At 45.7% G+C, this 237371-nt stretch overlaps 10 protein-coding genes and 2 long non-coding RNA genes across 36 annotated transcripts; 3 read left to right on the top strand and 9 right to left on the bottom strand.

The window, feature by feature from the left end:
- Positions 1-4134: 4134 nt before the first annotated feature.
- MRPL9 (mitochondrial ribosomal protein L9) lies at positions 4135-11083 on the bottom strand. 2 transcript variants are annotated; one of them, XM_070607308.1, is made up of 10 exons: positions 10821-11083; positions 10512-10719; positions 9036-9201; positions 7757-8121; positions 7405-7561; positions 6803-6927; positions 6555-6605; positions 5422-5523; positions 4789-4872; positions 4135-4676 (listed from the first exon to the last, which is right to left on the bottom strand). In XM_070607308.1, the coding sequence occupies exons 4-10, from the start codon at positions 7904-7906 to the stop codon at positions 4542-4544; spliced, it is 804 nt and encodes a 267-aa protein (XP_070463409.1). In that variant the 5' UTR covers positions 7907-8121; positions 9036-9201; positions 10512-10719; positions 10821-11083; the 3' UTR covers positions 4135-4541. The 2 variants fall into 2 exon arrangements, with proteins under 2 accessions (XP_070463409.1, XP_070463408.1); XM_070607307.1 differs by lacking the exon at positions 9036-9201 and having other exon boundaries at positions 10821-11070.
- A 138-nt stretch (positions 11084-11221) lies between these two features.
- On the top strand, positions 11222-14314 carry OAZ3 (ornithine decarboxylase antizyme 3; the record flags this gene model as incomplete). The annotated part of the gene is given in 6 exon segments (XM_008515430.2): positions 11222-11394; positions 11682-11742; positions 11744-11818; positions 12597-12772; positions 13253-13338; positions 14065-14314. Coding segments are annotated over 6 exon segments (714 nt in total), but the record flags the coding sequence as incomplete, so codon positions are not given.
- A 270-nt stretch (positions 14315-14584) lies between these two features.
- Positions 14585-30896, bottom strand: TDRKH (tudor and KH domain containing). 12 transcript variants are annotated; one of them, XM_008515432.2, is made up of 16 exons: positions 30671-30896; positions 30291-30431; positions 30079-30134; positions 22892-23040; positions 22023-22129; positions 21198-21387; positions 20366-20505; positions 19930-20251; positions 18903-19063; positions 18538-18710; positions 18250-18314; positions 17828-17979; positions 17249-17350; positions 16878-16974; positions 16583-16672; positions 14585-16408 (listed from the first exon to the last, which is right to left on the bottom strand). In XM_008515432.2, exons 4-15 carry the CDS (start codon positions 23013-23015, stop codon positions 16620-16622), a joined length of 1686 nt encoding a protein of 561 aa, XP_008513654.1. In that variant the 5' UTR covers positions 23016-23040; positions 30079-30134; positions 30291-30431; positions 30671-30896; the 3' UTR covers positions 14585-16408; positions 16583-16619. The 12 variants fall into 12 exon arrangements, with proteins under 12 accessions (XP_008513654.1, XP_070463396.1, XP_070463392.1 ...); XM_070607295.1 differs by having other exon boundaries at positions 22023-22158; positions 30671-30867; XM_070607291.1 differs by having other exon boundaries at positions 30356-30431; positions 30671-30865.
- Positions 30897-33652: 2756 nt separating this feature from the next.
- On the bottom strand, positions 33653-42820 carry LINGO4 (leucine rich repeat and Ig domain containing 4). The gene is made up of 2 exons (XM_070606994.1): positions 42515-42820; positions 33653-39963 (listed from the first exon to the last, which is right to left on the bottom strand). The coding sequence occupies exons 1-2, from the start codon at positions 42718-42720 to the stop codon at positions 38169-38171; spliced, it is 2001 nt and encodes a 666-aa protein (XP_070463095.1). The 5' UTR covers positions 42721-42820; the 3' UTR covers positions 33653-38168.
- Positions 42821-43304: 484 nt separating this feature from the next.
- RORC (RAR related orphan receptor C) lies at positions 43305-67415 on the bottom strand. Of its 5 annotated transcripts, none has more exons than XM_008515422.2 (11): positions 67303-67415; positions 64970-64999; positions 53419-53504; positions 52986-53127; positions 51223-51735; positions 50907-51028; positions 49834-49966; positions 49559-49666; positions 49271-49381; positions 47751-47860; positions 43305-44867 (listed from the first exon to the last, which is right to left on the bottom strand). In XM_008515422.2, exons 1-11 carry the CDS (start codon positions 67340-67342, stop codon positions 44706-44708), a joined length of 1557 nt encoding a protein of 518 aa, XP_008513644.1. In that variant the 5' UTR covers positions 67343-67415; the 3' UTR covers positions 43305-44705. The 5 variants fall into 5 exon arrangements, with proteins under 5 accessions (XP_008513644.1, XP_008513645.1, XP_070463096.1 ...); XM_008515423.2 differs by having other exon boundaries at positions 49595-49666; positions 67303-67404; XM_070606995.1 differs by having other exon boundaries at positions 62081-64999; positions 67303-67376.
- Positions 67416-70498: 3083 nt separating this feature from the next.
- On the top strand, positions 70499-90124 carry LOC139081425 (uncharacterized). Its single transcript, XR_011536521.1, has 3 exons — positions 70499-70765; positions 80737-80840; positions 88519-90124. It is a non-coding gene; the product is annotated as an uncharacterized lncRNA (long non-coding RNA).
- On the bottom strand, positions 71447-75122 carry C2CD4D (C2 calcium dependent domain containing 4D). 2 transcript variants are annotated; one of them, XM_070606999.1, is made up of 2 exons: positions 74908-75122; positions 71447-74018 (listed from the first exon to the last, which is right to left on the bottom strand). In XM_070606999.1, the coding sequence occupies exon 2, from the start codon at positions 73814-73816 to the stop codon at positions 72755-72757; it is 1062 nt and encodes a 353-aa protein (XP_070463100.1). In that variant the 5' UTR covers positions 73817-74018; positions 74908-75122; the 3' UTR covers positions 71447-72754. The 2 variants fall into 2 exon arrangements, with proteins under 2 accessions (XP_070463100.1, XP_070463099.1); XM_070606998.1 differs by lacking the exon at positions 74908-75122 and adding an exon at positions 74590-74696.
- Positions 78856-91976, bottom strand: THEM5 (thioesterase superfamily member 5). Of its 2 annotated transcripts, XM_070607001.1 has the most exons (6): positions 91840-91976; positions 90662-90867; positions 89375-89513; positions 85881-85991; positions 85014-85180; positions 78856-81930 (listed from the first exon to the last, which is right to left on the bottom strand). In XM_070607001.1, exons 1-5 carry the CDS (start codon positions 91968-91970, stop codon positions 85048-85050), a joined length of 720 nt encoding a protein of 239 aa, XP_070463102.1. In that variant the 5' UTR covers positions 91971-91976; the 3' UTR covers positions 78856-81930; positions 85014-85047. The 2 variants fall into 2 exon arrangements, with proteins under 2 accessions (XP_070463102.1, XP_070463101.1); XM_070607000.1 differs by having other exon boundaries at positions 81759-85180.
- A 12788-nt stretch (positions 91977-104764) lies between these two features.
- THEM4 (thioesterase superfamily member 4) lies at positions 104765-145373 on the bottom strand. Its single transcript, XM_008515428.2, has 6 exons — positions 137232-145373; positions 130687-130843; positions 119136-119298; positions 118415-118525; positions 108937-109061; positions 104765-105206 (listed from the first exon to the last, which is right to left on the bottom strand). Exons 1-6 carry the CDS (start codon positions 137328-137330, stop codon positions 105172-105174), a joined length of 690 nt encoding a protein of 229 aa, XP_008513650.1. The 5' UTR covers positions 137331-145373; the 3' UTR covers positions 104765-105171.
- Positions 137295-210663, top strand: LOC103547921 (uncharacterized). 5 transcript variants are annotated; one of them, XR_011536520.1, is made up of 4 exons: positions 137295-137434; positions 174949-175039; positions 208705-208920; positions 209629-210663. It is a non-coding gene; the product is annotated as an uncharacterized lncRNA (long non-coding RNA). The 5 variants fall into 5 exon arrangements; XR_544126.2 differs by having other exon boundaries at positions 137299-137434; positions 174927-175039; XR_011536519.1 differs by lacking the exon at positions 174949-175039.
- On the bottom strand, positions 196438-206630 carry S100A10 (S100 calcium binding protein A10). Of its 2 annotated transcripts, none has more exons than XM_008515421.2 (3): positions 206338-206630; positions 199795-199947; positions 196438-196845 (listed from the first exon to the last, which is right to left on the bottom strand). In XM_008515421.2, the coding sequence occupies exons 2-3, from the start codon at positions 199924-199926 to the stop codon at positions 196684-196686; spliced, it is 294 nt and encodes a 97-aa protein (XP_008513643.1). In that variant the 5' UTR covers positions 199927-199947; positions 206338-206630; the 3' UTR covers positions 196438-196683. The 2 variants fall into 2 exon arrangements, with proteins under 2 accessions (XP_008513643.1, XP_070463103.1); XM_070607002.1 differs by lacking the exon at positions 206338-206630 and adding an exon at positions 205054-205172.
- Positions 210664-227699: 17036 nt separating the features above from the next.
- On the bottom strand, positions 227700-232149 carry S100A11 (S100 calcium binding protein A11). Of its 2 annotated transcripts, none has more exons than XM_070607550.1 (3): positions 232010-232149; positions 228944-229096; positions 227700-228024 (listed from the first exon to the last, which is right to left on the bottom strand). In XM_070607550.1, the coding sequence occupies exons 2-3, from the start codon at positions 229088-229090 to the stop codon at positions 227869-227871; spliced, it is 303 nt and encodes a 100-aa protein (XP_070463651.1). In that variant the 5' UTR covers positions 229091-229096; positions 232010-232149; the 3' UTR covers positions 227700-227868. The 2 variants fall into 2 exon arrangements, with proteins under 2 accessions (XP_070463651.1, XP_070463649.1); XM_070607548.1 differs by lacking the exon at positions 232010-232149 and adding an exon at positions 229668-229827.
- Positions 232150-237371: the final 5222 nt, after the last annotated feature.

Genomic DNA, 237371 nt, shown 5'->3' with positions numbered 1-237371 from the left:
TTCAACATGACTAATTATTAGGGAAATGTAAATCAAAACTACAATGAGATATCACCTTACACCCATCAGAATGGCTATAATTAAGAGGAGAAATAATAAGTGTTGGAGAGGATGTGGAAAAAAGGGAACCCTCATACACTGTGGTGGGAATGCAAACTGGTGCAGCCACTATGGAAAACAGTATGGAGATTTCTCAAAAAATTAAAAAAAGAATAACCATTATGATCCAGCTATCCCACTACTGGGTATAGATCCAAAGAACTTGAAATCAATGATCCAAAGAGATTTATGCACCCCTGTGTTCACTGCAGCATTATTCACAATAGCCCAGACATGGAAGCAACCCAAGTGCCCACCAACTGATGAATGGTTAAAGAAGATGTGGTGTATATAAATACAATGGAATTCTACTCAGCCATAAAAAAGGACAAAATTATCCCATTGACAACAACATGGATGGACCCTGAAGGTATTATGTTAAGCGAAATAAGCTGGACAGAGAAAGACAAACACTGCATGATTTCACTCATATATGGAAGATAAACTCATGAATAAAGAGAACAGATTTGGTGCTTACCACAGAGGAAGGGGGTGGGGAATGGGGCTAAAGGGTTAAAGGGGCACATATGTATGGTGACAGGTAAAAATTAGATTGTTGGTGGTGAGCACGATGCAGTCTATACAGAAACTTATATATAATAATGTACACCTGAAATTACATAATGTTATAAACCAATATGACCTCAATAAAAAAAAATAATTAAAGAAAAAAAGGAATAGACTCATGGACAGTGGTGAATGGACTGGCTGGTCGATCAGAGGCCTGGAAAAAGAAAAACTGCTGAAGACAAGGATGTCTGAGGAAAAGGCATATAGTTTACCTGAGAATGGTACAAAGTATGATGATTTTTGTAGTGCATGTTAATGCCCACTAGAGAACATCCACCACAGGAAAGGTACCAACCAACAAAGTAGACTGAATGACTTAGCCAGTTGGTATTAGCTAGTCTGTTATTGGCACCCAATGATGGCAAAGTGGCCATGTGAATGGAGGAGCCATGGTGGAAGCTATGCACGGGCACATCATGGACTCACCAAGGCTGACCTAGCTACAGCTGCTGTGAATGTCCAACTTGCTAGTAACAGACCAACACTAAGCCCCTGATACGTCACCAATTCCTCAAGGAAAGCATCCAGCCACTGGGTAGTAAGCTGATTACATTGAATCCCTACCCCCCAGAAGGGCAGTGTTCCATCTTGTCTGGACTTGATGTATATTATGGGTATGGGTTTGTCTTTCCTGCCTGCACCGCCTTAGTGGAGCCTTAGCACCACCATCCAAGGGCTTACAAGATATTTGATCCATTGGCATGAGATCTTGCATAACATTGCATTGGAACCAAGAGTCCCACTTTTTTTTTTTTAAGATTGGCACGTGAGCTAACATCTGTTGCCAATCTTTTAAAAATTTTTCTTCTTCTCCCCAAAGCCCCCCAGTACACAGTTGTATATTCTAGTTGTAGGTCTCTCTACTTGTGGCATGTGGGACGCTGCCTCAGCATGGCTTGATGAGCGGTGCCATGTCCATGTCCAGGATCTGAACCGGCAAAATCCTGGGCCGCCAAAGCAGAGCATGTGAACTTAACCACTTGGCCACAGGGCCAGCCCCTAGAGTCCCACATTATAGCAAGGAGGCACTGGGTACATGACCATGGGATCCACTGGTCTAATCATAGACCATACTACCCAAAAGCAGCCCACCAGATAGAAAAATGGAACAGCCTGTTGAAGGCATAGCTGAGGCATCAGCTTGGAGATGATACCCTGTAAAGATAAGACATTATCCTTCAGGATGCAGTATATACCAGGGGTCAATGGCCATCCTATAGTGCTGTGTCCCTAAGTAAAATACACGTGTCTGGGAAACAAGCGGTGGATGTAGGTACAGCCCCTCATTACCATCACTCCTAGTGACCCAACTGGGGAACCTGTGCCTCTTATCCCAACTCTGGCCTCTGAGGATTTGTAAGTCCTGCTTCCCAGAAGTGGAGTATTTCCACCAGAGGATACACGAAGAGACTCGTTAAACTTTAAGCTATGGCTGCCACCAGATTACTTCAGATCACTACCAAGAGCGAAGGAAGGAAAGGTATCCTGGCAGGAGTAACTGACCCTAACCATCAGGAGGTAGGGCCGCCATTACACAATGGAGACAGGGAAGAATATATTTGGCACCTTGGTCATCCGTTTAGGCATCTCTTGTGCCTCCCTTGCCCAATTTTGATAATAAATGGACAAGTGCAGTCATGGCTTGAGAAGGGCATGATGACCAGGTACTTTGTCAGGTAACCCATTTGGATCAGTAGAGGTACAAATTGCAGGGGTATGGGTGGGAATCTAGAATGGGCAGCAGAGGAGGGAGATAAGTACCAGTTGCAGACTTAAGCTACAGCAGCAAGGGCTGCTGTCTGTCCCAGACCTTCGTAAGTTTTCCCAGGAAAAGAGGCCCATCAGAATTCTAAGAGGATCATTCTAGAACTTATGAAGCAAATGGATCTGAACAGTGAGAAGAGGCAGACTGTAGTGTGCCGCCCAGATTCCTCCCTTCAGGACTGAAGCACTCAATTTTCCAAGCTGCTGAGCATGCCTGCAGCTCTCAGATGAGTTCCCCTCTGGAAATTGCCTTTGCATGAAGTCAGTCACCTCATCCAAGGTGATACTCATTCCTGGTCAATGTCGGGGTATCTAAGTCTGGCCACTTGCCTCAATATGGTACACATGTCTGCAGAGTCGTCCTAGTTTAAGCTCCCTTTGGGGCTGACTTTTTGTTGAGACTGCATCTGTTAGCTTTCTCCCTCTACCCAATTCTGCTTCCTTCACTCCCCAACTGGTGATCCAGAAGACTCCCTCCAATAAACTTCCTGCACACAAATCTCCAACTCCATTTTGACAGGAACCTACCCGGTGATAAGCATTTAAACTTTTTTTTTAAACCTTTTTTTTCCTTCTTCTCCTCAAAGCCCCCAGTACATAGTTGTATATTCTAGTTTGAGTGCCTCTGGTTGTGCTATGTGGGACACCGCCTCAGCATGGCCTGATGAGCAGTGCCATGTCCGCGTCTGGGATCCAAACCAGCGAAACCCCGGGCCGCCGAAGCGGAGCGCGCGAACTTAACCACTCCGCCATGGGGCCAGCCCCTTTAAACTTTTTGAGATTAGCTGTGTGGAACGCTGTGCCTGATGCTCAATTTCAGAGAGCTTCATGATGGTGATGGTGGTGCTGTGGAAAGATGCTTAAATGTGTTAAATGAGCTTTCCATCTCAAGGATAGTAGGGATGGGGACCATTGAAATGGCAAATTTCAAACAATACCAGTGCTAGACTCGAGTTATGGAGTTCTGGGAAGTGTGAGGTTGGATATAATTATCAGCACAAATACTGCTAACAGACCTCTCATTAGTTGAGATGACCTCACGTGGATGAAAGTCCTTAACTGGGCTGGAGTGGGAGATGAGCTCAAATAGGATAGAAACCAATCTCTCTCAGCTTCTGGTAAGGATAGCAAAAGAGTCAATGGTCCTACCTTTACCCTATGACCTCACATTATATCTGAGTGACCCTGGTACAACCCACTCGTCAACAGTTGGTCTTTTTTCCACTAGTGGGCCTTGAACTTATACAGAACTATCTAGTTTCCTCATCTCCTATCAAGACAGTTATTCCATAATTACCTAATGAATAGCCCCGTATCTTAATCTTCATCTGGAAACCAAGGTATTTGCTTTTTCAAAATTTCAGGAGCTGGTTCAATAAACAAAAGTTCCCTTTTTCAGCTTCTTTCATGCCAGTGTCATTTTCGCCAACAATCACCCTTAGGCCTTATTTGGATCTCCTTAGAAAAGTAGAATCCAGTATGCTTATTCATATTGATGACTTTATCAATATCCATAGTGAGAATAAGTTTTAAGACCAAAAATGTATCAGCTTGAGTAATTTGCCCATAGAAACTGTGGGAGGTAGCTTGCAAATGTTCTCTTCGTCCTTCTTTTTTAGCACCAAACCCCAGTGGTTCAAGAGGACATCCACTTGGAGGTCCTGTCCCCAGTCTACTCAAACCCAGTGAACACCACCTAAAAAGAATACAACATCTTTATTTCTTGTTGAGATACAAATGTTCAGTCTGGATGATGAGAATGAGCTAAGTACTGGAGACAATGGCTAGCTCTTCCATTTGTTCCAATGAATTCCAATGGAGGAAGAGGCTAAAGAGGATCTAGACTGTTTTGGTGTATTAATATTCAGCTTATCAAATCTACGCCCTGGTACTTCTTGAGCAGGACTGCTCCAAAAAGGCCGGATGTGGCAACAGTCGAAGACGGAGAAGGCAAATATGGAGAATTCAACATGTATATGCAGTTTAGTCCGACGTCCCCATATGCTCTCTAAAATTCCATTATGTGGTCAGAGCTGGGAGTGATATTAGGGTGCTGGCCCATCTTTGCTCCACTGAGTCTGCTCTGCTGCTTCTGAGGGAGAGTGGGTTCAGAGCGCCTGGGAGCTGCTGGCGGCCATTCCCTTGGCAGCTTGCTGGGCTAACCAGTACTTATACCTTTTGGTCTTGGGCCTCTCAAAGTTCACCACAGACATAGGTACCCTCACAGTGTCAAGCCCATTTACCTGTATACAAAACAGCGGGAATCCTCAGAGATCAGTTGGTGGGATAAGAGCTACCACCACCCAATCCCAGGTTTTCATCCAGTCAGAAGGAGACAGTCTATGACACACTCACCGTCACCTCACACCAGTACTCGCCCCACCGTGTAATGGGCTCTTCTGGTAACTTTAATGCATGTGGGGCAACCACAACACCAAGCTGGAAAAAATCACAGTCAAAAGGAGCTGTTTACATGGCTACAACACTAGGCAACCTGATAAAGAGGGTTCTAAAATTTCCTGTACAGGGATGAATAAAATTGGGGAGTTTCTGCTGGCTGATCCTATGGGAGGGCACAGATCTCCACAGATAGTGGCAAAGAAATTCAGTCCTAATTTCTTAGAAATGGAAGTTGATTCACAAAGAGAAACAGGACTTGAGACCAAAATCACTTCATCTTTTTTTACAAAATTTTTTACAATTTTTACAAAAGTAAAAATTCTCAATGAGTCACATTTCCCCAGGTTTTCCCTAGCTAGAGAGGAAAGAAATGATACCACCATCTTTTCCTATGAGTCTTCAAATTCTATGTGACCACCCTTAGTCCTCAGGCATTTCCCTCTCATACCCCTGCAAATCAACCAAGAACACTTGCCCTAAGCCCAGCTGGACGACTGCACCCTTTCCTAACACAGGGATCAATCCTGGGCCTCCTTCCCAGGCGTAGCTTCTACCCTCAGGGGTATAGTGGTGTTTGGGAACACTCACATTTTTGAAGAAGTGGCGGGCAACTATTTCAGGATTTAGCTCCCATTTGACATTGTTCTTCATCCCCACCTCCAGGTGACAGCTTCTCAGAAATTTCACTGTCTGAGAGGAATTATAAACAAGGGACAGGTTAGAGTTGGAATCGAAGGAGAGGAAACATGTTAGCAAGAGGCGCAAGGTCTGAGAGTTCAAGAGAAGGGCACAATTTCTGCCTCACAATCAAGACAGGTGAGAAGATGAATGAGAAAGATAGAACATTCTTATTGTCTCAAGGCTGATATTGTGAAAAGGTGTTTTAGTGATACTTTGGCGGGTAATGTCACCTACACCTGGCTGTTCCTATCCAACGAGAAACAGGCCATGTCAAAGTCAGGCTTATCAGTGGGGGCCACTGGTATATCTCAGGATAGAATAACTTTCATAGAGCCTTTTAATCCAGTACTTCCAGCCCTTCAATCCCACCTCTACCCTTTAACGATTCCTCTCTGCTTACAGAATGAAGTATAAACTCATTAGCTGAGAATTCAAGATGTTTTGTAAATCTTGCCCCAACCCTCTTTCCAGCCATACAGTTCCTAATTTTACACTATGTCAGTCCTCTGCTTTAACTAGATTGGTCTGCTTTCTGTGTTAAAACATGCTTTAACTAACTACTTACACTTTTTCTCCTTAAGAATACCTTTCCCACCTTCCCGGCCTAACCAAAGCCTACTAATCCCACGAGGCCTAATTCAATCCCATCTGAAAAAAAGCCCTCCCCAATTACGCTAATCAGTTTTGATCCATGTCATTCTTATAACCTACTGCCTTAATCTCACCAATTACTTTCTCATGTGTCTATGTTCTCTCCTACTTTTCTGTAAATATCCCTGGAGGCAGATCCCTCATCTCACACCTTTCCACCAGTCCCTTGGTGCCCAGGCTGGGGCTTCTCACTAAGATAGGGCACTTCACTCAACAGGTCAGAATCTCCGAGGTGTCAATATCAGTTTCGGCAGCCACAGCGCTTCCCCTTTCCCCTACTGTTGTGTCTGCAATCAGGAGACTTCAAGGAAATCAAGGAGCCTCTCAGGAAGAGATTGGTGACTCCTGTAGGTGACCAATAAATGAAGACTTTTTACGGTTCAACTCACCGCCTCACCTGCCTTGGTCTGGATCTTCTCTAATTTCCCTTCTTGTCTTAGCTAGAAGAGAAAGTTAAAGATGAAAAAAAGTAAAAGAAATATGAGCCCATGATAAATACCAAACTTTTACTATGCTCTTACTATTGCTGTTCTAGTCCCTATTTCATTTTTAAATTAAATATCAAAGGGAAGGAAGTTGCTAGAGGAAATCTTAAGGTTTTATTCCTCCAAGTCCCAGAGCCGTCCTTTGAGCTCACCAATTTCTCCTCTTCAAATAGCTTCCTGTTTTCAGGGGATGCATACACAGCCAGTCCTTGAGGAAGCAGTTGATTACGGCCCACAGATTTCTTCACTGAGACCAGGTCACCCCGAACTCCAAGTCCTGCCAATGAGAACACAGACCCTGGGTCAGCACTATCCAGGAGTCCCTACATAGAAGGAGATAATCAAAGAAAGAAGCACCTCTTATTCTCACAGCGTTTATTCTTCCCAGAAAAAAATGGTAATTAATATTCACTAAGAACAACACTTATGAGACTTCTAATTAGTTTCTGTAGGGCCTGATTTAGAAACAATATTCCCCGTACAAAGTGAGGAGTTGACCCATCAGAGGATTTCAGTATCTGTGGCACATACTGTCAGGCGTCTCTCCCCACACACTGTTAATGATGTCGCTGCATTCGTGTTCCATTTTCCATGTATGAAACCAATATCACAATCTCAGTGCTTTTTATGGCTTCCTCTTCTCAAATATACAGCTGAGACCATTTCCACAAAGTAGAGAAAGAACGGCAAACAACAGAGGCCAAGGGCAGGAAAAAGTTGATGGCAAACAGGGCCAGCCTTTGCCCAAGCTTACCTTCCACTGACTGCGTGAGGATGAGCTCCAGGTTGTCTTTGGGCCGGTGTTTCGTGTCCTCCACCAGCTTGTAGACGCGGTGTCGCCGGTGCAGGTGCGGATTCCGGCCCTCTCCGGCCAGCGGCACCTTCCACCAGCGCTCCACGATGACCGTGCCCTGGCGGCCGGGGGGCCAGGGTGAGCGAGTCTCCACGGGCAACTCCCCCTCCCCCGGCCGCCAGCACCTCAAGGAAAGCCTGTCACTCGCAGCCCGGGGCCCCACCAGGTCTGAACGCGCCCCCTAAAACTATACTCGGGCCTAAACGGCCCCACTCGAGTTCAAGGACCCCCGTAACTCAGAACCGGCCCTCACCCGATTGGAAGAAAGGCTGAAGTCGCGCTCTGGGCCGGGGGTGCCCCCTTCAAGTGGCGGCCGGAGTAGGTCCTGGACTCCTCCTCGCAGCAGCCGCTTGGCGCCGGCCCGCAGCAGGGCTCTGCTCGGAGCAGCGACGGCCGCCGCCATGTTCCCGGGCGCGGAGGAGAGCAGACGGAGGCCCCCGGCGCCGAGCGGCAGGAAAGGCCCCCACCGGGTGCCCGCGGCGCGCCTGAGGCGACGCGGCTTTGTCCAGGCTGAGCTGCGGGGCGGGCTGGAGTGCGGCTTCGCCGGGTTCTCCCGCGGGAGGTGGAAGGTCCCAGTTACCGCTCCGTGATTCAGCTTTTTCCCTCACTCCCTTCTCCCTATTGTTTTTTCAGGGGAGGCACGCCCGTAGTTATTGACAGCCGCATGAATGTTAGATGGACTGACACGGAAAAGACACTATCTTCCTCTTGGCTTCGCTTTATCTTTAAAATGGGGGCTCTGGTTTAGCTCTAGTAGCTCGCTGAGGTCACTTCCAATTCTGACATTGTATAACTGGATACTGAGGGAAGAGGGATATTGCTCTCACTTTTCCTACTTCAACTCTGCCTACAAGTGGTAGAAGGATGTGAGCCTCTGGAAAACTATGCCAACCCCAGGTGGAGTCTAACCCTTGATCTTTACAACGGCAGTATTTAAGCTAACATTTAAAGAATTCTAAATCATAAGGGAGATATACCATAGAAAAAGGAAACGATGGTAGGGCCCGGATGGTTCCCTCTGTGGAGGGTCTCACTACTGAAGAGAACACCATATAAATGGAATGAATAGGGTCCGTTTGGCGGAGGAGATTATGTAAGGATGCTCTAGCATCCTGTTATTTGACCCATAGACAGCCCTTGACCAGTCGTCCCTCCTCTTAGCTACACTTTCTTTACTTAGCTTGCAGGACACCAGTTTTGTTTTTGTTTTCTTCTTACTTCACCAGTTTTCTTCACACTCTGCTGAGTTGTTTTCTCCCCACTTCTTTGAGTACCCCCAGGACTCCGTCTTTGGATCTTTACTCTTCTCAGTATACAGTCTTGATGATCTCCTTCAGTCTCCTAGCTTAAAGTACTGTTTATATACCAACAAATTCCAAATTTCTCTCTCCATCCTAGACTTCTTCTAAACTCCAGACTTGAATATCCAACTGCTTATTCATCATCTTCCCCTTATATGTCTAATGGACAATTCAAAGTTAACACGCTCCAAACTAAACGGATCTCTATCCCCCTGCTCCAAACTGCCTCACCTGCAGCCTTCCCCATCACAGTTGATGGAAACTCCAGTCTTTCAGTTCTTGGACTCAACTTCTTTCTTTCATACTCCAGTAAATCCTGTAGGTTCTACGTTTAAACTGTTTCCAGAATCCAGCCACTTCCCACCACTTCCAATGCTTCACCCTGGAATAAGACACTCTTTCCTCCAGATTACTGCCAGTCCCCTAGCAAATCTCCCTAATGCTCTACAGTTTATTTACAACAGTCAGAATCTTTTAAAAAACATAAGTCAGATCATGTCACTTTTCCACCTGAAACTTTGCAATGACTTCCCTCTTTACTCAAAGAAAAAGGCTGTACAGTGGTCTACAAGGCCCTATATAAAATCTGGCCCATTAGCTCTTTGACTTCATCTCCTTCTACTCTCCCTATAGCTTACACTGCTCCACCCACAGTGGCTTCCTTGCTGTTTCTTGAAAACACCAGGCACTTTCTCCTTAGGGCTTTTGAACTGGCTGTTGCTTAGGCATGGAATGCTTACCTCCAAATGTTGGCTTGGCTAACTACCTCACCTCCTCAAGTCTTTGATTAAATGTCACCTTTTCAATGAGGCCTTCTTGGATCACCCTATTTAAAACTCTACAACCTGCCACACCTCCATCACACTCCTGATCTTCCTTTATTCTTGCTTTTTCTCCATAGCAGTTCTCGTCTTCTAACATACTAAATAATTTTTCATGTTTATTGTTTAGATTTGTTCTCTCACTATTAGAAGATAAGTTCCATTGAGCAGTGATCTTTGTTTTGTTTATGAATGTATCTCAAGCACTTAGAATAGTGCCTGGCTCATAGTAGGCCCTCAATAAATATTTGTCGAATGGATGAATGAATATGCAGAGGTCTCAAACTGGTGGCCCCAGAATCAAATTTTGCTCATAATGTTAATTTTTCTTTTTGCCGAGGAAGATGTGCCCTGAGCTAACATCTGTTACCAGTCTTCCTCATTTTTTGTCTGAGGATTAATCCTGAGCTAACGTCTGTGCTAATCTTCTATTTTGTATGTGGGTCACTGTCACAGCATGGGCTAACAAGTGGTGTAGGTCCATGCTGGGGATCCAAACCCATGAACCTGGGCCACTGAAGTGGAGTACACCAAACTTAACCATTATGCCATCGGGCTGACCCCAATGTTATTTTTTTTAATCAACAGTTTTTATTTTTTGGTGAGGAAGATTGCTGCTGAGCTAACATTTGTTGCCAGTCTTCCTCTTTTTGCTTGAGGAAGATTGTTGCTGAGCTAATGTCTGTGCCAATCTTCCTCTATTTTGTATGTGGGACGCTGCCCACAGCATGGCTTAATGAGTGGTGTGTAGGTCTGTGCCTGGGATCTGAACCCATGAGCCCCGAGCTGCAGAAGCAGAGTGAGCAAACTTAACCACTACGCCACTAGGCCAGCTCCAGGTATTTTTTTTAGTAGCCAATATTTTAAAAAATTTGGAGAAATTTACCACAAAAATCTCTTTCCAGTTTCTGTTGAAAAATCCTATGATCTGGTACCACTGAATCTGCATTCTTGCAACTGGATGGAGCTGAGTTGCGTCAGCTTCTTTTGGACAAAGTGTGAGCTTTCCAGTTTGCTAGAGCCCCACCGAGCAGCTCCACTAATTTCCATTATCTGTCTGGGCCCCCGGAGGCATTTAGTTCGCAATTCCTACCCTACAAGGCAATGAGAAAGTTCAACAATGTGTAGCACCCCTGGATTGTTAAAGGTAGGGATGATAATAAAAATATTGAACTGATAGGAACTAGGAACCAACCAATCAGGTCAGACGCTGGATCAGGATCTTGGAAGCCTCCTGCAGTGTCAGACACTAACCATTTAGTTACTGAAGTGGGGGGGGGGGGTGTGTGTGTGTGTGTGCACGTGCCAGAGGTGGGGGCCAGGTTGGGCATGCACAAGTGCTCAGGCAGGGCTGTTTATCAACCAGTACAGACGCTAAAGTATTTTAACCACTGGTACAGCCATGAGGTACATACTACTTTACTAGGAGCCTTGGTTAAGGGGGTAGGGTGGGGCAGCGGAGCAGCAGAGTCCTGAAGTGACATAAGGGCTGACCACGTGTCTTTGTCATAATGCCCACCGGGTCACAATGGCACTAGGTTGCCTGAACCTCTGCCACCCACCTCTGAACCTCACTTTGCCGCAGGGGGGCACTGAACTGAGAAACTGCCTTGTTACAGGTGTCGCCCCTCTGTCTACTCCCTTTCTTACATCAAGAGGGGAAAAACACGGAACTACCTCTACCCGATCTGGTCACCATACGCCTATTACCTTTACTGTTACAAATACCGGATCACCCTCCGGGAGAAGATGATGCCTTGTTATAAAAGGTAATTATTTTCTTGTTGTAGTTGTTTATATAAACCATAAGGAAAAATAAAAGAATTTGAAAGAACTTCTCAAGTGGCAAGAGATGATAATAGCAAAATAAGGTGGAAGGCTGGCATGGAACTTTAGAATTTTTCCATCTGGCTGGCCTGGGAAAATGGAAACAGGCTAGTCCACGGAGGATACAGAAGAGAGTGCCAGAGCCTTGTCCCATGCACCTGGAAGTTATGAACCTCTTCCCATCTCAGACTCAGAGAGAAACTAACTTGGGTCTCTTTTTCCCAACCAGCATCACTTATAAGGAACAGGAGGACTTGACACTCCGGCCCCGTTCCTGCCTTCAGTGCTCCTGAGTCCCTAGCAGGCCTCCAGGTGGGCAGAAGCACCGAGCAGGGTGATCACAACCAGCTTAAAGAACTGTATTCGGTAAGTGGACTGTGAGCTGGTGTTGTGACAGGGGAGCTCCCTGCTTGCTGTAACACCACCTTACAGAGAAGGGACATTAGCTAGTCAGAAAATAAATCATAGAAAGTGAGAGTTAGATGAGACCTTGGAGCTCGTGTAAAAGCTACTTGCTTTATAGACAAGGATTCTGGCCCCAAGATCTTAAGTCAAGGTCATAGAGTTAGTGGTGAAAGCAGGAAGGAATTGGGAATAAAGATAGAGCAGACTGTATTAAGACTTCTGGGACATTAAGTTGTTTAGAAGCTAAGCTGGGACCAGAACCCAGAACTCCCAAACTTGCCCTGGTATCATATTGCAATAGCATTCCTGTGTGTGACCTCTGCATTTTAAAAGAGAAATGGGAGAATTTAGAGAAAACCCATAGGATGGAAAAAAGCGCAAGAGTATATCAGTGAGACAGTAAATAGATGGCACAGCTTTGTTTAAAGAGTAAGCTCTCTGATGTAAACCTAAGTTTCTGAAGGGTTAGTGAATCCCTGAGGTGAGGTTAGTAGGCAGTAAAACTGCATTGACTCCACATTCCAGATTGTTTGATATCAAGAACTCCATGATAGGGATGGAGTTAGGTCCTAGGACTGAGAGAGAGTGTTGAGTAAGACTTATGGCCCCAGTTCTCCTAGGCTCCCCATCAGCTCCCTCCTTGCTTCCAGACTCACCGAAATTGGCCTGAGATCTGATTTGAGGACTAGATGAGCACAGAAGCAGGAGACTATTACTCTCATTTTCACTCCTTTTCCAGGCTGGGAACCTGACGGTGCTGGCTACTGACCCCCTGCTCCACCAGGCCCCAGTGCAGTTAGACTTCCACTTCCGCCTCTCCCCCCAGACCTCTGCCCATTGGCACGGCCTTCTCTGTGACCATCGGCTCTTCCTGGATATCCCATATCGGGCCTTGGATCAAGGGAACCGGGAAAGGTGACAGCCTGGATGGGACAGTGGGGAGGGAAGAGGTAGGGGATTTCACTTTTATGTCATAACCAGGTAGTGGGTATGCTAACCAGTGAGGGCTGATTGAGGTGCCGGATACATTCAAACCACTGAACTGAGCTGCGGATCAGGGGTTCAAGGGATACCAGCCCGTGGGAGGTTGCTGACTCAGGTTCAGAAACATAAGTGAGGATCCATAGTTAAATAATAGGAACTGTTCTCCAGCAGTTTGTCTTTACAGGGCAGTCCCTGCTCCCCAGACCCTTCCATGCCATGGGTTAGTCCAGTAGCATGCAATCCCTTGGCTTCTAAGAAAAATCTATCAAAAGTAGTTTAACAACTTTCATTTCCTGGCTTGGGTCAGGAAAAAATGAGCAATAAGATTTCTTCCTCTCCAAGTAGGCATCTTTTTGGATTCTCAGTTCGCTAAACATTTCATTAACGGTGATTTTTCTCTATGGCCCCTAGTTTGACTGCAACACTGGAGTATGTGGAGGAGAAGACCAGTGTGAACTCCGTGTTTGTAAACTTCCAAAATGACCGCAATGACAGAGGTAGAGATCTGCTCTGTCTTTCCCAGCTCTTGGTGCTGAAGCAGCGACAGCAACTTTTCCTTTGTAGGAAATCCTCTTCTCCCCACTCTTTAAAAAAGGGCATGCTCAGGCATTTTAGGAAATCAACACCCCCTCCCCCCAAGGAAATTAAGGCACCTAGCATTCTGTTCATTCAAGTTATGAGTGGACTATCAAGAAGACCCTATGGGTAGATTCCAGAAACCACACTAAAGGAACACTGGTGAAATTGCACAGAATCCAAAGGGACGTGGCTGGTAGGACAGAGAGATCTCAAGGTGAAAGTGTCAGGCAGAAGGCCAGGAGGGTAGGAATATGTTTAACCAGGTGCTTGGAGCATGTTGCAGAAACTACCTCTTCCATCAAGGAGTTTATACTCTGTTGGAAATAAGACAGAAGGCAGTAGAGTTTACTATACCACTCTCATGCTAGGTACTTCATAAACATCATCTCGTTTAATCTTAAATTCTGTGAGGAAAGTTTTATGATCGCCATTTTACAAATGAGGAAACCGAAGTTCAGAAGGATTCACTGGTAGACTGTTACAAAGCTAAGTAAATGTTAAAACCAGGGCTAGAGTCTAGATCTGTTCAACTCCAAAACCCATCATCCTAATGCCTGTCCTACACTGCTTCCCCCACAGCCATTCCCTAGTGGAAGAGTCGTATTGAACTTCAGAGTGTTTTAATTCATTCTCTCCTTTCACAGGTGCCCTACTTCGGGCCTTCAGCTACATGGGCTTTGAGGTGGTCAGACCAGATCACCCTGCCCTTCCTCCCTGGGACAATGTCATCTTTATGGTGTATCCCCTTGAAAGGGACCTTGGTCACCTGCCCAGTGAGCATGCCTGAACGTGCTTCTGTCTACTCTGTGAGGGGCTGGGAGCCTTGATAAACGGGACCCAGGATGTGACTCAGGACACCTTCTTCCATCTTAGGAATAAAGGGTAGTGCAATCCTCAAGTGTTCAGTTTCTTGGGGGGAAGGTGGGGGTGACTGGAGTGGAACATGAGCCTTACAGAGCTGAATTCACTGTGGGATAAACATTTAATGACTGAAAAGATCAGAGGGAACTGAACGAGAGAGGGAAGGGACCCAATGATTTTAGGCTCCTTTTGCCTAACTCCCCCAAACCCCAAAGCCATTTACCCACTTATTCTAACCATTTACTTAGCACCTGCCAGGAACAAGAACCAAGTACTAGGGAATTCACAAAGACTTAAGCCTTGTTAGGAGAGTTTCATCCATATATTTCAGTTCAGATTGGAGACAAATGCTAATTCCTTCTCTTTGGACGTGGAGGAAATCAGACCAGGTACATGGAGCTTTGGGCTCAAGGGGAGGATTTCAACCAACAAAATAAAAAATAGGAAGCATAGAAGAGGACATTCCAGGCAGCGGAAAAAGCAGGGTTCTACTGGAGGAATAAGGAATCCATGAGAATGGCATGTAAACTCACAAGACTTAAAGGCCATATCAAAGGAACAGACTTTGATACACAGTAACTGCAGCTAGCAATGAAACTACTCATTTTCCAGAGCAATAAGTCCTATGAATGATTTCTCTCAGGAGCTCTCTTAAGAGTAAAGCCTGAGGAGCCGAAGAAACGGGGGACTAACTGGCCTCCTGACCCTGTTGTGGAGTAGCTCCAATTCCAGGGCTAAGCTTGCTTCAGTGAGTTCACTGCAGCCAAGGTCTGAAATGTCCAGTCAACGGCAGCCCTTCACTGATTGCACTGGAGCCTTTCTGTTAATTGGTACTGTGATTTTTCTGAGAAAATATAGTTTTGAAAATTGTGGCTATGGGAAAATATAGTTGCCATGTAGTCTATGGGCACACCTCACTAATTCCTAGATGTAAAAAATCATGCATAAGGCATCCTTTGTGCTAGTTTTAAGTTTTCCAGTTTACCTTACTTATCCTTTAAAAAAAATGTTGATTTGTCATTATTCTACCACCTACATTATACATTTTTATTTAAAGTACCTTCACAGTTCTCAATGGATCCTAACAATAGTCAGAAATGGAGAGATGCCATAAGAAAACAAGCTCCCTAGGTCTTACAAGTTTAGAGTGGAGATATAATCCTAGAACTCAGGTTTCTAGAATCATAATCCAGGCCTTTTCTTCCAAATAGTTTAGGTAGGGTCTTAATTTACAAAGCCTAAACCTAAACTGGTTCTGGTTCTTAGTGAATGGTTGATTCTGAAGTTTGGGGAAAGAATATGATGTGTGCATAGGAATGACACCTGTTTTCGAGGGGCCCCTCTACATGAGGTGCTTGACAAAAAAGATATCGATAGGCTTGCTTTCACCTTGTGATTCAACCAACATTTAGTTTTCTTGAGAACTTTATTCAGCAAAGAATCCCTCAAATGATTTAAACAGCTATCTATGTCCTCTCTCTCTCTTTATGGATGTGTGTGTGTATATATGATACTATACTAGCAATTCAGAATATTTCCTGAGCTGCTCTCTCCTTGTCTACTTGTATTTTAACCAAAGTTTACAGGGAAATAGCTGGAGCACTGTTTCAAAAAAACCTGTCTCCAATAACATACCAGCGGCTGAGGCTGGGAGGCAGTATTCTCTTCTTTCTGAGGCTTTTTAATATAATTATGCTGAGTTTTGCCTTTGCCTCCTGACTCAACTATAGTCTTTGAGTTCACCACTCAAAAGCTTCCCTTAACCAGAGTCACCTGATGAGGTGAGTCAGAAGTCTGCAGAATCATCACTTCCAACGACCAAACCCTGGCTGTTTCCTAGCCTCAAGGAGGACACAGTCTAGCAGTAATGTGCATTATGACCAGCAGAGGGGAACAAGCCAGATGTTGAGCAGCCTGGAAGTAATGCAGCAGTATTCAAACACTGGAAGGGGGATGAGGAGGTGGGGCAGGGACATATATTTGTCTCCCCTCTACCCCACACACTTTCTGGTAGTTCAGCAGAAGGAGAAAATGCACTTGGTTCACAGCAAGACAGATTGTGTGTGTAATGAAGGAAGGACTGCAAAGACCTCATCATCACAGGCTCCTCTCTCCAGGCACCAAATCCTGCCAGACACAAAAACACATAAAGCTTGAAAGAGCTCAATCTGAGAGCAAGTTAAGCTGCAGGAAAGCAGCTGCAGAGACGTAGTATTAAGATAGGCTATGGAGAAAAGAATAAAGCAAGGCCCCTGTTGTCACCCTCATTACTTGACGGTTGCTACAGATAGTTCCACTCACACAGCAAAGCAGACGGCTGAGGCAGCTGAAGCCAACTTCAGAGTAAGTAGTCATCTTCAAGGTTATCATCACCAGATATAGAGGCAGCTTCTACTTAGCAGAAATGAAGAGAAAGTTAAGACACTGCCCTAATCTGGCAGGCACGGCTAGTGAAACTCAGGGGGAAGATGGGCTTCTTGGTGCTCAATGACCACCTTGGTTAACAGCCAAGCCTTAACAACCTCCCTAGTCTGGAGAGACTGACTGAGAAATGGTAACTTCCAAAGACGCTCTAGGGAGGAAGTGCTGTTTGTACCTGATAAGCTGAGACAGGACAGGGTATTTGCTATCTCTCCAGGGCTCTTCTTGGTCTCAGTGAACATGCTGCTAAGAGAGATATCCATGTCTGTGGCCTGAGGGGATGAAAACAAGAGAAAAAGGAAGAATGTGTTGGCTGGTGGCTGGTGGGAAAGAAGCAGCCGCTCTATCATTTTTCTCACAGGATCTGGTTAAAGTAGTTGAATTTAGCTGCTGAGAGGGACACAATGCCTCCTTTGATGGACTAGTGGAGTAATTCACTTAGGAAAGCTCTCTACAAATGTATGCATGACTAGAAGCCCTCGTGTCTGATAAGGCACCAGATTTGCCCCAAAGAAGCACCCTAAATGACTACAACAGTTCACTCACCATATCTTGCAATGTGTTTGGGACTGCTCTGTTTTCTTCCATGTCTTCAGGAAGCTCAACTGCGTATCCTTTACGAACTAATTCTAACCCAATATCAAGTTTCTGAGAAGAAAAATGAAAAGGGAATGATGTTCTCTCTGTAACAAAGACAAATGTGAGGGAATAGGGCTGAAGAGCTAGGACTAATACTTTTTTTGCACTGAGGAAGATTCACCCTGAGTTAACATCTGTTGCCAATCTTCCTCTTTTTGCTTGAGGAAGATTAGCCCTGAGCTAACATCTGTTGCCAATCTTCCTCTATTTTGTGTGTGGGTCACCACTACAGCATGGCCGCCAACGAGTGGTGTAGGTCCATGCATGGGAACCAAACCTGGGCTGCCGAAACAGAGCATGCTGAACTTAACCACTAGGCCACTGGGCCAGCCCCTAGGACTGATACTTTAAAGACATTCCTTAGGTAGGAGGGTAAGCGGGATCTTACAAGGAAGGAATAATATAAGAGTTTCTGGTAAAGAAAAAGTAAACAAGGCTATAAATATCCTGAAGAGATAGTGAGCAATGAGTGAACCCCAATCTTACCTTCCCATTGCTAGTATCATATAAGTATATCTTGGGCCAAGTTGCGATTCCAGTCTGGACATAGCTAGAGATCTTGGCCACCAGAGGCTTCCAGTCAGCACAGTGAGTGAGTCTATCAAACTCATCCAAAGCTTCCTCTTCCCATTGTTCACCTGGCAATATCGTACAGAGAGCCTAAGATGAGGTCAGTGCTGACAAGGGTGGGATTATGCCCTGGGAAGTAGAACTATCTCCTTTTATTCCAGAAGGCATCTATGTCTGACTGCCAGGCAAGTTTCTGGCTGGCGTTCTCTAGCGCTGGTGAGGAAAAGACAACTGAGCACCCAGAGCTCAAAAAGCCCAGGAAAATGAGAATTCCTCCCATGTGCCACATGAGTTATTCTATTTGGAAGCAAGGTCAATAGGCAATGTGACCAATTTACCTGAGGGGGCAATCCGTGCCAGGCTACACTCTATTGCTTGAAATGGAAGGCTTAGGAAGTCACTCCTAAAGTGAAAGAAATTGAAATTAGAATCCCAGTGCCAAAAGGGCCTTCTCATCTTCCTTGCTCTAGACAGCACCAATTAACCCAGCGGGAGAAGATAATCCTCTGCTCTCTGTAAACAGGTTCTCTTCCAAATCTCCCTGGCTTATAGCTCACCACCCTATGACCAGGGCGGAGTCAATAGCTGGGCCTTCAGCCTGACTCCAACCTGGCCTCGGCACTGACCTGAGTGCCCTGAGGTCCCTCAGTGGGCAATCTCCATTATCTCCAAAGTCAACAAAGTAGAGGTCCAGGTTCCCATTCTCTAAGGTGCCAAGGACCCGGGCTCGATACCAGGAACCATTTGTAGGTAGAGGTGCTGCTACAATGTCTCCTACATGCACAGCCAAGTCTTCAGGCTACATATGGGGATAAGGATCAGGATGGGGGAGTGTTAGGAAAGGTTAGGCTAAAAAGAAAAAGATAAATAGGGAATACCAGAAGGAAGAAAGTAGTTGCTCCACAGGAAGAGAGGAGAAAATATCACAATGAAAGAGAGAGACCAGACCCCCTTTTCATCAAACTCCGGCTTTGTCCCTATGGTAACTTACCAGACTGTTCTCATAGTGCTGAGTCATCTCACTGACAAGTTTATCCAATTGCAGGCTCCGGGAGCCAATGATCTGGATCCAGAAGTGATTAGGATGCTCAGAGGCAGAGACATAGACTTCTAGGAACTCATCAGCATGGAAACTGAAGTCAGGACTGGGGACTAAACACAGGGATAAGCAAGTTAAACTGAGAATCATCAGCATCTAATATGGTGACCATATCAGAATCATCTCTGATTGAGGTAGGGAGATCACACAATGAGGGTGAGAGGTACAAATACCAAGTGGCTATTATCATTTAAAAAATGGCTGGAGGGACAACTGGATGAATTACACAAGAGTATCCTGAAGAAAGGTACTAAGCTATGTTCTGCAGCTTTCTATGTAAGTAATGAGTTTACATTCTTAGTCATCTGCCATATTCAAATCAGTCACCAATTATAAAGAAGGTAAATCCTCCACATCCTAGCTGCAGCATGGACCAGTGAAAAGGTACATGGACAGATGTGGGCCCATTCCAGATCCCATTCTACCACTGACTCATTATGTGACCTTGGACAACTCTGTAAACCTCTTATGGGCTCTAGGCTTCTCTGCCTATCCCAGTCCCTATGCATAGAAGGGAAAGCTCATAGCCTTTTCATTCTTGAACAGTAGTGCTTTTTAAAAACAGTAATGAGACAGGCCAAAAAAAAAAAATCAAGCTGAGTATTTTACTTGTTTAATAAGTATGTTTGGGAAAAAAATATCATGTAAATTCGATTATTTGATGTATTACTCATAGACTAGTTTTCTGTGAACTAGCATATTTCTATATCACTCTCTATCATTAGCTGGTTTGTATTCAGAAAAATACTGTTTAGTATTAATCCAGGTAAAATATTACCAGAAAGGCATATCTGTGATGACAGACTTGTAAATGTAGTCAGGAAAATAGAAATTATTTTTTATTGCTTCCTACTTTGAGTTATCCAAGGCAGTATTTCTGTCTTCCATATGGCTAACTGGTTCCCTCTTTGTTACGTACTTTCAAACATGGATGTCTCTGGACTGGTCTGGGCTCCAGACTTCTGAAAGCTGTCATCATTAGGTTTCTCCCAGGAACCTTCTTTTGGCCCTACAACAGCCATGTCGCCACCTCCTTTGCGGGGAGGAACTGCCAGTGGTGCAGCCGGCTCCATGCCAGTACCAGCATTTTTCCATAAAGTGGGCTCTCCAGCTCCACTAGGCTCTGTCACTTCCTCTCTTCTTACACTGATTGGCTGCTTGCGTGGGACTCTGGCTTCTGCAGAATGAGCAATTCTCTTCCGAAGTTCTTCATCTTCGGAAACTTTCTCCAGTATCAAATGCTGTGGAAAATAAGAGAAGGGATGATATCTGTGTGGCCAGATATTTTGACCCAAGATGGAATAAAGGGTTTTTCTCATTCTTAAATACGATTCAAGTCTATCACGGCTACTTGCCTTGGCTGTTGCCACTTCCTTCTGTGTTCCTGAGATTTTTATAAGCCTTGATAGTAGCAACGTCCCCTCTGATTCTTTGTCACAGGTAATTTTGGCTCCAGAGGCCTTACAGATAGAACGAATCGTCTCACCGCCTCTCCCTGCATTGAACAATACATCAAAACCTGTCCTAGTCAATCTTAACTACTAGAGAAATCACTATTTTGTATATACTGGGAGAGGAGAGTCAGTTTTTATTCCCAAACTGAACAGAATATAGGATATTGAATGGTAAGCGGGGGCTACTGCAAGCCTTACCGTAAGAAGAATACTGGATTATCTGCTCTTTCCATTTTATTTAAACTCCACACATTGGCCAGGTTAACTTCCTCATGTTGTTTCCATTTTTTACCACTTAGCATACTTTACATACTCACTTCATTAGAAGATATCCTACATGATGTGTGCAACACTGGACCAAGCACAGGACATTTCTCTGCCGCTAACAGCTCTATGGGAAAGCATAATTGGTGCTCTCTAAAGCACTGTCTTGAAAGATCTGGGATAACATAAGCAAGCTTTGCTTCCCTTTAAAAATCTATTATGAGGTAAATACTTTACCTGAACCTTTCTGGAATTTACTTGTAAGGTTCAGATCATACAACTTGTGAGGTAATGCGTTTGCTTTACCACCGGTTCTGTAAAGAAGTAAAGCTCTGGTCTCAATGTCCCTGTCTTTTTTTTCTCAGCCAGGTGAAGGGGAAGTAGGCCAGGAAAAACCCTTGGGACGGTGTGAAAAGAAAGGCAAAGGTAGAGAAACAAGCAAACAGGAGAGGAAGCTGTCCAGTGGTACCTATGATTCTGCCCACAGATCTCTGGGGAACTGAGAGCTGCTCAGACACGGGGGTATTCTCTGTCAGGATCTGATGGATTGCTGCTTTGGCCTTGCACACCTGAACAGGAAAACCACTGATAAGCAGCACCCGCTCCTCGCCTACATCCTCTGTGTCCACATCAATCCGAGCACCTGTCTGTTTCCGCAGCTGCAGAGAAAAGGACACATGGCAGTATGCTTTGTGAGAGCTCCCATCTGGGTCAGCTAGGAGCACTCTAAACCTAATCCTGGAGGTAGACAGAACTGGACACAATAGCAGCTAAATCAGGATGTTATAAGCAGTCCTCAATTACTTGTTCTTATGGAAGGAAATTAGTAACAAAGGTAACCCCAAATACCAGTTAATTAAAAACAGTTTCTCTGTGTTTAGAACCTTCTTTCCTCCCCCCCCCCCAATTTTATTTGGGTCAGAGAATCAAGTATTTTTTCTTGACATTCCAAGTGAACAACGGAAGATGTATGAAGAACCAGGAAGCAATATTTACTGTCAACTAATGAGAGTTCGTTAATTTCATAGTAGAGAAGAATGGTTCAAGCTATACCAAGCTGAGAACCACCCAATCAAAAATCCTCATTTCAAGCTAAGTCATCCGTTCTCTAGGGAATAGAAGTACTCATCTCTAAAAGGAAAATAGCATAGTTAGCTAAAAAGTTCCTATATTTTTTCTCCTAAAAATATACACAGTGTGGGTGGCTTTTGTGGGATGGGGCAGAGGAGGAAAACAAGAAGGCAGGAAGTAGAATCAATCCCTGAGAAAGCCAACTGCCTGCTTGCACACTTACTTGTTTAATATTGGCTCCTTGCCGGCCAATGATGAGTTTCACAGCCTCCTGGGGAACTCGCATCTCTATCTCGATGTCGTCCTCCCCAACAAACGTCAGCCGTTCTTCTGCACAGACCATGGCTCATCAGATCAGACTTAGATAACACACAAAATTACTATCAGCCCTCCTCTGAATCTAGCTGTCAAAGAGACACTGATCCCAGAGATAAACTCAGCATCTCAGTCATAATGACAAGGAGAAGTGGCATCTAAGTGGGAATTAGAAGGTCCCCAAAAGACCAGAAGATGGGCATTCTTTCTGAATACTATTTCAGATGCTAAAATAGGAAAAGGATTTGGCTCTGCAAGGAAGGGGTGCTGGATTTGGGGCAAACTATTTGTACCAAGACATGAGTCCCAGAAAAGAATAAAGGGTAGAAGTTGCACGAGGAGTCCATTAGGCTCAGAACTTCTCCTGTCTGTAGATAAATCGTTTCTCTAGGTCCTATTGTCTAGGTCTAGCCTGTGGGGAAACTGGACTCCACAGTTGGCCTTCTCCTAACAACTAAATTGAAGGAGCATATGAAAAAGAAGAATATAGATACTAAAAAAAAAAAGAAAAGAAAAAGAACCCATTGCAGCATTGATGTTGCTGAATGGAACAGATCAATAGAATTATAAAATGAGTTCTTAATTTCATAGACTAGCTTGACATTAAGAACATAGAAAAGAAGAAACCAAATAGTTCCAGTCAAAGATCCCTAACAGAAATCCAAGTACATCCCAACAAACACACTCGGTCTGGCAAGGAAAGGTTTCATTTCAATTTAACAAGGCCAGAAGACAGTCTGAACATTTCCATTATGTAGAGCCGTGGGGTTCACATACCTCTGCTTTCCCTATATCTGCGGTATAGGATATAGGCAATCGTTGCACTGGCTGGGATCCCGAGGCCCAGTGCTATTTTCTGAATAGTGGACAAACTTGTCCAAGAAGTCCGTTCAGTGGACATTTTCTGCTGTACTCTGACTTACATCCTGGAATAAGCAAATGAGGGAAAAGAAGGAGCTTTCATCTGACACCTTTACAACTGGCAGAGAGGCATGGGAATACATTATAATATTATTAAAAAGAATAATCCTGCCTACCTTCCCATTTCAAGAGCTTGAGCAGTCTCAGAATCTATCTCATGTAAAGGTCTATTTCATCTAACTTTTAAAAAGTTAGCTAAGGGACACACACAACTAGAGAGAGGCATACTTCATTCTCTGCCCCCACCCCTCCAGGGAGAACTATACAATGACCACAATTTTAAAAGACAAAGGAACAAAAAGTTAAGTGAATAAAATATTTCAAAAATAAATATTTAGATTTCATATCAAACTATTTAAAATTCCTTATCTGTGCCCTTCTATGCTTTCAGGTCTTTCCTGAGCTGTTGATTCTGCAAAGTGTGGCTTTCCAGGCCTAATTTTAGGCTTTGCTACTTCTACTTCTCTTTCTTGGAAGTACTGTCTTTATTTACTGTCTATACTCCTGATTTCTATTTACTCCTCAACCAGGTCTGTCTTGCTCCTTTGCCAAAACTACAACTTTCCAGATAATCAACCTAGATGGCGTGTATAAGCCTTATCTAATAATACCTCTGTGCCCTCTTTCTCTTGGTTCCTCCTATTTCCCTGGAGGGGCCTTTGGAGTTTTAGACTTGTCTTCTTGTGGTCTCTATCCACTGCTATTGTCATTCTGCTCTCTTTGGGTAATTTCACCCACACCTGCAGCTTCAACTACTACCTACATGCTAATGACTCCAACAACACTGCACCTGGACTGATTCAGAAGCTCCTCAAATCTCATTTAGACCACTGCAGCGGCCTTCCTGCTATTCGTCTCTGACACTGTATCTTCATTTTCCTGCCGAGCAAATCTTAACATGTCCCTCACTATGTTTCCTTATTCCATATAGTTTCTCACCCTCCCAGACAATTATTTCATACTGTTTCTTCTCAAACCTCTAGCACCTCCTTCTCCATCCTCACTCTCAACTGATGTCCTTGCTTCCAATTTCAGTGAGAAAGTAGAGTGCTCAGAGAAAATATTAACAAACTTCCACATTTTCCCACATATCTTTATCTGTGCCCAAGTATTCTATCTTCTCTCTCGTGGCCATAGATGAACTGTCTCCGCTAGCAGTGAAGTCTCCCATAAAAGTGTTATTCCACCAGCGTCACTCTCCTTCCTTCTCCTGCACTGTTAATGTTTTCTTCTCTATTGGATCCTTCTATCAGCAGACAAACATGCTATTATTTCTCCTTTCTCAAAAGAAACTTTCTCTATTCCACTTATTCCTCCAAACGTTTCTCATTTTTTTTTCCTTCCTTTTACAGGAAAACTCACAAGCGCCAATACTTCTGTGCTCAATTTCTCTTCTTGAATGCATTCTCACTGCTCTTGTCAAGGTCACCAGTGACTTCACACTGCTAAATCCGATGATCAATTCTCACTCTTCACTTTATCTGACCTCAGCCTAGTATCTAGCACAGCTGGTGACTCTCTCTTCTCTGAAACACTTTCTTCACACTTGGCTTCCATGACAACACTTTCCTGGTTTTCATTCTCTTTCTGGCTGCTCCATCAGTCTCCTTTTTCTAACCTCTAAACACTGGAGTGCCCCAGGGCTCTGTGCTTTGCCCTCTTCTCTCTTGTACCTCACCTCCTGGGTGATCTCATCAAGCTCTCATTCATGGCTTGGCTTTAAAACCCATCTATATGCTGTTAACTCCCAAATTCATAGACCGTGTTCTCCTGATCTCTAGGTTTGTTTATCCAACCACCTATAAGACACAGCGCCATTTGACATCTAATAGGGATCTCAAACTTAAAAGGCACACTCCCGATCTTACCTGCTTCCTGTAGTCTGCCATTTCAGTAAATGGCAACTCCACACTTTTAGTTCCTCAGGCTGAAAATCTTACTCATCCTCTTCCTCAAACAGCACATCCAGGCTGTCAGCAAATCCTGTTCGTTCTACCTCTAAATTATCCAGAATCTGACCACTTTTTACTTCTCCAACTACTATCACCACCATCTGCTCTAAACCACTATTATCTCTTGCCCTAGATTATTGCAATTGCTTCTTAATTATGTCTTTGCATCTTCCATTGTTTATTCTCAACACAACTGATGGAGTAAGTCAAATATTATTCATCCATTCAAAATCTTCCAGTGGTTTCCCATCTCACACTGATTAAAAGCCTAAGTCATTATAATAACCTGTAAAGTCTTCACTTTTGTCATGATCCATTTGTCATGATTGTCTCCCCATTAGAATGTAAATTCCACAAGGGCAGCAATTTTTTTGTTTGTTTCTCAGTACTTAGCACACAGTAGCTAGTCAACAATCATTTACTGAATGAATAAACTTCCTCTTCTACAGCAACTCTCTGTGCCTACATGTAAAGTCATTAATGGCATGTTCGTTCTAATCTGATCTCTGCCTACCATCTTCACAGCCTTTTAGTGAACCCCACCTCTACTAGGGGAACAGGATGTGCTCTCTTATGTATCCATGCTCTAATAAATGTGTCACTTCTGTTTTCCTAGTCTTCCTCCTTAGGCCCATCTGGTATCCCTGGCAAAATTCTATTCCTTCTTAAGTCTCAGCTCTATTACCATTTCTTCTGAGGCCTCTGGGATTTTCCCTAGCTGACTTAGGGTGAGTTTCTCCTTAGCTCATGCTGCCCTATGAGAGATACTCCTGTGCCAGCACTTGTTCACACCATATGCAATTGTTTATCTGTTATGCCTGTGTCCTCTAGACTACTGGCTTCACCAGTGCAATTCAACCATATTTATTAAGCACGTGTATGTGCTAGATGCTACTGTGGCATTAAGGACACAAAGATGAAAAGATAAATGTATTGAGTAGCTACTATGCCACCAGTTACTTTACATACATCATTTTATTCAATCTTCATACAATCCTGTAAGGTGGGAAATATTAACACCAGTTTTACAGAGGAGTACACAGGCTTAAAGAGGTTACCTAACCTCTTACCCAGAGTCTGGGTTATTATTTGCATATCAAAAACCTTTTAAAGTGACTTTAGGAGCCACCTCTCCCTCCTTTTACCTAAACTCTCAGCAGAACAGTAGCTAGTGTCTTTATTCTTTATTCTGATCAACACATTAAATTCACAATTAATAAACAAATACTGGTGGAAAACACTGCAGGTGGTAAAAAACTAAAGACATTATAATATAAATACAAATATAAAGATATTATAATCTAGTGGTAGAACAAAACATAATGTGGCTTTCAACAAGATTTGCTTTAAAATGAAGGAATGTAATTTATGCTCTAATTTGCCTTCATGCTCAAAATTTCTACCCAAATGATTATGCTATACAAGAAAAAAATATTTTTCGCCTTAAAAAAACCTGGTTGTATCCTAGTAAGGCTAAAAACATACTCATTAATAAAGGACCTACTCAGGAATAAAACTTGGGTTCTAAATGTGCTTCTCCTGAAAGCCTTTCAGGAAGAGTGATGAGGGAAAGGAGAAGACCTCTTACAGAAACCTCGTTCTGAGAGAAAATCCCGTAAGGACACTGCAGGCAGATTTCTTACCACTGTCAGACAGAGGACCAAATTTTCTATCTGGCCTCAGAGAGCTTTACTGACCACTAGAAATGAATCAAGTTCTTCAGAGAACTACCAGAAGTTTGCCAAATCTATTTTTTCTAGCCAATAGTTTTAAACAAATTCAATCCATTCTCTTGCCCGGACCCATGGCCTGAAGAGAAAAACAAAACCTCCCTTTACGACCTTGGTGAGGGACTCTTTTCAAGTGTCTTATTATTCCAGGCGATTAGTTGCTCAGTAAGTACATCCAGTAAATATCACTTTTAGAGATTGTTTCAACCTGAGGGAATGTGGCTGCTATTATTTTTTCTTTTCCTTTTCAGTACACAGCAAACTGTTGAGTTTAATGTGGGGTGGTTTGTTCTGAGTTATGAGGTTCCTTCCCTAATTGGATAAAAATCAGCTTCTCTTTTCTCTCCAGGTTGCAAATAAAACCTTTCTCAACTCTCTGAAAGTCTGGGTGGTATCATAAACCTCTTTGTACATACCAAAGGAAAGGAAACAGGCTCGGTTTCATAAAGCAGATTTTTTGCTTAAGTAATTCTTGGATATATGAACCCCAAACTGCTACTTTCTTACATTAAGAGATGGTTTATTCTGGGTGTCAAAAAAATTTCACTTCTTTTATCTACTGGTTACTGCACATATTTTATCACATGGTCTCTCAAGTGCAAAGCTTTCTTTACTATTAATGTGCCTCAGTTAAATAGTGCTAGCTCTTTGCTATGGGCTGAGGTGCCGGGGACACAAGGAGGAACAAGAATTCCTGCCTTGAAATACTCAGTCTAGTGGGAAAGATCAAACTAATTACATGGCAATGCAAAGATAATGTAAATCCTCAGTTAATGCAATAGCTGGGAGGAGCTACAACCTAACATGTTTATTTTTCAGATGGTGCATAGTTGAAAACCACCTCATTAAAATACAAATCATTTATCTTCTGCAGTTAAACCAATAAATGAGTATGCCATGTGTGTTTGGCCCGGGGAATACTTAATAGTCCAAACAGACTTAGTAGCTGCCTTCATGGAGATTCCTATCAGGCAGGGAAGGTCTTGATAAGCAGGTGTTAAAGGTTGTGGGAAACAAACAAATCTAGCCCCGTGAACAACAGCAGTCACTTGATCCACACTCTAACGCTACCTGCCTTTCAATGCCACCTTGCTGGACATAATTCATGCTTATGAAGCATAGAAATCATAGAATTTTAGAACTAGAAGGAACCACCGAGATGATCTGATTCCACTAACAATGCTGCAACTGGGGAAACGAGGCCCATGGAGATAAAGGGATTTCCCTAAGGTTACACAGCTAATCAATCATTTCCTCACAATGTGGTTTGAAGACCAGTCATGATGGCACCTCTTTAAGGAGACTCAAAGGACTAATACCATTTTTTTCCCAGTGCAGAAACTACAAGGATCAAGGCAAAAGGATATCTAATATTCCTTTGCTTCTGCACTCCCTCAATCCTGACCCTCTATACTAGATTGTGTTTCACCGCTGTGGAGTTTCATAGTACTCCAAACATCCCTAACACACGCATTGCTTGTAATTCTTGATTAACGGCTGTGTCTGTAGTGAGAATGAATTGAATGTAGCAACAGTGAATATAGGGAGACCAATTCAGAGGCTAGTCCAGGTGTCAGTGATTAAGATGGAGAGCAGTAGATGGATTAGAAGGGTTTTAACAGGTAGAATACGTAAGACCCAGCAACTGACTATGGAACGGTTAGAGGGTGAGCCCAGGAGCCGGCTATCAAGTTCCCCATATGAGCACCTGGTAGATGGTGGTGTTTGAGATAGAGAATATTGATGATTTCGTGGTGGAGAGAGTATGTGTGGAAGATGAGTGCCTGTGACAAGGATAAATTCACTGGGTGACTTCTATTTGAACCAAAAGCTAAATTTCACTAACTCCTCTTCAGATATCACAAATGAAGTGTGTGCTAATTGTGTTATCAGTTGATGTCTCAAGGAATGAATACCTAATTGATTAATCAACTATAGTTTTGTTTACAATTTACATATCCTTTTCCATTTCTTTTCCCCAGTTCAGAAACTATCAGGATCAAGGCAAAAGACTATCTGATATTCCTCTGGTGCTGCAGCCAAACTGTTGTAAGTTTCTCTTAAAAAAAAAAAAGAGGAAAGAAAAGTGGGAAATAATATGATGGAAACAGGGATAACTATAACTATTTAGTACTTAAGGCCAGCTGGTGTTTGGTTTTATTTCAAATTGAATGCGAAGAGGAGGAGACTAGAACTTAAGACCACCGTGCCCAGGGGAAGCTAGGTAAAGAGGAGACATGTGGATCATTTCAGGGTGCGAAATGTAGCTAGACAATGGTCTTTCAGCGAAAGCTAACTTTAAAATTTCCTGACATTCGTACTCAACAGTTGCTAACAACCATCTGGTATGTGTAACTAAAGCTTACTTCTATTATCATTTCAAAAACATAGGAGTCAAATCACATTGTGAGCTCCACGGGGCAAGGCGCTCTCATTCCAGCGTCTCCTCCTAATCAGACCCCACAAAGTTCCTAAAACATGGTGACAGGCTTGCGGAACCGAAGCAGCTCAGTCCATTCTCTCATCTTTGCTACACTTATTCTTTAAACCCAGGAGTGACAAAAAGCCTCAACCCATTTCTCTCAAGCTGAAAAAAGTCTAAAAACGTAGCTTGACACGGGAGTCTTCACCCCAAAACCACGATGATACCTGCATTAAGGAGTCAGGAGGGAAACTGGAAAAACAAACAAAAACCCCAACGTATTATTCTGACGACTGCAAACAGTTATCCTACTGGAGCTAATTAAGAAAAAGCGGAGGAAAATAAAAGGCACACCGAGGGCGGGTCTACCGTCTCAAAAGGGAGCAGTCGAAAAGTCCGAACTGGCTGGGGCAAACCCTCTCGCACCAGGTCCGCGCGCCTCCTCCCTGGACCCGGCATTTTCTTTGGATCCGGTTACTGCCCCGGGGGTAGACCTGGCCCATCACCTCGCCTCAGCCCCGGGGCTAGGGCGCCTGCCCCGGGCCCCACGCCCTCGGGGATGCCCCCTTCCCTCAGCGCCACATTTCCCCCTCCTGGGCGCCAGGGCCGCGCCCGGCCCAGCCTCTCCCACTCCCCAAACCTCCGCTCCCGCTCGCCGCCTTTACCGCTCCTCGAGTCAACTGTCGCGCGCTCCGCCTAGCACGTCGAGCCAGCGGCCGTCGCCTCCGCCCACTCGCACCACCACGCGGAGCCCCGGCGGCCTCGCTTCAGCCGCCTCTTCCCCGCCCCCGCAGCCCCTCCGCACCAATCAACGCCCGGCTCGCAGCCCGACCAATCGCCTTCCCCGCCACAACCAATCCTTCCGCGGGCTGTCCCTGAGCGACGGCGCCGCCGAGCGCGGATACCCAATTACCCGGATGGACTTCAAAGCCGACTCACCGCGTCAGCCAATCACATCCAGGGAAAGCAGACGTTGTCAATTGAGATTGCACCTGCTGAGAATTAAACAGCCAATTAGAGGTTTCACGGAGTCCTCCCAGACCACCTCTAAGCCAATTACTAAGCCAATGAGGAGGCTGCCACCTCCCAAGCCTTGGGGAAGAAATCAGCGGTGTGGAGGCTGGGCCCGAGGCGCGAGGGGGTTGAATTACTCATGCGTGTCACCGTTCGCACAAAATTGGTGCCTTTGTGCAAAGCCACCCCACAACCAAGAGACCAGAGGAAAGCAGTCTCGCGATGGACGATGCTCTGCCGCTTGTTTCCTCCGCGATGTTTTGCCTCGATTGGTCCTCCTACGGTGACAGAGACTCAGGAGACAGGGAAAACAAAACAGGCTTCGTGGAGGATGGAGAAAAGTTCGAAGGGAAGGAGCTGCGCGGCAGAGAGCGAGGGCCAGCTCTCTTTCTCTGCCCAGGAATAAACAGGGTGAGGACCGCCGCGGCAGCAGGAGAGGTGGAGAGGGACTCGGGTTCCGAGCGCGCCGTGGTAAGGGAGCTGCGGGTAGTGCGGGCGTCAAGGGCCCGCCCTTCACCTTCGCTAGAGATTGAGGGAAACGGGTCGGGCAGCAGGCGCGAAGGCTCCAGCCAGGGGCTGCCTTGTGTAAGGGCGAGAAAGGGGGTGGGTTTCTGCAGGCGGCAGTTTGCTTTGGAAGGGTGCATTCCAGGCGCCGGCCGGGTCCTGGACGGTTAGGGACGGTTGGGTCCTCTACCGCCTCTGCGCCAGAGCCTCAGGGTCCGGGCCCAGCCCCCCAAGCCCCCACCACTCCCCCAGCCTCCCCCCCAGCTCCGCAGCAGGCGCTCACCCTGGGGACCGGGCGCTGGGCGCTCTTGTAACGTGGAGATGCCTGGGGCGTGATAAACACTCGGTGAATGTTGTTTGAATGAACGCAAGATTGTATCTTTGGTCAGTTAGGGAGATGCCTTTGGCCCTCAGTTTTTCGTTTTGTATTAATTTAAAAAGGTGTTTTTTTTTTTTTTTTTTTTTTAAAGATTTTATTTTTTCCTCTTTCTCCCCAAAGCCCCCCAGTACATAGTTGTATATTCTTCGTTGTGGATCCTTCTAGTTGTGGCATGTGGGACGCTGCCTCAGCGTGGTCTGATGAGCAGTGCCATGTCCGCGCCCAGGATTCGAACCAACGAAACACTGGGCCGCCTGCAGCGGAGCGCACGAACTTAACCACTCGGCCACGGGGCCAGCCCAAAAAATGTGTGTTTTGAATGACTAATACATGCACGTTCTACAATGTTCGAAAGGAGTAAAACGTTATTATTAAGTCTCCTTTCCCTCAGAGGCGACCAGTTTTACCAGATTCTTGTGAATTTTTCACAAGATATTCTATGGTCAACATGCACATATTACATTTATTTATATATGTAATTTTTACCCAGTTGGTAACATATTGTACATACCATTTTACACTTTCCTTTTGTATACTGTAGGTATCTTACCAAAGCAACATATATCTGCCTAATAGTGAGATTCTTAGTAAACCTGAGGGATTTAAGGTATATCCAACTAGTCCTTTAACATCATATTGATACCCAAGTATATTTCATTTGGGTCTTGTATATCTGTATAATAAATACCTAGAACTGCAAATGCTAGGTCAAAGAAGTGTGTGCATTGGTTTTTCATTTGGATGGATACAATTTTGCAAATTCCCTCCCTCCCAAAGATTTTTCTCATTTCAATTCCACCAGCAATGTTTGAAAAGAATTTTGGTAAGTATAGTATTGCCAAATTGCCTTCCACGGAAGTTTTACCAATTTGCTCTTTCATCAGCAATGTATGTAAAGGACCACCGTGTTGTCAAACTTTTTGATTTTTGACAATCTGGTAGTGTAAATGGTGTCTCGTAATTTTAATTGTAATTTTTAAATTATAAGATTGAATATCTTTTAATATGTTTAAGTGGCAATTGTATTTTATTTTTCTGTAAATTGTTCATATACTTTGTTCACATTTTTATTGGTTGTTAGGTCTTTTCTTAATAATTACTCTGATCGTATGTAAGTTAAAAATAGTTTTCTTTTTTTCTCAGTTTGTCCTATGTCTTTTTACATTGTTATGGTGATTTTTTTGCTATGCAGGTATTTTTTATCTTTATGTAGTTGAATTTGTCAACATTTTCTTTGATAACTTCTGGGTTTCCTATCATTTTGAGAAAAGCCTCCCACTACCTAAGATTATTAAGAAATTCTCTTATGTTTTTGTTAAATACTTTTATTCTTTTTGTATATGTAAATATTTGATTCACCTGGAATTTATTTTGGTGTAAAAGCATGAGATTCAACTTGATTTTGTTTGTTTTATCCAACCCTACTTATTGAATAATCCATCTTCTCTCCATTGTTTTTGAATGCTACCTTTGTAAGATCCAAATTGCCATATGTATTTGCATCTATGTGTGGATTTTTCACGTTCCATTGATCTCTATTTGTGTTCTAGGACCATGCTGTTTTTTAAAAAATTGATGTACATTGTGGTTTTTTAAACCACAATTTAAAAAATTGACGTACAACATATAGAAAAGTACATAAATGAAAAGTATACATCTTGATAAATTTTCAAAAATGGAACACATTTGTGTAACCAACACCCAGATCAAGAAACAGAACGTTATCAGCAAGCCTGAATGGCTTGTGTCCCTTCTCAGGCACTACTCCCCTCAAGGGTAACCACTCTTCTGACTTCTAATGGCAGAAACTAGTTTTGCCTTTTATTTTCTATGTAAAGAGAATCACACAGTGTGTAGTCTTTTGTGTCTGGCTTCTTTTGTTAAACATTATTTTTGTGAGATTGAGCCATCTTGTTGTGTGTAGTTTTAGTCCGTTCATTCTCATTACTGTGTAATAGTATATTGAGGGAGTATACCACAATTTACTTTTCAATTGTAATGTTAACATTATTTTGATTGGAATCACGTATTTTTAGATTACCTAAGGCAGAATTGTATTTATGATATAGAATCTTCCTATATACATGTTTAAGTCATTAATGCCCCATCAGTAGCATTTTAAAGTTTTTGTCATATGGAATTTACACATTTGTTTTTAAGATTATTCCTAGGTATTTGAGTGCCTTGATTGCTATAGCTATTTTTACTTCTAAAAAGGTAAAAGAGTAGTTCAGACCCAAGGAAGAACGTCCGTCCATTGTTGCTACAAAAAGCACAGGCCTACTTTATGGGCTCATCTTCCAGCTCCAGTGGGAGGAAGTGGGCAAAAAAGAGAAATGAAGTGGAAGTCCAAAAAGATGGATTAAAAATTAAACCATAGGAGGAATTTCCTAATCAGAGCAGTGAAAAGCAGGTGTAATTACTTTTCCTGGAAATTTTTCAAAGGAAGGTTGACTTCTAATTGGCTGGGTAGGATGATTGGGGAGTAGAAGGGTAACTTTAGGGGAGATAATTCCAAACTCAATCTCTAGTCCCTGTGTATTTGGGATTTGTCGTCTCATTTCACCTCTAAGAGCCCAAATTAGGACTGAAACCAGTAGTTACGAGAGCCTGGGATTGGGTGAATTGTAATTGCTTTATTCTTGTCTCCAGTTCTTAAGAGTCCATTCTCTTTCTTTGAAGGGTGTTCTGAACAGGGTAACACAGGAGGCAGTAGGTGAAACTAGTTAACATAAGGTCTGGGTTCAATGGGAGGTGAGTGCAATGAGCAAGTGTTTCCACTCAGTAAACCAAAGCAGGAAAGTAGACTTCAGCTGGAGGACTGGGCACCGAGGCGTTCTCAGAGACGGTAAGGAGCCTGATTCCAGAGCCGTGGCTGCTCTCAGAGTTCCCTTCTCGGACCACATGCAAACGATCCGTTCAAATGGTGTTCAGCTATCTGAGTTTCTGGAAAACAGCACATTCCCTTTGCCCATTGTAGGAGTCTCCCCTTCCTCCTCCATCACTCAAGGCTCTTCACCAGAAACCAGCAACTGGGAGCATGTGCGTTAGTATCAGAAATTACACTGGTATTACTCCTCAGTCTTTAGATCAGAGTGATGAACTGTGGCAGGTGTCCTAGGAGAGAGACAGTCTCCTCAGCCCTCCTGGCCGCTACCATCCAGCTCTAAGTCTTCCTGCTGAATTCCCCTTACAAAGCAGTTTGAAGGAAGAGGACTCACGGAGTTCTGTCAAGCAGGGTAGGCAGAAGGTGGGCAGAGTCAAATTCTCCTCGAATCTGAAACAGCTCAGACTGTTCCTCCATATGAGAAGTTCCTGAGCAGCCTCCCTGTACCCTACGAGGTTGTTGAGGTGAGAACCTAGACAAGGGCCTAAGAAATCGGAAGCCTCTATTTTTCACCATGAGAGGCTTTGTTGCTGGCAGCCAGGCATTTCAGTGCAGTCCATCGGATTCCTGGAATTTCTGCTGCTTTCTGCTGGTCTCTGGGGCAGAGACAGCAAGGACCTTGGGGGAGGGGACTGAGCGAAAGAGTAAAAACCAGCCAACCCTCAGCTTCCTGCATCAGGTGCATTAGGGCTGCTGAAGGAAGGTGAGGATCAACAACTGACCCCAGTGCCCCTAAAAGAGTTGTTCAGAGTGAGTCGGGTGGAAGATGACCCTTGACTTTACCTTTCTCACAGCTCAGGTCCTGCAGATGAGAGGCCCTGGGAAGGAGTTATAAGAGCAGACAGTGGCTAGGGCAGTGTGGCAGTATGGTGGAAGGCATTTGGGTTTTGTGACAGCCCTGAGTTCAAACTCAGCTCTGTTGCTAACTAGCTCTGTGTACTTGAGCATGTTACTCAATCTATTTGACCTTTAGTTCATCAACTAAGATGCCCTATCTATAGGGTTGAATGAGGATTAAATAAGAAAACATATATATAGTCACTGACATAGAATAGGCCCTCAATAAATTTATCTTGTCTCTCTACTACTGTCTCACCTTGTGGAGAGCCTCTGTTGGATTGCCCCCACAATGTGGACCATAACATCCCTGCACATGTACACATACCACCCACATGTGTCCCTGGTTGCATTCACACACTTGACACACACATTCACCAGCCTGTACAGTCGCACCTGAGCTAAGGACAGCCTTCCCAGACAGGTAAGATGAGGGGCCAGCTTGCTGATGACGGGGCAAGCTGTGGAAATGCTCCGCCCGATAGCCTGGTTATATGAACGGGCTTCGTTCCTTGGAGGTATTCTGGAAAAGCTGTGTAAGGAGAATAAGGCGTGGTAGTGGGGGATAGCTCCACAGACATTTCCCCTAAGTTGAATGTGCTTCTTGAGGGATACTTTGCCCACCGCTGCCAAGGAAGCCCTAGTCTATGCCCAGAGTTGTAGTGTCTGGAGCTGTGCTGTTCAGTACAGTAGCCCCTGGCCACATGTGGCTACTGAGCACTTGAAACATGGCTAGTGTGACTTAGGAATGAAATTTTAAATTTCTTTAATTTTGATTAATTTAAATGTTAAGACTGATACTTGATTTAGTTATTGGAAAACTTTTAATGTGTTTGGAACAACTTGGATGTGTGAATTGACTTTTTCAACAGTGAATTTTGTGAAACCTAAATACAGATCAGATATTTCTGGTGAAAATTTAGTGATCAAATTGGAATGTGCTGTAAGTGTAGAATATATACTGGATTTCAAAGACCTATTATGAAAAAGTAATGTAAAATATTTTATTACTAATTTTTATATTGATAACGTTGAAATAGTAGTTTGAGTACATTGGGTTAAATAAAATATAGTATTGATATTAATTGTATCTGTTTCTTTTTGCTTTTTTAATGTGATACTGGAAAATTTGAAATTACATATATGACTCACATTCTATTTCTATTGAACAATGCTGCTCTGGAGACTTTGGGACTCGGGCAGCAGCATCGCCTGCTCCAGACACACGCCATCTGTTCCTCACTGCCTCAGGGGGCTTCCCAGAGAAGATTTCTCTGTGCAGCAATGCTGCTTCCACCCTTTTCTGCATTGCAGAGTGGGCGACTCAAGTGAGAGGCTCTAGCACCTGACCCCCACGTCCCAACCTAATAAACCGATGGTGAAAGATTTCAGAGAGGAGGGAAAGTGCTCTTCCTGGGGAAACCTTTCTAGTGTCTTATCAACTGGAGAGGGGAGATTGCTGGGATGCTGAGAGTTGTGTGTGCGTAGTTGGGGGGCAGGGTTGGAGGCTCAGGGATGTCCACGTCTCAAGATTGTCAGATTCTCCAGCCTCACTCTCCAAACTGCGGGGTCCTCACATTCACCTCTGGCCCCACCCCCATATTGCCACCTCTGCCCCACCAAAGAGGTTGTCGTAAAGTCCGCTGCCTCCTCAATGGTGCTGGCTCCTCCCATCTGTCAGGGACAGTTTGAGCTGGGAATCTTCTAACGAGTCTCAGAGCAAGGATAACAGCAGCAGGAGTCGTTTAGGAAGCTCATGATGCTTGCGTATTGTTTGGTGAGGAATGGGTGGGGGTGCTTGAGTGTGGAGGGGAATTAAGGATGTTGTGCAGATGCTGCTACAGAGAGAGAGAGAGAGAGAGAAAGAGAGAGAGACTCCCCAGGGCCACGTGACTCTCACTTCTCGGTCCCTCCTTCCTGCTCCTTTCTTCTCCCTTCACTCCTCCACTTCTGATGATGCTGCTGAGGCTGCTGCCCTGTCCCTTGAGCTCTCAACATCTCTACTTTTTCTGGCTCTGCTTTGCCCTCCGTCTGAAGCACATTCAGGCAGTCAGCATCTCCTCCCCCTACTCCACGTCTACATCTGGGGTTTGCATAAGACGGTGACCTCTATCCAGAGGCAGCTTCCCCCGGGGCTGCACTGCACCCAGAATGGGAAACTGCAGAAGGGTAGTGGGAATTAACGAGGCAGGCAGTTCCTGCTGCTCCCTCTTCCCTCCACTTCTCACTGCAGAGTGCAGTGCCTCCTCCCTTGTTCCTCCAAGCCTGGTCCTGCTGTGTTCTGGGTCTCTCTCCTTTGACAACTGCAGATTCTTGGTTTTGTTAGTCATTTTCCAGGAGTTCCCTTCTTGCTTTCCCTCAAGAGCACTAGGAATCTGTGACACAGGAATGGTAGGGAGATCCCAACAAGAATGAGAAGGAAGGAAGAATGAGAAAGAAGGGAAGGAGCTGGGTGTCCTGGGCTGGAATTTCTGTAGAGGGATCCATTAGAAGGCGGAAGATCTCTCCTCCATCTCCAGAGATGGAGAGTGCAGGGCAAAGGTTGAAAGTGAAATGGGCTGGCAGTGCTGATCTCTCCAGGCCTGGTGGACTGCCTTTTGCATAAACCCCTGTTTGTGAGGCTGCAGTAGGTTCAGAGAGGCCACTGGGATACAGACTCAATGGCATAAAGGCAGAAAGGGTGCAAAGAAGGAGATTTGATGGAAACAAGGGGTGGAAAGAGACTGAAGAAAACTTGAGATCATGTTTAGTTTTGGCTGCTACTGTCATGGCCTTTTGGCAGCAGGTTTAATGATATGACAGACTGAGGCCGGTAGTGGAGGCTCATGCAGACACAGTGCCAGTGTGTAGTCTCTTCTCCCCCAACCCACACTCGCATCCTTTTCTCCTTAGCCTGAAGTCCTCTGCCCTAGTTCCTTGCACCTTGGGAGGGGACAGAGCAGAAAAGAGAGGGAGACCCCCTGGTTGAGGATCAGAGACTCCAAGAAGCAAGTGGCACATCCAAGCCCCATCTCTGAAATAATCTTATAGTTGTGGTTGGCAATTGGTATTGGTTATTAAAAAGGTATAAGTGTGTGCAAAGAAAGCCTGGTGGTTAGACTAGAAGACTGGAGCCTTGGTTATGTTTCCTGGTTTGTGTGTGGTTGGGGAGGGCTGGGCTTACTACGGGGTCTATGTCCCCGCTCTCCGGGACTCTCAGGGAGGAGGTGACAATGCTTATCCTCAAATGGCAAAAGCACAAGGGGGCAGACTCTATCAGGAGGCATCATTAGCTCCTGGCACGATGCAGGTGGGAGGTGTGGGAGATCTGTGCTGCTTGGGACTAGGTTCTGGTCCAAGTGGTCTTGGTTCCCTTCCTCTTTTGGATCTGAAGCTGGCTTGGCTGGGTCCACAGTGTGGAAGGAAAGGTCAGAAGAGCTTGGCAGTGACTCGGTTGCCCCCAGAGTTCTTATCCCCAGAAGGCCGAGGTGCCACAAAGTCAAAGGTTGTGTGATGTTTGACCCGGCCTTTGCCCTTGCTCCAGAGGGCAATGAGGCCAAAGCAGAGGGTCACTGAGGTGAGGAAGGGGAGGAAGCCAACTGCCAGCACCATAGCTATGCCTCTGCTATCTAGGAAGAAAGGCCCTGGGATCCCTGGCATCGTGATGTTGGGGTCAGAGAAAGAGCCATTTGGTGGTTCAATTTGGATCACTTCCAGCCAGGTCCTCAGGGAGTCATTCCCAGCCACATTGCTGACCACACAGACATAGGCCCCTCTATCCCGTAGCTGCACTGAGCGGATCTCCAGCGTCCCGTCCTCTAGAACCCTTACTCTCCCAGCCCTTCCCAGCCAAGCCCCCTGAGGCCTCATCCAGGAGACGGTCGGGGCTGGGTCTCCATCTCCAGAGCAGGAGAAAACAGCATGCCCCCCCTCCTCTGCAACAACCCAGCGGGGCCCAGACTTTCGGATCATGGCTGGTTGGCAAGTGAAGTGCCCTGGAGGTAAGATGTCTGAAAACTCCCTCAGGCTCTTCCCCTGGACATGCTGTGGGCCAGCACAGGCAGGGGGGGACGTGCCAAAGTCCAGGCGGCGGCGGAGCCGGAGGAGCCAGAGGAGGCGGCAGTCACAGGTCAGGGGGTTGCCAGACAGCCTCAGGGTGACCAGTTTGTCTGGAGAAGGGAAGGCTGTTTCCTCTAGTGTCTGAAGGGCATTATCCGCCACATCCAGGAGGTGGAAGGCAGTCAAGCCCTGGAAGGCATGGGCAGCGATGGAGGTTAGGCATGCCCCCGACAGACGTAGTTCCTGGAGCCGCACCAAGGGACTGAGCCTTCGGGCTGGGATGGATGAAATGGGGTTCTGAGACAGATCCAGGACCCTGAGGAAGCTCAGGTGGTGCAGCGCTTGAAAGGGCACCGAGCTCAGATTGCAGCGAGTGATGGCCAGGCTGCTGAGATTGAGCCCAAGCAGGCTCCCAGGCTCCAGGGCCTCCAGAGATGGCCAGTGGTGGATCTCCAGCTCCTTTAGCTTCCGCAGCCCCCGTAGCGCCCCTGCCGGTAGTCTCCCAATATCCAGTTCTCGAAGCCTTAGGGCCACTAGTGCCGGGAGATGAGCCAGGGCCAGGCCGGGTACCGTGCTGAGGTTGCAGCGCTCCAGAGTGAGCGTGCTCAGCTTGGCCAGCCCTGCAAAGGCTCCTGGAGCCACAAACACCAGGTGGTTGTCCCCAACCTCCAGCTGCTGGAGGCTGCCCAGCTCCCCAAAAGCTCCATCGAGGAAGAGGACAATCTGGTTGAGGCGGAGGTCCAGCAGCATGAGGGCAGACAGGCCCGAGAAGACCCCTGGCCCCATGATTCTCAGCCGATTGCCCTGCAGCCTCAGGGTGAGTAGGCTTTGTAGGCCACGAAAGGCCCCAGGCTCAAGGGTGGACAGCTGGTTGTAGCTGAGATCCAGTTCCCGGAGCAGGCCCAGGCGGGAGAACATTCCCTGCTGAAGCCCCCACAGGCGATTCCCACTCAGGTCCAGGAGTTCGGTATCTAGCGGGAGTCCCCCAGGTACAGCCTCCAGCTGCCGGTAGGCGCAGAGCACTGCCCGGGGCTGGGAGGTGCAGTCGCACACAGCAGGGCAGCCACCACTGCTCCCTCCAGGCAGGAGGAGCAGGAAAAGGAGGAGGGACCACGGGGGCCAGGCTTGCTTTGGAGCTGTGGCCGCAGCCATCCCCTCTTCAATCCTGGAATAGATGATGACATGACCCTTTTGGGAAAGTGGCTTCAGATGATGGTGACCCTGGACCTCCCAGGGCCTCCTTAAGGAGAGAGACATTGAGCTATCCATCTCAGCAATGCCAGCAAGTAGAGTGCAGAACCAGGAGAAATTCTGGTGCACACCTTCCTGGAGCCTCCTGGGGCTCCTCTTCGGGGAACCTCTACTTTCCTCCCCCTCCCAGCCCTGGGTGACAGGCCAAGCGCTCACTAGCTCATGGAACCCTCGTCAAGCCTGATTTCTGTGGGGAAATTTTTATCAGAATGGGACAGGAAACAGCAGGGAAGTGACTTTGAGTCTCCCTGTAATGTTTTTTTTTTTTTCCTATATCTGTGAATCCAGGAATACCTCAGGTCCCTTCTCCCTCATATCTGCTCTCCCCAAGGTCTGCTCTGTCCCTCTCTGCCCACCCTTCTTCTCCCATATTATTTACCCATAGCTTTGTCTAAAGCTCAGGGGAACCATGTCCTTGGATCCTGATTGGAGAGAGGCCTCACCTTGACTAAGTCATCCAAGACTGCGAAACATGCGGGCCTCAACTCTGTGCCCCAGGCTCCGTTTACTGCCTCTCTGCCCCCCAGGCTCCACTTACTGCCTCTCTGCCCTCCTCCAGCCTGGCCCAGGGCCTGAGGCCCTGGACTAGCAAGATCCAATCTCCCCAGTACGCCTATGTGGATGACAGCCAAGCTGCACATTAGCCATGGCACAAGATCCAGGGGGCACTTGAATCCCTCACAAGACCTCCAAGGGCAACCCTTCCTCCCCTACAGATGACATTGGGGTGTGTGAGGGACACAAGAGATGCCCAAGTTTTGAGGTTTGTTGCTTGGTCCTCGAACTTAGGCTTCTCTTATATCCCTCCTTAATGGTGTCTTGATTCAAGTCGAGCGTGTGAATCTGAGGGAGATCTCTCGTCCCCTTTGGCCTCAGCTGCCTGAGTAATATACAGGAGGCAGATTTTGAGCCAGGGAGGCACAGAGAAGTGAGGAGAGACAGCACATAATCAGACACTGTGGGTGGGAGTAAGGGAGCCTTTGGTTGGCACAGCAGATCTCTGGGCACAGGCTGTGTGAACAGCCTATCTACTTAAAGTGGGTTTCTGTGTTCCAGGGGCCTGGGCAAAATCAGGAAAATGGTGACTATGATGACCATTGGAGACTGACTGAAGTCACAGAGGAGAAGGGGTCCTTAGGTGGTGAGAGCCCTTGACTCACCCTGTTCAACGCCAAAGGAGACCCCAAGGGAGGGGAGGTATTGGAATTGGCAAGGGATGGCTAAAGAGATAGGACAAGAGCCACCAATGCTCCCTGGGAGGCAGGACACCTGGGCTCCTTTCTAGCTGCACGTCCCGATCCCCTTTGGTCTTTCAGGCTCCAGGCTTTCTGGGTCCTACAGGGTCTGCTTTTTTCTCCCACATGGAACTAAGGAGAGGCAGGTTAAGAGATGGCGTGATTTCTTCCCCTTCCTCTCCCACTCTACACCCTCCTCTGGAAGCATCGTTTTGGCAGCAATCCTACGGCTACTTCAGAGAACTGTAGTAGCTGGGAAACTGAAGAAAGAGGCCAAAGAGCAGAGGAATGTAGGACACCGTTTTGAGACTTGGGCACAAAAAAGAATGGCATGCGGCAGGCAAAGGCTGCTGGCCAGACTCCTCTTGTCCCTGTCCCAACCTAACAGGTCTCTACGGCATGCTGACTTCTTCAGAGAGAGAAAAGTCCCAGCCTCCCTCGTTCTCTCTGTGCCTGTTCTGGGAAGTCCACCTGACAGCTAGCTCTTTATCGCTACCGCTGCAGTTCCTGCTCATCCTTCTTGCTCTGCATTTAGCAAAAGTGCAGTGAAGCATGTAACCCAGCTTCCCTCCTTCCCACTCCTGTGAGTTTCCTCTCAGTCCCCAAAGCCTGCTGGGCCAGGGGCTGGGGGATCTGGGGCCAACCCCTTTTCTTTATTTATAAGGTGGCTAATTTAATCACAAACTTCCCTTGCCAATCTCCATGGCTACAAGACTGGCTTCCACCCACTTTGCAGGAAGAGACAGGTGTCAGAACCGCTTCTTTCTCTCCCTAAATGGGCTGGGGTCTGGGGCATCATCCCCTCAAGGAATAGGGTGCTTTCTTCTTCTCGTCTCTCCGTGGTGGTCCAGAGACACATTTGAACTCTTTAAAGCAGTCTCCTGATTGAAGCATGGGGGCCTGCGTGGGGAGGGGGCTCTTGGAGGAAAAATTTCTGAAACAGCCACACCGGTTGCGTAAAAAACCCTTCCCAGAGGTAGAGGGAGCACTAGGGGATAGAGGGAGGTCTCCTTGGAGTCCTTCCCCCCAGGTGCACCTGGGACATCTTAGTTTTCCCATCAAAGTCCCGTGGAGCCAGGATCAGTGCTTGGCTGGGGGGGGGGGTGGAAGGGGCAGGCAGGGTGGGCATAAACCTTCTGGCCTTGACAGGCACACTGGTCTGGCCTTGCCTCTGAGAATGGTATGGAGAAGGGCAGCTGCAGCTTTGGGACAGGAAGTGGGGGCACTTACCGGAGAAGCTGGAGGGTGGCATCAAGTTGGGCACTGCATCTGTCCAGGGCTGGGGGCCCGTCCCATTTGAGCTGCACCTTGGCCCCCACACCTCCCCAGTGTGCCTCGCTCCCCACTGCCCGGCTGCCCGGCTGCCCGCCACTGCTGCTGTTGCTGCTGCGGCCGCTGCTGCCAAGACCGAGGTAGAGAAAAGAGCCAGAAAGCATTTCTCCTTTTTTTTTTTTTTCCTCTCTCGCTTTTTAAACCAGGCGAGAATGAGTCTGCAGCAACCCTGTTGGTGCAAAATAAATAAATAAAGCAACCAGGGAGGGCTGCAGCAAGCACCACTATAGGAGGGTGAATGAGGGGGAGGGAGCACAGAGGGAGGCTCTGGAGCCCGGAGGGGTTGGGCAGTAGAAGCAGCTGGGCAGCTCTCAAGGGTCTCTCGGACATCTTGATTCCCTCTGGGGAGCTCTGGAGCCAAGCACCTTCCTTAGGCTGTCTTCAGTCTCCCAGATGTGGGGCAATTCTGTGTAACCTCTCAATCTAAATGTCCCCTGTGGGTATCATTTGTGGGGAAAGTTCTCAGTCCAGAACGTCTGCTGTGGAGCACGTTCTGCGACTCTTTCGGTGGGGGTTCCTGAGCAACAGCTCCCAAGCCTCCCTGGGGGACTGCTCAGGGGGCTAGAATCCTTACAATGCCCGTGGATTGCTGGGCTGGAAACCTGGGTCCCCATACAAGAATGAGACCAGACAGCAGCAGGTAGGTAACCATATTCAAAGCCCCCCTCACCCCCGACACACACACCTCTTGCCTTTAAAATCATTTTATAAAGAATGGCACAATTTGGGGTTTATGTTTACCCAACTAAAGCCCTCCCCTGAGAGGACCCCCCCCCCCATCACCTGCTCTTTATCCCTCAGAGGAGGGCTCACAGCTATTTATAAAGCCAAGAGAAGTTCTGGGGCAAGATTGCGGCTGAAGAACAGGTCTCTGCCCTGTTCCTGTGTCTCTGTCTCCCCACTGGAGTTGGGAGTCCCCAGCCACAGAGTGGTGGCTTTGCAGCTGCTTCCCTTCTCCATGACGACAGCAGGGCTGGAGGGCAGGGTCAAGACAATCCTCTGAGGGTCTGTCCTTGGCCTTCTGGCTGACCAGTGTCCAGCCACCCCTGTTTCTCTCATGGTTTCTTGTGATAGAAGACGGCTAGAGCTGGGATAGAGTTTGGCCCCACCCACCCCCGGCCTGAGGTTGGTGGACTGGGGCACCGTGGAAATGTCCTGGGGCCCCTCAGGATTGGAACTCTTCCCTGAGGCCACTAAGTTCTTCCGATATGTGACCTCACGGAAGACAGAGATCGCGTCAGATTAAATGTGACCGTAGAGCTGCGTAATTGCAGGTTGAGTCTGTGTTTCACCTGTATATGGACGTGTGTCTCTGATCAGATTTGTGCTAACCCCTCAAGTCTATTTTTAAAGTGCACATAAGAGGTTTGAGTTCTAACTCTCTCTCTCTGTCTTTGATGCTCTTGGCCTTCATTGTACCCTATCCCTATGCCCAAATCCCATAAAAAAATTATCCCCAGTCCCTTACCCCTGTCCCATCCCTACCCTCCACATATCCAGTAGTTTTTAGACCCCAGGGAAAGGGCAGGGTGCCCAAACACTTGCTTGCTGAGCTGGGAGGAAGGGGGAAGGCAGAAAATCTAGACATCCAGATTCATGTTATATACAGGTCCTCCTGGGCTTCAGCACTGGTCTCTGAGCTTGCTGCATCTCCCCCCACCGCTGAAGCCCACAGGGGAACGCAATGAGGTATTTCAAAGGCCTAGTCTTAGCTTCTGAGCCCAGAGTTGAGTTCTGTTCACCCAGGGTGTCCTGGATCTCCATGTTGTCCTGTGGACACCTTTGTCCTCCTAGAGGTCCTTATATCCCACCCCAGGCCTCCCAGAAGCTGGGGGTGACACGGCATGGGAAAGGAGACAGAACACAGCTGAGGCTGGAGTTGGTGCTCCTCCATCCCCGCCCCGTGGCTCTTGGCTCACTACCAGGTAGGCCTGTGGGCAGAAAACCAGTCTCCGTATTTGCTCACCCCCAAAGAACAGGCAGGGACCACCCTCCAGGGGGCACAAGAAAGGAAAAGGCCGAGGGTGGGAGGGGTCCAGGGAGGTAGGCCAGCAGGCTCCAGGGAAGGGAAAGGAGTCCCTCCTCCAGGTCACTCAGACAGCCCCTCAGGTGACTCCATTTCAGTGCTGAAGAGTTCCTTGTAGAGTGGGGGGAAAGCAGCTTGGACCACAATGGGGTGGAGATGCTGGAAGGTTTGCAGCTTTTCCACATGCTGGCTGCAGAGGCTCCGAAGCTTCCCCTTGGGTGGTAGCTGGAGATGGATTAACGGGAAAGGAGGGTAAGTGCTTCAGTTCTCTCGCCAGAGCAAAGAGGTCATCTAGTCCTTTCTGGACTGGGGTAACCCTCCTTGCTTTGTGGGCACTTGTGGGACAGCCAGATCCCATTGGTAGGGGGGTACATGTTTAGGAAACTAGAGGCTAGTGAGAGCTGATGCATGCATGACAGGTGCATGTTTTCTGAGGGAAACCCCCAAACCATGTTCCTGATACTCCTAAAGCAAACCCTGTTAAAGACTCTCTAATTCACACTTCATGTTCTTATAATAGTGAAATTCTGTGACTCTCTGTGTTATATGCTGTCACATGCCTCTTTGCCTTTGTTGATGCTGTTCCTTCACCTGGAATGCCTTTCCAGTTCTTCGCTTGGCTAATTCTTACTCACCTTCAAGTATCACCTCCTCCGGAAATATTTCCCTAACTAACCCCCTGGATTAAGGCCCCTTCTTTTGGGCTTCCCTCTGGGCAGCAGTTAAACTTCATTTTAGGAAAATGATCCAACTTGTCTGCCTTCCCACCCTAGGTTTAAACTCCTTGGGTAGGGTCCCTCTCGCTCTCTGTATCCTCTGTACTATAGTGATGCTTGGCACATGGTAAATGCTCAGTAACTCTCTGTTTGAACTGAACAATTTCCCAAGCAGGTACCCAACACTGCCAGCACTCAGCCAGGGGGGAAATGAAAAAGGCCAAGACCCCTGAGGAGACAGAGGCAGGGAGGCCTCACTGGAGAAAGGCTGAGAAAACTATTTATCTTCTGCACTTTCCTCTATAACCAAGGGAGGCTTAGAAATACCTCTCACCAGCTACCACCCCACATCTCCCCAGCTTAGTGTCCTAGGAAAGGGGCAGTCAGGGAAAAACAGGCAGCACGGGGTCCCTCGATATCTCAGGAATTCACCCTCTTCACTTTTATTGGTTTACTTTGGGCTGTTGCAATAGCTTCAATCGTTCATTCATTCAAGAAGTATTTGCTGAGAACCTACTCAGCCAGGCACTGTGATGGGTTGTGGTGATACATCAGTGAGTTAAATAAAATAAAACACCTACCTTTGTTAAATGTATATTCTAGTGAGGGAGCCAGAAAACAAATTTACAAAATGTCAGAAAATTTCTTTAAAGAACAATAAAGCAGGGCGAGGAGTAGAGGGCTTTTGTTGGTGGTTGGGGCGGGGGGGGGGGGGGGGTGTCAGGGAACACCTCTCTAGAATGAAGGGATGAAGCAAGCCATTTGGAAAACTAGGGGAATAACCTTTCGGGCAGCTGGAACAGCAGGTACAAAAGCCCTGAGATGCCACTGTGTGTGATGTGTTCAAGGAATAGAAAGGAGGCTAGCATTGTTGGAACAGGTGATTGAAAGGGTCGTGGAAGGAGATGAGGTGAGCAAAGAAGTCAGGGGTCACATCACAAGGCGGTGGGGCAGGACACAGACTCTAGATTTGATTCTCAGCATGATGGGCAGCTATAGGAGGACTGAGAACAGCGCTGTGTGGCTACTGTAAGACAGACAAGGGTGGAGCAGAGGTCCAATTAGCAGGGCTCTAATAGTCCAAGTGAGGACTGACAGCTAGGGCGTGACAGTGGGAGGTGATGCATTCTGAAGGTGGATCCAACCAGATTGCTTTCCAACTGCTCTCCCAGGTTCCAGTCTCTCCTCCTTCTAGTCTATCCTACCAGACTTGAAATTCTTTAGGGCAGAGACTCTTGTTTAAGTCATTTCTGTATCCTCAGCACCTGGTACTGTGCCTGGCACACAGCAAAGGCCTGTTGCTTGAATGATTACATAAATGGGTCCTTTACATTGGTTCCAAATTAAATTGCCTAAATAAGAGCTCTGATGATACAATTCTTCTACCCTTTGGGGCTCCCCATTGCCCAGAAATAAAGCCTTAACTCTTTAATATGGCATTGAAAGTCCTCTGGGATTTGCTACCTGACCTAATTTTTGAGCTTATCTTCTGCTACTCCCCTGCTTCATCAGTCTATCCCAGCTTCTGATCTTATACTTCAGTCAAAATGTCACCTGAGCTATTCTCCATAGATGCACTATTTTGTGTCCTTATTTCTGCTCATATTGTCCCCTAAGCCCAGAATGCCTGCCCCATAGCCATGAATATCTGTTAAAATCTTACGTATTTCATGGCCTAGTCTAAATGCCACCTTCTCTAGAAAGCATTTATGATCCACTCCTTTTACTCCCAAATTATTTTTAATCCCTTTTTGATGCTCTCATCACCCTTCCCCAGTCTCTCTTATTAAAGTAATATATAAGGGCCACAGGGATACAGTGGAAAGAGCACTGGGATTAAATCTTGCTTTTATCACTTACCAATTGTGTAAACTTGGACAAGTCACTTAAGTCTCCTTATTGCTACATGGGGACTTTAATACCTGTCCTATTGACTGAGTTGCCCCTGGAAGAGACAGCCTATCTGTGACAGCACATTGTTAATTGCGTTATTATTATATCACGGATCACCTTCTCCTCTACATGAGAGTTGTTGGTACACAAGTCTCTTCTTCAAACCAGGTTACAAACTCTTGGTGGGGACAAGAATGCATCTTGTATCTTTCCATTCCACAGTGCCTGGTACAAGCAGGTGCTGGGTAAGTGCTGGCTGTATTAAACTGAATTGTTCCCTGGAGGTCCCTCCCAATTCCAGGCTCTCTAACTTTCCATCGTCACGCACATAGAAGTGACTGCTCGTTGCCCTAGTTCCCACTGCTGTTGCAAGCTCTCTAACACAATAGGGCCCTCAAGCTCTTCCTCCTCTGGACCCTCAAACCCTGGCCCTCACAAGCCCTGACGTCACAGATCTGCGACTGGGCCTGACCTCTTGTACCCCAGGGACTGCTCCTACCTTTGCCAGGATGCCTTGGCGATGAGTCTTGCAGAGATGGTGATGAAAGGCCATTTCCAGATTGTACTGCAGCTGTTCTACCTTCCTTTTCTCTTGGAGTCCTGGCCGGTCTGAAGGAGGGGATGGGACCATAGTGAGAACAAGAAAGAACATGGACATTAACTTCCACCTAAAGGGTGTATCATTTTGGACATCTGTGCTTGATAGAGGCCTTCTCAGCTGAGCACGTGTGTGTGTATGTGTGGGTGTGTGTGTCTTGGTTTGATAATGGTAAGCTCTGAGGCTATGGTCTTGGCTAGCTGTTAACAAGGAAAACCGGGGAGAGATGAAAGGGGTGAGAACTTCCAAGCTTCCTTCTCCCTTGTACCCTGACATTTCACATAGCCCGTTCAGTGCTAGGAATTAGGATTCTACTGTTGCAAAAAAAAAAAAGGTTGGAAAAGAGCCCCCCACCCCCTGGCCAAAAATGGCCCCAGACGGGAGACGGCCTTCTTGAAGCCACCTAGGCCAGCATCAAGGCCTCTGCAGTAGTCTGTAGTTAACTTCAACATACAAACCACCTTTTGCTTTGGCTCCATAAAATAGCCAGAAGTCGTGTTTAGTTCTGTATTCATTGGCAGAGCCAGAAGATTGATAATCGTTTTTTTTTTTTAAGATGGTGCCTGAGCTGACATCTGTTGCCAATCTTTTTTCTCCTTCTTCTCCCCAAAGCCCCCCAGTCCATAGTTGTATATTCTAGTTGTAGGTCCTTCTAGTTGTGGCATGTGGGATGCCACCTCAGCATGGCTTGATGAGTGGTGCCATGTCCGCGCCCAGGATCCTAACTGGCGGAACCCTTGGCCACTGAAGCAGAGCGTGTGAACTTAACCATTCAGCCACAGGGCCTGCCCCACAAGACTGATAACCTGGACTTGCAAACTCAGGTTAGCAGCTGGACCCATTTCCCAGGGTTCTCTGAATACTTTAGCATTCAGCTGGCTCAGCCCAGCCTACTCCATTCTCATGGAGTGGATGTCCAGAGTCCTGCCATAATGGCATACAGTCTTAAAATTAGTGCACACACAGCAGCGATTCTCAAGCTTGGTGGCACATTACAATCACCTGCAGGAGGCAGATAAAAATTCTGGTGCTCTGGCTGCTCAATGACCTCGGAGACTCTGGGTGTGGGACCCAGACAGCAATCTTTTCTAAAGCTCCCCAGGTGATCCTGATGTGCGGCCTCAAGGGAATCACTGACCTGGACTCACGGCAGACTAATTTCTCTCCAGGAGATGGCTCACTTCCTCTCCTCCTCACGTCTCCCCTCTCCTTCAGCCCCATCTGTGCTGCTCTTTTCCCTCTCTCAGGCTCCTCTGAATCTTCATTTTCACTCATTTTATTTTACAGCAACATTGGGTGGGGCTCATTCTTCTCTTTAAAGCAATTTCCCAGATTTAACCACATCTGAACGTCCAGACTCTTCAGTATCAGTTGCACCCCCACCACCTGAATGTCCTCTACCCAAGCCCAGCGGCACTCACTGGCGTTGATGAGGACAAGGGCTGTGTAGAGGGCAATCTCATCCTCGGAAAAGCGTAAGGCACTCAGGGAGCGGGAGAAGTCGAAGATGGAGCTGATGAGCTCACTGCAGCCTGATGGAGTGGAAATTAAAGAATGAGCAAGGTGGGTGAGGCCATGGTGCCCAAGGACAGCTGCCCTCTTGGTGTTTGGAGCTGAGGGGGCAATCTGCCTTGAAAAGAGGGTGCCCTGGGTCTTGAAGCTTTAGATGGGGTTGGCATCTGACTCTTTCATTTCCCCCTGCCCCTCACCCAAGGCTCGGAACAGCTCCATGCCACCGTATTTGCCTTCAAAAAAGACTGTGTGGTTGTCGGCGTTGTAGGCCCGGCACATCCTGACAAGCACCACTTCCATTGCTCCTGGGGAGTGGGGAAAAAAGGTGCAGGCATGGTGTCAAGCAAAGCCAGGAATCCGTCTCTGTCCCCTCATGGTCCTGGTTTCCTTACGCCACCTCCCTTCACTCAGCCCTGCCCCATTCCATGCTCTGTCCCCCCTCCCCTTAGGCCTGCCCACAGTCCCTGGGCACCTGCTTTGAGTAGCACGATCTGGTCATTCTGACAGAGCTCCATAAAGCCTGAGAGCCTCTTAGCAAACTCCACCACATACTGAATGGCCTCGGTGAGGCGGTGGGCACAGCGTTCCCACATCTCCCACATTGACTGCAGGGAAGAAAGAGGGTCCCACTGTAGCCCTCTTCATGACCTCTGACCCTCCCAAGCCCCTGGAAGCCCAGACTGATAAACTGCAGTGGGTAGGTTCTGAACTCCTACATTCTCAACACTGGTGTTTTTAGCCTATTCGTAGCACAAGTGCAAACTCGGGGTCAATTCCCTCCATTTGGTCACACTTACTGAGCACCGACTAGCCACTGGCACTGAATTAGGGGTCATGGGGGAAGAAAAACGTTTGAGATACAGCTTTTCCCTCAAAGAGTTTGCATCTTATTGAGGTTGAAAAGGACATACTGACCCCCCCGACCCGCCAAAGGACATATCCAAAGTTCTTAATAACCTAGAGAAGCAAAAGTTCAGCACCAAATGAGTGTTTTTAGAGCAGGTGGTGTTGTCGGAGTGATAGAAGAGAGAGAAGCTTGAAGGATCTGCATTTGCCTTTGGCTCCACTACTCTGTGACTGGGTAAGTCTATTCACCCTCTGAGTTCGGTTTCCTGGTCTGTTAAAAATAGAAAAAAAATGCCAACCTCATGGGTTCGTTGTTGTAAGGTTGAGGAAAACTTATGTAAAGCATTTAGCACAGTGCCTGGCACAAAGAAGGGGTGTTTAACAAACGGTGATGAGGATTCTGACTATTGTTATCATCAACAGAGGAGGAGAAAGTAGAGTACACCAAGGCCTGGGTGGTGGAGGAGGCAGGATGAAGGCTGGGTAAAATGCTAATAGGGGCTAAGGGAAAGCTCTCATCCATCTGCTAGGGTGTGGATACAAAACCCCCCATGCTTGAAAGTGGGTACACACACTTGTTGTGTCTATCTGTGATACCCTGCCTCACCCCAGCCCACCTGTGTGCGTAGGTGGCCATCTCTGGACTCTGCCAGTGGTGGCGGGATGTCCTCCCTTCCCGGCATGGTCTCCTGGCCTCACCTTCCTCTGGTAGCTGGCCACCTCCTCCCGGGAGAAGATGTTGGAGCGCTGCCGTAGCAGGTCCTCCAGCCGCAGCTGACACGTCTCTCGGTAGGACTTACACACGTTCTGTACCAAGTGCTCTGGGGCCAGAGGAGGAAGGCACTGGCTCGATCTTAGCCAGCTCCTACCCTACCCGTACAGAGGGCACTCCTCTGCCTGGACCCCTCAACTCCCTTGGGTTCATGTTTGGTTTACAGCGGGTGCTGACTAGGGCCCCTCTCTTGGAAGCCCCTCCCTTATCTTCCCCACCCTGTCCACCTCCCCAGCGGCTTACCAGTCTCCGTCAGGGAAGCATAAGGTGCCTCTGTGGTGCTGCGGAAACCGGGGCTGCAGTAGCTGTCCGGGCCCTGTCTGGGTTCCCCAAGCCCAGGATGCCTGGGTTCCTCAAAATGAAGTCCACATCTATTGGGGGTCAGCTGGCTGCCCGTGCTATAGAAGCTCTCTCTGCCCTCAGCCTTGCCCCGCTCAGGGCTGTACTCGAGGTGGTATGAGGCCCCATTGAGACCGGCCTTGGCCAAGCTATTGGAGTAGGAAGGCCCAGAGCCTGGGGCTCTCAGGAGGCCAGGGGGACAGGCAGAGGCCTCAGGCAGGTCAGGCGAGGAGCCCAAGGGCAGCTGCCCATCCGGGAGCCCCAAGGTGCAGGGGAGGGGGTCTGCTCCTTGGCCTCCTTCAGGAGGGGTCTTGGCTGCTTGTTCCCGTTGCTGCTGCTGCTGCTGCTGCAGTTGCTTCTGCACTTCGGCATGCAGGCTGTCCCTTTGCTTCTTGGACATGCGGCCGAACTTGACAGCTGAACGTGGTCGGGGAATCAGGAGTTTTTGTGGCAGGAGGACAAAGGACCGGGCAGGGTCAAAAGGCATTTCGGTTGTTACAGGATTAACTTGCTGCTGCCCGCATAGCTGGCTCCAAGCAGAGCTTCTCCACTCTTGCCTGAGAACCTCCCTTCAGGGGACTTTTGTTCAGACCCCTCCCACCTCTCGCTCTTGTTGGCTCTGGGCTCTATCCAGCCCAGCTGTTTCAGTCTCCTGAGCAAACCTCTCCCAGCTCCAAACCAGCATCTAAGAGTGGCAGAATTCCAGTAATGAGTCTGGACTGAGGATTCTGGCCTCCTGATATTGGGGGTGGGGGCGGTCGAGTAGGGGGCCTCAAGCTGTATTGGGGTCACCTCGCCTGTCTAGGAGGGTCGGAGGAAGAGGAGAGCCGAGAACACAGGTCTCCCTGTGGTCAGGCCTGCAGGCTCCCTGGTGACCTAGATACTCACCACAGCCCAACCCAGGCTCCGCGGCTTGTTTCTAACATCCTCTTCTGCTCTCTCTTTCCTGCCTTTTCACTCCCCCCACCACCCCTCCCAGGTGTGGGGGCACAGCCCCTCGCTCCGCCTGCCCCTTTGCACCCCGGCGTGTTTCCTTTCACTCTGTTATTTTGGGCACTGAAAAGTGCTGACAGGCACCTTCTGGCTCCTCATCACCTCGTGCCTCCCCCAGCCCCACCCTGGGCTCCTTCTGTGGTGGGGGGTAGTGTAGGATGGGGGGCTGCAAGGAGGTGGTGGGTGAGGAAGGTGGAGAAAGGCACCAGGCACAGCAGCCCTCCCCACCTCATGCCTTCTGGGTTGTTCTCAGGCCAATCCTGGTTCCATTCCCACCACAGTCCTGTGTCTGAAGATGGGAATGGAGAGCAAGAAGGGAGATGGAGCTAGAACTAGGGCAATGAGACAGGCGGGAAGATGTGGAGCCTGGGCCGGAGGGGAGTGGAGTGAGGAGAATCCATTCTGAGGAAGAAGAAAATGAAGAATCTGGGACATCGGGAAAAGGAGGGTTGTTTTAGTAGAGCCTAGAGTTGGGAACTGAAGATCTCTGATGAAATCAGCCTGCCTGCGCGCACAGTGGACAGTGGAAGAGACAAGGGCCCATTAGAGCGAGGGCTGGAGAGCAGACTGCTGGAAGGGCCTTTTTACAGGTTAACCCCTGTCTAGCACAGCTGGGCAGCTTGCTCCTCTGGAGACTCCAGGGAAACCCCAGGGGGCTGCCCACTTGGCCTCACCATCTCGGGACATGCCCAGGGCCAGGCACTTCTGCAGGCGGCAGTGCTGGCATCGGTTCCGGCTGGTGCGGTCGATGGGGCAGTTCTGCTGACGGGTGCAAGAGTAGGCCACGTTACACTGCTGGCTCCGGCGGAAGAAGCCCTGGGGAAGGCAGGTGGAGACCAAGGCTGCTGATCACAAGCTCTGGTCCCAGCTTTTTCAGATCCTACCACCTGTCAGTTTTCTCTCCTCCATTCCTTAGCATGGTTGCAATGTGTCCAGCAATCACTTTCCCAGCTTAAGACAAGGTCCTCCTGTGTGCAGGGCCCTCCAGGTAAGGTACCGCCCTGGCAGCTCCCTAGCTGCCTCAGGAGACCATCCCTGGGGTCAGAACCAAGGCCACTGGGCCCTTCTCCTCATCTCTGAAGGGACTGTGTATGTGCGTGCACTCACCTTGCACCCCTCACAGGTGATAACCCCGTAGTGGATACCAGACGACTTGTCCCCACAGATTTTGCAAGGGATCACTTCGATTTGTGCTGGAAGAGAGAAATAGCAGGAGGTCAGCCGGAACCGTTTCTGCACCCAACCCGGTGTACCTGGGCAGCAGATACAGAGACATGGCGCTTCCCCTGCTTCCCTACCCCGCTCCAGCTTGCTGTTTCCCTCTTGCAAAATGAAAGAAGTGATGTGCCAAATGCTGCTCAGCAAAGGATCTGTGGAGGCCGTTTTTTTGTTTTGCGGAGTGGCTAGGAGTTGTATCAGCTCTATGGGGGCAGAAAAGCAGCTGCAGAGGCCACCTGCTCAGCCCTTCAAGTTGAAAAGCTCCAGTTGCCTCCCTCCCGCCTGGGGACCTAGGAGTCCTCACTGCTTCAGAACACCTGCTTCCCGCCAAGGGGGCTTCCTCTGGGCTTTCCCACCCCCGACCCCGGGGCTTGGCTTTCATGGGCAGAGTGTTGGGCATGGCGGGAAGATGTGCACCAGGCAAGAGGCACCTGGGGGCCAGGTAGAGAGGACAGCCATCCTCAGCCAGGCAGTGAAGGCTCTGTGAAGCAGGGGCTGCAACAGAGACCAGAGGCCAAGGGGTCAGGGTCCTCAGAACAGAGCCAGAGAGGGTAGGGACAAGCCAGAGATGGAGCCCAGGAGAGTGGGGCTCAACAAGCCAGCTCTGCTGGATGCCTGAGAGCCAGAGAGAAGGTCAAACAGGGCTCCTGGGCCCTTGGCCCCAGAGCAGAGAGAGCTTGGCTGTGTGTGTGTCAGCACGTAAGAGCATGTATGCTTATGTGGGTGGGAGGGCCACTGCATCCAACTCTAGGTGCACCAGTTGTGAATGTTAGTGCTGGCTGGGACTAGAGACGGTCCTGTTCAACCTCTTTCCCATCCTTTATAGATGAAGGAATAGGCCAGATGAGGAAAGGTGGTTGGCCTAGGTTCACACAGCTAGTTTACTCCAGAGCTGGGTCTATATCCCATTGCCTCTGAGCTTTCCATTATGCTGTTCCATGTACATGACTTTTGGTGTATACACATCAGTGGGCCTGTGTGAAGGTATGTTTGTGTGTGTACATATGCAAGGCACATGTGATCTGTGAGCCAAGGGGCATGTGCAGCCAGCGTGCACAGAAGCGTCTTTGTATGTTAGTGTTTGTTCACTGGGCACTAGGAAGCCCCCCTCCCATTGAGCTCATTGGCCCCTCTGCCTGCCCCACTCCCTTCACAGAGGTTGGCTGCTGGCCTCAGGTTCATCTCCCCCCTTTGCTCTGTGCCTGTCAAGGCCCACAGCTCTCTACTGAGGTTCAGGGAGCAGCAGTTGCCCTTGCCCCAGCCCATCTTTGAAGGGGAGTTGGGCAGAGCTGGGGTCCCTGCTACTTCGGGGGTTTTTGTCACCCCCCAGGGCATATGGGTTTCTTCTCTGCCATCACTGACCTTCTGCCTCCCTTCCGAGGGGGGAGGCCTGGGGTGGAACAGGCAGTAAAAGTGGTCTAAGACCTCAGCCCCTTCTCATCTCTGACAGGTCTCCCACCCATCTCCCGTCCCCAGGGTCAGCCTGCCCGTAGGATGAATCCAGATTCCTGTGAGCTCACTTCTGGCCTAGGCCTGGACACTGGTCATGTGTAAGGCCTGCTGATGTGAGATGGGGAGGGTGACCACGGCTTGCCCACCACTCCCCAAAATATTCTTTCCATCATCCTTAAACCATCACCCCCTCAGGCCAGCCTTGAGCTGAGTCAGAGTAAGCAGTTGCCTCCTCATGGGGGACAGGGCCCATGGGTGTCTGCAATTCCTCCATTAGAACTCGATTCTCTTGCCCACCCCAGCCCCACTTGCCTGCCCAACACCCACACAGTAAGCTGTGATCAGCCAGGACAGAGGGCAAGTGAGCTTTTCAGATTCTTTCCAGTAAATTAAGAGCAGATTGGAATGGGGGCCGGCCCGGTGGTGTAGAGGTTAAGTTCGTGCACTCCACTTTGGCAGCCCAGGGTTCATAGATTCAGATCCTGGTGCGGACCTACACGTTGCTCATAAGTCATGCTGTGGCGGCATCCCACATACAAAAAGTAGAGGAAGATTGGCACAGATGTTAGCTCAGGGACAATCTTCCTCAAGTAAAAAGAGGAAGATTGGCAACAGATGTTAGCTCAGGACAAATCTTCCTCACCAAAAAAAAAAAAAAAGAAAAGAAAGAAAGAAAGGAAAAAAGAGAGCAGATTGGGATGCATGGAGGGGAAAAAAGAACAAGAGGAGATTGGGTACCTGGAACAGTGGAAAAGGGACAGAATTAAATGTAGGGGCACCTGCACGTCAAGTCACTTAGACTCCCTAGGCCTCAGTTCCCTTGTCAGTAAAACCAAGGTAAAAATACTATTGCCTGTCCATGGGGTGAGTGTAGGTAGCACAGTAGTTAGATGATATCACGTGTAGAAAGCACTGTGCAAGAGGTAAAGCTCTATGTAGAAAGCTGGGTAAAGCTAGTTACTACTGAGCAGAGCTGAGGGCAAAGAAACCCAGCGGGCATTTGAGGCCCAATAGAAGTCTGCTCTTGCCTCAACACCTTCCCCTCTAACACTGTGGTATCTCTCTCCTCAGTGGCCCTAAGCCCAGAGAGGGGAGAAACCAACGTGGGTCACCCAAAAAAGTAAGCGGGAAGAAGATTAGGCCAAGCCACAGTGGGAACTCAGGCTCCAGCCCAGCAGTCAACCACAGGCCTCCCTGCCTCTTCCCTTCTCCAAGAACCACATCCGTGTGCGTGTGTGCGCTGACCACACGAGTGACCCATACACATCTCCTGCCCTACGCCTGACCCACGGCTGGTCCCGGCCCTAGGAACTTCACAACAGTGACGCCAAGACCTTGCCCTTCTCATAGGATCATGTGGCCAGCCAGGGACCCCCTTTACAAATACTCGTGTTTAGGGGGAGTTTCGACCCCAGCCACAAGGCCAGCCATTCGCCCACGCTCCCCAAACATAGTCCAAGACAGAGGTACGCAGAAGCAGGCATGTAGAGGTAGAGGTCCCCATCTGGAGGGTCAGGCCCTCTAGCCTTGAGCTAGAGACACCAAGAGGTTCAGGACCAGGAGACAACAGACTTAGATCCAGAGATGGACAGACAACTGCAGAAACACAGAAAACCCCACACTCGTGTCCTGGCCCCATGCCCAACCGCTGACCCCGTCAGCACTGTCAGGCCCACTTATCCTACTCCTCCCTCCTTCCCCTGCCACCTGTACCCCCGTCAATGCCATCTACTCAAAACCTCAAAGAGAAAGCACCGGTGCGCAGGAGTGTGACTTGTGGAGGAAGGGAGGGGAGAGAACGGGAAGGGGACTGGCAGAGGTGGCGGTGGGGTGAGCAGGAGCTGAAAAACACCTCGGATACCTCACCTTCAAAACCTCCCCCCTGAGCCACGCCCTGAAGCAGCAGGTGGTGGGAACCCAGATTGGGGAGGGGGAGCTGAGTAATCACAGGATTACTCAAACTGTTGCCTGGGAGCCTGGCCTGCCAGGAACTTACCATCTAAGGGCCTGCCGGTGCCAGGAACTAGAACCAAGCAAAGGTCAGGAACCTCTAGGCCAGCCCCTGCAGCACAGCTCCCACACTCTGCCCGCTCCCTCACCCGCTGCCTTGCCTCTGGGAGATCTTTGTCCCTCACCTGCTGCTCTCTCCCTGTAGCTCTCTCCCAGGGCCCATCAGAGGAAACGCTCTAATTCCAGGGAGAGAGAAATGCTCACAGGCACAGGATATCTCCTGAAACCATCCAGCGACTGGATGACTCTAGCCCTTTGGGTCTCAAACAGGATCACTTAGGGATCGTGTTAAAATGCAGGTCCCTACTCGGGAGGTCTGAGGGGGGCCCAGATTCTGTGTTTGAACAAGCTCCTGGTTGGGTCAAACTTGCTGGCCCTCAGGCTACACTTTCTAGTAGCAAGTAGCAAGAACTCAGTCCCTCTTCCTGCTTTTGTGCCAGGCTGCTCCTCTCGGGGATGAGGGTGGGGTGGCAGCTCATTCTTGTGTCTTCCCCGCCATCCCATGTGACCTCTAAAATGTCAATCTGATACAGTACCAGGAAAAGAAAACAAATCTCTTCTGGATTGCTTCAGAAGGATCCCCAGGGAGCTTCCTATGAGCACTTCCTATGTGGGGAAATATGGTAGATGCAAGATAGTCTGTCCTCCCCTCCCTCAAACCTCGTCTAATCTCACCCTTCTCACAGCTGCGAGATTCATTGATAACGCTCTTTGAATGCATCCAGAGCCTGGCCCTGTGCCACCCTAGGAAGCCAGCCCTGGGCCCTGTCCAGGTGACCTACACCACAGAGAGGAAGTGGTAGGAGCAAAGGAGGGGGCCTGCAACCCGGGGGATCTCTCCCCTCAAACCCCAGAACCGTGGCCTGCCCTGGTGGAGAATGGATGCAGACAGGAACCCTGGGGTCCTCGTTCCTCCCGGTGCTCGGTCAGTCAGAGCTGGGCCTTCCATCTCTTCTCTGTCTCCTTTTCTCCAGTGGACATTGATTAAGGAGGAATAATAATGGTAGACGTAGGCATTGGCTGAATTCTTACTCTGAGCCAGGCTTTATATACATTTTTCATTTAATGATCACAACAACCCTGGGAAGTAGGTACTTACTTGTGTTGTCCCCATTTTACAGATGAGAAAACAGTCTAGGAGAGAGTAAGTGGCTTGACTAAGATTACACAGCCAGACGTCGCAGATTTGGCATTTGAACCCAGGTCTCTGTAACTCGAGAGCCAATGTCCTTGACCATTAAGCCATATACCCTAGAAGAATAAGATGCCCAAATGCACTGAGGAGGATGGGATAGGGGATAAGGTTCCTGGTTGCAGGGAAAAGTGTGAAGTGAGGCGGGTGGGCTCAGAACAGAATTCAGGAAGGACACCCATGGAAAAAAAAGCCAGGACTCATGTCTAATATAAAGATCCAGAGACATTATTCCCTCTGTCCCAACTCTTCCTCTGTGGCGCCAGCCTCCTGCTGCCTTTACCCACTTCTGGGGGCCAGGCTTCCAAGGCCAAGGTGGAACAGCCTGCCTATCCCAATGGAGCTCCTGGCTTGGGACTCCTCTGGAGACCACAGCTCCTTTGGGGTGTGGACTGGTTTCCACACATCGTGGCAGACCTCTCTGCAGAAATGAATGAGTAATGGGAAAGAGGAATGCATCTCTTTTCTTAGCTTAGGCCTCCTCTCTCCCCACAGCCAAAACTCTCAGTCTCTCTCCCCACAGAGACCACATCTCCAGCCAGGGGTCCCCTGTGTACCCCAGCCTGTCACCAGCCTCCCTCCTTTCTCAGCTCTCAGTTCCCGCAGCTTCTGCAAAGCTGGAAACCACGGTGGTGGGTGCCGCCACAGGGGAGCAGGAGGGGGAGGGGAGGGTGGGGGTCGGGAGAGAAGCAATTCTACCTGGGGAACGGTCCTCCCAGCCCATGGCGAGAATTTTCTGCTGAGACACCCAGATCCCAGGGCTGGGAAAGTAGTGAAGCTAAAACTCAGGTGGGCGAGGGAGAGTCTGGGGTTTTGAAAAGCCACGAAAGACAGCCAGCCACCTGAAACCCCCTCCTGGTGCCCCCGCCACCCCCGCAGTCTGGGACAGGAGAAAGGAGGGGAAACAAAAGAATCGAGTGAAAACAACCAGTGAATGGGGGGAGGGGATGAATCACCAGGAGGAAGCTCTGAGGAGTGGGAGCCTTGACGTCACAATAAGCGGCCTTCCCTGCCTCCAGAGCTGCATTTCCTTTCCAGAGGCCTCTGCTGCTCCAAGAGGCCAGTGACCCTGAAAGACCCTGGGTCTGGCCCTGAGGCCCTGCCTCATTACCATCCCTCCCTGAAAATAGACATCTCTGTCCTTTCTGAGCCCAGAGGCCCAGGAGAGGGGCAGCGTTGCAGTAGCGGGAGGAATGGAGATTAGATCTCAGAAAGGACTACCATGGAGAACAGGAGGAGACCCCAGGGCTGCCTTCCTTGGAGAGCTCTTAGCATAGGAAAGTCCCTGTTCCCTGGTTGAGTCAGGGGCACAGAGGCAGGGGAAGGGGAGGGAGCCCCTGGGAGGAGCAGCAACACCGACACCCATGTTTCACTGTGATGCGCTGGGCTGGGACCTCCAACTGCCAGTGCCTGCGCTGGGGGTGTTTGGGATTCCTGTTAAGAATGGGAAGAGAGGAAAAGGCAAAGAAAGATGCAGGAGTGATGCAAAGAAGGAGGGGGCCCTTTGTAAAGTTCTCAAATGGCCCTTGAGATCTGTCACACCCGGGGACTTGGGCTTCTTTCTGGACCACTGCTCCTCATTATCGTGAGGAGACTTGAGAAAGATCAGGGCACAGCAAAGACAGCCATGCAACCTTGAGCTCCCACCTCCCTGTCTAGGCCTTCTGCCTATTGGCTCCACACCAGCCATGCCCTCAGGGTGAGATGACTGGGCCATCCTCCCTCTGGCTGGCTGGGGCGTCTTTTTGGCTAGGAGGCATTTCCTATCTACTCTGCAGCAGGTCGCCACGGCAGGGAACCTGGGCCTCCTTTCAGAACCTCCATGAAACCCGTGCCTCCCACTTTCTGCCTTCCTAGACCCAATCAGTACTCAGTGTCCCCCCTCCACTGCCAGTCTTCTTTCCTCTCTGTTTTCCCCTGCGTCGGTGTGCCTTTCTTTCCAGCTTCGGCACTCTAGTTCTGTCTCAGTCTTCCCACCGCAATGTTTTGGCCCTCCTGGTATTTCTCCACTTATACCTCCATCTGGACATCACTATCTCCCCACGTGTTTCATAAATCTTCTGTCCTTTGAGTTTTGCCTCTGCATCTCTCTTTATTTCTTGGTCTGCTTCTGCTCCTTGTGTGCTTGGCCCTTGGTCTTTTGGTGTGTCACAGTCCCAAGCCCCCAGTGCTCTGACTTGCCCCAGCTGTGGTCAGAGGGTGTGGTGGTAGCTGGCACTCACCAGAAGGGTAAGTCGGATAACCTGGGGCTATGAGAGACCCAGAGATGTTCAAGTGAGAAGGGCCAGTGGCACTGACCCCCAGATTGGAGGAGACCCCCGCCTCCTACCTACTGGCCTGGGTGGAGCTGTTGGGGGATATCGTGAACAGCTGCCCAAGCGTCTCCCTCGGCCAGTCCTGGGGATTCCTACCCACCTGCCAGGCTCTGAAACACCCAATCATTGCTTCTCAGGGTGGATTTGCTAATTTGCAACCTTTTCTGGGAAGGTCAATTTGCCAACCTTTGCTGCTGATGGGAAGAAGCTAGAGCAGAAACCGAAGCTCCAATGGGCCCTTCTTCCTTTGGAAGTTTTGGCCTTCTCCTTGCCCCTCCAGAGCCACCCCAGCTCAGACATCTGCACTGGAGTCTCCGTACCACCCATGGAAGTGGAACTCTTTCCTTGGCCTCCTCTTGGTCTACCCTTTGGGAAAGCTGAGCTTCCTTCGCTACCCTTGGGGGTGCCTAACTTGGGGGCTAGGGCTCTCTCCTTGGTTCTGGGCCCTCAGAACTCGGAACCTCTTCATAGCTGGTTTTGTTGTTGTTTTGTTTTTAAATTCAGCTCCCTTTTGCAGATGAAGAGACCAGGAGCCAAGGACTTGCTGAGGCTACATGGCTAGTCAGAGACTGAGGTGGCACCAGAACTTGGTCTTTAGACTTTCAGTCCATGGGTCTTTCCAGGACCCAATATGGCCTCCCTCTTATGGCTTGTGGGAAGACCCCAGGTTGGGGCTGGGGCTGCCTCAGGCCTCAGGGGCATGGGGCTTCCCTTTTCCTCCTTAGCCCTGTGCTCTGAGACATTCTCTGGCTTCCCTTACATGAACATAGGGACTGTCTGATTTGCCCACCCTTGCTCTGCTACAAGGCACAGGGACCCCAGACATCCGCCCACCAGCTGTTGGCCTATGACTCCAAGCCAGGAAGTGGGTGAAGCTGAAGACTTTGTGCTCCCATCTCTACTGCCTTGATCCCCCGTATCAAATGGGTTGACTGAACCTGGGGGATCACACACACACACATACCCACACACACGACACCCTGGCTGGATTCCACTTGGTTCCCACGTCCCTAGATTGGCAGAAAGCCTGGCAGCTCTGAGGCTGGATGCTGAGGTTCTGACCCCCTCTGCCTGCTGACCTCGCTTTGCTCTCACTGTCCTGCTGCTTCAGGGCACAGCAACCCCTCTGGCCTCCTTTTACACCCCACTCTCAGGCAGGTTGGAGCATGGAGGGGAACACTGTGTGAGAGCTGGGAGAGTGAGTTCAGGCCACCTGTTAATCCCCAACCTCCATCTACTACAGCTGTGTGATCTGAGGTGAAGCACTCTGCCTCTCTGGGTCTCAGTCTCTTTTTGTAAAATGAGGGGACTGGGTACCTCAGACCCTGTCTGAAGCTCATGATAGAGGATTCCTCAACAATCCCTTTACTATCACTGCTCTAGGAGAACAGCCTGGGGAGTGAGACTGTCCAACTACTCCAGCCATCTCCCAACAGAACTTGACCTTGACTGGGACCACCCCGTGAGGAAAGAGCACTCAGCTTTGTTCACACTGTTCCCAAGTCACCCTTCCTTTCCAGAGGGCCCGGGATGATGGCAAGACCCAGGCTTCTCCCGCTCCCAGGTGGCCCCATTCACTTACTTCTCATGGCTGAGCCTTCGGCTTTGCTGCCTTGGCTCCCTGTCCTCAGCCGGGGGTGGTCCAGGGATGGGGCGCGGCTGGCAGTGGGGTCGGGGCCAGATCCTCTCAGCAGAGTCTCAGCCTGCAGCTCGGCACCTAGCTCTCCCCCAACGCTTCTGGGCAGGGGGGTTTAAGCTCTGCACCACACAGGTGGCCGAGTCACAACCCCCCCACTCCACCCCCCTCACCCCCCCTGGGGTGCAGCGGGTAAGATGACAGGCGCCCCATGTGGCCAATCTGGGCCTGGGGCAGGGTGTGAGGGGCGGGGCAGCCAATCACAGGGGGCGTTGGAAAATTCCAAAACCACATGCGACAGCCACACGCGGTAAAAGCTGTTTCCACCGACAGGGTAGTTCTGGCTGGGGAGCCAGAATGGAGCTCACACGAGCCTGGGGCCAGTTTCCTACTCCCCCTCCCCCTGAGGACCCCCCGAGCCTGACCCTCTTTGCCAGGGGACTCCCAGGACAGGGATGTTTCTAGAGGTAAGTCACAGGATGTCTGCCTGGGCTGGTGGCTTGTGCCACTTGAGACCCCGTGGACTGCCAACAGCCGTGCCCAGTGAGGTGCAGTCTGGGAGGCTGCCCCATGACGCACCATGCTCATGCTCTCCCTGGAGACACAGTATGTGCCCTGGGCTGGGGAATAAATGATAATAGTAGCAGTAATAATCATCAGACAACTGCCCACTATTTGCAGGAGGGGTTAGTCCGTCTCCATCAGAAATTTCCTCAGGAGCAAAACTGCTGTATTTGGAATGCAGGTGATGATGATGATGATGCTTACTATGAGCCAGAAATGGTCCTCAATGTTTTCTGTGGATTATCTAATCCTCAAAAAATACTTTATGAGGTAGGTACCATTATCCCCATTTCAAAGTTGAAGAAATTGAGACACAGAGAGGTTAAGCAGCTTGCCCAAGGTCACACAGCTAGTAAGTGGTGGAGTTAGGATTCAAACCTAGGCTATTTGGCCCCAGATCCCATTTGAGGGATGGGAGAGTTTCTCTGGTTCAGGTCTGCTCTTGAGGGTGTCTCAGCCTGGGAGTTCTCCTGGCATGAGTCTCTCTACAGCGTTTCTTGGCCTGGGGGTCCTTCTGAGGGGTCAACCAATTTCAGAGGCCCTCTCAGCCTCATATCTGCTCTGTGGGGTACCTCAGCTTGGGGGGTTCCTTTTCAGGGCCCCTGACTCATCAAGCCCTTTCTTGGTCTGGGGGTACCTCCCTGCATGGGGTCGTCTCTATTAGAACCCCTTTTTCAGAGCCTCTTGGCCTGGGTGAGGCCTTAATCTCTCCTGGAGTCTCTGGGCCAATCCTCCTGACTGGTCTCTGATCTTGCTGAGATGCTGGCAGCTCCTCAGCCTGGAACAGGCCTTTCCCTGCTGGCCTTCTGGGGCTTGCAGGAGCTGAGCAGTGGGTTGGGGCAGGGCTGTCAGTCTGGGTTCTCATGAGGACACTCATGGGGTGGGGGTACGGTTGCACAGGGCCAGTGGGTTGGGAAGGTGATAAGGGCTGTGGTCCTGGCCGAGGTTTCTGTGGTAAGGGGTCAAGGGCAGGATTGGAGTTTAGTCTCTTCCAGTTCCAGCTGCTCCAAAAGTCCCCCTTCTCCCCCCACCCACATATGGTCCCTGGCTCCCCCTCCCCCAGCTCACGCGCGTCACTCCTTGACCCGCTTTCCTCCCAGGGCCCTGCTCAGCATTTCCGTGGGGCCCTGTGGCTAGGGGCAGGCGAGGCACCCATCAGGATTGTGCTGAGCAAAGCAACCCCCCACCCAGGGGGATGTAGCGTCCTGGATGGCCCCCCAGACCCTGTCTGCCGAGTTCAGGGAGGAGGGTGATGCTGTTGCCCTCTGAGATTTCTCTGCTCTAAGCAATTCTGGCAGTGGAAGGGAGAGCAGCGAGCTCTCAGGAGGACCTGGTAGGCAATCCAAGGGAGGGCCATGGAGATATGCAAGTGGCCTCTCCTGCCCCAGAGTGATCCTCATCAGTTCAGGAACCAATGCTGACGCAGGCTTTCCCCAGAGTACCCTCAGGCTGTTAAGGGCATGCATGGCCCTCATGGGATATAACCTTTGGGACTGAGGTGGAGTGGGTGCATTTTCTGGGGGAGTAGCCTCTCCCACAAACTAGGAGGGTAGATCTGATGTTCTGAGAGGTCCCTAGAGAAGATGCTTTCTTGCTAGTATCCATTGGGAAGTCCTTCCTGAGCTCTAGCCCCTTCTCACATGCTGCTGCCTCAGTCTTTCAGGGCCCCAGGACCCAGAGTATCCCGGTCCTTGCCTTTCCTGCAGAGATGAAAGCTTTCCTGCTCTCCAGCCCTGCACATTCTGGCCTCAGGCTTGTTCACACCTCAGGATGTGTTAACCACAGAGATGAACACTGAACCTGGCTCTGCGGCCACAAAGCCTGGCGCAGGCTTCCTGAGTTCCTGAGGCCACCCTTGCCACCCCGTGCTCTCCATCTCCCTTCCTCCCTGGCCCAACACTCTGCCCCACCCCTTTTCAGTTCCTGTGCCTCTCTGTCCAGCATCCCTCCTCTCCTTTTCCCACATCTCCCTTTTCGTTGTTCTCTCCTTGTTTCTTTGTGATGTTCCCACTCACTCTTCAGGCTTCTTCCTTATCTCCCCCATTGCCCTGATCTTGAGGGTTTTTCACCCTTCCCCCTCCTTTCTGCATCTCCCCATGTCCCCTGTTTTTCTAGGCTCCACCCCTCTCCAGGCCCAGCCTTCTCTGCCTGGCTCCTCCATCTCTGGGCAACCTGTGCCTTTCTTTTAAGCGAACCTCCCAGAGCCCTGGCTGAATTCCTCCCCATCTCCCCACACCCCAGCACCAGTTCTTGCCACAATCTTCTACTCACAGGTGTGGGTCTTCTTTGCAGCCAGCAGCTCTGTAAAGAGAAGAGAGGGAGTCAGGGTCAAAAGTTGAAGACCACAGGGCACCGAAAGATACTCCCCCCAACTTGCAGGCCCCCATTCCCACCCCACTCCTTCCCAGCAGAACCAGGCATCTGAGGAGAAGGCGGGACCACCCTTCACAGTACCCCTCTCTTCTTCATTCTCTGCCTTCTGTCACATTGGCCCTCTTCCAGGTCCTCAAAAGTGCCAGGCTCCTCAGTACCTCTGGGACTTCCCCAAACCATCCCTTCCGTCTGGAATGCCCTTCCCTCGCACCCCTCTCAGTCTAGGAAGCTTCTCCTCATCCTTCAAGTTTCCAGTTATGTCTCTTCCTTGGAGAAGCAGTGCATGCCCCTCTCCCCTGCCCTCATGCTCACAAACTCAACACGGTGTGTTTGGTGTCCTGGCACTCACCACCGCCCCACCCAACTGCTATGACCATGTCGTTATCCATGAAGGGGACTTTCCTGCTCCATGGTAAGCCCTCTGGAGGCGGGGCCTGTTTGGTCTTGTTCACCTTGTTATTCCCAGAACCTTCCATAGTGCCCGGCCTATTAGAGGGGCACAGTAAATATTCTGCAGCCAGAGAGAAACCTCTGTGGGAGTTAAATCTCTTGGTTGCTTATCTGTGCCTGAAAGCACCTGGGAATCCCAGAGGTGTGGGGGTTGAGAGGAGGGTGGTGAGGATGTTTGGAGAAAGAGGAGGGATGAGCTGAAGCACACACTCCTCTCTGCCTTCTGCGGGGCCCTGGCTCCACCGGCCCCCCAGCCTGCAGAGAAGGAGACCCTTCCTGCCGCTGCTGTGTGGCTGGTCCGGGTGGAGAGCAGGCGGTAGGGAACACAGGTGGGTTGACATGGGGTGAACATGAATGCTCAGACCTCCAGAAGGACAGCTGCTGAGGGGAAGGCCTTAGCAAGAATGTTGTTCATTCATGCAGTTAGCATTTATTAAACTCCTGCCAAGGGAGCCCTTGGGAAAAGGCTTCCCCTGCCAGACCTTAGTCCATTTCCTATATCCACACAGCAGCTCCTCATAGAGCACAGGGCCAGTCTTCTGTTCCAGAAAACCCTGCAGCCCTGCCTTATGCCCGCTATCCTTTCCATAACCTCTGAATCTTCTCTCTTGTTATTTTTTTCCTTCTGCTGTCCAATGCTGGACACCCTCCCTCCCACACACACACTGTGCCTCTCCCTAGGAGATGCTCTCCACTGGCAGGCTTCCTCCACTGGACTGAGTGGGGGGGTGAGTGGATGTGAAGGCTTGGGCTCTGCTGGGATGGGGTGGGGGGTGGAATGCCCAGAGAGGGAGTGGCTCCATCCGGCCCCTCCCGCCTCCTGCTGATCCTGCCTGGCCCCACCCAGCTTCCTCCCTGACGTGGCACCATCTCTTTGGCCTCGAGCCTTGTACCTCAGAGCAGTCCTGGGGTGAGGTTGCTCTCCTTCCTTGCCTGGGCAGTGGAGCTCTTCCTCCACCAGGTGGCCCTGGAGCTTGACAGCTCTGGAACTCACAGCTTTCCCCTCAGTGCTCACAGCTGACCAAGCATGTGGCCATGGGATCCTACTCAGAGGGTCTCTGAGTTAGACCATCAGAGGGGCCAAGCACTGCCTGACCCTCTGTCCCCCCCTGGCCCTGGCCCAGTGCCCCACATTCTCTGCGGAAATGAAGCCCCATACCCCTGGGCCAGTGGGGAGGAAGGTGCCAGGCTAGCGGGCATGAGCAGCTGACAGGGTGTGGTTGCTTCCTCCCCCTACCCTTTGTCTGTCATCCTCAAAGGCAGGACAGGTGCCTCCACTGATGAATGAACAGAAGGTGGAATGGCCAGCTTTCCAGCCACTGCTGCTCAGGAGCCCAACCTGCTGAGCCATCTCAGGAGACGTCAGTAAAGCAGTGTCCTCACCTCCTTCCAGGGGCGCTCATACCTGGGAGGTCTGCCCACATTCGACTCTTCACTGATCTCACTTCCCTGACTTTGCTCTGTTCTCTTTCCCCCACCCCACCTGTCTTTTCTTCTTCACTTCTCCCTTTCTTTCCCCTCCGTGTGTTTCCTGTTCCTCCCCTTTTCCTAATTCTCCTCCGTGTCAGGTTCCGGGCCCCTCCCCCCATGTCTCCTTCAGTTGCTTGGGGACTCCTCCTGTCTCACTGGCCTGCATTCCCCTGCCAGTCCATCTCTCTCTCTCTTCTCTTGTCGCTCCTCCCCTCCTCACTTCTTGACCAGTCTCTTCCCATCTCTCTCTCTCTCCTCTGAAGCACCTGGCAGTCCCTGCCACTTGCCCGCAGGGCTGTGGGGCCTCTTACCCTGTGAGGCTCGGCGGTGTCTCTGTGGGGCCCTGTCCATGGGGCAGCTCCCTTGGTGCCGTCCTTGCTGCCCTGGCTGCCCAGGAGGGCAGGGAGCAGGGCCCAGGGGAGGGAGGGGGAAGGAGGGAGGGAGCACCTGGCCCATCAGCAGGCAGGGGAAAGGAGTGGCTGGCAGAGTGTCCTGGCACCAGGAGGGGACAAGGGGAGAGACCAGAGGAACTGAGTTTGGAGCCTTGAGGGGAGACAGGATACGTGGAGGGAAGGGGACTAGCATTTATTGATCACCTACTGTGTGCTGGGCCCTTTGCCAGGCACTTTATGTAAATCCATGCTTTTTCTTCCATCCTTCCAACATCCACCATGAGGCAAATGTAATTATTCCAGATTTACCCAAAAGCTAAGTGAAGCTCAACGATATTAACAACCTGCCCAAGGACTTGCCCAAGGACAATAAGTGGTTGAGCTGTGATTTGAACCTAGGTCTTTGTGACTTCAGAATCTTGTGCTTTTTACCTGATCAAGACAGGCAACAGCAAGAGGGGAGACGGGGATGGGAGAGATGGGGAGGGGATGACTTACTTGGGGGGGATTGTGCGTCTTCTCCAGGATGAGATCAGACTCATTTCAGAGATTCCTCAGTTCCTTGAGGCCTCTGCCTGCTTAGCCCCTGCCCCTCACTGCCCTTCTCTAGAATTCCCTGGCTGCCTGATGCCTCTGCATCGTCCTGGTCTGTTGGGGGCTGCGGGCAGGCCCGGAGGAGTGTGTGGAGGCAGAGGAGCAGGGAGAGGGGAGAGGATAGGAGAGATGCTACACTGCACTAGTTGGGAGGAGTGCCCCCAGACTGAGTGGTCCCGCACTGGAGCCTGCACCCAGGAAGGGCTCTGCAGAGGGCCACACGACAAGGCTTCTGCAGGCCCTGGATGCCACTTCTTTCCTGCACAGCCTCAGCCCAGAGTTTGATTAGCTGAGCCTGGCCCTCTTGGTTACCCAACAGGCCGGCTGGCCAGGGGCCAGGCTGCAGTGGGGAGGCTCCCTGGCACCTCCTCCTGCTCCTGCTTCCAGCTGGTAAACAGCAGAGCAGGAGCCAGCCACGCCACGGCCTCGTGACTCGCCCACTCCCCCCACCTGGTGCACGTGGCACCTGGCGTGGAGAAGGCAGAGGCAGGCAGCTGTCCCTTTCCTCTCCTGCCCTCCCATCCCGCTATCCTCTACTCCTGCCCTACCCTGAAGCTTCACACTTTGCTACCATCAACACCTCCGCTCCTGGGTAGCTCCTAGAGTCTCCAATGGCTGAAGAGGGACAAAGTTAGAAGTAGAGAAGGACTTTCCGACTCCTAGGATGGTTAACAAGGGGATAGGGTGTGAGGAAGAGTGGAGTGGAAACTTTTGGGGACCTTCTTGTACCGAGAGTCTGAGGGTGTGTGTCTGTGCCTCTGCGCCTCTGATTATCCTGTGTCCTTTTGGTAAATGCGTGGCCCACGCGTCTGTGTACACTTCTCTGCACAGAACAGGATGTTGGTCTGTCTTGGGGCTCTGCCCCTTGGGCAGGTTTGGAGTAAGAAGCAACGTTCTCTGAAGCACCACTCCACCCAGCGCCCTCTTGCAGACAAGTGGAGCCAGCAAGAGGCAGAGGGACAGGGCTGTGCGAGCGTGCTGGGGCAGAGCTGTTCTGCTCTCCCCATCCCCACCCGCCCGCAGGTGATTGGCTTTGCTTCCACTCCATATCCTCTCTCTGTGCCTCTCCCTGCCCACCCCCCTGCCGGTGGCTCCTCTGTTTTCTGTGCCTCTCCAGCTTTTCCCTCTCTGTCTCTTCTCCTCTCTAAGCCACTCTTCCTCTGTGACTTTGGGTCTCTCAGGGCCCTTCCTGACCTTCCAATCACGGGCACCGAGTGGAGGCCATACACAATGTCTGGGGATGGGCATGTGGCCCTGGCACAATGCCACACAGCCCTGCTACCCTACATACCACAGGTATGGCTGCCACTCCCAACCTTGCCACTTCATGCCACTGTGGGGTGGGGAGGAAGTGACTGGGGGAAGGGTCCTGGCTTCTAGGCCTAAGCGAGTCACATGCTTCCTAGATGTCTCATGTCTCTACCCCTTCCTTGCACTAAGCATGGATGGCTGGGGTTCCTTCTCCCTAGGGCAAGAAAGTACCTTGGTCATCCTTTTGGGAAATCCCCCCTCATGCCTAACTTTCCTCCCTCCTGCTCCAATCACAGCCCCTTTTCTGGAGGAATCTTTCCTTTCAAAGCAGGGCAGTGGTTATTTCCTCCTCAAATACATTCTTATTCAAGGAAGAGGCTGATAGGGATCAGAGAATCATTTCACGCCCCCCCCCCCCCACAAGTTCCCTTATCAGGCTGGGGAATCTCAACGCAGGGGGCAAGCAGCCTGGAGGGGGTGGAGGTGGTGGTGGTGGCTTGGAACTGGGGAGCAGTCACCAACTTCTCTTTCCCTTCCTCCCCACCCCCTAAACCACAGAAACCACTTAAAGCTCAGTGCAAGCCTGCCCTTCCAGGGAGGGCCTGGGCGTGCGAAGGTGGAAAGTACGTGAGGCCTGGGCAGCCTGCATGCCACACACCACTCCACCCCTCTCCTTCGAGGGCCACCCCCTCTGGGAAGCCTGTGCCAGTGATGGGAGACCATCTTTCTTTGGGTCCTCCCTAGAAGGTCCATTCCTGGGGAGACCTCAACCCACTGGAGTGGCTCAGGGAGAGGCCTCCCTCAAGCATTAAAAAAAGGACAACGTAGGCTCTATGAGTATCTGTAATCTCACAGCCTCCACCCCTCCCCCTTTCCGTCACAAAGGCCACTGTGGGTGGAGGGAACAGCGGGAGTTTGACCCCAGCTCCTGGCCCTGAACTTTCTGTGGTGACCCTGCCTGTACCACTCATCTGTCAATTAACACTTGTGGTCACTTGGGCTTGGACAAAGCAAGGAGGGTTGAAAAACAGGAGTTCTGATTTTTGGAGCCAAGAGACTTGGATAAGAATGAGGCCTGTCAGTTCTTAGTCCTCAATTACCACATCAGTAAAAAGGGGACAATAATAACTGTCCTGACTGTGTTTGCAAACATACTTTGAGGTCAGAGCAGTCTGCACGCAGGAAGGCTTCTTTAGGACCTTATTTGCCCCAGGGCATGCTTCTGTGGCTTTAGCCAGGAAGTTCCTCCAGGGACTTTGTGGCCCCCATCACAGGGGACAGTTCCCAGCTGTGAACACTGAGTGAACTGCTCCTGAGTGGAATGGACTCGAATTCCCACCTCACAGCCTCCTCTGAGCAGTGTGGTGTGTGGGTGTGTATGTGTGCACAGGTGTGTGTGTCGGGGTGGAGCCACAGTCCTAAACCTTCCCTCCAGCTAGGGCTGACCTCCAGGCAAGTTTACTGAACCTCTCGGTAAAGTGAGAATAACCATACCTACCTTACAGAGCGGTTGCGCTGATTGCCCGGGATGACACAGGTAAAGTACAGGACTTGGTGCAAAGCAAGAGATGTCTCTGTCCCTCTCTCCCAATTTCCATCCTATAATCTTCCTTCTCTTTATCTGACCCCTTTCCTATGCTCCTTTCCTGCTTTGTTTTTCTCTATATTATCAAGTAACATTTTTTACATTTTACTGATTCATTTTGTAACTTGTCTGATCCCCACGTATGTTTGGATCACTGCTGTGTCCAATGCCTGGTACCTCGTAGGCTCTCTCAAAGTGTTTGTTGAAGGAATGCATGAATGAGGGTTAAATGACCTCTACCTTTCTTTCCAGCTACTTTCCATTGGGCATCAAATCCAGTCGCTCACCCAAGTTTGTTATGGGAGGATTTGGGGCTGAAGAAGGATAGTGCCCAGGGATATGGCTAGACATATGGGTGGCTTCACAGATCGAAAAGATTGGAGAACCGTCATCCTAGGGAAGGAGGAAACCCCTTTCAGAGTGACCTGGTTGGGAGGTGGCAGCTGGCTGCCGGGGGATATTATAGTGAGGCAGTTAAGCGCCCAGACTCTGGTGGCAGACTCTCTGGGTTTGAATCCTAGTTCTACTCCTCACTAGATGAGTAAAGCTCAAGGTCACATTGGATAACAATAGTACTTAACCCTCATGGGAGTTGCTGGGAAGAATAAATAACTTGACAAATTGTTGGAACAGTTCTTTGCGTGGTGATCCTTGTGCAGCTGTTAGCGTTTATTATTGTTTGATCAATGCTACCACCTGGTGGACATCTGGAGCAAGATTTCCCTGGCCTAGGGCTGTGGTTCTGGGGGAGCCTAATCAGAGGAGGGAGAAGGAACTGGGGAGCATTCTGAATGCAGGAGTGTGCATGTGTGTGTTAGGATTACACACACCGAGGTTTATTAGGATCCAGCAGGCTCAGCCCTGGTTCGAATCAGGGGCACCAGGGAAATGAGAAAGGCCCTGAGGGGAAGGGAGAAGGAAGCCGGGTTGGCCCAGTGCCTCCCTCCTTCCCTCTCTCTCCCTTTCCCTCCTCCAAGCCTGGCCTAAGCCAAGAGGAACCAGCTTCAGGGAAGGTGAAGAGAGAGAGAAGAAGGTCACTGCTGACGTCAGGGACATTCAGGTAGGAGGTAAACACATTCTGACCTACATTTAGCCATCTCCCACACCCTCCCCCTACTCACTGGTGTGGCCTTTTCTGGGCATTCTTGAGAACAGCTCTTACACTCCAGTAGGACGTCATCCTCCACCAAGATCTCGATCCCTGGGACATTATATCTCAGTCATTCAGTACCCAAGAGCTGCTCTGGCTCTTAGCTCCAGCTTTGCCCCCCAGGGTAGCACAGGTGCAGAAGGGACAGGCAAGACAGGACACCTAAAGGCACTGTGTGCTAGTCAGACATCACCTGACTCACTCCCAAGACACAGACATTTCATCTCCTTTCAGGACAGATGTGGGTGCGAGTGGGGAGGTGGATCGGTGGGGAAGTGCTGATTTCCCTTTGCAGCCCCAAGGAAGCCCCAGGGGAAGGTGGCTTATGTTGGTTTCAGTCATGGAGCTTTTCTGGAGTGACTCAGTGATTGGAGGACCCCCTGAAGGGGTGGGGACCTTGTTGGACAGGAACCCTAGGACCTACCCAGCCCAGACCTTCTGAATTAGCATCAAGGTCTCTTGGGGATGGAGCCCAGGATTCTGCATGTTTAACAAGCTCATCCAGGATTTCTGATGTCTGGTTATTCTGATGCTTATTCAAATTTTAGAACCGATGCTTAAAGCCTGCTCCAGCTCAGACGATCTGAATGTGCTTCTTCTAGCCTTTGTATGGCCAGGGCAGAGGGCAGAGGGTAGGCTGCAGATCTGAGAGTGTAGGGGGCCAACAAGGGGAGATATGCAGCTAGAGAAAAACAGACATTTTATGAGCAAAAATAAATACATGTCTGGCAGATGGAAAGAACGACTGCAGACCCAATGGAGACCTTCCGAGGAAGAGACAGTCTCTCAGTCTACAGGCTGAGATGGGCAGGAGCCAGGGAGGCCCCTGAACCTAGCTCCCCACCCAAGAGAGGCAGCAGGGCCATCAGCGGCACCTCGCACTTGCCCAGCAGCACGTCCCTGCGGAACCCTTCGCCCCTGTCCAGCACCTTGGCTCTCAGAGTGCGGGCAGCCAGGTCTGGTGGGCGGAGCCCGTCGAAGAAGAAGTCCTCGTTGAAGATGGGGTTGGGGCTGCATTTGACCACGCGGCTCCGCTGGCCCCGCGGCCGACAGCGCGGTCGCAGCCTCAGCACCACGCAGCAGCCGCCACCGCCGCTCCCGGGGCCCGCCTGCGACCGGGACAGGCCCTCGGCGCTGACTAGGCGCAGCCGCAGCCGCCCAGGCCCGGCCTGGTACTCGGCCGAGAGCCGCAGCTGCCCGCCCCGGGGCCCGAGGCGCAGCACGCTGTCCTTGGTCGGCTGCAGCTGGCAGCACAAGAAGTCGAGGTGGAATAGCGGCAGCGCTGGGGGCCCCGCGCGGCGCGGCGCGTACGGGCTGGTGTCGGCCGAGCTCGCCTCCTCCGGGGACAGCGAGTGCGGCCTGGGCGGCCGGGGCTCGCCGGAGCCTGGCCGCGGCGAGCCGACGGGCGACGAATCGGGTGACGAGGCCGTGTCGCTGTCAGGGGCCCGGCAGAGGCGCAGGTCCGGAGTGGAGAAGTGCAGCCGGGACTGCGCCGGGGGAAGCCCCCCAGTGGGGGCGGGCGGCGGCGAGTGGAACAGGGACTCGCGCCGGCGCGTGTGCGGACTCTCGGGCAGGAAGGCCCAGCCTTCGCGGCCCGCCAGGTGCGGCAGCGAGCAGGCCGCGGGGAGGCCGCGCCCGCCCGAGTCGCGCCCGGCCCGGGGCTCGGCGCCGCCTGGGTCCGGGAGCCGAGGCGGAATGAAGAACTGCGGGATGCGATCCGGTGTGAGGACGTTGGGGCAGGCGCGCGCAGCCGGGCCTGGGGCGCGGCGCTTAGGGAACAGGCCAGAGAGCGCCCACCCGGCCCCGGGCTCCGCGGTCCCCACCCTGTAGCCAACTTTCTCCAGGAGCCACATGCGGTGGGTGGTGGTGATGAAAGTCCGAATTCCGCGAGGCCGAGAGAGTCCAGATCCAGCAGCGGCTCGGGTGGAGACCTGGGCGGAGCTGGGCAGGGCGAGGAGAGAAGACGACCCGGAGATGGGTGATGCTGCGAAAGTACAGCGGGTGGTCCGGCGCCGCGCCCTTCTCCCCGGGTCCTCGGGGCGCACAGGCTCTTATCTGAGCAGGAAAAACAAAGGGCGGCGAAGTGTGGGGGCCGGGGAGAGATGGAGGGAACCCAGGACCAGACAGTCTCATTTTCAAATGCAGGCCTCGGACATTCGAGTGCACAGACTGACTCTCCCATTGGTACGAAAGATTAGTACATCTTTTAGTTAGAAAAGTTAGAAGGCCCAACACAGCCACTAGAACCCTAGGCTACTATTAGGAGAATAGAGCAACACTCGCTTTGTCTAAAGGTCTGTAGTCACAAACACGGACCTAGATCGCGAGCCCGGCTCATATGCCCCGCCCCCCGAAGAGACACCGCGGCCCTAGGCCGGCTCATCTCGTTCTCCTCTTCCCATTCCGAAGACTCAGGCTCTCCGAGGTCGGGTCTGGCGCCTTTCCGGCTCCCTCTAGCCCCGTCCCCCACCCCCCGGGGGAAGCTTCTCTAGACTGGGGGCCCTGACCCCACCTGCCTCCTCTATCTCCTCCCTCGCCTTCCCGAGTCGCTCTAGGCCAGAAGCGGACTCGCTGCACACCTGGCTGCTGCCCTGCGAGCACCCAGGGCCGGTCCAGGGAGACGTACCTTCGGGGGCACCGCTCAAGGGCCCCCGTAAGCCCTGACGGTCCCGCTCCCAGTCTCCCAGCCCTACCGGCATCCCGAGTCTGCAGGGCGGGGCCCGGCCGTTGGGGCGCCCCTCCCACCCTCCACTCCTTTTTCTCCCTAGGAAGCCTCTGAGCACAAAGGCAGCATTGAGTCTCCGCCACCCCCAGAGCTGGCTCCAGGAGACTCCGCCGCCGCGCGTCCCCCGCGCTGCACCTCCCGAGCGCGATGTTCAGACCGTGTGCCTGGGAGTCCGAGCCCACGGCGGGCTCGGTCGGGCGCCCAGAGTGCAGGCCTCACCTGTGGGCCGCCGCTGGGTCCTGGCCTCTAGCCGGGAGCCATTCACAGCCCCGAGGGAAGCAGCTTCCTCTCCAGTTTGCTCCCCCAGCTCCGTCCTTCTGGGAGGAGCTGGCAGGGGCCTCCGTTGCCTACGTACGACCTCTTTTCCTGGATAAACACAGCTCTGTCTCCGCGGCCATCAGCCCGGCCTTCTTAACTCCTTCCTCCAGGTTTCTAACAGCAAGCCAGCCCTGGGCCCCGGCTTCTGCTGGGTCTGGGCCGCTTGGGAGCTGGGGAGGGCTGCAGCAAAGAGGGAAGGCTGCCATTAGTGGGCAGTAGCCTCCAGCCCTCTGTGCAGCGCTGGCCCCATCCCAAGCCTCCTAGGTCAAGCGCAGAGCCATGGCTGACGCAGGCTCAGCGAGGCGAGTTGAGGAAAGATTTCTTGGACTCTCAAAGTCTGGTAGTAGTGCTCCTTTATTCAGAGAATAGCACGGGGACAGGACCCATGGGCAGTGAAGAGCTGCAAGGTGTTGAGGGTTAGGGCTAAATTTATAAGGCATGGGTACGTGGCTTATTTTTACCAGACAAAGGAAAGATGATGTAAAAAGTCATTAAAATGGTATTAGTGTGGGTGCGGTCTGGTTATTGTGTGGTTGTATGACTTTACATGTGAATCTGGTCATATAGATCGGCATGTAGGCCTGGACACCTTGGGCTTCTCTCTCTGGGGCAGCCTTGATCCACTTCAAAACCACATCTTCTGCAAAACCCTCCTTGCTGGAATCCTGCTTTGGCCCCCATTGTCCTGTTCTGGAGCCATCCCAGAAGCTCCCAGAGTGACTTGCAATGACTAGTTCTCTGAATTACCCTGGCTCAAGGAAAAGTGACTAGGCTCAAGATTTTTGGACATAAGAGACTCTAAGGACAGAGCTGGTCTATCAGTGGGTCAAAGTCAGGCTGGCCTGTGCACACTATCCTTGGCAGAAGGCTGTTAAACTGCAAACATGGAGGCTGTCTCCCCTCTCCTTTCCATCCCTCCCAGGCAGATCCTAGGAAGCACAGGCCACCTCTGCCAGGAAGAGATGGTGGACTGCACTCCAGGCACAGCACCATCCCTCAATCTCTCAAAGGCATCAAGCTCATTCCCTTCTTGGCATCTTTGTACAGGCTCTTTCCTCCCCTAGGACGGCTCCTCCTTCATCTTTCAGATCTGGAGGCCCTCACTGGCACCGTGCCCTCTGAATTAGGGGCTCCTGTTGTGTACTTTCACAGCACCCCATGCTTTTCCTTTATGGCTTCGGTCACAATCTTTTCTGTAATTTATTTCTGTGATTGTTTATTTAATGTCTTACTAGACTGTAGGCATCACAAGGACACTGCTTAGCACAAGGCAGGTGCTCAATCAGGATTTATTGAATGAATTAATGACATTAAGCAGAATTGTACCTGGATCAGTTTGTTCATCCGTTCATGGTGCCAGGTGCTGGGGATACATAGAATGGGAGCAGTCTAAGGGGAGAGACAGACGGACAGCAACAAGAACAACAAAGAGACACATTGTGAAATGTGGGAAACACACAAGATGATTATTTTGACATCTGATACTTGAGTTTTTTGAGGGAGCAAGTGTTTCTTTTGTGGAGATCCCTGGTGACCCCCAGGCCCTCCATTCCCCTGGCTCCTGACTCAGCTCATCTCTGGGGGGAGTTTCTGGAAGGGTAGTCTGCGTGGAGTGCTGCAGCCAAGAACTCATGGCTTTGGCATTAGTCAGACGGGTTGGGGAACCGGGCTCTGCGATTTACTAGCTGAGTGACCTCTAGCATGTAACTCAGTCTCTCTGGGGTTCACCATTTCCATCTGGAAAGTGGAGAGAATAAACCTAACTCTCAGAGTTGGCCTGAGGATTATATGAGATAATATATGGGCATCAGTTAGGCTGACTTCTGCTAAAAGTGCAAGAAAACAGAAATCCCACCTCAGTCTGACTTAATAATAAGGACATTTTGGCTTGTATAATAAGAAGTCCACAGGTAGGGTTGGATTCAAAGAAGTTTGATTATGTGGCTCCATTCATTTGTTCATTCATTCATTCATAGTTATTGACTACCTACTATGTGCCAGGCACTGTGCACGCCTCTGGGGATACAGCAGGGAGAAAAGAGATCAATCTCCTGGTCAGATGGAGTTTATACTTTAGTAGGGGAAGAAAGACAATCGACAAAAATAAATTAGTAAAAAATACAGCTTATTAGATGGAAATTAGTGTTGGGGAGAAAATTAAAGTAGGGAAGGATCAGAGAGGGTGTCAGGAGAGCATCCAATTTTAGATAGAGTGGTCAAGGATGGCCACCTTGAGAGTGTAGTATTTTAGTAATGATATGAAAGAGAGAGGAAGGATGTCTGAGGGAAACGCATTCTAGGCTGAAGGAATTGCAAATGCAAAGGCCCTGAGGCAGAAGCATGCTTGGAGTATTCAAGGAGGCAAAGAGGCCAGAGTAGCTGGAACAGAGTGAGTAAGGGGGAAATGAGGTCAGAGAGATAGCAGGACCAGACTCTGTTTGGGCTTGCAGTCGCTGGAACAATCTTAGCTTTTACCTGTGGTGAGCTGAGGAGAGATATGACTTCTGCATGAAAAGGGTCGCTCTAGTGCCTGTGTTGAGAATAAAAAGAGGGGGACAAGGACATAAGTAGGGAAGCCAGATAGGAGGATATTGAAATAATCTTTGCATGAGATGATTAGGGCATGGACAGGGTGGCAGTAGTCAGTTTCTGGATATATTCTGAAGATAGAGTCAGTAGGATTTCCTGATGAATCCATCTCTGTTTAACGAGAAAGAATGATCCAAGGTTTTTGGCCTGAGTAACTGGAAAAATGGAGTTGCCATTTACCGAGAGGGGGATGTATCAGGAGCTCAGATTTAGATCTGTTGAATTGGAGATGCTGATTAGACATCTAACTAGAGATGTTGAGCAAGCAGCTGGATATACGAATCTGGAGCTCAGAGGAGAGGTCTAGACTGGAAGTATAAAAGTGGGCACCAAGAGACATGTCGATGGCATTTAAAGTCATGAGACTTGATGTAGTGTTAGTAGAAAAGAGAAAGGATCCAAAGTCTGAGTCCTGGGTTCTCCAACATTTAGCGGGGGAGAGGAGGAGGAACCAGCTGTGCCAGATGCTGTGGCAAGGTCTGGTAAGACAAGGACTGAAAATTGACCATTGGATTTAGCAATGCAAAGCCACAGGTGACTTTGACAAGAGCAGCTTCAGTGACAGAGTGGAGCAAAAAAAGCCTGATTGGAGTGGGCTCAAGAAAGAATAGGAGAAAGAAAGAGAGTAAAGACAACTCTTGAAGAGTTTGGTGAAAGAGTCGGGGGAAGTCGGGCCGTGGCCAGGGAGGGGCGTGGAATCAAGAGAACCTTTTAAATGACAGAAATAATAGTATGTTTGCATGCTGGTGGAAAAGACCAAGTAGAAAGGGGAAAATTGACAATGCAGAAGAGAGAAAGGAGAATTGTTGGAGAAATCTTCTCAAGTAGACAAGAAGAAATAGGTGTCACGCATAAGAAACAGATCTAGGGTTGTCCTTTGCCTGTTGTGTGGACAGTTCACTCACAGTTACTGGAGAGAAAGGAGACTAGTGGAGAGTTGAGGTGGTGGAAGCTTGTTCTCTCTGAATGCTTCTAATTTCTCAGTGAAACAAGAAGCGAGGTCATCAGCCGAGAGTAATGATGGGGGATGAGGTGGTCCTGAGGGTTTGAGTAGAGAGGACCAGGAATGAAACAGTCGCCTAGGAGAGCAGGACAGTGAATGATCTAGAGAACTGCAGGATGACTGCTGGGCAGCATTGCGGGCCCACGTTAGGATAGTGATCAGGACGTTAAAGTGGGGCCAGACAGCATGGTGGTTTGCTTTTTCTCTAGCTGTGTTCAGCTGTGCAGCATGCAGGGAAAAATGGGCAAAGATCTGGATTTATCTTAATCTTTTTTAAAATTTTTATTGAGTTAATGATAGGTTACAATCTTGTGAAATTTCAGTTGTACATTATTGTTTGTCAGTTGTGTTGTAGGTGCACCCCTTCACCCTTCGTGCCCACCCCCACCCCATCTTTCCCCTGGTAGCCACTAATCTGTTCTCTTTGTCTGCATTTTTAAATTCCTCATATGAGTGGAGTCATACAGAGATTGTCCTTCTCTATTTGGCTTATTTCACTTAACATAATTCCCTCAAGGTCCATCCATGTTGTTGCAAATGGGACGATTTTGTTCTGTTTTAAGGCTGAGTGGTATTCCATTGTATATATATATACCACATCTTATTTATCCAATCATCTGTTGATGGGCACTTAGGTTGCTTCCATGTCTTGGCTATTGTAAATAATGCTGCAATAAACATTGGGGTGCATAGGACTTTTGGAATTGCTGACTTCAAGCTCTTTGGGTAGATACCCAGTAGTGGAATAGCTGGGTCGTATGGTAGTTCTATTTTTAATTTTTTGAGGAATCTCCATACTGTTTTCCATCGTGGCTGCACCAGTTTGCACTCCCACCAGCAGTGTATGAGGGTTCCTTTTTCTCCACAACCTCTCCAACATTTGTTACTATTAGTTTTAGATATTTTTGTCATTCTAATGGGTGTACGGTGATATCTTAGTGTAGTTTTGATTTGCATTTCCCTGATGATCAGCGATGATGAGCATCTTTTCATGTGCCTATTGGCCATCCGTATATCTTCTTTGGAGAAATGTCTGTTCATGTCTCCAGCCCATTTTTTGATCGGATTGTTTGATTTTTTTGTTGTTGAGTTGTGAGAGTTCTTTATATATTATGGATATTAAGCCTTTGTCAGATATATGACTTACAAATGTTTTTTCCCAGTTAGTGGGTTGTTTTTTTGTTTCAATCCTGTTTTCACTTGCCTTGAAGAAGCTCTTTAGTCTGATGAAGTCCCATTTGTTTATTCTTTCTATTGTTTCCCTTCTCTGAGAAGACGTGGTATCCGAAAAGATCCTTTTAATACTGATGTCAAAGAGTGTACTGCCTACATTTTCTTCTAGAAGGCTTATGGTTTCAGGTCTCACCTTTAGGTCTTTGATCCATTTTGAGCTTATTTTGGTGAATGGTGAGTGGATTTATCTCAATCTTTGACAGTACACTTCCCTGTTCGCTCTCTCCTTCCACTTCCTTCTCTTGGTGGATAAAATTAAGGGTGCATGCAAGAATGTACACCACCTTCGCAGTACAGCAGTGGGAATGAAAACTGACTACAGATAATCCACAGCCTGGCTGTATTAGTCAGGGTCTGATGAGGAAAACAGCACTTGTTAGGTGGTTCAACAGAGGGAGTTTAACTCAGGGAACTTATTACAAAGGTGTTGGAAGAGCTAAAAAGGCAAATAGGATGGTGAGGGCTGTGTAGCAGGATCGGTAACCATGGAGCCACAGCCACTACTTGAGTTGCCTCCCAAGCAAAGAAGAGGGGAGGAATACCCTTACTTCTCCCTACTTCCCACCTTCCAATCTGCCACCAGGGCCTTCCAAAGCTGGATGTCAAAGGAGACTGGGAAATGCAGTTTGTAGGCGCTAGCCCTCTGCAATCTAAGGCAGAGTAGGGGGAGGGTGGGGATCTGAGAGCAATCAAGCAAATAACTGGCACATTGGGTGGCCAAAAGTTGACTTAATTAGAACAATAAGATATCAGACCTGGAAGAAAGTTGGAGGTCACCTTGTCTACCTTCTCATTTTTATAGAGCGAAAAACAGGCCCAAAAAGAAATGATGTGCCAAATAGTAGCAGAGTTAAGACTAGAACTCAGATCTATCTCAAAGAGCATTGTTTTTTCTTGTACCCTAGGGGTCTTCAGATGTGAACAGAGCTGCTCCCTTGAATGAGGACCCAGAGTGCTGCCTCTTCACCTCTTCCAGCACCATCGCTGTCACTGCTTGAGAACTTCACAGGTGAGCCAGGGCTCTGACCTCCTTTGCTTTGCTGATGGCATTGTAGAAGGACACTTAGGGGACTGGGAGTACAGAGTGCTTTCTTGGGCTCGAGCCAGATGAATAGGCCTTTCCTCAGGGCAACTGCTACAAGACTCTTTGGACTTTTCGTTCTTGCTAAGCCGTCTGTCCTGTGGCTTTGAATGCTAGGCTTCAGACTGCATGACTTGGCCACCAGTGCTCACTGTGGGTTCTGGCAAGCGATGCGGTTGGTGATATACTGTGCCTTGCAGCTCTGGCTCCTCACCCAGGACCTGTGATGAGTGACCTAGCTCTGCAGTCTCAGTTCCGAGAAGGCCTTTAGTGTCCCTTCTCTAAGAGCTGATATGAGCTACGGATGTCCTCTGCCTTCTTGAAATGGTTGTTCTTATAATTGCCTTATTTACTCTTTGGTTTCTCTTGGCACTTGAATTAGGCGTCTGTAGAACATATATACTCTGCTTCAAGCAGAATAAGCTGCCACATTTGCCTGGATGGCCTAGGATGCCACCTCATCTACCTTGGCAGTAGATGCACTCCAGATGAATGCACTACACATGGGAGTGGGTTTTTAAAGTGTAGAGGGAGCAACTCCTCTTGTTTCTGTCCAGAAAGCTGTAATACTTGGTCTTTTGGAAAAGGGGAAGCATCTTTCAAAGCCCTAGACACTAGAGAAGTGTTCAAGCAGCTGATGATGTTTCCCTTACCAAGATCCCTGCCTGCCCGCCTGGCCTTGTCCAGTCAAGGCTGACTCTCCCAGGCTGGCCATGGGGCCTTGCCTGAGAGCCTCCCACCTCTGTAGATTTCCAGCTTGTGCCTGTTTCTGTTTGAAACTGGCCCCAGCAGAGCAGTGCAAGGATGCATTTGACCTATTTTAATATGGAAACTCAAGTACAAGTGTTTTGTTTTTTTTTTCCTTTTCTTGACTGCATAGGAAGGATGGAATATATTTCCCTTCTTCTCTTGGGAGTGTTTAAATGAAGATTAGGCTCCTCTTCACCATAAATAAAGGACAATAGGTTTTTGGTATCCAATGATTTAGACTCTGGGTTTAACAGATTATCAAGGGCAACTGTGAAAGCACAAAAGGAGAAAGTGTTTTTCTGAGTATATGGGGGAGGGGACATTGCCACAAGATTTCTGGCAATGGCCTCCAGTATTTCTCCAGCTTTTGGAGAGCACTGGGTCAGGGCCCTTCAAATCAAAAACCAGTCCTTTGCCCATCATTCAAGATTGATGGCTTAGGAAGTGTGTGGTCTAGTTATTGGAAAGAGAACCTGATCCACCTACTTCCCCAACACTGCTGAACTTGTGCACAACTCTTTGACCCTGTTCCACTCCATAAAGAGTTTCATCCTCTCTGACCCCCTGAATCCCCAGCCCCAGCCCTAGATCCTGGAACCTCATCTTAGGCCTGAACTCGAATTCTTCACTTGCCAGGATAAGGGTTTGGACATAGACTCTTCTTTCCTCTGCCGGTCCTCCTCTCAAACTGAGGCAGTAGCTGCTAGCTACTCACCAAACCCATTTCCCTTTCTTCTACAGCATATAGTTAGACCATATTTTCCAACCAACCTCCCTCACAGTTTGGTGGGGCCTTGTAACTGAGTTCTGGCCAACAGCAACACTTTGAGGCTTGGCCCTCAAACACCTCCCTTGTGATTCTGTCTTCTCTTATCTGGCAACTGGGTGTCAATACCCAGGATGACTTTGGGAGTCATGTGTTGAAGATGGCAGAGCATTTGTTAGCCAGATTCCTGAATGACTCCTAGACACCAGCAACTGGACTTTATGTGAATGAGAAGTACATTCTATTTGAGATATGGGTTAAGCTACGGAGATGTAAAGGTTTATCTATTTCAGCATTTGGCTTTACCATACCTAATAATAAAATTCTTTATGTTATGTCCCTTGGAGCCCTCATTCTTTGGTAAAACTTCTCTGATCCTTGACCTCTTCCTGAACATCCTCTCCACCTACTGGCCTTGATGGAATCCTGCCTGTCTCTGTGGAAGCTGCTCAGTTTCCTACCCCTCTCTTCCACAGGCTCAGAGGAGGTACAGACTTCTGGATTGCCATTGCCTCCTTCCATCTGTGTTCTTCTCCCTTATGTCAAACCTTTCCTCCTTAGAAATGAGCACCAGCCATTTCGCTCTCTTTCCTGCTTTACCTGTCCTTATCTGCCTTATCCACTATCAACCTGGGTCTTGCCAGCTGGCTCATACCCTCCTCTTACCTCGCATTGGTGCCACTCCAAATATGGGTTTTCCACCAGCAGCTGGGCCTTCTGCCTGCCTCGGTCCACATATACTTGATCAATTTGTTTTCCTGATCCCCACAGTGGCTTATCCAAATCATTGCCCTTCCTCCAGACCTCTTTCCCCACTGATGGCCTTGCCTCCTATTTCACTGAGGAATTCTAGGCATGCTGGTGTGAATCTCCTCAACTTCCCATCCTGCTCTGCACCCCTCACCTCCTTCCTTTTGGCCTCAGAGTCATGTTGATTCTCTCCTGTGACTCCTGTCTCCACTGGTGCTCTTGATCCATCTCTAAGGCCAGATACCTGTTCAGCTGGATGACACTTCTCTTTCTCCTAGAGTTTCAGGCTCTCTCCACTGGCTCCTTCCAAAGAAATTCGTGAATATACTCAAACCTCATTCTTTAAATAACAATAACAACAATGAAATTCCTAGAAAGAATTATCTAGATTCACTTTGTCATTCCCATTCATTTTTTCATCCACCGTAATCTGGATTTTGTTCCTGGCAAAGGAGAACACCACCTTCCTCACTGTCAAATCCAAAGGCCTCTTTTTAGTTCTCATCTATCCTGCCTTCTCTTCAGCATTTGACACTGACCTTGCCCGCCTAAGGATGGTCTCTCCTGTCCTGTTCTCAGTCTCCTTAGTGGTCTTTGGATCTCTACCCCAACTTTAAGCCTTAGAGTGACTGAAGTTTCTATCTTTGACCCCTTTCCCTGTTCTTCTTTCTCTCCTGTCCCTTCACTGTCACTCTCCTTGCCTCTTCCTCGCTTTCACTCTGCATAATCCACTCCCACGGGTTCCATGTCAGTTTTTATATTGATGACTTACAAACTGGGTCAGTGGTTCATCAATCTTGAGCTTCAAATCACAATATTCAGGTTCCTGCTAACAATTGCCATGTGGTAGAAGTTCCATGGGCACTTCAAGCTCAAGCTCAATGCATGTGAAATGAGCTCATTATCTACCCCTCACCTCAAACCTGCTCCACTGCATTCCCAGTGGTGCCACCTGGAATCCCCAAGTCAGAAATAGTGTCATCCTTGAAGTCTCCCTTCACAGATCTACTATACACAGTTAGTGGCAACGTCCAGCACTCCCTCGATTGCCCATTTCCCATAGCTCTTGTCTTCACAGCTCTGACCTACGTCAGGCCCTTATTGTCTCTAGTTTGGAACCCTGCAGGGGTCTCCTAACCAGTACTCCCACCTTGAGTCTTGCTGACCTCTTACTTCCATCATAGTAAACTTTCTAAAAAATAAAACTTTATGTCACTCCCCAGCCCAAACCCTTTCAAGGTTTCTGTTGCCGACAAGCAGAGTTCAAGCTCCCCAGCAGGGTTTCTGAAGCCATCCATAGTCTGCTCCTGCCTCAGCCCACCTTCCCTTTCTCTGAATTCCTGCCCCACTCAATACCTGCTGGTCTATAAAGTCACTGTGCTCTTTCACCCCGTTGTTCTTACTGCTCCCTCTGCCCAGAGAAGGCTCCCCTCTCCTGCCTGCCTGATGAACACCACTTAACTTTTAAGTCTCAGTTCAAGCACAGCTTCTTCTAGAAAGTCTTTCTAGACTGGTTGCTTTCATAGAGAAAAATTGACCCCTCCTCCCTTTGTGTCTTCACTGTACCCACAATAGGAGTCAGGGTGAAGTAGGGGAGCTGATGGGTACCCTGGGTACTCTGCTCCTGGCCTGCAGTTGTGCATCTTGAGGCCAGGGACCCTGTCTTTCGTCACAGTGTGCTTGGGGCCTCACCCAGCACCTGGTCCTGGTGCTCAGTCAATCTCTTCCATTGGTGCTGAATGGGAAGGTGGGTGTGTGGGAGGCCCTGGAAGGATTTTGATTTCCAACTACAGAAGGGTCTTGGGCTGCGAACGTGATTGTGAGACTTTACTTACTCAGAGGGAAGTGCCCTCCCTCTCACTTCACCAGTCACTTCCTGGGGACCCCTCCCTCCTCTGTGGTGGGTCCCAGGCAGGCAGGGCAGTCAGTAATAGGCCCTCCAGAAGACATGGTGACTCTTACGGGGACGAGTCCTCTTCCAGCGGCAGCTGCAGGAAAACACCTGAAAGAGAAAGGCGAGCTGAGGGCAGGAGCTTGATGGGGCTCTCTGAGCAATATATCCATTTACCCAGTGCCTGGATCCTGTCCTTGTGGTACAGGTTGGGCAATACATATATAGAAAAAAAAATCCTAGTGGGTTCTCTGTCATTCATCATTGTCTACTGCAGGTGTCCGATCCCACTCTAAAAACCTTGACCCCAGCTTGGGACTGGATCCTTAGCATTCTCCCTTCCATTTGCTTGCAGGTGGTGGTGGCAGGACAGGGCCCGGGGCTGAGCTGAGGACCTCTTTACCTGAGGACCTCTTTACCTGAGGACTTGGCATAAACTGTCCGCTTGTCCCTGCTCCAGGTGACGCAGGACATGTAAATCTTCTGGTCCTCAATCTTTTCCAGGAGGCAGCTTAGCCCATCCCTCACGTGAATCTCTGGGCCCCATCCCTTCACCCCTCCGTCCCCACATCCTTCCCTTCATCCCATCCTGCCTCAGGACTTAAGCGGCTCTGGGCTCGGGGCCCATCTGCTGGTCCCAGAGTCAGATGGCAGAAGTGTGCTCTGGCCAGGGACTGGAGGAACTGCTGGCAGCGGGCTGGGGAAGAAGAGTGACAGACAGGGCTCCCGCACCCCTACTGCTGAGGATGGGACCCCTTCAGTGATGAAAAGGGACGTGACTTTGGCCAACACCCTGATGATCTGTACTTACTTTTTGAACCTGACGTTGAGGCTTAGTGTGAACAGTCCCTCTCCAGCCAGGTAGGCAGTTTTAGAAAAGGTCTCATCCATCATGGCTGCCAGGGACCCTCCATGGGCACACCTGGGGGTGGGGGCAGAGAGCAAGACCAGGGCTGCAGCTGCTGGGTATACTGTCCCCCTGAGCCTTCCCCGACCCTGAGGTGGAACCACCACCGGGTCTACCTTTCCCCAGGAAAGGAAGGAAACAGAGGTGGGTCCCATGTGATCAAACCAGTCAAAATCAACTCAGCTTTTCTTCCATGTTGCTTCAGCATGTATTAGCAACCACTGATATAATTATTTTATTTCACTAGGAAAAACATTTTTTTCTGATAGAGTTAATGGTGGAACATTTTTCTGATTCATAGCTTAATTACTGGCAGCAATTGCCATAATTTGGAAAGGTGTGTACATACGGGGGATGGAAAAGCTCCTGAACTTTTTAGCTTAGTCTCTGAGGCATGGAAGCCATCCATAGCCTGGCTTGGTCCAGCTCTCAAGAGACAAGTCCCTATGGCCAGTGCTGAGCCCGCATTTTCAAGACTGGTAATGTGACACGTAACTTGTGACCCATAAAGTGCTGACAGGATGGACTCCTGAGAGATCTGCCTGGGGAAGCCGCTTCAGCAGGATGCTACAAACATTTGCTTTATTTAAAGTGTGTAAGATTCTCATCCTCACTTGTGTAAGCTGACCTTCATGCCAAAGCTGCTTCATTGTTGGTTAAGTTGGGGAAAGTAGAAAGGCACCCAACTTTAGAACGTAGATAACACAAAACAGATTTGAGTTTCTGATTTTCAAAAGCACGATCCTCATTCTCCATGGACCAGGTAGTTGGCTCTGCTGCACTACTGTGAGTTACCCTCCTGCTCCTGCCACCAATGGGCTTCCAGGACCCTGGTTTCCTCCTCCTTTTGGTGGAAAGAGCTGGGGACCATGGAACCACACCTACCCAGTTTGACTCCTTGCTCTGCCACTCACCGCCTATTTGATCTTGAGCAAACTGCTAAACTTTTCTGAGCCCTAGTTGTTCCACTACGAATTGTGAGAAAAATAATTCCCTAGCTCATCAGATTAAATGAGGTAATGTTTACAAAAGCTCATGTATACTTCTAGTCACTTCCCTCCCCACATTGCTTGAAAGAGGGAAAAACGAGTTGGTGCCAAAGAACCCTAAATCTGCTCTTCCCTTGTTGTCCTCACTGGCCAGGCAGAGGACCCAGTGGCAAGTGTGTAGATTCTGCAGGGTAGCTCTTGACCAGCCAGTAACTACCTCTCCTCATTGCCTAGGGACTGGGAGGGGGGCAGTACTTGTGAGATAATAGAAAATAAGTATATTGGTCTCTGTCCCCCTTTCCTGGCACAGGCCTCCTGAAACCCTTGTAACTTCCTGGGTTTCAGGAAGATAGAAGTGTCTTTTGTTCTAATGAGGTGACTCTGGGTGGGCTGCTGGATGGCTCCTGGATGAGGACTGGCCACCAGACAGACCAAGCCATGATTAGAAGCTTGGGTTTTTTACTTCCCACGGTTCAGGAAGGGGAGAGGGGCTGGAGATTGAGTTAATGATCCATCATGCCCATGTGATGAAGCCTCCATAAAAATCCTAGTAGTATGGGGTTCAGAGAGCTTCCAGATTGGTGAACACATCCACATTGGGAGGGTGACACCCAAGCTCCATGAAGACAGAAGATCCTGCACTCGGGACCCTCCTAGACCTCATCTGATGTATCTCTTCATCCGGCTGTTCACCTGTAGTCTTTATCATATCCTTTAATAAACTGATAAATGTAAGTGTTTCCCTGAGTTCTGTGAGCCACTCTAGCAAATTAATTGAACCTGAGGAGGGGGTTATGGGAACCTCTGATTTGTAGCCAAGTTGGCAGAAGTAGTGGGTAACCGGGGGACCTACTACTTGCAATTGGCATCTGAAGTTGGGGATGGCAGTCTTGTGGGACTGAGCCCTTAACCTTATCTCCAGATAGATAGTGTCAGAATTGAGGTAAATTGGAGGACATCCAGTTGGTGTCGCAGAATTTCTTGGTGTAGGGAAAAAGCTCCACACATTTGATGACCAGAAGTGTCAGAAGTGAAGTGTTCTGTATGAGTAGTAAAGGAGACTCACAGGGAAGAAACACAGTAAGGAAGAGCTAGGTTTTTGCCTACACAGGAGATAGGCTGAACTGGGGTTTTCTAATTCAGTGCTAATCTCTTCTCTGGACCCCCTCAATCCACTGGCCTCAGTGTCGATGGTCCTCCTCTGCTTCTCCTGCCCCGCCTCCATGAGCTCCTAAATAAACGTCAGCCACACTTCACCCCCACCCCTGCTTTCTTGGGGTTTTCCTCTTCACAAGAGAGGGGATCCCTGGCCTACATATGGCTCCGACCTAGTTCCTCAGTGTCTGCATGCACTAATGTGGAAATCACTTTCCCTGTGGAAGATGCCTTTGGGATGGCCAAGGTGACCAAAGGCTGCCGTCTGAATGCATGGCCTGGGGAGGTGCAGACGTCTATTAAACTCTCTGAATTCTGTTTAACTGCAATTGAGTCCCTCACAGGCCTTAAGGCCCTAAAGCTGATTCCACCCCCTCCTTTCTCTCTCTCTCTTGCAGGAACTCTGGCACCACCAAGAGCCTTCAGTGACTGTCTAAAGCAGGAAGAGGGCTGGAGGAGAGGGCAGAGCACCATGGACTTGGTGGCCCAGTGGCCTTAGGCAAGAGGACCAGGGACAGCCTGATTTCCCTTGTGGATGTACTTATGTCCAGTGTAAGCTCCTTCCTGGGTCTGCTCCAAGTTTGGAGGCAGCAGAGCACAGTGGAGAGAGCAAGTGAGTTAGAGTCTCAGTTCCTGGGTTAGAGTCCTGGATCTGACCTAGATTGTCTGTTCTACCTTGGGCAAAATACCTTGCCTCCGCGTGCCTCAGTTTGTCCATCGTAAAACATGACAAAACATGAAGTTTGGATAGATGGTGTCTGAGGCTGTCTTGTGCTTTATGGTTCATGAGCACATACACACAGACCCATAATATTCTCTCTCTCAGCCACGCTGCCAGGTAGATATGATTGTCGCAGACTTCAGATAAGGAGACTGAAGGCTAGTGGTTAAATTGCTTGCTTAAGGTCCCAAGGCCAGCAGTGGCAGAGCAGGACTGGAAGCCTGGCTCCTAATTCCAATCTTAGCCTCTTCCAAGTTCACCACATTCTTCTCCAAGTGGCCTCTAAGACCTTTTACTGGAAAATCCCTAGACCTCGATAAGGAGGCTCTCTTTTGTCTGTATATTGGGGACTGGACCAGAGGACCTGGGATGTCCTTCTAGGCTGATATCATGAGACTGAAGCCCAGTGCCCCACATGCCCCACCCAGCTCCTTAGAGAGAGGCCCCAGGGCCTGGTCGTGGTGGGTCCACCTGCTGAACCAAGCCTGAGACGTAGCCAAGGACATCTACCCTGGTGCTGCCTGTTGCCTTACCCTGGAGACCCCTCCAGATAGGGGCCTGGTTGGAAAAGACAGACGGATTTCTTCTTGGTTGGGTGGAAAAAGATGACATATTCGTAGCCTTGTCCTTCCACTTGGATGCATCTGGTGAAGATGCGCCAGTCACCTTGGTCTGGGGAGAGATGGGCAGTATTGCAGTCGGAGAGGGGAGCGCATGAGGGCATGGGGCTCGAGCAGGGTGCAGGGCCAGTGATTCAGCACCATGGGGTGAGCCCTGCCTCAGTCAAACGGTTGAGGAGAGAACGAGAGGACACCCAGGCTCTGTCCTCAGAGAGCAGTCAATCAGAGAGCAGAGTCACAGCCCTGTCCTCAGGGAGCCCCTGAGTCTGAGGGGGCACAGTCCTGACTTCAGGGAGGCCTGGATCTGGAGGGAAAAACACTCAGGAAGTTCCCCGGCTGAGGGTGGAGATAGGATCAAGGCCAGGTCAAGACTTTAACAGAGCTTAAACCCTGAAAATTAAAAATGTCCCATATATAATTAATATATAATTAAAAGTAACAACAATACTAAACAGTAAAAGAAATGCAGAAAAGTCCCCAAAGTTCTTTTTCTTAAAACAACAACTACATTGTTTTTGGATGAATACCAAATTCTTTTAAAAAATTATTTTGGTTCTTCTGCTTTCTTTGTGCCATAAACCCAAGGGTAGTCTGCCTACTACACGCCCCCAGTCAACACTGGGCAGGAAGACCACGTATATGAATGAGAGAGACAAGAAAAAATGGACACACACACATACATGCACACAAAGAAAGCTGAGGGTGGAAGCTCTATCAGTCTGATCAGTGGGTGTTTTGAGAGAGCTGCTCTGGGCCTAGCAGAGCAGTGATGGCTTGCTGAGGTCTGCAGTGAGGGAGCCCCACCCCACCCCAAGGCCTTTATTTGATGGGGGAGCAGGACCTGGGATAAGGCTTATCAATGAAGAAAGAACACTTGGTGAGGAGGCAGAAGGGCACAGAGTGGAGCTGGCAGTTCTCTGGTGCCAACACTCTTAGCTGGGAACAAAGCCAGGCCTGTGCATGTGCTCTCCTCAGATAGAGGTTAGCCAGAGACCTGAGAGGACACTCTTCTCATCCACCTGCCTGGGGCTGCAGTATAAGCGGTGGAGTTAGACAGCAGAGAGGACTCTGTCTGAGAATTGGAAGGGGGATGTTGAATTTCCCACCCAGAGTCCTGGATGCGGGGAAGGGGGCTGGTTAAGCTGCTCCCGGCAGGCTGGGGTGTGCGGGTGCCGCGGGTGCACTCGGATCAGGCCTTACCTGAGGAAGTACCTGAGGAAACTGCAAACCCAGATGGTATCTTGAGCCCCTGGATGTGGTCTCTGTTGGACTTGAAGGAGGGCAGTTTGAGCCAGCCATCAGCCTTGGTCTTTTCCAGAAATTCCTGGTACATGCTCAGCATGTCTGGAAACCAGCTGGCATTGGGAAGGACATAATCCTTCAAATCTGTCTTCTCGACACAGAATCTTGAGACCCGGGAAGGGAAAATCAGGGCTACTAGACAGCTTCCTAGGGGGTGGGGGCTGCTGCTTGAGCTGTGGGACTTCTAAGGAGTATGCTCCTGGGTCTTGAGATCCTCAATCCCTTCTGCTAGTGTTGACTTGAGGAAAACAGCCCATCTTTCTCACAGAAGGTTTGGGGACCCCGTGGGTGACTAGGCAAGGGGAGGCTAAAGTGCAAAGGAAGGGAGAGAAAGGAACGGGGATGACAAGTAGAGGTCTGCTGCTCTGTGGTGCTGTATTACAATTGTCCTGTTTTAAAACCTGTGAGCTGTTCTTTGAGGCTGAGAACTGCTAGTATTAGCCCCATTGTATGGATTAGGAAATATGGCTAAAGTTGCCAAGCTTGTGAGCATGAGAGCTGGTGGTCAGACTCGAGCCCATCCTAAGACACTGTCTTCCCTAGCGGGTGCGACCACATTTGGTGAGGATCATTGTTACCACCCCCTCACCTCAGGGGCTACTCCAGCACTGTGTACAGCTGTGGGCCCGCCTGGGAAGGTGGCTCCTTTGAAACAGGTTTTGAATGTCCACAGAGTTGTGGTGCCATCTGTGGGAGGATGAGGCGTTCTCCATGGGCATCAAGTGCTCACACACCAATAACAACTGTGGGCAGTAATCCAGCTGCTTGTCAAGACCACACACAGGGTCCTCCATCTGAGAACAACACAACTCAGCTACAATAGTCTGAATCTCATAGGAGGAAAGTGATTCATTTGTGGCCACACAGGATTCAGACCAGGACGAAAGTGTCCTGGTGGTCTTAGTTTTGGATCTGGGCTACTTGGTATCCCAAGAGCACCTTCCCTTTGCCAAATCAAATAGCTCCGAACACACTGCCTGCCTGCCCAGCCACAATATGGGGAGAGGAGATTTGGGGGTGCTCCTTAGGCCCCAGGCCCCCAGGAGAAGGGCTGCCCATGTGGCTAAGCTGGAGACTCACTCACCAGGGACTCCGTGGAGGATCCAAACGCAGAGGCAGAGGTGAGTCTGGGCAGGACGTGGGGTACACCAGGAAGGACCCTGTGGTGGCTGAGTCTCGCTGCCACCGGGAAGCCTCTCCTTATCATGGCTGAGCACTGGGCAGGGCTGCTGGCCGACTCCTGAGGAACGACAAAGCGAGTGAGTGGCACTTCTCAACTGCACCTTGTGGCTGTAGGTGCCGCCACCCTCAGACAAGCCTTTTAACTATCTGTCATAAGGCTTTCAACAGCAAGTTTCCATTGTAGATGATTAGGCAAGCCTGGGCTGGTGACACCACACCCAAGGATGCTTGGGGACGCTTGCTTTTTGTCCTGATCCACACCCACTGCTTGGCAGAGGGTCCGGTGCTGCTTCTACAAGAGTGCAGAGCAGGACCGGCCTGAGTTCAGACAGAAATATTTGTTAAAGGAGCAAAATAGTGCCTAAAGAAATAGTATGGGGTACATGGGGCCTTGGAGAGCTGCCCTGGAGTTTTTGGGGGAGAATCCAAGAAAATAACCCAGAAAGATAAGGGAGGTCTCTTGATTGGAGTGTGTTGGTGGAGCACTGGTGGCATGCGCTCTGCAGCAAGACTCCGAAAGCTCTAGCATGATTCTGGGACTCAGAAAACCAAGTCAGAGTCCTTAGCCATCCTCTTCTTGTATCTCAGGGAAGGGGTAGCACAGGGAAGCCTCCACCTGCTGGTCCCTGGTGGGCAGGGATGGGAGTAAGGAGGGAAAGGTCTTAGAGGGGAGGACAGAAAATCACTTGGGGGCAAGCAGCTTAGCAAGGGCACTCTTGTGCTTTGGTAACCCCGGGAGGGGGTCATGGCAGCAGACAGTCTTGGCAGGGAGGTGGGGCGTGGGGCAGTGGGGGCTGTGTTGCTGATGAACCTGGAAAAGAGACAGCTTTGAATGGGGGAGTGGGGAGGAGTGCTCAGTCCGCGTCTGCAAAGTTGTGGATGTTTTCAGTGTAGGCATTTCTTCTATTGAATTAAAACTGCCAGTTGTCAACTAAAGGTCCCAGTTTTTACTTCACTAGAATAAAGCCTGTTCTAAAGGTCAGAACTGTGCAAAGGTGGAATTGTAATGGTGATGATGATGATGATATTTGGGCAGGTTCTGAATGGTCAAACTGATTTAATATGGCAATTTAAAGGTTTTGCCCCACCTTCTGTATTTGGCTGCCCTAGAAGACTAGAATGTAAATATTTCCCTCACCTCTTGTGAAAGTTTAAGTGAAACTTCCTCAAAGACTGGGGAATCGGTTTTTTTGGTTGATTCAGTCTCTGGGTCTAATTAAAAATATTTGAGTTAGTTGCCAACATTCAACAAGAGGGAGTTTGGTACAAAGCAGAAGGTCAAGGATCTCCAGATAAGTGGAAAGATCTGACAAGAATGCAGCTTCATTCTTGCACAGCGGCAGTTGGTGGAGCTGGTACCTTTGCCTGCCTGCTGCCACAGGCCTCCCTTGGTGCCCGGCATGCCTTCATTCCCTTTGCCAGCTTCTGGTTGTGATACTTGATTTGGAAGATGAGACTTGAGGAGGAGACAGGAGAGGAAAGAGTAATCTTAAAAAGGGTAGTTGGCAGCTGGCCCCATGGCCTAGTGGTTAAGTTCAGTGCACTTTGCTTCAGCAGCCCGGGTTTGGTTCCCAGGTGCAGACTTACACCACTCGTCAGTGGCCATGCTGTAGAGGAGACCCACATACAAAACAGAGGAAGATTGGCACAGATGTTAGCTCAGGGTGAATCTTCCTCAGCAAAAAAAACCCAAAAAAAACCAAAAAAAAACAATAAAGGGTAGATGGGCTGAAGAGGAGTCTGAGGAAAGGGGAACGGGGAGAAGGAGGGGCTCCCCAGGCAAACCTGGGATTTGCATCTGGGTCCTCCTGACTCCAGATCCCAAGCTTCCAATGCTGGGATTTACTGTCCACCTGTGATGATAAAATTGGACACAGAAGTGCATGAAAGTGTGATGGAGTAAGAGCCAGGCCATGGAGAGAGATCCTGGAGAAGGCCGAGGTGGAACAGACATTTCCTTTATCATTGACTTAAGGCTGGAGTTTTCAAACTTGAATTTTGAAACTTTATATTTTATAAAGAATGATACCCCCATCAAGAAATTGATACAGTTTGAATAATAAGGCCAAATTTGATAGTGGTATATCATTAGCGTCCCTTTTAAGATCGGAAAAAAAAAACCCAAAACGCAACCACCTCTGAAACAATGACAAGGAAGTAATAGTATAAAGGACTGGGGATGGATGTTATAGAGTTGTAGCTGATTGTCTCTAATGGTATATTAGCTGAGTCAGGAATACAAATAAGTTTCCTGTGTAAGGAGACAACACCTGGGCCAATGATTCCCTCTGAAGTACCTCATTGTTCTCAGAAAAAAATAAATCCACCACCGCACGTAAGGATAGGTGTGACAGAAGGAAATGTCCCACAAACAGGATTCAGGAATGATATCCACTTCACCCAAATCTAAAACACGAAAAAAAACCCACTTCCATAAAGTCACCCAAGTCTTCAATCCATTTGTGACATGCACCACAAACTTTCCTGAGTTTCTGAAGAACTCTAGAGTTAAAAGACTCTGAACTAGCGCTCTTCTAACTGAGCCTCAGCAGAAGCGCCACTTTTACTCCTCTTTGCTCTCGCCTTGTCTCCATTTCATGCGTTCTCCCCAAACACAATCTTCACACTGGGGACGTGCCTTGGATTCAATCATTTGCTAGAACAGCTCACAGAACTGAGGGAAACAGTTATATTTACCAGTTCATTATATTTTGAAGGATGTGATCAAGGATACAGATGAAGAGCCAGATGAAGGGATACCTAGGGGGAGTCTGGGCGTGTCCTGAGCTCAGGTGCTTCTGTCCCCATGGAGCTGGGGTGGGCCAATCTGGAAGCTCTCCAAACCAGTACTTTTGGGATTTTTATGGAGACTTCATCACGTAGGCACGATGGATCATTAGCTCAATCTCCGTTCTTCTCCCCTTCCTGAAGGATGGAAGGTGAGGCTGAAAATCCCAAGCTTTGCGTCATGGCTTGGTCTTTCTGGTAACCAGCCGCCATCCAGGAGCACACCCAGAGTTGCCTCATTAGAACAAAGACACTCCTATCACCCAAGAAATTCCAAGAGATTTAGGATCTCTGTGTCAGAAGCCTATATATATATATATATATATATATTTATTTATTATTTCACGAGGGTGTCACTCCCCTACTCAGGCAACAAGAGATACAGATCCCACGGATGTACAATCTACAAAGAGAGTCGGGCCATGCAGGACTGCCACGTGGCTCTTGGGGAAGGGAACAAGGATTTCCCCTCAGTAGCTGGGGTTCAGCTACTGACTCTTCTGGGAGGACAGCCCCTGCCTCCCGCTGGGGAAACCCTCCCGGGATCAGCTCCCAGGCTTCAGGGTCCCCTAGGGAGTCCCTGCTTCTCCTCATTCCCCTTCCCTCAGACTCCTCTTCAGTCCATCTACCCTTTTTCTTTTTTTTTTTCTGAGGAAGATTCATGTGCCATGACACGTGCCATGTCAGCACACTTTCAAGCCCACAAGACACAGCAATGTGTTAAGCATTTGGAGCTTAAATATTAAACAAGTACAGCTATAGTCAAGGAACTTATAAGTCAACGGAAGATAAGCTCAGCATATAATCAATGTAGAGGTACCTTGTGAGTTAACACAGCAAAACCTTTTTCCAAGAAAAGTAGCCATTTCTGGTTGATGTATCGCCCTCTTTCTGTCTCCAGTAGTGGAATCTTCTCAAGCAGGCAGAGGGACAGGTGGCACCAAATCACCATTCTTGTCACCCCTTCCACCCACATACCCACCCCCTTTAACTACTGATATGTGGAGCCTAGAGAGTCAGTAGGTACAGAGGTGGAGGGGTAATTTGCATAAGGATCCTGGGGTGTTTCTAAGATTCAAAGTTTTGTAATCATGTCTGGAAGTACCCAGGTGGCATGGGTGGAGGTGCAATGGGAGGGAGGAGGGAGAAAGAGTCAGGAGCAGAGGACAAGAGTCGGAAGGGGAAGGGGTTTGTGAAGTCAGGGTCATGAAGTTCCAAAACTGGCCCCTTTCAGCCCTTTGGATGACAGAATCTGCATGCCAGAGGTGGCCATGTGTGTAACCACAGCTGAAGAACTGTGTCTGTCAGTAGAGCGCTGTAGCAGTGGGAACCCAGGTCCACCTAGTGCAAGTACCTGGAGGTGAGCCTCACTCTTGGAAGAGGAACTTCCTCTTCTCACCCGACACCCAAGAAAGTGTTGGTGGCTCTCATCATGGAAGCAAGGGTGTGCCTAGGTGGCCATAGCAACTAGGGAAGAAAGGCAAGATCAGGAGAGGACATGTCTCAGTTACCACAGTGGACTAAGAGTACCCTGGAGACATAGCAGAACGCCAGTCACAGAGACTGGGTCCCTCAGCACCCCTCCCCTGCAGTTTTCCACGTTAGGAACCAGGGCTGCCTCCTTGGTCCTCAGTGACTCCTGGCTTCTTGGACTTCCTGCGGCAGGACAGTAGAAGCAACCCTGGGGTGGGGGAAGATAGGACTCACTTGCCTCTACAGGCTGGGGGTAACTTTTGCAGCTCGTGTGTTGAACTTGGGGCACATTCTGTTAGACCAGTATTCACATTTGAATGGTGTGTGCACAGTTACGAATGACATTAATGACAATGAGGGTCCCAGCTGGCTCCCCCTGGGAACAGGCGGCCAGCCTTGAGCTGTGGCAGTTCACTTACCTCCTGTAAGCGCTTTCATGCCCTCAGCCTTGTGCTTCCAGAACATGGCAATCTAGCCAGATGCAGAAGGGGAGTGGGAAGGAAGAGGGCCAAAAGCTGAGGGCTGTCAACTTCCAGGCGGCAGTAATTTACATTGCCTGTAAAGAATCTTTTTTTTTTTTTTTTGAGGAAGATTAGCCCGAGCTAACATCTGCTGCCAATCCTGCTCCTTTTGCTGAGGGAGACTGGCCCTGAGCTAACATATCTGCTCATCTTCCTCTACTTTGTATGTGGGACGCCTGCTACAGCATGGCTTGCCAAGTGGTGCCATGTCCGCACCCGGGATCTGAACTGGAGAACCCCGGGCCACCAAAGTGGAACTTGCAAACTTAATCGCTGCGCCACCCAGCCCCTAAAGAATCTTCTCGATGAGCACGTGTGCAACAGATTTTAACGCAAAGCTTTTGCCCTCCTCAGCTGATGGTGTCTTGAGTTATCACACGGGAAAAGCAGTGTTAGGACGTGCAGAGGCTGTTTATGAAGAGGCTGTATCCATTCGTGAGAGAAACGCACACGAATTGGCCCACAGGGCTTCTCTAGGGTGGTTCAAGCCTACTGACATACAAGTATTGTGAAAAAAGTGATACCTATTACTTAAAATTACAGTTTTCCAAGTATTGTGTAAACACGTTATTTGCCTCACCTCCTTTAGTGCTTAGATGCTATCGATGGTCTTATTTTATGGGTGAGCAAACTGTGTGAGGTTGAGTAAATTTTCCCAAATCACAGAGCCACCCCGTGAGGTGGGGGCTCTTCTACATTGGTCGTATGCTGAGCTTATCTCTCGTTGGCTTATAAGTTCCTTGACTACAGCTGTACTTTAATATTTAAGCTCCAAATGCTCAACACGTTGCTGTGTCTTGTGGGCTCGAGAGTGTGCTGACATGGCTCCAAACCAATGTGGGTGAAGATAAGAGTGACAATTACAAAAAATACGTATTTTATATTCATTTACTCACTTAATCTTCAATGACAATCCTAGGAAATAGGGACTAATACTACCTCCATTTTACAGCTGAGGAAATGGGGTTGCTCAGAGACTACCTAACTTGCCCAATGGCACACACTCAGGACTTGAACCCAGGCCATCTAGCAGCTTAAAGTAACATTTATTATTTCACTCATTTCTGAGAGTCAAGAATCTAGGAATGTGTTAAGTGGGTGGTTCTAAGCCAGTGTCTCTCAGGAGGTTGCAGTCAGTGGGTGGCTGGGGCTGCGTTCTCTGAAGACTTGGCTGGTGCTGGAAACTTCACTTCCTCCCCACGTGGGCCTCTCCATAGGGCTGCTCTCGACATGACTTCCCTCCAAGTGAACGGTCAGACAGAGGGACAGAGAAAGAGAACCCAAGATGGAAGACTTCGATTTGTTTGAAGTGAATCATGAAGTCCAGCCTACACTCAAGGGGAGGGGAATTAAGCTCCACCTCTTGAGGGGAGGAGCATCAAAGAATTTGTGAACTTAAAAACCTCACATGCCCTAACTCAGGGGTGGACGCAAACTATGGCCTGTGGGCCAACCAGCTGTTCACATAAGTTGTTCTTTTTTCCTTCAGGAAGATTAGCCCTGAGCTAACATCTGCCAATCTTCCTCTTTTTGCTGAGGAAGAGTGGCCCTAAGCTAACATCCGTGCCCATCTTCCTCTACTTTATATGTGGGACGCCTGCCACAGCATGGCTTGACAAGCGGTGCCATGTCCGCACCGAGGATCTGAACCGGCAAAACCAAGGGCTGCCGGGCGGAATGTGCGAACTTAACCACTGCAGCATTGTGCTGGCCCTAAAGTTGTTTTTTGGGAACTCAGCCATGCCGATCCTTATGTATTACCTGTGGCTGCTTTTGTGCTACGATGTCACAGCTGAGTATCATGACAGAGCCTGTACGACCTGCAGGCCTAAAATATTTATCATCTGGGCTTTTAAGATAAAGTTTGCTAACCTCTGTCCTGTTTAAACAACAGAATTGACTAGATCGAATTGTGTAAAGGTGTTAAACAAACAAACAAAAGACCAGTTTGTTCCTATTCTGCATTTCCTTCTTTCACGGAAAGGGTTTAGGTAGTTTGAAGAATTTGAGGTTAAGACGTCAATGAGAAAACTTTCTGGTTTCTTATTAGTTTTTTAGATAATTAGGCAATTAGGTAAGATTCAGGTCGTAGTACTGAAAGGTTTTTGAGAGTTAAATATAAGTGGAACGAATTTGTAAAAGTCCTGCTAGTCAGAATGGATGTAGTTTAGGAAGAACCGGGCTGAAAAGGAATGGAAGAAAACGAAAACTTTTCAGTCTCTTGCTTGGGCAGTTTTAATTTCTTCTAAGCAGAAAAATAAACAAGATTTACAAAGTAAACACGTCACAAACACAAGATTGATGCATTTCCCAGCCCACTTAAATTTTTAATAATTAAAATAACTCTTATTTTATTTAGTGTCAATACAAATTGTATTTTTGCTTTCACTAGAAAAACCTTAATAATATTTTACGTGAGACCAATGAAATGGAATTGTTTTATCCTTGTAACACAACTGACAGAGGACTTCTGGCTGTACAAGTGACAGTTCTGTGCTTGCTTGCACTCTTGTGTTTGCTTGTACTTGCATTTTGAGGATTATCTGTGTTTTTAAAAACAGCTTTAAGGGCCTGCCCAGTGGTGCAGTGGTTAAGTGCCCACGTTCCGCTTCGGCGGCCCAGGGTTAGCAGGCCTGGATCCCGGGTGCGGACATGGCACCGCTTGGCACGCCATGCTGTGGCAGGCGTCCCACATATAAAGTAGAGGAAGATGGGCATGGATGTTAGCTCAGGGCCAGTCTTCCTCCCTCAGCAAACAGAGGAGGATTGGCAGCAGATGTTAGCGCAGGGCTAATTTTCCTCAAAAAGAAAAATAAATAAATAAATAAAAACAGCTTTATTGAGTTAAAATTTATGTAACATAAAATTCACACATTTAAAATGTACCATTTAATGTTTTTTTTGCATATTACATTAAATTTTAAAAGTTATGGTAAAAATATATATAATATAAAACTAGTTATTTTAACCACTTTCAAGTGTACAATTCAGTGGCATTAATACATTCACAATATTGTGTAACCATCACCACTATCTTTTCCAAAACTTTTTCATCATCCCAAACAACTTCTGTACTTATTAAACAATAACTCCCCATCTCTCCCTCTTCTCAGCCCCTGGTAACTTCTAATCTACTTTATGTCCTTATGAATCTTCCTATTTTAGATATTTCATACAAGTGGAATCATACAATATCTGTCCTTTTGTGTCTGGCTTATTATGTTTTCAAGGTTCATCCATGTTGTAGCATGTGTCAGAATTTCCTTCCTTTAATGGCTGAATAATATTCTATTGTATGCATATACCACATTTTGTTTAGCCATTCATCTGTTGACGGGTTGTTTCCCAAGTGTTAATAATGTTGCAATTTTGGCTATTGTTAATAATGTTGCAATGAACATTGGCATACAAGTATCTGTTTGAGTCCCACTTTTCAATTCCTTTGGGTATATACCTATGAGTGTCATTGCTGGATCAAATGTTAACTTTATGTTTAGCTTTGTTTTCCTTTTTTTGAGGAAGATTAGCCCTGAGTTAACATCTGCCGCCAACCCTTCTCTTTTTGCTGAGGAAGATTGGCTCTGAGCTAACATCTGTGCCCACCTTCCTCTATTTTGTATGTGGGATGCCTGCCACAGCATGGCTTAATAAGCGGTGCGTAGGTCTGCCCCCGGGATCTAAACGGGTGAACCCTGGGCTGACAAAGTGCAGCACAAGAACTTAACCGATACGCCACCGGGCCATCCCCCTATGTTTTACTTTTTGAGGAACTGCCAAACTATTTTCCATAGCAGCTGCACCATTTTATATTCTGACCAGCAAAGTATAAGGGTTCCCATTTCTCCACATTCTCACTTACATTTACTTTCCATTAAAAAAAATGACAGTCATCTTAGTGAAGGTGAAGTGGTATTTCATTGTGGTTTTGATGTGTATTTCCTTAATGATCAATGATGTTGAACGTCTTTTCATGTACTTCTTGGCAATTTGTATATCTCCTTTGGAGAAATGTCTATTCAATTCCTTTGCTCATTTTTAGATTGGGTTCTCTTTTTGTTGAGTTTTAAGAATTCTTTATATATTCTGGATACTAAGCCCTTATCGGATATATGATTTGCAAATATTTCCTCCCATTCTGTAGGTTGTCTTTTCACTTCCTTGATAACGTTTTTAATGTACAAAAGGTTTTAATTATTATGAAGTCTTTACTCTTCCACTTTACTGAATTCATTTATTAGCTCTTGTAGTTTTTTGGTGGATTCTTTGGGATTCACTATACATAGAATCATGTCAGGTGCAAACAGTTTTACTTCTTCTTTTCCACCATGGATGCCTTTTCTCTCTTTCTCCTGCTCAATTGCTCGTCTAGGGTGACCAGTACTATGTTGAATGGCAGCAGTGAAAGTGTGCATCCTTGTTTTGTTGCTGATATTAGGGGGAAAGTTTTCAGTTTTCATCATCTCCTCCTCGAGTATGACACTAGCTGCGGGCTTTTCATAGACGCTCTTTATGTCAAGGTTTTTTTCTATTCCTAGGTTTCTGAGTGTTGCTGTCATGAAAGCGTATTGGATTTTGTCAAAAGCCTTTTCTGCGTTGAGGTGGTCACGTGGTTTTATTCCTTTGTTCTATTAATGTGGTGTATTATATTGATTGGGTTTCTTATGTTGTATTACCTTTGTATTTCTGGGATAAACTCCACTTGGTCATGGTCTGTAATCTTTTAAATGTGCTGTTAGATTCAGTTTGCTAGTATCTTGTTGAGGAATTTTCCATCTATATTCATAAAGGATATTGGTCTGTAGTTTTTCTTCCTTGTAATATCTTTGTCTGCTGTCCACTTAATTTTATATCCATAATTAAGATGAGGAATAAGCCAGTTCTCTAACTTTGAACTGGTATAGCAGTGCCAGACCAAGAATACTATCAAGAATCAAAAGATTATATTTTCTTTTATTTTTTGTTTGGTAAAGAAGAGTGGCCCTGAGCTAACATCTGTTGTCAATCTTCCTCTTTTTGCTTGAGGAAGATTGTCCCTAAGCTAATATCTGTTCTGACCTTCTGTTTTGTATATGGGATGCTGCCACAGCGTAGCTTGTTGAGTGGTGTGTAGGTCCATGCCTGGGATCTGAACCCATGAACCCCTGGCCACTGCAGTGGAGTGAGTGAACTTAACCACTGTGCCACCAGGCCAGCTCCTCAAAAGAAAATTTAAACCTTTCTGAGACATAAAATCCATGACTTATTTTCAGTTATTTAAATTTGAAAGAGATTGCCTTGTTGTCTCTATCATAAAGAATGTTGTATACTTGGCATTAGAAAACATATGTTTGGCTAGGATTCCATGATGGCTGGTTATTAGGTAGAACAATACTGTGGCCTCACAACTCCCCTGGATAGAGAGAGGGTCAGGGTCCTGAGAAAGTAATGGGGAGAGGAACATACATATAAGGGGGACATGAGCTTCCTTAATATAGAACAAAATGTTTTCCTTGACATCCTTTTATGCTTCATTCTGCCTTCCTATTAGAGAAAAAAGTTAATCTTGTTTTCCAATAATTTTTATTTCTCCAACAATGTATTTGTGTATATGACTATCTTTCTATTGCACTTTTCAGACACTTAGGAACCTGGGGTTAAGAGCAATAACTCCCTGTCTAATTGGGTTTGCTGATAGTTCAAAGATATTTTAACACTGACCGCCATCAATTCCTAATCTTCATTCAAAACGTTATTTACCACCCACTGTAAACAGGGGAAAAGGACACTGAGGAATAGCTCCATGGGGCTACACAGCAAGCTAGTGCTGACGTGGAGCTGGCCACAATTCTGATCATACCTCCCTCCTTCTTTATGACTGTTCAGCCGCCTGTTGCCAATCTTACATATTTATTAAAATACAATCTGATGAAGGCGAGAACGCCAGGCCTTGGTCAAGCCTAGGAACAGAGTTTGCTGCAAAGCAGAGAGACCATTTTGCCCTCACTGGCTATGGGGAAACCCTGTGTCAGCTGTTACTGAGGTTTACCCTTGATCTTGTGTAATCTCATTCATATGCTGCAACGTACCCCACATATGATGAGACCAGCGTGAGAACTAAAACTGAGAAAGTGGATAGAAAGGGAAGTATGAGCAAACCTAACAGAAAGAACAACCGGTCATTTGGCATTCTTTCAGTTAGGTTCTTCTGCCTTAGGTGAAGGTCCAGCGTGCTTCCACAATTTTGCAAGCCTGTTTGGATAAACCAAATGATTAAAGTATCTTCACTGTCTAAACTTTCTGCTGTGAAACTAGACAGCAGTACCTGCTCACAACTTCAGCTTCACATCTTTTAAACATGCCTAGTGTCCATGAAAAGCAAGCAGTGAGATACAGACGTCATGAGGGCCCATTGTCTCTGCAGTTTCAGGATTAGATGGAAGGAAGACTAGGAAGAAAGGATCACTGTTGCCAGATGTGTAAATTGCAGAGCTGTGAGTCCATGCCCCTCCCTGGCACTTTCCCAAGCTCTACCAGGGTTTCAAGGCAGAGGGAACTGACCGCCTCACCTCCGCAGTCAGCCATCTGCTGGGGCCTTTCCTGAAGCTTGGGAACTGCAGGTGGGCCCGAGAGACAGAGCTTCAGGAAGAGTCTTCCTCAGGCTTGGCCATCCTAGGGTCAGAAGGCTCTGGCAGTGGAGGAGTCCAACTGATCTTTTGGCTGTGGAAGGATGACTGGGTAGGATACCACAGGCTATGCCTAGGTTATGAGGTTCAGCCATAGGAAATTGTCAACATTTGACCATTCTGACCTTCAAAAATGGTGATTTCATATGATTCAGCCTAAACTTCCAATAAAGGGAGAGGAAGGCAAGAAACTGAAGCCCAAAGAATCTATAGTCTACAATAGATTCTAGTCAATCTATTAGAAGCAGAATATGGTTTCTAGAACATTAGTCTCCCAATTCACTTTTTGTTTTGTCTAAGATTCTGTTATGGGTTACATTGTGTACCCCTCAAAATGCATGTTGAAGTCCTAACCTCCAGTACCTCATAAGGTGACCTTATTTTGAAATAGGGTCTTTATGGAGGTAATCAAGTTAAAATGAGGTCATCAGGATGGGCCCTATTAATACGACTGGTGTCCTTATAAAGAGGGGAAATTTGGACACAGACGCACACATGCACAGAGGCAAGATGATGTGAAGACACACAAGAGAAGGCCGTGTGAAGATGGCGGATTGGAGTGATGCATCTACAAGCCAAGGAATGCTTGAGGCTACCAGAAGCTAGGAGAGAGGCATGGAAGAGTTCCTTCTTGCCTCCAGTGGGAGCATGGCCTTGCTGATACATTGATTTTGGACTTCTGCTCTCCAGAACTGGGAGACAAAGAGTTTCTGTTGTTTTAAGCAACCCAGTGTGTGGTACTTTGTTATGGTAGCCCTAATGCTATGGTCTGAATGTTTGTGTCCCCCCAAAATTCAAATGCTGAAATTCTAATGCTCAATGTCATAGTATTACTAGGTGGGGCCTTCAGAAAGTGCTTAAGCAATGAGGTGGAGCTCTCCTGAATGGGATCAGCGCCCTTATAAAAGAGAATCCAGGGAGATCCCTAGCCCCTTCCACCATGTGAGGACACAGGGAGAAGGTGCCAGCTATGAACCACTAAGGAAGCCCTCGCCAGAAGGTGACCAGGCTGGTGCCTTGATCTTGGACTTTCCAGCCTCCAGAACTGTAAGCAATAAATTTCTCTTCTTTATAAGCTACCCCAGGCTGTAGTATTTTGTTATAGAAGCCTGAAAGGGTTAAGACACCTAGGAAATGAACACCAGCTCATTCCAGTGATGATAAACTATGCTGTTGGTAAGATACAACAGCACAGTCTATGTTAAAAATGGTACAGTGGTTTAATCTCTAGAATCCAAGGCAAGAGGTCTGAGGTATCCATTCCTATAGGAACTAGTTCTGTCTCCTACTGCAGCCAAAAGTATTTGTTTAGAGACAACAGAGCTAGCTTTGTAATTTATAATGCATATGCACATGTACACACACAAATACACATATAGGCACCCACATGTTTATTCCTTTGTGTGGTTTTCTGGCATTTCCAAATTTGTGGTAAAAGTTTCAATATGAATTTTTTCTCCAATCTGCAATGGGGTAGAGATCACACTTGTGCAAATGTTGAACCCATTCAAATTTTAGAAGAACCAGACACTTATCCTAAGGAGACAGAAAGAATTGCTAATACTCTCACCAAGAGGGTTTCTGTGTTAGAAAGTCTAGAAGGTGGAAGGAGAGCTCCTGGAGTTGCATTCGGAAGACTTGCTTAAGGTCAGCGTTAGTGGGCGTCACCCTGTGGGAGGCTCGATGGGGGGTGAGCAGAGCAGCACTGGGGACAACAGCTTCTTCTGGAGGAGGGGGAACCTTACGCAGATTGGTGTGGAATTCACCAGAAGCTCTTTTATGTCTACTTTTTTTCAGGATCCAGACTTATAAATAAGCCTAAACAAACAAAATAACAGAAGATGATTATAAGTCAACTGACTTTAATCGGATAGAACTCCTCTAAGTAGAAATGTCTATACAAAGAAAGGCATTTAGATTCATATTCATACCTTCAGTCTATCTGCCCATGCTCATTTTTCACCCAAATAAGAATTGACTTTTGACTCTAACAGTACTGTATTACCTCCCAGGGTGACCAGATCCTCTACCACTTGGTCATTTCATGGTTCATTACTGCTCCCTTTAGAGACAGTCAGGGAAGTGAAAGGAAGTAAAACTACAACCGAGCCATCTGGTACCTTTGTGATACTGAAAGGCTTAGTGAGACAGGAAGTGTAAACCACAGCCTGGGATGGAGTTTCAAACTGACTGGGGATTCAAATTATTCATGATTTCCTCCTGTTCTTTTTAGCCATCATTCCTGCAAACAGCAAACAGCTGATACTTCAGGGCAAGAATGAATTTCTTAAGACACAAAAAGTAGTAACCATAAAGGAAAAAGTTTAATAAATATGACTACATTAACAACTTCTGTTAATAAAAAAGTTACCTTGAGGCAAATAAAAAACAACTTACATACTGAAATGAGACATGTGTAGCTTATATATTCAACAAAAAGCTTAGTTTAATATAAAACATATAAAGAACTCCTATAAATCAGTAAAAAAAAGAAAGAGAAAAAAATGATAAAAGAGGCAAACAAACAGAAATAGAAATTGGAAACAAATATGGTGAATACATAAATTAGGAGATGTTCAACTCCATAGGTGATCAGGGAAATGCAAATCAAGATCACATGGAGATATTCTTTTATAACAATTTGATTGGCAAAAATCAAGAAGTCTGAATTGACCAATTGCTATAGAAGAAAGAGATCAACAGAATTTCATATATTGCTGGTGGAAGTTTTAGAAAACAATCGGGCATTCTCCTGTAAAACTGAAAACTCTGTCTACAACCCAGGAATTCTACTCCTAAGTGTACGCCGAGCTCTTGCCCACGCTCAACACCAGGAGGCATGAACCAGAACGTTCATTAGCAGCCCCATGCATAACAGTCAGAGGCCCACCAGCAGAAGAGGAGATAAATCCATTGTGGCACGGTCACACACTGGAGTCTTACACAGCAGTAAAACTAAGCAGACGACATAGCCAACAACATGGGTAAATCTCAGTAACACGGAGTTGAGTGAAAAAAAATCAAGTCCCAAAAAAGCACATGCAGCACGATCTCTTTTCTACAAAGTTCTACAACAAAGAACTAAACAATATATTCCTTACGTCCACATATATCCCTGATAAAACTTAAAAAAAATAAAAAATAATAAAGTACAAAGGAATGAAAACAAAATTCTAGATTGGAGTTACCTCTGGGGGAAAAGCAGGAGGATGAGATGGAGAAAAGTAATAAGGTAGGGAGAGAATATTATTAAGATTCTGGTTCTTGTTTGATGGTAGGTTTCAGGGTATTGATTATTATTATTTTGCTGAGGAAGATCAGCCCTGAACTAACATCTTACCAATCTTCCTCTATTTTGTATACGGGTCGCTGCCACAGCACGGCCACCGAGGAGTATGGTCTGTGCCTGGGAACTGAACCCAGGCCGCTGAAGCAAAGTGCACCAAACTTAACCACTAGTCCATGGGGCCGGCCCCTTAGGGTATTTATTATTAAATTTAAAAATAAATACATTTAGTGAATGAACAAATAAAAGAAGACCCTACATGTACCAACAGTGACTGTGTGTCCTAAATCAAGTATTCTGATTTACCCAAACCTGTGCATCTGAGGTCCATTAAAATAAAAAAGAATAAAAACAAAAAAACCCCACTGAATATCTAAGTTAACTTATCTAAATCTGAAGCTACTGAATGTGAGGGTTCAAGGGCCTCTCACTTGCAAAGGCCCTGTGACAGTTGGGAGCTGTGCAGTGCTCAAGGCTGCAATCAGGAAGCATTTCTACTTGAGCACTTCTGGTAAATTGCCTACAGAGATCTCAGAAGGAAGGGACCTGCATCTCCAAGACAGCAGTAATATGTTGTGATTTCTTTTCTCATTTAAAATAAATACTCACTTTTGTACCCAATTTTGCATTCTTCTTAAATTTATTAAATTGTATAAGTTTTAGGCCCCACAAAATCTAGCTCTTCTTCTGATAAGCCATTCACATGACCACTTTCACAAGGTACACAAGGGCATACAATCGAATCTCCCTCCCAACCTACCTGGCCCCCTTCCCAGGAGCAACCAATGTTAATGCGTGTGACTTTCCAGAAATAGTCTATGCGATACAAGCACATACAGATATTTCACCCCACCTCATTTATTACTTTTTATTTTGAAATAATTTCCAGCTTACAGAAAAATTGCGAGACTAGTACCAAGACCTGTTTCCCCCTGAACCCCTGGAGAATGAGTTGCCAAAATGTGTGCAAAATGACAATAACGAAGTTATTCGTTACATTATTTGTAAGAGCAAAAGACTAGGAAAACGTTAATATCCAATAACACCTCCAGGGTTCATTCTAGTTTTCTCTCTTTCCATATCTGGAACTCCCTTCTCTGACAGTGAGAAACCTGGCTCCCATCAAGAGCCATGTGGGAGAGATGCCACTCTCAACCTATGGGCTCTGACACCCAAGCTGCTCCCCATGTGGACCCATTCCTTACCCTACTTGGGCTCTGACACCCTGCCCTGGGCCACTCCCCCAGGCAGACAACCTCCTCACTTTACTCAGGCTCCAACACGGTGCTGGGCCATTGCAGTCACCCCTCCCTGGGGCCTCCTCCTAAACTGCAAGCCTACCACGCCCAACTCTACCTAATGGCTTTTGGAATAAATTATTCAGGAAAGAAGGCAGGGGTGAAAGGGAAGGAGGAAGAAAAGGGAAGAATATTCCTGAAGAACCTCTCCATTTTTCTACATAGATGATAACATAGTACATTCACTGTTCTGCACCTTGTGTTTTTCATTCAATATGTATTAATGAGACACTCCATATCATGAACAAAGAGTTCCTTATTCCTATTTATGACACCACAATATTTTTTTTTTTTTTTTGAGGAAGACTAGCCCTGAGCTAACATCTGCTGCCAATCCTCCTCTTTTTTTGCTGAGGAAGACTGGCCCTGATCTCACATCCGTGCCCATCTTCCTCCACTTTATATGTGGGACGCCTACCACGGCATGGCTTGCCAAACGGTGCCATGTCCGCAGCCAGGATCCGAACCAGTGAACCCCGGGCCACCGAAGTGGAAGGTGCCGCACTTAACTGCAGTGCCACTGGGCCAGCTCCTCACACCACAATATTTTTTATGGCACACACACACAATATAGTTTATGGATGGACTGTAGTCTCTTTAACCAGTCTCCTATTGATGGATATCTATGTTTGCTAATCTTTCGCTATTTCAAAATGTTGCATGACTTACCCAACTACTGGGATCCTAGAGTAACCTTATACATTGTAATTATGCACACATGTTAGTACACCTGTGGGACAAAGTCCTGGATATGGGTCAAAAGGTACATGACTCTGTAATTTTGATAGACATTGATGAATAGCTCTCTACCAGTAATGTATAAAACACCTTTAACGTGTTCTTTGCACAACAGGGAATTAACAATTTTTGAGCATTTGTGGGTTATAAAGCAAAAAGAAAAAAGAAAACAAAAAACCTAAACTAAACGAAACCGAACCAAAAAAAGATAGTGGCTGCTTCTTACCTGTTGCATTTGAGTATAAGGTCTTCTCATCAACACTTTGAACATCACAGGAAACAAAAAATTTCCTTCCTTCAACTTTATCAATTTGGCTATTTATCACAATAACAGAACCAAGGGGGATAGGTCTGCAGAAGAAAAAAATTTAAAAATTAGCTTTTATCAGAGACATGTAACATTGAAAGACGATAGGTGCATGACAGGAGTGGAAATTTATATCTGGTATCTATCTATCTTAGATAAAGCATTCCTTAAAGGAGTTCCTCCCAAGGACCACTGCTCTCCTGGGCCTCAGTCCCAGACAGCCCTTCTGGGTTAGGTTTAAAGAGATCACCAGGGATTCCAGCTCTATGATGACAGAGTTGTCCCATCTGAAGATTCAGAACAATCTCTGAAGGGAGCTGGAATTCTTTAAAGAAATGAAAACAGGGGCCTGGCCCAGTGGCACAGTGGTTAAGTTCGCACGTTCTGCTTCGGTGGCCCAGGGTTTGCCGGTTCAGATCCTGGGTGTGGACCTACCCACCACTTGCCAAGCCACACTGTGGCAGGTTCCCACATATAAAGTAGAGGAAGATGGGCACAGATTTTAGCTCAGGGCCAGTCTTCCTCAGCAAAAAAGAAGAGGATTGGCAGCAGATGTTAGCTCAGGGCTAATCTTCCTCAAAAAGAAAGAAAGAAAAGAAAACAGGACCGGACCATGGGTTGGTCCTAGTCAGCTTCTCTCATTTTCTCTATCATAATCAAAATTTCTCACCCAATTCAGAGTAACTGTCACTGGAAAGACAGCTAATAAGAACAAATTGCTGCTAACAGCTTTACATTCTAAGCCAGTGCTGTCCAACAGAACTTCCTGTGATAATAGAAATGTTCCATCTCTGAGCTGTCCAATGTGGTAGCCACAGGTGGCTACCGAGCACTTGGAATGTGGCTATTGTGAAGGAGAAAGTGAATCTTTAAATTTATTTAATTTTAATTAATTCATATCTAAATTTAACTAGCTATATATGACTAGTGGCTACAGTCACCTTTGGGAATCCTGGAGCTATAGCACCATAATGAAAAAGATGTCTCTTTATTTATTTAGTTATTTATTTTTAGGAAGATTAGCCCTGAACTAACATCTGCCAATCCTCTTTTTGCTGAGGAAGACTGGTCCTGAGCTAACATCCGTGCCCATCTTCCTCCACTTTACATGTAGGATGCCTACCACAGCATGGCGTGCCAAGCGGTGCCATGTCCACATCTGGAATCCGAACCGGAGAATCCCGGGGCCGCTGAAGTGGAATGTGCAAACTTACCTGCTCTGCCACCGGGCGGCCCTAAGATATCACTTTAGAGGTGAAATTTTAGGTTGGCAGAAACATAATACAGAGCAGGGAGATGTGTTTTGTGCTCCTTTAGTGCCACCATGTGGATGAAGGAACTACTCCAGGTGGAAAGGAAGTTATCACTGTGATTAGCCCGCTGCTTAGTTTTTGCTTTCATTAGCTTTTCTTGAACCTCTTGATGGAATCACCAAACCTTGCATTATGAAGGCATCTCCTTACACCATCTTTTATATCCTGTGCCTCATTATCATGATATCTTAAGTCCCTGAGGGTCTAAATATGTTATTTATTGTTTCCATTGATTCTCACTTATGGTGGCTTATTTCCTTGTGTATTTGGCACTGGATCTAGTTATCCCGAAGGAAAAATGTCCTTCAGAAATTCTTGTCTACCATGTTGTGTGAAAAAGCCTAGTCCAGAGCTTCCCAACCAACATGCCAGGAATGGGTTATAGAAATGCTGACATGTTGATCCTTTCAGCTGGCAAGCTAGCACTAATTATTAGCTGCTTTCTCTATTTTTCTTTTTTTTTTTCTTTTTTTGGAGGAAGACTAGCCCTGAGCTAACTACTGCCAATCCTCCTCATTTTGCTGAGGAAGACTGGCCCTGAGCTAACATTCATGCTCATCTTCTTCTACTTTATGTGTGGGACACCCACGACAGCATGGCTTTTTTTTGCCAAGCGGTGCCATGTCCGCACCCGGGATCCGAACCGGTGACCCCCAGGCCACCGAGAAGCGGAACATGCGAACTTAACCAATGCATCACTGGGCCGGCCCTCTCTATTTTTATTAATGTGCTAAGCACAAGGAAATAAATCAAGTGTGACATTTGGATCAGGGGGTTCGAAAGATTTGAGATGATTAACGAGTAGTCTTGCTTCTTAGAAGCAGGAAGGTGGATTAAGACACCTGATGATTAATTGACACTGTAAATTATCTTCAACTAAATTTTAATCCCAGGTTGTTACCTCTAGTATCCGGGAGGGCCATGAACTGATTGGATTAAATTTATTATTATTACTATTATTATTATTATTATGACTCTCACAGCTCAACACAAAATATAGGGCCTGATAAATATTAAATTCTAAACTATTTACGTCATCCAATGCTTTATTCTGGTCTTTAATCATCAATTAATAGAAGAGAATGGAGGCTGTGCATTCTAGTGAGGAGCATCAGACTTCGAGGCAGAAGACTTGAGTTCTAATTCTGACTGTATCTTTCTATTCATGGGATTTCATGTAAAACTTACTTTTAGTAAGTTTTCTAATTGTGGGGAACAAATGAACAGCAATGTAACTGATTTATTTGGATGGTTTGTTGGTTGGGACAAGGGCTAAGCATAGCATCTGGCAGATAGCATATACTCAAGACACAAACACTTGTTGAGCCAAATTGTCATCCAAATACTTTGCTGAGCTTGTTTTCAAATGAACCATTTTTACTTATTTTTGAGGGAGGAGGTTGTACTGCATTCTTCAACTTTATTTGAACATAGAAAAATATTTTTAAAAATCTGGAACATGGAAAAATACTAAAAACTTAGTTTTTAACATATTCTTTGCCATCTTAAAAAAGCCATTTCTAGGATCTAATTTTATAGTCAAAAGTAATATAAAGTATTGACTCTATGTAAAGATGACAATTTTCCTCAAATTAATCTTTAAAGTCAATATCACTGCTATCAAAATCACATTTTGTTTTTGGGTAGATTTTGACAAATTTATTCTAACTTGCATTTGGTTCATATAAGTGGTACAGAGAAGTGGTTGGTAAGACATAGGATTCTGTAAGAGAAGGGGGTACAATGACAGTCTGGGTAAGGGGTTAAAAATCTATGGCTCAACTAGGAATAAAAGGAAACTACCGTAACATAATAAAAGGCCATATATGAAAAGCCCACAGGTAACATCATACTCAGTGGTGAAAGCTTTTCCTCTATGATCAGGAACAAGACAAAGTGGCCCACTTTTGCCACTCTATTCAACACAGTACTGGAAGTCCCAGCCAGAGCAGTTAGGTAAGAGGAAGAAATAAGAGGTACCCAAATTGGAAAGGAAAAGGAACTTATCTGTTCATAGATGACATGATCTTATATGTAGAAAACCCCAAAAGATTCCACAAAAAACCCATTAGAACTAATAAGCAAATTCAGCAAAGCTGCAGGATATAAAGTCAAAACACAAAAGTCAATTGCATTTTTAAACACTAATAGTGAATAATCTGAAAAGGAAATTAAGAGAATAATTTCATTTAAGATAGCATCAAAAAAAATACTTAGTGAATAAACTTAACCAAGGAAGCAAAAGATTTATACACTGAAAACTACAAAACACTGCTAAAAGAAATTAAAGGAGATACAAATAAATGTAAAGGCATCCTGTGTTCGTGGACTGGAAGACTCAATATTATTAGGCTGTCAGCACCACCAAAATCATCTACAGATTTAATGCAAGCCCCATCGAAATCCCAAAGGAATTTTTTACAGAAATATAAAAATCCATCCTAAAATTCCTATGAGTCTCAAGGGACCCTGAATAGCCAAAACTTTCTTGAGAAAAGAATTAAAAAGTTGGAAGCCTCACTTTTCTTAATTTCAAAACATTTTACAAAGCTACAATAATCAAACGGTGTGGTACTGGCATAAAGACAGACATATAGACCAATGGAATAGAACAGAGATCCCAGAAATAAACCCTCTTGTATATGATTAGATGATTTTCTACAAGGGTGCCCAGCCCACTCAATGGGGAAAGGACAGGCTCTTCAACAAATAATGCTGGGAAAACTGGATATCAAAATACAAAAGAATGAAGTTGCATACACCATATACAAAAATTAACTTCAAATGGATTAAAGACCTAAAACTGTAAAACTCCTAGAAGAAAACATTGAGGACAAGCTTCATGACATGGTTTGGCAATGATTTCTTGGATATGACACCAAAAGCACAGGCAATAAAAGAAAATATAGACAAATGGGACTACAACAATTTAAAAACTTCTGTGCATCAAAGAACGCAATTAACAGAGTAAAAAAGGAATCTATGAAATGGGAGAAAGTATTTGCAAATCTTATATCTGATAAGGGGTTAATAGTCAGAATACATAAAGAACTTCTACAACTCAACAACAAAAAACCCAAAAAACCTGATTAAAAAATGGGCAACAGGGGGCCAGCCCTGTGGCTGAGTGGTTAAGTTCGCACGCTCCGTTGCAGGCGGCCTAGTGTTTTGTCGGTTCGAATCCTGGGCGCAGACATGGCACTGTTCATCAAGCCACGCTGAGGCAGCGTCCCACATGCCACAACTAGAAGGACCCACAACTAAGAATATACAACTACGTACCGGGGGGCATTGGGGAGAAAAAGGAAAAAAATAAAATCTTAAAAAAAAAAAAATGGGCAAAGGATTTGAGCAGACATTTCTTCAAAGATGCCATACAAACACCAATAAGCATATGAAAAGAGGCTCAACATCATTAATCATTAGAAACATGCAAATCAAAACATGAAATATCACCTCACACCTACATTAGGACGGCTACTATGAAGAAACAAAAAAGAAAAACCCAAAATAATAGTGTTGGCAAAGACATGGAGAAATTGGAACCCACATGCGTTGTTGGAGAATGTAAAATAGTGCAGCCACTATGGAAAACAGTACAGTGGCACCTCAAAAAATTAAACCAGAATTACCATATAATCCAGCAATTCCACGTCTGGGTACATATCCAAAAGAACTGAAAGCAAGATCTCACAAGATATTTGCACGCTCATGTTCATTATAGCATCATTCACGATAGCTGGGAGGTGGAAGCAACCCAAATATCCATCAATAGATGAGTGGATAAACAAAATGTGGTAAACACACACAATGCAATATTATTGAGCCATAAAAAGGAAGGAAATCCTGTCACATGCTACAACACAGATGAACCTTGAGGACATTATGTTAAGTGAAATAAGCCAGACATCAAAAGACAAATACTGTATGATTCCACTTACATGAGTTAACTAAAGTAGTCAAATTCATAGAAACAGAAAGTAGAATGGTGGTTGCCGGGGGGCGGGGGGGGAGGGAAATGAGGAGTTATTGTTTAACGGGTATAGAGTTTCAGTTTTGCAAGATGAAAAGTTCTGGAGATCTGTCTCACTACAATGTGAATATACTTAACATTATTCACCGCAACTAAAAATGAAAAAAATATGTTAAAAACAAGGCACAAAAAATATTAAATCTAAAATACCAGTGTGAGGTCATGACCTTATGAAACATTAACAACTTTCCAGCTGTGACACTGACACGGCCCAGCAGCAAGGTCATCCCGCCTACCATGAGAACACATGTGGAACAATCTAATATTTTTCTGTTCTTTAGCACTATTCTCCATTAAAAAGAGTCAGGGATCTTTGTAGAGTAGCTATTCCGTGTCTCGGCACAGATACGCCTTGTTGTTGCTAGAAGTAATGATAAAACAACAATAAAGTTAATGATAATAATAATAAGCAGTCTACACTTACTGAGTACTTGCTAAATCCTAAGTGCTTCACATGGATTAAGTCATTTACTGCTCACAATGGCCCTATGAGGTGGGCATTATTATCCTCTTTTTAAAGATGAGAAAATTAAAGCACAGAGAGGTTAAGTAACTTGTCCAAAGTCACACAGGTGGCAGAATGGGCATTTGAAACTACTCCAAAGTCTGTCCTCTTAACCAGTGCATCATGCTGTCTCTCAGGAGATAAAAGTACTTAAAAGATATTTGGATAGAACTGAAAGGACAAGAAACTGGTCTAAAGAGACATCTACAGGCCAAATGTAATTTAAGCATAAAAGAGGGCGATAATTATAGCCAACTACATTATGGAAAGCCACGAGTTCCTAATGATTCTCCAAAAAAAGCACAAAAGTTAGCACAAAAAGTACAAAACTAGAGCTACAATTCAAAAATAAGGATGACTATGTTAGGATAAGTTTAATGTTTTAAGCAGTTGACACATAGAAAACAGTGTTGACAAGTAAGTGTTTCTTCTTCGAAGTAGATGTCTGCCTTACATGTACTTTTTTTCTTTTGAGGAAGATTAGCCCTGAGCTAACTGCTGCCAATCCTCCTCTTTTTGCTGAGGAAGACTGGCCCTGAGCTAAGATCCATGCCCATCTTCCTCTACTTTATATGTGGGACGCCTCCCACAGAATGGCTTTTGCCAAGCAGTGCCATGTCCGTACCTGGGATCCAAACCGACGAACCCCGGGCCGCGGAAGCGGAATGTGTGCACCTAACCGGAAGAGGAACGTGTGCACTTAACCGCTGTGCCACCGGGCAGGCCCCTGTCTTACGTGTATTTTACCCTACAGAAGTAGGAGATGGCAGACACAGAGTAAGGGGTGTGTATAGGTCAGGTTTGGGGAGGTTTCACCCAAAGAATTATGCTTACACACATCATGACACAACAAACCAATAGTTTTCTTAGCTAGAAGGTATGGATAGAGGTATTTAGAGGATACCCATGTTCAGCAAAGATGCTTCCATGTGTTAGTCAAAGGGGCTTGAGAAGTCTGCATGAACTGAGGGTAGGCAAAGACTTGGACAGACCTCAGCATCCCTATGAGGGCTGTTACCTCTTATGTACCCCCCAAAGTGTATGAGGTGCAGGTGAGCCGACAGGTGAAAAGCACCTCTATGCACATTCAGTGGACGCACACCCATGGGCAAATGCCATTTGGGGGTTCTGAGTCCTGCATAACCTCCATAAGAACCTCAACTAACTTCCTCCCCTGTACCATTAGGCAGAGAACTATGAAGAAGCCAAACAATTCCAGAAAACACAGGAATTGTACCCTTAATAGAAAGGACTGGTAACCAGCTAGAAATAAGGTGAATGTCTTGCCCAAGAAAATATCCCTGAAAGAAAACTACAGACTCATGTCCTGTCTCCTGGGAGATGGAATCTCTGCCAGAGAAATGAGATACATTTCATTGTAGGTAAGCAGCAAACCTAGCAGAAAGTACGAGACACAACAGACTTGGATACTAAAAAAGGGGGAAGTACTAGGTTGTAAGAAAAAGTGTAGGTCTGGAAAGTCCCTCTGACACAGTAAAGAAACCTTGATTCCAAAAGGGGTCAACTTCATGAATTCAGGCTTGTGTTCCAGTCACCTTCAAAGGCAAAATCCTGTGCCATCAAGAATCTCCAGGTTGACAACCCAGAACCCACAAATTCAGCTGATCTGAGATGGTTTCTTTAGGGTCTGACACAATTACTGGAAATCTAGGGAGGTTACAAGAATGAGTATTCTAACCTCAGGAAAATACACATGTTGACATCCTAAAGAAATTAACCAAACCCAAAAGGAAAAAATTAATAGGTTAAATGTAGGTGAAATAATAAGTTTTTTAATCATTGAGATGATTTTTCTGTTTGAGGCATTTAGAAGAAACTACCATATTAGGATTGTTATTTTGTTCACAAAGTATTTAGTAAAATTTGATTGTTTCAAATTAATGCTCCAGTATTTAAAATAATTTATACTGTATAGTTTACATTTGGATTTATTAATATGTCTGTGGTTGTGTTAGTTGCTGGCCCTGAATTTATTTGAGGTCATAATGACACCAGTAAGGGATCGCTTTCCCAATCTCCCTTGTTACTAATAAGATTAAATGGATGTGTTGTGCAGTACTTCCAGAAAATCTCCTTAAAAGAGAGAAGACAGCTCTTCTTCAACCCTTCCTCAGTACTGCTGTCCAGGACGTGTGATGGCCCTTGCTGTCACTCTGGACTATGAAAAGGTGAGCTGGAAGGAGCCTACATCTCTGGGAACAAGGGAGCTGCCAGACCAGCCCAAGATGCCTTCCTCCAGACCTCTTCTACATGATAAGTTTCTATCTTAAGTCATTTTTATTTTGAAGTTACTGTTATTGGCAGCTGGAGAGGAAGAGGTTAAAGCAGGTGGCCTCCAATTCATTCACTGTTTGTGTGTGTGTGTGTGTGTGTGTGTGTGTGTGTAGCAGAGAGAAATATTCCCAGAGAAAAGAAAAGGAAGCAGGTGACCTTGTCTAACTTTTTCCAACTGGGCTTCCAGGTAAATGGACTTGGAGTTGGCAGACTACAGCCCCTGGCCACGTCCCTGTTTTGTAAACACAGTTTTACTGGGACACAGCTGCAGCCATTTATTTCTGCATCGTCTATGGCCGCTTTTGTGCTGCGCTGGCAGAGTTGAGTGGTTGCGCCAAAGACTGTATGGCGCACAGAGTGCAAAATAATTACAGAAAAGGTTTTGCTGATCTTTGAAATAAACTAATGATATTTACTATGAGGAAGAGTCCTTTTCTATAGAATGCCCTAAGTAGGATATGCCTGGCTAAGGATTACTTCTAGTAAATAAACCCATAATCCATGAAGCATGGCTCCCTGATAACTGCCACATAAGCCACACCTGCAAAACATCATTTGGAGACCTCATCAACCGAACTCTGTTCTTAAACTCTCTACTGCCCTGTTGTGCTCTTTCTCTATTCCTATGCCAGCATCCATACTATTTTGTTGGCTGGAGGGGTATAGCTATATGATTGAAGAATTAAATAAGATCATGATGAGCTTTGTTTTTGATGGATACCAAACTCATCTTGCTACCCTTTCATTTCTCTGTGTGAAGTTATGTAAAACTTACATGTTTTGTTATGCAGTGAAAGTTGGTGCTCCACTCAGATCCCCTTCAATCCTTCTTTCACCTTTGTTTTTGTTCTTCGGTTATTTTCCCTAAAGCCTGCTTTGCTCAAACACAGAGAGCCAGAAGTGCTTGGAAATTTACAGTCTCCAGAATAGGATTATCGCATGACTCATCCTGTGACTGATGAGTGAGTATGAAAACTTCAGCTCCCTTGCCTGAGGGAGAGACAATTCCGAGGCACACGTTTCACTCCCGAGTTCCTTGTATGATCAAGCTGAAGGCACCATTTGCAGGACTTTGAGAGCCTAAATTTGGTTGGCCTTCCCCTTCCCTGTTTTGCTTCTCCCACTTCCTTGCCAGTTTCCTCTGGGAGCACTTCCTTAATAATCACTTGCACACACATCTTTGTCTCAGGGTCTGCTGATGGGCAACCGGACCTATCACACCTAAGGGGTAGAGAATATCCACAAATTTACCTTTTAAAATTGATGTTGAGATTGGCAGTCATGACAAATTCCCCAGTCATAACTGCAGTCACACCACCAGTAACATCAATCATGGTTGCAAGGGCACCTCCGTGAAGCAATCTAGTTATAACAGGAGGGAAAGAAAAATGTTTTCAGGAGTTCTGAAAACAGAGGGCCTCTCAAGAGAGAGAAAAATTATCCAAACATCTCCATATAATTTATTTATAAAAGTTTCACATAGTCCATGTTCAGTGTACTGAATGTCAAATAATATCCCCATGTCCCCAACTTTATTTTGTTCATAGCATAATAATGTAGTATTTGCAACAAACTAGAACTTAATGGTAATCAGATCACAAGTAAGCAAAAAACTAAAATATAATTTAGAAAATTTATATCATGTTTTTACTAAGCTAACTGTACACACCATTGTTTCAAAATTTAGGAAATGCAGATAAACAGAAGAAAAAGAAAAAGAAATAAAAAACTGTAAGGCCTATAATCCTACCATCTAGTGACAAACCAGTGTTAAAATGTTAACTCTCTTAAATTATACTCTATTGCCCCATGTCCTATGCTTTTGTCATTTAATAATTTATAAACATCTTTCCATGTCAATAAATATATATCTACATTACCACTTTAATGCCTTCATTGTAGTCCATGGATACATGGGGATACTGTAAGACAAAAATCTTTCAGATCCACATTTCTAGGCTATCATTCTTACCCAGATGGTCCTTGTAGGTGAGGACCTCCTTGAAAGAAGCAAACTGTCCTTTTCTCAACATCATTATGGAACATCACAAATTCAAAGCCCAGCCCATCATCATAGCTTCTGGAGAAGATCCGGGCCCGTGACATTTGTCCTTCTTCTTTTGTAGGCTTTGAATCTGGATGGGCATGTGAGAAACAGGTACAAGAAAAATTCCATGACAGAGCTAAGCATCTGTACTCTGCTAGAATCACAGGTCAGTGGATGATTGATTAAAATGTCAATCAGGTACAAAAGTGAAGGGAATGAGAGGGTCCCAAAGAAACAGAATATAGGATGTTTGTCTTTGTGAAATTAACAGTCTAAGTGGAGACAGAGTACACACAAATGAAATCAAAACTAAGTACTTACAATTCATAAATGCTAAAGGGTATACTGAATGAAATAGAAAGGTGCAGATGAAAACTCTTCTTGGAATAAGTGTGGTTTAAATGGGATTCAATGAAAATGAATAAATAGTAGGGAGAAGGCTTTCCTTGCAGACAGGAGTTCAGCCTGAGCAAAAGATGGTTATCATACTGAATCAGAAACAGGGCTAGTTCAGCCCAAAATTCTGTGTGGTTCTGACTCTAAGCCCCCAAACTCAGGATTAGAATCATTAGGGTTCATGAAACCAAACTAGTGGGTTGTAATCAGACTTTAAAAAGAAACAGAATGTTTCACATATATCCTGGGTAAGTACTAGGGTACTCGTTTAGATACGTTTTCTCAATTATACAACTGTGCCCAAGTTGTGCATACTGGTTGTGAGATAAAATGTAGGTCACTTCAAAAATAAAGGCTGCAAGCTACTACTTTGAAGAAGGGTGTATTTGTCCTTTCATATCATTTTAAGATTTAATTCTCAAAACTCTTGGCTTGCTTTCACATCTCGTCATGATTTTCCATGCATAACACCATCTATGTTTATTTAATTGCTACCACATTCATATTTACAAACTTGGAAAAAGATATGAGATGAGAAGATCTGAGGGAAGTGGGGAGCAGGACAGGGGAAGAAGCCTTTTATTTAGGCCATGAGCATCCTGGGGGCAGGTCCCCGATCTTTTAGACTTTGTAGGCTCAACAACTGGCACACATATGCACATACAATCTGCACTCTAGCAGTTGTCAAGAAAATTGATGATTTAAAGGGCCAGACAAAGAAAGTTAAAATTGAGGATCAGCATTGCGGCGTGGTAGAAAGAACCTTGTCCTGGGAGTTTGGAAAATTAAGTTCTTGACCCACCTGTGGGCTAGAACTTGCTCCTTTCTCCATATTCTATCCATACAGTGATGAGATAACCCTAAATGACCTCTAAGATCTCTTTCAACTCTGACATTCTAGAACTTCGGGATAAGATAAGCAACAATTTCTAATTTTTTACTTAGGAGTTCAAAATTTCTGGTCTAGATTGCCAAACCTTGAGGTTATCTCACAAAAATGAGAAAAATAAAGATGGTGGAATAAGTTTGTTAGAAATGCAGAATCTTAGGCTCTATCCTCGAAGTACTGAAGCAGAATCTGCATTTTCACAAGATTCCTAGGTGCTTCATATTCATGTTAAAATCTAAGAGGCACTCGTCTTTTAAGACATGGGAAAACACTAGCAGAGGAGTACCACGATCAGATTTGCATTCTGAATCACTCTGCCAGCTGGATGAAAGGAAGGATATGAGGGGGGATAAGAAAGATGAGTTAGAAGACCACTGAAACACTACAAAATCACAATCACCAAACTTAACCGTTATGTGGGGTGATTTTCTCTAGCAATGCTCAGCTATGTGATGACCTGTGCAAATACGAGATGGCAGATGGTTAGATTCATCCAGGGCTGGCACTTTCCTAGATGGGTAGGCTAGAGATGTTCAGATAGAGAAGAGTGCTATGGGGACAATGAGAAAGTAGAGGACTCAAGGAACTGAAGGTCTTAATGAGGTCAAAGAATTGTTTCTGTGCGGCCCTGAACAAGTAAGCTGAAAGGAAAAAGCCTGTGGTCAGAAAACAGGACATCTAAATGCGTGGATTTGGAGGTTGTGCCCATTCTGAAGATGATAAGGCTCAAGATGTCCATAGGAGTGTGTGGCTGGGGCTGGGTGAAAGAAAGTTCATAGGTGATGGGATAGCAAATGAACTGAGGAGTCATGATGTGAAGGCTGGAGTTACTGAGAATGGTGAATGGAGTTGGGTAGAGAGGAAGATGGTTAACCAGGTGCTGAAATACTCAACATATGAGGGAGAGGTTGACAGATGACAGCAACAAGGAGAGGAGGAAGAGAACGGTGATGAAGTCAGTCGGTATAAACCTCAAAGGAACAGGGGTTTTCTAAGAGGAAGGGGAAGTAATGGTTTGAAAGCAAGAGTGGATAGCAAAGAGGACCTCAAACTCCTCCCTATTTTGAGAAGGTCAAGTTTCAGGCAAGAGAGGGTAGGTAGGTTGGCTGAGGGGATGAGCAGAACCACGTGGGAATGAAACCATGGAAAATAGTGACATTTAAGGAGCAGGTAGGAGGAGAGAATGAAGACTGGCCAGAGAGGTTTATGAAATCCAAGAGAGAAAAAGTTTCAAGGAGAATGAGATCAACAGCGAGGTCCAGTATAATAAGAGCTGAAAAACGCCCACCAAATTTGGCACTTAGGTCACTAGTGGCTTAAGTGAAGACATTCCAGTAGAAGCTGTTAGGTAGAAGCCAGACTGCACTGGGTTAAGGACATTCAATTAATTGTGTGATATGATAAATAGTTAGAATGGAATTAGTAATACAAATTACTAATTTTTTCCCTTCATTTGTAAAATAAACTACTTCTTATTTCTCTCACTATCGGAGGTTTTGTAAAGAAACTTACAAACTTGGCCATTTTTCTTGGTTAAGGTAGTTTTATTTTTGTTTCATTCATTCCTTCAGCAAATACTGAAGTATCTACCATGAGAAAAGTGAGGCAAGGAAATGTAAAATAACTTGCCCAAGGTCTCGCAGCTTTAAATTGTGGATCCAGAATTTGAACCCACACACTAAATTTCAACCATTAAATTAGGAAGTTGTCAGCTTTTGGATGGCCTCCAATGCCACGAGACTGAGTGAGATTACCAACAGAGTAGAGAGCAGAAAGGAGAGCTAAGGACTGGGATGTGGGCACGGATGTTAGTTCAGGGCCAGTCTTCCTCAGCAAAAAGAGGAGGATGGGAGGCAGATGTTAGCTCAGAGCTAATCTTCCTCAAAAAAAAAAAAAAAAAAAAAGCTGTAAGATCTCTATGTCTGTCTGTATGTTTATATATATATTTATATATATGTTCTAGATGTGTGATATTTCTCTACCTCTGAATGGTATTGCCAAAATTAATTGGTAAGAAGATCTCTATCTAACTGGCTTACAAAAAAACCCCAGAAGCACTTATATAAATTAAGTATTCTTAAAACTCTCAGAAACATAAAAACTAACTCAAATGTTTTTCAGGTTCACATGACTGAGGGTAAACATGTCTAATGCTACACTGAAAAGTTATACTATGAGAAGTGCATGCTTCTAGAAGTTATGAAATGTATTCATAAATTTGCCAATCTACAGAATGCCAGAGTGAAAGTTCACAATTGCTTACTTCTTAGTTTTCATTAGAAATTAAGATTTCTGGGGCCGGCTCCGTGGCTGAGTGGTTAAGTTCGTGTGCTCTGCTGCAGCGGCCCAGGGTTCGGATCCTGGGCGTGAACATGGCACCGCTCGTCAGGCCACGTTGAGGCAGCATCTCACATCCCACAACTAGAAGGACGTGCAACTAAGATATACAACTGTGTACGGGGGGGGGGGTGGGGCGGAGTTTGGGGAGATAAAGCAGAAAAAAAATAAAATAAAAGATTGACAAAAGTTGTTAGCCCAGGTGCCAATCTTTAAAAAAAAAAAAAAGAAATTAAGGTTTCTAAGGGTTAATAATTCTAATTAATATATATAATTAAAATTACTAGAAATAAGGGAAACAAATCTGTATGCAAGCAAAGTAGGACGTATTTTTGATAAGAAAACATATGAAGTATTGAAATTGAGGATGAGTGAGTTAAAATTTCCCTCGATTAGGGTGAAACCATGACTTGTATCCACAAGGTTAATGTGGGAAACAAAATAATCAGTTTCTGAGCTTGCCACACAGCACAGCAGGAGGACCGCTGGTAACAGAGTAGCTTGCTGACAGCCCCTGCCTGACTAAGCATCTCACAGCAGCATTGAGAAGCTACAACGAACACTGAGAAGCTACAATGACCAACTGTAAACTTTGGCCACATGCTTCCCCTCCCTTACCTAAAACCCCAAATAAAAAACTCTGCTTGTAGCTTTTCGAGGAGTTTGGGATTACAGCGATAGTTGCCCCTTCTCCTTGCTCAGCGCTTTGCAATAAAATTCCTACTTTCTTCTAATACACTCATGTCAGAGATTGGCTTGCTGGGAGATGGGTGAGCGAACTCACTTCAGGTTTGATAACAGTATGGAGATGTGTTTTTGTCAAGGGAAAAAAAGAGTGATTTGGAGAATGGTTGTTCCAGAATGAGAAAGAGGAGAATAAAGGACAAACGAAGTGCACAACGCTGGGGGAAGGAAGAGAGGGAGAGAGAATCTTACCTCACGTGGTCAAGCTAGTTAAAATAGAATGAATTTATTATACAGGTTTTAAAAGTAAGCTTTAATATGAATAGAATGCCAGGGCAAAATTAAAATTTAATATTCTTTCATCTGTTAAAAGGACAGTTTTTTTTGGACTACTGGTCTGCTCTTGATAAGATTATGAAAGGTTTTTCTTTTCCTTTTAAGTAATCTGCCTAGAAAGCAAGGATTTTGTGTCTTACCAGAATAATTTCCTGTGCCTCATGTTGTCTTTATCAGGTCTTTGATTACTTAAAAAAACTGTCTTCTCTATTAAAAGAACTAAGGTTTTTTAAAAATTATTTAAAAAATTTTTTTATAACTATGTAACTTTATTTGTCTTTGAAATCTTTTAATCCTCACTTTGGTTAAACTGGTAACTATCGTTTCACAGTGACCAGGGATCCTATTTAATCAAGTGTTTAAAACCTTTTGATATTTTTGATAAACCACCCAAAATCAAAGCCTACATGTAGTCTTCTTGACCTCAAACTAACTTCGGGATTTTCCAGTGTGCCTTTGGAACATCTCAAAATCTTTGTTTTCTCTCTTTATAAAGCAAAGATGTTGAATGATTTAGGCTTATCTGATATGTTAAATTACATGGAAAGCATTGTCAAATAAGAAGTGATGTTTAATCTTCTTAGGTTATATTTGAATGAGTATATGTTATTAATGTAAATGTTCCAGAAATTGTACAAAATTTCTAGAAATCTGATATGTCCTGGTATAATTTTATCAGTCAAAATTCTAGTTATTATCTTAAAATATATGCCACAGAAAGAGCCAAATTTCCTTGTCAATTACATTAAAATGAACTATCATCAGATGTTTAACCATGGCCATTTTTAAATCTTTTTGTCATTTACAGATAGTTATTGTTTTACTCTGATGCTTTTGTAAAAGCGTTTTGTCTTCAAAGAGACTCATAGAAAGAACTCTGACAAGTACAGATTTCTGATAACTTTAAGATCGCACCACTAAATTGGGTAAGAATTTCCATAACTCTAACAGAAAACTGGATTCATAAAAGAGATCAAGCAGAACAAGAATTAACTACATGGGACTGAGTGAACTAACGATGATGATTATAATTTTTAATGGCTTTTTGTTTGAAACATTGATGACTGTTTAATGTTTTATTTTCCCAGATTTAAGGAAATCTGTTTCTTTTCTCCCTTAAGCTATCTGTATCTTATACCAGTTTAGTGAAGTGCACTTTTTAAAACAGAATGGAAACATTTATCTTTCTCTCAACCTGATTCCTCCAGAATTTGGAAACACTTGAGTATTCTTATTTTCATGGTAGTACAGTTATTTGCAGAATCTGTTCTCCTTATAACAGGACATAATTGGAAACATTGGTTATATTACCCAAGCTTTGACTGGAATATCATATTTGAGAATGATGTTTATAGACTCAGATATGACCAGACAGCTTTAAGGAACGAGGGTTGACTTTACGGAGCCAATAAAGGCCCCTTTTAAAACACTGCCTGATGCCTTGCTTATCGGATTCCCAGCTTTACAGCTAAGGAAGGCAACTTCCTGGCAGACCCAGGAACCTCAGGATATTTGGGGGACTCTCAGATGAGAGGAATTCACTCAAGTCCACAGGTAGTGCAAGCAAAAATGGTGAGTCCCTGGCTTGGCTTCCTAGCCTTTAAACATTTTTAAAAGTCCAATCTGAGATTGCTTACAAAAAATTCAAGCAAAGTAAACTCAAAAAACCTATGTGGTCAATCACCAATCTTGCTGCATTTATGTAAACAATCAGGCCACCTTTAATGAGACTAGACTTATTTTGCAAACAAATTAGTGTTACTGTGATTATCTTTGATAGAAATTGGGTGACTGTAGACCGAAAAATTATGTTTGAGTAGCACACCTTGTGGACATCAGGTTCCAGTGCTGTACACTGTCTTTGAGGTTTTGTCATCTAACTGCAAACTGGCCTGGATTCTAAATTCTTAAAGTTTCCTCAAATATCTGGCTGTGACTCTCCAAACTAACCTTTCCAATTTTCTCCTACCCTTCGATCTGGAATCACTAAGAACAAAAACTGTCCTTTTCCAGAAGCCCTGCAAACTGAAGCTGGACAACTTGATATAAACTTCAGAGAGGGGCCAGCCAGGTGGCGCAGCGGTTAAGTGTGCACGTTCTGCTTCGGAGGCCCGGGATTTGCCGGTTTGGATCCTGGTGCGGACATACCACCACTTGGCATGCCATGCTGTGGTAGGTGTCCCACATATAAAGTAGAGGAAGATGGGCATGGATGTTAGCTCAGGACCCGTCTTCCTCAGTGAAAAGGGGAGGATTGGCAGTGTGGGGACCTGGAATTGGCCACCCCAAGATATGTCTCTTTGGCATCAGGATTTGAGGCTGATTGCTTTTGATAAACTGGGACAGGGAAAGAGGCTCTGAGGAATGGAACTTGCCCTTTGTTAGGACACATTTACATTTATAAGGTAAATCTCTATCTGTAAAGGTGCCTCCCTCTCTGTACCAGGAAGAAGAAAGGAGATGACCTTCTCTCTAAAAACTCTAATCAATACCAAAGGCAAGGACTTAAAATATGCATTTTATTGTGCTAGTCTGGTAACCTCCTGTAACTGACTTCCCTCCCCCTCCCAACGTTGACATTTCTTTAAAGATTAAGCATCTTTCTCTAGGCTGGGAACCGATTGCGGCGCTCATCTGTGACCCCTCCCCCCACCCCCAGCCGGAGGCAACACACCTGCCACCCCGCGGTGTTCACTGGGACAGCCGACCTATCTGTCGACCTATCTGTCGTTTCCATCGAGTTCTGTGCTGACAGAGCGGCCTCGTGACTATTGTAAAAGGGACATTTCCATCACATGTGAAACACCCTGTTTGGGGGTATATAACCACTATGTGCACCCCACTTCTTCGGTGCCCTTTCTTCCTTTGGGAAGAAAGGCCCCGGGCCATGGTTCCTCATAAAGCTTTGTTTAATTTTCTCTTGCTATTCTGTCTCATGTGAATTTAACTCGTTCTCCAGCCAGACAAACCCCCATTTGGGAAGAGGAAATGTCTTCCTCCCCTACAGCAGCAGTTAGCTCAGGGCTAATCTTCCTCAAAAAAGAAAAAAAAACTTCAGAGAGATCAGCACAGCAGCTCATGTATGGACAACCTCTGTGCCTGCTGTGGTCTGGGCTACTGGGAAAGTTCACTGGAACCCCCGATGACATCACCGCAGACATTCAAACCGCTAACCAGGGAAATGTGTCAGATTGCCAAGACTGCCCTCACTCCATCTGATGAGTCCAACTTCTAGAAATCTTCTTGACCCCTGTCCTCCAGACTCAAAAACTGAGTTTGTAGTTTGCTCTAACTGTTAGCTTTTGCTTTTTCTTTTGTTTCCATAGAAATACCTCTTATTAAATACCTGATTGATAGCCCCGTTTAGAGCCTACCTCAATACTGCTTCCTGAAATGAGACACAACTGTTTACCTGAACTCACGTATTCTCAGGACTAAGAGACTGGTTCTCAGAGATTGAGACCAACTCAGCTTCTGGACCGTGAAGCTTCTTGGGGAAGCTTCAGAGAATGAAGGGGAGCAGAATATGCCACCCCAAAATATGCCTCTTTGGTATAAGGATTATTTTTGAGAAATCGCAGACACAGGAGAAGCTCTGAAAACAGAGTAGAAGTTAACCTTTTCTAAGGGAAATTTAGATTTCTAAAGGAAATCTCCATTAGTAAGGGAGTACCAGGAAGAGAAGGAAGACTCTGAATCATAAGAGAATCTTATCAATGGAGAAAGCAGCAACTTAAATCTGCCTAACAAACCTTACCCTTGTTTAGGGAGCTTTTCCTGGTAACCTCCCCACAATGGCCCCCCCACACACACCTTTCTTTTGTCTTTAGCTGAAGACGGTATTTAAACTAATGATTTGGACCACCTCAGGGAGTTACTCACTTTTCCCTGGGTATATCCCATGTATCCGTGAGGTGTACATGTTAGTAAACTTCTGTTAGTTTTTTTCAGAAAAAAGAAAGCTACGGGGGGTCACCCCAGGTGGCACAGTGGTTAAGTGCTCATGTTCTGCTTTGGCGCCCTGCGGTTCGCTAGTTTGATTCCCAGGTGCAGACACGGCACCGTTTTGGCAAGCCATGCTGTGGCAGGCCTCCCACATATAAAGTAGAGGAAGATGGGCACGGATGTTAGCTCAGGGCCAGTCTTCCTCATCAAAAAGAGGAGGATTGGCAGGAGATGTTAGCTTAGGCCTAATCTTCCTCAAAAAAAAAAAAAAGAAAAAGAAAAAGAAAAAAGAAAGCAATGGGCAGGAAAGAAGGTGGTTCAGTATTCCTCCCAATCCCTGGACCAGAATCTGCTTTTTTTTTTCTATTAAGGTGCATTTGTTTTTTTCCACAGCATTTATCACCACCTGACCTACCTTGTGTTTTCCTTATTTAACGGTTTGTCTCTCACCACTAGAGTCTCCGCTCCAGGAGGGCAGAGATTCTAGGTAAAGAAAAACAAGTAGAACATGATGAGGATTTTCAGGCTGCTTAATTTTAAAACAGTTTATGATGAGGGTTTTTAGGCTGGTTACTTTTAAAACTACAGATGAGAAGCAGGCTCCAAGGAGTGGAATTTGCTTGTCCCTTTGTTGGGAAAGATTTACATTTCTAAGGAAAACCTCTATCTGTGAAGATGCCTCCCTCTCTGTGCCAGGAAGAAGGGGGATGGCCTTATCTCTAGAAACTCTTAATCAATGCCAGAGGCAAGAACTTAAGTTATTTACTGTCTGGCAACCTCACGTAACTGACCCTCCTTCCCCCTAAATCCTCCTTTGTCTTTAGCTGAGGATAATATTCAATCGGTGACTTCTGCCACTTACTCAATCCGGTTTGATTCTTATCTAAAAGTTGTGGGACCAACAAATGGCCGGACCCTATGGGCACTGATACCATTTTAACTTTTTTACACATTCTTTGTCTTGTAAAGAGATAACTCACATACCTATGCCTTAAATTTAGCCTTACTCTCCACCCAACTTTGCAGCAGCAGAAGCAGCAGCAGAAACAGCAGCAGCAACATGCCGGCAGCAGCTCTGCCTGCCCATGGGTTCTGTCCCCATGCCAGTGGTGGCAGCAGCAGCTCCTCCTGCCCGTGGGCCCTGTCCCCACGTGGCATCAGAAGCTCTGACTGCCCATGGGTCCTGTCCCCATGCTATTCTATTCTCTAAATAAAAGAGCACTACTGCCAGATCTTAAGAGTCTAAGAAATCTTTCTTTCGACTCCTCGGCTCACCGACCCCGCATCAGAACATCTTAAGCAGGTCCCCTGGGGTGTTTCCTCCCTTCCTTCTTCCCACAGAAATATAAAACGCACTGACTATTGTTAAAAAAGAGACAACAGGCCCCAAATGGAGTCACTTGTGCTAAGTGCACAACATCAAACCAAGACTTAGCACCTAACTCAATGACAGTCTCAACATCTCCCAGGAGTGGAATCTCAAACCAGTCAATCTGGAGTTACCGGGTCAGCACTAGTGATGTAATCTGCCCGACAGACCCCTGCTGTCCCCAGAAGCCCCGAAAGGAAGGTGGCCTTGCCTGAAACAATCCACTCTTTACTGGTACCTTCCTTGTCCTGCCTCCTTCTGACTATAAGTCCTTCATTTCGTGCAGTTCTCCAGAGCTCCTTTCTGCTTGCTAGATGGGATGCTGCCTGATTCACGAATTGTTGCATAAAGCCAACTAGATCTTTAAAATTTACTCAGTTGAATTCTGTTTTTTAACACTATATATCAGGTGCTGTTCTAAGCACTGGGGATACAGTGGGGAATAAAACACAGAAAAATCTCTCCCAGCATGGAGCAGACATTCTAGTGATGAGAGACAAACCATCAAACAAAGAAAACACAAAGTATGTCAGATGGAGGTAAGTGCTGTGGAAAAAATAAATGCACCTCAATAAATGCATAGGATTGGGTGAAAGAAAACAATCTGAAAAGGCTACATACTGTACGTATTCTGGAAAAGGCAAAACTATGGAGACAATAAAAAGATCAGTGGTTGTCAAGGGATTGGGGGAAGAGGGAGGGATGAACAGGTGGAACACAGGATTTTCAGGACAGTGAAACTATTCAGTATGATGTTGTAATGAAAGATACATGTCATGATACATTTGTCAAAACTCAGAGAAAGCATAACACAAAGAGTTAAGTCTAATGTAAACCATGGACTTTAATAATAATGTATCAACACTGGCTCATCAATGATAACAAATGTGCTACACTAATGCAATTTGTTGCTAACAGAGGAAGCTGGAGGGTGTGGTTAGGGGATATAAGGGAACTGTGCAGTTTCCACTCATTTTTCTATAAACCTGAAACTGCTAAAAAAAAAAAGTATTAATTAAAACACACACATGCACAGGAAGGAAGTGCAGCGTCTGTGTGTGTTGAGAGGTGAGGTGGGTCTGCCTTGGGAGTTGAAAGTCTGGGAGATGAGAGGGTGACCTGAGCATCCTGAGTTCCTCGGGTGACAGAGCCATATACTGGGATAAATGATACAATGAGATCAGTGATGGCAGCCTCAAGACAGGGAGGTTCTGAGTCTGTGGGAGGGTGGGGGCTTCCTGGGGCCCTTTCTTCACTCCTGCTAATGGTGACGAGGAGGCCAGTGTGGGGGCAGTCTTATTCCTGGCAATAGGCTTTACACTCACCCACAATCTGCAAAATTTATTAAGATTTCTGGCCTATAAAACTGGAGAATATAGCAAACCTGTGCACCATACTCCTTTCTTTTTCAAGTGGTAACCAGCGCTTCAATCAGTTCTCAGTTTTACGTTTGATATTTAAATATTCTTTATGGGAGAATGGCTGCTCCTACCACGAAAAGTTTTTGAAGTCTCAAGTACCTTGAGGAGATATATATCTATACGAAGGCACACGCTTCCAGGAGCCATCTTCACATTTCTTCATGAACTGGTCAAACAGGAGTCTTATTTCCTTGCTCCAGCTGGGATTGGGGAGAGAACGGTCCTTATCAATGAATTTCTCAGAAGAAAACAACCTCTAAAAGACAGAGAGGAGAAGAAGAGTAAGGGAGGCGCATCCTATTTCATAACACATTCTCCTGTTTTAGAAGACTATCTTGCCGCTCTTCCTCTTCGCAGAAGCTTGTCATTTCGGAGTGAAAGCAAATTTCAAAGATTCCCTGGTCCGACCTCCTTGGGAGAAATGGGAGACTGAACAAATCATTAATCTCCTCCCAGTGTCATTCAACTAGCTACCGGCAGAGCCAGCAGCACGCCCGGGTCTGCAGACTCTCCTCTTTCTTTCAAACCTTAATCAAGCACAGGTGAGCTGGGCACTGGAGCTAAAGAGAGATGAGGGACCTTTCCAAGGACTCCTTCGAGATTTTCCTCCATGGAAAAAGTGCTCCCAGTGGGGTGTGTACAGGAAGCCAGAGCACAGGAGGGAGGTGTTCATCTCACACTGGGGACTCAGGGAGGGGTGCTTGGACCTGAATCTTGATTAAATAAGCAGAAATTAGCCAGCTAGAAAGAATATTGTAGGCCAAAGAACACCGTGTGCAAAAGCAAGGAGGCACGAAACAGTTTTGAGGGGTCTTACTACAACCATATTAAGTAGGTACTGATGAGGATTTTTAGGCTGCTTAATTTTAAAACAGTTTATGATGAGGATTTTTAGGCTGGTTACTTTTAAAACTACAGATAAGAAGCAGGCTCCAAGGAGTGGAATTTGTTTGCCCTTTTGATCAGAGACAATTGCAGTTGTAAAGGAAATCTCCATGCCTCCCTCTCTGGAATTTGTTTGCCCCTTGTTGGGAAAACATTTACATTTCTAAGTGAAACATCTACCTGTGAAGATGCTTCCCCCTTGTTGAGAAAACATTTACACTTCTAAGGGAAACATCTATCTGTGGAGATGACTCCCCCTCTGAGCCAGGAGGAAGAGGGGATGGCCTTATCTCTGGAAACTGCCTGGCAACCTCATGTAACTGACCCTCACCCCAAAATCCTCCTTTGTCTTTAGTTGAAGATAATATTTGAGCGGTGACTTCTGCCATTTACTCAATCCGGTTTGATTCTTATCTTAAAGTTATGGGACCGCCAAATGGCCAGACCAAACGGGCACTAATAAAGAGATGACTCACTTACCTATGCCTTAAATTTGGCCCTAACCCTCAGTTCGGGGCAGCAGGAGCAGCAGGAGCTCTGACTGCCCGTGGGTCCTGTCCCCACGCACCAGCTCTGCCTGCCCATGGGTCCTGTCCCCATGCCAGCGGGGGCAGCAGCAGCAGCTCTGCCTGCCCATGGGCTCTGTCCCCATGCCAGTGGGGGCACCAGCAGCAGCAGCAGCAGCAGCAGCAGCAGCAGCAGCAGCAGCAGGAGCTCTGACTGCCCGTGGGTCCTGTCCCCACGCACCAGCTCTGCCTGCCCATGGGCTCTGTCCCCATGCCAGCGGGGGCAGCAGTAGCAGCAGCAGAAGCTCTGACTGCCCATGGGTCCTGTCCCCATGCTACTCTATCTCTATTCTCTAAATAAAAGAGCACTACTGCCAGATCTTGAGAGTCTAAGAAATCTTTCTTTCGACTCCTCGGCTCACCGACCCCGCATCAGGTACCAATTATTATCTCCATTTACAGATGATGAAACTAAGGCCTAAAAGCAGCTTGGCATTGTTTCAGCGCAAGGGGAGGAGCAGAAGGCGGAAGAGATGTAGGCAATAGCCTGACTGTGGGAAGCTTCCACGCTAAGCTAACTGGTTTGAATTGTATCTGCAATGCTCTCAGAGGGATTTTTTTTTTAAGATTTTATTTTTTTTCCTTTTTCTCCCCAAAGCCCCCCAGTACATAGCTGTACACTCTTCGCTGCGGGTCCCTCCAGTCACGGCACTTGGGATGCCACCCCAGCGTGGCTTAGATGAGCAGTGCCATGTCTGCGCCCAGGACTCGAACAGAGAAAACACTGGGCTGTCTGCAGCGGAGCGCGCGAACCCAACCACTCGGCCATGGGGCTAGCCCCTCTCAGAGGGATTTTAAACAGGGGAGGGACTCGTTCAGGTCTGGCTATAACATGAAAGATGGTGGGAGTGACCGAGATTGGAATCAGAGAGCCCTGTTTGGAGGCAACTGGGGTAACCCAGGTGAAAAATTATGAGCACAGGCAAAACTTGCTGAGTATTTGGCTACAGAGAGTGAGGGAAGAGAGAAAATATAGGTGCCACTCTCAGGTTTCTGACTTGTGCAACAGCGTGGGGAACAGAGCCAACTGCCAAGAAAGAGAATATAAAGAAGGAAGAGGAGGAGGTTGGGGGATGAGTGCTTGGTGTCACAGTAACCACGCCTTCCGTTCACGCTACTTCTCTGCAGCACTGAGCACTGCTACCACTCCAGTGCCCACGCAGCCAGTGGAAAAGTCAAGGGGCTCTGGAGGACTTGGGGGACAAAGTGTGACCTACTAAGGAGCAGGACAAAGTGGAAGCCCACAGGTACCAGAAAGAAAGATTGGTTCTTTTGACTTCTGCAGAAATCTTGGAACCTTAAGATCAAAGAAGCCATCAGTTCTGGGGCATTCTACTTCCAGGCACCCTTATCAATTCATTCACATTCAACGCATCTACAATATTTGGCTGCACCCCAAAGCCAAAGCGGGGAGGCTGCACTTACTGTGATGCAAGAACCAGCTAATCAGCCTTGTGCTGACACCTGGGCCGGCTCTGCTCCCGGCTCAATGGTAAGAATAAAAGGAGCCTGTCTCAAGAACTCTACAGAGCTGAAATCTTCCTGGCTGACCAAAAGGAGTCTAGGCTTCAGGAAGGGAAACACGAGCAGGGCAGAGACTACGCCACTCCCCAGGCCAGTATTTACCTTGTCTTTTTCCTGTGGTTTTGGATTGGCTCATCCCTTCAGAACCCAGCTCAGAAAATTTGGGGAAGAAAGAAAAGAAAAACAAAAACAAAACAAAAAAACCCCACTCAATCTCTCTCTATCTTAACACAACCAATGGTAACATTCTGATGTATTTCCTCCAAGTTTTTTAAAATGTAATTTTCCTTCATACACTTGTAATCTCAGTAAGAAATACAATTTTTCTTCCTGCTTCACCACTTAAAATTATTTAGCATTCACTTTCTCATGTCCTTAATATTAATTATCACCATTTTCAACAGCAGAAAAATAGTCCTTTAAATTAACGTTTTATAATTTACTTAATCATTTAAGTTGGACATTTAAATTGTTTCCAATATTTTGCTGCTTTAAATAAAAACGATCACTGGAACATTATGAATATAGCCTTTTCTGTATTTTGGATTATTTCCTTAGACTCCAGTCCTAATCATGAAGTTTAAAGTATATGAATTCTGGAAGCAACCTAACAGACACAATTGGTCACAAATTAATGTGTATTAACCAATACATGTCAATTGAGAGGTGAAATAGGATGTGCAGGCTTTGGAGTTGTGAATTTGGGCTCATGTCGTTCACAGGTCTCATCTTAAATAGGCAACTCTAGGACTGATCAGTTCCAGCATCCTTTTATGGACAGTGCAATAGAGGTAAGAGAAGACTTTTAGGAACTAGAATGTCTTCCTTGACTGTTTCAACTTTGAATGTGTGGGATTTAGCCAGATGCAACAAATGTTTTTGAGCCGTGCTATGTGCCCTGGTTCTGTGCCAGGAGCAAGTAAGACAAAGAGAGAAGACTTAGGCCCTGCCCTCAAGTGCTTGAAGCTTTGAATGTGAAAAATGCTACAACAGAAGGAGATACAGACACAGAAGGAGTGACTTTCAGGGAAAACTTCAAAAAGATGAGGACTGGTACAGCCCAGTGGTGTATGGGTTAAGTTCACACACTCCACTTCGGTGGCCCCGGGTTCATGGGTTCAGCTCCTGGGTGCTGACCTCCACACTGCTCACCAAGCCATGTTGTGGAGGCATCCCACATACAAAACAGAGAAAGACTAGCACAGATGTTAGCTCAGGGACAATCTTCTTCAAGCAAAAAGAGGATTGGTAACAGATATTAGTTTAGGGTCAATCTTCCTCACCAAAAACAAACAAAAAAAAGATGAAGACTGATGGAGTGATTTCTAAAGCTCACTAAGGAGAAAATGGGAGGGCTGCTCCAAGCAAATGCATAGAGAGATGAAACAAGCATATGACACACTGGGGAACTGCTAGGATTTCAGTCTTCATGGATGTAAGGTGCAAAGAGAACAGCAGTAAGATATGGATAGCAAAGTAGAAGAGGGATCACATCACAGAGGCTCTCTGGCCTTAACGCAGGCTTAGAGTTTATGATCTGGGTCAACGTTTCCAAAGGCCAACAGGAAAGATGATTTTATTTTATTTTATTAATTTATTTATATTTTTGAGGCAGATTAGCCTTGAGCTAACATCTGCTGTCAATCCTCCTCTTTTTGCTCAGGAAGACTGGCCCCAAGATAACATCCGTGCCCATCCTCCTTTACTTTATACGTGGGGCACCTACCACAGCATGGCTTGCCAAGCGGTGCCATGTCCGCACCCGGGATCCAAACTGGTGACCCCCGGGCCACCAAAGTAGGATGTGCAAACTTTACCGCTGCGCCACCAGGCTGGTCCCGGAAAGACGATTTTAGATGGCACAAGGACAATGATATATGTATTTTTAAATGCATATTATAAAAAGGACATAAGTAGCACATCGCACTGTGATTTCACAAATGTTATTACTTAGGATGAAGCTAATTAAAGAAAGGGAGTTTTAAAGAATCATGAAGGAGGTACTTGAAAGCTAAAATACTTTTTTTCTATTTTGGCCTTAAGGAGTTTTAAGCAAAGCAGTAACGTGAACTTGAGTTTTAGAAAGCTCCCTCTGAGGTAAAGGATGAATTGCAAGGTGAGAAGCAGTGGTAGGGAAACCAGTTAAAAGACTGTTGCAAAGGTCCAGGTGAGATATGGTTAGAAGCAGAACCAGATAAAGAGGAATGAAAACAAAAGATTTAAGAGATATTTAGGATATTAGGACCAAGGGATGTGGAGAGTGAATGGTGGGGGAAGAGAAAGCAGAAGAGTCTTGGATGATTCCAGAGTTGTGGCTTTGCAGATTGGGGTGGATAGAAAGAAAAGAAAGGAGGTTGTTTCAGTGCTTGTGTGTGTTAGGAGGAAGAGAGTAGGAGTGGATCTAATAATTTTAGTTTGGAGCATGGTGACTTTAGGACCCAGATGAACTCTATCATGTTGTGAGAAATAAAAATAATGAAAGTCTCAGTTCCAGGAGGTGAGAACTAAGAGATACTTGAAGTAAAGGTACTTGTAAATTCACGGGGCATATGAGGGATAAATGTTAGGGATAATCATTACCTTTCGTTGCCCAGAGTAGTGGAAAGGTCTGGCTTGATCTGCTGTTATATATTTTTCAAGGCCGAATTATTATGTAAAGTTATGACTTTTCTTTCTGTGTCTCCTTTTAAGATTAAGTTACTGAACAAAAAGAAGCATGACTTAGAAAGCCTGTAAATACTACTACCAAATATTCTCAACGCAGGTTACAGGGCACCAACATATAATTAAAGAAGTGAATTTATCTTTGTTGTTGTGAGGTTAGCACAGGGCCTTTTCTTTTCCAAAGTTCAAGTTGGTACAGGATTAATAATCAATCTGTACTCATCATTCTTTAAAAGAAAGCTACAGTGGTTTTCAGTTCTTGCTCAGTACAGAGCTATTCCCTTGGGTATGTTCCCTTGGTACTTCATTATACCACATAGTACGTATATTTTTTAATTTTACAATTTCACCCCTTTCTCACAAACTAGATTGTGAGCCCCTTGAGAGAAAGGGTTGTTTCTTACTCATCTTTATATCATCAACGACCAATGCCTGGCGTATTGTTGGGGCTAAATGAACATTAATTGATTACATCAATGAAGCAAAACAGGGATGTAACAGGTACTATTTATTTAAAACTAGCGCCCACTGCTTTAAACCCTTCACTTGCATTATCGCATTTAAACCTTGTAACCACCTTTAGAAGTGAGGAAACTGGCTCAGAGAGTGTAGGATCATCTGACAAGCAGAGACAATTAGGATTAAACCCTTGGAAGAGAGAGTGCTCTTCTCCTGAGGTGATAATGTAACGGTTATGAGTCAGACTGCCTAGGTTCAGTCTCCAACTCTACCACCGGTTTTCTGCGTGATCTTGCTTAAACCGCAGCCTCCTCCTTGCCCTGCTGACCAGAGTCAAGCATCCTGCACGCTGCTTCAAAAACTTCACCTTTCTGTCCAGTCTCTGATGCTCGGAATTTCTAGACGGATAGAGCCTGTGACTCCGTTAGCACTGAAGCCTTGGGGGATCAGCTGGTTGAGGTGATGGATAAACAAATGTAGCCGTTAGGGTAAACTTGCTCCAGACTGAAAGCCCCGCTCTCCCGCCCCCTCGCGCCTGCAACTCACCAGGGCGGGTCCCGCGTCTCCCACCGCCGGGCGCGCGCCTCCCGTGAGGCCGCGCAGGGCCCCGAGCGTGCGCAGGCGCGGGGCGCAGCTCCTCAGCATGGCTCGGTGGGCGCAAGGGCGATGGCCGGGAGCGCGGCGGCGGGGCTGAGCTGCTGCAAAGACAGACTCGCCTAGGTACTTCCCCGCTCCTTCTTATAATCGAGGTGAGTGGAGGGCGGAGCCTGATGCGAAGGCCACGTGGCCCCGACGGGCGGCGGCCGGGAGGGCAAGAAGGCTGGCGGGGCCTCGGCCTTGTCTCCCGGAAGACCTTTCGCCCTCGCCGGCGCGGCGTCTGGCCACTGTTACCCCGCCAGGAGGGTGGCCGGAGCGGTGGCGCCGGCGGCAGTGCAGCCTGCGGGAGGCGAGGAGGGCCCACTGCCGCCCGGGTGACCCCATGGTCCCGCGGTCGGCGCGCTGCAGGGCGGAGGTGTCGCTGTCCTCCCTTCCGTGTTGCGCAGCCAAATTTAGTGCTCTCTTGTTCCCCAGTAGTTCTCTCTTTCGCAGAAGACGTACGTAGCCCTCGGGCGGGAAGCAGCACACACGAGGAAGAGTCAGAATAAAGTGTTTCCTTGTATGCCACGGACGTGTCCCTGGGATGGGGTTGTATGGTTATATAGAGATCTTGCTGATTGCAAAGGGCATTTATACGCTTAAAATCCTCCTTTCTCGGCTTCTTCCTCTGCCCAGACAGACACTCACCCACCCTTTAGGCCCCGGGCAGAGCTAAAAGTCCTTAAGTCAGGCGTTTTCAAATGGAAATAGAAATCATAACATTTGAAGGTATGTTCATCTCTAGCTTTGGAGGCACACCTGCGTTCACTTAACCCTTTGTACAGACTCTTCGGATGTGCCCGGCCTACTGTGCCCTCATGTGTTTATTGTGAGGACTAAGATGAATGTGTAACCATGGGCCCTCTAGGACCAGTCCAACTGACCCCATCTTATCAGTGGAGTAATTAAGAGTGTTGTTTTCAGGAACTGAGACCCCCTTGTCCCATTCAGGCTAGATGAGACCACCGACGCATCAACTGGGCCTGCACAAATGCCTGACAGGTGACTTTTTTGACATCAAAGGGATGAAAACCTCACCCTCAGACCATGCTAAGCCCACCATTTTGTGAACACGTGTCCTATGAAGAGCCATGAAGCTTGACTGTGCATACACAGATCAATTACCTCATTTCTCCTTACCTCAAATCATCTATCTCCGTGCTTCAGACTGCCATGGTGTTCATCCCATAAGTTTTGCCTCGAGTTCTGGGTTGGGGTGTTACCAGCTCTTAATATCAGCCTTAATATTGATTCCCCTACAGTGAAACAAGCATATACGGGGTTAAAACTGAAAGCACATGTTCCCAGTTCCCTGGTTCTTTAGTTATTCTCATATGTAAATATTTGTTTTTTTGACCTGTGATTTCCTGAGCCTTACAACCAAATAGAAGTTACAAGTTGTTAGAGCCCAGGTGACCTCACACTGGGGTCCCGCTAAAGTTGTGGCTAATCGCAGGGCCTTGAAGTTCTTTTACAGAGAAAGTGATGTCCAGAGAATATCAAGAAACGTAAGCTTCCCAGGCCCAATTCCTTAGCTTCCTGACATCACAGTCTGCTTTCCACCGTGGAGATAAACAGCCAAGGACCCTCATCTGAGAAATCCTTTGTCTCCTCCACTGGAAGCAGCCCCAGACACAGGCTGATGGGAAGACCCTGACCAAGAAGTCCAAGGCCCCCTTCTCTACCTAAAATCCCCAGTAAAAACCCCTACCCGTTTCTTAGTGGGGAACTAGCAATTCTTGAGGCACTAGCCCTTGCTTTGCTCCCTCTGCCTGGCAAAGTAAAGCCTTTCCTTTTCCACTCAAGACTCTGTTCTCGTTATTTGGATTGGCATCAGGTTCAAAGACCAAACTTTGGATAATACAGATGTCGGATCTGAGAGCGCATGCTCATGTCTTCTTGCAGATTGATCTAGCAAATAAAGCTGTTTTCTTTTCCCAAAAGTCAATGCTGTAGTAATTGGCTTTTTAAATGTGCACTGGGCGAGAGAATCCCAATTTTGTGCAGTAACAAAAGTTTCTTTATCAAGTTTTGCTGTTGCCTGAACCTTCTCTTTGAGTAGGAGTCACAAAGCTAGAAGTTAACTTGTCCTTCCCTTACGAAGAAAGTGCTCTCAGGCCAGTGGTGTGCTAGAGCTGGCTTGTAAAGGCTCATGGGAATAGATTGTTAAAATTTAAAGAATTTGGCTAGCCAATTCTTAAACACTGCCATTATTAAAATTTAAATTTAGTAAGCTTACAATGTAATAAATTGTATTAAAAGTGAAGGTTTTAGATACTAAAAAAATGTAACTTCCTGCTTATTTTACTACGTTTTACTATTATCTGTGCTCTTGATGCTATTTACCTCTATTGTGTCTGTATGGTGGGAACACTAGGCACATACCTTCCCAACCTCCACATTCAGTCACAGTGGTAGCTTGAAATCAACTAGATGGGAGTGTTCACTCAGATACTGCAAATGAGGGCCTTCCTCTCTCCCCCGTTATTAAACATTTACCAATATACACAGTCCTAGTCCATCCTGAGGTGAAGTCTTAAGACTCTAAGGGTTGCTAGAATAATGGGTCACTGGAATTGCTTACCCCCAGCACATCATTACACAATGTTTTCCCACCAACACAGCTCTAACCATTCAGATAGTAAAGATGAGACTGGAAGGACCATTATCTGGGGAGAGATTTATCAGAGAGAAACTTGGCTTTGGGTTTGACTCTAAGTTCAGAGAGCCCCCCCTGCCCATTTCTACTTCTTTTGTGAGCAATTAGTAACCTTGAAACTCCAAGAACCTGGATGTATTAGATGTTTTCCTTGATTACATGAACTTCTTCATCAGTTTGTCAGTAGGAAAGAATGTCCAGATATATTTTAAGCCCACAATATTAACTAGGGGAAAGGTATAACATTCTGAGACAAAGGGAATTTGAGAGAGAGACCTATAAAAGGGACTCTTTGAATCCTAGAGCAACTGAACTGAAGATGATCACACATAAAGCATGGCTGTTGATAGTCCATAATTTTAACAGATTGTTACCTCATGTCCTCCCCCCACCCTCCACATACCCTCTATCTCTTTGTTGTTTTCTCTTCAACTGTATTCCAGTTTCCTGAGAGCAGGGACAACACCGAATTGTCTTGTTAATTGTAGTATTTCTTGTAATAACTCACACACAGTGCTTCAATACTTGTTTAGCAGTAAGAGCCCAAAGTATCTTGGGTGTCTATTGTCTTACCATGTGGCACATGCAAATAGAGGCACAAGAATAATATGAACCCATAAAATCAAGATGACCTGATAAGGAATAAGAAAATAGTTTATAACTTAAAATTGTATATACTTACAATTTACAATGTAGTCAGAGTCGATCAAAACTCATAAATACCTTCCAGCCTTGCTAAGATCATATTTTAAATGTAACAGTAGTTCATATATCAGTCTCTCAAAAGACCTTGGACTTAGGACAATTATAGGTCAAATACACTCACTATAACTTTCAAATTTTTCAAGTGGTGGCAACACATTTGGGTCAGTCATCCACACTCTGACCTGGCTTCCTCATCAGGCGTTTTTCTGAGGTATTCATGTTGACATCACGTATGAAATCTGGCCAGGTTTGGAGGGGAAGGGGGCGAGCCACGGTCTAGGAATAGGATTGGCAGTCTGTGGAAGTGCAAGAGTTTTTCTTTGAAGTTTGTGTGGTTTAGACAACGAATAAATTTGCAACCTTTCTTTTGATAGAACTATGCTTTAACTAAATAAGCCAACCATATGAAACTTAATAGTGTTCTCACCATTCGCCTTTAACATTATAAACTTTATTGACATATAAAAAACTTTTATATTTATTATTATTGACATATAATAAACCTCATGTATTTCAAGTGTACAATTTGGTAAATTTTGATAGACATATATACCTATGAAACCATCACTACAATCAAGATAATAAGTCTATCTGTCACCCACAAGTTTCCTTTTGCCCTTTTGTAAACTCCTTTACAGGCAATCACTGATCTGCTTTCTGTCTCAGTAGATTAGTTTGCATTTTCTTGAGTTTTACATAAATAAAATTGTTACTGAGCAAAGGCTTGCTGCCAGATGCACACAGAAGCCGATACTACAGCACCAGCTTTTCACAGAAGGAAGAGCTTTATTGCATGGCCTACTAGCAAGAAGACAGGAGGCAAGGCTCAAATGTGTGTCCTGGAGCTGAAGCAGGGACAGACTTTTAAGGAGCTGAGAAGGGGAGTGATTATACAAAATGCTAACTCTGTAGAATCTGATTGTAGGGTGGGAGTGGAACAATCCTATAAGACCAACATGCTACAAATCAAGGGACCGCTCACTTCTCCTTAGGTTCCCCGTTCTGCTTTCTCTTCACATTGAGTTCCACAGTTGGGGAACTTTTGGTTCCTAGGCAGCTCGAAGTTATCTGAGGACAAGGTTTCCATCTTCTGGGCATGCTCCAGCTACATGACTTGCAGTTTTTGCTTGTTGTCTTAGCAAAACAATGCTTTTCTTTGTTTTTTCTTTGCTATTTAATTAAATTGGGTACATACATTATTATAAACAAATATTTATTATTTGCTTTCAAAAAGAGGTCTTTAAAAATTTGTTTATTTTTATTTTTTAATTGAGATTCATAGTAGTTTACATCATTGTGAAATTTCAGCTGTACGTTATTTCTTGTCTGTCACTACGTAAGTGCTCCGCTTCACCCCCTGTGCCCACCCTCCACCCCCCCTTCCCCTGGTAACCCCTGAACTATTTTCTTTGTCCATGTGTTTGTGTGAAACAATATTTGACACAACATTGTTATTGTTACAATAGGGCCAGTATGAATTGGCCTATGGTGGTTACAAAAATCATATAGTATATACTCTTTTTTTTGTCTGGGCTTCTTTCATTCAGTATAATTATTTTGAGATTCATGCATGTTGTTGCTGTGTCAATTATTCATTCCTTCTTATTGCCGAGTAGTATTCCATTGTTTGGATACACCACAATTTTCCCATTCACCTCTTGATGACCATTTGGGTTGTTTCCAGTTTTTGTCTATTACAAAGAAAGCTGCTATGAGCACAAGTCCTTGTAAGGATGTGTGCTTTCTTTACTTTGGTATAAATATTGAAGAGTGGAATGGATGGGTCATATGGCAGGCATGTTTAACGTTTTAAAAAACTGCTCAACTGTTTTCCAAAATGGTTGTACCATTACATTCCCATCAACAATGTACGGGGGTTTCAGTATTTCTCTATCCTCACTAAACTTTGATTTGGTCAGTCTTTTTAATTTAGCTATTCTAACTAGATGTATGATGGTATTTCATTGTTGTTTTAACTGGCATTTTCCTAATGATGAATGATGTTGAACATCTTTTTATGTTTTTTTGCCATCTGTATATCTTCTTTGGTAAAATGTCTGCTCAAATAGTTTGCCCATTTAAAAAAATGAATTGTTTGTATTCTTATTATTGCATTTTATATATTTTGGATACAAACCCCTTATCAGATATGTACTTTGCAAAAATTTTCTCCTAGTCAGTGATTCAACTTTTCATTCTCTTAAGTGTCTTTTAAAGAGCAAAAGTTTTAAATTTTGATATAGTCTAACCTATCATTTTTTTTCTTTCGTGAGTCATTCTTCTGGTGTCATATCTAAGAAATCTTTGCTCAATCCAAGGTCACAAAGGCTTTCTTCTAGAAGTTTTATAGACTTAGGTTTTACATTTAGGTCTAAGATCCATTTTGAGCTGATTTTTGTATATTATATGAGGCATGGATGGAAGAGGTTTTGTCTTTTTGTTTGTTGTTGGTTTTTTACATATATATATCCAATTATTCTAGCACCATTTGTTGAAAGACTCTCCTTTCTCAATTCAGTTGTCTTTGTACCTGGAGCAAAAATTAGTTATCCATATCTCTATACTCTCTATTCTGTACAATTGATCTAGTTATCTTTCTTGATGCTACTACCATATTATCTTGATTCCTGTAGCTTTATAATTGGTCTTGAAATTATTTTAAACTTTGTTCTTTTTCAAAGTTGTTTTGGCTATTCTAAATATTTTGCATTCCATATGAATTTTAGAATCAGCTTGTCAATGTGCACAAAAAAACCTCCTGGGATTTTGAATTGACATCTTAGCAAATTGAGTCTTCTCATGAACAAGTTATATCTCATGAATGAGTCTTCTATAAACTGGTTATATCTCTCCATTTATTTAAATCTTCTGTAGTTTCTCTCAACAGTGTTTCATAGTCTAGGTCTTGTACACCTTTTGCCATATTTATCTTTAAGTATTTCATATGTATTGATGCTATTATAAATAATATTTTTTATTTCAATCTCTGTTCATTGCTGGATATAGAAACAATTACTTCTTATATATTGATCTTATATCTGCAAACTTGCTATACTCACTTATTAGTTCTAGTAACTTTTTAATAGATTCCTTAGATTTTCTACATAGATGATCATGTTATCTGTGAATATTTTTATTTCTTCCTTTACTGTCTGGACAGCTTTTATTTCTTTTCTTTCCTTATTGCACTGGCTAGAACCTCCAGTACAATGTTGAATAGTAGTGGTGAAAGTGGGCGTCCTGGTCCTGTTGCTGATCTTCGTGGAAAAGTATTCCGTCTGTCACCATTAAGGATGATAGTAATTGTAGGGTTTTTGTAGATACTCTTGAACAGGTGGACAAGTGCTTCCTATTCCTAGTTTGCTGAGAGTTTTCATTAGGAATGGATGTTGGATTTACATCTGTTGAGATGAACATGTGATTTTCTTTTTAAATTTGTTTAATATTGTGACTTACACTGATTGAGCTAACTGCTGCCAAGCCTCCTCTTTTTTTTGCTGAGGAAACCTGGCCCTGAGCTAACATCTGTGCCCATCTTCCTCTGCTTCCTATGTGGGACGCCTGCCCCAGCATGGCGTGCCAAGCGGTGCCATGTCCACACCTGGGATCCGAATCGGCGAACCCCAGGCCACCAAAGTGGAAGGTGCGCACTTAACTGCTGCGCCACCGGGCTGGCCCTGCAGGATGTTTAGTAGCATCCCTGGCCTCCCCACTAGATGCTAATAGCACCTTGCTGCCAGTCCTGACAATCAAAAATATCTCCAGACGTTACCAAATGTCCCCTGGGGAGGGGAGCAGATTTCCCCCTGATTGAGAACCATTGGTCCAGGACTAATTACTTCCTGCTACTGAAGAAAGACCTTTTTGAATACTCTATCCAATGCCTTGTGAATCAAGAGATTTTCCAGTCCAGCAGTTGGGAACAGGCTCTATTCCCGGCCCTATTTGAGTGCTGGGTATTGTTTCCTTTTAGCCTCTCAGTAGTCCTTTCCACAGCGTCCCGTAGTTTCCTCACATACAGGCACCAATCAACACTCTGAATACCCTCTGCAGCTCTCTAGAGTTCTTTCTCTGTGTAGGTCTCTCCTATTCAGCCCTCTGTCCTGAAAATACTAGCCACTTTGGACTCCCCATAGGCTCAGCTGCGCTTTCTCAACTCTGGACGTCCGCCAGGTTCACCTGGGTTCCTGCCCCCTGTGCTGCATGCTGGAAACCCTCTTAAGCAATTGTAGGGCTTTCTTCTCATTTGTTCCCAATGATCCTCTAAGGGATCACTGTCCTTCATTGCCTGATGTCCAGTGTCTTGAAAATTGTTGGTTCGTATATTTTGTGTGTGTGGTGGTGGTGTTTTTTGCGGGGAGGAGGAGAAAGTGTCCCTTAAGGCGAGACAGTAAATCCAGTCCTTTTTACTGCATGTTGGCCAGAAGCGAGTCTTTTAATTTTTAACCTTGGACTGGGTGCCTAATTTTCTGGTAAACCATTTTTCTTTTCTTCGGGTAAGTTTTAAATTACATTTTTTAAAATTGTGAACTTTGGCCTCTTTATAAAACAAAAGTCAGAATGAACATAAACATACAAGCTACAGTAGACCTTAGATATTCTTAAGTTTCAAGACCTCCACAAGTCTCCAAATTTTCGAATTTTACCATAATATACCATCTCCCTCCGAATGTAATAAAGTATAACTGAAAAAATTTGAGCTGCTTCATTGAACCATGAACATAAATGAATTTTGAGTAGATCTCAAACTTGTATTTCCTATGCCATATGATCTCACTCATAAGTAGAAGATAAAAACAACCACAATCACATAGAGACAGAGATTGGATTGGTGGTTACTAGAGGGGAAGAGGGGGAGGATGGCAAAAGGCATGATTAGGCACATGTGTGTGGTGATGCATTGTAATCAGTCTTTGGGTGGTGAACATGATGTAATCTACACAGGAATCGAAATATACTGATGTACACCTGAAATTTATATAATGTTATAAACCAATATTACTGCAATAAAACCACTTATATTTCCTGGTTATAAAACCAGCACAACACAAGGTTGACATAAGGGAAGCCATATTGTAGAAAAGAGACCATGTCGTAACTTTGAATGACCTCTGACTAACTAACCCAGCTGGATTTGCACCCTCCAGGAAATCCACCTGTTCTGTAGATTTTATGACCCCTGCTAGTGCATATACCTCCCAGCTGCAATAAGATGATAACTTGTTCTTTTGAGTTCCTTAGGAATGTGATGACCCCCCCAAATAGAGAGTCTATGCTGGTAGCCATCATCAATGACAAGTGAAAGCTCTGCTGTGGCGACTTCCAGTCCAGTCTGTCACACCAGAGGGTCAACGTTCCTAACCCCCTCCCCTATAACCCACTGGCCTATAGAACTGCTTCAAGATTCTGTGCCCCCCCCCCCTTAAGATGGTTCTTTTGGACAATAGTTGGCCGTCTTCCCTCTTGCCAGCAAGCTGTAATAAAATGCCCTTTCTCTGCCACCCTCTTGCCTCTTGATGACTGGCTTTTGTCTCATGGTGAGCAGATTGTGCCCTTTGTGTGGTAACAGTTAGAAATATAGGGATTACCTTTGACCTCTCTTTGTTCCACACACCCCCACATCCAGTTAGCAGATACTCTTGAGTTTACCTTCTAAGCCAGTTGTCTTCACATTTTTGTTTTTTACTAGCATAACCTTAAAATAATCTTAAAAAATTATATATTTTCATACATCTTAAAGTTGATGTCTAAATTTTTCTAAATAAACTTAAACTGTTGTAAGGCTTATAATTTTTTGTGTACTGTGTGATGAGTATGTACTTTGTATATATTTTCATCAAAATCTTGGGGCCGCATATTTAGCTCATTCAAATTTTGGAAAATGCTTGCCATATGAAATAATTGGCAAAATCAATCCTTACTGGAAAATCCGTCAGCCAAATCAGACATTTATTAGAAAGTCTATCATTTTTCAATTCAAATAATGGTGTTAATAAGTATCCCTCTGATAACCATTTAACTTACAAATTTTAAGTTAAATTTCAAATGTTGCATTTATATGTAAGCTGGATGACAATAAGATGCTGCCCTGTTTAATATTTCTCACTAAATTTCTCTCAGATTTCTTTCTGTAGGACTCTTCCTTGGGAAGGGTGTATTCTTGAATTGTTATCCCCAGAGCAATGCACCAAAGTGAGATTCTGGATGGGTGAGGGGTGATGCGGGCTAGGTGAGTCGAGGAGTAGAAAGAAAGATTCCTTGGACTCTCAAGGTCTGGCAGTAGTGCTCCCTTATTCAGAGAATAGCATGGAGTAGCATGGGGACAGGACCCATGGGCATTAAAGAGCTGCAGGCATGGGGACAGGACCCATGGGCAGTAAAGAGCTGCAAACATGAGTTGACGTAGGGCTAAATTTAAGGCATAGGTATGTGAGTTATCTCTTTACAAGGAAAAGGAAAGGTTATGTAAAAAAAAGTCTTTAAAATGGTACCAGCGCAGTTGGGGTCTGGTTATTGGGTGGTCCTATAACTTTAGATAAGAATCAGATCAGATTAAGTCAGGACTCCTATTCTTCCCCTCCCCCGAGCCCCAGGATGATATAGATCAGTATGTAGGGCAGGACACCTTGGACTTCTCTCCCTCGGGCAGGGGCAGCCTTGGTCCTCATCAAGGGGTATGCTTTTCCTTTGCGTAGTAGAAGGGTGACTGTGAAAGAGGAGGTTGGGAAGAGTACCTGCAGACTGTGGGCTCATTTTCAGGCAGAGGCCATTCGTTTGCATCATTACTATTTTGATATAATATCTAGAGTTGTTGTGTAGTTCTTAAAGTCAATTTAATCACATGGGGAAGCAGGAGATTTCTACCTTGGGTAACCAGTCAGAAGGTGTTGTTATTTCCTCATGTCTTATTCTCTAGCCACACAGCTCCCCTTTGAGCTCCAGGAATACCCCAGGCTCTTTCTTGCCTCAGGGCCATTTTTTTTTTTTTTTTTTTTGAGGAAGATTAGCCCTGAGCTAACATCTGCCAATCCTCCTCTTTTTGCTGAGGAAGACTGGCCCTGAGCTAACATCTGTGCCCATCTTCCTCTACTTTATATGTGGGACACCTACCACAGCATGGCTTGTCAAGTGGTGTCATGTCCGCACCCAGGATCTGAACTGGTAAACCCCTCGCTGGAAGTGGAACGTGTGCACTTAAGCACTGCACCACCGAGCTGGCCCCTCAGGGCCCTCTTTTATGTTGTTCCTCTGCTGGCAGTGCTCTCCACTCCTCCACTCCCCACCTGGATAACTCTCACTAATCCTTTCATGTCACCATCATTGTCACTTTCTTAGTGAGGCCTTTCTTGACTAAAGTATTTACTAAGTGACAGACACTATGCTAAGTGCTTTTTTTTAAAAAAAAAGTATTTTTACTTAATGTGAATTAGGTCCTCATTAAGTTGTCCTATAGTTGCTGGAACTTTTCCTTTAAAACACTGTAGGGGAGGAAGACATTTCCTCTACCTGCTCTGGGTCCTTCTGGCTGGAGAATGAATTAAATTCACATGAGACAGAATAACAGGAGAAAATTAAACAAAGCTTTATAACATGTATACATGGGAGAGGCTCAGGCAACCTGAGCAATTCGCCAAAATGGCTGAAGCCACCACCTTAAATATCATCTTCAGCTAAAGACAAAGGAGGATGTTGGGAGATAACAGAAGGTTACCAGACAAGTACAGTAAACAAGAATAAGATTATTATGCAGATTTAAGTCCTTGCCTTCTGCATTGATTAAGAGTTTCTAGAGATAAGGTCATCCCTCCTTCTTCCTGGTACAGAGAGGGAGACACCTTTATAGATGGAGATTTCCTTTACGAATGTAAATATCTCTTAACAAAGGGTAAGTAAATTCTACTTTTCAGAGTTTATTTCCTGTCTGCAGTTTTTTAAAAAGTAACCAACCCCCAGGGCTGGCCTGGTGGCACAGTGGTTAAGTGCACACATTCTGCTTCTCAGCGGCCCGGGGTTCGCCGGTTCGGATCCCTGGTGCGGACACGGCACTGCTTGGCAAAAAGCCATGGTGTGGTAGGCATCCCATGTATGAAATAGAGGAAGATGGGCATGGATGTTAGCTCAGGGCCAGTCTTCCTCAGCAAAAGGAGGAGGATTGGCAGTAGTTAGCTCAGGGCTAATCTTCCTCAAAAAAAAAAAAAAAAGTAACCAGCCCCAAATACTCCTCATGCCAAAGTGACATATCTTGGGGTGGCCAATTCCCATGCCCCACAACACTCATCAGAGTTTGTAATTAAATATACGTTTGTGTGCTACGTGCCTCTCTCAGGAAACTGTAAGCCACCTCCACGTCTCTTTGGCTCACCCCTGCATCCCTAGTGCCCAGCACAGCAACCGACAGATCATAGTCACCCAGAAAATAGCTGCTGAATGAACAAATGAATAGGAAACATTTGGAAAGAGGTCTGGGGCCTTTTTTTCTCTCTCAACCCTCTCTCTCTAGGTTATCTCATCAATTCCCACAGATTTAAGCACCATCTATATGCTGATACTCCCAACTTTTTATCTCCAATTCAAAATTCTCTTCACTTGATCATCAAGAAAATTGCGTGAAATAACCATTATTATCCCTATTTGACAGATGAAACATCTGGAGAAAATTATATGTTCTGGCGACATCATTAAATGTAGGGTTTCATGTTGTGATGCATTCCTAAGAAGGTTCTGCTATATCATTCTCATTACAGAGTGCTGGATTCGTCTTTTTCAACATCGCTTTTGTTAAATTAGGAGTTAAAGACCTCTGTAAGATTTGTTATGTAAATACCCCTGGATTGATGGGTCCAACCAAGCTGTTAGATGAAGATTCTGGTAATGAATGAGGTCGGCTCAACTGGGTAAGCAGCATTCTTTACAGGATTCTGATTTAAGAAAGCTTATTTTGCCTTGCTATGCCATGAGTAATAAAAAGCACCATTTATAAATACTTACACATTTTCAATACAGATTTTTTTTTTTGAGGAAGATTAGCCCTGAGCTAACTATTGCCAATCCTCCCCTTTTTGCTGAGGAAGACTGGCCCTGAGCTAACATCCATGCCCATCTTCCTCTACTTTATATGTGGGACACCGACCACAGCATGGCTTTTGCCAAGCCATGCCATGTCCGCACCCGGGATCCAAACCTGTCAACCCCAGACCGCCGAGAAGGGAAACGTGCACACTTAACCACTGCACCACTGGACCAGCCCCCAGATTTTAAGGCATCAACATGTGACTAAAGAAACAAATCTATCTCTGTAGTTGTGGGATTACTGTTGGTCATACTTCCTCTACTATTGTGTAAAACCATTTAGGATTGGACACTAATCCAAACACCTTAAAAGTCTTGAAAAGGAAAGCTACAATAGATTAATAGTGAAACTGCCCCCGTATGAGTTACTAAATTCCTGAGACCGTGAAGTCTGAGTTAAGTCTTGAGGGGCAAATAGGAGTTGGCCTAGCAAATGAGGCAGGAGAGGATATTGCTGGTGCAGATGTCCAGAAGTAATTCTCCATTCCCAAGGAGAGCATGGAGTCGCTCAGCAAGTTTAGAGAACTATCTACAGTTTCTGTGGGGTTTGGGCATCGTTTAGGAGGGGATGTGGGAGAAGAGGCTGGAGCAGCAGGCAGGGCCTTCAAGATCCTGAGGGACCGATACCACCCGTACTAATGTACTTGGGGTTTACTCTGTAGGCAGTGGGGAGCCACAGGAGGACTGTGAGAGGAGTGACATTATCTGATCTATATTTTAGAAAGGTCATGACGGAGGCTGGTGGAAATTGCATTGGAATCAGGGATACACCGAGAGCTCTTGGTGAGGGGCGGGTGAGCGAAGGGATTTGGTGATGGATGAGACCTGGGGCGTGGGAGAGAAAGAGTCAGGATGGTGTCCCGGTTTCTGGGCTTGGGTGGGGGATGGTGGAAACTGCTCTCCAAAGTGGGAAAAGGAGGAGAAATGTGTTTGGGGGCAGAGGGAAGAAAAGTGAGCTCTGTTTTAGACTATATTGCGATGGAGATGTCCAACTCAACCTATGGAGACCGCCCAGGGGGCAAATAGATAGAAAAATCAGGAACTTGAGTGTAAGACCTGGAAATGTCCTTTGATTAACAACACAGAGCATATTAAAGACCTCAGCAAGAGCTGTTGAGGTGAAGTGAGGCTGGAGGCCAGACTGGAGAGGTTGGAGGAATGAGTGGGAGGTGAACAAATACATACAAACTGGAATAGCCTGACTGCTCTTCAGAAACCTTTCCATGAGGGGAAGAGAGGGCAGCCGCTAGTGGTGAAGAAAGGACTGTTTGTTTTTCAAAATAAGGTTCTTTCTTCTTCTTCTTGTTTTTAATACAGAGAAAGTATCAAGTGTACATGCTAAGAAAATTCAAACAACACAGAAGTTATAAAAATAAAAAATTTGTCAGCTTTTTTTTCCCCCCAGAAGATTAGCCCTGAACTAACATCCACCACCAATCCTCTTCTTTTTGCTGAGGAAGATTTGCCCTGAGCTAACATCCACACCCATCTTTCTCTACTTTATATTGGGACGCCTGCCACAGCATGCCTTGATGAGCAGCACATAGCTCTGGGCCCAGGATCTGGGCCAGCGAACCCTGGGCTGCCAGAGCAGAGCAGGCAAACCTAACCATTACGCCACCGGCCTGGCCCCTTTGTCAGCTGATTTTTGACCAGACTCCTAATCTGTGAGCCTAGCAGTCACCAGTAAGCCCTTTCTATTTCTGACCCCTTGCTGTTTAAACCTGCTCAAGCCTCTTTCACCTGAAACAACATCAATAATGGTAGTAGAAACCCTCACTCCTATACCACTTACCCATTGCTATTCCTTCTCTTCCCACCACAGCCAAAGTTCTGAAAAAAACCCTACATTTTTCAGCTCACTATATTGTGACACCAGATACTACCAAATTGTCATTCACAACTGCAAAATTCAGTGGATATTTGTCAAGCCAAATCTTATTTGATCTCTTTGCAGAAGTTAACAGTATTGATAACTTTTCTTTAAACTCCCTTTTCTCTTGGTTTCCTTGATGCCAACTCATCCAAGTTTAATTCCTATGTCTCTGAAAATTTGCTTGCTTGTGGAGTCATCTACTTTCGGTCATTAAATTTTGGGAGTCTGTCCTCTGCCCTCTTTTCACATAGTATGATCTTAGCTACTCTTTAACTACATTGTAGTAAAAAGCTTGGGTTCAAATCAGACTCTGTCCCTTCCTAGCTGAGTGACAGTTTGGCTATTTCAAACCACAACCAATTCTCCAATTCTCTGAGGCCAGCTGGGCGTTCTATAACTTAATTCAGTTATGACACTAACTATCTGGAGTTAGTGTAGACCCCGTGGATTAAGGGCTGAATCCCAGACTCTCCCCCCTGCAGATGCCAGCTGCAGACGGGGTGCCCAGGCTACCTGGACTTCTGCCTGGCGGACTATAAAGTTAGAGGTTCTCATGCCCCTCCCCCTGCACTCCCCACCCTGGTTCAATAATTCACAGAACTCAGGAAATCGTATACTTACCATAACAATTTTATCATAAAGGACAGAACTCAATAACAGCCAAATGTGAGGACGGGGGTGTGGAGGGGAGTGGCTCAGAGCTTCCATGCCCTCTCTCAGCATGCCACCCTCCCAGCACATCAAGGTCACCAACCTGGAATCTCCCCCAAACCTTGTCAGAATTTTTTATTGAGGTTTCATTATGTAGACATGACTGGTTAAATCATTGGCTACTGGTGACTGAACGCAATGTCTAATACCTCTCCCCTCTCAGAGGTCAGGGGTTGGACTGAAGGTTCCAACCCTTGAATCACATCGTTGGTTGCCCAAGCCTGAAGGTATCTAGCAGACCTGCCAAGAGTCAGTTCGTTAGTATAAACTCAGGCATGGTTGAACAGGGCTGGTTATAAAGAGCAAAAGACACTGTATCACTCAGGAAATTCCCTTTGTGCCTGGGGTAGTAGACTCTTAATTCTTTCTCCATCTCCTTGGCTTTTCCTTCTCAGTCTCCTTTGAAGATTAATCTTCCTTTACTAAGCCATTCAATGTTGGAGATCTTTTTCTTTTGGAAGATTAGCCTTGAGCTTTTGCTGCCAATTCTCCTCTTTTTGCTGAGGAAGACTGGCCCTGAGCTAACATCCGTGCCCATCTTCCTCTACTTTATATGTGGGACGCCTACCACAGCATGGCTTGCCAAGCGGCACCATGTCTGCACCCGGGATCCGAACCGGTGAACCCTGGGCTGCCAAAGCAGAACGTGCGCACTTAACCGCTGCACCACTGGGCTGGCCCCTGGAGATCTTTAAGATGCGTTTGGTTCATTTATTTATTTATTGAGCTTGTTCAATAAAATGTTTACTGAGCATCTAAATATATCATGTTCCCTTCTAAGTGCTGGGGATATAGCAGTGAACAAAATATACAAAAAAAGTTTCTTTTTTTTTTGAGGAAGATAGCCATGAGCTAATATCTGTAGCCAATCCTCCTCTTTTTGCAGAGGAAGATTGTTGCTGAGTTAACATCCGTGCCCATCCTCCTCTATTTTATGTGGGATGCTACCACAGCATGGCTAGATGAGTGGTGCTGGGTCCATGCCTGGAATCCGGGCTGGCAAACCCTGGGCCCCGAAGTGGAGCGAACTTAACCACTATGCCCCCGGGCCGGCCCCTACAAAATTTTTTTAAAAGTCGTTTGTGGATGTTACAATGCGTTCACCAGAAGGTTCTGCTGTATGCTTCTCATTATAGAGTGCTGGCTTGGTTTATCCCAACATTGATTCTGTTGAGTTCAGAGTTGCAAGATGATCAGACATTAGGAAAAAAATAAAACAGGAAAAGCAGGTAAGGAGTACTAGCATGGAGTTGGGTTAAAATTTAAATAGGGTAGTAAGGCTAAGGCCTCTCTGAAAAGACGAACTTTGAGCAAAGAATTGATGAAAATGAGGGAACTAGCCATCTGGGTTATCTGGGAAAACAACAAGTGCAAAGGCCCTGAAGTGGGAGTATGCCTGGTTTTTCAAGGAATAGCAAAGAGGCCACTGTGGCTACATCAAAGTGAGTGAATAATATGGAGAGAGCTAGTGAAATCCAAATTACATAGAGCTTCGTCAGTCATGGTAAAGACTTTGGCTCTTAGTCTGAGTGAGATGGGGTGCCATTTAGTAGAGCAGGGGCGTGATCTGACTTACATGAGCCAAACTAACAGCATTACCGTGGCTGTTAGGTAGAGAACAGACTGAAGGGGGGTCTTTCTTCTCAGTCCTCAAACCAATTTCTTCCCTATCCTATTTTGGAAAGCAGTTTCCACCATCCAAGCCCAGAAATGTGGATGGCATTTTGACTCCTCTCCCACGCTTCACATCCAATCAATTAGCAGTAATCATGGAGACCAGTTAGGAGGTTATAGCAGTGATCTAGATGAAAGGATGGTGACTTGGACCAGGGTGAGAGTGAGGGAAGAAGTCATTCTAGATATATTTTCAAGGTAAAGGCAACAGGATTTGCTGATGGAAGTGGAGTGTGAGAGAAAGATGGGCGTCAGGATGATACTAAGGATTTTGGCCTGAACAACTGGAAATAGGGAACTGTCAACACCTGAGACAGGGCAGACAGCGAGAGGAGCAGGTTTCAGTGGGGAAGATCAGATCAGTTTTGGATGCATTAGGTTTGAGATAGACAAATAGACCCATGGAATAGAATAGAGCGCACAGCACAGACACACATATCTGTAGACACCTGATTTACAACAAAGGTGTTATTGCAATATAGCAGGGAAAATATAGTCTTTTTGAGAAATGGTGCTGGATCCATCGGATAGCTGATGGAAAAAAATCAGCCTTGACCCTATTTTATGCCATGCACAAAAATCAGTTCCAGATGGATTGTGGACATAAACATGAAAGGTAAAACAATAAAATTTCCAGAAGATAACATGGAAGAAGATCTGCATGACCTTAGAGTAGAAACAGTGTTTTTTAGCAGGATACAAAAATCACTACCCATAAAGGAAATAGATTGATAAATTGGACTTCATTATAGTCAAGAACTTTTATTAATCAAAAGATACCAATAAGAGCATGAAAAGGCAAACCTCAGAGTGGGAGAAGATATTTGCAAAAACACACATCTGACAGAGGACTTCAAGTATATAAAGTACTCCTACACATCAATAAGAAAAAGATTAACAACACACACACACCCCCAAGACTTGATCAGTTACATCAAAAAAGAGAATACCTAAATGGTCCATTAGCAAAAAAAGGGTAGTCAGCTTTATTAGTCATCAGGGAAATGCAAATTAACCAATACACATCTATCGGGATAGCTACTAAGAAAAAAACTCTGACAATACCAAATTTTGGTAATGATATGGAGCAACCGGATTTACCACACTCTGCTAGTAAGAGTGCAAACTGGTAAAACCACTCTGAAAAACTGGCAGTGTCTGCTAAGGCTGAACATCTGCATTCCCTATGATGCGGCAATTCCACTCCTAGGGATACACCCAACAGAAGTTAGTGAAAGAGATAAGGAAAAGAATGCCCATAATAGCTTCTTTTATAATAGCGCTGAAGTGGAAGCAACCCAAACATTCATCGGCAGCAGATATGGTAAACTCACAATTTCTTTACTGCAATGATAAAGGATGGACTATGCCTCACACAGCCTGGTGTATGTCACAAACGTAATGTGGAGTGAAAAAAGCCAAGCATTCAAGGGTAGATTTAATTCTATACGACCCTCAAAACCGGGCAAAACTAGGGCCGGACGGTGCGGCAGCAGTTGAGTGTGCATGTTCCACTTTGGCAGACCGGGTTCGCCGGGTTGGATCCCGAGTGCGGACACGGCACCGCGTGGCACGCCATGCTGTGGTAGGCGTCCCACGTATAAAGTGGAGGAAGATGGGCATGGATGTTAGCTCAGGGCCAGTCTTCCTCAGCAAAAAGAGGACAATTGGCAGCAGATGTTAGCTCAGGGCTAATCTTCCTCAAAAAAAAAAAAAAAAGGCAAAACTAATTTAAAATGGTAGAAGTCAAGATAGTGCCACCCTTGGGGAGGGGCTTATTGTTAAAGAGAAAGTACAAGGGAACGTACAAGGATGCTGGTAATGCCCCAATTCTTGGAATGGGCAGTAGTTACATGGATATATCCATTTGTATAAACCTACTGAGCTGCACCTAAGATTTATGTTATATTCTTAACGTCTTTTAGCTTATTTTGAAATGATAGGTTACAGTTTTGATCTGTTTTGTTTGTGGACCTGTCCTTCTGGCATGCTTTATTGCTTGCAGGGATATTATTCTGTTCCTTACTTTTTTTTAATTGTAATAACTGTGAGGATTCAACCTAATCCTTTTCTGCTGCTCAGTTTTATGTAAAAGTAGCTTTCCTGAACTTGCAGAATGAGGGAAGACAGCTTTTCTAACTTTGCAGAGCTCCCTCTGCTGTTTTGGGGTAATGTTACATTTCTGCTCTCTGACCCTGATCAGGACCTTTTTCTCCTGTCTCCTGTCCCTGTCCTGCTCAGTTTTGATTCCACGCCCTGCATTTTCCGTCCAGCATGGAGCCCTGTCCTGGAAGGAAGTCCTGAGAGTTCATAGTGGCCAGACTGCTCCAGCCCCTCAGTCCTTACTGGGGCCCCCTCACACTCACTCAATATTGAGAGAGCAAAATTCGTCCAGGTTCAGCTGTGCCTTCCGTACCTATCGCTGTTTTGGAGTTCTCCTGTCCCCGGGTCCGTCAGACACTACCCCTACTTCTTCCTATACTGATGCTGATACTGTGCGAGTTTTGTGACTGTTGATTTGTTCCCACTTGCTTATATTTTGGGGTTCATGGGGATACTTTATCATCTAGTTTTATCATAAATGTCCGTAAGGTTTTGGTTTTGCTGTCTAGTTGCTTCTTTATTTTTATGTGAGGATTCAGAGAGATTGAAAACCCACGCTGCTGTCAACACCACCTCCATCTTCCCAGAATCGCCTTTACTACAGGTGTGTATACTTTGCTGTATGTATGTTTTATATATATATATTTTTTCTTTTTTTTAATAGACTTTATTTTTTAGACCAGTTTTAGGTTCACAGAAAAATTGAGCAGAAAGTCAGAGAGTTCCCATATACCTCTTTGCCCCAAACAGTTTCCCCTATCATTAACGTCTTGCATTAGCATGGCACATTTGTTACAATTGATGAACCGGTAGCGGTACATTAACTAAAAGTCCATAGTTTACATTAGGGTTCACTCTTTATGTTGTATAGTTCTATGGGTTTTGACAAATGTGTAATGTCATGTATGTTATATTTCCATAAGAGTTAAAAAGAAGAACCACCCTCTGCTTAGAAGCAGCTTACTTGTTTCTGGTACTGAGACCTTAAGACATGGATTTACACGGGGGTTCTCATAGGGAGGATTCTCTATAATGCAGTGAATGACATCCTTATTGTAAAGAACACAAAAAGTCTCAGAGGGCTCCACCGTGTAATGTCTCTCAACATAAGCTGATGGCATGGAGGTTCAGTGAAAGAAATTCAAGGGGAACGGAGAAGACCCAGTAGAGGAGGCAAAACAATTTAGTAGAGGTATATAGCTTTCTGATTATATGGGCTAATTCAGAGAAAAACGTACTGTGACTTACGTATACTTCAGATAATACTACATAAAGGGGCCAGCCCAGTGGTGCAGTGATTAAGTGCGCACTTTCTGCTTTGGCGGTGCGAGGTTCACTGGTTCTGATCCTGGGTGCGGACATGGCAGCACTTGGCAAAAAGCCATGCTGTGGTAGGCGTCCCATGTATAAAATAGAGGAAGATGGGCATGGATGTTAGCTCAGGGCCAGTCTTCCTCAGCAAAAAGAGGAGGACTGAGAGTAGTTAGCTCAGGGCTAATCTTCCTAAAAAAAAAAAAATACTGCATAAAGATTTTCATAGATAGTGAGAAGCAACACCAATGTTATAGATCTGTTTGCTTATTAGACATTCTTCTCAAATGCATGCCATTTTTTGGCTTTTCAATTGCATGCATGCTTTTTGTTTTAATTTACAGAGAAACTGTAAATCTGGGTTTTTAAGCTGATATTCTGTATGAGGAGAGGTGGGCTTTAAGCAGGTTAATAGTCTGCTGATGACTTTGATGTCTTACCGGCTTGTGGAGAAATGCATTAGGAAAAACACCAGACTTGTGGCTTTTTATTACCCTCTTTTTGTGTCTTTGTGTGGAACTGTTTGCAGCTATATGTTCTGTAAAGTTTGTGGCTTTAATCCTTGCAATTAGGCTGTAGTAACTCTGCCTTCCATTTCTTAAAAAAAGTTTTCCTTCTATTACTTTTGAAATCCCTTATAATACCACTGAGTGCACACAAAAGGAACATCATGGAATTTGTTGACAATTTTGATCAATATGTTCTCACCAAAACTGTACATTAACCTGAAATAGCCAAAATAGTGTGTATTAGCTTCCTATTGCTGCTGTAACAAATTACCACAAACTTAGAGGCTTAAAATAACACAAATTTGTTATCTCATCATTTTGGAGATCAGAAGTTGGAAATGGGTCTCGTGGGTCTAAAATCAAAGTGTCAGCAGGGCTGGAGGTTTTAGAGGAGGGTCCATTTCCTTGCCTTTTCCAGACCCTGGGAGGTGCCCTCATTGCTTGGTTGGGGCCCCCAGCCAGCAATTGTGTCATTGCAAGTGCTGCTTTTTTTTTTTTTTTTTGAGAAAGATTAGCCCTGAGCTAACTACTGCCAGTCCTCCTCTTTTTGCTGAGGAAGACTGGCCCTGACCTAACATCCATGCCCATCTTCCTCTACTTTATATGTGGGACGCCTACTACAGCATGGCGTGCCAAGCAGTGCCATGTCCGCACCCGGGATCTGAACTGGCAAACCCTGGGCACCAAATCGAAATGTGCGGAGCGTACACACTTAACTGCTGCGCCACCAGGCTGGCCCCAATAGCTTTGTAGTATATATATATATACATATATGTATTTTTTTTTTTGGAGGAAGATTAGCCCTGAGCTAACTACTACCAATCCTCCCCTTTTTGCTGAGGAAGACTGGCCCTGAGATAACATCCATGTCCATCTTCCTTTACTTTATACATGGGACGCCTACCACAGCATGGCTTTTGCCAAGTGGTACCATGTCTGCACCTGGGAACTGAACCGGGGAACCCTGGACCACCAAGAAGTGGAACATGCACACTTAACCGCTGTGCCACCAGGCAGACCCCGCAACCCCTGCTTCTGTTATCATATCTCCTTTGACTCTTCTGCCTCCCTCTTCCACATTTAAGCACCCTTGTGATTACGTTGGGCCCACCAGACAATCCAGAATAATCTCTTCATTTCAAGATCCTTAACTTGATTGCATTTGGCAAAGTCCATTTTGCCATGTGAGGTAACATGTTCACAGATTCCGGGGACTAAGATGTAGATTTGTGTGTGTGTGTGTGTGTGTGAGGAAAATTGGCCCTGAGTTAACATCTGTGCCAGGCTTCCTCTGTTTTGCATGTGGGATGCTACCACGGCATGGCTTGATGAGTGGTGTGTAGGTTCGTGCCTGGAACCTGAAATAGTGAACCCTGGGTCCCCAACATGGAGTACGTGAACCTAACCACCATGTCACTGGACCGGCCCCAAGACATGGGTATTATGGTCTACCTACCATAAACGTATTTAGAAAATTATCTATTTCTTCCATTTACTTTTATCTTGATTCTTCTGAATTTGTGGTCAGTAGATAAAATTTTTGGCTATTATAAACATCCTTTGAGTAATTAGGAAGATTTTATACATCTTTATTTCCTAATATACTTTCAGGCTAATTTCCTCAATAAGGTAATAAGTTATGTCTATCTCAATACCTAATAGTTTGTACCTTTAACTGATGACTACTGTCTTATTAGGGGCTTAGAAGAAATTCGAAACTTAGTGATAGATTGCTCTATTATTTAACCATTTTGGTTTCCAAATTGGATATGAAAGAGCCAACGGATACATAAAATGAGATCTTGGGGACTGCTTCCTCTTCTCTAAAAAGAGGGGTAAGACACTTCCCCCTCTTTCTCCAGTTCTTACATCCATGGTGGGAAACGTGCCTAGTGGACCATGAAGTATGTTTAATGATTCAAAGTAGCTCAGAAATTAGCACCAGGAATATCCGTCCTGGCTCTCCTTGAAACCTGGACTTGCTAGAGCCTGTCACCATCAAATGTTATGGAGTAGCAGAGGAGATAGCTTTAGGATTGTTGCTTTTTGAGTACTCTGCCAGGTAGTACTGTACAGCAGACACATTAAAAACAGCTGAAGAGTGGTATCTGCGTCCTCCCCTGAGTGGGATTAAGGTCAGAGGAAGCAGGTTCCAAGGCATAGGAATCTGCTGTGTAAAAAGTTTATAAGTGAATGCTCTGCCAAGTTTCTAGGGCTGCTGGAATAAAAGTACTATGAGTTGTAAGGATCGTCCTGGAAAATGAGTCACACTGAGGATAGCGCTTCTCACCGGGGAGCTGGCAGCTGCAAGAAGTGTGAGATCCACCTGTGGAATTTCTCACCCCAGAGCAGAAAGCACAGAGACTGCAACCGTCTTCAGCATGGAGGAACAGGCAGAGACAGAGGGAGTAAAGAACTTAAGACTTGTTTATATTTCCTTGGTTTCTGATACCACAAGGAATAGAGAACTCTTAACTATGTTTTTTCTCTTTGGAATGAGGTAATAAAAGCTACCACTTATTGAGGAGCACCAGGTACTAGATACTGAATGAAGCACTTTCTACCCATAATATCTCATTTAATTCTCACAGTGCCCTATAAGGTCTGTCTTGACATGTCCATTTTAAAGGTGAGGAAACAGCTCTGAGAGATTAATGAACTTTCTGAGGATCACGCAGTTAGTAAGTTATGGAGCAGGAATTCAAACCCAGTCTATCTTACAAGGTTCATGCATTTTAATTAAATCACAGCACACTACACCACAAATCTTTTATAAATCATGGTGCAATCTCTCGTTTCTTTAATATGGGGAATGCCAAAGCATAATGTCAATATCATTCCCAGAAACATACACTTGTTGAAACCTGTTGTTACTCTCTCACTGCTGGACCCAGGTTTCTAAGTAAAGGTGAAGATTGGTCTGGTAAGTCACATGTAAAAGAAAAGGGGACAGCAAGTTGCCTTGCGGACCTGCAGGGGGCATCAGAGGCCCGCGGAACCTTGTGACTCACGCACCTTCTGCACGATTCAAAAGGAAGCCAGAGGGCATGGTGACCAGGGGTGTAGCTCTGCGTGGGGGATGTGGGGCAGGAATGAAACAGTGAAGCTACAGACAGAAAGGGGAGATGACTCACTTTCCTCCCTGCTATTTTCCTACCACATTTCTCTTCCTTTTCTTAAAACAATTTTTTTTAACTTTTGTATTGTCTTTCAGCTTTCTTCCTAATTCTGTCCACCAGAATTACATTTTTGTTTCCTACCTCATCTGAGCTGCTTTATTCCTTATAGTTCACTCTCCTCCCTACTCCTTTTTCCCTTCGTTTAGATTATTCCTCTTATTTTTAAGAACCTCAAATTTGTCTTAAAATGTACTCATGTAAAATTGTCTCTATACATGTAAATTAAAGGTAACATAACAGTAGTGCCGATATTGTAAAATAAGTAATTACTACCAAGAGAAGAGAGTGCTAATAGATGCTCCTGGTTTTTTGTTTTTTGGGGGGTTGGGCACTGAATTAAAATTAAATGGAATTGAAAGTAGTAGCAATACTTATACTTTAATTTGGAAAAAAGGGAAAGTTTAATGGAGATGCTTTGAATTGAGGTAAATTGAGATTGTGATTCCTTTTACTGTTTTAGAGAAAGTTTTTCGATGATCTAACTTCACATAACTGCTTCCTGCAATCTAAAAGAATTTATGAACTCGGGCAATCTCACACATGTACATTAAAGGTAGTAAGCATTAAATTTTATTTAGACTCACAGACTCATAGACTGTTAAAGTTGAATGAGACCTCAGAGAGCATCTAGTCACTCCTTTCTCTTCAGAGTGACTGAAAATCTCCTTGAGACCGAGGACAACGTCGTGTTCTTTGACTCCATACAGGCCAGCACAGACCCTGGTCAGTAGCAGCTGCTCTGTAAATATTTGTCATCTAAATGAGAACACTCTTGGCCCAGAAAGATGACTGGTTCTCATAACTTCACACAGCAAGTCTGTCGTGGAGCCAGGCCTCACAGCAGGGTGTCCGGACCCTTGCTCACTGGTCCAGCTCGTCCGTGTTGAGTCACCGCAGTACTGGCTCCACACTCTCCATCTGCCCATCGAAACGTGAACCCGGTTGCAGGCTCTGTGTGTGGATTCTGAATTCTGCTTTTTTCATTCAATACTGTTTCGCATTTTCAGGTATATTGGTTCTCTATTGCTGCTGTAACAAATTAACACAAATTTAGCAGTTTAAACAACACAAATGTATTGTTATCTTATAGATCTGTCGATTAGAAGCCCGGCATGGGTCTCTCTGGGCTAAAATCAAGGTGTCGGCAGGGCTGTTTTACTTTCTGGAGACTCCATGGGATAATTTGTTTTTTCCCTTTCCAGCTTCTAGAGGTCACCCACATTCCTTGGCTCTTGGCCCCCTTCTTCCATCTTCAAAGCTAGCAACATTGAATGTCTCTGTACCTTTCTTTCATAACTATATCTTTCTCTGACTCTCCCCTCTTCTACCTCCCTCTTCCACTTCTGAGGACTCCTGTAACTATATTGGGCACACCTGGATAATTCCCAGCTTAAGGTCAGCTGTTTCAGTAACTTTAATTCCCCTTTGCCATGTTATCTAATATCTTCATAGGTTCTGGGGATTAGGACATGGACATCTTTGGCGGGGGGACATTATTCAGTCTGACACATCAGGTACCAACATAGTTGACATATCTAACATCTATGTGATTAATTAAAGAATTTGTTGTTTGCGTAATCTGGCAGTTAATGAATTCCCTTTTAATTATGGGCTCTGTGAGTATGGTCCTTCCATCACTTGTGGTCCAACATCCAGTTTTATAACAAATACTTTGTAATGCTCTCTTTGCTCTCCTGAAACAAAATTCATGGATAATATAACATCTATTCGCATATCTTAAAAAACCAATCTAATGCCCAAGCAGTCATGTAAAGGAGAAATAAAAGAGAAGTGATTTATAATAAAATGCTATCAACTCCAATAAGTAATTGCTCAGGCGTAGCTTCCTAGAAGACATAATGATGCAATAGGAATCTTGCAAGTACGCATGGAATCACTGTGATTGCAATAGCCACAAATACTGGCTGATATAGGCATGTTGGTGACTCAGATTTGTTGTTAGTCATCTAATTTTGCAAAATGTGAACAATTCTTGAGAAGGCTCTGAACAATGTCAAGTTTAGCTTCCCTTGATTTCCTTGATAGTTACATTCATGGAAAATTCAGTAATATTCAAGCTGTGCAAAAAAAGCTTTGTATTTATATGTAAAATGGAATTGGGCTCCAGGTTCAGATAATCATAAACCAAGTTTTTACCTATATGGAGACTGAGAGGATACGTAAAGTTGTGTAGGACATGAGGCAATTCACCATTGCACTGACCTATGGACTGTACAACATGTAGTGTCTAACCCTAACCCTACCCACCGAGTGCCGGCAGCGCCTGCCAACCACTGTGATAACCAAAAAAGAACTCTTGTAAGTTTCCAGACACTTTCTAGAGATGACATCATCCTTGTTGAGAATCACTGGTCGACAGGGTCAGCATTTTTGAGTTACTTATGATTGTCATTGCGAAAGATGGTAATAATAAAGGTGGCGTTTGTTGAGTACTAATTATGTGCCATCCACTGGTCCTAACACTTAATCTGTTTTAACTCATTTAATCCTCACAATAACCCTACCCTACCCTATAGGGTCTATTATTATCCCCAATTTACAGATGGGGGAATTGACACTTATCTAGGTTAGGCAACTGATTCAAGAAAACAAAGCTAGTAAATAAAAAATTTGGAATGCAAACCTGACAGTCTGATGCCAGAGCCTGTGCACCATTGCACGCCACTACCTTGTGGTAGAAGCTGGTCAGTCTTGAATCAGTTCCCCACAAATACACAATGATTTTGTTAAAATTTAACAGTGTCTTAAGCTAATCGGACTAAGCCTGCTGCTGGGGGAATTGATCAAGACCAACTGACTCCCTTTCTAGCTGCCCTGCCCCGTTCTCACTTACACACACAAACACACTCCACACTCACACTCTTTCTTTCCCTGGCTCACTGAAAGAAATGATGATATCACAGTTGCTGCAGATCTGTGAACAGTGGTATTGGGGACTGGTGAAAATGAGTCAGGGACCATTCGTTGGAAAGATCATGTGTGTGTGTACTGTATTGTCACCACTGGTGTAGTAACTACGTTACAGTTGCTTGGTAACTATAACTGTTTTAAGTAATTTAAAAAAAATTGAAACTGGCTCTGGTAAAAGCCCATCCAGTTTTTTCCATCCCTTTTACAAACTCTAGTTCTCGCTACTATCATGGGAAAACAAAAATCCAATAGTCCTCCATGCTTTCCCTTTCCCCTTGCTCTTTGCTTATGTTTGGCATCGCTCATAACACTCTTTTTTTGCCAGATTTTGCAAGCTCATACATTTGAATCCATGGCGCGGAATTGTTTCACAGTGGCTTCTTAAATTGCTGTTTTTAGATATTTGTTGGCAAAACTCTAGCTGTCCTTCACTAAAGGAGAAGAATTAAATAAATTTTGTATTTTGAGTGGTCAACATGTGACCACACTGAATTTGGATATATTAGTACCCCTAGTCTGAGGGATGGGCTCAATGGAATCCCAGGACGTTAGAGCTGAGGTGCCAATGGAGTCCCACCCCTCAGCTAGAGTGCATGGCTGCCCGCTTGCTGTGCGACCTTGGGTAAGTTACTCAAACTCTTCACGACTCAGTTTTCTCATCTGTAGATTGACATAGTACTAAGGCCCTAAATCATAGTGTTGTTGTAGGGGATGAAATGAGATGATGAGCATGTAAAAGTGGGGACAGTGGGCACCCAAGAGTAATCATGGAGCGTGATCTTACTATCACGAGTCTTCCAAGGTTGCCAGACCTTTGAAGGTCAGAAGCAAAGGTGCAGGGGTGCCGTTAGTGGCCAGAGGTTGTGAATTTGCAGCCTGTACGTGTTTGATCATCCACGCTGTCTTTTAAAAATGGTTTTGGTCACATAGGATTTCTATAGCTTGCCTTTTCCCTTTTCTAATTCATCTAGACAAAGCCTAGTTTCAAAACACTCCAGGGTGCCTCATTTATCTCATTGGGGAAGTGGGGGGGAATATAAGAAATTATCAAAAAACTCTTAAAACATAATTAATGTAAATCCTTGATGTAACTAGACACTCCTGTCACTGAGTGGGGAGTGAGAGAAGTGGCTGTAACCAAGGGGCAGTTTGGAGGACTTCTGCCCCTCCTTCTCCTCATAAGTACCTCCCACAAAGACTCCCCCCAAGTAAATATGCAATCTAAGTAAGATAATATTTTTTGCTCTCACAAGTGAAGCTGTAAGATAAATACCTGTGTCCTCTCCCCCAGATTGTTATTCCTAGACACCTTCCTTTTAGAAATTTCTAAGGGAACGTGGGGAGGTTGATGGCAGTCTACACAGCTCTTTTTTTTGTAAATTAAAACAATGGAGACAGTCCAGTTCCTCAGAACTGGCCGTTCTTGCATTAGTGGACTCATAGCAAACAAGGTGGCTTTATGGTTTGTTTTTCTGAACTCCATCTGACTCAACTTTTGAATTTGATCCAGGTGCTTCATTGGGACTATGATCAGAATTACTTTAAAAAAGTGATTGTGCTTGACTTCACCCTGTTAGGGGCCCAACATTTCTGGTGAGGCCCCTTTGTAAATATGGTACAAAACTGAACATGATCAAAATAGAGGCAAATTAGATAAATAAGGCTTTTTGTATAGTGACATACAAGCTAGCAAGCAAACTGACAGCTCCCACATACCATATTTCAGAGGGTAGGCTGAGCTCAGGTGGACATACAGTAAGCTCAACTGAATGGCGAATTCCTTACCCACGAATTAGTTTCTTTGATCCTCACTACAACCTGAGGAGGTGGGAACTGTTACTGAGTAAGGAAACTGAGGGACAGAGAAGTAAAGTAACTTGCCCAGTCTCACAGCTAGTAAACAGCAGAGGTGGGGGGTGAGCCCAGGGGGTCCAGCTGCAGGATCTGCCCACTGATGATGAGACTAATTTCTGGCAATCGCATCTTGCTGACCTCTCCGAGGCAGGCCCAACATGGTGACAAGGCCTAGCACACTTGTTTATTGTGGCACAACAATTTTGCATCGTGACACAGCATAATGCTGTGAGCCCAGAGAAACTTCATGTTACCGTTAATGACCCGAATTAGACCTAAGAAAATTGCTAGCCAACAGTGACAGAATACTTAAATCACTAAAAAAGTGCCTAAAAAAGTGGTTAAATTTAATTCTTGGTTTGCTTTTGAATTTAAGTTCAACCAAACCTCCACTCTTACATGTGTGTTCAATGCATGTGGTCATTGCCTCCTTTTGCATCTTGAGTCTCACCGGCTCTGGACCCAGAGTTAATAGCCCTGCAAAGTTCAAGCAATTCAAGCAGCTGATGGGGAATCCTGGCAAAGGAGGACGTTTCTGTGGGGCATAAGGCTGTCCTGGGTGTCCTTGATGGCCCTCTGTCGGTAGGACAGGTTCTGTGAATTGTGTTTCCAGTAATGGTGGTCGACTTGTGCTGATCCACCCCCAGCAGAGCTCCCCTTGTGAGGAGGGGTGGGATTTGTGAGATGCTTGGCCACAGAGGGCAGAATCTGTGGCTGTGAAAGTGGGTGAGGCTACCAGATGTGAGGTGGAATTTGGGTCGATTGGCACCAAACACAGAACCGTCTCTGTTGTATCTGTGAGTGGAGCATATCCGTTCTAGCGGCCAGATCTCTGCTACACCACTTCTTTGGTTTTTGCTTACTTAGTAGTTAATGTCAAGTTAGAAATCCATCCTGTTTTAGTCTTTTTTTTTTTAATTAATTTTTTTTTTTTTTTTGAGGAAGATTAGCCCTGAGCTAACTACTGCCAATCCTCCTCTTTTTTGCTGAGGAAGCCTGGCCCTGAGCTAACATCCATGCCCATCTTCCTCTACTTTATATGTGGGACACCTGTCAAGCGGTGCCATGTCTGCACCCAGGATTCAAACTGGCAAACCCCGGGCTGCTGAGAGGCAGAACGTGCGAACTTAACCGCTGCGCCACCGGGCAGGCCCCCATCCTGTTTTAGTCTTTAAAGCCTTGATATAATTTAACTTTAGTGGCTAAAAGCAAACAAAAATCCCAACCAAACAACTTGTGAAGATCTTCCTCTCCTATAACCTGAGGTAAGCAGATACAGCAGTTAAAAGTGTAGGTCCTTGGAATCAGACAGTCTGAGTTTGAATCCCGGCTCTGTTACTTACCAGTTGCGTAATCCTAAACTCTGGGCATCTCAGTTTCTTCATCAGTGAAATGGGAATAATAATAAGTGATGCCGTAAGGATTAAGGGTGCCTCATAGTAAGATTTCAGTAATTATCATTATCTCTATTTCCCTTCGTCCTCAGGTAGTTCAGTGCTGTCTGTAACTAAACTCACAGCAAAGACATATACTGAAGAGTAAGCTGTTAACAAAAAGTTAATTGTGCTATTTTGGACCTCCCTCTTTTCTATTTCCTTCTTGTACTCTTGTGTGCCAAATGGCCTCTTCCTGTGATTAATGTTTCAAATTCATAACTAGTCAAACAGATACCAACAAAAAAAGCTGTAGCACTTAGTCTAACCACACCTAAGTGAGGGCAGATGCTGGGCTGTTGCCATGGTGATGGAGAGTATTTTGTCAAACACTTGGCCTGGGGGACAGATGATGACTCACACTCAAGGCTGGGTGGGGAGAGGGCAACTGCTTTCAATTAAAAACGCCAGACCAATAGTTGAGTTGGGAAACTCCCCCGGTTCCCGCAGTAAATCAGACATGTTTCTGGGGGTTTGGAGGTACACTTGGTTTATTTGTTGTGTGGACAGTTTCTCCTATTTCCTTCTTCTGGGTAGAGGGAACTACTGATACCCTTTTGCTCTTCCATGTATATCAAGAAACTGAAACTTAGTTCTGATAAAAATAAGATCTGTCTTCCTGTGAAGTCTTGACACAACCAAACCTTACAGAAGACTTTTTATGAGCCGCTGCTTCTCTCCTTCCCTGTCTCTTCGCACATATTCATTGCTTGGTAAGTAAGACGTGCCGAAACGTATTATTCAGCATTTTCTTTTTAGTGGGAGTGAAGCACACAGGAAGACATTTTTCAATAGAAGTGTTTCAACAACTATAGGCATTGTAATTTCAGGATGGAAAATCTGTACCAGATGTCACTCCTCTGGAATTTACTAGCTGGTTGAAGTCAGTAAATCTGCATCAAGCAAGCTGAGAAGCAGAGTTACATGCTGTCTCCTGATAGGGTGTGCCATAAACCTCAAGTGGTTAGTTTGGATTAATATTGCTCAACTATCGTTGACTACCCGCAGCGTGTGGAGCAGGCGCAGAACTTAGACATGCCTTCTGGGAGTGACATGCTATAGAAGTCAACCTCTCAATCACCTCATACTGAGCTGTTGTCACGCCCAGGGCACCATGCTAGGCCATAGCTGGGCTACAAATACTCTAAAACACACCTCTTGCCTTCTAAGAGTTTCTAATCTAGGTGAGAGAAGCCGAAAAAAAAAAAAAGGAAAAATTAACTAGCAGTAATATGATGCGCAAGATAATATAAAATGAATAGCATCAACAATGGGCAATACCTGTGTGGAGAGAGAAATCCTCACGGGCTGTGGTGAAGGAAGGTAGGATTTGAGCTGAACCTTGAAGGATGAGTAGAAAAGAGGGAGAAGCCATTCAGGAAGGGGAAAAGACAAGAGCAGCAGTGCAGGTCAGGTCTCAGCACTGGATCTTGGTCTAGGTAGGGATGTTAGACAGGCCACAGGAGGGTTAGAAACTGGGGATAAGACAGGCATTGGTGTGGGGCTGCTATTAACATATACTGGGGGTCAGTAGGGCAAAGCCTAGTGACTGTGGAGTGAAACAAAACCAGGAGAGCTATGTGGAATCCAAGGGCGCCCATTTAAAAACTTGCAAGTTATGTCCCTGCCAAGCAAGGAAAAGATGAGAAGAATACAGAATTTGGTCAACTCAAATCATGCAGTAAAGTGCCACAGTGTACAACATAATTCCATTAGGCATGAAGGCGCTGATGAATTGGCATTATGACATTACAGTGACTTGAGAGCCAAATGGAAAGTCTTATTAATCAGAAGAAAAATTAAAAAGAAAAATAAAATATACTGACTCTACAGGCAGTTTAAAAATATTTAAGGGCATTTAATTAATTTGTGGAGGTGTTCCTTAAAAGTGATTGTTGAATTTTGCTTGATTAATAACTGGAATATGAAGGTTTATGCTAAAAATATGGGGCTTTTAAATTTAACTTTAATAAACCAAATATTCATCTTACAAATCAAAGCATCTGCAAATAGTCTTTCCTGTGCACAATCACCACTTTTGAGGGCACCAACAACCCCGCGTTAGCGTGGGGCAGGTCTCGGTAGCCGACTTTCAGGGGAGGAAGACCACGGCTGCTGCTGAAAGGCAGAGACCTCTGTAGGCCAAGTGCACTGTGGAGGGCGCCCAAGGCAGGCCGACAGTGGTTCAGGCAGGCAGGTGGCGAGCAGCAGGGAGAGGGCTGTCAATCCTTGGGACCAGGGTTTGGGGCAGGACTTTAGTCCCTGGAGGCATGGAGAGGACAAAGAGACATTGACAGCGTGGACCTAGGGCAGGAAATGGAATCACATGTCAGAGATTCTAAGTGGCAAAAGGTTCTCTCTCGCAAGATAAACAAGCACAGGGAAAAAGACAATTTCTTTTAGAGAATTCTTGGAGATCCACTGAAATATTTTGCTTTTACTTTGCATCTAATAAAGCCTGTACTAACCAGGAATAAACCGGGTGTTGGTCTGTTTGTTATATTGGATGTTAATTATCACGAATTAAGCAGAATTCAGCGTGTGCTGAGAGCAGGCCAAAATTCAGAGCTCCGGTATAAAGCACAATAGAATAGGAGAGCTTTTAAAAAATAATGCTGATTTGAGCCTCACCCCAGATCAACTGAATCAGAATCTCCAGGGTGGGGGCCTGGCATCAGTGTTTTTTAAAAATTCCCCCTCCCCCCACCTCCGTGATTCTACGCACATCCAGGGCTGAGAACCAACAGTGTGGTGGAAACCAAGTCCTGAGCTGGGAACTGAAAGGCCAGGTTTAGAGTCCCAGCTCTGAAATAGATCACTGTGGGTTCTCAGGGAAGTCATTTTAACTCTCTGGGCATCTGTTTCCTTCACCAAATAAGATTGGACTAGATGACCTCAAGGCCTCTAGCTTGCTCCTACATTCTGTGATTCACAGAGGAGAAACTGCCTTCTTTACGAGCTCAGACACCGACCCGCCCACGACCAAAGCCAATGGCACACTCATTCCGGAGGAATTTCACACAGGAAAGATGCTAGCAGTCACTCCAGAGAGACAGGCAGGGACTTTCATAGCCGGTCAGGAAAACGAGTGAGAAAACAAACAATAGCAACAACAGAAGCAGGCTCGCTCCCCTCAGCTTGCCTGTATACTTGTTTCTAAAGTGAGCTTGAACCGACGGAGAATAATTAACTCTCAGGTGGAGGCTTACGTCTTGTACTAGTTTTCTATTGCCGTCGTAACAAATTAACACAAATTTATCTGCTTAAACAACACAAACGTACTATCTCCCGTTACTGTTCTGTAGGTCAGAAGTCTGACATGGTCTCACAGGGCTAACATCCGGGCACCCACAGGCTGTGTTCCTTTCTAGAGGCTCTTGGGGAGGACCTGTTTCCTTGCCCATCTGGGTTGTTGGCAAAATTTAGTTCCTTGCTGTTGTAGGACTGTGATCCCCAATTCCTTGCTGGCTGTCAGAGAGGGCTATCTTTTTTTAAAAAAACGTTTTTTAAACTACAACATTGCCCCTTTTATTTTTTAATTTTGCTTATTTATTTTTTTTTGAGGAATATTAACCCTGAGCTAACTGCTGCCAATCCTCCTCTTTTATTTATTTATTTATTTTTCCTGAGGAAGCCTGGCCCTGAGCTAACATCCGTGCCCATCTTCCTCTACTTTGTATGTGGGACGCCTACCACAGCATGGCTTGACAAGTGGTGCCATGTCTGCACCTGGGATCTGAACTGGCGAACCCCAGGCCTCCGAAGTGGAACGTGTGAACTTAACCGCTGTGCCACTGGGCCGGCCCGGCCCCCCAGAGAGGGCTGTTCTATAGACCACCTACATTCCTTGACTCATGGCCCACTTCCTCCACCCTCCAAGCCAGCCATGGTAGTTTGAATCCCCCTCACCCTTCCAGTCTCTCCTTCTCCCCTCTCTTCTCTCTAACTCAACGAGGAAAGTTTCTCTGCTTTTAAGGACTGATGTGATATCAGATGGGCCCCACAGATAATCCAGGATAATCTCCTTAATTTTGAGGTCCTTAACTTTCGTCACATCTGCAGACTCTCTTTTGCCAGGTAAGGTAATGTATTCAGAGGATCCAAGGGTGAGGATGAAGACATGGCAGTGAGGGTGTGGAAGGCGTTATTCTGTCTGCCCCTGCCTCAGGGTAAAGATTTTTTTTAAAGATAAGAAACAAGAGTGGGAGCTTGTGGTGCAGGGTATGTGTTAGGTTTATCTTCAGAATCATTGCATATTGGTCCTGGAGGGGATGAAAATATTTATCTGACATAGATGGTTTCCCAGTGTAGGTAGATGGGAATCCCAGACACTGAGAATGCTTCATCTTGCCTTTCTTTTTAGTTCAGGGATAAGAAAATAGCATGTCTGGGCTGGCCTGGTGGCGCAGCGGTTAAGTGTGCACATTCTGTTTCGGCGGCCTGGGGTTCACTGGTTTGGATCTCAAGTGCAGACATGGCACTGTTTGGCAAGCCATGCTGTGGTAGGCATCCCACATAGAAAGTAGAGGAAGATGGGCACAGATGTTAGCTCAGGGCCAGTCTTCCTCAGCAAAAAGAGGAAGATTGGCAGCAGATGTTAGCTCAGGGCTCATCTTCCTCAAAAAAACAAACAAACAAACAAAAAGAAAATAGCATGTCTAATTCTCTTAGTGTATGTTCTTTGAGAGCAGGTGTCAGTGGCTGAAAACACCCTCCCTTCTCAGCAGAGCTTTTCATTCCTGTCCCGTGGAACTCTCTGCTTTTCTAGGGATCCTTTAGAATGAAAGTCTGGCCCTGTTGGTCATGCTTAATTTGCATCCAGCTCATCTTCTTCAGCACTAACAACATCAGGGAATGGAATTTGGGGCATTAACAAAAGTGCATGAAAGAAAACACTGTAGCCTCAAAAATATGGAGATACTTTCTATTTTTCAGATCCTCCATCTAGTTAGGATCTGAACTCCAGGTAGACGGCTTTGAACTCTTAGTATAGGAATGGTGAAGATGCATTTACTCTGTAAGTGTTTATTGGGTACCCACTGTGTGCAAGATATGATCAGTCCAACGATCTCTGAGAGGAAGAGGCAGGGTGGTGTTCTAATCAAAAACGGTCTTTGAGCCAACTCCGTGTTCTTACGAAAGGGCTGGCCTTGTTGATTTGGAGTTTGTGCACCGCCCACAATTGTTTAATGATAGACAGGAACCCAAGTCTCCCTGGAGTTATATCCCTTTAGTCAATTAATTATTCAAAAGATTACTTCCACTTTATTGCAGGAGGAAAAAAGATACTGTCCTTTGACTTCTTCTTAGCTTTCTTAGGAACGACATTTTTTTCTGGCATGCTCTGGCAGAAAAAGGAAACAGATTTTGTTTTGAAGAGGATGGAAGTATTGCATTCCAGGGCTTTCCACTCTGGTGGTTGATTCTGATAAGCAGAATTTGGGAAATGTTGCTGGAAAAAAATGACTTTTTCTAATCTTCCATTAAAATGTTGTGCATGACTTTTCTCTATATTAATTTAACAGAATCTTTGATTTGAGCAGTTTTCCTTCATGGAGGGAAACATTTCAGTTCTGGATATTGCAGTGTGCTAAAGTGGAAAGAGCACAGACGAGAGAGAGGAATGGGCCTGGATCCAAACCCCGCCCTACCACTCCTTGGTTATGTCTTATTTTCTGGGTCACTTAACCTCCCTAATGTTTCAGTTTCCAGAAATGAGATAATATCCACCTGTATCAGTCAGGGTTCTTAGTTTACAACAACAGAAACCAACTACACATTTAATTGCATACTTAAGCAGAAAAGGAATTTACTGAAAGCATATTGGATGGCTGACAGAATCTTGAGAAAGGAAAATGCGTAGGAACAAGCAAGGCCAGGCAGCTGCCAGGACCAAAGTGGAAATATGTTACGAAGCCGGTCTGGTGGAGATAGTAATGCCTGCTGGCTGATGCTGCTGGCATGGGACACTGGATGCTAGTTGGCACCACTAGCTCACAGAAACTCAGGATTGCTGCCCTCCTGCCCTGCCTGCAGATATGGCGCATTGTCTGTGGTCTCTGCTCTTTAGCGTCACCAACTTCCCATTTAATGTTCGGGGTAAGGTGTGTCTTCTTGGAGAACTTAGGTCATCTGCTATTCCCTAGCAGTGAAGGAGTCTGGGAAAACAAGTATTTCAGCTTTTATAGTGAGAGATGGGCTCTTCCCATCAACAAAACTCTTAAGACTGGAAAATCTCCATACATAGGAAGGAGATTCAGATGCCAGGTAGCCAAAAAAACAAACCAAAACTACTACGATTCATCCCTTTGGTGATCCAAAATCGACCTACCTCCTTTTTTCTATATTTACACCCAAAAGAAAAAAATTCTCCCATACAACCTAATGCAACTGTACCTCGTATAATTTAAAATGCTCTCCCCTTACCCCAAGGGGCATACATCAGTCTCATCAGTTATTGTGTTCATCTCCACATTCAGGATCTCTCGATGGTGTCCATTTCTTCTTCAGTTCTGACATGATCCCATATCAATGTTTGATAATATATAGACTGTGTGGTAAAGTTAATTATCACCAGCATATCCTATATAAAATAGAGACAGAAAATTAGTTTATATATGTATTTATACATATGGCATAGCAAGAAAGAGAACATGGATAGATGCTATATTCCATGCCTTTGCATCAGGTTACAAGGCCAAAGGAAGTATTTCTGACTCCCTCCTTCATTCCCCATTTTACATCCTTGGCTGAACTGATGTTCTTCATACGGTGGTACGACCCAAACCTCCACTCCTGGGAGATCTAAGTCCTTGGCAATCTTGTCCATATATCTTTTCATTCTTGCCACTGGACATCTCAGTACTAGGAGTTACTTCAAGGTTCTCCTGGATCCAGCCATTCTCTTCCCATCCTCGTTGTGTGTCAGCATCACTATTTCATCTTGATATTCAGGATCAGTCATCTCAAACAATACTGTAACGAGCACTGTAACAAAGCCTGTCTCACCAGTGGCATCAGGAGTCTGACCTTGTAATTGGCTCTTCAGGGCATGCTGAGATCTACGCTAGCGAACAGCTCAGAGATAATGAGTGTCTGTGTAGGTGGAGTAGATGAACGCAGTGCTTCCCTCAAGTTTCAGGATCATCAGGGGAGCCGGAACAGTCTCACTGGGCAGGGAGGGAGTGGCTGCTTTAGTTGGTGAGGAGGGTCAGTGAAAGTGAGGTTTTTGAGCACTCGGAGTTGGCCAAATGCTGGCGTATTTCCCAATTCTAGTCCTTGGGGTTAAGTTCTTTCCACTCTACTCTAAATCGCTCACAAAAGATCGCGCAAGGCTGTGGAATGAACATACAATTGGATGACCCACAGATTCAAAGTTTTTGTTGTTTTCTGACTGTCTCAGTTTTGCAGCCATGAGAGATAAGAGTTTTGTCTTTATTTTTTTTTAACGTTTTTTTTATTGTGGAAAAATACATAAGAGAGCTTTATTTTTTAAGTTACATAAAGTTTTGGATTTCTGTCCTTGTTATGAGGGTAAAACGTAAGACTCTGAGCTTACGTTGTCTGTCTTTATTCTGTCCGGTGACATTAGACGAAACCACTCCTCTCCACAGTCCTTGAACACCCCATGCTGTTCACGTTGCTGGATGACTGCTTTGTCCCTCAGATCTTCCCTTCGGCGGCTTCTTTATTCCACGGACACAGGTAAGAATTTAATTAGCAGAGATTCTTCATGGTGCCCGCTTCTCTGGGTTGCTGGCTTCTGATTCGAGTCTGGATCAGTCTATCTGATAGGTGGCCTAGGCTTCCCGCCAACTTCCTAGTGGTAAGGAAGTCTTGGTAAGTGAGAACATGGCTTTCCAGCCATTATAGAGGGAGGCAGACTGTCTCCAACAGGACTCATATGATGGGAAATTCCTCAAATGTATATAGGGAGTTCAGATGTGGACAGCCTAAAACCTACCCAGGGTGTACTGCCTTTCCTTATGAGGTTGTTAGGGATATTAAAAAAGATGATGTATAAATAGCATCTAACATAGTAACTGGTACATATTCCATCTCAGTGTCATTTCCTACTGTCTTCTTGGTTAATAAAATTGGCAGGACTGAACCATGAAAGATGGGATTGTGAATATATAGTTAAACTCAAGCATTGAAATTATGACATATGATTTAGATCAAAGTTAAATAGTCAGGCTAGGAAAGGTTATGTTAAGTTGTTGTCTTCTGATACTTAGAAAACTTCTATTTTTGGTATAAGCATTGACATTTTAATTGAGAAGAACTGTGAATATTTGACTTTTTTCCCCCTAAAAATTTCTTTAATGAAACAAATTTACCTATGTTTATCTGGTTCTAGTTATAAAAAGGAGATTAAAAAAATTAAACAAAAATAAATAAGTAAATAATGATATTCAAGTGAAAAAAAAATTAAAATTTGAATCCATCTTCATCCATAGAAAGTTGGTTAGCCTGGGCATAAATTCTCTGTTGTGTTGATTTCTCATTGGACAGGAACTTACTCCTGCTTGTGTTCCATCTGGGTGTCTGAGTTAGTTCTTCATATTTGCTTTAAACCTGCATGAATATGTATAAAAGGATCAGCGTGGGGCCAGCCCAGTGGCATAGTGGTTAAGTTCGCACGTTCCGCTTCAGCAGCCCAGGGTTCACCAGTTCAGATCCCGGGTGTGGACCTATGCACCACTTGTCAAGCCGCACTGTGGTAGGCATCCCACATATAAAATAGAGGAAGATGGGCACAGATATTAACTCAGGGCCAATCTTCCTCAGCAAAAAAATAGGAGGATTGGTGGCAGATGTTAGCTCAGAGCTAATCTTCCTCAAAAAAAAAAAAAAGATCAGCAGAAATGAGAAAATACTGTTTTGACTCCTCAGCTTCAGCTGAATCTCAAATCAGAATGAAATCGTTCACGAATTTTCCAGTCACAAGCTAGAAACATGGGATTCCTTCACATGTGTATACTTGCATTAATTCATTCATCAAACATTTATTGAGTTCCCAGTACACATTGGATATTATGTCAGGCTCTGAAAACACAGCAATGAAAAGACTTGGTCCTTGACTTTGAGGAGTTCACAGTCTAATAGTTTAATAGGTAAGACAGATGTATAAACAAGTAATTGTAGTGTGGTGTGATACTCAATGTAGGTACAAAGAAAAGTGATGGCTCAGAAGAGAAAATGATTAACTGTGGTTGGGAGGATGGGTAGATTCGAAGAAGGCTTCACAGAGGAAGAGAGACTTGAGCTGAATCTTGAAGGATAAAACAAGTGTTGCCCTGGAGAAGGGGAGAAGGCATTTTGGACAGAGACATGGCATATGCACAAGCGTGAAGGCATGAAGTAGCCTGATGCTTTGGGGATCACCTGGTAGTTCGGTGCACAGAGTGAGAGAGGGAGGGGCAGGAGGTGAGGTTGGAGGGGTAGGCTGAAGCCGGAGCTTGGTGGGCCTTTTATGCCTCGCAGAGGAATGTACACTTCATCCTAAAGGTACTAGGGAGCATTGATGTGCTTTAAATGGGGCAGATTTGAATTTAGAGCAATTACAGTCATGCACCGCATAGCAGTGTTTTGGTCAATGATGGACAGAATATTCGATGGTGGTCCCATAAGATAAGTACCATATAGCCTAAGTGTGTAGCAGGCTATATCAACTAGGTTTGTGGAAGTGCACTCTATGATGTTTGCCCAGTGATGAAATCGCCTGACGACAAATTCCTCAGAACGTATCCCCGTCATTAAGTGTCGCATGACTGTATTCTGAAAGCAAACTGTACGATCGGTTAGAAGTGGAGGTGAGGGTGGAACAGAGTGGAATTGGAAGCAGGGAAACCAACAAGGGCAGGGAATATTGCAGTGGTCCCTGTGAGAGAGGCTAGCAATGTCCGTGTTTGTCTCCCTTTGATATGATGAAAGTATTGTAACTGTACCAATAAGGAAGCCCACTTCTTATCAGATCACTTCGGTTTCCTAAAATAAAATAATACTTCTGGCAGGGTTTCAGAGGTAACTAGCTGACTTCTCAAGATCTCTGTTCCCTTGCATGGTGTGGAGAATTGTTAACAAGGAGATGCCCAGCCAGAACCTACATTAGCACGCCCCCCGACCCCAGACCTCACAGCCTGGGGGCGCCGTGTGACTACTTCTCAGCAGAGGAGTGTAAATGGAACGGACGCGTTTACTTCAGGGCTAAGGTGGTTTGGTATCCGGCGTGAGCTCCTTCACCCTCTCTGTCTTCCCTCTTTCCCTCTTCCGCCTTGCTGACTGGAAGTCCCTGGGTCATCACTTGAAGGAGAGCCGCCAGATCAAATTGGACTTTACTGTGCTATTTGATTCAGCAGTTAACTTACTCTGATACAGGCTGTCTGTTCTGTTGCCAAATTACAGGCATTTTATTCTTAGACTTTGAGGCCTTGCTGCTAAAATTTCAAGGCTAACTCTAAATCAGTTCGTGAATTATGAATTATTTTGAAGGTGACACTATGCATAGACCTATGTAGTTTGTGTCCTATTTATTGGAAGATATTTTCTCGATTTCTGCATTGGAGGTTGGTCCATGTTGTGTCCCAGAGAGTGACTCAGGTGGGAACCAGAAGGAAGTTGGACCTTATCATCTCGTGCGGCTTCTCTGAACTGTGTCCTGGCAGTTTGATTAAGTAATGCTGTAACTCGTCTGGAGCACTGTTTCGGTGCTTCTTTTCTTTTCATTTTCACAAATGTTTTTTGGCACCTACTGTATGCCAGTATTCATAAAGTTCTACTTTGTGCCTGAAACTGTGCTAGATGATTCTGCTGCAACAAAAAACAAGAAAGAGATGGTCCCTGTTCTCCTGAAACTTACAGAATACAGGTGGAAATAGAGAACTAAGAAACTTCTACAAAATGATATGATAAGTGCTATGTTTGGGGAAGAACAGGATGCCTTAAGAGCAGATAGAAGGAACTCAAAATCTGAACTTGGGAATTCAGGAAGGTTTTCTGGAAGAAGTGACATTTAGGCAGATATATCAGGGTTGAATAGGAGTTAGTTAGAAGAAGAGTAGGAGACAGAGTGTTCTAGGAGGAAAAGGATAGTATGTGCAAAGGCCTAGAAGAGAGAGAGCAAGAAAGGAGCTGAAAGAGTTTCCATGCGCCATGAGAACAGAGTGCAAACTGGGAAGTAGCAAAGCCTAGTGTCGGAAAAGGAAGCGGGAGCCCAATCATGAGGGGAGTTGTAGACCATGTAAGGGGACTGTCTTAGGTTGGGGTAGCCCCAAAGCAGAAACTGAGGCAGGCATTTGTGTGGAAGTAGTTTCTTTGGAAGGTGGTTCCAGGAAGCGTGGTGAAGGAAGGGGGAATTAAGACAGAGGAGGGAAGAAAGCCCATAAAGGGCTTTGTTAGTCAGCGGGGTACTGCTCTGCACAGCTGAAGCTCAGTGCCACTGGAGACCCCTGAGAGACCCTGTACGCCATGCCTCTGAGTTGTCACATTGGTCCAGGCAATGAGGGGCATTTATCCACCACTCTTGTCCCTCACTGGTTGGAGATTGCTCCTGGGGGCCTGCCCCAGCTCTTCAGAGAACGCCTCCAGGCAGGCTGGGAGACACAGAAGCCCATTGCACGTGTGGGAATAGTCAGTAGGTGATACCCAGGTTGGGCCAAGGGGATGTAGGCAAGGCACTCACAGCATCTCCCAAGTGTTTAAACTTTGTCCTAAGAACAAATGAAACCTATTGCAGGGTTTTCAAGAATGCGTGGTAGAAAGCTCACTTTGGCTGAATGGCGAGGGTGGATTGGAGTGGGGCAAAACTGGAGTAGACAGATGAGTTGAGTTATTCAATAAAATTTCCTTTCTCCTTGAATAAGCCTGGGTGAATTTTGTTGTTTGAAACTAAGAACCTGGGGCCGGCCTGGTGGCCGAGTAGTTAAGTTCGCATGTTCCGCTTCGGCGGCCCAGGGTTTCCCCAATTCAAATCCTGGCTGTGGACATGGCACCACTCATCAAGCCATGCTGAGGCGGCGTCCCTCATGCCACAACTAGAAGGACCCACAACTAAAAAAACCACAAAAACACACAACTATGTACCCCAGGGCTTTGGGGAGAAGAAGGAAAAATAAAAAAAATCTTAAAAAAAAAGCAAAAAAAACTAAGAACCCTGAGAAGGTCAGCTATTTTATTTGTGGGGTGGGGTATAGTGGGGGAAGATAATCAGCATAGTTTTTTTTAATAGATTTTATTTTTTAGAATATTTTTAGGTTCACAGCAAAATTGAGTGGAAAGTACAGAGATTTCCCATATACCCCTGTTGCCACACATGCACAGCCTCCCCCCTTATTAACATGCCCCACCAGAGTGGTAGGTTTTATTTTATTTTGTTTTTGAGGAAGATTAGCCCTTAGCTAACTACTGCCAGTCCTCCTCTTTTTGCTGAGGAAGACTGGCCCTGAGCTAACATCCATGCCCATCTCCCTCTGCTTTATATGTGGGACGCCTACCACAGCATGGCTTGACAAGCTGGTACCATGTCCGCACCTGGGATCCTAACTGGCTAACCCCGGGCCACCGAAGCGGAACGTGCGCACTTAACCACTGAACCACCAGATGGGCCCCCAGAGTGGTACATTTGTTAGACTGATGAACCTACATTGACACATCATCATCACCTGGAGTCCATAGGTTACATTACAGTTCACTCTTAGTGTTGTACATTTTCTGAGTTTGGACAAATTTATAGTGACGTGTATCTACCGTTATAGTATCATACAGAGCAGTTTCATTGCCCTAAAAATCCTCTGTGCTCTGCCTATGCATCCCTCCCTCTTAACTCCTGACAACCACTGGTCTTTTTACTGTCTTCATATTTGCCTTTTCCAGATTGTCATATGGTTGGAATCATACTGTATGCAGCCTTTTCAGATTGGCTTCTTTCACTTAGTAATATGCATTTAAGTTTCCTCCATATCTTTTTACGGCTTGATAGCTCATTTCTTTTTAGTGCTGGATAATATTCCATTGTTTGAATGTATTACAGTTTATTTATTCATTCACACACCGAAGGACATACTGATCGCTTCCAAGTTTGGGCAATTATGAATAAAGCTGCTGTAAATAACTGTGTGCAGGGTTTTGTGTGGATGTAAGTTTTTTCGACTCCTTTGGGTAAATACCAAGGAGCGTGACTGCTGGATTGTACGGTAAGAGTATGCTTAATTTTGTAAGAAATCTCCACACTGTCTTCCAAAGTGGCTGTACCATTTTTCAATCCCATTAGCCACGAATGAGAGTTCCTCTTGCTCCACATCTTTGTGTTCTGGACTTTGGCCATTCTAGTAGATGTGTAGTGGTAATTCATTGTTGTTTTAATTTGCATTTCCCTGAGGACATGTGTTGTGGAGTATCTCTTCATATGCTTATTTGCCATCTGTATATCTTCTTTGGTGATATATTTGTTAAAGTCTTTAGCTCATTTTTTAATGGGTTGCTTGTTTTCTTATTGTCAAGTTTTAAGAGTTCTTTATTTGTTCTGGATAACAGTCTTTTATCAGATATGTCTTTTGCAAATATTTTTTTCCTAGTCTATGGCTTATCTTTTCCTTTTCTTGATGATGTCTCCTCACAAAGCATAACATTTTAATTTTAATGAGGTCTAGTTTATGAATTCTTTTTTTCCTGGATTGTGCCTTTAGTGTTGTATCTAAATAGTCACTACTAAACTTAAGGTCACCTAGATTTTCTCCTATGCTATCTTCTAGGAGTTTTATAGTTTCACTTTTTACATTTAGGTTTATGATCCATTATGAGTTGATTTTTGTGAAGGATGTAAGATTCATTTTTTTCCATGTGGATGTCCAGTTGTTTCAGCACCATGTGTTGAAAAGACTATCTTTGCTCCATTGTATTGCTTTTGCTCCTTTATCAAAGATGAGTTGACTATATTTATGTGGATCTATTTTGGGGCTCTCTCTTTTGTTTCATTGATCTGTTTGTCTATTCTTTTGCCAATACCACACTGTCTTGATTAATGTAGCTTTATAGTAAGTCTTGAAGTTGGGTAGTGTCAGTCCTCCAACTGCATTCTTCTCCTTCACTACTATGTTGGCTATTCTGGGTCTTTCCCCTTTTCATATAAACTTTAGAATCAGTTTGTTGATATCCATAAAACAACTCGCTAGGCTTTTGATTGGGATTGCATTGAATCTATGGATCAAGTTAGGAAGAACTGACATATTGACAGTATTGACTCTTCCTATTGTGAACGTGGAATAGCTCTGCATTTATTTAGTTCTTTCATTTCTTTTATCAGAATTTTGTAATTTTCTTCATATAGATCTAATGCATATTTTGTTAAATTTATACCCAATTGTTTCATTTTTGGGTGTGCTAATACTGTTTTTTTAAATGTCGAATTCCACTTGTTCATTGCTGGTATATAAGAAAGCAATTGAGTTTTGTATATTAACCTTTTATCCTGCAACCTTGTTATAATCAATTATTAGTTCTATAAGGTTTTTTGTCATTTATTTTAGATTTTCTACATAGAAGATCATGTCATCTGAGAACAAAGACAGTTTCGTTTCTTCCTTACCAGTCTGGATACCTTTTATTTTCTTGTCTTATTGCATTAGCTAGGACTTCCAGTATGACATTGAAAAGCAGTGGTGAGGGGTGACACCCTTGCCTTTTTCGTGATCTCAGTGGGAAAACTTCTGGTTTCTCACCATTAAGTATGATATTAGCTGTAGGTTTTTTGTAGATATTCTTCATCATGTTGAGGAAGTTTCCCTCTATTCCTAGTTTGCTGAGAGTTTTTATCATGAATGAGTGTTGGATTTTGTCAAATGCTTTTTCTGCTTCTAATTCATATGATCATGTGATTCATTCTTCTTTAGCTTGTTGATTTGATGGATGACGTTAATTGATTTTTGAATATTGAATCAGCCTTGCATATCTGGGATAAATCTCACTTGGTCATAGAGTATATTTTTTTTATACATTGTTGGGTTTGATTTGTTAATATTTTGTTGAGGATTTTTACATCCATGTTCATGAGAGATATTGGTTTGTAGTTTTTATTTTTCTTGTAATGCCTTTGTCTTGTTTCGGTATCAGGGTAATACTGGCCTCATAGAATGAGTTAAGAAGTACTCTTTCTGCTTCTATCTTCTCAAAGAGATTGTATAGAACTGGTATAATTTCTTCCTTAAATGTTCTGTAGAATTCACCAGTGAACCCATCTGGGCCTAGTGCTTTCTTTTTTGAAAGCTTGTTAGTTATTGATTCAATTTCTTTAAGAGATATAGGCTTGTTCAGATTGTTTGTCTCTTCTTATGTGAGTTTGGTAGACTGTTTTTCAAGGAATTGGTCTGTTTCATCTAGTTTATCAGATATGTGGGCATAGAGTTCTTTGTAATATTCCTTTATTATCTGTTAATGTCCATAGGATCTGGAGTGATGTTCGCTCTTTCATTTCTGATATTAGTAATTTGCATTCTCTCTCTTTTTAAAATTTTATTAGTATTTTCAAAGAACTGGTTTTTGGTTTCATTGACTTTCTCTATTGATTTGCTCTTTTCAATTTCATTGATTTCTGCTCTAATTATTTCTTTTTTTCTGCTTACTTTAGATTTAATTTGCTTTTCTTTTTTCCAGTTTTCTAAAGTAGAGGCTTGGATGATTGATTTTAGATCTTTGTCCGTTTTTTTCTTTCTTTTTTTTTTTAAAGATTTTATTTTTTCCTTTTTCTCCCCAAAGCCCCCTGGTCCATAGTTGTATATTCTTTGTTGTGGGTCCTTCTAGTTGTGGTATATGGGACGCTGCCTCAGTGTGGGCCGATGAGCAGTGCCATGTCCGCGCCCAGGATTCGAACTGACGAAACACTGTGCTGCCTGCAGCGGAGTGCGCGAACTTAACCATTCGGCCACGGGGCCAGCCCCCCCGTTTTTTTCTTTTCTGGGAATACTCAGTCTGATCGTTCTTCTTTTCTAATATATACATTTAGTGCTATAAATTTCCCGCTAAGCACTGCTTTCACTACATCCCACAAATTTTGATGAGTTGTGTTTTTATTTTCATATAGTTGAAAATATTTTAAAGTTCGCCTCAGATTTCTTCTTTGACACATGTTATTTGGGAGTGTCTTGTTTAATCTCCAAGTATTTTGGAGTTTCCCAGATATCATTCTGTCATTGATTTCTAGTTTAATTCCATTGTGGTCTGAAAGCAGACATTCTACAATTTGTATTCTTCTTACTTTGGTATGGTGTGTTTTATGGCCAAAATGTGGTCTATCAAAGTATGTGAATGTTCCACATGAGTTTGAGAAGACTGTGTAATTTGCTGTTGTTGGATGAAGTAGTTTACAAATGTCAATTATATCCAGTTGATAGATGGTGCTATTGAGTTCAACTATGTCCTTTCTGATTTTCTTCCTGTTGCATAATTGGATACATTGCTACTATTGTTATTTTGATCCACGTAATATCTGTTAGATCAATTAAGGATAAGAAAAATAAAACTTCTAATTTTACCTTCATTTATTCATTTTCTGATCCTCTTCTTTTCTTTACGAAGATCCAGGTTTCTGACCTATATAATTTTCCTTCTCTCTGAAGAACTTCCTTTAACATTTTTTGCAAGACAGTTCTACTGGCAACAAATTCCCTCAATTTTTGTTTGTCTGAGAAAATCTCTATTTATTCTTCACTTTTGAAGGGTAATTTCACAGGGTTCAGAATTCTGGGATGGTGGATTTTTTTTCTCTGAACACTAAATAGTTCACTCTACTTTTTGCTTGTGTGGTTTCCGAGAAGTTGGATGTAATTCTTATCTTTGCTCCTCTATAGGTAAGGTATTTTTTCCCTTTGGTATCTTTCAAGATTTTTCCTGTCTCTTTGATTTTTCTGTAGTTTGAAAGTGATGTGCTAGGTGTAGGGTTTTTTGGCATTTATCCTACGTGGTGTTCTCTGAGCTTCCTGGATCTGTAGTTTGGTGTCTAACATCAATTGAGGGAAATTCTTAATTATTCATTTTTTCAAATATTTCTTCTGTTTCTTTCTCTCTTTATTCTCCTTCTGATATTCCCATCACACATGTGGTATACCTTTTTTAGTTGTCCTACAGTTCTTGGGTATTCTATTCTGTTTTTTTTTTCAGTCTTTTTTCTCTTTGCTTTTCAGTTTTAGAGATTGTATTGAGATATTCTCAAGCTCAGAGATTCTTTCCTCAGCTGTGTCTTGTCTACTAATAAGCCCATCAAAGACATTCTTCATTTCTGTTACAGTGTTTTAGATATTTTTCTTTTCGGTTCTTTCTTAGAATTTCCATCTTTCTGCTTACATTGCCTATCTGTTCTTGCATGATGTCTATTTTATCTATTAAAGCCCTTAGCATACTTATCATAGCTATTTTAAATTCTTAGTCTGGTAATTCCAAAATCCCTGCCATATCCAAGTCTGATTCTCATGCTTGCTCTGTCTCTTTAAACTGGTTTTTTTTGCTTTTTTCTTTTTGGTGAGGAAGATTGGCCCTGAGCTAACATCCATTGCCAATCCTCCTCTTTTTGCTTGAGGAAGATTGTCACTGAACTAACATCTATGCCAATCTTCTTGTATTTTGTATGTGGGATGCTGCCACAGCATGGCTTGATGAGCAGTATGCAGGTCCATGCCAGAGATCTGATCCCGTGAACTCTGGGCTGCCAAAGCAGAGTGTGTGAACTTAACTACTACACCACTGGGCCAGCCCCTAAACTGTGTCTTTTGCCTTTTAGTGTGTCTTGTAATTTTTCTTGATAGCCAGGCATGATGTACTGGGTAAAAGGAACTTCAGTAAATAGGCCTTTAGTAATATAGTGCTATGGTGTGGGGGGTGGGAAAGTGTTCTATAGCCCTATGATTGGTCTCAGTCCTTTAGTGAGCCTGTGCGTCTAGACTGGGAAATTCACAGTGCTTCTCAGGCCCCTCCCTCCATTTAGGGAGGACAGTATGCCTAGAGCCAGCTGGAGTTGGGTATTTGCCTTCCCTCAGGGTTAGACTCTGATAAATCCCCGGCAAGTTAGTTCTGGTTTAATAATTTCTCCTGAGGGCAGACCATATTAAGAACAGAGGGGCTGGCCCTGCGGCCAAGTGGTTAAAGTTCTGCGCTCTGCTTCGGTGGCCTGGGTCCACAGATTTGGATCCCAGGTGCAGACCTACTCCACTCATCGGCCGTGCTGTGGAAGCATCCCACATACGAAGTTGAGGAAGACTGGTGCAGCTGCTAGCTCAGGGTGACTCTTCTTCACACACACACACACACACACACACAACAAAGAAGAAGAACAGAATGCTCTGGAGTATTTCAAAACGGTTCCCTTTCTCCGCCCCCTGTCAGAAGTACTTGGGCTTTTTCTCCAATATTCACTCTGAGAACCTGGTGAAGCTTCAGGGGGTAAAACTTTCAGAAGTGTGGGGGCCTCCCAATGACTGGGTCTCCCTGGAGTCTTTATCTCTCAGACCTGTGCACACTGAGCCTCTGGTCATTTGTCAATTACAGTTCAGGTTTCCCTCCCCTGACGCTCTGGAGGTTTCTGCTCCAGTGCATTGTGATTCTTTGTATTCTCCTGTTGACCTCCCATTTGAGGGGCAGCAGTTTGCCCTGTGACCTCACTTCTCTGATGGATCTAAGAAGAGTTGTTGATTTTTCAGTTTCTTCAGCTTTTTACTTGTTAGGATGAAGTGGTGACTTCTAAGCTTCTTACACGCTGGACTGGAAACCCATGTTGTAATTTTTTGGTTGAGTTTGGGAGACCTGTGGAACATTCAGCTGGGGTTGTTACTATATTGATGGTGATTGAATGGGGAAAGGAGAAGTGGTAAATGGATGAAGGGATAGTTCATGTGGAAAGAGTGAAGAGGGCCTAGGCAATATTCTTGAAAAGGATCAACACTTAGGGAAGAAGAACGGGTGCTAACCAGGGAGAATAAGAATAAGCCTGAGAGGCAGGAGGAAAATCAGAAGAATGAGACCTTCTGGAACCCAAGGGGAAAATGTTTTGAAAGAAAGAATGGCTAACAGGAGTGAATCTTGTTGAAAGGTCAAATAAATTAAGAGCTAAAAGTTGCCTATTGGAGGGAGCCTTTTGGCAGTTTGGGTGGCAGCATTTTTAGTGGAGTGGTATGGGCATCATATAGATCAGAAAGAATTGAGAAGGAGGAGGTAAGGAAATGGAGATAGCAGCTTGATTTTCTTAAGAAATTTGTGGGATACGAATTTGAGGGAGTTTTTTTTCTTCTGATAGGAGAGACTTAGGCATATGTAAATGTTGATGTGAGTGAGTGGAACGAGCTGGTAGAGAGAGCAAAGGAAAGAAGATACAAAAGAGAGCGGACGACTGGTGGAGTGAAATCTCTGAGAAGGCAGGGAGGAGAAGGGAACCAGAGCATGGGGGGAGGGATTGCCTTAGAGGGAAGAAGGATGTTTAGTCCATTTTAATAGGAGAAAAGCAGAAAAGAATGAGCGTAGGTTATATATTATGTGATTTAATCCGTATAAAACTCTCTGGGGCTAAATCTTGTTTTCCCCAATTTTCAGGTGATGTAATGGAAGCCCAGGAAAGTTAGATAACTTGCTCAAAGCCAGAAAGGAGAGCCTAGGTCTTCTGACCCCGAGGTTGCTTTGAAATCCAACTGTAATGCTCGTTGCCTGCAATATTTTAAAAGTTTAAGTTCCCCAGAGGAAGTGACCTATAAGGGACTGAGATTTGGTTGTGTCCTTATTTTATGACTTAATAAGCCAGAATGCAGAGAGCTTTTACTGGAACAAACATGCCATGCCATTTGGTAGAGAGCTAGCAAAAGAGGCTGCCCTTAGTTAATGTTTGACCAACTCTGTACCAAAGTCTGCCTTTCCTTCCTGAGCAAGACTTTACAAGAATAAACCACCTCGCTTCTGCCTCTGTGTGGCTGAGAAGCACCAGCACGCATATCTTATGTAATTATCTCCTTTAGTCCTCCCAGATTTGGGTCAGTGTCACAAATGAGGAAACTGAGGCTCAAGAGGTCAAGTGACTTGCCCAAGGCCACAGAGTAGGTGGTGAAGGAATAATTGAATCCAGGTCTTTCTGACTCCAAACCTCTTGCTCTTGCCTCATGTAGCTTGAGGGTAGGGAGGGACCTGCTGATTGGAAGATTTGTAATGTTCTCTGGCACGTAACCTGTCTACCAGGATTTTGTCTTTCTCCTCTCAACTTCCTAAACTTAAACTGAGAACGAGTTGCAGGACTAACCATAGTCAATATTACATAGTGCCAACTATATACCAAACATTGTTCTAGGTGCTACAGATATAATAACTTAATCCTAGAACAACCCTATGAAGTAGGCTCTGTTACTGGTTCCATTTTATATAGGAGAAAACTGAGCCACAGAGAGTCTGAGTAACTTGCTCAAGGTCACACAGCTTCTAAGTGACAAAGTCAGAATTTGAACTCAGAAAGTCTGGCTCCTAAGTCTGGCTCTTAATATTTATGCTGTTGCCTCTCAGGCAGGGACTGTTGGTCTATGATGAGGAGAATGACTAGACTTGATTTTCAAATCTGATTTTCTGACTTATTCCCTGTCTACACAATTTAGTTATTTGACTAAAGGCATAGGCTTTAGAGTCAGACCTGGGTATGAATCCCAGTCCTACCACTTAAAAAGTTGTGTGACCTTGGACAAATTACTTAACTTCTCTACAGCTCAGTTGCTTCATGGGTAATATGAGGACAATAAGAATACTCAACTCAAAGAGTTTCTGTGAGGATTCATGAGGTAAAGCATATTAAGAGCTCAGCAGAATGCCTGGCCAATAGAAAATGGGCGATTGATGTTACTCATTCTTATCAATATGTTGTAAAGTGGACAATATCAGGCAGGATCTGAGCCTGGGTCTGCTTGACTCCAGAGTCCACCACTTAACTACAGTACCAACTACCTCCCAAGGGTGCTCATCACTGTGCTCGGCAAGCCTCTTCTCTGGACTTCCTTGATGTTGTCAATGGGGCATTCAATCTTGGGTGCACCCAAGCATCTCCTTTGACTCCTCCGTCTTCCTGTCCCACTGTGATGGGTGGTCAGTGTGGAGAAGGCAGAATTGGGACCAGACGAGGAGTTGCAGACCAGTGGAGCAGGAATAAGAAGCCAAAGCCTGGTCTAGGCAGTGTAAGTGGAGGCCGCAGGAGCGGCCAAGGTCACACACCTGACCCGTATTGTTGGCGACAGACCCCAGCAGGGAATGTGCAGTCAATGGGCTAATGGCAGGTCAGAGTCAGGATTTGGTTTAGACAAATCCTCGTACTATATAATGATTCATTACGGTCGGGCTTCTTTTAGAAGTCTGCCACCCCAGACCTCAGTCCCAAAGATTTTGAAGGTACATTTAATACTTCTATTTTCCATCCATTTTTTTTTGTGTGAAGAAGATTCACCCTTAGCTAACATCTGTTGCTATCTTTTTTTCGCTTGAGGAAGAGTTGCCCTGAGCTAACATCTCTGCCAATCTTCCTCTACTTTGTATATGGGATGCCACCACAGTGTGGCTGGTGAGTGGAGTGGGTCCGCGCCAGGATCCGAACCTGGGAACCTGGGCCACTGAAGTGGAGTGTGTGGAACCTTATCCACTCGGTCACAGGGCTGGCCCCCTACTTCCATTTTCCATCCATTTTTAATCAGTCACTGAATCCTGTTACATTTTTTAAAAACTTTTTTTGTGTCCTGGCCCCTCCGTTTGTGACCTGAGAGTGCCTGATGGGAGTGCTGCTCCCCAGAAGGCTGCGGTGGTGTAGAAGGTGCTAGATTTCTCAGGGTGGTCTGAGAAAACGTAGCTTAGGGAGAATCCATGTTAAAGAGAGAAGTCAGGATTGTTAGCGTGTAAACTGAGGATGTGCTTCAGGTCCTAAAGGTGAAGCAGGGCCACAGATAAGAGCATGATCAAAGGGTCAAAGACGTCAGGCACTGGCAGGATGGGAACTGCTCCGGGTCGGGGAAAATGGTGAGGGTCTAAGGACACAAGAGGTGTGAGGATATGGGAAGCTTGCCAGCGCCCGTGGGCTGTTTGCATGGCCTGGGGTGAGCCTGACTGCTGAATGCCCGCTTCTCAACGGAGTCCTTCGAAGTGCTGCTCATAGCAGAGGAAAGTGAACACCTGCCTCTGTGTGTGTGTGTGTGTGTGTGTGTGTGTGTTGTGGGGGTTATCCAAAAAATGCAGCCAAAAGGAACACCCTGTAGGAGGGAATTTTCTTTGAAGTCCTGTGTTTTGTACTGAAGATGTTTGTTTCAATATAAAACTTTTAAGTGACACCGTCAAGTAAAGTGGCAGCTCCAGAGAAGTGCTCTTTACTTATGCCATAACTGGAGTCAACTTTTTTTTTTTGTGAGGAAGATTAGCCCTGAGCTAACATCTGCTGCCAGTCTTCCTCTTTTTTTTTTTTTTTTTTTTTTTGCTGAGGAAGACTGGCCCTGAGCCAACATCCATGCCCATCTTCCTCTATTTTATATGTGGGACGCCTACCACAGCGTGGCTTGCCAAGTGGTGCCATGTCTGCACCCGGGATCTGACCTGGCGAACCTGGGCCTGCTGAAGCGAAATGTGCGAACTTAGTTTTGGAAATTAGTCACTTTTGCCCTTCACCCAAACACCCCTAGCCACAGTGTGAGGGGCACAATCTTCAGGGGCTCTGGAGACGAGGTGTTTTGCATCCACCTCATTCTTACATTCCCACTTTCAGTCGTCTAGTCCAAACCTTAACTTCTCTTACCGGATTATTATGATATGCACTTAAAACCTTTAACGAGATAATGTTGAGAGATAATTATTAAAACAATACGTGTTTGCTGAAGACAGGACAGTTCTTAAAAAGATTAAAAAAGCAATGAATTATTTTTAAAGTATAAGTTAATTTTGTTTTTTATATCTTTACATGGATTCAAACTTGAAAGATACAAAAGGACGCATGAATGTCCTCCTCCCCACTTCCTGTTCCCCCCCGCCACGCTGCTTCTTTTTGGAAGCATCCAGTTTTGTTAGTTTCTTGTCTGTTCTTCTGGAGATGTTTTTGCATATTGAGGTAATTACGTGTATATATTCTTCCCTATCATTTCCCCCCAAATGGTAGTTTAATAGACATATTTACAGACAGATGCACACTATGCTGTACTTTATTTTTCACTCTAACATCGTGTCTTGGAGATCGTCACAAACCAGCACATTGAGAGCTTCCTCTGTTTTTCATGACCGGCCAGTGGGCAGTAGACTCTTAATTGGCACGCCCCTCTCTAATCTCTGCCATGTCTGTCATTTTGTCAGGTTAATTGTGCTGAAACGTCACTCCTTTGCTCAAACATCTTGCTCAAACCTACCGCCCCCTACCCCTCCCCGCCGTTAGCTGTGATGAAGTCCTTACCCCTCCCCACCTAACAGCCAGGCCAGGCTTCTCCTGCTCCCCCACACACTGCTCTGCTTGTTCCTGCCTTTCTGCGTTTTACGCATTCCTCTCTGGGCTCCCCACCGTGCCCCGCCCACGGTGGATCTTCCTCTCATCCTGCCCTGCCCAAATCCTTCCTCCATGAAACCCCCAGCCCTCAGGGCTGGCACCAGCACTTACTGCTCACCACTGATGCTGTTTCTTGACCTCACACACTGTCGTGTATCGTGTATCGTTGCTTTGGTATGCATAGCTCTTGTTCCACCAGACTCTAAACACTGTGCACTGACCACATTTTCTGTGTCGTTTGCTGCTTCCTGCGGTGCTTTAAATCACATCGTTGAAAGGAAATTTCACTATTTGTAAAATTTGTAAGAAGGCCAAGAAACTGGGCTCTGTGCGCTGACTCATCCAGAATGGGGTAGGACAGAGCAGAATTCTCCCTGCAGAGACCAAAGCTGACTCATTTCCCTCCTCCCTCCAGAAAAACAGGCGCAGGCTAAGTGCTGCTAATGCTCATCAGAACCATGGTGGATGTGCCCAGAAGCTGAAGGGAACAGGCTGAGCCTTTGCAGGAAGAACCCACAATGCCAGGGCTGCATATTGACTGGCTATTTTGGACAACATGACGAATAGGACTTTTACACTAAGCAGCACAAGTTCTGTGTCCAGGGAGCTAATTGAAAACTTTCCCCCACTTTGATCAATCTCATTGGAAGGATGATGTAACAATATTACAGAAAACTTTAATAACATGACCTTTTTCACTTATACATAATCCCTTCCAGACTTTGCCCATCTTAATGCATTAAAAAATATATATATCTCCAGTGAGAATGAACATACCATTTTGCAGAAAAATGGCAATCTTGGTAGGAAATGAGATGAATTAGTGTTCTGTGGAGGTGTCTTTCTCACCCAGACCTGTGGCTCTATAATCTTGATTTTCGCCCTCTCGGTTTTGGCGTGACTTGCCAGAGGTCGTTTTTTTCTTCTTCCTCTGTTCTCAGCACTTCTTAGGAAGAAAAATATGTGTCTCCACCCTGCTTTATCTCTTTAAGCTGGAATGTGATTGAAATGTGAGTGCTGGAGGAAAGCGGTTAGAACATTCACAAGAACATAATTTCTGCTGATTACCTTCTTTTAGATAAGAGGGTCGTCTCTGTCTCCCAAAGGATTAGGAATAACCCAAACCTTAGATTTTTAGAGTTTTTAATTCAGTGGCCTCAGCCATCATATTTCACGTATCACTTACTCTTTCCCAGTTATCATTCACTTATCACCTCCTAGCTTTCCTGTCCCACCTACATGCACTTTCTCACATAAACACTGTCTACTCTAGCCTGCTGGACTGTGCGTGGCCTCCTGGGTACTCTGTGTCCTGGACATTCCTTGGCTCCATCACAGTGATGTCCAGGGAGACAGCAGGGAAGAGTGGTTAAAACCTCAGATAGTCTAGGTTCTGCTCCTGCCTCCACTACTTATTAGCTCTAGACCTTGGTCAGATCACCTGTAAAGTGGGAACAGTAATAGTCCCCACCTCATAGGTTGTTGGGAGGAGCAAATGAGTTAATACTTGCAAAGCACTAGAACAGAACGTGGAATGTAGTAAAACTCAGCAAATATTAGCTATTATCTGAATTTCTTCTAGTCTTCAGAGACCAGACAATATCCTACCTCACACCTGAAATCTTCTCTGACTAATCTTGCCCAGCCCACAACCATCTCTTACTCTTTTGAAAGTACAACACGTTTGATACTTAATTTACTCAAATAGCACCTTGAGACAGCTGCAGGATAGAAAGAAACATAATGTCTGAGTTCGGATCTTGACACTGTCACTTACTGTGGGAATTTGAGGGAGTTACTTGAGTCTTAGTTTTGTCATCTGTAAAATATATTGTAATACCTTAACAGGATTATTGTGAGGGCTAAATAAGATAACGCTTAAGAAGTATCTCATACAGGTCCTGACTCATGGTAGATCCTCAATAAATACACACGCTGGCTTTTTTTCTTTTTTTTTTTTTAAGAAGATTAGCCCTGATCTAACATCTGCTGCAAATCCTCCACTTATTTGCTGAGGAAGACTGGCCCTGAGCTAACATCTGTGCCCATCTTCCTCTACTTTATATGTGGGACGCCTGGCATAGCATGGCTTGGTGAGCGGTGCCACGTCTGTACCCGAGATCCGAACTGGCGAACCCTGGGCCACTGAAGCAGAATGTGCACACTTAACCGCTGCACCACTGGGCTGGCCCTCACACGCTGTTTTAAAAAATATTATTTAGAGTTTTGTTTTCCAGGTTGTAAAAGTAGAATCATTGTAGAAAATTTAGATAACATAGCAGTGTATGGAGAGGAAAATTAAAATACTCCCATAAACTTCTTCCTTGACACAACAGTTTCCCCACCCGGTAACTCCTAATTTGGAAACTAAAACACAGCTGGGTGTATTTCCCTTAGTCTTTTTCTGTGGGTGTGTGCAGACACATATATTTAAAAAGGAAAAGAATCCCATTATATACCAATTTTGCAACCTGCTACAGAGACATTTCCCCATCTTATTTAATATTCTTCAAAGTTATGTTTTCATGAGTTATATAGTATCTCGTGTACCTCTCTACTTAACTTATTTAACCATAGCCCTATTGTCAGACATTGAGGTTGTATTCAAGTTTTAGCTAATCTAAAAAATGCTGCATCAAATATCTTCATATACGAATTTTTGTAAGTATCTTTGAATACTTTGTTAAGAAAAATACGTAAGACTAGAAATACTGGATCAAAGAAAATGCATTAAAGGATCCTGGCAAATATTGCCAACTTTTGCTTCCCCAAAAGGTTATACAAATTACAATCCTATCAACAATGACCAAGGGTGTCCTTCACATCTCAGCCTTGCCAGTGCTCTGCTGTGTTGCTATTTAGCTTTTTGTCTGCTTTATCTATTCTCCTTCAACCTAGATTGTAATCTCCTTGAGCAGATGCTGTGGGCATCTGCTGCTTTATATCTGCCACAGAACTTCGCTTGGTGTCATTCACATAGGAGCCCTTGTTAATATTTGCCAACTACAGAATTTCTATTCACAGCTGTCACTCTGGGGTTAAGAGCTGGAGAAGGTACTTAAATAATCACTTTTCAAATTGGTCAAATTTCGAGGGAGGTTTGTGTACTTGCCTTTGGTCTCCCACTGAGAGGAGCTGGGTAGAAAAGTATTAAGTCACAGGTAACTGGCTCATGTTCAGTGGACTTAGACAAGGGAATGGGTCCAAAAGACAAAATGAGGTGTTTTTCAGGGTCAGCTCTGCAGCGTGTTTGGAACTGACTTTCTGCACTGCTCTCCAGTCTTCTTTCATAACTGGGTGTGGAGAGGGGTGGGATCTGCTTTTACAACTCAGCCATGTAGCAGAATGAGTGGAATTTTCCAGATGGCTTCTCTTGATGGCTGTTGGCATAACTGTAGTGTTGCCCTCTGGGAGTCATTAGGCTGTGGCCCCTGAAACCTAGATGGCCGTTTCAGCACGTCAGATTGTGGGATCCATGTGTTTTCATTGGCATGGAGACCCACGGAGGATTTCAAACTATAAATAGCGTTTTTATTTTCCTTGTACTAGCTCCCTACTAAATACTTTGAGCAATGGGGCTAAAGTGAGGAAAGTGTGTTATTCTCCCCTTCCCCTCCTAGCCCCAACATGTGTGTACGCACACCTCTCCCCGCCAAACAAATACGATGACCCAGGCGATTCCCTGGCATTGGGCACCTTTCTGAACCCCAGAGTCTGGGGTCATCTTCTGGAATAACACATTGTTTAGAATTCGTTCGAATCTACATACACTCTGTGAAGATGAATTGACACTTCCTCTCCCTTACCCCCAGAACCCTCTCTCCTGGGATAGTTCTGTTTCTGTTTTCAGGGAGAGGGTTAGACTGTGAAAGCTTGCTATGGGTTTGGGGACATCTGGGCCCACAATAATATCTCTCAGTGTTACAATTTTACCTGCCCATTTGTGAAGTGAACACCAATTTCATACCTGTAAACATAAACACTGTTGCCCCAGGAGGCAGGAGATGTAAACTAAAGAGGTAAATCTGGACTGATAGAGATTCTCATGGACAGAGAGATGGTTTGCCTGTGGCGCACCAGTTTGCTTCTCTATTCCCTGTAGCTATCAAAGCAGTTATCTTTTAGAACCTCCTTTCCTTAGAGCCGTAGTTTCTTTAACCTTTACATTGGACAACTTCTCTTAGAATTGTGAGTTGTCGCTGTGGCAGATATGGTAGATCAGCATGTCACCTCCTAGTGTGCAGAGGTTGGAAAATGTAAAACTTTATTTCCCAGACTCCCTTAAGGTTAGGGTTTTGATGCAATTGAAGTTCTGCTATTTAGATGTACTTCCTTGAGACTTGGATGTGGGAGCCAAGATCCATGTGGAAAGAGGCAGGCCAATGGGTGCCCGTATTTGCTAGGATGGACTGTGCCCTGGGTTGTGTGGTTCTGGAGCTGCCAGCCGTAGCAATGGCTTCCCAGTTCAGCAGGCAGCTTCCCAGGCCAGCAGCTCCCTTGGTGGCCCAGTTCTATGGCATGGATTTGGGAGTCATTCCTGTAGTCAGTTTCTATAACTAGCAACTCCCCCCTTCTACTTAATATCTTTAATAAATTTATCTTTAATAAAGCCCTCTCTGTAAACTTCCAATGTAATCCTATAGCTGCAAAGCTGAGAGTTATCTTACCTCGCTCATTTGTCAGCCAGGAAACAATAAAATGTTGGAATTTTATCTTTGACCTTGATTTTATTAGATTTCTTTTCCCCAAAGCTAGTTCTGGACTATCCTACTCCTTTCGCATGCTTTTCCTTGTGATGGTAGATGACTTTGTTAAACTTTTTCCCAGAGTTATGTTGATGTGTCCAATCATAAAAATAAATGTTTCCATCTTCGTTGACCTATTTAATTAGAACAATTTCGTGTGCCAATTCATACATCATCTCTCCCTAAAAACAGAGTATTGTGTTGTTAATAAGCATATAGTATGTAATGCATATATGCTGATGCTTATAACAGGCACAGAAAGATCTGGGAGAAACATTTCGCTACGTGTTAAGACCGGTTCTGGCACTCAATTTGCAGCAAAAAAGTACTAGTCCTTATCTAAGTCACACTAGCCTCTTTCCTGACACCCCACTACAACCATGACATCTCATGACAACTCAATAAATGTTAACGTGATGTTATTACTGTTGTGTCACACTAGACTCTCCTTTCTTTTGATTAGTTCTCATATGGACTCATTTTTACCCCAGTTTGCTGAAACTTTGCTATGAAAAATGGACTCAGACATCTCAGACATCCAAAGTGCTGGTTGGAAAGGCACTGATTCAACTGGGCAAGACCGTGCTCAGCAATTATAAAGTTAGAATATGTTCCTGAAGTGCTTTCTCTTAATCCTTGGGGTTTTGGCCCTTCGGCTAGACACAGCTACAAAGGCAGATCAATTAGAGAAGTTAGACTCAGGGCCTGAATGCAGCGTGCTTTGCCATTTTGCCAGTTCTGTGGAAAGAGCTCTGCGGTGGGCTGGCTGCCCAAGGGTGTGTGGGCTTTTGGTGAAATGAAGCAGGCAACAAGTATTTCTGAAGAAGGAACAAACATTCTGTCTCAAATTAGGAACTAAAAAAAGAATTTGTTTATTGAGGGCAAGAGGATGCAAGCAATACAAAAATCAAAAGCTTATCCGGCTTTAACTGACTTTTCTTTCTCTGCTTGTCGAACGGGACATTATTTGTACATTTTCTAAGGGTCTCGATCTGCTCAGGAAATCCTTATACAGGGGGAAGCTGTGGGGCAGATTCCTTAAGCGACCCTTTGGGAGAGCTCCTCTCAGGGTGGGAGGAATTGCTCAATGCTGCCTACTTTCTTCCCTTCTGCTTCATGTGTACTACAAAATAGTCATTGCATGCGATGGTGAGCCCGGCAATTAGCGAAAAGAAGCTCTGGAAGCCCACTTTGCCGTCTCGGCACTGGTCCAGGTCCTTCATTATCTTGTCCACGGCCAGAGGGTCTTTTTGATTCTGAAAAAAAGAACAAAGGCAAGAATTATCAGTCAATGGTTGCAATGAAGAGCTTCTCTGATTTGTACTTCTGACAACCATGCATATAATCTCCCAATTATTTAAACTTGTTTTAGGTCATAAGTGACCTTTGGAAGTCCCCTAAATGTACTTTTCTTCCTTGAGGGAGCATTTCACTAAATTCATATTTATTTTAAGTAGCAAAGAGGCTTCCAAGGCATTCCTTCATGTAACCAGGGACACTGGAAACATCCTATTAAGATTTTGTGCCAGAGAAGGTAGACCCAGGCCTCCTCATTCTCAGCCCATTGGTCTTGCCACTTTGAACCCAGCATGGCTTTCTGACCTGCTTTGCGTCCAGTTCAACCGTTTCCACAATTCTCAGAATCACAAGGTTCTGCCAAAGAACCACCCTAAATTCCCCATTTTGTAGTTGAAGCTTTCATTCTCTTAACAAAATTTATTCCTGGTAGCATGGTCAAATCCCTTCAAAAGGAAATTCCTTATGAAAAGATCTCATAAGATTATTTAGGGAGTAAATTACATCATCGTCCTATGGATTTTAAAGAGGTGCTAATGATGCCATGGGGTGTGTTGGGTTTGGAGAGGATGGACAGACGACCCTCATTTCTCCTCATTTCTTGGCACAGCCGAGGCCAAGCTAGTGTGGCTTCATGTTATATTAGCCATGTGACCTTGAGTAAGTCACACAGCTTGGTGGGCCTTGGTGTCAACTATGAACTGTTCACGTGACGGACTGTAGAATGTGTCTAAGATTGCTTCCACTCTTCATGAGTTGGTAAATCTGTGCCATCCTACCCTCTTCTCCACTGGATGCTTTACACCAGATGGGCTTCGAAAGCAGCATGTGTAACGGAGTCATAAACCCCCATGACTCTCAGTGTCTGGTATGAATGTGTGGAACCGAGGCAGGCAGGCAAGACCCCCTTGCTTTTTCTTTCATCCTGCTTCCACGGTGATTGGCTTGATCACTCCTTTTCCTAGTGATGGTGGTTAGAAGTGGGAATGTGTGGCTTCTATAGGGTCCATGCCATCAACCAGAGAGGGAAATATGGCCCTTTAGAGGTGTTAAAGGGCTCATGTAAAGTATTTATGAATTCCATTGATTGTATGCATGAGTGAGGGAACTGAGAGTGTCTCAGGTGTGCTGGATGTTTACAAATTGCACTCAGAAATCCCTTAAGGTAAAGCAGCAGCATTTTCTACATGAAGACTGCAAATTCCTACCCTCGGCAATCAACTAAAACCTGCTCTACGCAGCTACGGCCGCTTTTGGTGGGCTTCGGTTAATTCTGGCCTCACCCCCAGCTTCCTGGCTGTGGTCAGAAGGAGTCAAATTTGGAAGACAGAAGGGGTCAACTTCAGAAACAAAACGCTCTGTCAATGCAGTGAGTATGGGTGTGCCTGGAATTACGCCTCCAGGCCTGGAATAAATTACACTGCTATGTTCAGTACTCCGTGCTACAGACACCGTTTATGTTTCTCAAGCCACAAAGCCTTTAGGGAGGAAGGGTCTATGTTTCATGTGATATTCATCATCCCAGCTTCCAACTTATGCAACAACACAATTAATGAGTATTTAGTATACCAAGACCACCTTTGTTCATGTGCCGGGCAGGCTTACAATGAGCACATTTTGTCCTTGCCTGGAAGGATCACAGAAAGTGAAAGTGACTTGGAGATAACCATGTCCAGCCCTCTCATTTTACAGAGGAGGGAACTGAGGCCCTAAAAGCTAAAGCAACCTGCAGAGTGTTAGTGAGGACAGAGCCAGAGCTTCTAACTCCTGGTCTGGGGCTATATCATAGGACCGTACAAAAGCAGAGCAGTGCTATATTCTAACTCATTCTGGGATAGCATTGTGGTGACTGCAGCTCTGAGAGACTAGTTAGGCTATTTATATCTGTTTACTTAACTGGTATTGGTGACATGTCAATCATAGTACTACAAACCCCATGTTTACTGAGTCAGGAGTTAGGAGCTTGACTGATGTGCTCTTACCAGGCAGATGACAAGAGACAAGACCCAGCGTTTTACCCTCCCTTCACCCTTCAGAGGCTAACGCTTATTCCATACCAAGCACAGTAATGATCCTTTCAAGAGACTCCAGCTGGGGTGGGAAAGAAGGGCTTGCGTATCAATCTAATATTTTGTCAAGCAATGTTTCACCTCTGGTGAAACGCAACGACCATCTCTTGACGGCCTACAGGTAAAAGGACAACTGTGCCTTGTCGCCTAATGTCCTGAGTGGTGTATCTGAGCTGATGGCAGAGTTCTCTTCTAGTCCTCACAGATCCCTCAGTCTGTCAACGGGGAGTCATAAACACAAGCTGTGCTCCTGGTTCTCGTAGCATTTTCAATGTGAAAAGCAGTTATTTCTGGAAGGACGCTTGGCTCTCATTCAGCAGATGCTTGACACCATCCCTTCAGATTAGAATTAGAAAAGATTTTTAAAAACCTTCATCTGAAAGGATCTAAGAAGGGAGATTCAAGTTGCTCAAAGTCGATGTGCCCAGGATGTGGCATCCCCGACACCAGGTTTACGGACTTGAGGGCAACCAGGCAGGCTGGTTGATGACTTTCTGGTGAAAGGCCTTCTTTCCTACAACTCTGGTTCAGGGGACACAGATGATCCAGATGGAATCTTCCTAACACACACCTCAAATTGTGGTTATTTGTGTGTAGTCTTATTTTATCTCCAAATTGTAAGCTGCGTGAGGGCAGGGGCTGTGTCCTCTTTACCTTCTGCTTCCCCTACGATATTTTACAAACAGTAGGCACTCAATAATCTTCAATAAATAAATGAATGAAAACACCTTTCTCACAGTGACCTCCACAGGGAAGGGATGGAAAACAGCTGGGAAAGGAACCAAGGCCTAGAAGCACTGAATTTTAGGTCTGGATCTTTCTGAGCCTTTCAACACTTACTTCCAAAAATCCGGGGAACTCCTTTTCCATGAGTACTCTCAGGTCTTCCTTTGTTAAGTAGCCTTTATCCCCAGCAAATTTGTGAAATGTGAACATCATTGTTTCCATGGCGTGTTCCATTTGAGATGGCATTTTGGTGAGGTTTGTTGAAACCTATTAAAGGATATAAAGAAACAGAGTTTACATTAATTTTTAACCCATGAGTATGGCCAGTCTTATGAGAAAAAATTGGAAGGAGTATGATTAGATCATCCATTTGATCCTTTCCAGCTCTAAAATTCAGTGAATCTAAGGACCAGTTCACCCCAGGTTTTGGGCCTCCTGCTGATGGAAACAGGCACCTCAGGTACTGGTCCTCGGAATGAGGGCTTTGTCTAGTTGCCCACTAATTCTACATAAATCACCTAATGAACAATAGAAACTCCAATTATTTGGAAAGGCAAGATCAGTGTCCCACTTTTTAACTGACAAAGCTGAAAGAACAGATGTTTCATCATTTCTCTTGGTGCTGGTAAATGGGACTCACATATGGCTGACTACCAACAACTCACACAGTCAAGCCTGGTTAATATGAAAACTTCAACTCGCCAAGCTTAACTAGGTAACGTGGTTCAGTCTAATTCTAGGGTTTAGAAATCTGCTTAGAAATGAATTTTGTCTGCTGGAGTATGTATTCTTTACTAAAGTTCTTAATTTGTTATTGATTGCAACAAAGATATTTGCATCTTTGTTAGTAAAATGCAATTGCCCTACCCAAATAAAAGCCACTCAAAGCCCATTATCTAGTTCCTTGAGAAGGAAACAGTAACAGTATATCCTACGTCCTTTGGGGACCTGATAAATTTTTGGCAGTACTAGGCAGAAAGGCTACTCTCACAGTCTGGGGTGCGGTGGGAGAGCAAAAGCTTTTCCTATGAAGAGTTTGAAAGAAAGGAGAGGAATCATGTCAGATCGTTATATTCAGGGATAATGATCTGAGGGCATATGTCTCATCAAGACCCAGTGCCTGGTACTCAATAGGAGCTCAATGGATTTTTGGCTTAATTGGAAGGTGTGCTTTGGCCAGAACAGGGTAGCTTTGGCTAACATCACCTAAAATCACTACTGGATAGGAAACAGGTGAACTTGAATGGAGACTGTAATACACCACTCCAAAAAAAAACATTCACAAGAATAGGTTTTGAGCACAGGTCGAAGGAGAGGCTGGCACCTTCCCCTGCTGAAGACTGCCAACAGGAACCCGAGACATGCTTTCAGTCTGCTTCCTGCAGCTGACAGATGTGTGTTCAACACGGATCCTTAAAAGCTATCTTTCACAGAGGAGAAGGTGGAGTTGGTGAACACGAGGACTGAGCAATTACACTTAAGCATAGTAAATTCCACCCCTTAATCCTCAGAAAAGTACAGGAACCAGCATGCCAAAGAATGTGCTACTCTAGAGATGCTATAAACCAGAACCTGGCATGATTTATCTGGAAGGCAGTTCTCTTGGAGAGAGCAGCAAATTAATGCTTCAAGATCCACTGTGAGAGGAATTCCAGGGGAACCACGCCCTTTCCCCTCTCTTCCTACACAGCTGGCATCAGGCTTGTCCCCCGTCCCCCAGATGGTTTCAGATGGCAGTGGGCTTAGAGGGAGTCAGCATTGCCTGGATTGGTTCTGGAAGTCCCGCAACTTAAGAGAATTGAACTGAGTCAGTTGCCGAGGGGAGAAGGATGTGGACTCCCACCCCAGTTCTGAAATAACTCAGGAAAGGGCCACAGAGGTTTACAAACACCTGTGCCCAAGCTCAGAGTGGCGGAGCACTTCACCACCAATTCCCAAGATCCCAGAAACTGGAACTGGCTGTGGGACCACTAGTTCGCTTTCTTCACAGAGCAGAGCAGAAGGAAAGTGCACTGCAGAGCCAGAGAAGCAAGGAAGGGAATGCAGTGGGGTGAGGACCCCTAAAATAGGAAAATAGCCTCATTTAGGAAAGCCTAAGAAACACAAGTTGTAAGCCGAGGAAATCCTGCCACTCTTGAATATCTTCTTCAGGAGAGTGAGGCCGGTCTTCCCTGAGGGAGAGCTCAGGTCTCAGGCCACTCTGGTCCCACCCCCCCACGTCCAGCTTTCCTCTCTGAAGCCACATCCCTGCCCTACTGGTTCCTCCTCTCCTCCCCCCTGCTGTTTTATTCAGCAAGTGGGTTGTGAATACAGCAGCCAGCTGACTCCCTATTTGTCTGGTAGACCTTTTGCAATAAGAATGCAGAACAGGGGTAGCCAGGAGATCTAAGTTGTGAAGGTGAAAACAGCGTTGCAAACCAGAGGAGATGTCTGCCATCTCATCAGCGACCAGGGCCCCAGAAGTCACTGACCAGGGCTATGAGCAAGTTATTCTGGTTTGAAGGAGGAGCCAGTGCGCTGGTTTTAAAGTAAGATGAAGGAAAAGGGGGAAAATGTGATTAAAGCAGTTCTCTTGGCTAGTGGCTGAATCACACAGCTCTCCTCCAGGTGCAGCGGTTGCCCCACTGAGTCAGCCCTGCCTGGCCCTCCTGTGTAGGGCGGGGCCTGCCCAGGCCGATGGCAGCGCTGACCGTTGGCTGCTAAAGCAACAGTTCAGGGACTTGAACCTCGCATTACCATCCCCCCCGCCATCCGACTCGCTCCACTCTTGGCATCCACAGGTGGGAGAACCTTTGGAGGGTCTTGGGTGCGGGGCTGAGAGGCAGCAGGGTCCTCTCTGCATCTGAAACACTCGATCCATTTAATCATTTACCTGTCTGTCTGTCTTAGACTAAAGCTTCTCTAGGTCAATAACTGAATTATTCTGTTTTACCCATGAACCACTGAATAAGTGTCTGCTAAAGGAGTGAATGAATGAATCAATCTCCTTGGCAGAAGCTGAGTGCAGGTGTGATTACCCAGGCACAAGGCTTCTGGGCTGAAAGCCTTGTGGCTCAGAGCTCAGCGGGAGGACGTGAGAGCTGGGAAGGGCCAGGAAAGGGGCTGCCCACCTGTGAATGGAACAGCGGAGTACAGAGGAAAGCACATTCCACAAGCAGAGGAAAAAGTATGTGTCCTGCTAAACAGGTCTGGTTAGACCCTGACATGACCTCTCTCTTTCTCTTCTCACTCATTGTTTTCTCGTGTTTAGGTTCATCCCACTTTCTACTGCATGCTTCTCTAGCTCTGCTCCCTCACTAGGAGCTCCACAGAATGTAACTACCTCCTTGTTCACTCATCTTTCATTGAATCATTTTACTCTCATATCTGCAAATCCCCTATATATGTTTGCCTGGGCAATAGTCTTAAGAGTGGATGCTCAGAAGTCCATAGTTTTTCTCTGTGTAGTTTTCCCTACAGAAAAGAATTCCGGACTCCACAAATTGAGACACACTGGTGGGAATTCAATTTTCCATTTTTGGTTCTCCTACAGGGAGCAACTACTTTGCACGACCTCGTCACGGCGTTAGGCACAAGTGCGCGAGGTGCACACGCCCACGCACACACACACACTCCACGGTGCCTGCCTTTGGGGAGTTCACCAGCTAATGGAACACTGTTTAAAAATATGTCCTGAATTCTAGTTAATCTGTTTCTGTTTTTTTCCCCACTAGATGGTGGGCTCCTTGAGCAGGGTCCCAGTAGCTGGTGCACTGCCCTTATAGCGCCTGCTCAATGAATGGGTAACGATGAAATTGACAAGGATGTAAACTTGGATCCTCCTGGGAGCAGCAGGGAAGCAGGAGGCCTCCTTAGAGAAGCCCTGCTCCTGAGCAATCCCAAATGTTGCTCTGGACCCATGCCCAGATCCAGGCCGTAATTTCAAAAAGGACACTTCTAAAGAGCACGAGGTCTGATTTACTTTGCTCTTCTGTGTCTTGTCCATACCCTCGTTTTCTTACAGCCCACCCAGAAAATAATTGGCAGCGTGTCAGTAAAAACAAACATCTGTTATTTAAAATGTGTTTGAGGTTTCCTTCCTTTGCTTTGGGGATTTTAAGAAGAAAAAAACATTTTTTCGGAGGGGAAAATTGAACCCAGAAGGCATTCCTGAATTTGATCCCTAAAGGGAATTCAGAGAAAATGAGTTGAAGCAGTGGGTCTGGATCCAGGTTGTCTCCCCCACCTTTCACCAAACATAAAATTTGCCCACTAAAAAAGTGGGCAGCAGAGGAAAAGTTACAGATACAACCCAATAGGAAAAAAACCTCGGAAGCCACCTCTATCCCAGTGGAGTATATCCATTTTCCCTTGGAGTTGTCAGGCATCAGCCAGAATTGGCAAACAATAGCCACAGTGACAACTGCTGTTAAATCCATTGGTGGGCTGGGTGGTAGTTATTTAGTGAAAGGGCTAGGAAGTGCTCAAAATTGTTAAAAATAAGTAAATTCATTGTTTTTGCTTTTGATGTGAGATTCCTAAATTGTCGAGTCCCTAGGAAAATAAGAAGCTTAAGAAAGATCCCAAAACTTCAGTCCTGCTTTCCCAGCACTCTAAGTGCTAATTTATATATTATAACCCTGAAAGAATTCCATTGTTCCCTCAACTTTAACAGACTGGACTGTGACCAAGGCCATACCAAGTGGGCAGTGCTCTAAAAAAGTCACATTTTTCGAACTGTCAGTGGAAAGCAGACTCAGCTCCACTCAGTCCACTGGGTAGCTGCTTGAGGGGCTGGTCCGGGTCCCGATATGGGAGAAAAGGGCCTATCAGATGTTGTATGTAGGAAACGCCAGGGAAGAGCATCAACTAGAAATCAAGATGCTTTATGCCTAGCAGACCCTCAGGAAAATGTGAAGAACTCAAATAAGAAACTCCGTCTGGTGGATCAAGGACCACGATGAAGAAAGTAGCCTCTGGCTATCAAGGAAGGCATATACTATGGAGAAGAGATGATTAAACAGAAACTGGGTAAGAATCTGTGCGGGCAGAGCTGATGAAGAAATTTCAAATGAGTTATATGAACTCATTCCTGCCCCAATGCCCGGCATTATCTTTTGCAATTTGCTGAAACACGTTGGAGGCAAAGATCACTGACAGGGTGTTTCCATGAGCCTGGCCTCACCTGAAGTGCAGGATATAAAAATCCACTTGGGTGAAACTCAAGCTGCGAGGGGGGGATCTGCAGCAACACAAACCTCTTAACGGAAAAGCAACCTCGAAGTAAAGCTGAGGCATCCTGCCAGCAGGCGTACAGGCTGATAACCCAGCAGCGGTCTCACCATGGCCCTGCCCGTCTAACAGCTGCCCGCACCCACAGCTCAGTCCAGATACCTCTCCTTCAGCCTGCAGGCCAGTTCTGGTGTGACTCACTTCCTCTTGGAAAATGCCCTCTAAGATGGCAGGGTTCCCCTTTTCCTTTAGGGAGTATTCCGGCCAACCATCTGCAGAGAGAATCTGGAACCGTCAGGGCCACACCCACATGGTCTCACAGCTGAGTCACAGGCCTCCACTAGGAGAATCGGGGAGCCCTTTGTGGAACCCTTTGTGCTAACCACGCCCTGCAGAATACTCCCAGCTCCCCAAGGGCGGGAAGGGGGTGGGCTTAATGTATTCCAGAGTCTGGCCTAGGGCTCGTGGTGCTGGCTCACAGCGGCTCTGCTTTCCTCACCACCCCCACTCAACATGGCAGCATCCCGGTTTCAGTTGGGTGGAGCCCGGTTGAGGCTGGAGAGCGCAGTATTCAGGGCTGCAGGCAGCGCCATTCCTTTAGCCAAGCTCAAGTTGTGACCAGGTACCAACGGCACGTCTATCTCTGTCTCATTGCACTGGGCCAGTTTAATCTAGGCTGGAAGATCCTTCATCAAGCCTGCTCTTCCCTCTTTCTAGTTCCGCTAATTTAATTAAGACAGCAAGAAGGGAACCCTTTCAGTAGAGAAATCACAGAGTCCCCTTTCCCCCAATGCCCCCAAGCAAAATTGCTTTATAAAGAAAACAAATAGACCTCCCCCTCCTCGGCAGTAAGAACCTGCCTTTCTAGCAGACAAACAACAGGAAGCCCCACCTGGAGCATGTGGGCGAGGGACTAAGGAGTGTCCTTTAGGGAGGGAATCTGCCAGCTGCCAACCCGCCCAGCCCTCCCCGTGCTCGGCCGCCCAGCTAGGAGGCTAGGAACCTCTGGGCGGAGGTCAGCCTGCAGCCAGAGCCCACAAAGCAACATGCCGGCCAGGACAGGGGGCGAGAAGCAGGGCTTCGGATGACTCGGGAGACTAATCGAAAAGTAGGAAAGTGGGAGTAAACAAAATTAAACAGGGAGGCGAGAGCAGACCGCGGGGCACCCACCCCGAGGTCCTGCAGGAAAGGACAAGTATTCCCCTCCTCCCGTCCGAAGGGTTCTGGGGAGGGGTCGCACCGGGCCAGCCACGGGCGCTGCTCGCCTCGCCTGGATGCGGCCCAGAGTGCGGAGCAGCGGATACCTTCGGCCGCTCTCCGCCCAGGACCCCCGGCACCCGGGACACGCCGCGAAGCCCGGCCCGGTGGGCCAGAGCAGCCGATGTGGGGTCCCCCAGGCGCCAGGTCGAGGCTGGAGACAGCCCGGGAGCGGCGGGCAGAACTCACCTTGGCCGGAGGCGCGGGGCGGGGGGGACGCTCGGCGGCTGGGACGCGCGGCCAGTGAGCAACGCGCGGCGGGCTGGGCGCCTTAGTACGTGGGGGTGGGGGAGGCGGGAGGAGCCTGGGCTGGTGTCGGGGCCTCGGCTCACCCCACCCCTTCTCCTCCTCCTCTTCCTGCCCCCACCCCCACCCCGGGCGCGGCGCGCACACCCTTCTCTCTGTGAGGCTGTGCAGAGGAGCCTCGCTCCTGGACTGCACCCGCCCTAGTGAGAGCTTTACGGGACGTGCTGTAAACCTCTCTTCCTACTGGAATGCTCTCGAATAGTTCAGGACATCCCTCCGCACCCTCGGCCGTGCCCTTCCCCTCGGGTTTTAGAAAGCGAGTGAGTGTGGAAATCAAAGAATCCAGCCGTTCCGCGGGTGGGGCCCGCTGGCCCAGAACCAGATGTAAGCGGTTCTTCCTCCAGGTCTAGGAATTTCTATTTTCTAGATGACACTGCAGGGCGGAGCACGTGCAGGCCTAACGACCGCGAGGGCGTCAGACTGGGTTGTTCTCAGATGAGGCCCTAGGAGGTCGGTCCGGAGGGGCTCGCCGCCTGCGCCCCGGTTCCGTGGTCATCTGGAATCAGCTGAGGTCCTTGCCGCCGCCTGGCCCGCGGGGGTAGGGGAGGGAGGGTGCTGTGCGGCTCGCCTGCTCGAGGGCGTTACAAACCCTTTGTTGACCAAGGATTTACCCCTCTTCTTGTGTACGGCTTCGCTTGGTCGAAAGGTCAGCTTCAGTTGTGGTTGATACTGTTAAAACTTGTTTCAAACTCTCCTTCTTTCTGTCCGTAATTGGCCTGTTTGGTCCTCAAAGCCCTTTAGAAGAAATTTCTGGAAGAAATTTAGAGAAAACCCAAGTGTTTCCTAGCGGATGGTATTCCCCTTTCCGCCTTGACATTTAATTGTGGTTTAGGGTTAAATGCAAACTACTAGCAGCTGCTGGTGGAAACGGGCTGAGTCCCAAGTCCTGTGTTTTCCTTTGTTCCCAGGGGAGGTCCTGGGAGGAGTGAGGGATCCCAAAGGAATGAGCAGACTAGGGAATCCTCCAAGTGCCACCATGTGACTAATCTTGGCTCTTGCCAGGAGAACCCAACTCGGCGCATTTTAGCTCTCACTCCTGCCGAGTTCCTGCAACCCTGGTGCTGACTGTTAAGGGGGGCAGTTCTTCACAATCTTCCCGTATGCTTCCCAAGTTCTTCCCAGGCCCCGGGTGACCGTCAAGAGTGGGGAAAAATCCTGGATCCCTTTAGTCTCAGGGAAGATGCACTGTTTTAGAGTGACAACACCTGAGTTTGTATACTCCTACTTATTTGATTTCATTTGACTCATAAACCTTTAGGAATGCTTAGTGTATGTGCTGGGCCCTGGGGATTCAGAGATTGAAGACTCAGTCCCTTCCTTCAAAGAGCTTCAAGTCTTGTTGGGAGAAAGATAAGTAAACAATTCAAATCCAGCGTGAATGGTAGAGGACACTATGGGGCACTATGAGACCATGGAGAAGGGGCCTGCAAGTCCCCTGGGAGTGGTCACAGAACAATTCCTGGAGGAGGTGACGTTCGATTGTTAAAAATAACAATCACATCGTGACTTTTAAATCTGATTGTAAAAAAGCTTACATTCTTATTGTAGAAGCTTTGGAAAATATAGCATTGTATAAAAAAGAAAATACAATTATTTGTAAACCCATGAACCAAAGATAAACACTTTTATGTCTTTCCTTCTAAGTCTTTTCATGCATATATAACATATATTTACATAATTTGGGGATTTGGGGAAAAAGTGTTATTTTGAAAATTGAACCTGGAGGGCATTCTCCAATTTGATCCCTAAAGAGAATTCAGGAAAAATGAGTTGAGACAGTGGATCTGGATCCAGGCTGTCTCTCTCACCTTTCACCAAACATAAAATTGGTCCACTAAAAAAGTAGGCACCAAAGGAGAAGTTCCAGCTGCAATGCGATAGGAAGGAAGTACTCAGAAGCCTTCTCTACCCCCAAGGGGTATATCCATTTCTCCTTGGAGTTGTCAGGCATCAGCCAGAATTGGCAAACAATAGCCACAGTGACAACTGCTATTAAATCCATTGGTGGGCCGGGTGGTAGTTATTTAGTGAAAGGGCTAGGAAGTGCTCAAAATTGTTAAAAATAAGTAAATTCATTCTTTTTGCTTTTGATGCAAGACTCCTAAGTTGTGATCACACTGACTGTAAAGTTACGTACAGTATTCTATCTTTGTCCTGTAATACTTTTATCTTTACTATTTTCTATCATTAGTAGCAAGAACGAGTGTTCATTCATTTATTCATTATTATTTTTTTTTTTTCATTCAACAGGTAACTATTCAGCTACACTGTGGCTTCTCTACTCTCTTCTCCAGCTTGCCGGCCAGACTCTGAGGCCTCTGAGGCCCTAGTGGCTGCAGCTCCACAAGATGGAAGGGACTAGGTTTCTGAAACACTGTGCTAAGTGCTGTGGATACAGTGGTGAAATCGTCAGCAGGATGGACACTATCCCTGCCCTCTTGTGGCTTTTTACAACTCTATGTACTGGTAGGTCAATAAAGCTCTAAGGACCTGCCGTGCCAATAATCTCTCTTTAGGAGAAGTGGTCCCAGGCAATTCTTTCTCTGGAAAGTAGCTATGCCTTGTAAACCACAAGCATATGGTAGAGCCAGCTCTGTTTCCCTAGTGACAACTGATTGGACTCGGGACCAGCACCTGAGCCAGAGCTGACCAGCAAGGAGGTTGAGGTGGCAGGGCGTGAAGAGGAGTTGTATAGAGAGGAGCAGACTGAATGACCATCAAAGGAATGGGAACAGAGGCCTGAGCCAGTATGGTCCCTGGACTGAACAGGAGGCAATGTTCAAGATCGCCCCTAGGCCTGTGACATGTTCAGTGTACAAAAGGCTGGGAGCAGGAGGCATTGTTTTACTAATGAGGCACTATTGGGTATTTTCCCACTTCTCCACGTGGAAACAAAACCTGTTACCCAATGGTTCTCAACTGTTTTGGGTTTGTGACTGTAGCAAAGAGGGTGGGTTGTTCATCAGAAACGTGTGTTCTTCCTGTCATAGTTTAGAGGTGTTGCTGAGAAGTGGTTGCTGAGCCAGGGGTTATGTTCCTGGCACCTCTTGTCCCTAGGTAGGACTGTCACTGGTCACCAACAGAATGGAAATGGAAGTGATGTGTCACTTGCAAGCCAGTGTGGTTAAGAGGTGACTTTTCTGCATTCTTTCTTTCCATGTGCTGGACTCTGAGGCTCTAGAAGTGGAAGGGCCACAGTTGGAAGGAGCCTGGGTCCCTGAATCACCAAGTGGAGGAAAACCACCAGCTTACCGGCAACACCTGCATTGGACTAGTTATGTGGGTGAGAAAGAACCCCAGAATTTGGGGGTTAATTTGTTACAGCATAACTCTAATGAATAGAATGGCATTCTTTTGAGTGCTAGTATTTTTGGCAGCACATTCAAAAGGACTGAGTTGGAGGCTGGCCCAGTGGCATAATGGTTAAGTTCACATGCTCTGCTTCACTGGCCCAGGGTTCACCGATTTGGATCCTGGGAGTGGGCCTACACACCCCTCATCAAGCCATGTGGTGGTAGCATCTCACATAGAAGAACGAGATAGACTTACAGCTAGGATGTACAACTATGTACTGGGGCTTTGGGGAGAGAAAGAAAAGAGGAAGATTGGCAACAGATGTTAGCTCAGGGCCAATCTTCCAAAGAAAAAAAAAAAGGACTGAGTTGCGTGTATAGTAATTTTACTGTTATACTGACCACGCTTCAGCATCATGTCACTGTTTGAGTAGAAGTATTTACTGCTCTGATCACTGTCTCTTAGATACAGTTCTCTCAGTTCCTGGCAGATGCATACAGCTTCTTTGTTTCTTGATGTGTATTGAGTTGTGCCCTGCACCACACAGAAACTATGTGCAGCCTGGCTCAACATTCTGTCTGCCCAGACACGGTGTGAATTATAGTTGTAGCAAAAGGAAACTCTATCCATCAATTATGGAGCCCCACTAAGAGTCACAGTAGTCCTCGTGGCACTTCTGTTGAGAACCACTGATTTACAGCTGCCTGATCAATTATTTTTGCTGGTGATCCAAAAAACAAAACAAAACAACCACCCCCCAGGTGTGGATATACTAGTACATCCCAAATAGGGCAATATATGTTATTAAACATTACCCATATGTTTTGAACATTTAGGTTGTTACCAGTTTTTTCACTGTCATAAATAATAATTATGTATGAAAGGACTACATTTCAATAAACATCTTTGCCCACATGTTTATTTTCTTAGGATACAATCCCCTCAGGGGCTGTCTTTTTTTGTTGGTTTGTTTATGTGAATCTTAAGGGACAAGTAGGAATTAGCCACTTTCTGTGGGGGCAGACAGGAGGGAAAGCAAGTGTGAGATCATGGAATTGTGAGGTAGTGCGTCTCTTCCAGGCATTGCCCCCCACTTCTGCATGGGGGTGTGCGAAGTCCCTTGGGGCCTTGGATGGGAATGAGTATGGAGTCATGGTACCTTTCCTGGGGCACCTGAGATAATCTGCTAAGGAGTTTGGAGCTCCTTTCTGAAGGTAACAAGGAGCGACTGGAGAATGTTCAAGGGGAAGTGAGTGACTCTCCCACTTACCAGCTGGGTGGCTCTGGGCTATCTCACCGCTGAACCTGAGTCTCCTTATTGGTAAAACCGGGGTAGACACCTGTCTTCTGGGGCGATGGCATAGAATGAACCGCCTAATGACCGTGAAGGCATCTGGCTGGGCCCCAGCAGGCAGCACGTTCTGGATAGCAGGTCCAGCCTCTGTGTGATCCCTCACTCTGCAGAGCAGAAGCTTTACCAAGGCCAAGTAGGCCTGTTCCTGGCCCGAGGCCTCTGGTGTGTGATTTGTGGGTGAATGCCTTTGAGCAGGCTTCCCTCTGGGGCACTGGGACAGCTCTTCCGAGGCTGCGCTTGCTGTGCTCTTATCTCTTGGAGCAGCAGAAGCTAAGGGCCTGTAGCCCCTGCTCCCCACTTTTTTTTAAAACACAGAACTCTTAGCTTGGGGTTGGAAACCACCTGCTTTCTTCTGCAAATTCTAATGATTAAACTCTATCAAATACTTACTGAGCGCCTACTATCACCTGGCACATTCTGGGTACTGGGGAGAAGTCAATGACCAAGATGGACAAATTTCTGCTGTCTGGGGCCTTACATTCTAGTGGGAAAGACAAAGAAAATACAAGTAAAGGGGAAAACAAAACTAAATGAAAAAATTTTGGTAAATTGTAATGAGTGCCATGGTGGGAAAATCAAGGGTCTGAGACAGAGAAGAATTGATGGGAATGCATTTTAGGTAGAAAGTCAGGGAAGGCCACACTGAAGGGATGACAATTAAACCTCGTCTTAGAGGAAGAAGAGGAACTAGCGTTGCAAATAAAGGAAGGACTGGGAGGAAGCTCTCCTGTTGGAAGGAAAGCACGTGCAGAGGCTGGAGGTGGGAGGGGCCTGGTCTGAGAGGGGAATTGAAAAACCACCAGTGTGGTGGTGAAAAACCACACAGCATGGTGAGCCCGGGGGGAGGGTGGCGAGATGTGGAGAGAGAGTACGGCTGCAGTGGGTAAGAGGGCAGGCTTGGGGGTGAATCATATTTTCTCTGCCACCCGTTAGCTGTGTGATCTTGGACATGTCACCTAACCTTCCAAACCTCAGTTTTCTCATCTGGGAAATGGACCTGATAGTAGTAGCTGCCTCATAGGGATGTTGTGAATATAGATGAGAAAATGCATGTAAATACTCAGCAGAGTGCCTGGCACATAGTACGTGCCCCACTCCTGTTAACTATCATTGTTATAAATAAGTGGAGGAGGGGTGGAGCCAGACAGGCCTGTGTTGACTCCTGGCTCTGCTGCCTGACTGCTGTGTGCCATAGGCAGGTAAATGTGCCTTCTGTTTCCTCATCTGTAAAACAGGTTTCAAATTCCAGTCCTGGGGAGTAGGTTATTGGGGGGGGGGGAGGTATGTGAAGTGACTTACATGCAGCCATCCTGAAGGTAAGAGCCTACCCCTCAAGGTCTTTAAATTATTTTAAAATATTTTCCTGAATATGTCCAGCCTCTTAATAAACTCTCAAAAAAGAGACAAACAAAATTGTAATGAAAATCAGCCTTAAGTTTGTGGATCTGCTTATCTTGTGGGTTGGGTGACCGACCAAGAGAAACTGGAAATTTTAGCCCCTCTCTTCCATTTTCTAGTCACAAGGGACCCTGATTTCCCAGGTCTCTTCCAAGGAGGAAGAAAATAAGACTGTGTACCTTGAGTTAAGTCATGGGGCCAGAACAGAACACCGGTTGTGTGAACCCCAAGATTGCTTGGTGTAGGGGGAGAACTCTGCAAGACAGGACCTGCTCATCAGAGACTGCAGTCTGCCCATCTCACAGGCAGTTGCCTTTTCTTTGTTAAAACTTGAGAGCAAGTGTGATCTAGGCAGAAATTCCGGGTGCTGTATGAAAGGGAAAGTTATTTAAGTCGCGGATAGTCTGTGTTCATTGATGATACGGCACTGTGGCTGGGGAAGGCTCAGACCTGCAGAAATGTGACTCCTTGGGCCCCTGGTGACTCAAACCCCTTGTGAAAAGCTGGCTGCTTGCTATGAACTGATACCTCAACAGTGTTAGCCAGCAGCTACCTCTGGGGTTTCCGGGCTGGAAGCTGGAGGAAGCTGCTGTGAGGCGCTCTGGGAAATATTTAAGATCCATGATTTGTCCTGGGAGAGGGTGTGTCCTTGCTTCCTAGCTAATGCTGTGGGACCCCCTGGTGGCTGCAGAGTGAGTGGCTCTGCAGTGGCGTTTGCTTTCTCCTGAATGGCCCTGGCAGAATAAGGAGCAGGAAATCTTGTCTAGAAACCTAAGAATTGAATATGGGGCTGGGAGGTTTACTCAGCTGGCTTGAGATGGGGGCTGCGATGTCGGCGGGCACCTTGCTGCATTCACTCGTGCCTTTGGTGGCATTTCCCAGGGCTTGAGCAGTGGTAACAGCAATGCTGTGTGTACAAGATGCCAAAAAAAAAAAAAAAAAATGGATGGAAATAGAGGTGTTAGGTTGAACTAGTGTTTGGTGCCATATGGATCAAAACCTCCATTAGGGCATGGAATTTAACGAGTTTTATTGGTTGGCTTTTATGTGAATTCATTCTTTTTTTTTTTTAAAGATTTTATTTTTTCCTTTTTCTCCCCAAAGCCCCTCAGCACATAGTTGTATATTCTTCATTGTTGGTCTTTATAGTTGTGGCATGTGGGACACTCCCTCAGCGTGATTGGATGAGCAGTGCCATATCTGTGCCCAGGATTCGAACCAACGAAACACTGGGCCGCCTGCAGCGGAGTACGCGAACTTAACCACTCGGCCACGGGGCTGGCCCCTTTTATGTGAATTCATTCTAACACTTTTGAGTACAGATATGCTGAAAGCCAAAGTGCCTGGTTACTGGAGGATGTACTTGCTGGTAATCAGTGGGAGCATCTTTGGGGTCTATATTGGTCATATCATATAAAACTGAAAATGCACTCTAAGTCTCGCTTATTAAAAATTAACATAATAATTTTATAGTCTACAAAGTTCTGTCTCATACACTACACTATCTTATTTGTTCTGTATAATTCTCCAAAGAAGTGTTTTAGATTGATTAGTGTTATGATCATAGTGATAATTTTTTGTGGCTCACCTATATTATCTTTAAGTCTTACAAAAGCCCTGTAAGATAGATGCTAAGTTTTCAGATGAGGAAAGGGAGCTCAGAGAGGTTAAATAACTTTCCTAAGGGCACATGTATAGCCCTGTCCGAACCCAGAGAGTCTAATCTCAAAGCCTCCCTCTTGCCACCACCTCCCTCTGCCTTTCTTTGGGTAGAGCAAACGGACGGCTGCTCAGGAACATAACCAAATCTAGGCAGGAACATGGGGACTGTTCACGGAGAGCTCAGCTATGAGGTAGTGTATGTGGCTGATGTTGCACAGGTGTAAACAGTATGACCAGTAGCAATTCAGAACAGCAGGCTCCCTTCTGGCTTGGACCCTTAGGAATAACTGCATGGGAGATATGAAGTGAGCCGTGAAGGTTGGGTCAAATTTGATAAGCATCGATAGGGTGTGTGGAACAGCTGCTGAGAGGAGGACAATCCGGGGGGTGGAGCAACACGAATAAAATTGCAGAGGGCGAATGTGCAGGACACATTTAGAGAAACAGCATGTTCAGCTAGAAAAAAGGTTTGAATGAGGGAGAAGGGCTAAATTACTGATGCTTTTGAATTCCAGGCGGAAAATTTATTTATTTATTTATTTATTTATTTATTTATTTTTAAAGATTTTTTTATTTTTTTCCTTTTTCTCCCCAAAGCCCCCCAGTACCTAGTTGTATATTCTTTGTTGTGGGTCCTTCTAGTTGTGGCATGTGGGACACTGCCTCAGCATGGTTTGGTGAGCAGTGCCATGTCCGCGCCTAGGATTCAAACCAACGAAAACACTGGGCCGCCTGCAGCGGAGCACAGGAACTTAACCACTCGGCCATGGGCCAGCCCCCAGGTGGAAAATTTAAATTGTAGACACAGCCGAAGCACAGAAGGCGGAACCACCAACCACTGGAGGTGGGAGAGAATGGGGGCCAGGAGATGACAGAGGCGAGGCTGGTGATGATGCAGGCCTGAGCTGGAATGGTGGTGGTGAGAGTGGACAGGAAGGTAAAGATTTGAGAGAAATCTGCAGGAAGGTTCCTCAGGGCTGCCACCGCTGAGCTGCAGGGCATGAGGGAGAGGAAGGAGCACAACCACCTGGAATTTTCCAGCCCTGGCACCTGGAGCACTGTGGTACCTGCCAAATCCACGGAGGAGACACTGATTCGGGAAGGGAGGTGCTAAACAAACTGTTGGTGGGATTTGGAGGTGGAAATGACCTGCTTTGTGATTAGTCTTAAATTGTTTATCCACTCCTGGCATGGTGACCTGCAAGGGAGAGTGCGTAGACACTGGCTCTCCCAGTTGTCACTTTACGGGGAACTGCTTCCATGGGCAATGCCCTGTGGTGCTCTGCATACACTTCATGGACAGGCTGGGATCTTGGCAGGATGCTTGGCTCCAGCATGGTTTTTCCCAGCCAGGCTCAGTCACCTAGTGATGAGAGCATCAGACTTGGATTTAGAAAGCTGGGTGCAGCTGCTGGACTGGACGCGTCGGGGAATGCATGGATGAAGGTGACACATTCCTTGTGCTTGAGGAATTCACACTCCAGGCACAGAGACAGGCTGTAATGGAAGGCAGTGAAGGGGGGCCAGAGGTAGATGTAGTGGCTGATTATAGAACCAGATACCCTCAGGGTTCTGATTAGATGTCATTTCCCTCATGGTACCACCCTGAACAGCCCAGACTGGGGTTGGGTGTTGGTCCTCGGGCTTACCTTAGCACCTCACCCGTATAATAGGGTATAGACGTTGCCTGTGCACTTGTTTGTCTCCCTCAAAACCTGTAGGTTCCTTGGGGACAGAGATTGCTCTTGGTGTGTTGCATATTCTGAGGGTACAGTGGATGTTGGCAGGAAGTGGAAATTCCTGGTCAAGGTGGGTTGCTGAGAAGAGTGGTCCTGGCTTGGAGAGGCACGCCCCAGCCTTAAGAATCCTACTGGGGCGTCTGAGGTGGGAGGATGGATTGATGGAAATGCCTCTCTAGCCCATCTAAGCCTGAGCATGCTCGGTTGCTCTTTTTAGAAAATATGACTTAAATTCTATTACCTATTCTAAAATAAATGAGTTAAAGTCTTCCATGTTTTAAAAGACATTCAAAATTCTCAGCTTAATCTGTTCTTAAAAGTTAGCAGAAGATGCATTGGCTATGTGTGTTGTAAAGGTCTGTTAGTGACAGAAATCTTCCTGTTATGAGCTGCCTGTCAACTTGACCCAACACGTGATAATATATGTATTTCTTCATGTTAGTATTTAATGGTGGCAACTGGGGTGAAGTAGAAAAAGGATTAGATAATTGGGGTTTGAATTCAGGTTCTCTCATGCATTAGCTTTGGGACCTAGGGCAAGTTAACTAGCCTCTCTGAATCTGTTTCTTCATCTTCAAAATGAGGATAATAATGTCCAGTATTTGGGGAACCCATTATATTTTACAAATCAATTTTGTCTATTCATTTGATGGTACGTACTGAGTACCATCTTTATGCCTGACACTTTCTAGATGCTGTGGATACAGAAATAAAGACATAGTCTCTGCCTTCAAGGACCCCAGTCCAGCAGGGCAGGCAGACAAATAAAACAACATGTAAAGGTGGAAAGTATGGTGGCTGAAGTGCCTCTGGTTGTTGCTGGAGTGCAGAGCAGAGAGCAGAGATGGGGAGTGAGGGGAGACTTCCCGGAGGGGGAGCCACTTGAGGCTAACCTGAGGGTGAGTATAAGTTAGCCAGGTGAGGAATGTGGGGAACCAAGGAGTAAGGGAGAGGCATCTGGAGAACTACAGATGATTTGAGAGCTTTGGTGGTTACGTGGGGGTGTGTTTGGAGGTTGCAGGAGATCAGGGCATAGAACCCACGAAGGACCGGATCGCAAAGAGCCTCCAGTGCTGAGTGAGGAAATTTGAACTTTATTTCGAATACTGTGAGGAACACTGAAAATTTAACACTTATATAAGTTTTTCTGATTATAAAAATAATCCATATCCATTGATAGAAAATGGAAAATACAGAAACAAAGAAAAAAAGGAATATAGCCATTGTTCTTATTTTGGTGAATATACTTGGGGAAGGTATATGTGTACGTGTTCTAGATCCTGGCTGCTTACAGTGTGGTCCGTGGACCAGCGGCAGCGTTGTCACTTGGGATCACTTGTTAGAAATGCAGAATCTCGGGGTCCAGCCTCACCCAAGGAATCAGAGTCTGCAGCTGAAGTGGAACAAAGATGCATGACAGCGTGTTGTGAAGTGCTTCCCCGGTAGTGAGGAGTTCAGAGGGGAGGGAGAGCCATAGATCAGAGCGGGTAGGGAGGCTTCTTGGAAGATGTGAGACGTGAGATAAGTTCTGTAGAATATGTGGGCTTAGGCCACATGTGGGGAGAGAAACGACAAATGGTTTAGTGGCTAAGATAGGGTATTGGATTGTATTAGTCAGGGTTCTCCAGAGAAACAGAACTAAGACGATATATAGATATATATAGAGAGAGGAGGAAATTTGTTCTAGGAATTGGCTTATGCAGTGTGGGGGCCAAGAAGTCCCACCATCTGCTGTCTGCCTGCTGGAGACCCAGGAAAGCCAGTGGTGTAATTCAGGCCAAGTCTGAAGGCCTAAGAATTGGAGGTGGGGATGGGGACCCCAGGAGGTGGTGGATGATGGTGTAAATCCCCATCTGAGTCCAAAAGTCCGAGACCCAGCAGCACTGATGTCCCAGGGAAAGACAGTGGATGTTTCAGCTCCAACAGCGAGAGGGCGAATTCAGCCTTCCTCTGGCTTTTTGTTCTCTTAGGGTCCTCCACAGAATGGATGATGCCCACCCACAGTGAGGAGGACCGTTTGCTTTACTCAGTCCACCAATTCAAATGCTAATCTCTTCCAGAAATATCCTCACAGACATACCCAGAAATAATGTTTTACCAAATATCTAGGCATCCCTTTGCCCAGTCAAGTTGACCCATAAAATTAACCATCACCTGGAGTCAGGCAGACTTGGCCTTGCCTCTTCCTTATTTGCTGTGAGACCTGGGAAAAGTTCTCAGTCTCTCTGTGCCTCCTCTCTAAAATTGCTATCAATAATTGAGCTTATATTATAGGATTGTTAAGAAGAATAAAATAGATAATACATGTAAAGCTCTGAGTATATGGCACATAGTAGGTACTCAATAAATTATTAGTTATTACCATTATTACTATTAAAGCCAATAGTAAAGCCAATTCAACAACATGTTGAATTGAATTCCATGTGAAGGAAGAAATAGTAAAGGTGCAGAGGTGGTGGAAGGCCCTGCAAGCAGGCTGCAGAGCTTATACTTGTTAAGAATGTGGAAATGTAGGTCAGCGTGGAGTGCTAGTTGAAGCATGACTCGTTAGACTTTCACCAGTGCGAGAGGCTATAGGGACGTAAGAGAGAAGGTCAAAGACTGAATTTGGGTATGACCACTGTTAAGGCACGGGGAAGAGTTGGTGAAGGAAAACAAAGAAGGATGAGAGGTTGCTAAAGGAAGACGGGATCCTTGAGAAAAAGGTCTTGTTCAAGACATATACCAGATGAGCCAGGAACATCTCATACCAGAAAGCAAGGAAGGTATCAGAGATTACTGGGGTCCTGTCAAAAGGACTTAGGACCCGACTCAGAGGAGCTCCCACTTGCCAGACATGGCACAATAGGAGTGTCAATAAGGAAAATAGCGGAAACACATCAAATATGCTTAAATCCATTATTAACTCAAAACAGCAAAACGATCTCGATCACTTTCAAAGGAAGCTAGGGAACTGACTGTTATGTTGAAAACTGGTAACTAAAGGGAAAGAAAGTATCAAGTATTTACCCTGCTCTTCCTATATAACCTGTTCTTAAGGATAACCAAATGGTTGATGAGGAGAAGTTTCTTTTTATAAAAGCATCATAACTAAAAATGAAGAAAATAGCATAAAATTATTTTGATTTTGCAACTCCCGGTGAGATAATGCATCTGGCTAATGAGCATCAATGACACCACAAAAGGAGAAACAAGCCGATGTTACATGTGTCCTGATGAAAGCACACAACATCAGCTCTCAAGTATTCTTACCAAAAAACTTGCACCTGAGTCTGATCAAGCTTGAGATCTGACTCTAGTTTTCTGAAAATGTAGGGGAAGAGGAGCGTGTTAAATATTAACACAGGAATATAATCAGCAAAAGCCAGACAATGGGCAATCCAACAAGACAAATGAATCTGTTTCTTTTTCGATAAATAAATAATATAGTAAGGATCGTTTGACCCTGGGAAAAGCAATTACAGCCGTGGGGAGAGAAAGCAGCCCGACTAGCCCGACTGTAAGGGGCTGACGAGGTTTAGTAGTGAGGAAATGAAGACAGGGTGAGCCAGCATTTATGAAGCAACCTCTGCTGTCTAGTTCATATTAATTTATGCCTTCTCCGACTCTCACATTTGGTTTTCTTCCTCTACCAGAGTTAACCTCTTTATGGACTGGATTTACGATGGTCCTGAGCGCTTGTCTTGGTCTTGCATTCCTACCAGAAGCCCTGGTGACTCTGCAGCTCATGTTTCATGATAATGTTGACACTGGGTCATCGTGAGGATAAAATATGACTCTGGGAACAGAAACATTTCTGTCTGCCTTGTTGTGTTCTCAGCCTGAGAGAGGTGGGGCCAGGGCCCGGGATTACTGTTGTTTCTCTCTGCCCTCGCTGCCTGTTCTCACAGGGTGCTTGAATCACTCAGAACCCAGTTCCCAGCCAGTGCAGACTTGCCTTTCCCTCCCAGAGTCGTCTTGACTGCGGTCATCCAGGAATGCTTTCGATGGTGATTGGGGGAGAGTAAGGAGATTAGGGAGAGCAGAGAACAAAGCATGAATTATCGCAGGTGCTGCACAGGTGTGGCCCTCCTCGTCTCTCTGCCCGAATTCCCAACACATCTCTCTCCAGGTCTGCAGACAGTACAGTAGGGTCATTGTGAGGTGGGCGGATGCCGTGAGTCACCGAGGTCTCCCTGAAGTGCAGGGGGTGGGGAGAGATCCTCTCGCCATCACCAGAGCTGGGCCAGGAATTGTTGCTGGAACGCCCAGCTTCGTGATCCTTTATATATTTGCATAACTATATATTTCATTATAGAACCTCTATTTGCTTCTTCTTCATGTACTCCTGTTCGTATTTTATGTATCCTATTTCTTGCTTTATTTATTTGAAGATCTTAAACATACTCGTGTTAGTCTGTTCCAGATCTGGCACCGTGTCTGTGTGTGTCTGTCTATCTCATGATTTGGGCGCAAAGTCTCTCATCTGTTACGTGTCCTGAGGGTCCCTCATGTGCAGTGTAATGTTTGTCTCTGAGCCCATTTTAGCAGGATTTATCTTCTGTGGAAATCCTCCAAAGGACCAGAAGTGTCTCCATAAGTGGTTTGCATTTGCCTAGGGTTTTATGGTGCTTACTGCTTTGGAGCACTTTTTCGATAATTTCTCAGCCTGGGGATTTGGTGCCAGGGAGCAGTGTGGTTTGGAGCCCCATGCCTCAGGAAGCACAGATGTGGTGCTCTGATTTCTCTCAGGTGACTTTGTCCATCTCTTGTCCCCGCCACCTGGGGCTCATTCTAAGTTCTGTGTGGGGTGGAGGGCTGAGTTTTCTAGTCTTCATCACTGACGGGGCAGCTCTTTAGGAAGTGTCTCCTTTAGCTAAGAGCTCAGTTCCTGTTCTCCACTGCAGCCCAGGGTCACATGGCCTCAAATGTGGTGTACTGTTACAGCTAGGAGTTCCCTTTCTGCATTTAGCATCTAGATATTTCTCTTTGCGACTTTTGAATTGACCAAGTATTTAAGCTTTTTTGGGGGGTGAGGGGGCTGGCTTTCAATTTTATCCAGCATTGTTTGCAGTAGGAATGGGGCATGCTGTGTGTGCCCCATCCTCAATTTGACAAAAGTCCCAGCATCAGGGCCCAAATCTTTATCAAAACGGATGGACCTTTGCCTCATTTTTTTCTGATTTTGTTCATTAAAAAGAATTCTAGTGGCCAGCCTGGCGGCATGGTTAAATTCACATGCTCTGCTCTGGTGGCCCGGGGTTCGCCAGTTCGGATCCCAGGCTCTGACCTACACACCACTTATCAAGCCTTGCTGTAGCAGGTGTCCCACATATGAAATAGAGGAAGAATTTCATGTTGTGTATATTTAACTACAATACAAAGAGAAAAACATTTCAATAAATTAAGAATATATACTACAAAAAACCTACCTGCATTAGTGTTGGCACTTTATTCTGTGCTTCTCTCTGTGGCAGGAGTAACTGTGTGGTAGGGAAATACTGATCTCCCCTTTCTGTAATGTGCTGGATATTCTCTTTGCCCCTCCAGGTCTGCTTTCTATGCTTCTCTGCCCTGCTCAGCCTTCCTGTTGAGTTGGCCCATGGGAGGCACTTGCAGGAGAGCAGAAGGTGGGAAGAGAGAGAAATTGGTATTTATTCCCCTGGCTCCCTCCTGCCTCCTGTGGTCTGACCGTGGCTGCATTTTGCTACCCAAGGGACAGCATCTGTGAGGCATTGCCTGTGGCTCTTGCTGGCTTCCAGTGACTGCTCCCTTGCCTTGCCCAGTCAGGCCTGGCGGTGATAACAGCTTCCTAATTTTGCTAGTCCCCGATGCTTTGCTATCCCTTGTTGTTTCTCTGATCTCTGCCCACACCTTTGTAATAGCCTCCTCATTGAACTTCCTTCAGTGACCTTGTTGAGTGTGCATGTGTTTCCTGTGGGGACCCTGACTGATACACACAGTGTCCCAAGTCTAATTTTACAGCATTGTCTGTTTTTTCAGACCTACTATATGCTGGGCGCCACATTAAGTATTAGTGCTACAAAGATGCATTTAACTAGGTCCCTGTTCTTAAGTTCAAAGTCAAGTGGGGGAAGACACAATTAAAAACCCCATTACAATACAGAGTGGTAAGTGCTGTGATAGAGGTAAGAACAGAGTGCTGAGGAAGCGTAGAGTAGAAGCATTAAACCAGTGCTGGGTGGGGGTGGGGGGAGGGAAGGCTCCCTCGGGGAGATGACACTTGTGCTGCTCCATGGGATGAGCAGGAAGAGGTGGAAAGGAGCAAAGGGCTTCCAGGGCAGCAGAAAGAGATTTTGAAGGCACAGAGGCACAACGCTTAGCTCGCAGTTCAGGAGTGTTTGGCAAGGCTAGAGAGAAGTGATTGTGGTGAGAGCAGGAAATGAAGCTGGAGAGGCGGGCAGGGACTGGAGCACGGAGGCTCTGCAGTGCTCCAAGACAGGTACAGCTTCCATCCTGCGTGTTAGGAGGGACCAATGCCCAGTTTCAACTGTGGGAGTGACGCCATCAAGTTTGCTTTCAAAGACTCTTTGGTCACAGGTGGAGAAAGGAGTGAAAGAGGTCAAACTGGGGACAGGGAGAAGAGTCAGAGAATTTATTGCAAAGCGGTAGAGGCCATCTTTTCTGAAGGGTAAGGGACCAGTAGTTGGCTGGTTAATAAGTTTATTAAAATAAACTTATTTATTTTATAAAATAAAAAAAGTTTAAATAGGTATTCACAAAAATGATAATAATATTTTAAGTATTTAACTTAAAACATGTACACTTACCAATATTTTACTATACTACCTTTCTTGCATAAATCACATTCATAACGATTTTCTTTTCCTTTTTTGTTAAGTGGAGAATTTAAAGATGCTTGTGAGGCAATCCAAGTGAAAGATGCTTGTACGTTTTTATGAGTTTTTTCCTGATTTGTTTATGGTTGTTTCAGCTACACGTACATCAACTACAGTGCTCTTCAGTAAATTGCCTTCATCAAGACTTTGAAAAAAATTCAATTCGACTTTCGTAAAGGCAACAACTATCTTTCTGTACCTATATTTTATTGGTTTATGGATTATTTAATTAAATTGCAGGTTACAGGAACAAGTACAACTGATATAAATGGGTTGGGGAGCAACCACTAATACACTGTTAGTGAACACGTGATTCCACTGATGGAGGCTGCTAGAGATTTTTCCATAGTCTTGGAAATTTGTAGTTCTGTGGCCATTGATCAGCAGTTTTTTAATAGAGGGAAATGGGGGGATGGTTAAGTGGGTCAGTTAAAAGAGATTCTGAAATAAAGCAATGAGGGTAGATAGGAGGGGATGAGTATGCAAGAGGTAAAACCCAAGAAATGATGACTGTTTGGATGTAGTCATGAGAAAAAAAAGGCTGGGATTGCCGCGAGCCATGCTACCGACGGCTATACAGCCGTCTGACAGGGTCCAGGCTGAGAAGGGCCGAGGGGCGCAGGGACGCTCCTCGGTGAAGAATGGCCGGCCGACACCCCTGATATTTTCTGAAATGTATGCGTGCTTTCTATCAAGGTTATGACTATACTTGTTTCTGCTTTTTATTCTTAAAGATATACAGTTTAGCTTAGCTTTTCAGCCCTTTACCTTACTAGCAAAATGATATTTTCTCTGGGCAGTGTGCTCAAGGGACAATTAGCCCTACCTGCTAAAAGACAAAGGAATGCTTTCACCTCCTAAGGGGCGCGGGAATGTAAAGATGTTTAACTACCTGCTGAGAACGCAAATAGCCCTGGGGATAAGATACCCTGGAGTTGCCTTTTGTTCCCATTAACCATCTACACTAATGGCGTAAATGATTGAGGGAGGCAGGAGTGGCTCCCCCAGGATGTAAACAGATGGAACGCTGTCCTGTCCGGAGGTCTGGACCTTCTCTCTTTGATTTAACTTTACCATGAATTACAACAGATGTCAAGGTACCTATCTCTTTTAGCTTAGAGACAACAAACAATAGTTAATTGCGGAGAAGACAATCATTAACCTTATGGAATGCTAATAAATATTCTTGTGCTCGTTTTTTACTTCCTTATCTCTCTGAGAATATTTGTAGAGCTATTTCTGTACTAATCCTGAAAAATATAAAAACGACACTTGTGCACAGTAAAAACGGACTTGATTACACCAAACCAAGTCTCACGTCTCTTCCTTCACTGCACCGACTCCATCCCTCCCTCAGGAACCTGGACTCAGCCGGAGCAGGACTCCGGCATGGGATTATCCCCAGGTTCCTGGTTTGGACAGTTGGGTGGATGGTGGTGCAATTCACTGAAATTGAGAGTGAAACAAGAAGATCAGCTTCTGAGAGAAAGATGGAGAGTCTGGTTTAAAACATGTTGTATTTAAGGTATATGTTCTTATGTGTATTTGCTCCTTGATTTTGCAGCATTCATTCCCCACACCTGATCCACTCTCCCCAACTCTTGGTTCTCATCATTTGGGTAGGAGTCCACCCAGTTCTAAGAGTCAGGGACACAACGGAGGCCTGCCTGCGTTAATTAGTGCACTGCATACCTTTGGGCCCAGTGATTGGCTAGGGGTGGTCACATGATCTAAACTGGTCCAAACAGTGGGAACCTCAGTACTTTTGTTGAGAATTCTGGGACAAAGGCAGTTGTTTACCCGCTCCCAGTGGATTCTCATGTGAGAGGTTGTAGCCCTAGAAATGCTGATAACCATCTCCAGACTACAGGGAGGGGACCAGAGAATGGAGCCAACATGGAAGAAGCAGAGCTAAGGAATTTAGAGAAAGACACCAGCTCCTGGAGCTGTGCTAAAGCTGTCCCTTGACTGTTCCGTTACATGAGTCAGTAAATTCCTGCCTTGCTTATAACAATTTAAATGGAATTTTCTATCACCTTCAACAAGAAGAATTCTAGCTGTGGGACATCCAGGTAGAGATGTTAGGTTAAATAGATGAGTTGAGAATTCTAGAGAGAGATTTGGGCTGGGGATATAGAAATGTAAGTCATTAGCATGTAGATCAAAGCCCTAAGTTTGGAGAGGGTTACCCAGAGAAAATGCATGGTGTACAGCCAGCCAGTTAGTGTAAGTGCTGTGAAGGGGGAGGGATGGGTTATGATAGCACATGGGAAGGATGCCTCATCCCCACTAAGGGGTTTAACAAGGATTCCTGGAGAGAAAACCATCTAGGCTGAGATGGGAAGGGTAAGTGGGAATGTACATGTGGATTGGTGGTGGGGGTGGGAGAGTGCTCCAGGCAGATCTCAGGCCGGGAGGTGAGAGAACTAAACAAGCTGAGTAGGGCTGGAATTCAGAGCGTGCATGTGTGAGGGCAAGGGCAGAGAGGGGGAGTCAGATGAGGCAGTAAGCAAAGTGAGGGTGCATGGTGCCTGGCCTTACAATGCCAAAGAGCATTGGGGAGCCCATGGAAGGGCTTTTAGCTGGAAAGCTACCAGATCAGAGGCTTCAGGAAAGAGAAAGGACTGGAGAGGGGCAACGCCAGAGGAGCGGGGCTGGTTAGGAAGCTGCTGAAGCATTCAGATGAGAGGTGGTGGTGGCTTGGGTCCGGGGAAGGCTGAGGATGGATTCAAGGGATATTTGGGTGGTGAATCAGATGAACTTGGGGATTTGAATGGATGTGAGGAGTGAGAGAAAAGGAGTCAAAGCTGACTTCCATGTTTCCGGGCGGGGCAACTAGATGGATGGAGGTGCCATTTCCTGAGATGTAGAACAGTGGAGGAGGAACAGGCTGCGGGGTTGGAAGTGGTAAGTCCAGTTTGGGACATGACGAACCTGAGAATGCAAGCTTCTTGAGGACCAGAATCTTCTTTGCCTTATTCACTCACCTATGCCTGATACACAGAACAGTGTCTTTCACATTATAAGTAAATATTTGTTCAATACATGAATACATGAAAGATACTTGTATTTTTTTCTTTTTTTAAGGAAGGCTTTTCCTTTTTTTTTTTTCTGCTTTATCTCCCCAAATCCCCCTGGTACATAGTTGTATATCTTAGTTGCAGGTCCTTCTAGTTGTGGTTGCCTATATTTTTTTATGTGGAAAAGTTGAGGAGGCAGCTTTGAAGCTCAGGAGCGAGAACTGGGTTGAGGAGACAGATGGGAGTGGTCGCTGGCCTCTAGTAGTAAATAAAGACACGGGAGTGGATGAGATCCACCGGGAGAGTATGAGGAATGAGGAGCCTTTGCGGACTGGAAGAGCATCAGCTTTGCAGGGTAGTGATTGATGTGGATCACGAGCCCTGCCTGCTCAACTGTGCTTTTCTGTCCCTCTGTCGGCTCTGCTGCCTCCTCCCCTACCTCTTTAGGATCTTATTCCTTCTCCTTTGCTGAGTCCTCTTCCTCTTGCTGCCCCCTCTCCCCAGTGGAGGGCACACCCTCAGGCCCTCCTCTCTCTCTCTGCTTCTCAAGCTAGGTCTTCTCTCCAGACCTCAATTGCAGATGTCCACTGGGCATTGCCAACTGGACCTCCTAATGGCACCTGAAATACAACACACCCTCACTGAGCTCATCACCTCCTCCCCAAACCAGTGCCTCCTCCTGATGTCTCCCTCTCTCCATCACTCACCTTGCATATAGGAGGCACTGCATAGAGTTGGTGATTTGAATCTTGAATTAGAAACTTGGTACTGATTAGATCTTACTTCTGATCAAAACTTGAGGGGGCCAAGCAAGAAAAGATTTTCCGGCTGGTTCCCTGAGCCTGGTGTCTTAAAGCCAGGGCCAGTGATTTCTTGGTAGAATAGCAAATGGGCCAGTAACCTTAGGGTGCCTGATGTCCTGATGTGCTTCCATCTCTTCCCTGGCTCAATGTTCTTTGGGATAATAACAGTTTTTAATAATTTTTAATTTTTATATAAGGTACACTTACCAAAGGATTAATATGGAGACTCTCACTGACCACAGATTCTACTCCCCCCGCCACCCCATGTTGCTGATGAATTAAGGAACTCATCCAAGAGCTAGCTTAACTCTACTTGAAAAATCTGGGAACTTGCTAGTTTAAGGTCCTGGCCTTCATTCTAGAATGTTAGAGCCAAAAACAAACAAAAAATGGCCCCAGTAGTGGTTTGATTTCATTCTGTAAATTTATGAAGGAAGAACTGTGATCCCGGAATCAGAGGTTCTCTGGAAACAATCGCTTTTCCTGTGTTGCTTAGGAATGAGTGCTCACTGCTAAAACATGCTCCTTTCTCTAACCTGTTGTCTTTACTCCTGGGTCAGCCTTCAGATCCTTTCTAGGCTCTTTCCCTCTTGCTTTATCAGAGAGCTTAGAAAATTAAAACTAATGTTGATACTAGCCCACAGCCAAACATGAAGACCTTGATAATACTAGCTTCCTTTCTATTCCTTCAACTTTCCACTCCTCACCTCAGGACCTTTGCCCCTGCTGTTCCTTCTCCTGAAATGCCCTCTTCAGTCTTTCCAAATGTTTGCTCCTTATCCTTCAGATCTCAGCACAAATGTCAGCTTTTCAGAACAGTGACCTTGCCTAGTCCCTGTCTGTAACATGCCACCTCATAATCTTTCATTCATAGGATCTATCACACTCTCATAGTCCTTTGTTTGTTTGTTTATTCATTCATTGTGTCCCCCCCACTAGACAGTAAGCTCAGGGAAGGCGGGACCTTGTCTGTCTTGCTGAATGTGTCCTCAGAGCCTGTGATGGTCATGATTGTGTATACACCCAAGATGCATTTTTAGTATACTATGCAGCTTCTGGTAACTACTTCTATCAATCTAATCTACATTCGTCCCACTCTTCTCCCTCCTTTGCACAGATTTACTGACTCTCCAGTGTGTGTTTTAAAAAACAATATTGTTTTATTAATAGTAGCAGGAGTGGCCAGCATGGGGTGGTGGGTGCCCTGGGCTCAGGGTATGTGTGGGCCGTGAAGAGTAGATGATGGTTGGGAGGCTGGAAGGAAAGGAAGTGGGTTTGGAGACCAGGCCCAAGGGCTTCTAAGATTTACTTCTGGGAATGAGCAGACTTGAGAAAGGACTCATGGCAAGCTATGGCCAGGCCCCCAATAAGGTTAAGAAATTCTTGGAAATCTAGCTGCCCATCAGCGTTGAGGTCCAGTTTCTTCATCATGCGGTCAAGGACACCAGGGTCCTTCTGGTTCTGCAAAGATAATAGTAACAATGATAATGTTAATAGTACCTTTATATTATGCTTTCTAAGATGCTTTCAAATATGTTGCCACATTTTATTCTCACAAGAGTATGAGGTTCAGGGTAGGGGTTATTAATATTCCTGGTTTCTAGACATAGAAACAGACTCAAAGACGTGAGATGACTTGCCTAAGGGGAAGACCTGGGCCTTGAACCCAGGTTTTCTGGCTCCTAGTCAGGGTTCTTTTTGTGACAATCGGGGGTTATTCAATTTTGTAAAAAGAGTGGAATACTTTTTTCAAGTGCTATGTGCAACTCCGATATACAAGCTATATCAAAGTGGAGAGATTTAAGGTGGAAAAAGGATGCAGGCCCTGTCTAATCAGCCTCACCCTCCCCATCCAAGCCCCCAACACACACACATTTATAGCCACTGCTTCCGTATGGCTGTTTAATTGATTAATTTAGAAAGTCAGTCCTTTAGATGCACACGTGGCTAGTGGCTACCATATCGGATAGTGCAGATAGAGAACATTATTCCCATCACTGCAGAAAGTTCTATTGGACAGGGCTGCCCTAGAGGCTTTGGGGTAGAGGAATAAAATTAGAAAATTCTTCTATTATGCCATTTACCATTTCATATGCCCCTTCCCTAAATGAAAAAAAAAAATCATTGTTCTCTATGACATGTAGTTTGATAACTTTGATCTTTAAAACACACCTTATTCAAAGAAAAGGCCTTTCATTAATGATTCAGAGCTTACTCTGAGGAGTAGGGGCTCAGCCTAGGCTATGTGGACCACCGTCTTGGAGTTGATGAAAAAGAGGCAGGAGTGTAGGGGTCAGCTGCTGGTCCTTCATTCCTAGCCATCTGCCAGGGTCTTGTTTCACACCATGGGTAGTCTGTGAATGGGGGCCAGGACCAGTACCTTTGTGAAGGCAGCCAGTTCTCTGTTCATGAAGGTTAGGAACTCGGTCTTGGAGAGTTTGCTGCTGTTCCCGTCCTTGCCAGCATATCTCTGGAAAACAGCAATCAGAGACTCGATGCACCGCTCAGTCTCTGTAGGGCTGGACATTTTTGCCTTTGGAAAAAAAAATTCAGGGCTCAGACAAGGGCAAGATATCAAGGGCTGAAAAAACTGCTGTTTTTAGAATGTGTGGGTAAATATAACTATACATCCACAAATCCATGTGCACACCAAGCATTGTCTATAGATTAAAACGTGTCCTATTTTCTAAGAGTATAGCGGCTTCTGTGATGAATGAAATGGCAGTTCTTTTTAAAGCAATACTGAATTCCTGGGACTCATGCATTTTCTAGAAGAAAACTAAAAGCATAGTTATTATTGTGTATGAGGTGGGAGACCTGAGGCTTTTTGCATATTCAAAAGCAGCTTTCATATTTGAAAGTTAGGGATCATTAATTTTACATGTGAGGTAACTGAGGCATGAGAAGGGAATTGACGTGGCAGAGCCACCCCTAGAATCTCGGCCTCGAGGTCCTTTTCTGGAGTCCTTAGCTTTTGCTCTTTCTACTTCCAAATGTCACTAATTCCCCAGGAATGGCTGGCGGAATTTTTCCGGTCACTTCAAACCAGGAAGGTTGCCACGGGGCTCTCAGGTTGCTGCTCACACAGCTCCCAGGGCATCTACCGAGCTGAACCACGACTGTGGTTGCACCAGGAGGAGCAGGAGATCCAAATCCTGTGCTGGGCTCTGCTTCCCTTACAACAGAATTCTTCAAGGAAATGCGGTGCTAGTGTCTACCGGTCTGTTCAGCAGGCCCCAGAAGCGAGGAATTGTTGGACGCCCCCTGGTGGATAAGAGCAGCAACTGCAGTCTTTCTGGAGAATTTGCAGGGCCACACCCTTCCTCTGAAACTTTATCTCCGGGCATTAGCAACGATCTATGTTTGGATAACGCCATTGCAATTTAGCATTTAGCCTTTAATTTGTTCTTGGGATGAACTTCCTGGAGCCCAGAGCTGGACGGAGGCTTTCCTGGCCCCATAATTTACGTGCTAAGGATTGATCTGAGCCCTGTTATTGACCTGAGCCCTTAGCTGCATAGCTGCTGGTCTCCTTCCTGTACCCCTTGCAGGAACTTTCCGTCTCTCCAGGTGCTTTACCAGGCTAGCCAAGGTGCCTGCTGCCCGTTGCATCTTGGAGTATCTATAAAGCCTCTTCCGGAGGTGGATCCTAAAGAACTCTTCCGGAGGTGAATTCTTTCCCAACAGTCACATTTTTGGAATTTCTTTTTGTCAAAGAGAATTTTTTCTTAAGGAAAGAAAAGTGTTGGTAGGTTCAGGGTTTGGGGGAGAAACAAAATGCCGTGGCCTAGAAACAGATGTGTTTGCACAACAGCTTTTCTTATCAGGACTAAAATCTCACTGTCTTACTAATGTCAGAAGAGAGAAAGAAAGTTGGCTGGGAGGGCAAGCCAGATAGGGTAGAAAGTTCCAGACTAAAGAGCAAGGGCTTTGTAACCTCTTTCTAGACCTACCGAAGTTTCCTCTGCCCCCTTTCCTTGCGGAATTCAGATTGGTTTGATGTTCCAGTTTCAAAGTGGATTTCTGCTTTACTTTTTTTTCCTCCTTGACTGTAATTTAGACTATTTCTTTCTCTTGAAAACTGTTGCTATCAGCCACATGGAGAGAATTAAAACCTCTGCATTTCTCCCCAGAGGTAATTTTCCAGAGCAAAAGAAAGGAACACAATTATCAAAGTACTTAAGTGGAATTGCAAAATTTGTAGAGCTGGAGGGGACTGTGGAGATGGTTCTGGAAGAGGGAGGCCCAGAGATGGGAGAGCTTTGCCCAAGGAGGAGCAGTGGCTGAAGGAGAGGAGAACCAGATCTCCTGTCCCCAGGCCAAGGTGTGGATGCAGACTGACACACTAGAGCGGGGGTTGGAAACATGTTTTGTAAAGGGCTAGATGGTAAATATTTTAGGCCACTGGGGTCCATCTGGTCTCCATCACTCTGCTTTTGTAGCAGGACGGCAACCACACAGACAACTCAGAAATGAATGGGCGTGGCCGTTTGCCAATAAAACTTCATTTATGAACGCTGAAGTTTGATTTTCATACACTTTTCACGTGTCCCAAAGTATTGTTCTTCCTTTGATTTTCTTTAAACAGTTTAAAAGTGTAAAATCCATTGGCAGCTTGTGGGCAGAACAGAAACTTCACTTGGGCCGCGGGCGGAAGTTTGCCGACTCCCTTCACTCAAGAGAGGCCAAGGAGGAGGCAGATTTCGGAGGCGGCTTAATGGAAAAGATAGGAAGATAATTCAGAGCGGGAATGGCAGGAGCTGAGAGGAGAGAAACAGGTGAGGCAGTGAGGGCCTGAAAAGATGGCGGGAGAAAAGGAAAAGGGATAGAGGGGGCTTAGCTGGAACCGGGCTCCTCCCACATTCTTGGCTGCGGTTCCGCTGGCTGGGACGGCTCGAGTTTCAGTCTCTGTGTCTTGGCCCTTTGCCAGTAGCTTACTGAAACTGATTTTCCCTAGGGCTCTGACGACCAAGTTCTGAAATGTGCCCTTTCTGGTCTATAGAAGTAACTAGTGCTGCCTCACAGAATTCCACCTCCCCACCCCCCAGTCTTTCCATGTCTCCCAGGCTTCCAGGGCACCAGTGGCGAGGGGCTGCCGGCAAGAGCAGGACCCCTCCGTGCGCCCTTCCCGGGGAGCCAGGGAGCAAGCAGGAGCGGCCTGCACCCGACGGGACTCCGCTGGGCACTTCCTCGGCCCCAGCCCCAGACCTTATCTTTGCAAGGAAAACAAAAGAACCTCCCGTGGCCACCCCCAGGCTGTTATTACAGATATAATTTTAGGGCTTCTTCCTTCCATCCTCTCTTCCCTAATTCCCTCCTACAAATTTCTTTTTCCTGCTGTTTCCTGCCACGTCCGCATATAAATCAAAGATCAAGCCTGGTGGAAAGTGTGCTGTTGCTTTTTGCTTTTCATTTAAGAGGAAGACGAATAAAAAGTCGGACTTACCGCTTCGGAGTGGAACGAGGCACCGAAGCTGTGACCGGGGAGCGGCGAGGCGAGCTCTGGGCTGGAGGCCAGGCTCCGGGTCCTCGCCTGTCCCCGCCTGTCCCCGCCCCGCCCCGCCCCGCCCCGTGTGGCCCCCGCCTGACTCACGCCGCCCCCTCCTCCGCCCGCCCGCCCGCCCGCCTCTCCCGCGCAGATCCGGACTTGCCAGCCGTTCGCCTTTGTCAAACACGCAGCTGCACCTTAAAACTCCCATAAAACCCATTGTCCTCTCCGAACCCTAAAGGTCTCTCCTTGTCCTGTGAAGTTGGAAGATTTTCCACTTTTTTTAATTAAAAGTTTTGCAAGCTATTCTTGAAGTGATGTCGGTGGCTCTGTTCCATGGACGAGCTCATTCTGCTCACTCAAGTTAGAGCGGCAGGAAGTTCCCTTTTAAAAACGTGCACCATGGGCTGTGGGCCATAACGGCAGAGTAGAAGTTCCCGAGAAGCCAGGGCTGTCTATTCCTTCACGCTGAGGATAGTTAGACAGCGGTGATTTGTCCCAAGGGGAGCACCGTTGTCTCAAACTTCACTCTAAAACGGCAACAGTTAAAAAAACAAAACCGCAGACCCAAACCCCAAACTGATGCAATTAAAAATTGACCCTTGCGAGTAGGGCATTTATCTCTGTGCAGCTGGCCACCGAGTTGAGAGTTGTATTAAGAATCGGAAGCTCTGGGGGCCGGCCCCATGCCCCAGTGGTTAAGTTCGCGCGCTCCGCTTCAGCGCCTGGGGTTTCCCGCTTCCAATCCTGGGTGCGGACATGGCACTGCTCATCAAACCACGCTGAGGCAGCATCCCACAAGCCACAACTAGAAGGACCCACAACGAAGAACATACAACTATGTATCGGGGGGCTTTGGGGAGAAAAAGGAAAAATAAAATCTTAAAAAAGAAAAAAAGAATCAGAAGCTCTGGATTCTGGTCCTGGATATGTTATTCCATTGCAATACTTTTGGCAAAACCCCTCACTCCTCTCAGCCTCCATTTCCTTATCTGTAAAAGTAGGTGATGTTGCCTCTCCTACTTCTTAAGACTGTTATGACTGTCCAATAAAATGATGGCTCTGAGAGGGCTTCGAAAACTGTGGAGGAGATCTGAATGAAAGATAACGGGCTGCCTGGCGTTGTATAAATTGTATCCTGGCCTGGGCTCCGCTCTTGCAGCCTGAGCTGGTCCTTTCTGAGCAGATCTTCATCTCTACTCAGCTACTCCAGACTTGCATTTTCAGTTGTTCTTGGGTACACTTGAAAGTCCCGCCTGTACCTCAGGCTCAGTAATTCAAGAATTAGCTTGTTTTCCCTTAACCCGTTTCTCTCCCATCTTCCCCATCTCTGCTAACAGGACTGCCATTCTTCCCTTCCCCTGACCTGAGGACATCGGAGCTAGGTTTTCACTCTAGAGCCTTTTCTTTCCCCTAAACCTTAGCAAGTGCCAAGTGCTGTCAGTATTATTTTCACACTCTCTCTTGAATCTGTCTCTCGTGTCTTCCATTCCCACTTCCAGTGTTGTAATTTAGGTTTTCAGTCCCTGTTTCCTCCAGTTTCCTAACTGGTTTCTTGCCTGCCAATCTGTTCTATTGACTGTTACAAACACATTTTTCTAAGGTATATCTCTGATCAATTGCCTACTGAAAAACACAAGAAAACGGCTGACGCCCTTTATGTCCAATCCAAGCTTCTTAGCCTCTCTCTGGCTTTGAAAAACCTCTTTAACTTTAATGAATGAACGAATTCTTCAGTTTATTCATTCAACAAATATTTTTGGAAACCTACTATATGCCAAGACTAGTGCTAGGCACGAGAGATACAAACACGAATGTAGTATAGTGCCTGCCTTTGAGGTGGTCTATGGATAGACTTTAGACCTACAGTGGTTTGAGGGGCGTTCCATGGCTGGCTGCTGGGGTCCACAAAACCCTAAAGTCAGATGTGAAATTTTCTGCATAAGAGAACTTTTTTCTGGGGAAGGATCTACAGCTTTCATCTGATTCTCGGAAAAATCTATGATCAAAAAATGTTAAAGAATCATTAGTCTAAATTATTTCATACCTGAAGCATGGGATCTCCCACACATACCACAATCCTCTTTAAGGGAAAACACCTCACTTACAGCTTCTGCTTAAAAGCCAGCCCCATGGACGAAGTTTTGGATGACTTTACCCTGTGCCCACTGTCACAGCTGACTGGGTTGAGGTTAGCTCTGGACTCAAGGACTGTCAATCCATAGAATGGACAGTAGTGGGTGTTTCATGGCAGACATGGAAAGATGAGCTTGGGCCATTCAGCTTCTTGTTCTTGGGAAACTGAGATTAGAAATATATAGAGAATTAGGTATTTAGAAGAGCTGAAGCTGAACATTTTCATAGAGAGAATCATGAAGTCATGGAAAATCAAAATTACAAAGCAGCAGACACCAGGAATAAGTAGAAGCTATGAAGTTTGGAAAGAATGCACAGAGTAAAGGGGAAAAATTAACCAAGTGCTAATTGGAAATAAAAGAAGTAGCCACTTGGATATTAGTTGAGTTGTGTAAGTGATGAAGCACTGAGAGTGCAGAGCCTGCCGTCCAACTTTACGAGTATTCTTGTTCTTCCTGAATCTGGTTGTCTAGTTTTCCTGATTTTCTGTAGGACATTTATTCCTTCAGTAACTCCTCTGGCCCATGAAGTAGCTTGAGTGGAGCCAAAGAAAAGAGCTAAATCAAATAAGTGTGAATTGTCCTGAACTGGGTAGGGAGATCAGCCCTTTCCAGTGAGGGCTGCCTGTGGTGGCAACTCCCCAGGGTCATGCCGAAAGGGGCTCGATACTAGTCTGCAGTCAAAGGAGGGAAAGTTCAGGAAAGGGAGCAGGCAAAGGCAGATTTAGCAAATAAGGTAAACAATGCTTCAAATTGAAGGCTAAAGCAGGCAAGGAGCTGAGGATGAGAGGGGGCTGGTAAATTGATAGCAAGAGACTAAAATAAGGCACAGATGAGTAAAAGGGCTATTCAGGAAATACATGTGAGGACTTCCACAGTGCCAGGTAGTTCTTATGTGCAACCTGAGCTCTGGGCAGCCTTGGGCAGCTTCTTAGGGGACACAATAGAATGTGACAAAGATAATAACAGGGATGTGACCAACGTACAATGACAATGCTGGGAAGGAAATGAGTGGTTTACTCTGGAGGAGCAGGCAGGGCATCATGGGGAAAGTGATACTTGAGTTGGGAATGGAAGGGTGAATAAGAATTCAGCAGCTGGATGGGCCCAGTGGTGAAGCTAGACGAAGTCAGGCAGTATAGCAGTGTTTATGGCAGCAGACTCTGGAGCTAGAGCATCCTCCCTGATACCACTGTGGAGGCCAGGAAGCAGGAGGTGAGGACATCTGTGACAGTGGTCATAGGACTTGAGGAGGTTCTCAATGGTCTCAGAGGGAAATGGGAAGAGGAGCTGACTCAGAATAGCTAAGTGGTGTAAGAGCTTAGGAAGCTATAATTTTGCAGTGACTCATCTCCACATGGTTGTGTGATTGTGTGGCCGTATGTTTTCTCCACCTGTACCTAGAAGTTTAGTCATTGGATGCAAGAGAGAGGGTTCTGGAATAGATTTAGGGTTAGGGCTTCACAGGATGGGTGTAACAGAAGGATAAGGCAGTCAAGGAGTTGAGGATGTGGGTAAGAATGTAATCCACTAGGGGCTGGCCCAGTGGTACAGCTGTTAAGTGTGCACGTTCCGCTTTGGAAGCCTGGGGTTCATGGGTTCAGATCCTGGGTGCGGACATGGCACCACTTGGCAAACCATGCTGTGGTAGGTGTCCCACATAGAAAGTAGAGTAAGATGGGCACAGGTGTTAGCTCAGGGCCAGTCTTCCTCTGCAAAAAGAGGATTGGCAGCAGTTAGCTCAGGGTTAATCTTCTTCTTCTTCTTCTTCTTCTTCTTCAAAAAAAGAATGTAATCCACTCGATTGGGCATTGAGTACAAGACAAAAAAGGAAGGAGCAAGGACATGGAAGGTGGGTGGGCACAAAGTCTCCATGAAATCAAAGAACAAGTTAAGTGGAAGAGAAGGATGGAGAGAGCTGGGGATGTAAGAAGTTATTGGTATAGTATAATCTTCCAGTGAGTTTAATATTTTGTAGATAGAACCCTTATGAATGATGGCAAAATCTAAACATGGTTATGGGCATTAAACTTGTTCCAGTTTAAGTGGAGTGGGCATGAAGGAGGTCAAGAAGTTATGGGGGCGGGTTGAGTGGGTCATCCACATCAATGCTGAGCTCATCCAGGGTGCTGAGAGGTGTTAGAGTGGAGTGCAAGAGTGTGAAGCAGTTTATAATGTTTCAAGTGAAACTGGCATGTGACACTGATAGGTTGGGGCAGAGGGTCTCACAGTATGATCTGCCACTTTCCTTTATATACTCTATGCTTTAACCAAATGGATTCACTGATTATCGTGAAAAAAATCCTCTACATTTTCTCATCTCTTTGCTATTGCTCAAGCTTTCTTTGTTTTTGAAACATCCTTAATTTCAGTTCCCTCTGATGAAACCCTATGGCTCCTTCAATGAAACTCCTCTTTCATGAGGCTTTCCTGACCACCACCACTCCTTCTTTGTCCTTTCATAATATTTGGTAAAAAAATTTTTAGGGGGAGAATTTTAATATTCTGCTATATATTAAAGGGATCTATGTTAATAGATGTTTTATCTTTTCTGATAGCATGTGAGTTCCTTGAAATTATGGATCTGTCCTGTTTATCTTTGTCTCATTCATAGCCACTTGCACATAGTAAGAACCAATGAATGTTGGTGAGATTGAACAAATAGTACAATTTCAGAGTAGAGGCTGTATCTAATTTAATTCTGTCTGATTTAACATTCATGACTTAATGTTAAATAACTCATTGCTCCAAGAGTTGTTTGACTATTTGTGGTGTTTTTCTTTTTTAGAGGAGGATCTCAAGATATTTCTATTAAGGGTCTTAAATTTATCTTCATTTATTAATTCATTAAGTTATTCAAGAAGTATTTATTGAGTGCTGGATCCTGTGCTAGGGTCTGAGGATGCAAAGATAAAAAAGTCATGGTTCCTGCCTTTGAGGATCCCCAAATAGAATTTGATTAATAAAACAGAAATGAGAACCTTCCAGAAACTGAGCCGTCTGCATCAGAAGGTGTTCACTCAGTCTTAGGCTGAGGGTCTTTCCATTTAATTCCTGGGCCAGAAGGTTTACCTCTTGAAGATACGAACTGTAAGGGAGATCCTTAGGTTTCTCTCATAATCTACAGCTCTTGCTGAGAGCATTGAGGCCACATTTGCAACATTCAGGAATGACCCCACAATTTC

Source organism: Equus przewalskii, unplaced genomic scaffold (genome assembly GCF_037783145.1).
Source record: "Equus przewalskii isolate Varuska unplaced genomic scaffold, EquPr2 ChrUn-10, whole genome shotgun sequence".
In the NCBI taxonomy this organism is placed as follows: Eukaryota; Metazoa; Chordata; class Mammalia; order Perissodactyla; family Equidae; genus Equus; species Equus przewalskii.
Note: the sequence above shows the minus strand (reverse complement) of the source record. Positions and strands in the feature narration are given on the sequence as shown.

What these genes read in the sequence shown, in the direction of transcription:
- MRPL9 (XM_070607308.1), bottom strand. Translation starts at nt 7,906, where the DNA reads ATGGCGGCGGCCGTCGCTGCTCCGAGCAGAGCCCTGCTGCGGGCCGGC. An exon ending in TATTTGAAGAGGAGAAATTG is followed by an intron (nt 6,606 to 6,802) that starts GTGAGCTCAAAG and finishes TTTCTCTTCTAG; the next exon opens with CTAAGACAAGAAGGGAAATT. An exon ending in AGTACTGGTGTGAGGTGACG is followed by an intron (nt 4,677 to 4,788) that starts GTGAGTGTGTCA and finishes TTTTGTATACAG; the next exon opens with GTAAATGGGCTTGACACTGT.
- TDRKH (XM_008515432.2), bottom strand. Translation starts at nt 23,015, where the DNA reads ATGTCCACTGAACGGACTTCTTGGACAAGTTTGTCCACTATTCAGAAA. An exon ending in AGGAAGTGGCAACAGCCAAG is followed by an intron (nt 20,252 to 20,365) that starts GCAAGTAGCCGT and finishes TATTTTCCACAG; the next exon opens with CATTTGATACTGGAGAAAGT. An exon ending in AGCACTATGAGAACAGTCTG is followed by an intron (nt 18,711 to 18,902) that starts GTAAGTTACCAT and finishes CCCCATATGTAG; the next exon opens with CCTGAAGACTTGGCTGTGCA.
- LINGO4 (XM_070606994.1), bottom strand. Translation starts at nt 42,720, where the DNA reads ATGCTTTCTGGCTCTTTTCTCTACCTCGGTCTTGGCAGCAGCGGCCGC. An exon ending in GCCACCCTCCAGCTTCTCCG is followed by an intron (nt 39,964 to 42,514) that starts GTAAGTGCCCCC and finishes CATCTATTCCAG; the next exon opens with GATTGAAGAGGGGATGGCTG.
- RORC (XM_008515422.2), bottom strand. Translation starts at nt 67,342, where the DNA reads ATGGACAGGGCCCCACAGAGACACCGCCGAGCCTCACAGG. An exon ending in TGCAAAGAAGACCCACACCT is followed by an intron (nt 53,505 to 64,969) that starts GTGAGTAGAAGA and finishes TCTCTCTTCCAG; the next exon opens with CACAAATCGAAGTGATCCCT. An exon ending in TCACCTGTGAGGGGTGCAAG is followed by an intron (nt 53,128 to 53,418) that starts GTGAGTGCACGC and finishes TGCCTTCCCCAG; the next exon opens with GGCTTCTTCCGCCGGAGCCA.
- C2CD4D (XM_070606999.1), bottom strand. Translation starts at nt 73,816, where the DNA reads ATGTGGCTCCTGGAGAAAGTTGGCTACAGGGTGGGGACCGCGGAGCCC.
- THEM5 (XM_070607001.1), bottom strand. Translation starts at nt 91,970, where the DNA reads ATGATAAGGAGAGGCTTCCCGGTGGCAGCGAGACTCAGCCACCACAGG. An exon ending in TTCCTCAGGTACTTCCTCAG is followed by an intron (nt 89,514 to 90,661) that starts GTAAGGCCTGAT and finishes ATCTCTCCCCAG; the next exon opens with ACCAAGGTGACTGGCGCATC. An exon ending in CTCAACGTCAGGTTCAAAAA is followed by an intron (nt 85,181 to 85,880) that starts GTAAGTACAGAT and finishes TTTCTCTTTCAG; the next exon opens with GTGTTTTCCTGCAGCTGCCG.
- THEM4 (XM_008515428.2), bottom strand. Translation starts at nt 137,330, where the DNA reads ATGCTGAGGAGCTGCGCCCCGCGCCTGCGCACGCTCGGGGCCCTGCGC. An exon ending in GAGACGCGGGACCCGCCCTG is followed by an intron (nt 130,844 to 137,231) that starts GTGAGTTGCAGG and finishes TCTGTCTTTTAG; the next exon opens with AGGTTGTTTTCTTCTGAGAA. An exon ending in CTCAACATCAATTTTAAAAG is followed by an intron (nt 109,062 to 118,414) that starts GTAAATTTGTGG and finishes TTTCTTCTGCAG; the next exon opens with ACCTATCCCCCTTGGTTCTG.
- S100A10 (XM_008515421.2), bottom strand. Translation starts at nt 199,926, where the DNA reads ATGCCATCTCAAATGGAACACGCCATGGAAACAATGATGTTCACATTT. An exon ending in AGTTCCCCGGATTTTTGGAA is followed by an intron (nt 196,846 to 199,794) that starts GTAAGTGTTGAA and finishes TCTTTTTTTCAG; the next exon opens with AATCAAAAAGACCCTCTGGC.
- S100A11 (XM_070607550.1), bottom strand. Translation starts at nt 229,090, where the DNA reads ATGTCCAGCCCTACAGAGACTGAGCGGTGCATCGAGTCTCTGATTGCT. An exon ending in AACTGGCTGCCTTCACAAAG is followed by an intron (nt 228,025 to 228,943) that starts GTACTGGTCCTG and finishes TTATCTTTGCAG; the next exon opens with AACCAGAAGGACCCTGGTGT.